The sequence below is a fragment of the Salmo salar genome, chromosome 02 (assembly GCF_965601325.2).
Source record: "Salmo salar chromosome 02, fSalSal1, whole genome shotgun sequence".
NCBI lineage: Eukaryota > Metazoa > Chordata > Actinopteri > Salmoniformes > Salmonidae > Salmo > Salmo salar.
Window position 1 is genome coordinate 60,139,302 of NC_138292.1, and position 288,358 is coordinate 60,427,659.

Consider the following 288,358-nt stretch of genomic DNA (forward strand, 5'->3'; position numbering starts at 1 on the left):
TTTATCTAGACACTTGATAGGTTGTGTGAAAATATTACTGATGTTTACTGATGTTTCACGTTAAAAATGGACCAAAAGATTAATGCTAAATAACGTTTGACATGTTTGAACGAACGTAAATAGATTATTTACTAGGTTTTTTTAGCTTTTCGGTGTGATTTTACACCCCCCCCACCACGTTTTGTGGGAGCCTACTGAACGCTAACTATTTGGTGTTATTTGGACATAAATGATGAACTTTGTCAAAAGAAACCACATTTGTTCTGGACCTGGGATTCCTGGCATTGCCTTCTGATGGAGATAATCAAAGGTAAGGGGATATTCACAATGTTATTATCGATATTAGATGATGCTAACTGTATAGCATAGACTATTGTTCTTAGCATAGTACCCCGTTTATTGCAAAATGTGATTTCCCAGTAAAGTTATTTTGAGATCTGGCCATTCGGTAGCAATTACGAGATGATAATATATTATTCTTTGAATGACAATATTATAATTTACCAATGTTTTCGAATAGTAATTCCGTGATTTGTAACGCTGGATTCACTGGGAGCATTCGAGCCGAAAAAAATTCTTCATTTCACCGCGACTGTAAATGCTGTTTTTGGATATAAATATGAACTTGATGGAACAAAAAATGCATGTATTGTATAACATAATGTCCTAGGAGTGTCATCTGATGGAGATTGCCAAAGGTTAGTGCATAATCTTAGCTGGTTTCTGCTTTTGGTGACGCCTGACCTTGAATTGAAAATGGATGTTTGTACTTTTGTGGCTATGTACTGTCCTAACATAATCTAACTTTATGCTTTTGCCGTAAAGCCTCTTTGAAAATCGAACAATGTGGTTGGAATAAGGAGATGTTTATCTTTTAAATGGTGTAAAATAGTTGCTTGTTTGAGAAATTGAAATTATTAGATTTTTGATGTTTTGAATTTCCAGCCTTGTTAGCAATCCCGTCTCGGGGTTCATTGCTAACCTGTAGCCCCAACAGGTTTAACCTGTCTGAATGTGTGCATTTGTATTTAATCATACATCATTTCCCTATCCATTCAACTCTATTTGGATTTCCTGAATACCGGTATACAATAGGACAACAGAGCTATACATTTTGTTCAACAAGTGACTTAGTTTGACAACATTTGCCCTTGTAAATACATCTATAATGTATTCACATTGCACAGAAAATGTCATTGCACAACCACTCCCTCTAAGTGCTAACCAACTGCTTATTTGTAATTCTAATACAAGGCGGAAAAAAGCGGTGTTGTTTTCTTGTGCGAGGTCTAGCTGGAGCAACTGTGATTTAGTTTGCTCTGATACCCACCTCATTATAATGACAGCAGCTCTTGCAAAACAACAGGGAATAACCGTCACCTAACTATTAACTCCAATTAGTAATTTCATGCAGACTTCTCAAGCCTCTAACAGCCATGTTCATATCAAAGCGTCTAGATCCATCAACATACGATACAGTATGTTACACATGTAAGACATGATAATACAATGTTCTTCCCTTGCTGATCGGTCCCCACTTGTCACAGAAACTATTATCTCTCACACTAACAGCATAAATAGTACGGTTCCCCGTTTCATTTGCTCAATGATGGAGGACAGTAATGAGCCTTATTACATTTTCCAGCATGTTGTACAGTACATTAAGGCTGCGGGTAGAGCTTCAGCCTCTTTATCAATGTTCTTGGACGTTATGAAGGTCCACATGTGTAGTGTTAATGTCTTTATGATAAACGCTACCACCTTGTAAACCTTAAACCTTGTAAACTGGAGCAAAAATAAATCCAACATGTATCTGCATTCATCAATGTGATCTAATTCTGATGAACAATTTTTGATTACTGGATTACTATGTAACACCATATTACTGGAGTAGTCACACAGTTATTGCACAGGTATACGATCAACTTAAAACCTGTTGGGGCTAGGGGGCAGTATTTTCACGGCTGGATAAAAAAACGTACCCGATTTAATCTGGTTACTAATCCTACCCAGTAACTAGAATATGCATATACTTATTATATATGGATAGAAAACACCCTAAAGTTTCTAAAACTGTTTGAATGGTGTCTGTGAGTATAACAGAACTCATTTGGCAGGCAAAACCCTGAGACATTTTCTGACAGGAAGTGGATACCTGATGTGTTGAATTACCTTTAAGCCTATGCCATTGAAACACACAGGTGTTGATTAATGTTTTGGCACTTCCTATTGCTTCCACTAGATGTCACCAGCCTTTACAAAGTGTTTTGAGTCTTTTACTGTGAGATCTGACCGAACAAGAGCCATGGAACGGTGATGGCCGATTAGACTCTGGCGCGCGAGTTCATGTTGGGTACCCTCGTTCCAATACGTTATAAAAGAGAATGCATTCGTCCACCTTGAATATTATTTATGTTCTGGTTAAAAAAGGCCCTAATGATTTATGCTATACAACGTTTGACATGTTTGAACGAACGTAAATATATTTTTTCCCCTCGTTCATGAAGTGAAGTCCGGTGGGCTTAGATCATGTGCTAACAAGACGGAGATTTGTGGACATAAATGATGAGCTTTTTTGAACAAAACTACATTCGTTATGGACCTGTGATACCTGGAAGTGACATCTGATGAAGAGAATCAAAGGTAATGGATTATTTACATAGTATTTTCGATTTTAGATCTCCCCAACATGGCGGCTAGTCTGTATCGCAACGCGTATTTTTCTGGGCGCAGTGCTCAGATTATTGCAAAGTGTGATTTCCCAGTAAGGTTATTTTTAAATCTGGCAAGTTGATTGCGTTCAAGAGATGTAAATCTATAATTCTTTAAATGACAATATAATATTTTACCAATGTTTTCTAATTTTAATTATTTAATTTGTGGTGCTGACTTGACTGCCGGTTATTGGAGGGAAACGATTTCGTCTGCATCAATGCCATAGTAAAACGCTGTTTTTGGATATAAATATGAACTTGATAGAACTAAAAATGCATGCATTGTCTAACATAATGTCCTAGGAGTGTCATCTGATGGAGATTGTAAAAGGTTAGTGCATCATTTTAGCTGGTTTTATGGTTTTGGTGACCCTGTCTTTGAATTGACAAAACATTACACACAGCTATTGTCAATGTACTCTCCTAACATAATCTAACTTTATGCTTTCGCCGTAAAACCTTTTTGAAATCGGACAACGTGGTTAGATTAAGGAGATGTTTATCTTTCAAAGGGTGTAAGATAGTTGTATGTTTGAAAAATTTGAATTTTGACATTTATTTGGTTTCAAATTTGCCGCTCTTGAAATGCACCTGCTGTTGATGGAGTGCACCACGGGGGGGACGCTAGCGTCCCACCTAGCCCATAGAGGTTAATGTAAAATAGAAAATAAACTTAATGTAAAGGTAGAAGAAAAACATACAGTAAAGGTATAAGAGAAACTTAATGTAAAGGTATAAGAAAAACATACAGTAAAGGTATAAGAGAAACGTAATGTAAAGTATAAGAGAAACTTAATGTAAAGTTATAAGAGCAACTTAATGTAAATTCATGCCCACTTGACCCTATCCCCTCCTCTCTTCTCCAGACCATTTCCGGAGACCTTCTCCCCTTCCTCACCTCGCTCATCAACTCATCCTTGACCGCTGGCTATGTCCCTTCCGTCTTCAAGAGAGCGAGAGTTGCACCCCTTCTGAAAAAACCTACACTCGATCCCTCCGATGTCAACAACTACAGACCAGTATCCCTTCTTTCTTTTCTCTCCAAAACTCTTGAACGTGCCGTCCTTGGCCAGCTCTCCTGCTATCTCTCTCAGAATGACCTTCTTGATCCTAATCAGTCAGGTTTCAAGACTGGGCATTCAACTGAGACTGCTCTTCTCTGTGTCACGGAGGCTCTCCGCACTGCTAAAGCTAACTCTCTCTCCTCTGCTCTCATCCTTCTAGACCTATCTGCTGCCTTTGATACTGTGAACCATCAGATCCTCCTCTCCACCCTCTCCGAGTTGGGCATCTCCGGCGCGGCCCACGCTTGGATTGCGTCCTACCTGACAGGTCGCTCCTACCAGGTGGCGTGGCGAGAATCTGTCTCCGCACCATGCGCTCTCACCACTGGTGTCCCCCAGGGCTCTGTTCTAGGCCCTCTCCTATTCTCGCTATACACCAAGTCACTTGGCTCTGTCATATCCTCACATGGTCTCTCCTATCATTGTTATGCAGACGACACACAATTAATCTTCTCCTTTTCCCCTTCTGATAACCAGGCGGCGAATCGCATCTCTGCATGTCTGTCAGACATATCAGTGTGGATGACGGATCACCAGCTCAAGCTGAACCTCGGCAAGACGGAGCTGCTCTTCCTCCCGGGGAAGGACTTCCCGTTCCATGATCTCGCCATCACGGTTGACAACTCCCTTGTGTCCTCCTCCCAGAGTGCTAAGAACCTTGGCGTGATCCTGGACAACACCCTGTCGTTCTCCACTAACATCAAGGCGGTGACCCGATCCTGTAGGTTCATGCTCTACAACATTCGCAGAGTACGACCCTGCCTCACACAGGAAGCGGCGCAGGTCCTAATCCAGGCACTTGTCATCTCCCGTCTGGATTACTGCAACTCGCTGTTGGCTGGGCTCCCTGCCTGTGCCATTAAACCCCTACAACTCATCCAGAACGCCGCAGCCCGTCTGGTGTTCAACCTTCCCAAGTTCTCTCACGTCACCCCGCTCCTCCGCTCTCTCCACTGGCTTCCAGTTGAAGCTCGCATCCGCTACAAGACCATGGTGATTGCCTACGGAGCTGTGAAGAGAACGGCACCTCCATACCTTCAGGTTCTGATCAGGCCCTACACCCAAACAAGGGCACTGCGTTCATCCACCTCTGGCCTGCTGGCCCCCCTACCTCTGAGGAAGCACAGTTCCCGCTCAGCCCAGTCAAAACTGTTCGCTGCTCAGGCACCCCAATGGTGGAACAAGCTCCCTCACGACGCCAGGACAGCGGAGTCAATCACCACCTTCCGGAGACACCTGAAACCCCACCTCTTTAAGGAATACCTAGGATAGGATAAAGTAACCCTTCTAACCCCCCCCTTAAAAGATTTAGATGCACTATTGTAAAGTGGTTGTTCCACTGGATATCATAAGGTGAATGCACCAATTTGTAAGTCGCTCTGGATAAGAGTGTCTGCTAAATGACTTAAATGTAATGTAAATGTAATGTAAAGGTATAAGAGAAACTTAATGTAAAGTGTTACCCAATAGCATCATAGTTTTGAGATGTTTTCATATGCTAATTAGGAACCATGGCCTTCTCCACTTGCAATCTTACTGGCAAGAAGCCTACATACGTAGCTCTCAAGGCTTTTCACACTGATGAATAAATGACAACAATTCTGCCGTTCCCTTCAAAATCCCCTGCAATACCTTAATTCACCTCCTTCTCCTGGGAGTTGTGTGTGCAGCAAAGGGCCCATGATTGACTTCCTTCTTGTCTTATTAAAGGGGAACGAGCCAGGTTGGCTCCCCTCAGCCTTTCCTCTGGCCTTTATTAGAATCTTGAGCAAACACAAGCCAAACAGAGACTGATAAACGGTTGTATACGTAGCCCTTTCCTGCAATCAAATAACCTAGTGGCCTCATGGGTGGAAGGTTATTCATATTTTTCATAACTTCATAATTAATAAACATAAAAAATATAAAATAAACACCAAACATCAGGTGTTTCTATGTCAAACTGTTTAGTTATAGTTCAGTCTTCTGTAAAGTATATACAAAGTGTAATATTGGGAGGCAAACCCAAAACGGAATACATTTCAACTCTATATCTGACAAGTGAGGTGTATTCTTTTGTTTCAAAGTAGATTTGTTTAAGACTACCAAGAAACACTCTGTGTGAACCTGATTTAGCCCACCGCAGTAAAATGTGTTTTTATTTTCTCTGTTGTTCATTAAGGGTTGTAACGGCTGTCAAATGGAGTAGACCAAGGCGCAGCGTAGTTAGTGCTCATCATGTATTTATTTGATCTGAACACTGAAACAAAGAAACAGAAACCGACAGCCAAACAGTTCTGTCAGGTAAGTAATACAAAAACAGAAATTAACCACCCACAAAACACAATGAGAAAACCCCTACATAAATATGGTCTCTGATCAGAGGCAATGAGATTCAGCTGCCTCCAATTAGAGACCAACCCCAAACAATTCCAACATAGAAACAGAAAAACTAGATATTTAAACATAGAAATAGAATAACATAGATCAACCCAAAAAACCCAAACCACACAAAACAAACATCCCCTGCCACGCCCTGACCAAACTATCATAACAAAATGACCCCTTACTGGTCAGGACGTGACAGTACCCCCCCCCCCCCCCCCCCCCCCAAAGGTGCAGACACCGAAATGCACCTCAAACAAACAAAAAAACACAAAAACAACCCCAAACCTAAAGGGAGGGAAGGGAGGATGGCCACCGTCAACGATGGTTCTTGTGCTACACCCCCCCTTCCCAATCCTCCCCCCTACGGAGTTGGCTCAGGAGCGGGACGCAGACCCCGCTCCACCACTGGCTCACCCCACTTTGGTGGCGCCTCTAGAGCGGGGTCCCTCGCCGCCGACCCCGGACTGGGGACCCTCACCGGGAGCTCCGGACTGGCGGGCGACTCTGGCGGCGTGGGACTGGGGGCGGGCGACTCTGGCGGGGCCGGACTGGGGGCGGGCGACTCTGGCGGCGTCGGACTGGGGGCGGGCGACTCTGGCGGCTCCGGACTGGGAGCAGGCACAGGACTCACCAGGCTGGGGAGACATGCAGGAGGCCTGGCTCTGGGAGCAGGCACAGGACTCACCAGGCTGGGGAGACATGCAGGAGGCCTGGCTCTGGGAGCAGGCACAGGATAGACCGGGTCTTGAAGACGCACTGGAGGTCTGGAGCGCACGGCCTGCACAACCCGTCCTGGCTGAGTTGTTACTGTAGCCCGGCACGGGCAGAGTGCTGGCACAGGGCGAACTGGGCTGTGCTGAGGAATGATGGCTGCCGTGTGTAGAGCAGGCACAGGGTAGCCTGGGCCTATGAGACGCACTGGTGGCCAAATGTGCTGCGCCGGCGCACTTCTCCCTGGCTGGATGCCCACTCTAGCACGGCACTTGCGGGGGGCTGGTATCGACCGCACCGGACTGTGCGTGCGGATGGGCGAGACCGTGCGCACTTCCGCATAGCACGGTGCTCTCCACGCCAAACACTCCCCATAATAAGCACGAGGAGTTGGCTCAGGTGTATTGCCTGACTTACCCCAACTCCCCGTGTGCCCCCCCCCCAAAAAAAAATACTGGGGCTGCCTCTCAGGTTCTCGTAGCTCCCTTAACTTGTCCTCCCAGAATCTACGTTCCGACTCCCATGTCCATCCTTCTCCCCGATGCTCCAATCCACGCTGCTTGGTCTTCTTGTGGTGGGTGGTTCTGTAACGGCTGTCAAATGGAGTAGACCAAGGCACAGCGTGGTTAGTGCTCATAATGTATTTATTTGATCTGAACACTGAAACAAAGAAACAGAAACCGACAGCCAAACAGTTCTGTCAGGTAAGTAATACAAAAACAGAAATGAACCACCCACAAAACACAATGAGAAAACCCCTACATAAATATGGTCTCTGATCAGAGGCAATGAGATTCAGCTGCCTCCAATTAGAGACCAACCCCAAACAATTCCAACATAGAAACAGAAAAACTAGATATTTAAACATAGAAATAGAATAACATAGATCAACCCAAAAACCACAAAACAAACACCCCCTGCCACGCCCTGACCAAACTATCATAACAAAATGACCCCTTACTGGTCAGGACGTGACAAGGGTAAATACTACTTACATGCATTATACGACAAGGCTTAGAAGATGTTAGTAGGACTCGTTATGTGAAAGTTTAATGAATTATCTCAGTAAATTGACTGAAATAACAGCAAACATACTAAAACTGCTTTCCTTTGAGTTACTATATTATGCACATTGTTATTGATTCAATCATCAACTTCATTTTTGGGATGATAAATGCAATCACAATTTGTGGCTGTTTCAGCTATATGATCTGTCAATGTTAAATCAAACGCCATATCGTGTCTTGGGCTTGTTGCTCCGTCTATCCTTCACATTAACCTCTTGGCCCAGAAATGAAGTCTAACTGTCATCCAAAATACTCAGCTCACATTTCATATCAAGATTCGGAACTGGGGGCTTATTGTTCCTATCCAAAAACATCGATTTCTTTTTAGCATTTTCTTTCTACTTTCTCTGTCTGTTCTCTTGATCTGTCTTGAGGCTTCTTAATGCAGCAGTGAGTGGTAAGGTCCACAGACAGGGTTGACTACAACATCCTTCTGGTTCAGTAAAGCGTGTGGGTTTAACAAGTTCATGACAGCCAATGTTCAAGAATTGAATCCCTCCGGGGAGGCAACAGAAATATCAAAACTTTTCCCTGTTGCTTCTGTGTGTGTGTGTATCTTACCTCACATGCACGTACGCATGCACACACACACACACACACACACACACACACACACACACACACACACACACACACACACACACACACACACACACACACACACACACACACACACACAGAGATGAGCGCATGTACGGACGCACACACACACTACAGCACTTCTCTGCTAACAGTACAGAGGCAGTACAGTAAGCAATCTTAACTGAATCCCCCCTCCCACCTCTATTAACGCTCTTGGCTGCGCTGGCAGATTTCTTCTTCATGGGCCCTATTTAAAATAACGCTGACGTGCTAACAAATCTGACAATTAGCTCTTTTTCTGTTTTAATAACTCCGCTGCAGTAACAATGAGTTCATATTTCCTTCTACTCCACCACATGTCAAGGAGGAGGGTGGGGACCTGAAGGAGAAGACGCCCCCGGAGAAGAGTTAATATAGACGTCTTATGCGCAGTTACCGCGGCTTTGCTTTGCGACAGGCGTTTTTTAAACGGTGGATATTAAACACTACCTGTGAGAAAATCACTGTACATAGCAAAGTACTCTACATGTTTCCTACCACGCTATTAGCAGTGCAAAGCAAGACCTTTCTACAGTGTCAGTGTGTATCATCAGTGGCCATTGTTAACAATGTTTATTTGACATTTTTGTCATTTAGAAAACTATCTTATCCAGAGCGACTTACAGTAGTGAGTACATACTTTTTCATACTAGTCCCCCATGGGAATCAAACCCTCAACCCTTGCATAGCAAGCGCCATGCTCTACCAACTGAGCCACATGGGACCATATCTGATTTTGATGAGAGAGCAAGGGATGTTGTGTTAACATGCCCGCAGCCTGGCCTACTGTGGAGGTATATTATCTTGATGTACTAGCTACTGGAGCCTACTCATCCTTCCTTACATTCATTTGACTCCCTGTGCTATAGCAAATTTGTGTTTGCATTATCGTCGGGGATCTGGACTTCCGCGAGGGATTGCAGACAAAGGCATTCAATTATCTTGACGAGTGAATATTTAGTGTACATTGCAGGCACAGTTGAATGGACCGGGTCCTTTTGAAGAGAAATCCTTCACAAGCGGTGCTACTGTCTCTATGCCTCCGGGTCTCCTTGTGTGTCTGAATGCACCGTCTCCCTGCTTGGTATTTCTACTCACCAAAATGATGTTTTTGACACTCCGAATATAAGCAATAATTGAAAACCGTCTTTGAAGAGGTTTCTTGCAACGTTGTGCAAAAAAATGACAATGATGTATAGGCCTACAGTGTCACTCTTTAACAAAAGAGCAATATGCTAATGTATCTAAGCTACAATAGGCACATTATAATATTTATGATTTGATCTAATTAGTTGGGCAGAGGCATGCCATTGGCTCTTGGCAACGGTTGCTGTGCTTCTGTCTTACTGGCACATGCTAATTTCTGTAATTGTGTGAGCGGAACAAGACCATTAATGGGCATTCATTTTTAAAAACAAATTAAAATAGTTTTTATGTGGTACCTTCCCAATAAGATACATTCATTTGTTAACGGTCAAATGTTCATTTCAGTTTATGTGACTGGGAGAACCCTTAGCCTAGCATATTACACTTTATATTAAGTTGCCCTACGCCTGTGTAGTTACACTGTAATTAGTCTAGTAATAACATGTTAATAACTGATTTTGATGTGAGGTTCTGCTCACATTATGTGCATAACGTGGTAAACTCTTGGTGAATATTTGATTTTCCACACCACCTCCACATTTACAAAGGTAACTCTCCCATATATAGTCAGTATGGTCACCATTCACAAGATACCAAGACCAAAGAGTATTAAATTAATACAATATAAGAGCTCTGATGATACAACCGGCAGAGTAATTTTTCAACAATGACATGAAACCTATTTCATTTAGAACACGATCAACGTGGTTTTTAAAGATAGTGTATATTAAAGGTATAAACTAATCCAATCAGAACAGGCACACAAAGAGCTTGATATTTCAATAAACGTCAAAGCCTCAAAGAGCCTGCGTTCGGTTTTGATGCTGAAAAGAAACGTTATTCAAGATACTGACAATGTCATTTCGGAATAATATGCCAGTGCAACCTTGATGTGTTGGCCAAGTAGATTGTTTCAAAGAGGGTTTTTGAGCTAAAGCTCAGTTTTTTCTTCCTGAAGGCAATATCGTTGTTAAGAATCTCCTCATCGACAAGATGACAATAGTCAAATAGTCAGGGTAGTTGTCGGGCTTGAGATAAAAGGAAGAGGACATGTCACTGGTGATGACCAGAATCACTTGGTCTCTGATAACCGTACTAGGTCATGTAAGGGTCTTAAAGGGAAGTTCAGTGTTTTATAACATAATGTTGGATGGTTCCTCACATTGAAAGCAATCTATTGGCCTGGAGAAACCATCAACCATGGTTTGGTCTTCTTCAAACAGACACTGCCATGTCAACTACCAGGTCATGAAAGGTGCTTAATTCAGTTGTATACCAGCATTGCCTGCAAATGTGTTACCCAAAAGTTATACAAAGAGAGTGTGACCAAAATTACTTTTCATCAATGAATGCTCAACTTATGTCACTTAAAACCATTTTAACTGCCTTCAATCTTAATCAGAAAAGTGGTCCGTCAAGGAGCAGGAAATACGTGCCAAATCGTATCTTTCACACACGAGCAGTAAAGCATGTCGACTAGTCTAGTGGCTGTCTTAATATTGGCAGACGAAGGTGAAAGCGCTTTCGAGACAAAATAAAAAAAAAACGTCTCTCAAGAGTGTTATTGTCCGTGACAACTAATCTCCATGCATCTCTATGCATTATTAAGAGACTAAACCAGAGAGTGATCGAGAGGAAGGAAGAAGAGAGAAAGAGAGATAGAGAGAGAGAGAGAGAGAGAGAGAAAAGAGAGAGCGAGCGAGGAAGGAAGAAGATATGCAAGCCAATGCAAGCCGTGGCCCCACATTTTGATCTAGAGGACTTGTGTCAAAAGCGGTGACATAAATGATGTATCTCGCAGGGCCCATCAATAACTCCCAAAGAGCTCCTAATGGAGGTATAAAACTGGACAGATAAGAAGTTTGGCCAGGAGCATCCATAAATCACCGCCTCAGAATGACCTATATAAAAGTGAATGGCTGTGACAGGCGCACATAAATTACAAATGGATACTGTATTATAAGAAGTATTACTATTATTATAATTATCAAGGAGCCATGGACACCTTAAGTACATATAATATATTAAATATTCGGGAAAAGTGCTGCGGGTTACAGCACACTGGGGCAATGTGATTTACAGTACATATCCAATATTGTCAGCAATTAAGGCTTATGCTATAGTGATTGATTGATTTTTCCTATTAATATCAACACTAAAGTTGTCATTTTTGGTGTTAGATATCTGTTTTTGCATGACCATTATCTCTGGGCAATTTCCTAGAACAACTATATGTCAGGTTTACCAAATACCAAATATCCTTTGTACAAGGCTTTTTAACTAACTAAACTAAACTAACTAACTAACTAACTAATCCCTGTTGTTTACATGTGGCTGTACTTGTTTGATTAATCAGCCAATACAGTTTGATGAGTGAGGATCAGGAACATTTCTATCATGACCTTGAAAAGATAATGACTTTGCGGTTTAGAGTTGAATCCCTCGGGGATACTCCATTTTGAGGCTCCAACCTATTTGACATATGAGGTATATTATCACCTACCTCTTCAATCTAACAAGAAAATGACCTTTCAACATAACATAAAGTTGGAGATGAGAATGAACTCATCAGAGATGAATTGCAAAACCATGTACACTGCCTTCGTACATCAAACTTCACATCTTGCCTCAAGCCACCATTTCAAACCCCAGACAAAATGATGTCTGAATCTTCACTGTAGAGCCAAATATGGAATGAATGCCATTTGTGATGAAATTCTACATGATCGGTTTGATCTCACAGTGCATTACTTCCCTGATCTTTTAGTCTTTCATCAGCATCAACCCCTTGAAAAGCTCCAACTGTACTGTCCCAATCATTATTACTGTAATGAAGAATGCTCCAGGCTGCACATTTATGACTAGAGCCTACATCAGCAGTATGGAACTGAGTCAGACAGTAGTTGCAGTGAAGCCTAGGCTTTAATGCTTCATACTCCAGAATAAATGTCAGTTTTTTTTGTCAGAAAGGCTCATTTCCCAGGTTAAAACTTTTTGGATGTGCCAAAATTTCTATCAAATCCCCTCTCCCCCATTCAACCCATGATAACCCATGATAAGATGTCTGGGATTTGCAGGAAATTCAGCTGAACTGCAAACTTGCATCATTTTCCCCGTCCTCTAGCATAGGCCCGGTAATCAAGTGAAACTGGTTGAGACAGCTCTTCCACCTTGCATTGCTAACAGAGCTGAATGAAAGAGTTCTGGCCGCTGACTGGTGGGTGAAGTAGTTTGTCCCGTTCTGTAACAAGTTCTGTCCAATGCTTGAGCAATGGGAAAGGCAGCTGCCTTTGCCTCACTCACCACAGAGAATGAGAAAGAGAGTGGGAGATGGAGAGACCGAATGAATGAGAGATCGAGAATGAGAAGAGAGAGAAGGAATGACAGACAGAGAGAGAACAAGACAGAACACCAGAGAGAGAGAGAGTTAAGGAGAGAACAAGAAAAATGGAAAGAGAGAGAGAGAGAGAGCGCTGAAAATCATTTAAAGCTAAATGCCAACTAAGAATAGACTTTGAATCAATCAAGCACAGCTGTCTGGTGGCAGAATTAATATGTCCCTTAGAAAGCAACGCCTTCCCCCAAAGTCTGCAGCCTGAGCCAGACATATGTTTTCACAGCACATCGCTGAAATATTAGCACGGTCAAAAGACCAACATTTTTCTACTTCTAGAGCTTCACTTTTGTGATCCATGTAAAATGCGATAAGAAATTAGGTAAATCTGAAGAAGGTAATTACTTTAGAAACGATGAAATGGTCGATAAACAGAGCATCTCTAAAACATTAGCAGTCAAAGCACTTCTTTTTTTTTTTACTTCTTCTGCTTCACTTCTGTGCCTAGTACCAACCATGTAAAACACAATATCCTACACAAATTGGGATTAAGTATCAATAAAGAAGAGTATGACTTGGTCGATAAAAGACGAGAACATTGTCTTTTGTTGATTCCTGTTGCCTTTTAGCATGCCTTCAAGCATATTTTCACCAGATACAACTACCTTGATGAAAATAACTTTGTAACACATTCTATTTTTGACCACTTATAAAGAACATGAAATCTATCATACAGCAGCTATATTCAAAATGTCCCTCAAAACAGCTTCCCTGCCTTTGTACCAGAATATAATTTACTGGTCTTGTGTTCTTGCTTTGATTTAACAACCCAGAGTTGCTAGCTGCCTATCTCCTGAGAGTTAGAGTGACCTGTCTTGAAGGACCACTGTGATTCCAAGCCTGTGTGATGGACTCTCTGTATCCCTTCTCTCCAACAAAAAGGTCCCTTTAAACCTTACAAGCTAGACAAAGCCCTGCAGCTTTGCACATTTCTCAGATGTATTTTGTGGAATACAGTTCTAGTTTCTCAGCACTTCCAGCTATTGAGAAAGAAGCCACAAGAAGTCCTGGAGTCTGGACACAGTGATCTGGTGTGACATCTCTGTTACGTGTCAAATAATGAGCAATTCACATGTGCAGAGGTTAACGGCATTAGTTCATTGCATGCATGAAGCCATGAACATTAAAGACAGCAAAGTCTGGTCCTTAACTTGCAGAAAGACACTTTTTGCATGTTTCTCTCAGAGAGCTATGTAGAGTTTTACAAAGAATACTTAAGCCTCCTTCCGCTTGTGCTTGTGAAAAGCTCATCGCTGCCAACGATGATATAATGGATGTCAAGTGAAACTCAGTCTTGCAAAAATCCCCACGTCCCCATTTATCACTCTAAATCATTTCCTGCAGATTTCTCAAGACCACATTTATTGAATGCATCTATCTTTCTCTTGCTGGAGCTGCAGACACAAATGGATGGTCAAGGAGCCTGGATATGTAAGGACTACCCTAGCCCCACAGAGCAAGGTTGACAGTTCCTAATTCTTCTAAATGCTAACCACTGTTCATATCAGGCACACATTTTGCCAGCACACTCCCACACAGACACACATGGCTTGAGAGATAAAAGTTAAATGGCTGTATATTCAACTCTGTTAACTGGTGTGCTTGAGATCAACAATGCTCGTTTTTAGTGTTGTGAAATGTGAAGTGCTTAATACAAATCAAAGACATGTCCTGTAGCCTACTGTAGTAAGACAGCTGCAAATTGCAGCTCATCAAACATTGATTACATTTAGCTAACTTTAGGTAACCATGAATAGCTGTGACAGGTTGATACCAGTACAGAAACAACATGTGTGATGCTATGCTTTGTAATTTAATGTGTGCTTTAAGATAGTGCTTAACACAGCACTGTGCCTGAAGTCTCAAGCTCAACCACTAAATGGGTTAAAGAGATTTCCATTTTCACAATTGAAGATATTGACCGCAAGCGTTAACTATGCCCCCTCAGTGTTCTGTAGCTTAAAATGACTTGAAATGCATTCCACCATTTGCATGAGTGCACCCCCCCTTGCACCCTCTCGACCCCCCCCTCCGTAGAAATTGTTTCCTGCTTTTGCATGTGACCAGCCAAGAGGTCGAGACCCTCATTAAAAGATGGAGTCGGAGAAGCGGAGAGGGACCTTTTTTAGATTGCTGAATAGACTGCAGCCGAATTAGAAAAACGCTTTGAAAAAGGTTTGTATGTTGAGCTGGCTGCTGCTGGCTGCTGAGAAAATGTTTCCTGTTTCGCCCGCAGTACAATTTCTATACGTAATCACCTAGCTCATGAAAATTGCAAAGGTAGCAGTGAATTATTCAAAATGCCTAGCGTTGAAAATGATGTGATGCACACTGTCATAACTATCTATGGTGGTCCAGAGTAGACTTGGGAGTCAAAGAAGCGAGGGAAGTAGATAAAAAGAAATCTTCGTAACTGATTTTTCTTTCTCATTTATTTATAGTGCTTACATTTGGTATTCCTCTGTTCTCAATATTTCTTTATTGGTACTCTAGGGGCTTTCTTCAACCGAGCCAGGGTACTGTAGGACTCGAGAAGAGATGGAAGGGAATAAAAACATATATGCGTATTTTACATTGCTAGAAAGGGGTACTATATACTTATCTGTTTCCTAAAGGTTATTTATGTCCAAGATTGTTTACCATAGATACACTACAAATGTTGTTTTTATCTCATTATAACATATTCATTAACAATTTAAGAATTTCTTGTTTTCTTTCTGCTGACCAAAGAGGAAGCACAGTCATTAGGAGAGAAAACATTGAAAATAGTTTGGTGTTTAACAACAGGGGAGTTCTGGGCTGATATGAGGTGATTAACTGCAGTCTTAATGTAATCCTTCAGGTTTCTGACCTCTTCCTTGCAATACAACCTTTTGCAGTAAGAATACTGTATAAATAAGTAGGAGTTGAGCTAGGAGTAAATTAAAACTATGTTTCATATTGTGTTAGTGCAGATATATAGGTTATTAACTACGAGAGTAATGATGCAATGTTTTATGATATAAGGTAATGGCTATATTGTGTAATCGCAACAGCTATCAAACCAAGCCAGGCATGCATTAACTATGGGTTGATTCAAACAATATTCATTTGTAATGAGCTCATAAAGCATTATTGGTCATAAAACTGTGCATATCTGGCCCAGTGGTTCTTGTGCTTGTTGAGTCATGCTTAGGTCCTCATAATTCTGGTGGCTTATGAGGTCGGTCCTTATAATGCTGGTAGTTGATGAGGTTCTTATAAATACATATTAATCACTGAAATATGAATCACTTTCTGTCTGTGACGACAGGGAAGAGGATGGAATGGGAATCTGGCATTTTAATGAAGGTACAGTACAGGCTGAAATTCATGACCACTGCAGCAGAGGGGAAGTACTGTAGGTCTTGGATTTGGTTCCCCTAGCAACCTTTTCCTGCCTTTTCAATGCAACTAACGACTCACAACCAAATAAGTCAATTAAGACCTAGCTCAATCCCAATGATGTCTTTAAATACAGTTATGTGGTTTGGCCAGGAGAGTAAGTGTGATGACATTATATTTCAACACAGATATGTAATTAGGCAATGACCTTTTAATGATGTCTGGTGATTTTAACTGTTGTTTTCTTCCGCCGAAAATATATTCTAGTCAACTCACTGCAGCTACGGTGATTTGCTTTTCCCTCAGATCTAGTTACTCAGCCCAGGGTAGCAACTGGCCTCACATAATCACTGCCTCATGGGCATAGCTTTCACAGCATTTATATGCAGATTGCTTGTAAAAATTTGAAGACCGAACACTACCAGTGCCTTGGCAATTTCTCAACCCCCCAATGTCAAGTGCAGTGTGCGTTTTAAACTGAGCCCCAATTCCAGAGTATCTATATTTTCTTACAGAAATCTTTAATTAACTTTCCATAACTACCTAATAAAATTGACAAACTTTGTCAACTCCTGCCACCTTTTCCCCTGCTTCATTAGTGAGTTTTTCACCGCCCAAGTGTCACTGGCACATTTACATGCTTTATTTAATTTGGCTTTTTATTTTAATAAGACACCTGAAATATTATCGGTGACATAATCCATTTAAACAATGACCCTATGGTGATGTATATCTCATTCCAAATTCTTTATGATGAGCCATTTTCCCTGCAATATACGATCCAAGGGTGTGTGTTTGTGTGTTATGAATAACCATCCATCTCATTCCCATTTAAAAAGCCAGTTCCCCAGCTGTATTCTCAAATATATATTAATACTGCAAAGGATAAGAGGTATAAATTGTGCATAATGGCTCATATTTCATGGCAACCCTGAAAAATATTAATGGCTGTATACCGAGGTGTTGCCATGCCGTGCACATCAATAGTGGAATCAACAAGCAAGCAATCATATCTTTTGAAGATGTATAAACACAGTAGTTTCTGTGACAGGCCTACTGGAATGCCTGTTTTGCATTGTTTTCCCTAAGGTTTAATTTTGGCTGCTACATGATGGTTAAGTTTTGCAGAATGATGATTGTTCAAAACACATTTTTTTCCCCATTTGCCCTTTAAATGTAGGTCGTGCCTCCCGAGTGGAGCAGCGGTCTAAGGCACTGCATCGTATTGCTAGAAGTATCACTACAGGCCTGGGTCCGATCACAACCGGCCGTGATCGGGAGTCCCATAGTGCGGCATACAATTGGCCCAGCGCCGTCTGGGTTAGGAGAGGGCAAGGGAGGCTTTACTTGGCTCATCACCCTCTAGCGACTCCTTGTGGCGGGCCGGGCGCCTGCAGGCTGACGTCATTGTCAGTTGAATGGTGTTTCCTCCAACACATTGGTGCAGCTGGCATTCGGGTTAAAGTGAGCGGTTTGGTGGGGCAAGTTTCGGACCCACCAATATATAAAAATGAAATAGAAATTACAAAATTGAAATGTAGGTCATAACCATTATCCTCTGAATGTCTAAACGTAGGACTTTTTAGGTACTCAATGGTATACAGTGAATGACTTGGAAACACTATTAAGTCATAACTTGTAATAAAGTATAACTGACTTTTCTGTGATGCAGAACCTTCAGGTCTTAAACACAGTTGATCAACTCAAACCTCTACTAGTTGTTGCAACATGTAGGCTGCATTTTCTACCTCCTCATTACCCATCATCCTTTGCTCCCTTAGCTCCTTCTCAACCCACACATTACAAAACAAAACAACAACCTCGATCAGACTGAAAGGTTCTGTATTTATTTTCTTAGTCAACCTTGTGTTCTGTTTCGCTGTGTTCTTGAACGTAGCCCGTAGTTCTTGTCTTTGTTTTGTTCGTTTTGACTCTACTAAGCCTTTTCCTAGCTTGTTTGTGAGAACCAGTTATAGCCTTCAGTCCTAGTTTTTATTCACCTGCCTGTTTGCCTACCTGCGTATGACCATTGCCTGCCTGTGACCATGATTCATGCCTTCTGCGAAGGCGAAATAAACACCTGCCGCTCTCTGCGCATGAATCTACACCTTTTTCATTACAGAATACCCCACCTATAAATGGAATGGATTCAGCGGAGCTACAGCAGCGCCTAACCCAGCAAGATGAGCGTATGGAGGAAATCTGCCATCTTCTCCGACAGCCTATCCCTGCTCCTCCGATGCCAGGTATCGTAACCCATAGCCCTCCTTCATTCATATCCATGCCTGGAAAATATGAAGGTTCACCTGGGAAATGTCATGGATTTCTGATGCAACGCAGCAAATACATTGAGCACAACCCCACTAACTTTGCCACCGACAAGAGCAGGGTGGATTTTGTTGTGTCTCTACTCACAGGCAAAGCCCTGGATTGGGCCACTGCCATATGGACTGCCAACAGCACAGAACTTGGATCCGTGACCCATTTCCACACCCTCTTCAAAGAGGTATTCGATCACTCGCCTTCTGGTCATCCTATAGGAGACCTCCTCATAGAACTTCAACAAGGACGCAATTCAGCTGCCGAGTATGCCCTCGAGTTCCGCACCATGGCTGCAGGGAGTGGATGGAGTGAGGCTGCTTTACTTACCGTCTACCGAAGAGGGCTCAACAGGGAACTTCAGGCGGAGCTGGCCTGTAGAGGTGACCTTCAGGATTTAAATCAATACATTCGTATGTCCATCTCCATCGATCACCTCAACGCCGCCGAAGAACTCTGCCACCCAGGAACACGTAACCTTCTCTTTCCATGAGTTCGTCGTCCCGTCCGAGTCTTCCAGAGCCCATGCAGTTGGGCCATGCTCCTCTCCCGTTTATTGAACGTCAAAGGTGGATCCAAGAAGGGCTCTGCCTATACTGTGGAGGGAAAGATCATCTACTCAGCCATTGCCCTGTCCGCCCCCCACGGAGAGATGAGAAGGGCCCCTCCGCTGCCATGCAGGTAGGCGTGTCCTTATTTCTAAATATCTCCCAGAAGCAATTCTCCATCCCAGTTTTGATATCCATGAAGAGGGTTACTAAGTACGTAGAGGGCTTGATAGATTCGGTAGCAGCAGGTAATTTTATCGATCACCAGCTAGTACAAGAGCTTGACATTGATCTAACACCTGTCACCCCTCCCTTAAGGATTAACACTCTGGACGGGCAGCCATTGTGCACAGGCTTCATTACGCACCTGACACAGAGCGTCACCCTCCAGATTGGAGTCTTCCACACCGAAACCATTCAACTCATGGAACTCTCATCCCCCAAACAGCCACTCATCCTCAGACATCCTGGCTTTGTCGTCACGACCCTGCCATCTCGTGCCGACAAGGTGAACTACTGTCCAGGTCTTCTACCTGCTTCACCAGTTGTCTCAGCCTAACCTGCAGAGCCACCACCATTGAGGACTCTGCCTCTGCAGTGCCACCCACCATACCATCTGAATAAGCTCAGTTCAGCAATGTCTTCAGCAAAATCAAGGCCTCCACTCTGCCACCACATCACCCAGGGGACTCTGCTATTGACTTACTCCCTGGAGTGTCCCCACCGAAGGGCCATGTTTATCCCCTATCTCTCCTGAGAAATGAGGCAATGGAGAACAATATTGATGAAACACTCAAATGGTTTCCTTCGTCCTTCTCTTCTTCTTCCCTGGCTGCGTCCATTTTCTTCTTCATTGGAAAAAAGGACGGTGGTTTGTCCCTGAATGACGTCACGGTCAAGAACCGTTTCCCTCTTCCTCTGATCCCAGCGACCCTTGAACAAGTGACCCGCGCAACATCTATACAATACTCAACCTGCGAAGTGCATATAACCTTGGTCATATACGTGAAGGCGATGAATGGAAGACGGTCTTTATCACCGCACGAGGGCACTACGAATACCTGGTCATGCCCTATGGCCTTACTAACGCCCCCGCGTCTTCCAGTCCTTTATGAACAAGGTTTTCCAGGATATGATCAACCGCTTTCTCATTGTCTACATTGATGACATGCTGATTTACTCCTACTCCCTGAAGGAACACATACAGCATGTGCAAAAGGTTCTTCAATGGCTCCTTGACCATAACCTTTATGTGAAGACTGAAAAGAGCAGGTTCCATGTAACCTTGGTAAACTTCCTCGGTTTCGCAATGACACCTGGAGGTCAGCATGGATGAGAACAAAGTCACCGCCTTCAGTAACTTGCCCAAACCCACCACCGTTAAGGAACTCCAATGTTTCATTGGGTTCTCCAACTACTATCGCCGGTTCATTCGGAACTTCAATTCTACTGCCGCCCCCCTCACTGCCCTTACCAGCCAAAAGACCCGGACCCTTCAATGGACTGATACCGCCCTGACTGCGTTCAACAACATGAAACACCTCTTCACCTCAGCTCCTGTCCTTCGCCAACCTGATCCGACACTTCCTTTCACCCTGGAGGTGGATGCCTCTGAAGTAGGAGTAGGAGCCATACTCTCTGAGCGGGTGGGAACACCTCCAAAATCACATCCCTGTGCCTTCTTATCCAGGAAGTTATCCTCCGCTGAGAGGAATTACGATGTGGGGAACAGAGAACTCCTCGCCATCAAGCTGGCTCTCGAGGAGTGTCGCCACTGATTGGAGGGCGCACAACATCCCTTTCTCGTCCTAACAGATCATCGTAATCTGGAATATATCAAAAGGGTCAAGAGGTTAAACTCCAGACAAGACCACTGGGCTCTCTTCTTCACACGCTTCCATTTTCATGTTATTTACATCCCTAGAAAGACAAACGTAAAAGCTGATTCTCTCTCCTGACAGTTTGACCTTCCTACCAGTAACTCAGACCCTACACCCATTCTTCCTTCCTCTTGCATTATGGGACCGGTACAGCGGGAGGTTCACTCTGCCATACAAGAAGCCCTAACCTCAGACCTGGCTCCTCTTGAGACACAAACTGGGAGGAGTTACATACCAGCAGATGTTAGACCCCAACTGATGCAATGGTGTCACACATCCTTGGGGTCAGGACATCCGGGCATTACACGAACAACCGAACTTCTAGACCGTAAGTTCTGGTGCTCCTCACTGGTATCCGACGTAAGGGATTACGTACTCTCCTGTCCAGTCTGTGTCCAAACCAAAAGCCCTCGTCATCTCCCTAACGGTAAGCTTCAATCTTTGTCAATCCCTCACAGACCCTGGTCCCACATAGCTGTTGACTTCATCACAGACCTTCCTGAATCCACTGGTAACACCACCATCCTTGTCATAGTAGACCGTTTTTCAAAATGTGTCATCTGGTTCCTCTTCCTCATTTACCTAACGCCATGGAGTGTATGTTCTAGTAGGTGTTCCGTCTGTAGGGGATTCCGGAAGACATTGTCTCTGCCCACGGGCCCCAGTTTGTCTCCCGGGTGTGGCGAACCTTCTGTGCCCGACTGGGGGTCGCCCTCAGCCTCTCCTCTGGGTACCAACCCCAGACCAATGGGCAGACGGAACGCCTGAACCAAGAAATAGGGAAGTACCTCCGTCAACAATGTTCTGCCTCTCCACATGACTGGAGTTGGTATTTGGCCTGGTACTGTCCCAGCTGTCAACGACTGGTTTCGGCGGAGTGAGCGGGTCTGGGAGACCACTCACCGGCATCTTCAGGAAGCCTCTAATACCAGGAAAATGCATTGCCGACAGATGCCACTGACCTTTGACATCCGGCTCCACCTCCCCTGCAAAAAGTTCTGTCCTCGCTTCATTGGTCCCTTCAAGATAACCCATCACATCACCCTGTCACGTACCGCCTCCAGTTACCCCGTCAGTATAAAATCTCCTCGTCCTTCCATGTGTCTCTGTTAAAACCGGTCACCTATAGTCCTCTTCATCCTCCAGTCTCAACCCGCAGTGCGCCTCTACCATTGGACGTTGTAGGGGAACCTGCCTCCGCAATTCAGGCCATCCTTGATTCCAATCGCCTGAGAGGTCACATCCACTATCTAGTGGACTGGGAAGGTTATGGGCCTGAAGACCGGTCCTGGGTCCCTGACGAGGACATCCTCGACCCAGAGATGATTCAGGCATTCCTGAATCGGTCGACCCTGAACAGACCCACTGGACATCAGCCTCGATGCAGAACGTCGGATCAGTCCACGACCTTGTCAAACCAGCCTGCTGGACCTCGCCCCCGAGGTAGGTGGCCGACCTCTGCTCCCCCGCCCGCACGGTCCACCCTCCGGTGCTGTTGGGTCATCAGGAGCCTCCCCTGGGGGGGGTTCTGTATTTATTTTCTTAGTCACCTTGTGTTCTGTTTCTTTGTGTTCTTGAACGAGGCCTGTCTTTCATTTTTGTTCATTTTGACTCTACTAAGCCTTTTCCTACCTCGTTTGTGAGGACCAGTTATAGCCTTCAGTACTAGTTTTGATTCACCTGCCTGTTTGCCAACCTGTGTATGACCATTGCCTGCCTGTGACCACGATTCCTGCCTTCTGCGAAGCTGAAATTAACACCTGCCGCGCTCTGCACGTGAATATACACCTTTTTCTCCCTGAGTGTAAATTACACCGACACAACCCTATTTAGGCTGCCACAGTGAAATACTCACTGACAGATTTGGCACCTTGCCCTTCCAACCAATTTGATTAAAAATAATCTCATTGTCCAGGCCGGGCTAATGAATGCTAGCGCGATATGAGTCACCTTTGTCCAATAAACACTACAGCCGGCTAGAGGAACATGATCTCTTGAAAATGCATCCAATCTGATGATATATCAGTCAAACAGAATGATTGATTGACTGTTTGCTCACCAAAGCCTTCTATAAAGCCATAGATTGCCAAGCCGCCGTCTTAGCAGCCTTACCCAAAACAACGATTCCCGCCGATAAATCGTCCATGCCGACCGTCAGGGCGACTATTTAGTCATAAATATGCATAGTGGACTCAATCACCCAGCATGTCATATATACACCACGGTCCTGGCCAACAATCTAAGCCTCTGCGTAAACAAATGTGTTATTTATTTAGGTTCATCTGTGGGAGTGAAGTGTGAAATGCTACGGTCAGCTGTTTTCGGGTGATTTGTTTTTCTACTGTGTGTGGTTTGGGCCATGTTAATATGGCAAGTGTGTACGAGCTATTTCCATGATTGCAAATGTTTTTGTTATAGCCCTACTGGAAATAGAACACTTAGTTGTTTTCCTTTAAGGAACACGGTTTCTTCCATCATGTACACACTGCAGAATGTGCATTTAACGTGCTGGGTTTTCAAAATGCATTTAATATGTACAGAGCTCTGTCTGCTTAAGGGAATAAACATATTATCAACACATTGAAAATTCCAAACCACAAACTATCTGACTGAATTCATTAGGAGGAGCATGGCCAGGAAGATTCCCAGGAGACCCAGTACTACTGCCCCTTGATGAAACCCAAGGAAACCCCAAGTGAGTGGATCCATGTGTATTGGTAACAGCTTGACTCTGGGCTAGATAGTTTACAGTCACTGAGCTGTGGAGCCGGTTGCTTCAATGCAAAACAAATCATGAGATCTCTCTACAGGCAACTATCTTTTTTCACCTCTTAATTACAAGACACTATGCATTAAACCCGAACGTTACATGTTGTCAATCTTGCATAGTAAACAGGTGGCGAAGTCAGCATCATTAACACTCTGAAAATTCCTCCCTTTGACATTAATATTGATACATCCACTTGTTCTATTAATGGAATTAATGTGAAATTACACAGTCAAAACATTGAGGGATAATTTTGATTGTTTCTCACATTGGTGGTCAAAGAGGGACTAAAGGTGAGAATGCTGTGACGGCAAAAATAATATTAAACTAGCTTCTCTGTGCAATTATTCACCAACGCATCACAACAGGGATCCCTGCTAATAGTTTGTGAGAAGCAAAATCTCTTATTAAACGTTGTTCTCAGACTAGCATAACAAGAACACCGACCGTGTTGCAATTAAATTCTGGCCCATGCCTCATATTAGTGCTTAATTAAACTTTTCACAATTATATCATTTTCAAACTCTTCCCTGGGTCAAAGTTGTCAGGGTGGCGAGGGGGTAGAAACTTAAAGACATCATTATCTCGGTTCCACTAATAATTATACTCTCAGGCTGGTGACTCTGTTCAGATGTGAGGTCAATTACAAATATACTGCACAGAGGTGCATGCAGTAGAGGATGCATATTCAACCTGATGAATGACGACATTGCTACCCTGCTGCATAAATTCCTCCATTGAACACGTTTGGTACATGGTAATAGGAGGTGGTGTGTGTATGGACCAACTTAGCATATTAGCTCAGTTTTGTTTTTAGTCAATACATTTTTGTTTAAAGGCTTTTTAAAAACTAGTTTTCGATCGCCTCACTGTAAATATGGACTCCTGCATAATCTTCACTTGTAAATAAACTTCAAGGCCCTGGCATTTCAAGGATCTGTTGTGTGCAGGGTCTTCCTATCAGACTACCTAAGCCCTCAGCATTGGATATCCTCACTCCATTCATTTGCAGGTTGAAGCTCTTGGATCGTGATCCATTGATCTGCTGGTTTAAGAACTGCCAGTGGTCGTGAAAAATGAAGATGTCACTCTTTCAACTCTAACAGGGCACTGAAACACTGTCACAGTGTGTAGAATAGCAGACCCAGAGTAGCCAATGGAGGTGATAGGTGGGAATGAGGAGGACCCGTAGATGCAGAACATTTGTTATGTGATATATTTCACATTTTGGATTTTCAGGAAATATGGCTTGGCTTCAGTGGCGGTTCTAGCTTGTATGGAATGTGGGTTGATTTGGCACTCGAGCATCAATACATTACCCATACCCTAACACTGTCAACCAAGAGTCAAGACTAAACCAATTCACCTTGGTGGTGTGCAGACTGGTTTTATATTATTCTTAACGATTTCGAACAAACCAGAAAGAAATGCAACAATATGCATATGAAACTATATATTCACAGTATTATGAAAGAATTGTGGTGTATTTGGTAGCATTTCGTAATGTGACTGATTTTACTTATTGCATTAGCACTGTACAAAGTTAGAAGTGCGCTATTTGATAGATTCGCCCGCTCCCCCTACCTCGGGCTTCCAGTGGGGAGACCTGAGGTCAACCTACACCCGCCCCCCTCCCCATCTCATACTTCTGAGTGGGAGACCTCCCAGTCAGTAGCCTACCTAGCTCACAAACTAGAATCAGGGTTCCCACTCCGACAAGGTTAATTGACCCACAGTCAATTTGACCCCCATTTGCACGTCATTGACGTGACGTGCAAATGAGCGATAGAAAACCGATCGCGCAAATGCCACCATTCCGATTTTTTTTTGTGCGGGCGCCCCATGCCACCTTGAGCGGCTGCGCATATCGCCTATACCTGAATCCGCTACTGCTTGGCTTAATAAACAGTTGTCCATAGCAGCAACTTTCAGGATACAAGAAACTCACAAAAATGGCAGATGATGGTGAGTCTAAAGCTCAGCCCCTCAATTAGCTATTAAAAATATTGCCTAGTCAGACCATCATTAATATGTTCAAATCAAATCAAATTGTATTTGCCACATGCGCCGAACACAACAGGTGTAGACCTTACCATGAAATTTACATTTACATTTACACATGAAATGCTTACTTACAAGCCCTTAACCAACAATGCAGTTAAAGAAATAGAGATAAGAAAATATTTACTAAATAAATTAATGTAAAAAAATAACACAATAAAATAACGAGGCTATATACAGTGAGTACCGGTACCGAGTCAGTGTGCGGGAGTACAGGTTAGTTGAGGTAATTTGTGCATGCAGGTAGGGGTAACGTGACTATCCCTATATAATAAACAGGTGTCCTGGGTGATAGGCCTTATAAGGGACATACTGTTAAGTTTGGCATAAATCATTTTCGACCAACCTTTAATTGGCGATACTTCCTCAATTCCCAACTTGGAAGAAAACACGTCTTCTAAACTTCCATGGCTAGTTTCAAGGGGTTTGTTTGAATTTACAAAATAATCAGTTATTTATTTTGCTCCATGAAGTACAGTGCATTCGGAAAGTATTCAGACCCCTTGACTTTTTCCACATTTTGTTACATTACAGCCTTATTCTAAAATGAATTAAATAGATCAATCTACACACATTACCCCATAATGACAAAGGAAAAACTGCTTTTTAGAAATGTTTGCAAATGTATGAAAAATAAAAAACTGAAATATCTAATTTACATAAGTATTCAGACCCTTCACTCAGTACTTTGTTGAAGCACCTTTGGCAGTGATTACAGCCTCCAGTGTTCTTGGGTATGACGCTTCAAGCTTGGCACACATGTATTTGGGGAGTTTCTCCCATTCTTCTCTGCAGATCCTCTCAAGTGCTGTCACGTTGGATGGGGAACATTGCTGCACAGCTACAGTATTTTCAGGTCTCTCCAGAGATGTTTAATCGGATTTTAATCCTGGCTCTGGCTGGGCCACTCAAGGACATTCAGAGACTTGTCCCGAAGCCACTCCAACGTTGTTTTGGCTGTGTACTTAGGGTCGTAGTTGGAAGGTGAACCTTCGCCCCAGTCTGAGGACCTGAGTGCTCTGGAGCAGGTTTTCATCAAGGATCTCTCTGTGCTTTGCTACAATCATCTTTCCCTCAGTCCTTATTAGCCTCCCAGTCCGTGCCTCTGAAAAACATCCCAACAGCATGATGCTGCCACCACCATGCTCTACCATAGGGATGGTTCCAGGTTTCCAGCAATGTGACGCTTGGCATTAAGGCCAAAGAGTTAAATCTTGGTTTCATCAGACCAGAGAATCTTCTTTCTCATGGTCTGAGAGTCTTTAGGTGACTTTTGGCAAACTCCAAGCGGGCTGTCATGTGCCTTTTACCGAGGAGTGGCTTCCGTCTGGCCCTCTACCATAAAGGCCTGATGGGGGAGGGCTGCAGAGATTATTTGTCCTTCTGGAAGGTTCTCCCATCTCCATAGAGGAACACTGGAGCTGTGTCAGAGTGACCATGGGGTTCTTGATCACCTCCCTGACCAAGGCCCTTCTTCCCTGATTGCTCAGTTTGGCCAGGCTGCCAGCCCCAAGAGAGAGTCTTGGTGGTTCAAATCTTCTTCCATTTAAGAATGATGGGGGCCACTGTGTTCTTGGGGACCTTCAATGCTGCAGAAATTTTTTGGTACCCTTCCCCAGATCTGTGCCTCGACACAATCCTCTGACATGCACTGTCAACTGTGGGGACCATATATAGACAGGTTTGTGCCTTTGCAAATCATGTCCAATCAAGTCCACCACAGGTGGACTCCAATCAAGTTGTAGAAACATCTCAAGGATGATCAATGGAAACAGGATGCACCTGAGCTCAATTTCAAGTCTCATAGCAAAGGGTCTGAATACTTATATAAATAAGGTTTTTCTGTTGTTTTTTTTTTTAATACATTTGCAAACATTTCTAAAAACCTGTTTTCTCTTTGTCATTATGGGGTACTGTGTTTAGATTGAAGATTTAAAAAAAAAAATTGAATCTATTTTAGAATAAGGCTGTAACGTAACAAAATGTGGAAAAAGTCAAGGGGTCTGAATACTTTCTGAATGCACTGTAATCCAACAATGTGTACGCCGCCATCTTATCTATTTCAAATCATCTCGTATTGATCAACACAGGCTAGTGTCATGACATGCAGCCCTTTCGGGGATACACACACCCATCGCAATCAATGAGAGAAGATTGGACATAGACAAGATGGTGGCGTACACATTGTGGATTATATCATGGAACAAAACATTTTTTTAAATTTAATAAACGGGGCAATTTCTCAATTCTACGTCCCTGCAACTTCACAACATCACCTACCTAATAATGCCTTCCAGCCAGCTGGAACAGTAATAATGGTCTGACTAGGCAATATTTTTAATAGCTACCACTCAATAGGGTTCCACCTGCAGCGAAGACTAGGCCTAAATGCTAAACAGCATAACTAGGAATTACCCCTTTTCCAGCTCTAAACAGAGCCTACTGTAACACTGACCTTTACTAGGACTAAGAAGTCAACCAGGACAGCTAAGGTCAACATGGAGCCAGTTGTAAAACTGAGTTCAATCCTGAGCTGAGAGAAAAGGACAGCATTTCTACCTTTGCTCCTAAAGCCCACCAACAATGATTAACCAATGAGAATGAACATTTAATTAGGTGAACTTTACTTTGTTGATTAGACCAGGCAATACTATAGAAAACATGATTTAAGTTAATTGCATTCGTTACTTTAAATTACCATAGTTAGTCAAGTACACTTTAGTTTAAAAGACTCAGAGCTGCATAAAATAGAACATGATTAGAGCTACTACTTAGAGACACTGAAAGCAAGGTTGAGCAGCACACTAATTATCTAATTCACCACACCTGTGCAATCAACATTGGTAGCAAACAATAATGTATATAAACCCTGCATTACAGATTATATGTATTGGCCAATGAGAGGCTTAGAAGCCACCAGTTGACCATATTGGCACTCCCCAGAAAAAAGCAGTCCTCCATAGGAATGTTTCAAGGACAACATTTCATGTGTTTAAGTTGTTTTTTTGTTGTAGTGGGGACAGTAATATTAGAACTTTCCAAAAATTATAATTTAAGAAAAAAGTGTTTTTATATTTATGTTTAGCTCACATTATTATGTGAGCTGAATTTAAAAGTATGCATTAACGTGTCTGTAATAAAACAAACGTGGCAAAAACAAATGTAGACATTAATATATGCATTTATTAAGCCTCCAAAATATGTTTTACTATGGTGAGCAAGTGCCAAGGTGGAGGCACAGAGCCTTCAAAACAGCGCCCCAAGTCAACCATCTAGTGTATATATAAATCATTGGTAGCAAACAATCAGGGGCGAAAATCTGATATCAACTTTGGGGGGGACAATTACATGAAATTTTCTCAAGAGCAATTCCTGAGGGGGACACCAAAAGTAGTGCTGTATCACATAGCCTACTTTGTAATATGGTAAATGTATATTGAGGAACCAAAGAAATAAGGTGTTTGCCGTACTCCTAACTACCGGTACCCAAAACTACACAACTACTCACAACAGCAATACCATTGCCTTTAACAAATCTTAGTTCAGTCACCAGTTTAAGTTGAGATTGGGGGTATCCATGGCATTTTCCAATTATGTTCCTATTTTACAAGTTAAAAAAATGGAGAACCTTTCATAATGTTGCCAAACAAAGACTCAACAAACTTACCTGAGACTCCCTGTCTCTGCCAGTCTGTCCCTGCATATCTGTCCCCAACTCTGCTGTCTGTGTGCCATCTGTTGCCTGCTCTGCCTAATGACATAATTGTGAAACATTTCCATTAGAATTTCATTTCTTTCTTATGAACATTTTATCAACTAGTCTTTGAGATATTAGGCTACTAGGGTTCTTACTTTGCGTTTTGGTGTACTGAAAAATACTCTGATGTCCGTCTTTTATTTTTCTGCCATTTTTCTACCTGGCTGGCTGGCTACACACACACACAGTGTGTAGGTTATTTACAGTAGGAGATGGGCTTCTATCATCTTATCTTTTATCATTCTATTTGGGCTTCGATCTAAAAGGTAGCTAGCAAATGTGAAACGGATTAAAATGACAAGAGTTGACAGCTGTATGAGTTCACCATTTACACAACATATGCTGCAACCTTTTGTAATTTTAATAGTTTGTTTCATATTGGCTGGCTTCCAACAATAGCTGAATTTGCAAAGCTAGCGAGCACCAATTCAGTTTCAGTGGAGTTTGCTATAATCTTTGCTACCCGGGTTAAATAAAATAAATAAATAAAAGTTCCCTTGCGACAATTTAGCTTTTGCAACGAGACCATTAAATATATTTAAGACAATGGTAGAAGAGAGTGTAGTTCTGTTTAGTTTGGACTTCAGTTTATCGCTAACCTTATCACAGGGACTTTGAAGCACTAACTTACATCATCTGCATGCTGATCTCGGAATAAATTGACGATAGCAAAGATTCCATCTTTGACGAGGCCACATAAATGGAATAGGTACTAGCTAGCTTAATAGTTCATATTTGCGCGCTAGCTCTGCATATTCAGCTAGTGTGTGTGCGCGATTGACTGGATTAACCTCACGTCAGTTATGTTCATTGAGTGCCTTTCAGACAGTGGCTACGACCCCTCTGTTACCTTGCCAGTGGATCAAACCATTGTGAGGAAAAGGGTGGGGGGGTCGCAATCTTTTGAAACTTAAAAACGCGCTATTAAGTGTCTATAATCAGCACAATTGCTTTCATTGCGTATTATTAATATTATTTAAATGACATAGTTATGTTTCAGTGATATATTGGGGGGGACAAATCATATTTTTCCCAGGATGGGGGGGTCGTGTCCCCCCCGTCCCCCCCGCGATTTCCGCCCCTGCAAACAATACAAAAAAAGGTCTATAGTCAGAGATCTGTATATAATGACGAGGTGCTCAAGTCTCCACCCTAACAATGGTAGTCATTGTCCCAAAGGTATGAAGGTAGAACGTCACTAGTTACCACAGCCACAATGTAATAAACCCTGCGCATTTCTACAATCTTTGAAAGGATGTCCCAGCATCAGTGAAAGAGAGCGAGAGACTGACACGCCTATTGAAATAAAAGCCAGGCATCTGTCCTATTATTTTTAAAGACACTCGATTCATGAATAAGTCATCATAGAGGAGCAGGGTTGAGGTAAACAATTCCAAAAAAAAGTCACAACTGCAAGATCTAAAACTTTGATCCCATAACAGATTGTTCTGTTCTAGTCTGGTGAGTCCAAATTTGAGGCCATGCTTTCCGCTTTCAGTACAGTGGGCTTCTGAAGTAAGAGTCATTAATAATTATCATTGCTTCACTCTGAAGGCTCCCAGTAATGTTCAGTCTGCAGCAAAATATTAATATTTCAGCCCCGGTAGTGAAAGCTTTTAAAGTAGTCGCTCATCTAATCCCTCAAATGGATTAAGAGTGATCTTTTTCCCTCTCTTACCTGGGCTCCTCCAAAAAACTTTTCAGCAGCAGATGATGTTGATGAGAGTGCTAACTTTAGTCTAGAGCTGTGTTGACAGACTGCTTTTTTTCCTGATGGTGGATCGCCCATCTTCCATCCCTTTGTTCTTTCCTGTTAGCAGGGCACTGTAACAAGTTGAACTAAATAAAACTGAACTGTAATAAGTTGAACTAAATGAACAATAGGGCTTAAGTGTGTTCACTAAACTACCGTAAACAACGGTAGTTTAGTGACATCAAACAGACATCAAATCATTCACAAACTGCCTTGATGGAAATGACATAAAACATTTCAAAAAACGGAATATTCAGTACTCTATAAGAAATTGGAGTTTCTAGAAAGCCGGAACAAATCTATAGAATTCGAGTTTTGTGTGTGATTTGACTTACTTGATTTATTCCTGTTAGCCCCTAGTGGCGCAAGGGCCCTCATGCATCTAGCTTTCTTTGTGAATTATACTTATTCCCTAAACCTTCTCAAAGGAACCACTGTGTATAAATGGGAAACAACTCTAAATATTCCAGAAGATAATTATTTCTTCTCATTGTTGTTGATAACTGCAACCATTTACAATGGCAGCTCTATAGTCCAATTAAGTACCCTGCAAGAAAACATACATTTGGAGGCTTAAGTGAATTAAGGAGAGTACAATAAGGGCTTGATCAAGTACAGGTGGGTTGCTCCCAAATTGCACAGTGTGGCAAAACAAACCTCTGTTCAAGATCACCCAATGTGAAAAATGTAAAACAATTTTTTTTTTATTCACTCTCCACATGGTAATCAAAAAAACAACTAAAAAATATCTGGCATGCTAACACCCTTCAGTGTGTTGAACAAGAAAGTCTCTCTGACGGTATATTCTATTGGCTGGCTTCAGTGGGTCCTTGTTATAAAAGCTACTGTACATGTATAATGCTTTTATGACCAAGGCTTTTGGTTTTAGCTGGATGACATCATTGCTAATGTCACGGCTGTCTGAAGGATGGGACCAAAGCGCAGCGTGTGTATCGTTCCACATTATATTTAAACTGTGAAACTATGCAAGACATACAAATAAATTCATAAACAAAACAACAAACCGTGACGAAGAGGTGCAACATACACTTACTCAAAATACAATCTCCCACAAACCCAGGTGGGAAAAACAACTACTTAAGTATGATCTCCAATTAGAGACAACGATGACCAGCTGCTTCTAATTGGAGATCATCCCAAAAAACAACAACATAGAAATACAGAAACAAGAACATGACAACATAGAAAATCTAAACTAGACACAATCCCGTCACGCCCTGACCTACTCTACCATAGAAAATAAAAACTTCTATGGTCAGGACGTGACAGCTAAGCTATGGCTTTGTTCATTAGGGGAGATCTCTCATTGCCATAAAACCTGGGTCTCTCAGTTCTGTTTAAATGGATAATCCAATTATCCATGTCCCAATGCCTCACTATATCCACCAGACCTTGGGGTCGATTCAATTCAAACTGAGCCAATTTAGAGGAAAGGAATTGAAATTTGAATCATGAATTGGAAACGGGGGTGTTAACTCAGCCACCCACGGTCAAGCCTACTTTTCTGACTTTTCATTCATAGCAATTGGGATTCTGATTCTCCCAAAGTCTGACTTTGAGTTTGAAACCTCATATTGTTATGGATGGACGGTCGGGCAATTAATCTTTCCTAGAAACAAACATCCCAAAATAGTGGAAATTGAAAGTGTTGAACTCTGCTGTTGAACTCTTCTCAATGAGTCACTGTCAACTGATTGCTCCTGACCTGATGATTGAACCCGGCAGAACCACACAGAGGGTGAATACCAAATAAAGGCTGTAATACGGGAAACATCTCCATTCAATAGAAGTCTCTGTTTGAGTCTCCACAAAGTGGAAAGAAAAGAACCATTCACTTGATCTCTTGTCTTTTCTAGCTTTTCCTGGAGCCGGAGACTTTTGATTTTTTCAAGACTTCAGTTCCTCCTTTTCCCTTTATTCTAGTCACCACTTGTTCTCCTCTTACCCCTTTAGAAAAAGATCCCTTTGGCTGTGTTTAGACAGGCAACCCAATTCGGGTCTCTTTTTTCACAAGTTGGTCTTTTAACCAAAATATCTGATGTGAAAGGATGTCATGTGATTGGTCAAAAGACCAATAAGTGGAAAAAATATCAGAACTGGGCTGCCTGTAAATGCAGCCTGGACAACTTCCTTGTTCGAGAGCTACTTTTACGAAGGGAATGTTTTGGCAGATAACTATAAAAAGCCATGGCTTTCCTAGTTTGTGTCTGGCGATTTCAATTACTTGTTTGTGTTGGTGTTGCAGGCCTGTTTAACAGAGCCAAGGGTTTTTTATGATAGGCTTTCTGTGGCTGTGGTGTTGAAATGTGGCCCTGGGAGCTTCACTAGGGAAATGCAGGGATGCAGTAAAACAAATTGAATCCCAAATGTATGAGTAAAAGTTGTATCTATGTAGCATGGAGGCCCAGTTGATCAGCTGTCACAGAAACTTCTAACCAGAAATAACAATTATAGCCTAAAAAAGGGGGTTCTGTGACTAAGTTACCTTTCATGTAACTATTTGGGTTACAAACGAGACATACATTTGCTTGTTTTTGAAAGTCCTCCAGTGAAGTTTCTTATATGTCCTTCAGAAATCTTACTCAACATATTCCAACGATAGTCTGAATCACCCACACTTTTACAGTCCTTTACAGTCACCTTCAGTCAGATGGCATCTTAAACTGAACCACTCTCCTTATACATCATGATACTGTACCTCCTCTCTCCCAGTCCCTCTTTCTGTGTGACTCATTGACCTTGTCGTGCATTCATAGTCCACATGCATACTAGTACACTACAACTGGGTACAAATCAGAGAAAGTAGGGTCTGAATATCATATTCCGCAACATCCTCCAAATCCATTTCTACTATTGACAGGGCACTGATTCTGTGTGAATGGATGACGTGTCCAGACTTGGATGTGAGATGATGGGGTGTGAGACTGTACCACCCACTCAAACACATGCAGGTGCACACACACACACACACACACACACACACACACACACACACACACACACACACACACACACACACACACATATGAAACACATGCCCACGTACACACACACACACTCAGCCAGGCAGCCATCTCTTCAATCACCATCACTCCCATCATCATGTCCATCGCTGTCTGTGTGTGTGTGTGTTTGTGTGTGTGTGTGTGTGTGTGTGTGTGTGTGTGTGTGTGTGTGTGCACGTGCCTGTGTGCACACTGGGGGAAGAGCTGCTTGATAAGTGTCTTCCAGCCACATGGGGCCTGTCCATCACAGGACCATTAATCCAATCCAAAATGTCTGCTTTAATGCAGTGTGCCACGGAGAGAGGCAATACTTAATTTATTTTAGGTCTATGGTAGGACGTCAGGGGATTTAACACTTTAGGCCACCAAGAGAGGTGAAACATGGGAATGATATTGGAATTCTATACCAATGATGGAGAATGAAACGTTAAAAATACACATTGGGAATTGGATAGCCTACCACTGATCACAGTCGTTAAAAAAATACCCTTAGATCGGTTTTTAATCTGAGGTCGATCTTTTAGGCTACTTGGATGAAAGCCAAGAAAATATTTGTATATCTCTATTTATTGTATCAACAACTCTTTATGTATGAATAGAAGAAAAAAAAATGAACAACTGTCAAGGTGGTTTGTGTTCATTTGTATTTCCCTCTATGCATTTAAAAGCTTATCAGCACAACAATTATCGCATACATAATACATAGCGTATCACCTCCAAACAAACAGCTACATTTCTGGCGTGTTTGTGTTTCCCCCGATGTTACTGACATTGACCGTTTGCACAGTCTATAGGGACCTATGCCTTTTAAATGGTAATACTCTTATTTCTGATGTGTGAAGAGAACATAACAGTATGTCATTATGATAACCGTACCTAGGCTATATCTTTACTCTAGTGTTCTTCACTGGTGGCATCTCAAGTTATGAAACATTTTCATATAAAAAAAAATATATATTGACAGCGTCAGTTTGGCACGGAGGCACGTTCTAGCAAGTCCCAGGTGAACTTGAGTCTCTTTTAGATCTCGGATGTATCACGTAGGCTAGTGAACGACCTCACATTGCTTATGATGCTCTCACATCACATGTAGAGAGATCATTTAAAGCAGTGGTTTCAAACTCATTCCACGGAGGGCCGCCTGTCTGCGGGTTTTTGGTTGTTCCTTTCGACTACGACCTAGACAAACAGGAGAGGGGAGTTCATTACTAATTTGTGACCTTAATTCATCAATCAAGTACAAAGGTGGAGCGAAAACCCGCAGATACTCGGCCCTCTGGAATGAGTTTGATACATGTGATCTAAAGCATATATTCTATGCCCATATAGAGGGTATTTAAATCTTAATAAACAATACCTCCATGTGATCCGTGACATTATGCATAATTGGGGTTTAAGTAAAATGTTCTAATTTCGGAACACCCCCCCCCCCATAAGAGCAATAGCACGCCTATAACTTTAAAGCAATTAGATATATTCATAATTAATATAACCATTCTCTTTCATCTTCTGAGAAATGTGATTGAGTAGTTGACTCTTATGCACAGTAAACCTAGGCCTACTGGTAGATACAATCTACAGCTGTTCGGGATATTGTTAACAAGACCATAGTAATAGCCAACAACATTGACAAAGGAATCATATACGCAATAGTATTTAAAGATAGATCGAATAAAATGACTAGTATGCACGATAAATGCTAACAAATTATTTATTACGAAATTATTAATGCATTGTTCTGGGCGAGGGGAAAAACAGACGCCAGAAGAAATGTGGCCTATCTTTTCCCTGGATACTGCCAGCTCCTCCCCCGCGCGCGCAGGGCTTCATTCGATCCAAATCCTTCATCTGGGACCACTTCGCCGAGTCGCACTTTTTAACGCTGCAGAGCAATTGGACGAGCCGCAACTTGCGAGGAGTTCTGTTGCTTAACATCAATTACAGTCACAAAGGGAAGAGAACAAGAGAGTAAAAAAATACTTGTATCCAGACTGAGCATCTTTCTCTGCCACCAGCTATGGAGAGGGGGGTCAGATTATGCCCTATTTGGCACACCAGCGTTTTTTGGTTTCTGCTTTTGATAATTCTATCTTTCTTTCTAGCCGCTAAATCAGAGATAACATGCAGATCATGTCAGCCGGGAGATAAGGGGCGTATTAAGGAATTACTGCTTAAAACGGACACACGAGAATTCGCAACAGGGTACGGAGGGGAAGTTATTGGAAATGGAGACGGGACAACTGCTTCACGGAGTTTAAATTCTGCAAGCGCCGAAACTCAACAGCTTGATTGTGAAGCTGGGTCCGATGAATGCATCCAGGGGAAATACATCTACTCAAGGCGAAAACGGAATACTGACATGCTGCTCCGTTCCAAGAACGCACTACTCGATGGAGGAATGCACTACGGTGGTGGTAAACAGAGAAAATTCACCCGGCGCGGTGAGTACAAAGTTTCCAACCTGAAAATGAACCGTCATTCAGGCAATACAGATGTCGGGAAGGCTCGCGCATATTTAATTCCCGGCATCTCACACAAGCACCGAGTTCGTAGGGACAGCCCGAGAGCTAATATTGGGGATGATAAAGTGAAGTCCTCCGGCTCACCCCAGAGAAGGGAGACACTGCCTCTGAGTTACTCGCGAGAGGGCATCACCTCACCGGCTGGGCGCAGCAGAGTGACACGGTCCGAATTGCGATGGAGCAACGAGGACAGAAGAGCGGCCAGTTCAAGGCAGGACGAACTCAAACTCACCAGTTCAACCTTCGCATTGACCGGAGATTCCTCTCACAACCAAGCCATGGTGCACTGGTCTGGGCAAAATAGCAGTGTAAGTGAATACTTGTACAGTTGTTTTAAAATAATATTTGGTCTATGTAGCCATCAGTTTGACTTTGGTGAAATTGCCAATAACTTAGGCCTATGAAAGGTGTGTGGGTGCGTGCGTGTGATGGAGCGCGCATAGAGTGTGAGATTCCCAGGATTCATTCCGAGGCAACTGTGCATGCAGTCATCCCCAGTATAATTGCCAAACCCTATTCGACATGCATCTCTTTTGTTGTTAAGTGATATCATCAAGTGGTTGAACAATCATCGAACAAATCATGGCAGAGACACTCAAGACAGTTAACACAATCACCTCAGCATTTACTTATCAGTTTCCCCATGCTTTCCAGAGAGAATCTGTCTGACCCTCCTCCCAATTCCTCATTACCCACACTTAGTCCTGTCTGTAACGAAACTGATTTCATTTCAACACATCACCAGCCCCCAGTCAGTCATGGCAGAAGTGACATCCCCCATGCCTCTAGGTGTTTCCGAGTGGGCTTGAAAAACCAACTTCCAAAGTTTGACCTTATGCACTTGAGGTGGGGGGGATATCAAATACATGACCTATTTCTTCTGTCGAGGCAGTAGTTAAATGGTCATCCTAGTCTCTTGTCAAGGGTTTCCCAATACAAAGTGGTGCACATTTTTGTTCCTACCCAGCGCTAACACACTCTACTGAACTGTACTCTATACTGTATTGAACTCTACTGTACTATACTGAACTGTACTGTACTGTACTCTACTGTGCTGAACTTTGATGTCCAAACTTGTGAAACATAGACATCTATGATTGGTTCAGATTTTGTCCGGTTTGAACTCTACTCTATACTGTAGTGTAATGAACTTTTACTGTTCTGCGCTGTACTTTACTGAGCTCTACTCTATACTGTAATGAACTCTACTGTTCTGCGCTGTGCTGTACTCTACTGAGCTCTACTCTATACTGTAATGAACTCTACTGTGCTGTGCTGTACTCTACTGAGCTCTACTCTATACTGTAATGAACTCTACTGTTCTGTGCTGTACTCTACTGAGCTCTACTTTATACTCTAATGAACTCTACTGTTCTGTGCTGTGCTGTACTCTACTGAGCTCTACTCTATACTGTAATGAACTCTTACTGTTCTGCGCTGTACTCTACTGGGCTCTACTCTATACTGTAATGAACTACTGTTCTGCGCTGTGCTGTACTCTACTGAGCTCTACTCTATACTGTAATGAACTCTACTGTTCTGCGCTGTGCTGTACTTTACTGAGCTCTACTCTATACTGTAATGAACTCTACTGTTCTGCGCTGTGCTGTACTCTACTGAGCTCTACTCTATACTCTAATGAACTCTACTGTTCTGCGCTGTGCTGTACTCTACTGAGCTCTACTCTATACTGTAATGAACTCTACTGTTCTGTGCTATGCTGTACTCTACTGAGCTCTAATCTATACTGTAACGAACTCTACTGTTCTGTGCTGTGCTGTACTCTACTGAGCTCTACTCTATACTGTAATGAACTCTACTGTTCTGCGCTGTGCTGTACTCTACTGAGCTCTACTCTATACTGTAATGAACTCTACTGTTCTGTGCTGTGCTGTACTCTACTTTGATGTCCAAACTTGTGAGACATAGACATCTATGATTGGTTCAGATTTTGTCCGGTTTGGACCAACCAAATTTGGTCTTATTTGGGGGCAGAGCTCATAAAAATAATAGCCAGTGTGTAGAGTGATACCCAGGGACCCATGATGAAATTCCATTTCTGTAATTCTGTTACCGGGTGTAAATTCAAGTCAATAGCTGTGTTCGAATACTCATACTAACCATACTATTTGTGATGTAAATTGAGAATGTAGTATGCTTATTGGTCATATTATGAATAGAGAGTTAGTATGCCAAAAGTTCCTGGATGTCGTACTACATTCGCCAAAATATGAAGTATACACGCAGTGGACACTATTTCTGTACTTTTAGGGCCGATAATGCAATTCTTCAGGAAATGGGCATGGCTTCACAACATTTTCAGATTTGAAGAAAATGGCGGAAAATATGCAGCTGAAGTCCATCGATAAAAATGAATTGTTTTAACTAATTATGACAAATGTTGAGCAATGTAATAAAGTAATGCTTCACGTTATGTTGGCTGACAATGTGTTGGCTACGCTATCCTTACGAACCACATATTATATCATTACAACATAGGTACTACCGGTATGTTAGCTAGCTACCTCGTTAGTTGGTTACTAATACATTGAACTTGCCAGTATATTAACTATATGCTATCTAACTAACTACCCAACGTTTATTGACTTGATTATTCACGTCATTCTTAGCTAAGTGGTATAGTCGTTGTGATTTCTCAATGGACATAAATTCGCTCTGGCTATCTACTCCAATTTCAGAGCACTCTCGTCTGAGTGAGCCAGAGCGCAGAATAACTGATGAATTTACGAACGCTCAACACCCGTTTAATATGGCTGGTGTCAGTAAACATCGGCAAAAAAGCCTAATTAAATTGTTGCCAGCAGCACAGCTGCAGTCACCAACGCTCTGGATAACATACAAACAGCCTAACCAGCTCTGCTGTGGCGAGAAGAGGTTGCATAGCAACAGAATCAACTTCCGGTAGACAGGCGTAGCGCTAGTATGCTCAACTGAAAGGATACCGTTTGTTTACAGTATACTAAAATTAACTAATAGTATGTAGTATATACTCATTAAGTATGTGGTATACAGTATGTTAGTATAGGTATTCGAACACAGCCAATGTGTCATGTCATAGCTGACACCCCGTTCTTTCTGCAGACATCGTTGAAACTTAATTCGAAGCAGATATTTACGATTTTGGGGGAAAACGTGGACACATAAAAAACGAAGGGAGATGTTACCAAACTTAGCATCTGCACAGTTCTTCAAGTAAATGTGTTGGTTTGTTAAACTTTGAAATCAATGTTTTTTGTTTGACATACATTTGAATAGAAAAATTTGAGTCTCAGCATAATTCTGTAACCGTGGAAATGCTCAGCAGCATCACCACCATATAGGCACATGGAACCTGTGCTGTTTTGTGATATGAATAGATTAGGTTCTAATTGTGCAACTGTGAAACAATTCCCCCCTCTCTTCTCACTTGTGACGCAAGCAACTTTGTAATGAGCAAGAATAGATCCCTTGCATTAAATATGTAGAGTTGTTGCTGTATGCAGAACTAAATAGAGACTCTTAGATTTTTCCCATCTGAGCACTAGTGCAAATAAACAGAAGAGTTGACGATGCTTCATGGAGCAGAAATGGAAGTGTCTGTCTGTCTGTCATTATATGGGATGTATGCTGCTGTATATCTAACCTATTGGGCATTTACATAGTTAAGGGTATTAATGATCCCATATGCTTTGTGTGTGTTTGAGCCAGATTGGAATATGAAGGAATGTGCCTTCTCATGATAGCCTAAGAGACAGTGGTGGATTAAGTGATGGAGGGATGGAGTCATGCAGTAGAGGCGATGAAGAGATGGGAGGTGTGTGTGTTTGTGTGTCTCTATCCCTCTCTCTCTGTGTGTGTGTGTGTTAAATACTGTATGATTTTACATGTAGATAATGGATGATTCATCTGATCATATCCAATAAGATGAAACAAACAAAAAAAGTTCAATTATGGAATAGTTCAATTATGGAAATGTCTGACTCAAAAAGGAGCTGAGATAATTTGTACATTCTGATCATTGTTAGGAGAGACGTTGGGACAAGTTTGGGATTTTAAATCTCATGGAAAGGTTACAGCAAAAACGCCAGAGTCCCAACGGGGATATGTGGCAATGGCATATTCCTTGCATGCACATAAAAGTGTGTCAGGAGACTGCATATTTACATTATTGAAATGTCAGGGCATTAAGTACTTTGCTTGTCACTCAAGATAACAAGATGCAGCCTGACACATAGTCAATCCATGTAACAAGTTTACTCCGCAGCTTTGGACTGCCTCGGAAGATGTAGAATGTGCTCACATGCATCATGGGTATTAATATGGATTGAGTGGTATGGAAGTCAATGGCCCAATGCCGAATGGACCCCTAAGCCTTTCGCCTTATGCACTTGTGGAGATCTGATAGGTTAGGTAGAAGTTTTAACTATATTTCTTACACCAATGAAATTCTCTCAGATCTCCACAAGTGCATAGGCTGTAGGGCTTAGGGGTCCATTTGAGATTGGGCCAACATAGTGTTGAAGCTTCATCCTTGAATTCATGTTGCCACAGTACTCCTCAGTATCGGGTATTGCTCAGAAACGTCTTCACTTTAGTCATTGCAGATCTGGGTTTAAATAGTGTTTGTTTTCTGTCAAATACTTCAGCTGTGCTTGACTGAGCTTGCCTGGTGCAATGGAACCAATGGAATAGTCCCAGAAGTGCCAACCCCACCCATCTGGGACTTCATGAACCCAGGTCTGAGTCATAGAACCAGAATCAATGAACCAGAACCAAAGCCAGACTTGAACCAAGCCAGGAGCCATACTCTGATTCCATTTTCCCAGTTGAAGCAGTTCTTTCTCAAGACAAAGACAAAACCCATACTGAAAATGAAACGAGTTCTTTGCCATACAATGATCAAACAAAAGCATTTGTCAGAGAAGTTTCTTTTTGAGCCGAACAGAAGAAGAAAATCAAATGTTTTAGTAGCCAATTAGTGAGTGAGTTGATTACATAAAGTTGGTGGAGAAGTGTGTTGTGAGAAACCAGCTCTCACCAGCTGTCTCGGTTTGACGACGGTCTCACTCTGGCTGTTCCTATGTGTTGAAAGAATCTATTTATGGTTCTGTACAGCAGTCGTCTCGTACATCAGTGGTGGCACATTTACAGCAAAAAAAGAGAGAAACAGTCCTCTTTCAAACTAACATCTCTGATGTTTTTCTACCTCATCAAATGTTCTGTCATTTGCTCGTTTTCCAACAATTTGATGGTGTCAATGGGTCCCGCTTGCAATAGTGGCCACTGCGTAGCTAGTCGTGTTAAACCAAGTACAACCTGTTATCCAAGATGGCTGAAAATCAAACAGGCAATTTAAATGAGCCGTATGCTAAACTGACAGACCCACGCAATCAGGGTCACAGCAGTTGAATAAGAGAATACAACCATTGAAATGTACTATTACATATTCATTGGCCCCGTCAGAGTGAAGTTTGCTGTTGCTATTTCTTTCCATTCATTTGGCACTTTATTATTATCCTGCACCACCAACTGTGCTGTTCCTGTATTCCCACTCCTCACACCCCAACTCCCATGTACAAAACAGTGAGTCACAGAGTGATATCACTTGAGTACGAACAACAATAACAGCAGCCTAACAAAGGCTTAGTGCAATCCACTCTTTCAATTATCCCCCATCTCCAAAAGGAAGTAGGTATAGAAACACATTTACTTGCATTGCAATGGGATTCCCTCCAAACTACAGTGGCTAAGGGGCTAAGGATAGGACTGAGCAACTGGTAAATATCTGGTCATATTCTATAACAGATACAAATATTTGTCATAATGTGCTATATTCAACAGTTAAATGTGGTGGTTGGTTGGTTGTTGTGGTACTGTACACTAATATTTATTTGTGTAGGCAGACATACCATCTTCTGATAACTACTGTTTCAATGCCATATGATTGACTTATTATTTTACTAGAGAACACTTCACCAAGCTCTGTCCCCCCCCTCCACCACCTCCCACTGGTAGGAGAGTTACCTCTGGTGTCTGTGTCTGTCTGGGATATTTGAGCCGCAGGGTATGTGCTGGGTCAGGCACTGATCAGGCGTCGGGCCCAGGGAGGCCGTCACGGTCCGCTAGCCAGCGTTTATTTACCGGTCTGGCTAACACAGCCCTCCCTCGTTTCCCTATAAACAAAACCCACCAGGCCCAGGTTTGCTCTTTGTTTCGCACTTTTCTTTCTCAGACAACTCCCAGAGGAATTATTCACAAATAATAAAGACGGCCTGAGTTGGAAAACCTTAACAAAATCTAGTAGCGATATTGAAAGCATCAGCTTTCCTTGTTGTTATAGAGCCCCAGACTCTGCATGCATGGACAAATAATAAAACAGAGTTTATATGTAATGTACCTGGGTAGCACTCTAATCCCACCCTAGGAGGCTTCAGGAGTGCACACTTCATTTCAGTAAGTGCCCTTCCCCATGCCTCCCACCCTCCACTCACACTCACTGTTGGATCCTATCTCAATCATATTTTGATATGATTTCATCATCTTTCATGTTTGCTTGCCCAGGACAATATTCCAGGTCCCTATAGTGTTAAGTGAAGTAGATTAGTTATTTACCAATAGAGATTGAATCAAGTAAAAGCCAACTGGTAGATGATGCTTGCTGAGAGCTTGGGGGTAAATAGAGTGCGGGGCTGTAAACACTGGTGGTTCAATTTCAAGGGTTATCAGTGTAATGCTTTGCTATTTCCAGGGGATTGTAGGTGAAATAATTGTGTTTTACATGCATGGTTTGGTGTCAAGAAGTTGGACAGCAGTGATGGGAAGCCATTGTAGCACATTACTGCTGTAAAAGAAAATATACTTATCTATCTTATCTGTTGTTAACTATACAATTTATTATTTAATTCAAACCGATTCATTTTGAATATGTTTACAGGTTTTAAAGTTTGCACTAGCCAATTCAGCTGAAATGAACAACAAAACATTTGTCTTATTCCTTTTTGAAAGTACTCCTAGTTTACCTTTTGACAAATGTTGATTTATTCGGATAACTAACTCGCACTCAAATAACAGTCAGTGGTGCAGTCATACAAGTGCTAGTTCTCCCTCTCAGCACATCACACATCTGGATTCCCTCTTCATAATATCTAGTGCCACGTCATATACCCAGGCACGTAGTGGTGGTGGTGGTAATGGCATATTATCCTCCCACCACTCTGGTTCTCCTCCTGCTGAGTGGTGGCATTATTTAAATCCATCTCACGTGCACACGCATGCACACATACACACACTGAGGCAGACGGCGATGGACATGATGATGGGAGTGATGGTGATTGAAGAGCTGGCTGCCTGGCTGTGTGTGTGTGTGTGTGTGTGTGTGTGTGTGTGTGTGTGTGTGTGTGTGTGTGTGTGTGTGTGTGTGTGTTTGTGTGTGCTGTGTGGGAGAGATGAGAGGTGTGCTTAGCAGGGCCATGCCATTAGAGATGCATTGAAGCGCGGTGCAAAGGCCTGGCTTCAAGGTGGAACACGAACAGGCTCTGTAAGAATTCATCACTGTTCGGATATCAGCCTATGATTTATGTATGTACTGAAGAGTAGGCAGACATCTGAGGATGACTAAAATATGGAAGGGGTTAATAAGAATGACTGAATTATGAATCAGGTTTTCCTTTTGCAGGTGTTTCAGGAAAATGCTAAATGACTTGTCAGTGAGTAGGAAATAGTAATATGTATATTTGTTGTGATGGGTGTTATGGTTGATGTCATGCATCAGATTAGACTACTTTAAAACAAAAACCCTGTTGACTTCTGGTAGAAAAGTCATGTGTTCACTATAATGTGGACACTGTTGATGTCCACACCTGCTTCCAAACTGCAAAAAGGCACGGAAAATGTGAATCATTGGCGGCATCATATTCTTACAATTACTTGAGCAGGGAAACAGAAAATGCATTATCTCAAGTGTTGGATTTCCTTGATTGCCATGTTATTGAGTTGATTATATTCTGTGTGCTCTGCTCTCCATATGGAATAGAATGGGCCCAGTGCAAAGTTTTCATATTAGATCCGTTTGGTAATGTTGAGTTTCACATTCAAGGCCTAGCCACTTTGGCAGTGAGTTGAGCCACTCATGTTCATAGCTCCTGTAAGTGGAGTTTGTCCTTTAACCAGAACTGGACAGAAATAGTCGAGGATCCAACCTCCCAGTAGGAGGATGGTTGAGTATCTGGACCGTTCATATACTCACACATCCTGCTAATCCCATTGACATTTTGGACATTTGATACAGCATGAGGAACATTTGATACATCAAGCCACATTTCCACGTCTGTCTTGCTAATCACATCGAGAAATTGAACGTTTTATACGTCCATCCAGCAACATTTTCCCCGGTTGCGAGATGAGGCGTTTGAACGACAGCTTTGTAAAGCAATCCACAGCAACAGCCGCATGATTCCAGATCTGATGATTATGTCCCTTCAGTAAATAGCTACAGAGAGATCGAGACGGATGAAGAAAAAAACAATATTAACTTTTATTGAATAGGTTGTTTTGCAACACACAGAGATGCAACACAGTCCTCCAGAAACATACAGTAGGCCTTACATCAAGATGCCAGAATGGGTTCAGCTTTCAGCTCATCTTCTTCTCTCTCCTTTTAATCTCAGGCAAATGGGAATGAATTGGGATGAATCGCTGTGCACAGAGTGTGTACACATTAGTAGTTTCCTCGGAGCTCGAAGCAGCTCGTGTCCCCTTTCGCCATTCAGATTGACAAGGATGATTGTTGGCAGCTATTGAAAGACAGTCGGAGGTCCTCTTTAGGCAGCCAGACAGTCCCATCTAGGCCCATCTCCGCACTGATCAGGTGCAGAATTGTATGTGGCACAAATTGAATGCCAGGCAATCTGTAACCCCGAGGAGTATGGCTGAAAGCGAAGATAAAAAATAAAAAAAAATGTTCAATGAAGAAACGCTGGGGAGGCAGACGGGGTGAAAGAGATGAGGTGGGATGAGATGACTGGCTCCAGTTAATTGACCAAGTCCAGATAAAGCAAGGAGACAGAGACCGGGGAGGAGGGGGGAATGGTAACCCAACCCCCAAAAATATAGAATGGCATTTGCTCTCCTTAAGAACCATCAGACCGACATGTATTTCTCCTTTCAATAAGCGGCTGGTTATGTCTGGCGCCGTCTATGGGCACAGCGACAAAATCAACCTTGTTGTTGCCCCACTTACGCTCTGGAAAACCGACATCTCACAATACACGGGACTTTCAGATTCAAAACAAAAAGCGAAGTTCTCTCTTCTCCTTTTACTACCACACCCACTGGAGGTAGTTTTAATAGATTACGACGGACGTGCTTTACAACGACTCTCTTTCTATGAGGACAGATAGGATGAATGTCTATACGTTCCCCTCTGTACGTGACTTGGCTCTGTATCAGCTTCTCTATGCTATTATAGAGAACATATATACAGTTTTTATTTGTCACCCATTTAAAAAAAAATATTGCACGGGTTAATTAAGTCCCCACAATATTTCTCCAGCTGCACTGAAGGCCATTCTGTTGCATCAGTGTTTGTGTGTGTGTGTGAGTGAGAGTGAGAGTCAAAGAGAAACATCGGTAGATAGAGGGCGAGACAGACAGACAGAAAGCGAGAGAAGGAAGGAGAGAGAGGAAGGAGGCCAGAAAGACTAATCAATCTTACATGTGTAATTGACATTCCCCCTAGATGTTATTAAACATGCAGCTCGCTTTTGCCCAGAACAAACGGAGAATTCTAGCTGCCCGCTTCCGTCGTTACCCGCCGACAACCACCTGACAACATTAAACAACTGGAAAAAGGTTTACCACAATGGTGTGGTTGCACACATAATGGATTGAGTACCAGCTATTGGTTACAGTATTTACTACAGTACAATACTGGATTGTGTTCCTGCTATTGGTTACAGTATTTACTACAGTACAATACTGGATTGTTTTCCTGCTATTGATTACAGTATTTACTACAGTACAATACTGGATTGTGTTCCTGCTATTGGTTACATTATTTACTACAGTACAATAAATACTGGATTGTGTTCCGGCTATTGGTTACAGTATTTACTACAGTACAATAATGGATTGTGTTCCTGCTATTGGTTACAGTATTTACTACAGTACAATACTGGATTGTGTTCCTGCTATTGGTTACAGTATTTATTACAGTACAATACTGGATTGTGTTCCTGCTATTGGTTACAGTATTTACTACAGTACAATACAGGATTGTATCAGCGAATAAAGCCATATAGAAAAAAGGAACAGGAAATCAACTAAGAATGAACTTGTTCATTTAGATAAGATCTCAACTCTTAAAGTGAAGAGGAGAAATTATGAATATGCATAAGTAGAATCAACAAATGAACATGATGGTTTATTTCTAGAATTAATCTTTTAGTGAATAAATTCCACTCTGTCTTTTATGGTATGTAAATTACATCCTATCAGATGTTAGATGAAAAAGCACATCAGCTGTACCTGGCACGCGTCGGTGACTGTTCACACTCTACTGATCATTTCAGTCTATATTCCCTTGGCAACATCCATATTGGACTAACTCTACTTACAATTTCAGTACACACTATTCCCTTGAGAATACTGCAGATTGGACTGTGAAGAAGTAACACTTTCAGCTGTCCTTTCGTGAACCTGTAAGGGCTCAATTCTTCCCTCGGTAGTTTTAGATATTCAAGTCAGGTGAGTGGTGGCCCTATTAGTAGATTGAATAGAGGTATTAATATTAAATGAGGATTTATGGAAGAAAAAAACCTTCCCTAGAATGCAACATCAGACAGCTGTGAGTGTGGAGAGGAAGGGCCCCCTGTCTTGAAAAGGCGAGAGACGTATCAAAGGCAGGTATGAATTAATATATTAAATAAATCATGCCCAGAAAATGTTCATTCCTTTTGAATCTCTAAGCTGGTGCGTGCATATGAAAATATACATAACTTTGAGGCGCAAAAACAAACCGATGTCTAATCTCATTGTTTACACAGTAAAATAATGTTTGTTCAGTGAATTAGTTCAGCATATTTTTGTGGTGTAAGAAATATGAGACTGACTGGGATTGTAAAGTTGTTTTTAGCGTTCTGATATGTGCCTCTGACCGGTTCCCACCGGATTTGATAGATCTTGAAACCGGGCCGCCATTTTGGTTCTGTCTTTGAAGTAAGGAATGGTTTGGATGCAACTGGCAGAGATAAGCCTGGTGCTTTGGCAGCTCCCATCTGTGTGAAACCTCATTGAAAGACACGTCGGAGACTGATGAAGACATCTGGAGATACTACCTGCCACATCTGCCTGCCACAACTACCCGCATCCAAATGCATTTACCTCAACAGGCCTCATCACTGCCGAATTACCATGTAGCCTTCAGATGAAGCTTTGATCGGGACGCTCTCAATGCCGCAGCTCCAGGAGCCAACCATCAGTCTCCATTAGCTGCCACCAAAGTGACGGTTTTGACACCACACATCGGCTAGGCTACATTAGAGGCATCCTGGCTGGACTTCGTCTTTAATCTCTATTCTCATAGACTAGAGACTGGCTGTGGATGTCCGTTTGTCTCCATGTCTGTAATTGAGCCGTAGGTGTTCAGTGGCTTTGAATCCCATCACCGTGGGCTAATCACCATCATTCACCTCACTGTCATCCCCATCTAGCAGATCTGATTTCCTGCATCTAAACGTTGTTACATATTAAATGTGCCTAGAATATAGTTGCATTAAAAGGGATGCTTTTTGGTGTGTCATTTCAATGTAAAGTTGTAGAGGGGGGCAGTGGGAGTGCAGGTGGCGGTTGATTGATAGTGTCTGACTACAGCGGGGCTTAGCTCATTAGCATTTCTGGGCTTTTGATTGGTGCACCAGGAAACAGGGGCTTAATTAGTTCATCCACTCAGCAGCGATATGCTCCTGGGGTTCACCGGGCCTTAATAAAGGCTTCTACCATTCAGACAGAGAGGAATTCTCAGCCCTCTTCGTTGACATGGAGTTCAAAGGAAATCACCCAAGACTAGATAAAACGTCTGGCGGTCTTGGTCAATTTAGTTCTGTCTCTGTGTATTACCCGTTTCATACTTCTTTGTAATGCCAAGATGCTCCAGATAGATGGGAGAGACGGGATAGGGATATCTACCTTCACTCTTTCCCATAGACCTTCATGGAGGAAGCTTGAGTGAGTCCTCTTGCGAGATTAGGTGATACTGTATTAGATTGTTTTAGCATGAGTTGCGATTTGAGAAGGCACATATTTCAACCTGCCAGATAGTGGCTCATGGGAGCCCTGGTGGTGCAACACTGTATTACTTCCCAACTGCCTCCAACGCAGAGGTGGAGGTTAGAAAGGAGTTTGTTTGTACATTCCATTATTCATTAATCAGTAATTTATTCATTATACATAGGTGGGGTTTTTCTAAAGCAGGTGGGCCTTTTGATATTTAAATGATGATTTTTAATGGAATCCGGCCTTCATTTTGATTGAGGAAAAACAACATAACGTTCTTGACCAAACATCTGGAGTGTTTCTTTGTTTGGTACTCGGGGTGAGTGCTTCAATGACTCTGTCTTTTCTAGGGATGTTTAAGAGGCAAAACATACCAATATTTTCAGTCATTTTAACAATATACATCACCAAGTCTGTTTCATGCCCTTTCTTACTTATCTCAAGATTGGATCAATTTACACAGCCACTGTATTATAAAACCTTATTGCTATTCACCTTTATAATATAATTATGGTAATTTCAAGTCATTTTGTAATTTTATCAGTTAAAGAAGATTACATCCATTTTAATTTAATTTTATAAAAGCAGACTTACTGAACCATAATCACACTCATCTGTCATTTTGTAATTTTCAATTTGACAACTGGTTAAGATGTTTTTTCACACACCGCTAATTAACATTTACTTTTTAATCAAGTAATTATCTAATTAGGGGAACTTTTGAATCTAAGTTAAAGCCTGTGCTAGTAGACATTAAACCATACCGATTACTTCTAACACACACTATGATTATAACTTAGGTCTTTGTAAACAAAATCACTCCTACACATACAATGGTCCATTCATAGTCTGTCCATTCAACACCATTCAATGTTTCCAATTCCAACGTGTATGTGGTATTCCCATTTAACAGAGAAATACAGAGGCATATGTACACCGGCAACCAGTAGGAAGTCATCTTTGACCTTTCCTCTCCACTTGGTACCCTTCCAGTCAGAGATGGTGCCATGCTGGGATGTACCATCCAAATCAAAGTGGACTCTTTCCTCCTCTGGCAGTCTGCCAGATCCTACTATGCCAGGTTTGCCAGGTGCTCATGGGCCCGACACAAGGACCCAAGTCAGGTAGCCCTCCCCAGTCCCCAAGCCAGATGGCCCAACCCTAGGGCTACGTCACCGAGACCTCCCCCTGGGGCTGTCTGCCACTGTCCGCTGGTCATCATCACCAAGGGTGCCAAGAAAACCCATAACCATCCTGTTTAAATTTAAATCAGAGAGATCAAAGAATCAAGAAACTGAGCTTTTAGTGAACTTAGCTAACACATGGTGCCTCAGATCAGTCACTTTCCTAGCGCTGCTCTTCCCATGTCTGAAACTGCCCATTGTGATTTAGCTCACAGAAGGGGCAATCAAGGCGGGTTTCATCTCAAAATGACTTTTCCATTAACATTAAAGCTTATCAATGTAGGATAGCAAGGCAGATGACTCTAGGCTTTAAACATACTATACCAGCAGTGCTTGATTGCAAGTAAATCAAGCCACGGACAATCAAATAGAAAAAATACAATAGCATGCAGAAGATGGCGAGAGGTGCTCAAAGCAAAACCGTCCAGTCTTGTCACATAACGCACACACCCCTCCAGGCTTGTCCAAGGTCAAGGTCTGCCGAATTCTCTAAAACGACGTTGGAGGCGGCTTATGGTAGAGAAATTAACATTAAATTATCTGGCAACACCTCTGGTGGACATCCCTGCAGTCAGCCTGCCAATTGCACACTCCCTCAACTTGAGACATCTGTGGCATTGTGTTGTGTGACAAAATTGAACATTTTAGAGTGACCTTTTATTGTCCCCAGTACAAGGTGCACCTGTGTAATGATCATGCTGTTTAGTCAGCTTTTTGATATGCCACACCTGTCAGGTGGATGGATTATCTTGGCAAAGGAGAAATGCTTACTAACAGGGATGTAATCAAATTTGTGCACAAAATTTGAGAGAAATAAGCGCGTATGGAATGTTTCATGAAACATAGGACCAACACTTTACATGTTTCTTTTTATATTTTTGTTAAGTGTAGTTTTTAGGCTATTGTTTGTACTTTCTATTTTGTCATAATTTCCTTTTTTAATTTTGCAGGGTAAGCTATGTACACAGCAGTGGAGGCTCCTCAGAGGAGGAAGGGGAGGACCATCCTCCTCAGATAATTTCATAAAAATGGTAAAACGTTAAAAAGTTATAATTTTTAAATAAAACTATGCTAAATATAATCACGTCACCAAATAATTGATTAAAACACACTATTTTGATTACCAACAACGACGAGACGGCCTACAGGGAGGAGGTGAGGGCCCTTGGAGTGTGGTGTCAGGAAAATAACCTCGCACTCAACGTCAACAACACAAAGCAGATTATCGTGGACTTCAGGAAAGAGCAGAGGGAGAACCCCCCTATCCACATTGACGGGACAGTAGTGGAGAAGGTGGAAAGTTTTAAGTTCCTCGGCGTACACATCACAGACAAACTGAAATTGTCCACCCACACAGACAGCGTGGTGAAGAAGGCGCAACAGCGCCTCTTCAACCTCAGGAGGCTGAAGAAATTTGGCTTGTCACCGAAAACACTCAAACCTTTACAGATGCACGATCGAGAGCATCCTGTCGGGCTGTATCACCGCCTGGTACGGCAACTGCTCCGCCCACAACCGTAAGGCTCTCCAGAGGGTAGGGCAGTCTGCACAATGCATCACCGGGGGCAAACTACATGCCCTCCAGGACACACAAGCAAAACCTAAAGCAGGAAGTACCAGTGACTCGCCCAATACGGAAGTGGTCAGATGACGCGGATGCTACAGTACAGGACTGTTTTGCTAGCACAGACTGGAATATGTTCTGGGATTCATCCAATGGCATTGAGGAATACACCACCTCAGTCATCAATAAGTGCATCGATGACGTCGTCCCCACAGTGACTGTACGTACATATCCCAACCAGAAGCCATGTAATACAGGAAAAATCTGCATCGAGCTAAAGGCTAGAGCTGCCGCTTTCAAGGAGCGGGAGACTAATCCGGACGCTTATAAGAAATCCCACTATGCCCTCAGATGAACCAACAAAAAAGCAAAGCGTCAATACAGGATTAAGATTGAATCTTACCACACCGGCTCTGACGCTCGTCGGATGCGGCTGGGCTTGAAAACTATTACGGACTACAAAGGGGAACCCAGATGCGAGCTTCCCAGTGACGCAAGCCTACCAGACGAGCTCAATGCCTATCATGCTCGCTTCGAGGCAAGCAACACTGAAGCATGCATGAGAGCACCAGCTGTTCTGGATGACTGTGTGATAACCAGGACGTGTACTCAAAGCATGCGCGGACCAACTGTCAAGTGTCTTCACTGACATTTTTAACCTCTCCCTGACCCAGTCTGTAATGCTTACATGTTTTAAGCAGACCACCATAATCTCTGTGCCCAAGGAAGCGATGGCAACCTGCCTAAATGATTACCGCCTCATGGCACTCACGTCGGTAGCCATGAAGTGCTTTGAAAGGCTGGTCACGGCTCATATCAACAGCATCCTCCCGGACACCCTAGACCCACTCCAAATCACATACCACCCCAGCAGATCCACAGATGACGCAATCTCAATCACACTCCACACTGCCCTTTCTCACCTGGACAAAAGGAACACCTCTGTGAGAATGCTGTTCATTGACTACAGTTCAGCGTTCAACACCATAGTGCCCACGAAGCTCATCACTAAGCTAAGGACTCTGGGACTAAACACCTCCCTCTGCAACTGGATCCTGGACTTCCTGATGGGCCGCCCTCAGGTGGTAAGAGTAGGCAACAACATGTCTGCCATGCTGATCCTTAACACTGGGGCCCCTCAGGGGTGAGTACTTAGTCCCCTCCTGTATTCCTTGTTCACCCACGACTGCATTGCCAAACACGTCTCCAACACCATCATTAAGTTTGCTGACGACACAACAGTGGTAGGCCTGATCACCGACAGCGATGAGAGAGCCTATAGGGAGTAGGTCAGAGAACTGGCAGTGTCGTGCCAGGACAACAACCTCTCCCACAATGCGAGCAAGACAAAGGAGCTGATCATGGACTACAGCAAAAGGCGGGCCGAACAGGCCCCCATTAACATCGACGGGGCTGTAGTGGAGCGGGTCGAGAGTTTCAAGTTCCTTGGTGTCCACATCACCAACAAACTATCACGGTCCAAACATACCAAGACGGTTGAGAAGAGGACACGAAAAAACCTTTTCCCCTTCAGCAGACTAAAAAGATTTGGCATGGGTTCCCAGATCCTCAAAAGGTTCTACAGCTGCACCATCGATAGCATTCTGACCGGCATCTGACAGTAAGGCGCTACAGAGGGTAGTGCGAATGGCTCAATACATCACTGGGGCCAAGCTTCCTGCCATCCAGGACCTATATAATAGGCGGTGTCAGAGGAAAGCCCATAAAATTGTCAGAGACTCCAGTCACCCAAGCTATAAACTTTTCTCTGCTACCGCACGGCAAGCGGTACTGGAGGGGTCAGTACAGGTGCATCAAAGCTGGGACCGAGAGACTGAAAAACAGCTTCTATCTCAATGCCATCAGACTGTTAAAGAGCCATCACTAACATTGAGTGGCTGCTGCCAACAAACTGACTCAATCTAGCCACTTTAATAATTAATAATTGGATGTAATAAATGTATCACTAGTCACTTTAAACAATGCCACTTTATAAAAGGATTACATACCCTACATTACTCATCTCATACAGTTGAAATCGGAAATGTACATACACCTTAGCCAAATACATTTAAACTCAGTTTTTCACAATTCCTGACATTTAATCCGAGTAAAAATTCCCCGTTTTAGGTCAGTTAGGATGTCCACTTTATTTTATGAATGTGAAATGTCAGAATAATAGTAGAGAGAATGATTTATTTCAGCTTTTATTTCTTTCATCACATTCCCAGTGGGTCGGAAGTTTACATACACTCAATTAGTATTTGGTAGCATTGCCTTGAAATTGTTTAACTTGGGTCAAACGTTTTGGGTAGCCTTCCACAAGCTTCCCACAATAAGTTGGGTGAATTTTGGCCCATTCCTGACAGAGCTGGTGTAACTGAGTCGGGTTTGTAGGCCTCCTTGCTCGCACACACTTTTTCAGTTCTGCCCACAAATTTTCTGTAGGATTGAGGTCAGGTCTTTGTGATTGCCACTCCAATACCTTGACTTTGTTGTCCTTAAGCCATATTGCCACAACTTTGGAAGTATACTTGGGGTCATTGTCCATTTAGAAGGCCCATTTGTGACCAAGCTTTAACTTCCTGACTGATGTCTTGAGATGTTGCTTCAATATATCTAGTGCACCAGTCTCTCCTGCAGCAAAGCACCCCCACAACATGATGCTGCCACCCCTGTGCTTCACGGTTGGGATGGTGTTCTTTGGCTTGCAAGCCTCCCCCTTTTTCCTCCAAACATATCGATGGTCATTATGGCCAAACAGTTCTATATTTGTTTCATCAGACCAGAGGACATTCCTCCAAAAAGTACGATCTTTGTCCCCATGTGCAGTTGCAAACCATAGTCTGGCTTTTTTTATGGCGGTTTTGGAGCAGTGGCTTCTTCCTTTCTGAGCGGCTTTTCAGGTTATGTCGATATAGGACTCATTTTACTGTGGATATAGATACCTTTGTACCTGTTTCCTCCAGCATCTTCATAAGGTCCTTTGCTGTTATTCTGGGATTGATTTGCACTTTTCGCACCAAAGTACATTCATCTTTAGGAGACAGAACGCGTCTCCTTCCTGTGCGGTATGACGGCTGCGTGGTCCCATGGTGTTTATACTTGCGTACTATTGTTTTTACAGATGAACGTGGTACCTTCAGGCGTTTGGAAATTGCTCCCAAGGATGAACCAGACTTGTGGAGGTCTACAATTTTTTTCTGAGGTCTTGGCTGATTTCTTTTGATTTTCCCATCATGTCAAGCAAAGAGGCACTGAGTTTGAAGGTAGACCTTGAAATACGTCCACAGGTACACCTCCAATTGACTCACATGATGTCAATTAGCCTATCAGAAGCTTCTAAAGCCAAGCTTCTAAAGCCAGTTTAATGACTCCAACCTAAGTGTATGTAAACTTCCGACTTTAACTGTATATACTGTACTCTATACCATCTACTGCATCTTGCCTATGCCGCACGGCCATCACTCATCCATATATTTATATGTACACATTCTTATTCATCCCTTTACACTTGTGTGTGTGTATAAGGTAGTTGTTGTGAAATTGTTAGATTACTTGTTAGATATTACTGTCGGAACTAGAAGCACAGGCATTTCGCTACACTCGAGTTAACATCTGCTAACCATGTGTATGTGACCAATAAAATTTGATTTGATTCATTCCGTCGATTCTGTTGAAAAACGTTTCTTAAACGAAAGATAAACATACTTCAATTTATCCAATCGAAACTTGCGTTTGCAACTGCTGGATGAATGATTACATCCTATATCAGCTAGATGCACGCAAGAGTGTGCAAGTCGATATTGAATGTCACTGTCACCTCTTATTTGTCTTTCTACCTGTGTGCAACTACATTGTAAACTTTCATTCATAGGCTAGGTTTTAGCAACCTCATGATGGGTATAGGGAAAATTTGAGTATCATGTTGTAGCCTAAACCTATCGCTGTTACATTGAACTGGGTGAATGGAATATGAATGACAGTCATCCAATATGCTGTAATAGAAATAAGGCCATGCTCATAAAATAATTGTCCTCCCTCATCTTAAACGGCACTGACCGCCACTGGTACACAGGTCAATGTTATCTCAGCAGGGAATAGTACCATCAACTCAACAGCATTGTCTATAGGGAATAAAAGTAATATTAGAGACCGGTAAAGGTACTAATACAATACACTCATAGAAAAAAGGTTTCCAAAAGGGTTCTTCGGCTGTCCCCATAAGAGAATCCTTCTTGGTTCCAGATATTAAAAAATGTGGTTCCATGTAGAACCCTCTGGGGAAAGGGTTCTACATGGAACCCAATAGGGTTCTACCTGGAACCAAAAAGGATTCCTCAAAGGGTTCTCCTATGGGGCCAGCCGAAGAACCCTTTTAGGTTCTAGATAGCACCTTTTTTATGCTAAGATTGTATGGTAGCTCTTGTATTCCTCTGTTGATCGGATAAAGAACAATATTTGCTTTGTGTGTTGGCACCTCAGTGCCAGAACTCTCTCTCCCTCCTATCTCTCTCCTGTCAGAATTTGACTGAATTGGGTTAGACATGTGAGGCACAAAAACAGAAGCATCACTGATGGAAATGACAATGCATCTGTCGTGTTGTTATATTGAGATGTAAAAAAAAAACTACCTTTCAAGCAACAGCAACTTATGTAACCCCTGCAAACCACAAACTTCTGGGACAGTTATGTTGCTTACATACAAAAATACTGTATAGACATTGTGAAAAAAGTTGAGATTGCTTATACTACATGTGGTATGCCTATGATGAAAACTATCTAGAAAATGAAATGCATAACAGTTTGGTACTGTATCAACAGTTGACTAATGAACAAAAACAGAATTCAAGATATTTTGTTACTAAAGCCTATGGATATCAATGCCTGAAAGTGTGCTGCAGAATAACATATTCAAAGTCTATTCTGTTTGGAGTGGTAGTGTGGCTTCTGTGTTCAAATGCCATGGATCGTGGTGTCGTGCACAGGGACCTGTCTTGTCTGTCTCCTTGTGTGTGCTGGTGAGTAGACAGGGCCTGATTCCTCCTCCATGTTGTCTCTTGTTTCCCTGCCTGCTCCTTTTCCATGTTGTCTCTTGTTTCCCTGCCTACTCCTTCTCCTCCTTCCTGGTTTATCTTTGCCACATGCCTTCCCACCTCCCAGAATAAATGTGACAGCTAGAAACGACATTGTGCCAGTGTGTAAGATGCGTAAGATAAACTGCTGAACATGTACAACTGTTAAACACTGATATTGTTGTTAACGTCTGAAAAACACTGATACTCTCTGAATCCTCTCACAGAAAGGTAGATGTGAGGAAATACAAATAAATGGTGCATTTGTTTAAATTTTTAGCTAATGTTCTTCAGACGTCTGGCTCCATCTTGAATTTGTGTTTTTATGACTCATGCCAGAGAGCTGATTAGATTGTTTTACGATGCAGGCTGCTGTACAGCGTAGTTTACTGACTTAGCAAATTTCACCATCCAGATATTTGTTTGTAAACAGGCGAGACATTTGGCCAGCATTTTCATGTGAGATTAAGTTATTGCATCGGATTTACTTCTCACTACTGGAGATTAATTTACGTATTGCGTTAATGATATCAACAAGGGAGTGTCTGTGTGTGTGGGTGTGTTATTTTGTGTTGGTGGGATATCTTCCCTTTGCAATCCTTGAGCATGCACAAGGTCTGGACTTGTTTGAAGTGATCTATTTTTATCTGAGGGAAATGTTTGTTTATGTGTGCCTCGTATGCAAGAGCTTCCTCCACCTGGGACTCTTAAATATTGCTGGTTTTGAGCATTTTTACTTTTTAACAAGCAAATTTGCAGTTGCTGCAGCTTTTTTTATGCCTCTGTTTCCACTGTTGCTGAGGTCTTACGAAGCGCTCGTTCGCTTGCGCTGTTTCTCTTAGGTTTTCTCCCTCCTCTTGCTACACCTCTTCATCTGAATAACTCCTTAAAACCTGAGTACCTCAGCTTCCCCCAACTCCTATAGCAGGGCCATGTAGATAGAGAACAGGTATGCTACCTAATGAGATTTCCTCTCTCTTTTTCCCCTTGCCCGGGGGTCTACGAAACGAAAGTCTGCTTAGTTCAAACGGGTAGCTACCTTATTACCGTATTCCTCAGTCGAAGGACTCCTTCAGATTCACACCTCAAGCAAATTCCCATCGTGTTTGATCCGTCAGCCCCGGCTGACTTGATCTGAGGTAAATCAAAGGTGCTGTACTCAGACAGGATGAAAGGGAGAAGACACGCTGCGCACCACAAGTCTTCTACTTCGGCTTTCCAAGCTTTTTTTAATTAATTAGAAATAAAAAAATATATACTCTACCGTTCAAAAGTTTGGGGTCACTTAGAAATGTCCTTGTTTTGAAAGAAAAGCAAAAATGTTTTGTCCATTTAAAATAACATCATATTGATCAGAAATACAGTGTAGACATTTGTTAATGTTGTAAATGACTATTGTAGCTGGAAATGGCAGATTTTTTTTTAATGCAATATCTACATACTGTAGGTGTGCAGAGGCCCATTATCAGCAACCATCACTCTTGTGTTCCAATGGCACGTTGTGTTAGCTAATCCAAGTTTATAATTTTAAAAGGCTAAATTGATCATTAGAAAACCCTTTTGCAATTATGTTAGCACAGCTGCGAACTGTTGTTCTGATTAAAGAAGCAATAAAACTGGCCTTTAGATTAGTTGAGTATCTGGAGCATCAGCATTTGTGGGTTCGATTACAGACTCAAAATTGCCAGAAACAAAGACTTTCTTCTGAAACTCGTCAGTCTATTCTTGCGGCGCTCCTAGTGGCTGGAGACTTTAATGCAGGCAAACTTAAATCAGTTTTACCCAATTTTTACCAGCATGTCACATGTGCAACCAGGGAACCAGGGTAAAAAAAATCCTAGACCACCTTTACTCCACACACAGAGATGCATACAAAGTTCTCCCCCACCCTCCATTTGGCAAATCTGACCATAATTCTATCCTGCTGATTCCTGCTTACAAGCAAAAACTAAAGCAGGAAGTACCAGTGACTCGCTCAATACAGAAGTGGTCAGATGACGCGGATGCTACACTACAGGACTGTTTTGCTAGCACAGACTGGAATATGTTCTGGGATTAATCAATGGCATCATCCACCTCAGTCACCTCAGTCAATAAGTGCATCGACGACGTCGTCCCCACAGTGACTGTACGTACATATCCCAACCAGAAGCCATGTATTACAGGCAAAATCCGCATCGAGCTAAAGGCTAGAGCTGCCGCTTTCAAGGAGCGGGAGACTAATCCGGACGCTTATAAGAAATCCCACTATGCCCTCAGATGAACCCTAAAACAAGCAAAGCGTCAATACAGGATTAAGATTGAATCCTACCACACCGGCTCTGACGCTCGTCGGATGTGGCAGGGCTTGAAAACTATTACGGACTACAAAGGGGAACCCAGATGCGAGCTTCCCAGTGATGCAAGCCTACCAGACGAGCTCAATGCCTATCATGCTCGCTTCGAGGTAAGCAACAATGAAGCATGCATGAGTGCACCAGCTGTTCTGGATGACTGTGTGATAACGCTCTCGGTAGCCGGTGTGAACAAAACCTTTAAATAAGTCAACATTCACAAAGCCGCTGGGCCAGACAGATTACCAGGACGTGTACTCAAAGCATGCGCGGACCAACTGTCAAGTGTCTTCACTGACATTTTTAAACTCTCCCTGACCGAGTCTGTAATGTCTACATGTTTCAAGCAGACCACCATAGTCCCTGTGCCCAAGCAAGCGAAGGCAACCTGCCTAAAGGATTACCGCCTCGTGGCACTCACGTCGGTAGCCATGAAGTGCTTTGAAAGGCTGGGCATGGCTCATATCAACAGCATCCTCCCGGACACCCTAGACCCACTCCAAATCGCATACCGCCCCAGCAGATCCACAGATGACGCAATCTCAATCACACTCCACACTGCCCTTTCTCACCTGGACAAAAGGAACACCTCTGTGAGAATGCTGTTTATTGACTACAGTTCAGCGTTCAACACCATAGTGCCCACGAAGCTCATCACTAAGCTAAGGACTCTGGGACTAAACACCTCCCTCTGCAACTGGATCCTGGACTTCCTGATGGGCCGCCCTCAGGTGGTAAGAGTAGGCAACAACATGTCTGCCACGCTGATCCTTAACACTGGGGCCCCTCAGGGGTGTGTACTTAGTCCCCTCCTGTATTCCCTGTTCACCCACGACTGCATGGCCAAACACGACTCCAACACCATCATTAAGTTTGCTGACGACACAACAGTGGTAGGCCTGATCACCGACAGCGATGAGAGAGCCTATAGGGAGTAGGTCAGAGAACTGGCAGTGTCGTGCCAGGACAAGAACCTCTCCCACAATGTAAGCAAGACAAAGGAGCTGATCGTGGACTACAGCAAAAGGCGGGCCGAACAGCCCCCCATTAACATCGACGGGGTTGCAGTGAAGCGGGTCGAGAGTTTCAAGTTCCTTGGTGTCCACATCACCAACGAACTATCACAGTCCAAACATACGAAGACGGTTGTGAAGAGGGCACGAAAAACCTTTTCCCCCTCAGGAGACTAAAAAGATTTGGCATGGGTCCCCAGATCCTCAAAAGGTTCTACAGCTGCACCATTGAGGGCATTCTGACCGGCATCTGACCGTAAGGCGCTACACAGGGTAGTACCAACGGCCCAATACATCACTGGGGCCAAGCTTCCTGCCATCCAGGACCTATATAATAGGCGGTGTCAGAGGAAAGCCCATAAAATTGTCAGAGACTCCAGTCACCCAAGTTATAAACTTTTCTCTGCTACCGCACGGCAAGCGGTATCGGAGCGCCAAGTCTAGGACCAAAATGCTCCTCAACAGCTTTTACCCCCAAGCCATAAGCCTGCTGAACAATTCATAAAATCTGCATCGGACAATTTACATTGACCCCCCCCCCCCCCCCCCCCCCCCTTTTGTACACTCGCTGTCTGTTTGTTACCTATGCATAGTCACTTCGCTGCCATCTACATGTACAGATTACCTCAACTAGCCTGTACCCCCGCACACTGACTTGGTGCCGGTGCCCCCTGTATATAACCTTGTTATTCTTATTGTGTTACTTTTATTATTACTTTTTATTTTAGTCTTCTTGGTAAATATTTTTCTTCTTCTTGAACTGCACTGTTGGTTAAGAGCTTGTAAGTAAGAATTTCACAGTAAAGTCTACACTTGTTGTATTTGGCGCATGTGACAAATAAAATTAGATTTGAAGGTGTCAGTTTATGGTGGATTGAGTTAGGTCATTTTCCATTCATTTATATGATGGAATTCTTCAATTGAGCACTTATAATAGGTCGCCTAACAAATGGAGAGGTCTTCGCCAATGGATAGCACCTGTCTGATCTTTGTACTGTACAATACTTTGACATAGACTTCAACACTTCAACCCCAACACTCAAAGGATGGATTTTCTGCTCAAGGGATGGATTATTTTTCCCATCCAGATGAAATTGTGGAAGTCGTGATTGCCAAACAGATGACTTAACATATTGGGGAATTCTCTGATAATTCTTTGGCATTCCTTAGTTATTCATGAGGTTGTTATGGCAATAGTATCAGAGACAACGTTAGAATTCGTAGGAGAGAGAGAGAGAGAGAGAGAGAGAGAGAGAAAGTGAAGTCTCTGCTAATGGAATCTGCTAATGAATAGAGTGAGGGCAGTATTTTCATGACCATCAATCATTTAATTGTTAATTTCAATGATTAATGTTGGCTTCAGTTTCATTCACCAGAGTTGCCTGTCTTTTGCTGCACGTATTTTGTTCGTAGGATGATTTGAAAGCCTGTATAACTTGGAAGGGATCCACAGATCGCACTCCAATGCAGTGCTATGTGTTTGGTGGTACATGGACCTATACAGTGACGGAATTAAAATGAACGAATGACCAATGTCGACTAAAGAGGGAATACATTTTTCCATGTACTTCAAGTTTAAGTTGAACTGGATTTATTAAACATGAGATTGAAAACTCATGAATTTATTTATGCAGCTACAAGACAAGAACCAGCTTAGTAATACACTATATATACACAAGTGTGTGTGTATATATATATATTTATATATATATATATATATATATATATATATATATATATATATATATATATATATATATATATTAGTGGATTGCTGACAAGTGTATAAAATCGAACACACAACCATGCAATCTCCATAGACAAACCCCCGGCAGTAGAATGGCCTTACTGAAGAGCTCAGTGACTTTCAATGTGACACCGTCATTGGATGCCACCTTTCCAACAAGTCAGTTCATAAAATCTCTGCCCTGCTAAAGCTGCCCCGGTCAACTGTAAGTACCGTTATAGTGAAGTGGAAACGTCTAGGAGCCACACAAACTCACAGAACGGGACCGCCGAGTGCTGAAGCGACACTCCCTATCGAGTTCAAAACTGCCTCTGAAAGCAATGTCAGCACAATAACTGTTTGTATGCTCCCGTGCAGAAAGTGAGGTGCATACAGAAATGGTTTGTCGAGATCAGTGTGGAAGAACTTGACTGGCCTGCCCAAAGCCCTGACCTCAACCCCATCGAACACTTTTGGGATGAATTGGAATGCCGACTGCGAGCCAGGCCTAATTGCCAGTGCCCAACCTCACTAATGCTCATATGGCTGAATGGGAGCAAGTCCCCGCAGCAATTTTCCAACATCTAGTGGAACGCCTTCCCAGAAGAGGGGAGGCTGTTATAGCAGCAAAGGGGGGACCGGCTCCATATTAATGCCCATGATTTTGGAATGAGATGTTCGACGATCAGATGTCCACAGACTTTTAACCTGTTGGGTCTAGGGGGCAGCATTTGCACGTCTGGATAAAAAAAATGTACCCGATTTAATCTGGTTACTAATCCTACCCAGTAACTAGAATATGCATATACTTATTATATATGGATAGAAAACACTCTAAAGTTTCCAAAACTGTTTGAATGGTGTCTGTGAGTATAACAGAACTCATTTGGCAGGCAAAACCCTGAGACATTTTCTGACAGGAAGTGGATACCTGATGTGTTGTATTGACTTTAAACCTCTCCCATTGAAAAACACAGGGGTTTAGGAATATTTTGGCACTTCCTATTGCTTCCACTAGATGTCACCAGCCTTTACAAAGTGTTTTGAGTCTTCTGGAGGGAGATCTGACCGAACAAGAGCCATGGAACGGTGATGTCCCATTAGACACCTGGCGCGCTACTTCATGTTGGGTACCCTCGTTCCAATACGTTATAAAAGGCTATGCATTCGTCCACCTTGAATATTATTCATGTTCTGGTTAAAAAAGGCCCTAATGATTTATGCTATACAACGTTTGACATGTTTGAACGAACGGAAATATATTTTTTCCCCTCGTTCATGACGAGAAGTCCGGCTGGCTTACATCATGTGCTAACGAGACGGAGATTTTTGGACATAAATGATGAGCTTTTTTGAACAAAACTACATTCGTTATGGACCTGTGATACCTGGAAGTGACATCTGATGAAGAGAATCAAAGGTAATGGATTATTTACATAGTATTTTCGATTTTAGATCTCCCCAACATGACGTCTAGTCTGTATCGCAACGCGTATTTTTCTGGGCACAGTGCTCAGATTATTGCAAAGTGTGATTTCCCAGTAAGGTTATTTTTAAATCTGGCAAGTTGATTGCGTTGAAAAGATGTAAATCTATAATTCTTTAAATGACAATATAATATTTTACCAATGTTTTCTAATTTTAATTATTTAATTTGTGACGCTGACTTGACTGCCGGTTATTGGAGGGAAACGATTTCCTCAACATCAATGCCATAGTAAAACGCTGTTTTTGTATATAAATATGAACTTGATAGAACTAAAAATGCATGCATTGTCTAACATAATGTCCTAGGAGTGTCATCTGATGGAGATTGTAAAAGGTTAGTGTATCATTTTAGCTGGTTTTATGGTTTTGGTGACCCTGTCTTTGACTTGACAAAACATTACACACAACTCTTGTAAATGTACTGTCCTAACATACTCTAAATTTATGCTTTCGCCGTAAAACCTTTTTGAAATCGTAAAACGTGGTTAGATTAAGGAGATGTTTATCTTTCAAATGGTGTAACATAGTTGTATTTTTGAAAAATTTGAATTTTGACATTTATTTGGATTCAAATTTGCCGCTCTTGAAATGCACCTGCTGTTGATGGAGTGCACCACAGGTGGCACGCTAGCGTCCCACCTAGCCCCAAGAGGTTAAGTATTGTATATGATATCGCTAGATTATTTGGGGTCATTTGGACTATAAATAGTCCACACGCTCATGTCTAACAAGTGTCTTGAAAGATTTTATAGCTTTTTTCACTGTCACTTGCAAAGCTCATCAGGTGTGCAAATTCACCTACTCTAATTTGACCTACGGTAAACCGTGTCAACTGTCAAATATGTGAAAGGAGTGGAAAGGCCAACTCGTATGGGTTGGTTTGCTTATTATACTTAGGAACACTCTACCCGAACCTCCAGTCAAGCAGCCCACGTTATTAATGTACCGTTAATTGTGTCACAACAAGGTACCTAGAGTAGTTAGGACAACTGTCTGTTTATTACATATTGTCTAATGTCATTTCCAACTATGTTTACATTGTTGGTGGCAAAACGTCACCATTTCATTAAATGAAAACATTGAACTCGCATAAATGAGTTGTCAAATCACATTTTATTGGTCACATACACATGGTTAGCAGATGTTAATGCGAGTGTAGCGAAATGCTTGTGCTTCTAGTTCCGACCATGCAGTAATATCTAACAAGTAATCTAACAATTTCACAACAACTACCTTACACACAAGTGTAAAGGAATGAATAAGAATATGTACATATAAATATATGGATGAGCAATGGCCGAACAGCATAGGCAGGATGCAGTAGATGGTATAGAGTACAGTATATACATATGAGATGAGTAATGTAGGGTATGTAAAGTGGCATTGTTTAAAGTGGCTAGTGATACATTTATTACATCCAATTTGTAATTATTAAAGTGGCTAGAGATTTGAGTCAGTATGTTGGCAGCAGCCACTCAATGTTAGTGATGGCTGTTTAACAGTCTGATGGCCTTGAGATAGAAGCGGTTTTTCAGTCTCTCGGTCCCAGCTTTGATGCACCTGTACTGACCTTGCCTTCTGGATGATAGCGGGGTGAACAGGCAGTGGCTCGGGTGGTTGTTGTCCTTGATGAACTTTTTGGCCTTCCTGTGACATCGGGTGGTGTAGGTGTCCTGGAGGGCAGGTAGTTTGCCCCCGGTGATGCGTTGTGCAGACCTCACTACCCTCTGGAGAGCCTTACGGTTGTGGGCGGAGTAGTTGCCGTACCAGGCGGTAATACAGCCCGACAGGATGCTCTTGATTGTGCATCTGTAAAAGTTTGAGTGTTTTTGGTGACAAGCCAAATTTCTTCAGCCTCCTGAGGTTGAAGAGGTGCTGTTGCACCTTCTTCACCACGCTGTCTGTGTGGGTGGACCATTTCAGTTTGTCTGTAATGTGTATGCCGAGGAACTTAAAACTTTCCATCTTTTCCACTCCTGTCCTGTCAATGTGGATGGGGGGTGCTCCCTCTGCTGTTTCCTGAAGTCCATGATCATCTCCTTTGTTTTGTTGACGTTGAGTGTGAGGTTGTTTTCCTGACACCACACCCCGAGGGCCCTCACCTCCTCCCTGTAGGCCATCTCGTCGTTGTTGGTAATCAAGCCTACCACTGTAGTGTGGTCTGCAAACTTGATGAGTTGGAGTGCATGGCCACGCAGTCGTGGGTGAACAGGGAGTACAGTAGAGGGCTGAGAATGCACCCTTGTAGGGCCCCAGTGTTGAGGATCAGCGGGGTGGAGATGTTGTTTCCTACCCTCACCAGCTGGGGGGCGGCCCGTCAGAAAGTCCAGGACCCAGTTGCACAGGGCGGGGTCGAGACCCAGGGTCTCAAGCTAATGATGAGTTTGGAGGGTACTATGGCGTTAAATGCTGAGCTGTATCGATGAACAGTATTCTTACATAGGTATTCCTCTTGTCCAGATGGGTTAGGGCAGTGTGCAGTGTGATTGCGATTGCGTCGTCTGTGGACCTATTGGGGCGGTAAGCAAATTGGAGTGGGTCTAGGGTGTCAGGTAGGGTGGAGGTGATATGATCCTTGACTAGTCTCTCAAAGCACTTCATGATGACGAAAGTGAGTGCTACGGGGCGATAGTCGTTTAGCTCAGTTACCTTAGCTTTCTTGGGAACAAGAACAATGGTGGCTCTCTTAAAGCATGTGGGAACATCAGACTGGGATAGGGTAATTATTGTACATAAAGCAAGTGGTAGCAAGAACCCATTTGTTTACCTTTACTGGGTTTACTTTTATCTTTAATGGGCTTATCTTTACTAGGTTTTGTTAGGCATGGGGGGGGGTGAATGAATCGCAATCAAAGCCAATTAGCCACAAATTGGGTGGACATCTGCTCCCCTCGTCTGATTTGTTGAAACATTTCTGTTGATTTACCAATTTCTCTAAGTAAATGTGATCATCAAGCTCAATATTGTCATTTGGCGAGTGTTGTTGGACTTGATTTTCCTAGTGTCGTCTTGTTGAGTGTTTTCTATGGTCTTTCCCCCATAGGGTCATAACTCTCTTTTTTAATGTAGGTGTCATCTTTTATTTTGACTCCGACCTGTCAGCAGCGAAGGAAGGCAAGTGGCTGTTTATCACCATAAGTCACTGTGTGTAGGGTGTTATTACACCTACCTCCAGCATCAAGCAGGATGGGGGTTCCTATCTCTTTGATATACGCTATGTGCTGTGCACATTTACATAGCAAAGCATTGCTTTTATTGAAGTTTCCGGTTACACTTAATATTACTGTTCTTATTTTGGTGTCGTTATTCATAGGTTCTTACAATCAGAGGACTAGTACTATATTAGCTTAGGATAAGATTATATATTTTTTTTACTTACTCATATACGGTAAAAAAACGTTTTCGGAGCTTTTTATTAAGTGATCAGATTCCACTCTTTTTCTGCTAAGTGTACACAGTGTGATACGAAGTGACAAAATGACTCCTGCATATATTTTCTGCAGTGTGTGTCAACGGTTTGCTGGATAAGCCTACGCATAAAGTGCATTAGTAGTTCCTTTACTTTGAGAACATGCTTTTACATCACAAACAAGTGCATCAGCAATTTCTTAAATTAAAGTGCTGAAAGTTATACAGGAAAGCCAATTTTATTTAATCTATCGGTTTAGGCAAATGGACCCAGTTGTAGTGAAAATGTAAGTTAAATGACTTAATCTATCCTTAGCTGGTGAAGATGCCACAACCCTGCTGAGTTCTTTTGACAAAAATATAAAACGAAAAAGTTACAGCAAAGAAAAAGTAGTTACTCTTCACTTCACTTGGATTCAAATGAATATACACTGCTCAAAAAAATAAAGGGAACACTAAAATAACACATCCTAGATCTGAATGAATGAAATAATCTTATTAAATACTTTTTTCTTTACATAGTTGAATGTGCTGACAACAAAATCACACAAAAATAATCAATGCAAATCCAATTTATCAACCCATGGAGGTCTGGATTTGGAGTCACACTCAAAATTAAAGTGGAAAACCACACTACAGGCTGATCCAACTTTGATGTAATGTCCTTAAAACAAGTCAAAATGAGGCTCAGTAGTGTGTGTGGCCTCCACGTGCCTGTATGACCTCCCTACAACGCCTGGGCATGCTCCTGATGAGGTAGCGGATGGTCTCTTGAGGGATCTCCTCCCAGACCTGGACTAAAGCATCCGCCAACTCCTGGACAGTCTGTGGTGCAACGTGGCGTTGGTGGATGGAGCGAGACATGATGTCCCAGATGTGCTCAATTGGATTCAGGTCTGGGGAACGGGCGGGCCAGTCCATAGCATCAATGCCTTCCTCTTGCAGGAACTGCTGACACACTCCAGCCACATGAGGTCTAGCATTGTCTTGCATTAGGAGGAACCCAGGGCCAACCGCACCAGCATATGGTCTCACAAGGGGTCTGAGGATCTCATCTCGGTACCTAATGGCAGTCAGGCGACCTCTGGCGAGCACATGGAAGGCTGTGCGGCCCCCCAAAGAAATGCCACCCCACACCATGACTGACCCACCGCCAAACCGGTCATGCTGGAGGATGTTGCAGGCAGCAGAACGTTCTCCACGGCGTCTCCAGACTCTGTCACGTCTGTCACATGTGCTCAGTGTGAACCTGCTTTCATCTGTGAAGAGCACAGGGCGCCAGTGGTGAATTTGCCAATCTTGGTGTTCTCTGGCAAATGCCAAACCTCCTGCACGGTGTTGGGCTGTAAGCACAAGCCCCACCTGTGGATGTCGGGCCCTCATACCACCCTCATGGAGTCTGTTTCTGACTGTTTGAGCAGACACATGCACATTTGTGGCCTGCTGGAGGTCATTTTGCAGGGCTCTGGCAGTGCTCCTCCTGCTCCTCCTTGCACAAAGGCGGAGGTAGCGGTCCTGCTGCTGGGTTGTTGCCCTCCTACGACCTCCTCCACATCTTCTGATGTACTGGCCTGTCTCCTGGTAGCGCCTCCATGCTCTGGACACTACGCTGACAGACACAGCAAACCTTCTTGCCACAGCTCGCATTGATGTGCCATCCTGGATGAGCTGCACTACCTGAGCCACTTGTGTGGGTTGTAGACTCCGTCTCATGCTACCACTAGAGTGAAAGCACCGCCAGCATTCAAAAGTGACCAAAACATCAGCCAGGAAGCATAGGAACTGAGAAGTGGTCTGTGGTTACCACCTGCAGAACCACTCCTTTATTGGGGGTGTCTTGCTAATTGCCTATAATTTCCACCTGTTGTCTATTCCATTTGCACAACAGCATGTGAAATTTATTGTCAATCAGTGTTGCTTCCAAAGTGGACAGTTTGATTTCACAGAAGTTTGATTGACTTGGAGATTTTAATTTTACATCTGAAGACTGTGTTTAGATTGTACGATAATTAAGTTATGCTAGGTCCTGCTGAAGGTGGTATATTATCTCAAAACATCTAAATATAAGTAAAAAATATTGTTTTCACGAGTTGTGATTATTATTTTACTTTTTATGCATTATGGATTAATTATGAAACATTCATTGTAAGTGCTTATTTGGCTGTAAGTAAAGGTGTTACCAGATAGTTAAATCATTATTTGTGTTGTATAACCTGCCCTGGACACATAGGAAACCAGTTTGATTCAATAGTGCTGGAATTGATCGTTTTCTTTAAACACACAGCAGGCGCCAAGGCAACTGGCTCGCTGTTGAATTTGATCGCTTTGTGTTTGGAGTTGTTTCCTATCAAAAGGCAGTTGGATGATTAGGGCTTTACGCAGGAAACTACAGCCCTGAATAATTTGGCCAAATTATGCACTGTCATATGGCACTCACTGCTAAAATCCTCACTGGGCAAACGTTTGTGTTTCTCTCAATTGTTATTGTCAAAGTAATTTTGCCAGGGTTTTAGGGATAACAAATCAAGAAGTTAGGTGTATTGTACCTTTTTAATATAGGTAAGAAGCAATGTAATGTTTACACTGTTGTCACGTCCTGACCAGTTTAGGTATTATTTGTATTGTAGTTTGGTCAGGACGTGGCAGAGGGTATTTGTTTTGGTTGGTTCGGGGTGGTTGGTTGTGTTTAGGGTGTGTGATTTGTTAGTTCTGGGTGTTGGGTATGTTCTAGGTTGTATTTTTCTACGTTCTGTCTAGTTTAGTTTTTCTATGTTTAGGTTTGGGTGTGGACTCTCAATTGGAGGCAGGTGTTTCTATTTTCCTCTGATTGAGAGTCCTATATATATAGGTAGGTGTTTGGGGTTGTTAATTGTGGGTAGTTGTATTTCACACTGCTGTTATTTTTGTAGCCTGTGAAACTGTCGGTCTGTCGTTCTCTGTTTTCTCTCGTGTTCACAAATAAATATAATGATGAACATGCAACCCGCAGCGCCTTGGTCCTCTCTCTCCTATGACAGCCGTGACAACTGTAATGTATGCAGAAAGTTTTGTTTTGTTTTGTTATTCACAGAATTTAAGTGCCAAGTTACCTGACTTTTCTGAAGGAAGATAATATTTACTGATGAACAGATGTTTTCTGCTAGTAGATATCAAAATTGGGTAGCTGTAAGGAGGGCTGGCACAATTACCGTATAACCATGTAAATGAAGTCGGTTACGACATTTACTTTGTGCATGACACAAGTCATTTTTCCAACTATTGTTTACAGACAGATTATTTCACTTATAATTCACTGTATCACAATTCCAGTGGATCAGAAGTTTACATACGCTAAGTTGACTGTGCCTTTAAACAGCTTGGAAAATTCCAGAAAATGATGACATGGTTTAGAAGCTTCTGATAGGCTAATTGACATCATTTGAATCAATTGGAGGTGTACCTGTGGATGTATTTCAAGGCCTACCTTCAAACTCAGTGCGTCTTTGATGGGAATGATGGGAAAATCAAATGAAATCAGCCAAGACCTCATAAACAAAATTCTAGACCTCCACAAGTCTGGTTCATCCTTGGGAACAATTTCCAAACGCCTGAAGGTACCACGTTCATCTGTACAAACAATAGTACGCAAGTATAAACACCATGGGACCATGCAGGCGTCATACCGCCCAGGAAGGAGACGCGTTCTTTGGTGCGAAAAGTGCAAATCAATCCCAGAACAACAGCAAAGGACCCTGTGAAGATGCTGGAGGAAAGGGGTACAAAAGTATCTATATCCACAGTAAATCGAGTGCTATATCGACATAACCTGAAAGGCCGCTCAGCATGGAAGAAGCCACTGATCCAAAACCGCCATAAAAAAATCCAGACTACGGTTTGCAACTGCAGATGGGGACAAAGATCGTACTTTTTGGAGAAATGTCCTCTGGTCTGATGAAACAACAATAGAACTCTTTGGCCATAATGACCATCGTTATGTTTGGAGGAAAAAGGGGGATACTTGCAAGCCGAAGAACACCATCCCAACCGTGAAGTATGGGGGTGGCAGCATCATGTTGTGGGGGTGCTTTGCTGCAGGAGGGACTGGTGCACTTCACAAAATAGATGGCATCATGAGGCAGGAAAATTATGTGGATATATTGAAGCAACATCTCAAGACATCAGTCAGGAAGTTAAAGCTTGGTCGGAAATGGGTCTTCCAAATGGACAATGACAAGCATACTTCCAAAGTTGTAGCAAAATGGCTTAACGACAACAAAGTCAAGGTATTGGAGTGGCAATCACAAAGACCTGACCTCAATCCCATAGAAAATCTGTGGTCAGAACTGAAAAAGCGTGTGCGAGCAAGGAGGCCTTCAAACCTGACTCAGTTACACCAGCTCTGTCAGGAGGAATGGGCCAAAATTCACCCAACTTATTGTGGGAAGCTTGTGGAAGGCTACCCGAAATGTTTTACTCAAGTTAAGGAATTTAAAGGCAATGCTACCAAATACTAATTGAGTATATGTAAACTTCTGACCCACTGGGAATGTGATGAAAGAAATACAAGCTGAAGTAAATCATTCTCTCTACTATTATTCTGACATTTCACATTCTTAAAATAAAGTGGTGATCCTAACTAACCTAAGACAGGGAATTTTTACTAGGATTAAATGTCAGGACTTGTGAAAAACTGAGTTTAAATGTATTTGGCTAAGGTGTATGTAAACTTCCAACTTCAACTGTTTGTGTAACCTACTTGGACACCGTGTGCCCACATTTCCCTCTCTCCCACACCAAATAGCCTGAAGCCACAGGGTTCTTCTTGCAGTCTATTTCCCTACAGTCGTGGCCAAAAGTTTTGAGAATGACACAAATATTAATTTTCACAAAGTCTGCAGCCTCAGTTTGTATGATGGCAATTTGCATATACTCCAGAATGTTATGAAAAGTGATCAGATGAATTGCAATTATTTGCAAAGTCCTTCTTTGCCATGCAATTGAACTGAATCCCCCAAAAACATTTCCACTGCATTTCAGCCCTGCCACAGAAGGACCAGTTGACATCATGTCAGTGATTCTCTCATTAACACAGGTGTGAGTATTGACGAGGACAAGGCTGGAGATCACTCTGTCATGCTGATTGAGTTCGAATAACAGACTGGAAGCTTCAAAAGGAGGGTGATGCTTGGAGTCTTTGTTCTTCATCTGTCAATCATGGTTACCTGCAAGGAAACACGTGCCGTTATCATTGCTTTGCACAAAAAGGGCTTCACAGGCAAGGATATTGCTGCCAGTAAGATTGCACCTAAATCAACTATTTATCGGATCATCAAGAACTTCAAGGAGAGCGGTTCAAATGTTGTGAAGAAGGCTTCAGGGCACCCAAAATAAGTCCAGCAAGCGCCAGGACTTCTCCTAACGTTGATTCAGCTGCAGGATCGGGGCACCACTAGTACACAGCTTGATCAGGAATGGAAGCAGGCAGGTGTGAGTGCATCTGCACGCACAGTGAGGCGAAGACTTTTGGAGGATGGCCTGGTGTCAAGAAGGGCAGCAAGGGAGTGGGCTCACTCACAATTTTGCCTAAGAACACAGCCATCAATAAAGAATGGTACCAACACACCCTCCGAGAGCAACTTCTCCCAACCATCCAGGAACAGTTTGGTGACGAACAATGCCTTTTCCAGCATGATGGAGCACCTTGCCATAAGGCAAAAGTGATAACTAAGTGGCTCGGGGAACAAAACATCAATATTTTGGGTCCATGGCCAGGAAACACCCCAGACCATAATCCCATTGAGAACTTGTGGTCAATCCTCAAGAGGTGGGTGGACAAACAAAAACCCACAAATTCTGACAAACTCCAAGCATTGATTATGCAAGAATGGGTTGCCATCAGTCAGGATGTGGCCCAGAAGTTAATTGACAGCATGCCAGGGCGGATTGCAGAAGTCTTGAAAAAGAAGGGTGAACACTGCAAATATTGACTCTTTGCATCAACTTTATGTATTTGTCAATACATGTAATTTGACACTTATGAAATGCTTGTAATTATACTTCAGTATTCCATAGTAACATCTGACAAAAATATCTAAAGACACTGAAGCAGCAAACTTTGTGGAAATTAATATTTGGGTCATTCTCAAAACTTTTGGCCACGACTGTACATAAGAGCATTGCGAACCGTACAGTAGGTTGGGATTTTTGACCTGGTTACATGAACATTGAACAACACAGCAGCTTTCTGGCATGTTTTGTTATATCTGTATATCAGAAAATCGATGACCAAGTCAGTGGCGTGTATTCATGGATGCCAAGGGAAGCCAGGCTTCCCCCCCAGAAATGACCAAGAAACAAAAAAACATACTAAATAATTTATATTTTGTTTGTCTATGTTTCATAAATGTCCATCATTTAGCAAGAGCCTGAATGTATCTCACCGGACGAACGAACAAGCGAACGAAACAGCGCCCCTCTGTCTCAGTATGTGTAGCCCATCAATCGGATGCTGCCTGGTCAAAAATAGTGACATTGTCGTAGCATTGAATGCAAGGGAAGCCAGCGAGCATTTGGCCTCCCTAGATAATTTTTTGTATAAAATAATAGCCAATCATTGAGCTAAACTGAGTGAGCTCAGCTGTGGTTGGTCTTGGCGCACCAAAAAAAAAGTGTCAAGGGAAGCCAGTTTGGATTTTGCTTCACACCAATCACATCAGAAGCCAAACTTCATTGACAGAAAAAACTTGAATTGTTGCATCTCATTGTGTCGTTGTCATCCGGTGGCTAGTTAGCTAAAATCGTCATTTTTAGCCATGGATGGAGACAATGATTTGGACTTGTGGTTTTACTTAATTCTCCGTACTGGCCAATGATTATAATGGCGGTTCTGATCCAACCATAAATTCATACATTGTGCTCCTGGCCTGAGAGGATGGAAGTTCAAGAGGGCGCCGACGGAGATGGCAGCATCGCGACTAGCTCTTAGGAAGCTTTGCAGTATTTAATTTTTTTATGTACAATTTTTTTTTACATTATTAGCGCAGGCAATGTTTTGTGTCATTACATACAGCTGGGAAGAACTATTGGATATTAGACCAGGAATACGACTTCCCTGGAGCAGATCCTTTGTTCACTCTCCCCAGAGCAATTGAACTTATTCCAGAGGCCGACCCAAAACATCGATGGCGGAGGAGAGGCACTCAAGGCAGCTTGCTGGTTCGACTTACTAGGCGCGCACACCACCCACCACTTCCAAGTATATTACTCGCTAATGTTCAGTCTTTGGATAACAAAGTTGATGAGCTAAGAGCAAGGATTTCTTTCCAGGGAGACATCAGAGCCTGTTACATACTTTGTTTCACGGAAACATGGCTCTCTCGGGATACTCTGTCGGAGTCGGTAAAGCCAGCAGTACATCGCGCAGACAGGAATAAATATCTCTCCAGGAAGCAGAAGGGTGGAGGGGTGTGACCTAGAATACCTCACCATAAAATGCTGACCGTATTATCTCCCAAGAGAATTGTCCTCTGTCATCGCCACGGCCGTTTACATCCCACCTCAAGCCAAAACCTTGACGGCCCTCAAACTTCAATGGAATTTATGCAAACTGGAAACCACTTATCCTGAGGCTGTATTTATTGTAGCTGGGGATTTTATCAAAGCAAATCTGAGGACTAGGCTGCCGAAGTTCTATCAACATATCGACTGTACTACTCACGGTACTAAGACTCTCGACCATTGCTATTCAAACTTCCAGAATGCTTACAAGACCCTCCCCCGCCCTCCTTTCGACAAATCTAACCACGACTCCATCTTGCTCCTCCCATACTAATGGCAGAAACTCAAACAGGAAGCGCCCGTGCTTCGTACTACTCAATGCTGGTCTGACCAATCGGAGTCCACGCTTCAGGATTGTTTTGATCACGTGGACTGGGATATGTTCCGGATAGCTTGCAAAAATAATCTGGGCGCATACACAGATACGGTGACTGAGTTTATAAGGAAGTGTATAGGAGATGTATTACCCATTGTGACTATTAAAACCTACCCTAACCAGAAACTGTGGATAGATGGTAGCATTTGCGCGAAACTGAAAGTGCGAACCACCGCATTTAACCATGGCAAGGCGACTGGTAATATGTCAGAATATAAACAGTGTAGTTATTCACTACACAAGGCAATCAAACATGCTAAACGTCAGTATAGAGATAAAGGGGAGTCGCAATTCAGCGGCTCAGTCACGAGGCGTATGTGGCAGGAACTACAGACAATCACGGACTACAAAAGGAAAACCAGCCACGTCGCCGAGACCGACGTCTTGCTTCCGGACAGACTAAACACATTCTTTGCACACTTTGAGGACTGTGGGGGCTCCTTCTCCATAGCTGACGTGAGTAAAACATTTAAACGTGTTAATCCTCGCAAGGATGCCGGCCCAGACAGCATCCCTAGCCGCGTCTTCAGAGCATGCGCAGACCAGTTGGCTGGTGTGTTTACGGGCATATTCAATCTCTCCCTATCATTGTTCCTGTACCCAAGAAGGCAAAGGTAACTGAACTTACCGACTATCCCCCCGTAGCACTCACCTCTGTCATGTACAGATGCACAATTGAAAGCATCCTGTCGGGCTGTATCACCGCCTGGTACGGCAACTGCACCACCCACAACCGCAAGGCTCTCCAGAGGGTGGTGCGGTCTGCCCAACGCATTACCAGGGGCAACTACCCGCCCTCCAGGACACCTACAGCACCCGATGTCACAGGAAGGCCAAAAAGATCATCAAGGACATCAACCACCCGAGGCACTGCCTGTTCACCCCGCTATCATCCAGAAGGCGAGGTAAGTGCAGGTGCATCAAAGCTGGGGCCGAGAGACTGAAAAACAGCTTCTATCTCAAGGCCATCAGACTGTTAAACAGTCATCACTAGCACATTAGAGGCTGCCGCCTATAGGCATAGACTAGAAATCCCTGGCCACTTTAAGGAATGGAACAGTAGTCACTTCAATCATGTTTACATATCTGGCATATCTCATCTCATATGTATATACTGTATTCTATACTATTCTACCGTATCTTAGTCCGTTCGGTTCTGACATCGCTCGTTCATATGTATATAGACTTATGTATATAATTCATTCCTACCTAGATTTGTGTGTGTTGGGTATTGTGTGTAGGAAGTTTGGCTAGCAAGCAAGCATTTTAACCAGGTTACCTTTTTTAAAAAAAAACATTTTTATTTCACCTTTATTTAACCAGGGAGGCTAGTTGAGAAAAAGTTCTCATTTGCAACTGCAACCTGGCCAAGATAAAGCAAAGCAGTTTGACACATAAAACAACACAGAGTTACACATGGAATAAACAAACATACAATTAATAATACAGTAGAAAAAGTCTATATAAAGTATGTGCAAATGAGGTAGGATAAGTGAGGTAAGGCAATAAATAGGCCATGGTGGCGAAGTAGTTACAATATGGCAATTAAACACTGGAATGGTAGATGTGTATATATACTGGGGTGCAAAGGAGCAAGATAAATAAATAAATACAGTATGGGGATGAGGTAGTTGGTGGGCTATGTACAGGTGCAGTGATCTGTCAGCTGCTCTGACAGCTGGTGCTTAAAGCTAGTGAGGGAGATATGAGTCTCCAGCTTCAGTGATTTTTGCAGTTCGTTCCAGTCATTGGCAGCAGAGAACTGGAAGGAAAGGCGGCCAAAGGAAGAATTGGCTTTGGGGGTGACCAGTGAAATATTCCTGCTGGAGCGCGTGCTACGGGTGGGTGCTGCTATGGTGACCAGTGAGCTGAGATAAGGTGGGGCTTTACCTAGCAGAGACTTGCAGATGACCTGGAGCCAGTGGGTTTGGCGACGAGTATGAAGCGAGGGCCAGCCAACGAGAGCTTACAGGTCGCAGTTGTGGGTAGTATATGGGGCTTTGGTGACAAAACGGATGACACTGTGATAGACTGCATCCAATTTGTTGAGTAGAGTGTTGGAGGCTATTTTGTAAATGACATCGCTGAAGTCCAGGATCGGTAGGATGGTCAGTTTTACGAGGGTAAGTTTGGCAGCATGAGTGAAGGATGCTTTTTTTGCGAAATAGGAAGCCAATTCTAGATTTAATTTTGGATTGGAGATGCTTAATGTGAGTCTGGAAGGAGAGTTTACAGTCTAACCAGACACCTAGGTATTTGTAGTTGTCCACATATTCTAAGTCAGAACCATCCAGAGTAGTGATGCTGGCGGGCAGGTGCCTGCAACGATCGGTTGAAGAGCATGCATTTAGTTTTACTTGCATTTAAGAGTAGTTGGAGGCCACGGAAGGAGAGGTGTATGTCATTGAAGCTCGTCTGGAGTTTAGTTAACACAGTGTCCAAAAAGCTAGGACATGCCTAGGACATGTTCTTTTTTCTACTTACACACACACACACAGACAAATCAGTACCATGGACAGCCACATCATATATTGCTTATGTTGATTAGACTAAATCATTTTTGGTATCTTTGAGTTGTTACTGTATTAGACTAAGCAGAGGTGATTTGATGATGTTGAAATGGTGCTGGAATAGTGGAGTCAGCTCCTGTTTTCTTTTCGTCTTGCGATAACTCTCCGTGGTTCTAAGTCAATAGTTGATTAGTGTTCCGAAAATGTTGGAAACATTACTTTTCTTGACCATGCTGTAGGTTCTGCAACTGTTTGTTACATGCGCAATGTTTTGAGGACTTCACCGGACAGATGTTACTCTCCGGTTTTGTGATAAAACAAACATTTATTTTGCCTCTGTGTCTTCTTATTGTCTCGGCCTTAGGCCTATACATCACGATGTCAAGGCATATGAACTAACAACGAAATTATCACAACACAGGTTGAAATCTGACATTTTTTCCCTGGCTTGACTTTCCCCAGTGATTTTACCTACGCACGGCTAATGGACGAAGTTGGCTCTTTTCCACTGGGTGTCAATGGGAAAGAATGTTTGTTTTCCACAATTTGTGGGCGTGGTAGAGGGGATTTCCTTATTATTACGTGAATATCGACTCGGACTATGGCTGCCTGGTATTGTGATGCAATAATTTCCATGGTAATGTAGAATGTTCATTTAAATGATGTGGCTCATGTAATGGATTGTATTTTTTGTGAGTTGTATCAACAAATCACAGCACATATTGATGGGTACATTTCCTGCTTTTACTTCCTGCTTTGCTTTTATGAGTAAACTTGCAATGGCCGCCAGTCCACCCATTATGCCATCATTGACTTGAATGACGCCCGTTCTAGTCATTCTATTACTATGGCAGCACATGCCATAGTAACAGAATGCTATTTGAACGGTTATTTGGCTGGCCAATTACCATCATCCAAAATGTATTAACTGTCACAGCCCTAGCCCTAAGTCAATGTTTGTTTTCTTGAGTTGCAACTGTAGGCTTCATTGCATTATAGAAAGAACATTCACTCAGTGGTATAAAATAACCTCCTAAGGCATCTAACAACCTCTATGCATTTATTGATTTATTCCCTTTTTACTTCCTCCCTGTTCTTTGGCACAGATAGTGGAATTCAAAATGAAAGACCTATGTAAAGAATGCCTTTTTCTGGGAACACATTTGTTATTAAATTATGACTGTAGGTGTATGACACCACAGTGATTTCTGCCAACACATACACTACATGGTGTGGGCTGCCATCTTATTTAAAGTACAAGCTTCTGTAGCCTTTTCTTTCTCGTACTGAATTGGGGATGTTGTGAAACGTCTGAAAACAACGGTCATAATTTTGCGTTGGATTAAAAAATATATATTAAATACAAATTTTCCGCTTAATGCAAAATAAATATGGATTTATATCTGGGACAATATTGTCTTTAATATTCTGAGGAAATAGAAGCACATTATTGGCAAGGTAAGATGAATGTGAATCACTTCAATTGGAGTATGATACATTCCAGATCCCCAGAAATTGGTTACCTTAGCTACATTATTCCCACCAAGTCCCGAGCCAAGTAAATTAAACCCTAAATTACAGCAGCTTTAGCTACCGGTTTAAATCTGTCACTCGGTGCCTCGAGAGATCCAGAGCTATAGGCCGGAGCTAAATTTGCTGTCTGTAGTAAGTTGGCTTCGAGAATAGACACTCTACACAATTCAATGGCTTCTGGCCATTCCAGAACATACTGCACATGATTTATGTGGATTTTCACCAAAATCCCTATTCAGTGAAGAAAATCCAAGAACAGTGTCTGAGGGGCGGAACAACCTGTCATGGAATGAAACCTAACTCTCTCCTCCTAGCAACCACTCTCTGCAGTGCTATGATATTGTCATGGTCGGCTCTGGATAATCGTTGAGTCTTAGCATATTTGAAATCAGTACACGTTGCTTATTATTTGGCTAAATGTTGTCTTGAAACAAGACCTGGGTTCAAACAGTATTTAGAATCTTTCAAATAGTTAAGCTGTGCTAAACTGAGTTTGTCTGACACAATGGAATTTACCCAAAATTGCTAACTCCACCCATCTGGCATTCTAGTCAGGTTCAATCAAACAATCAAACTATTCAAAAATAGTATTTAAACCCAGGTCTGCATGAAACACACCATCAATTAGGCATAGTAATGACCCATTGTAGTCCGTGATTGTCTGTGATTGTCTGTAGTTCCTGCCACATACGCCTCGTGTCTGAGCCGCTGAATTGCGACTCCCCTTTATCTATATACTGACGTTTAGCATGTTTGATTGCCTTGTGGAGTGAATAACTACACTGTTTATATTCTGCCATATTACCAGTCGCCTTGCCATGGTTTAATGCAGTGGTTTGTGCTTTCAGTTTCGCGCGAATGCAACCATCTTTCCACGGTTTCTGTTTAGGGTTGGTTTTAATAGTCACAGTGGGTACTACATCTTATATACACTTCCTTATAAACTCAGTCACCGTATTCGTTATCCATCTAGACTATTTTCACAAGCTACCCGGAACATATCCCTGTTCACGTGATCAAAACAATCCTGAAGCATGGATTCCGATTGGTCAGACCAGCGTTGAATAGTACGAAGCACGGGTACTTCCTGTTTGAGTTTCTGCCTATGGAACGGGAGGAGCAAGATGGAGTCGTGGTCAGATTTGCCAAAAGGAGGGCGAGGGAGGGCCTTGTAAGCATACTGTAAGTTTGAATGGCAATGGTCGAGAGTCTTAGCAGCGCGAGTTGTACAGTCGATATGTTGATAGATCTTTGGCAGCCTAGTCCTCAGATTTGCTTTGTTAAAATCCCCAGCTACAATAAATACAGCCTCAGGATAAGTGGTTTCCAGTTTGCATAATGTCCAGTGAAGTTCTTTGAGGGCCGTCAAGGTTTCGGCTTGAGGTGGGATGTAAACGGCCGTGGTGATGACGGAGGACAATTCTCTTGGGAGACAATATGGTTGGCATTTAATTGTGAGTTATTCTAGATCGGGTGAACGAAAGTACTTGAGTTCCTGTATGTTCCTAGAATTACACCATGAGTTGTTAATCGTGAAACACACCCCTCAGCCCTTCTGCTTCCTGGAGAGATATTTATTGTCTGCGCGATGTACTGCGAATCCTTCTGGCTTTACCGACTCCGACAGAGTATCCCGAGAGAGCCATGTTTCTGTGAAACAAAGTATGTTACAGGCCCCTTAGTTTGCTGATCGTATGCCCATCTATAGAGCATCTACAGGTGGGCAATCAGGACTATCCAAATAAAATGTGACCCACAATCCTTCTCAATGCTTGCGAAACCTGTATTTTCTCAGTGAGATGAGTTAGCAGCGTTCCCTAGACCTTGCATTTGTCAGTGGCTAACGACCAGCGTCCCTCCCCTCTGCTCGGGTGTTGTTTTACCTATAATAGTGGATTGATTTGTGACTCCCAGGAAAACTGTCTGGGAGTGAGCGAGTCGAAAGTTGGCATTGAACTCATTAAAGTTTGTATTATCCAGTGTTTAGCACACTGATTATGGAAAGAGGAGCCATCTGCTTGAGGGACCAGGTCTCCCCTAACAGCCCTGTGTAATTCAACCAAACAAAGTTTGCCTCTCCATCCAAGATGGCTGCCCTGAGGGGAATAGCCAATTCTTCTGTTGCTCTGCACACTACAGGAGCAGGTGTGTCTTGTGATTGAATCAACAGTAGTATGTGGCTGTTCCTTTGATGTCTTCCCTTCCCACCGCTTTCGTCGCTATCCTATTGGCCAAACATTTTATTAATGGATTCTCTCATTAATCAGTTCCACACAATTGGATTGGCTGATTTTAAGTTGAGTCACGGTGCCTCGTCAGGGGGTAATATCTCAGGGTGTCTCCCCCCACCCTGGACACAATGACACCATTTATCTTTGGTTCCTATTCACAGGCTTTGACTGTTGTTTGGCAGCTGTGGATGACACATTGCTGTCGAGATGGGCTGATATTTAGGATAATGATCGTTTTCGCCTGAATGTATGTGTTATGCTTGATTTTGCCTGAATTGATAGCAGGGGAGTTGACACACGGTTGATTATAGATGATGGTAACCTTTAATGGGGTAAATAAGATAAGCAAAACAATGAATCACTAGCATGACAAATAGTGCCAACAGTAGGTAATGAAAGCTGGAGGTCTACTTTTACCGTCTCTTAAAACGTTTATGAAAAGTTTTATGAAAACTAGGACAGCAGACAACCATTAAGTATCTTTGTACTTTTGACAGAAGGGGTGGGAGTGAATTGATTTGAGGTGACGGATTTCTCTGCTATTTCCTGGATTACTGCTAAAACATTCAACGGAGATGATCGAGAACACACACTGGCTGATTGCTGTTATTAAATCAACAGAGATGAATGATTAGTTAGAAAACCATTCTTAAAGTGACACGCCCTGTTCTTATCCCATAGATGGGCTTTCATCACTCATGTATTTGAGAAGAGTTTTAGGAAGTTTGACAGGAAGTTTCAACAAATCATGGTTGGTTGAGCGTCTGCTCAGACCACAGCTGCTCATTTGTTCAATGCAAAGACTGACCAGTAAGGTCCTCTGATATGTTTACAGGTATCTAATATATTTAGTAGTCAATTTTAGTGTCTTATTGAAGTGCCCACTCCATTTCTCACAGCTAATAAAGCTGGGAATCTTGTCAGGGGATAAGAAATGTTCATTACCTTTCGAAGTTCAATGGGTTTTTATCTTTTCTGTTAAGAGGGTTTTAAGCGCCTTGTTAAGTTGCCCATTAAGTCAGTCCATATTGATCTCTCATCGTCCGCTGGAGTGCTGGCCAGCTATCATATTTCCACAAAACTACCTCTTGGTTAAATGCTTACATACTAATTATTTTTGAAAAGTTGAATCCGCGCAACCTCTTACTCAAACCATTAGTGATCAGTTGTTTGATATTTCACCGTCAGTGGTAGTTATTTGTACCAGTGTTGCAATTACAGTGCCTTGCAAAAGTATTCACCCCCTTGGCATTTTTCCTATTTTGTTGCATTACAACCTGTAATTTAAATAGATTTTTATTTGGACTTCATTTTTTTTTTTTTTTACTCTAAAACATAAAAAACTGAAAAGTGGTGCGTGCATATGTATTCACCCCCTTTGCAATGAAGCCCCTAAATAAGATCTGGTACAACCAGTTACCTTCAGAAGTCACATAATTAATTAAATAAAGTCCACCTGTGTGCAATCTAAGTGTCACATGATCTGTCATATGATTTCAGTATATATACACCTGTTCTGAAAGGCCGCAGAGTCTGCCACACCACTAAGCAAGAGGCACCACCAAGTAAGTGGCACCATGAAGACCAAGGAGCTCGACAAACAGGTCAGGGACAAAGTTGTGGAGAAGTACAGATCAGGATTGGGTTATAGAAAAATATTCAAAACTTTGAACATCCCACAGAGCACCATTAAATCCATTATTAAAACATGGAAAGAATATGGTACCATAACAAACTTGCCAAGAGAGGGCCGCCCACCAAAACTCACGGACCAGGCAAGGAGGGCATTAATCAGAGAGGCAACAAAGAGACCAAAGATAATCCTGATGGAGCTGCAAAGCTCCACAGCAGAGATTGGAGTATCTCTCCATAGGACCACTTTAAGCCGTACACTTCACAGAGCTGGGCTTTACAGAAGCGGCCAGAAAAAAGCCATTGCTTAAAGAAAAAAATAAGCAAACACGTTTGGTGTTTGCCAAAAGGCATGTGGGAGACTCCCCAAACATATGAAAGAAGGTACTCTGGTCAGATGAGACTAAAATTGAGCTTTTTGGCCATCAAGGAAAACGCTATGTCTGGCACAAACCCAACACCTCTCATCAACCCGAGAACACCATCCCCACAGTGAAGCATGGTGGTGGCAGCATCATTTTGTGGGATGTTTTTCATCGGCAGGGACTGGGAAACTGGTCAGAATTGAAGTAATGATGGATGGTGCTAAATACAGGGAAATTCTTTGAGGGAAACCTGTTTCAGTCTTCCAGAGATTTGAGACTGGGATGGAGGTTCACCTTCCAGCAGGACAATGACCCTAAACATACTGCTAAAGCAACACTCGAGTTGTTTAAGGGGAAACATTTATATGTCTTGGAATGGCTAGATGTGCCAAGCTTATAGAGACATATCCCAAGAGACTTGTAGCTGTAATTGCTGCAAACAGTTGCGCTACAAAGTATGGACTTTGGGGGGGGGTTGAATAGTTATGCACGCTCACGTTATCAGTTTGTCTTATTTCTTGTTTGTTTCACAAGAATAAATATTTTGCATCTTCAAAGTGGTAGGCATGTTGTTAGATTTTTGGGGGGGTTTGTATCATTTCACTATTTTAATTCCAGGTTGTAAAGCAACAAAATAGGAATAATGCCAAGGGGAGTGAATACTTTCACAAGGCACTGCTCTTTACTCAGGTATTGATGTACATGTTTAACTTATGGCACAGAAGCGAGATTTTGACCAGGAAGTCAGGATTAATCATTATGACTTTTTATCTTCAATTTTTCCTCTCACTCTCATGGGTCATCCTTCATATTTCTTCAATAGACTGCCATATTGATCATATGTCATGCAAACGTCTTCCATGTTTCCCTTTACTCTATCCAGTCACTTTTCCATATTACCAACAGCACAAACAAATAGTACAGTAGCACTCCTGTCATTCCCGAACCAATCAACAAAACTTTTCTCACCCGTCCCCAAAACTCCCAAGTTCACATCAGAAAGCAAAGTCAGGCACCGTTGTCATAAACATTCCTTCCTAACGTTTCCCTCTGATTCCCTCCAAATCCATCCTTCTCTATCCTCCCCTCCCTCCCCCTGCTGGGAGATGTAGTCAATTATAGCTGTAGGCATCCGTCCATCTAGACCCCTCCCGGCCCTGCCAGGCTCTAGGTGATTGATCCTGGTTCCCCAGCGAGGCTCGGCCCCAGCCATGACTCCGGCCCAAGGCACCACCACATGGCCACCTCTCAGCCTCCCTTCAGGGGGAGACCTTTTGTTCTCATCACCGCTGAGAACGATCTGAGAACGATGATCTGTCTGAAGTGATTGAGCTCTCCAGCATGTGAAACGGTGGCGGAGGAATACATTTCATACCTAGGAAGGAGGGGGAGGGATGGAGGACTGTACGCCAGGGGGATGACAAAGACGAAGGTCACGGGCAAGGCAGGGACGCAGACAGGCATCACTCAGAATATATGACTGCTGGTTTGACACTTGTCTGATCGGCGTGTTCGAAGGTTGTAGTGATGATGGAAGTAATGCGTAAACTTAGTGACTCAATGGTGCCTGTTCTAGTGCGTTTGTAAGATAGTAACCTTTTGATCGGTAATTTATTTTAATCTAGAAATCCTAAATGATCCCAAAATAGTCCCAACAGAAGTTGAATGTTGACTACTTGAAGTACTTCACTTTGTCACATTGGGTTATACGGTCAACTTCTGGATATGCTTGTCTTTTGTATCCTTCATAGTTATTAAGAGACCTGTAGCAGCCTGTAACGTGTGCGCTGGGAGTCTGGAAGCAAGTTCAGGGAGTGCACAATTGAATAAACAAATGAACAAAAACACGAACAACGCACAGACAGGAAACAGAAACAATGACGCCTGGGGAAGGAACCAAAGGGAGTGACATAGATAGGGCAGGAAATAAAGGAGGTGATGGAGTCCAGGTGAGTTTGATGATGCGCCGATGTGCGTAACGATGGTGACAGGAGTGCGCCATAACGAGCAGCCTGGTGACCTAGAGGCCAGAGAGGGAGCACACGTGACACAGCTCAACATGATGGCTTTGTTCCAATATAAACTCTAGCATGCCACTTAGTATGAAGCAATGTATCGAGATAGTGGTATGCTACTTTAGTATAGACTAGAGGTCAACTGATTTATGATTTTTCAACACCGATACCGATTATTGGAGGACCAAAAAAAATCAGATTTTTATATATATTTGTAATAATGACAATTAAAACAATACTAAATGAACAATGAACCTTTTTATTTTAACTTCATATAATGCATAAATAAAATCTATTTAGTCTCAAATAAATAATGAAACATGTTCAATTTGGTTTAAATAATGCAAAAACAGTGTTGGAGAAGAAAGTAAAAGTGCAATATGTGCCATGTAAAAAAGCTAACATTTAAGTTCCTTGCTCAGAACATGAGAACATATGAAAGCTGGTGGTTCAATATTCCCAGTTCTTCAATATTCCCAGTTAAGAAGTTTTAGGTTGTAGTTATTATAGGAATTATGACGCGTCAGCTATTTCTCTCTATACCATTTGTATTTCATATACATTTTGACAATTGGATGTTCTTATAGGCACTTTAGTTTTGCCAGCCTGTTCTCGGGAGTTGATAGGCTTGAAGTCATAAACAGCGCTGTGCTTCAAGCATTGCTAAGAGCTGCTCGCAAATGCAGTAAAGTGCTGTTTGAATGAATGCTTATGAGCCTGCTGCTGCCTACCACCGCTCAGTTAGACTGCTCTATCAAATATCTAATCATAGACTTAATTATAATAAACACACAGAAATACGAGCCTTTGGTCATTAATATGGTCAAATCCGGAAACTATCATTTCGAAAACAAAACGTTTATTCTTTCAGTGAAATACGGAACCATTTTGTAGTTTAAATATTGCTGTTACATTGCACAACCTTCAATGTTATGTCATAATTATGTAAAATTCTGGCAAATTAATTACGGTTTTTGTTAGGAAGAAACACAGTTCGCAACGACCCAGGCAGCCCAAACTGTGGCATATACCCTGACTCTGCTTGCACTTAACGCAAGAGAAGTGACACAATTTCCCTTGTTAATATTGCCTGCTAGCATTTATTTTAACTAAATATGCAGGTTTAAAAAAATATACTTCTGTGTATTGATTTTAAGAAAGACATTGATGTTTATGGTTAGGTACATTTGTGCAACGAATGTGCTTTTTTCGTGAATGCGCTTTTGTTAAATCATCACCCGTTTGGCAAAGTTGAAGTAGGCTGTGATTCGATGAAAATCAAAAGAGGCTGATTACCGATTGTTAAAAACTTGAAATCAGCCCTAATTTATTGCCCATGCCGATTAATCGGTCGACCTCTAGTATAGACATTGGAACGTGGCCGATGTTTTGGTTTACAGCTCTGGATAGATACCACTTCATAAGATGCGGTTCAAAGTCAGAGGAAGTACACTTGAGACACACACATTATCTGTTAGAACCAAAAACAGGAAAAACACAATTATTTATGTCTATTCTGTATTCCCAGTTATGCAGACTACCTTGAGTTGGCACGTCCTTAGCATACTTTGTGTTGATCCTTTGCTGTGCTTTGTATTGTTTACTGTTAACATATACTGTACATTTGAGAGAAGTTGGCTGTGAGTTTATAGCTAAGAAAGACTGATGTATGTAAATGTTTGAAAGGCTGTTGTAAGTGTATACAGCATACATCAATCCAGTTGCATTATTGAGGGGAAAATGATCATATAGCTCACATTTGATCTTTCTACACTCTCTACTCGTTGTTTACACTGAGTGTACAAAACATTAAGAAAACCTGCTCTTTCCATGACATAGTCTGACCAAGTGAATCCAGGTGAAACCTATGATCCCTTATTGATGCCACTTGTTAAATCCACTTCAATCAGTGTAGATGAAGGGGAGGAGACAGATTAAAGAACGACTTTTAAGCCGTGAGACAATTGAGACGTATTGTGCATGTGTGCCATTCAGAGGGTGAATGGGAAAGTCAAAATATTTAAGTGCCTTTGAACGGTGTATGGTCATAGGTGCCAGGCATGGTCATAGGTGCCAACTTGGGATTGTGTAAAGAACTGCAACGCTGCTGGGTTTTTCACGCTCAAAAGTTTCCTGTGTGTATCAAGAATGGTCCACCACCCAAAGGACATCCAGCCAACTTGACTCAACTGTGGGAAGCATTGGAGTCAACATGGGCCAGCATCCCTGTGGAACGCTTTCGAAACCTTGTAGTCCATGCCCCGACCAATTGAGGCTGTTCTGAGGGCAAAATGGGGGCGCAACTCAATTTTAGGATGGTGTCTTTAATGTTTTGTACACTCAGTGTATATTTCCATTATAAAATGACTAAGTGGTATGCAGGGACACATTGTGCATCAATGCGTTTGTAAAAGTTCAATCACACACCCATAATGACAAGCAATTTATATAGAAAACAATTTCCAAAAATGCTCATATTCAACAACTTTAGAAACAAAAGCTCCAAAAATCGACCTTTAATTCATACGGGTTCTAAATATGATGCAGCTGCTCCCGGCTTCTCCAAACCTGGTTTAGAGGGGGAAAATATGGCATTGATGCATGATCATTTGCTGGTGGAAATGATTGATACCAGCCATTGGATGGACTAAATTGCCACAATTTGTTTAGATCCCTCTGCAGAGAATATCTGAGCATTAATAAATCATTATCAGTCATTAGTATGGAACTGAGAGGGATCGTGTGAGCCTCGGCACAAATTTGTCTCTCTGTTTCTATGGGAGACGTGCTACCCGGCAGACCTAAACATATACGTCTTGTCACTTACGATCCGCCCATGCCTGAAATTTTAAACAAGCCCCCCAAAAATGTGTTACGTAGGAGGATTGTCGTGCTTATCGTATCTAAGTGAGGATTAATGGGAATGTGACTTACTGTCCCTCCTGTCTTCTATCACCATTCATTTCTGTATTGTCACTCAATGCTCATAGGATTTGCCTTAATTTATCTCTGAAGAATATTATTAGATGAATATTGACTCATGTCTGTGAAACTGCTATGCTGTATATCTGGAGGTATGTTGAATTACGTGAACCTATCATTTTACAGTCAATTGACTAATGTCCCAAGTATATGGTAGGGCAATGCTAATGATACAGAACAAACAACCTGCCAGCATGATTTCATGACACTTCAACCTATTATCGATTCATTATAAATATAAATAACCTGTGTCACGCCCTGACCTGAGAGAGCCATTTTTCTCTGTTTGGTTAGGTCAGGGTGTGATGTGGGGTAGGCATTCTATGTCATGTATTTCTTTGTGTTTGGCTGAGTAAGGTTCCTAATCAGAGGCAGCTGTCTATCGTTGTCTCTGATTAGGAATCATACTTAGGCAGCCCTTTTTCCACCTTTAGTTGTGGGATCTTGTTTTTGTGTAGCTGCCGTTGAGCAGCCCCAGAACGTCACGTTTTCTTTTTTCTCCTGGTTGTTGTTTTGGCGAGTTTAATTTTCATTAAAAAGATGTGGAATTCCATGCACGCTGCGCCTTGGTTTATTTATGATCGGGAGTTCGACGATGGCGATCGTCACAGAAGACCCCACCACAAGAGGACCAAGCAGCGTGATCAGGAGTGGACCTGGGAGGACATCCTGAATGGCAAGGGATCCTAGATGTGGGAGGAGATCCAGGCTGGATGGGATCGCCTCCCATTGGAACAGGTGGAGGCAGTGAGAGCAGAGCGGCAACTAGAAGAGATACTAGCATGGCAACAACGGAAGCACGAGAGGCAGCCCCCAATTTTTTTTTTGGGGGGGGGGCACACGGGGAGATTGGCAGAGTCGGTGCGTCTCTTTGGCTCAGGTTATCCTGCGCCAGCTCTACGCACAGTACCCCCAGTTCGCCAGCACAAACCAGTGCGACCTGTTCCAACGCCCCGCGCTTGCCGGGCTATGGGGGGTATCCAGCCAGGACGGGTTGTGCCAGCCATAAGCTCTAGACCTCCAGTGCGCCTCCATGGCCCAGTATACCCTGTGCCTGCTCTGCGCACCCGGCATCCAGCGACGTTCCCCAGTCCGGAGCCTCCAGCGATGTTCCCTAGTCCGGTGAGACCTGTTCCGGCTCCACGTAAGAAGCATCCAGTGATGATCCATGGTCCGAAGCCTCCAGTGATGATCCATGGCACGAAGCCTCCAGTGATAATCCATGGCACGAAGCCTCCGGTGATAATGCATGGCCCGGAGCCTCCAGTGATAATCCATGGCAAAAAGCCTGTAGGGATGATCCATGGTACAAAGCCTTCTGTGGTGATCCATGGCGCGGAGTCTGCAGTGGTGATCCATGGCGCGGAGCCTGCAGCGACGGTCCCCAGTCCGGAACCTCCTGAGACGGTCCCCAGTCCGGAACCTCCTGAGACGGTCCCCAGTCCGGAACCTCCTGAGACGGTCCCCAGTCCGAAACCTCCTGAGACGGCCCACAGTCCGGAACCTCCTGAGACGGCCCGGAGTCTCTGGCGACGGTCCGCGGCCCGGAGTCTCCGGCGATGATCCATGGTCTGGTTCCTCCGGCGACACAAAAGCGGAGGGATCAGCGGGCGGAGTGGGGGCTACGCCCCGAACCGGAGCCGCCACCATGAGTAGATGCCCACCCAGACTCTTCCCTATAGGTTCAGGTTTGCGGCCGGGAGACCGCACCTTTTGGGGGGGGTACTGTCACGCCCTGCCCTGAGAGAGACGGTTTTCTCTGTTTGGTTAGGTCAGGGTGTGACATGGGGTGGGCATTCTATGTGTTGTAGGTCTATGTTGTTTTTCTTTGAATGGCCGAGTATGGTTTCCAATCAGAGGCAGCTGTCATTCATTGTCTCTGATTGGGAATCATACTTAGGCAGACCTTTTTCCCACAGTCAGTTGTGGGATCTTGTTTTTGTATTGCTGTTAGTAGCCTGCAAGACTTTTTTCGTTCGTTGTGTCGTTTATTGTTTTGTTTTTTGCTGTTTCACCGTCAAATAAAATATGATGAACCCAACACACGCTGCGCATTGGTCTACCTTTAACGACGAACGCCACAACCTGAGGTGTAAGCAGCTAATCAAGTTCCTGTGAGAAAGAAATTTGTGGAAAAAGATCGAAGAACAAAAAAAACATCTCTGCAGAATAATTTTTCTACCTCATCTTATGTTAAATATAGAAGACAGCGTCAAGGAACGGAGAAGGCTTCAGAAAATAATTAGTCTCCATAGAGGGAGAGAAGAGACAGACAGACTCATTTCTTTCCATCCCTGGGCCTTTTTTTGTACAGGACTTTCTTTTCCATCAATCCCTGAGAACAGAGTTACCGTTCTGTTCTTTTTACCTGTGATGTTTGCATCTATTTGCTCAGACGTGAGCATCTGAGGTAATTTAACAATAATAAACACAGACAGGCAGGAAACCTGGGGAGGAAATAATTTTTGCCTTCCCTCTTTCTAGAGCTCGTCGCACAGATGATACCGCTGTCGATTGTGTTGCTGTTCCTCTAATGACACTTGCAAAACAGAGCTGTGCAGATTAACACTGACTGGCCTCAGCATGGGCCGCCATTTATCGACCAATGATTATTAGATACATAATGCTTTGTGGAGGAGCTTGTAAGTGAAAATTCTAGCTTCATCAATGCAGGTGGAACCTCTGCAAAGTTATCTCATTTTGCTATGAACAACATCCCCAAACTGAAAAGGTCTAAAATGATCAAATAGAGCCATCACTATTATCATCACAACCAAGAACAAAAAAAAGTTAAACTGTCGAATAGCAATTCCCTGTAGTTTCTTTCATGTGTCTGGTATAATAGAAAGATCTAGGCGATACTCTCCTCTCCTGATTTAGCGACCGATATCGACACTGCTGGTGTCTATGCAATTTGGCAGTCGCCAGGGCCCCGACAATGGTGCAAATGCAAATTGAGGAGACAGCATGACATTTAAGTAAGCACCATGCCTTCTCCTTTGACTTCAGCTCTCCCTCCAGCCTCTAACCCCTGTCTCATCTTGAAAGCTGATGCAAGCGGTGCGACGGATGCGGTATTGGATTCCCTGAAGGAGGGATGGAGAGAGACTCAGTGTCAGTCTTTTATTCGCAAGGCACTGTGCTAAAGGAACAGGCAATCCGGAACAGTATGAGAGATGCATTGTCCATTGCATGGCTTTTATAGTGGGAATGGCAAAGATGGGTTTTCAGAAAATCATGTTAGACTCCATGTAGAGTTCATTGTAGAAGACTTACTCTGGGTGGACTGTGGTTAAGGCCAATCTATGGTTACCACTGGTGGCTCAGTGAACCATGTTCACAAAGGTGAAAAACCCCAGATATTACAGGAGCTATTCATGAACCTCAATGGACAACAATAGGGGGTCAGCCTCACATGGGTAGCCTAAACGCAGTAGATATCAAAGATGTTGTATACATGAACTGTTTACCATTGACATTTTAATTCTGGTCTACTTAACTGGGCGTGTCTCCTATAGACACCAGCGCAACAGCAGCTGGATCTGGTCTACTTCATTGACTTTCATCGAAACATAAATACAACTGTGAGTGGGGTGTCTCGCTTCCTCTTCCATCTCTGGTAGATATCTCTCCAACACTTTCTAGGTTGGTTTTCAGTACTTACACCTTAGCATGAAGAGTTTCTACAGATCTTCTACAAATCTGATGAATCTCCACCAGACTGGTTGCCTGAATAGCCTCTTAGCTTTCTCCTCATGTACCTGGAATACACTTTTTAAAACTCCAGTGCCAGCCCTTTAAAGAGTGTGAGGTGTAGTGTAGGATGCAGGTGTGTGGTTCACTGGCCTCGATGCAACAGGGCAGAGGAGAGGTAGAGAGCTAACTGAACTAGCCACTACCCGTCAACCCCGCTGAGGCTTTTTCATTGGACCCCAGCTGACAGCTCCTATACTGCTCCCCAAGAGCCTCCACTTCCAGGTATTTAAGATAAGGTCCAGGAGGAGAGGAAAGACCAGCAGAGGGAGGAAAGAAAGAAAGAGAGAGAGGTAGTCAAAGTGTGAGTGAGAGAGAGCTGGAGAGTAGAAAGAAGTTGAGTTGGCACGTCCGTAGCATACACTAGTTGGCTGTGAGTTTATAGCTAAGATACTATTGGTCAGCTCTAGAAAGACTGATGTTTGAAAGGCTGATGTAAGTGTATACAACATACATCAATCCAGTTACATTATTGAGGGCGAAATGATCATCTAGCTCCCGTTTGATCGTTCTACACTCGCTACTCGTTGTTTACACTGAGTGTACAACACATTAAGAATACCTGCTCTTTCCATGACATAGTCTGAACGGGCGAGGTGAAACCTATGATCCAGAAACCTATGATCCCTTATTGATGCCACTTGTTAAATCCACTTCAATCAGTGTAGATGAAGGAGAGGAGACAGGTTAATGATAAGGTCCAGGAGGAGAGGAAAGACCGGCAGAGGGAGGATAGAAAGAGAGAGATGTAGTCAAAGTGAGAGCGAGAGAGAGGGAGAGTAGGGAGAGAGGGAGACAGGCAGAAAGAAAGCGAGAGAGAGGTAGACAGGTATTCAGAGAGAGAGAGGAGTAGTCACAGAAAAGTAGGGAGGGAGAGCGAGAAAAAGAGAGAGCTAGACAGGGAGGGAGTGTGAGAATTTTATTTTATCAACCGTGCTGGCGGCGGCATGGGATTTCCCATGGGACTGAGTGCAAACAGACTGTATGGGGAGTTGAGTGCTCTCCTAATTTCTCCACCTGCTTCTCCGCAAACCATTGGGGCTCAACGTTCGGGAATTTTTCATGTTTGAGTGAAATTTTGTTAACACATTTTGGGTGCCTTCTTTACTGACGTCTCCCTAGATTTGAATTGGCACTGTACATTTTAACCCCCCCCCCCTCCCCAAATGATAACCTCCCTTTGAAATCAAAGAATCTGGACAAAGTTGTCCTAGAATATGAGTAGTAACACAATGCAGCACATATGTCTTGGCCCTATGTAGCCACAGAAGCCAGCATTAGGGTTGAGATTTAGTTGATGGCATAGTGCCTTTAAAGTCCTTGGCATATTGGGGCTGAAGTCACAGTCCTCAGTTAACACACCGTCAGCACTAAATGATTATTTCTATCTATTTGATCTCATTTGAATGCTCAATGACATGCAATCATGCTTAAAGGCCCAGTGCAGTCAAACACGTGATTTCCTGTTTTTTGGATGATATTTCCACACTGTGGTGGTAATGCACTTTTTGTGTAATAGCTGTATGGAAAAAATGCCTGGAATTTCAGCCTTTTCTGGTGGGAGTATTTGGCCGACGCATAACGTCACAATGCGATCCGATTATTACAGACCAATGAATGTTTATATAGTTTCATTTGCTTATATCCTCCTAGTTCTGGTGCTGGCCCCACCCAAAAGCAAGAGAGACTGAAGTATTGCTGTCTTCCATCCGAACAATCACTTTGTCTGATTTGGCTTCGATTTATTTTTCATAATCAAATGTAAAAAAATTAAGTCTGAACCACCGCACATGCACAGCACACTTCGCTTTGGACTGCAGAGCAAATCAGGCTAGATACACACATGGATTTCCCAGCAGCTGCATCAATGTTGCCGCATGGATCTTGAAACCGGCGGCAGCAGCAACCATTCATGAAGTAAGTGTTTAGAAGGTTAGTTAGTTAGTTAGTTAGTTAGTTTTCTTTTATAAGTAAAGGAAATGCTATTCATGAGTTGCATGCTCCGTCACAATATTGTCTTGAACATTCTCTTGAGGACTGATGCCCGGACGAACGTTCTACTACTCAATCAATGCATTCTCTGAGCTACACTACCCTTTCAACCCCCTTGGCGTTTTTTCCTATTTTGTTGCATTACAACCTGTAATTTAAAATGATTTTTATTTGGATTTCATGTAATGGACATACACAAAATAGTCCAAATTGGTGAATTGAAATTAAAAAAAGAACTTGTTTCAGAAAATTCAAAAAAAATAAGAAACGGAAAAGTGGTGCGTGCATATGTATTCACCCCCTTTGCTATGAAGCCCCTAAATAAGATCTGGTGCAACCAATTACCTTCAAAAGTCACATAATGAATTAAATAAAGTCCACCTGTGTGCAATCTAAGTGTCACATGATCTTTCACATGATCTCAGTATATATACACCTGTTCTGAAAGGCCCCAGAGTCTGCAACACCACTAAGCAAGAGGCACCACCAAGCAAGCGGCACCATGAAGACCAAGGAGCTCTCCGAACAGGTCAGGGACAAAGTTGTGGAGAAGTACAGATCAGGGTTGGGTTATAAAAAACTTTGAACATCCCACGGAGCACCATTAAATCCATTATTAAAAAATGTAAAGAATATGGCACCACAGCAAACCTGCCAAGAGAGGGCTGCCCACCAAAACTCATGGACCAGGTAAGGAGGGAATTAATCAGAGAGGCATCAGAGAGGCAACAAAGAGACCAAAGATAACCCTGAAGGAGCTGCAAAGCTCCACAGAAGAGATTGGAGTATCTGTCCATAGGACCATTTTAAGCCATACACTCCACAGAGCTGGGCTTTACGGAAGAGTGGCCAGAAAAAAGCCATTGCTTAAAGAAATGCTGTGGGATGTTTTTCATCGGCAGGGACCGGGAAACTGGTCAGAATTGAAGGAATGATGGAGGGCACTAAATACAGGGAAATTCTTGAGGGAAACCTGTTTCAGTCTTCCAGAGATTTGAGACTGGGATGGAGGTTCACCTTCCAGCAGGACAATGACCCTAAGCATACTGCTAAAGCAACACTTTAGTGATTTAAGGGGAAACATTTAAATGTCTTGGAATGGTCTAGTCAAAGCCCAGACCTCAATCTAATTGAGAATCTGTGGTATGACTTAAAGATTGCTGTACGCCAGCAGGAACCCATCCAACTTGAAGGAGCTGGAGCAGTTTTGCCTTGAAGAATGGGCAAAAATCCGGATGGCTAGATGTGCCAAGCTTATAGAGACATATCCCAAGAGACTTGCAGCTGTAATTGCTGCAAAAGTTGGCTCTACAAAGTATTGACTTTGGGAGGGGTGAATAGTTATACACGCTCAAGTTTTCAGTTTTTTTGTCTTATTTCTTGTTTGTTTCACAAGAAAAAATATTTTGCATCTTCAAAGTGGTAGTCATGTTGTGTAAGTCAAATGATACAAACCCCCCAAACCCACAAACCCCCCCCAATCGATTTTAATTCCAGGTTGTAAGGCAACAAAATTTGAAAAATGCCAAGGGGGTGAATGCTTTCGCAAGGCACTGAATTCCCCAAATGTTATTCTTTCAATAAATGTATTGTTTTATTAATATTATATTACTTGTGTATGTCTTTCCTTATCATATGTAAGACTGCTCTCTGTAATTTGTTTTGGTGCAGATATGCATTTAATTTACTCAAAAAATTCCATAGAATCAGACACAAAAACAGGATCAGTCACTAAAACAGGTCTTACTTATTTTGTAAGGATCAGAATAGAAATACCTTTTACTGTGAGTTATACCTTTCAGGGCTTGAGTTGTAAAACAATAACTAGAAAAGAGACTTACATGCCAATGTTTTTACTTTCATTATAACCTTGTTTACGATCTGTTTATTCTGTTATATAAAAAACTGACGAGAATTTATGAAGACGACAACCTTTCATTTCAGTCTGGTTTATTTATTTACCTTCAACAACAGAAAACATTCCCAAATGTGTAATTCAAGAGTGTTTACTCATTAGAAATATTTAAATAAGTTATAATCTCAAGTATCATCACAAAGTCTATTTTGCAAAAAATATGAAATAGACTTTGCGATGATACTGAAGATTAAACAGCAAGTATTACTTAGTGTGTTAAGCCTCTGAGGCAGTGACCTATAGTCTGCCCTGTAGATAATCATGGCATTCTGCAATTAATAGATGGCAGACAGGGTTATAGGTCAGGATGGTCCACCATGTAAACAGGCTGTTCTGGTCCTGCATCTTCTGGTGAGCTCGTGCTTGGTTTCCCAAACTCGGTCCTTATAGACAAAGTGATGATTTAAAAAGAGTGCATGGGGCTCTCAACATCAATTGTTTTTGGAGGAGAAAAACACTGAAGTTAGCCTCCCTCCCCAAAACCATTTGTTGAGCTTACTCTGGAAGGGAGGGTCTTTTTAGTCCTGTTTGTGTTCTCGAGGGGAAGAATAAACATATTATATTTTAGTATTTTGGGTTGTCAGCCCTCAAAGGAAAAGCGGTGAGCAGACGTAGAAAAGGAATGATTGATGTGTTACCCTTGAGATGTCTTGATGAAAAAAAAATACTTGATTCGATAGTCTATCTATTTACTTTCAGAGAAATTCTTTATATGAAAACAGTTACTTCTCTGAGATTGCAGATTTCACTTGGCGCCAGAGAAAAGTGACATTGGCATCTAAAGCAAAGTCCCCAACCCCCTAGTGGGACGAGGACAAAATTTACATAAGTAACATCTTGATTCGCTGTAACACGAAATTAGTGCCTCTGTTATGTTCAATTAACTCTGCGGTTCTCGTTGTAATTAAAAACTCCCGGTCCCCTACTGTTCAAAAGAAGCCCTAGCCAGGAACTAGGCAAAGGAAGAAAAAACTTAATAGTTGAAAGATGAACTGCTGGTTCATCAGGTTTTCATCAGATACGACCTTGGCAATCATAAAGGAGCCGGGTTCAAGATATCTTTGGAGGAGAGCCACACTATCCATAAGTTGAAAGTTAATGGGGGAAGCATCAGCTGTGGCCAGTCCCCTGACTCCCTGTTATGGAAGCCCTTGCCAGCTGTTACGTGGAGGAAGTGGCGGTTGGCTTAGTTGCACCCCCTTACTAGACATTTCTCTTTAAATTGGTTACATTGGGGAGGGATTATGTTCCGCCGTATTATGCTAAGTAGTTTAGCTTTTTTGAGGTTAACAATTTTCCAAATTCCCACTCGAGCATCTGGAGCTTCTTTGCTCATTGGTAATAGCCGTAATGCTGTGTTTAAGAGCAAGTGGGATGGAACCTCCGCCGCGTTCCGTTTCGCATTACATCTTTATAACTTACTATCCCACTGGACGTGTTAGGAGGGAGAACCAATGAACTTCTGCTGACTAATTGCCTCTTTGATTAGTGTTTTGATTGTCCAGAGTCTAAATGAGGGGGTGTTTCAGGGTCCCCAGCAATACTCCATAGTGGAGTTTAGGTCTCTCACTTTTGTAACGGTGCCACATTGTGAATGATTAACTGCAAAGTAGGGAACCCATTCTGTCATTGAAATATGTGGCTATTCTACAACACACTATTTAGCTCCCATGCTTTTATTTTATGCAAACCATGAATCTTTATTTTACACTGAAGCTGAAGATTTGCAAAAATTAAAATGCCCAAGTCTCTCTCTCTCGCTCTCTCTCTCTCTGTGCCTGTAACAGTATGCATCTAAAGTGGTTGTTTTATGGGATCAGTTGCAGAACTATAAGCCATAATCCCAAATGTTTTAAAATTGCTTTCAAATACTTGTTATGTTTAATTCATGAAGTGGTAATATGCAGGTAATAAATCTGGGAGCGAGAAAAGCCAACCCAAACCATATTCATTAGGCATCTGCACCAGTTACACTGCGTTGTCTTACAGTATAAGTGGTACCACTCTTTGCTTCACTTACTTTTATGTAAAAGGCTTTGCTGTATCTACAGTTTCTTGGTGGAGGCCGGTGCCGCAGCGGTTGAATATAGGCCACCTGTTGAATGCCTAGCTAGCTGGTTGAATATAGGCCTGTCTGTTGAATGCCCTAGCTAGCTGTCAATCCTCCCTATGTTTATCAACATTTGGTGCCAGGAGTGCTTCCTGGTCAGCTCACATGGTCAAAGAGAACTCCTGACCATATAGCTCACATTAGTGCATTCACCTTAAGCTTGGTGAGACAACCACATATTACAGTCGTAGTATGGCCTGACCCGGAAAACTGAATTCATTGTGAAGCTAACATAAATAAGTGAATATTTTGGTTTCAGTGTGACTATAGCAGTTAACATAAAAAAAAAAAATTGTCCCAAATTGCCAGATTACTGACCTTACCGTGTCCTACGCCCCAGACATATTAGAGTTCCACGGCACCCCAGTTACCTTGATACCATGTTTTATTCATCACAGCAGTAAACGTGGCTTGAATTTTACCATGTATTTATATTTCTAAAAAAGCCATGCTCATTAGGCTTGAGGTACGGTTGTTTAAGTCAGCGTCCAATTTTGGGACCTTGAACATTAGAATAATCTAAGTGCTCATTAACATGTTGGTAAAGACCAGCTAGGCCATATTCATTTGTGCACGTTTTCATCCAAGTTGGCAGAGCAGCTTACACCTGCAATTTCCAATACAAAGCCCAACAGGCCCAGCTTACTATAAAATGATCTGCATATATTACTTCTATATTAAATGCTGCATCCTTGCTGCTGTACTCAGGAAATGCATTCTCTCCGTGGGGATACCAATGCACTCTATTTATACACAGTGGATTCATAATAGGCTACTCTGAGACTATACTGCTAGTCCACTTTCAGAGATAATGAACATTTCCTGTCATAAATCCAGATTTGGCCAATTAGCTATATTGACATATTAACGGCATGTGACATGACTGCGGTTTCCCCTGTGTACTTATACAACCAAGTAGTTATAGATTATTAGTTAGTGTATTGTCTTAAAAGGATCTCAAATCAAAGTTGAATGGTCAGGCACACAGATTTGCAGGTGTGGTAGCTGGTGCAGTGAAATGCTTATGTTACTAGCTCCAACAGTACAGTAGAATCTCTCAAATACACAAATAATCAAAAATCAAATCAAGAAATGACAGAACGAGTCCAATTAACAATCCAGGGGTAGATATATTAGAGTGAGTATGTGTCAGAATCCATAACAGAACATCACATTTACACATAACCTTTAATGAATACCACAGCTATGTATTATAGAACAATTAGGATGACATCATTCTAAAAACTAAAAATAAGCCTCGCAGGTCAGGTCAGGAAAAATCACCTGTCTATTTTTGGCCCAAGGTTTACTGTAAGTGCATCTTCAGAACCAAGCATCATGCTGTGGAACGCTGTTCGTGGATATTATAGATTGCTGACAACAACCTGGCAGGGACCGGGAGGCGAAATGCAGGTTACAGTCTAATGGCGGAGGCTACCCGTGGCAGGAAGACAGGCATGCGTGCATTGCAGTGCCTCTGTGAAAGAGTAATTTATCACCAAAAAAGTTAAGTCCCAATCAATGAAAATGTAAAGCAAGGCCACCTTTATTCTATTTGTGCTGATACCAGCTCAAAGCACCGCTATTGAAGGGGCTCAGAATCCATTTGCAAGCCCCTGGCACAACTCCTAGTCATGTTCCGAGCCGAGTAGCCGACACAGATACTGTTAAAAAGGCTCCCTTTATATTGTGAAGCTGGGAGATGGAGACAACATTGGCAGGCAAGGCGGGAGGAAAGCAGTAGAAGAAGTGGAATCAATGGCAACAGGGGCGCACCAATTATGGCCATGATTTAAAATGTAATCTCATAACATGCATTAAAATAGTTTTCCTGTTGAATAAATTTTACATTGCACAGGTGATTATTCCCAAGTCTGGAAGCCAAATAGTGTGACAAGGTCTTTTTGTAGCTGGAGTGTTAGCGGTACCCTCTTAGCATCGAATACATAATGAATGTAATTTCAAAAGCTGCTGTTTCGGTATAACAAATTCTTCCTTTCCCCCCTTTTTTGTCTCCTGATCGGGTTAAGTATGTTTCGCTGACGCCAGTGTTTTTTTCCACTTAGTCGTCAAAATGCACGGCGCGGCTTGTTAGGGGTAAGCTAGTGTGTCAGCCACTGATAAGGGAAACCTGAGACATAATTCACCCTTGAATCTTTATGGTTCGCGCTAAGCGCTAGCGTTTGAAAGTTCCAAAGGAAGTCTTGATCAAAGTGAATATGGCTGTGCAATAATGACAGACATTAATATTAATCTTTGCATTATGTATTCTACCGATAATATACAGATCTTTTCAATGAACAACAGTACATACCCTGAATACAACAATGCTGAACATCTCTAATACAATCCTTCAGCCAGTGTCCCTCAAACAATTGACAATTCCTCCTTGTTTATTTAGCAGTCTTTATGGTCATCAAGCTCCACTTGACAAAGACATAAATATCTCTTTGTTGGATACTGAGGAAAACACACGGGGTGTTTAATGGCCACTTATAGTAAACGAAGACATACAGAATGATGATGCCATGCAATATAAAAGTTGCTATATAATGTCCAACTGTTATGGTGTGGTGGATGGATTCACAGTCAATGGAACGCTGATGACATAAGGCGGAACTATCGACGACTCACTCTCATTAAAGCTAGAATTCTTAGTTGCTACATCCATTTCTGGACTTATACATTAATGATATGTACCTATTGGTTCTTTGAGAATATAACTTATAAATGCTTCATGAGCTTAGTTCTGTTGTACCCCATCAGAACCCAAAATATAAGCTTGTTTTACTCCAATGTTTGTAAACAATGTAAATGTTACCAAGCACTTTACAGCCTCAAAACATGGTTAAAACTATAATTGTGATATCATGACCTTGCACCCAAAGCTCTGTGTATGATTTTGAGAGTGGTTACATTTCTCCAGGCTCATCACTCAGTTTTTTACCAAAACGTTTTGATTAAGGATTTTAGCTTTAACAGTGATCACAAAAATTCTGAGTATAACACAACTTTCATAACAGAATTACTTTCCCATTGTTCCTCAAATGCAGTGTGATATACAATGTTGTAGCTCTGCGTGTCTCCTTTTATATAATATAAAAAACTCAATTTCAAATTTTGCTACATAAGACCGAGTCCAGGTTGTGAGTCACGTATATGAAACTCAGACTGCTGAAAACTTAGACTGATTTTGTCCTAATAACCAAAAACTTAGTTTATGTGATGATATGGCATCAGAGGATACTTGAGTGTCAGCTGCATCTTGACACTTCTACCCCATAAATCATCTATGCAATACCTTCCAGAGTGGTTCCTGGGTAAGCTAAGACTCCCTGTACAACTCTACCATGATAATCAGGTTTACCACCTGTTTGTATAGCTGTAGGTACGCTGTTTCACCTCCCAGAAATCTAATTATGCATCATTTGATGCCATTTTCACAGCGAAGTAATGCAATTATCCCAAAGGTCTCCAAGCTTAGCCGCTTCACATTTTTGCTTTATACCTCCATTGATGTTTTACCGAGGAACTGTTTTCTTTGAGGGTTGTTGTTTTTGTGAAGGTTGAGTTTTTTTGAAAACGTCTTCTCTTTAAACTCTCCAGATATGTTTGTCTGGTAAGGAGGGATTTGGAATAAATTTAAAGTGATCATGTTTTGTTTTTAAAAAAGCCTCTGCACAACAGTTGCAGTCCTCTCCAGAGATGTCCGCATAAACCAAGCCATCTGTTCAGAATAATTAATACACAAATTTCCCTAGCACTTCACTATGTGACGTAAGACATTCCATTTCATTGTACCCCCATTACATTCATATTCTCTTCAGGGTTTATTGCTATAACTAATGTTATGTCGTTAAAAGGCAACTGACAAATAATCACATGATACATTTCCTCTTCAGATATTGTGCTAGAGTTATATTCCATATATATTATTACAAAGATCATTTAGATGTCAATGTAAAGATGGTATGCTAACACATAGCCCTACTTATAGTCCAAATAGATTATACCACAAATGTAATTTGTATGTGAAAAGTACAGTGCCTTGCAAAAGTATTCACCCCTCTTTGCGTTTTTCCTATTTTGTTGCATTACAACCTGTAATTTAAATGGATTTTTATTTGGATTTCATGTAATGGACATACACAAAATAGTCCAAATTAGTGAAGTGAAATGAAAAAAAATTACTGTTTCAAAAAATAAAAATACAAAAAATACGGAAAAGTGGTGCGTGCATATCTATTCACCCCCTTTGCTATGAAGCCTTTAAATAAGATCTGGTGCAACCAATTACCTTCAGAAGTCACATAATTTGTTAGATTCCACACAGGTGGACTTTATTTAAGTGTCACATGATCTCAGTATATATTCAGCTGTTCTGAAAGGCCCCAGAGTCTGCAACACCACTAAGCAAGGGGCACCACCAAGCAAGCGGCACCATGAAGACCAAGGAGCTCTCCGAACAGGTCAGGGACAAAGTTGTGGAAGTACATTTCAGGGTTGGGTTATAACAAAAATATCAGACACTTTGAACATCCCACAGAGCACCATTAAATCCATTATAAAAAATTGAAAGAATTTGGCACCACAGCAAACCTGCCAAGAGAGGGCCGCCCACCAAAACTCATGGACCAGGCAAGGAGGGCATTAATCAGAGAGGCAACAAAGAGACCAAAGATAACCCTGAAGGAGCTGCAAAGCTCCACAGAAGAGATTGGAGTATCTGTCCATAGGACCACTTTAAGCCATACACTCCACAGAGCTGGGCTTTATGGAAGAGTGGCCAGAAAAAAGCCATTGCTTAAAGAAAAATTTTGCCAAAATGTTTGGTGTTCGCCAAAAGGCATGTGGGAGACTCCCCAAACACATGGAAGAAGGTACTCTGGTCAGATGAGACAAAAATGTAGCTTTTTGGTCATCAAGGAAAACGCTATGTCTGGCGCAAACCCAACACCTCATCACCCCGAGAACACCATCCGTTTTTTATCAGCAGGGACTGGGAAACTAGTCAAAATTGAACGAATGATGGATAGCACTAAATACAGGGAAATTCTTGAGGGAAACCTGTTTCAGTCTTCCAGAGATTTGAGACTGGGACGGACGTTCACCTTCCAGCAGGACAATGACCCTAAGCATGCTACTAAAGCAACACTCAAGTGGTTTAAGGGGAAACATTTAAATGTCTTGGAATGGCCTAGTCGAAGCCCAGACCTCAATCCAATTGAGAATCTGTTGTATGACTTTAAGATTGCTGTATACCAGCGGAACCCATCCAACTTGAAGGAGCTGGAGCAGTTTTGCCTTGAAGAATGTGAAAAAATCCGGATGGCTAGATGTGCCAAGCTTATGGAGACATATGAATGCTCAAGATTTCTTGTTTGTTTCACAATAAAAATATTTTGCATCTTCAAGGTGGTAGGCATGTTGTGTAAATCAAATGATGTACCCCACCCAAAAAAATCCATTGTAATTCCAGGTTGTAAGGCAACAAAATTAGAAAAATGCCAAAGGGGATGAATAGTTTCGCAAGCCACTGTAGGCTGTCATGCATTGACATGTCAACAAAGGAATAAGGGAAGGATGACATTTAGTGCTCAGGTGAATCACAGGAGGGATCAGGCTTTAGAGAAGGGAATCAGTCAGAACATGGACATTGGAAATAGCAGACAGATTAGATATCAATAGGCTTCATGTTGACAGTGGGAAGGTAATCAGAGAAGATGTGATTCCATCTCAGTGGAATCAATCATAAGCTCCTTGGCCAGCGGTGAGGATTCGCTGATCCCCGACCTTCTGTTTTGAAGGCTGAGGATTTTTAAGTAATGAGATACATGCTATGATACCGCTTCTACCCCCAAGCCATAAGACCTCTAAACAAGACTGCTAAATAGCTAATCAAATGGCTACCTGGACTACCTGCATTGACTTTGTTTTGCACTAACTCTTTTGCACTGACTCAATGCACACACACTGGACTCTAGCCACACATACTCACACTGACATCTCATTATATCACACACACACACACACACTTTCACACACACCACATAAACTGCTGCTACTGTCTATTATCTATCCTGTTGCCTAGTCCCTTTACCCCTACCTACAGTATATGTACATAGCTACGTCAATTACCTCGTACACTTGCACATCGACTTGGTACTGGTACCCCCTGTATTCAACCCTGATATTTTCTACTCCCTATATATAGCAATGTTATTTTTACTCTTCATTTTTATTTGTTATTCACTGTGTATGTATTCCTCGGTCACAAATAACTTTTATGTTGGAAAAGGACCCGTAAGTAAGCATTTCACTGTTTGTCTACGAAGCCTGTGACAAATACAATTGTATTTGTTTCTGATGAAACGGCTATATCGCAGACTTGTACAGACAGACGCTAGGCTCCACCATAAGGTGCGAGTTAAAGCACATCAGATGAATTTTCCCAAATTTAGAAATGCGCTGTGCCAGCGAAGATGCTAGGGTTCCAGGGCAGAAGAGGGGAAAATTCTAATTTTGTCGGCAGGAAATAGCCAATCCAACCAGGTATGATAGATTCAGAGATTTGGGGGGGGGGGGGGGGTTCAGGTGGATTTGCCATGATATTTAATGTGTAAAGCTTTCTCCTCTCCTTTGCAAATTACTCTGTTTTGGAAAAATCTGATGGTTTAAGAAATCCGGGAGATTAGATTCTGATACATTATGGACAGTGAGGGAACAATATAATCACAACACTTAGTTCTGCTGAAGAGACAACTGTGTTTGTGCTCTCCCCAGGAATGCTGAATGTGGTTTTAACCCTCTCAGCACAACAGGTCTATAAGTCATTATCAATACAACGTCACAATAAGGTGCAGAGCGTTCGATTTGCCTGCAGGGGGCCATTGGTCCCCAAGCTCCGTTAAAACCATTGACAACTGTGTGCCGTTTAAGGGATTGTTAAATAAATGTTAATTATTTGGTTGTAATATCATCACCTCTTGAAGAGCAAACACTCTTAGAAAAAAGGTTCCAAAAGGGTTCTTTGGCTGTCTCCATAGGAGAACCCTTTTTGGTTCTTGTGACGTTCGTCGTTAAGGGTAGACCAAGGCGCAGCGTGAGTTGGATTCATCATATTTATTTTCAATGTGATCCAGCAAAAACAATACAATGACCGAAAAGCTAGATCCCACACTGAAGGAGGGCAAAAGGGCTGCCTAAGTATGATTCCCAATCAGAGACAACGATAGACAGCTGCCTCTGATTGGAAACCATACTAGGCCAATCAAAGAAAAAGACAACATAGACATATTACACATAGAATGCCCACCCCATGTCACACCCTGACCTAACCAAACAGAGAAAAACGTCTCTCTCAGGTCAGGGCGTGACAGTTCTAGTTAGAACCCTCTGTGGAAGTCGTTCTACATGGAACTCAAAATGGTGCTACCTGGAACCAAAATGGTTCTTCAAAGGGTTTTCCTATGATGACAGAACCCTTTTAGGTTGTAGATAGCACCTTTCTTTCTAACGGTGTAGTCAGAACATCAGATTTCCAATTATTCCATGCAAATCAATTGCATACATTTACCTCTATCATCAGAGTTATGTTTAATCACAATTGCTGCTGACAGACATGATAACCTACATTGATTGATGGACCAGGTCAACTTGGCTAGCCAGCTAATAACAGATCATGTCAATATGGCTAGTTAACAGGCTAACTTTCAGGGGATAAACTACATGACTATATATCCAAATATTGTTTGATTTGATTGCCATCTATGGTGGTGATGACAGTAGGCCGACTGACCATTTTACCAGGACGAGGACTTTCCAAAAGTCTAATCTCTGATGAAGCAAGCTTAATGACACGTTTTTTTCTTAGCTAGCTAGATGCCAAACGGATAGGATACCCTCACGTATCTGAAATTACATGATCAATGGATGTTTTCTGATCATGAAAATCATGCAGTTACTTGCTGTATAACTCTGATAAAGCTAAATGGGGAATAATCGGAAATGTGTACTTCTGACTATTCTCTTCAAGAGGTGATGATATTCAAACCAAATAGTTATAACATTTATTTAACAATCCCTTGAAAACGGCACATAGTGATCAATGGTTTTAGCGGAGCTGGGAGTCTCCTGATCCCCCCCCCCCAAATGGACAAGGAACCTAAATGGACTCTTTCCAATGAACTGTTCATGTGTTAGAATCCTTGTTTTCTAACACATCATCTCTAGCATCTCAAGGTACAATAACAAGGTCAGAAAGTGAACGAGGCGTGCTTCAGAAGTCTCCTCTAATCCTACCAACCTTCCCATTAGACCATCTCTCCTCTTTCTCTTTCCAGGCAGTACCTAATTGGTCCCTGCATGTTATTTCAGCTTATAAATGATCTGATAGTTAAAAAGAGGCAGTCTTTTTCATATCAGCGTGGAAAGATGTGAAAAGCTTGACTCATTAATAAAATCCTGCTGTCTCCGTCATCCAAATGAAGGGGAATATTTTTTTTCTCGAAAACTCTTCAAGAAGGTCAAACAGCTCAATATGGGGAATTACACACACACACGCACACGCAAATGCACTGTCATGCCCTGACCATAGAGAGCCCTTGTTTCTCTATGGTGTAATAGGTCAGGGCGTGACGAGGGGGTGTTCTAGTTTAAAATGTCTATGTTGGTGTTTTGGTTTGGCTCCCAATTAGTGGCAGATGGTAATGGTTGCCTCTAATTGGGGATCATATTTAAGTAGCTATTTTTCCCACCTGTGTTTGTGGGATATTGTTTTGTGTTTGTGCATGTGCACCACGTAGTCACGTTTCGGTGTTCGTTTATTGATTTATTTGCTTTTGTTTAACTTTGTAATAAATATGTGGAACTCAACATCCCGTATCCATGAGGTAAAGGAGTTTTGAACATGGGAAGAAGTGATGGGTGGATGCGAAACCCTTCCTTGGCGGCAGACGGAAGGTAATAATGGAGGACAGCGACGGCGCCAGGGTTCGCGGCCACAGAAAGCCCAAGGACAACCCCAAGATTTGTTTTTGGGGGGGGCACAAGGGGTGGCCGGCTGAGCCGCGGGAAGAGCCAGATCACATGGAGCAGGCGATAGAGAAGTGGTCGGTTGACCCAAGGAGAGAGCCAGAGCCCGCCTGGGAGTCGATGGAGCAATGTGAAGAAGGATATCGGAGAATGATGTTTGCGAAGAGTAGGCTGCAGCGCAGGCTGGCTGAAGATCGGGTCATCAGTCCGGTGCCATCTGTGTCGGCTCCACGCACCAGATCTCAAGTGCACCTCCCCAGCCCGGTACGTCATGTGCCTGCTCCCTGCACTCACCCTGAAGAGCCAGAGACCGTCAGGGAGGCAATGGGGAAGTTGGGAGAGAGAGAGATGAGAGAGATGTTGTGCAAGTGTGTTCTGCTCAACATCCGACCAGAGGATCCGGTTAGCAGTCTGGTGCAACCTGGGCCGGTTCCACGCTTCTGGCCTCCAGTGTGCCTCCCCAGTCCGGTACGTCCTGTGTCTCCTCCTCGCACTCGCCCTGAAGTGCGTGTTCCCAGTCCGGTACGTCCTGTGCCTCCTCCTCGCACTCGCCCTGAAGTGCGTGTCCCCAGTCCGGTATGTCCTGTGCCTGCTCCTCGCACTCGCCTTGAAGAGAGTGTTACCAGTCTGGTGCAACCTGTGCCGGCCCCACGCATCAGACCTCCAGTGTGCCTCCCCAGTCCGGTACGTCCTGTGCCTGCTCCTCGCACTCACCCTTAAGTGCATGTCACCAGTCCGGTGCCACCTGTACCGGCTCCACGCATCAGGCCTCCAGTGCGCATTCACAGTCCAGAGCTTCCGGCGACGGTTCCCAGTCCAGAGCTTCCGGCGACGGTTCCCAGTCCAGAGCTTCCGGCGACGGTTGCCGGTCCAGAGCTTCCGGCGACGGTTCTCGGTCCAGAGCCTCCGGCGTCGGTTCCCGGTCCGGAGCCTCCTGCGTCGGTTCCCGGTCCGGAACCTCCTGCGACGGTCCACGGTCCGGAACCTCCTGCGACGGTCCACGGTCCGGAACCTCCTGCGACGGTCCACGGTCCGGAGCTTCCAGGCAAGGCGTCCAGTCCAGCTCCAAGGCCGGAGCCGCCTTCTGCGCCAGCTCCATGGCAGGAGCCTTCCTCTGTGCAGGTGTCCAGTCCAAGCACGGTGTCCCGTCCAGCTTCATGGCCGGAGCCTTCCTCAGCGCCGGTGCCCAGTCCAGTCACGGCGACCAACCCAGCTCCATGGCCGGAGCCTTCCTCTGCGCCGATGCCCAGTCCAGGCACTTCGTTCATCCCGGCGCCATGGTCGGATCCGGGGTCTGGGGGGGGGGGCAACGACCCGCACCGGAGCCGCCACCGACACTAGTAGGTTAGGGCGTGACGAGGGGGTGTTCTAGTTTAACATTTCTATGTTGGTGTTTTGGTTTGGTTCCCAATTAGAGGCAGCTGGTAATCGTTGCCTCTAATTGGGGATCATATTTAAGTAGGTATTTTTCCCACCTGTGTTTGTGGGATATTGTTTTGTGTTTGTGCATGTGCACCACATTGTCACGTTTTGTTGTTCGTTTATTGATTTATTTGCTTTTGCTTAAAGTTTCACTTTGTAATAAATATGTGGAACTCAACATCCGCTGCGCCTTGGTCCCGTTCTTACGACAACCGTGACATACACAGAGAGAGTCTTAAAAAACGCTGCCAGCGGTACCATTCATTCCATTCATCTAATTAGACTAAATAATCATGCATCCTGTTAATTGGTGTAATTTATTTCCATTTTTTTTTTTTCAACTGAACGTGGGAGTTTTAGCTGGTTGGAGGCATATTTTAGTGTCAGATTTGCTTGACATTGACAAACATTTTAATGTGATGTGGGTGGTGTGTGTGTGCATAATTTTTGTGTGTGTGAGAGAGAGTGTGTGTATCTGTTAAAAATTCATGCTGTCTTTCCTTTAATACTCATCTCCAGAACTGGTGTCAGATCCTATGATGTCGTATGTCGAAGCTACTCTGTCAAATAACTTCTTTCTCCATCACTAATGAAAGTCCGATTCTCTCTAAATTCCCCATCGCTTTGAACCTTCCTACAAAGTAGTACCCTCAGTTAATGCATGTACATGTATATTACCATATTGCGGGTCAATAAGTGTCAATTCCATTTAGAGGGTTAGAGGGTTACTAAAATCATAATTTATTTTCTATTAAAGTTCAGTGAGATGTATTGACTGTATTACTGAGCAGTGTATAAGGCAGTAATAAGGTATAATTTTTATTATCTCAGGGGTATATTTGCAGTTAGACCAGATCATACCAGATGTCTAGGGAAGTAATTTGAAGCAATTTACTAATGTTTGTGTAAATATGCTGAACATCTATCTGTATGACAGACTGTCTGATGACAGAGAAAGATGTTTCATATTAGCTAACTGTAACACGCCCACTGTTTAAGTTCTCCGTCCAATCAGTTTGTGATGAGACAGGACATTCTTGTCTTACCACTGATTATGCACCTGTCTGCATAGATTCTGTTGGCTCAGTCGTTGTTTACCTATGCACCGATATGATCTTGTGTGTGCTTGTTTATTCTCAACACACATCTGTCAGGTTAGGCAAACATCGATTGGAAACTGAAACGGCAGCAGCAGAATGCCTAGCATGTTAAAACTCTTAAGGATCTGCCCCTTTTTTCAATTGTCACCTAAAATGACATACCCAAGTCTAGCTGCCTGTAGCTCAGGCCCTGAAGCAAGGATATGCATATTCTTGATACCATTTGAAAGGAAACACTTTGAAGTTTGTGGAAATGTGAAAGGAATACAGGAAAATATAACGCATTAGATCTGGTAAAAGATAATACAAAGATTATTTTTTTTTTGTACCATCATCTTTGAAATGCAAGAGAAAGGCCAAAATGTATTATTCCAGCCCATGTGCAATTTAGATTTTGGACACTAGATGGCAGCAGTGTATATGCAAAGTTTTAGACTGATGCAATGAATCATTGCATTTCTGTTTAAAATGTTGTATCGACTGCCCAAATGTGCCTAATTGGTTTATTAATTACTTTTCATGTTCAAAACTGTACACTCTCCTCAAACAATAGCATGGTATTCTTTCAGTGTAATAGCTACTGTAAATTGTGCAGTTAGATTAACAAGAATTCAAGCTTTCTGCCAATGTCAGATATGTCCTGGGAAATGTTCTTGTTACTTACAACCTCATGCTAATTGCATTAGCCTACGTTAGCTCAACCATCCCATGGGTGGGACACCAATACCGATCTGTAGAGATCCTTAAGAGGTTTTAAACACTTACGTTTTCTCTTTTGGCTCGAAAGAGCTCGGATTGGTCTGCATTTCTTAAGTATTACCTCTTTTTTTAACACATTACTACAACTAACACTGAAATAGTTATACACTGACTGACTTGACTTGACTTTGGAGCATAGAGCCTCAGTGTTTCTCCACTTAACCCTGTCTGCAGTAAAGATACACAGATCTTTTGTTGCTGTGAATTTTCCTGCGCCGCATGAAATGCAAATGAGCTTTGCAATTTACATACATTTACTGAAAACCCACACTAACACATGGTTGTATTAACAGTATTGCACTTTTCATGTAGCCTACTTTTTGGCCAGCTAATAGCCTAACCACTGATCAAGCATCAAAAATGGACTAAACATTCAAATCCTGTTGCTGCAGGATTATTTTGCTGTGACAATATAGGTCAAATTAAGATCCCACATCTGTATCAAAATATACTGTAAGGGGATAATTTGTGAGTGGAAAAATTACAGCATCAACAGCTATACAAAATCTACCCAAAGACACAAACATTGCTCACTGCAGAACTCAAATCCACCATCAACCCAGATTCACTCATTTGATGAACACCAGGTTTTTCATGCCGTTTTAGCCTCATCACATGTTAGCAGCCACCCCGTGATCTAGTGCCTAGCACTAAAATGGCGGATGGGATCCTTATAGCAATCATCCCATAGCATGCTGATGGGCCCCGACGTCTGCTTGCTCCAGTTAGCTCCCTGCCTCTAGCCTAGCCACGGAAATCTGTCTCGTCTGTCTGTTTCTGCACATCAATATGAAAAATAAGTTGTGCCTGCCATCACCATCGAATGCCGGTATAAAGAGATGGAAGTGATTGGATTGAAGAATGGGAGTGGGGGATGAGAGGAAGGCTGGAAAGCTTGTTTGAGTATGCACAGACTGGATGTATACTGTATTTATATATAAAAGTCAGTCGGAGAACAAACTAGCTGTGGTCTGATGAGTCCTCCGTTTTGTGTAAGTACTGTATCTGTACTCTTACAAAATAAGTGTTGAATAGTTTTGGTGTAACATTTATACGGAATCATTACAACTATTCCTGAGAAACCCAAATAATGATAGATAGCAAACAAAGGTGGACATTTGCCAAACACTTAAAAAAAAAAATAATTCATTCAGATAATATTCTCATTTTCCTTTCATCTCATTTGAAACCAAGAGAAGTGGGACGTTTGTAGTACAGTGGGTTCCGTATCATACATGGGTAACATTTACCTCCTGTGACCTCGCCAACTCAATACATCCACTTATTACTAATTGCATCTGGTAAATATGGTAGACTGTACGATTGGTAAGGTAAGCGAAGTACTGAATTGGTAGAATTGGGAATGCTTGAAATTCATTGTAATGAATGGATCAGTCTTGTTTTCTTCATTTCAGGTTTTCTCCCACATCCCTTTGCTAATAATAACCATATCCCCAGGATACACAAAATTAATTACATCTAACTGAACTTTGCGTAGCTGTATAGTACGATATTGTACAATAAAGCTGCTCTCTACATTCCTGTAATCATAAAACACATTTCAAATGCGAATTCCCTCCATGTGTTCTTCAGATTTATAATGAATTTCTTCGAGGGCCCACAAATCAAATTAGCTGGCGACCTTTTTACAGTTAGCATAGATTTGAGATTGAAGATTTAATCATCAGGTAACAACTGTCTAGGGAGGGGAGTTTAATTTCACAAAGCCAGTGTCAAAAAGGACAACTTCATGAAAGGTTTGTTTAAAGTTTATGGATTTAAATGCAGCAATTTAGAATGGTATTAGTACATACTGAACAACAGTATATTTTTTGAGTTTATTAATTAGTATGCTCAATCTCTTCCACTGACACTTTGTTCCACAGACTGGGCTGAACTTTTGTCCCTGAAAAGTAAGCAGAATGTCCCTATCCGCTAACCACGAGTCAACTAGTACACTGTGTTCTGCAGAGCAGCTTATTTTAGCCGTCCCTTTCAAACGGGGCTTTTCTCTGCTGCATTACAAGAACATGTGGAACGATCTGCAACAAAAAGGTGAGCTTCCCTTGGCTTTCTATGGACCCTGCCTCAGTCTTTGTCGATTAGTCAATAGATAAAAACTTTAAACCAGTTATGCGTCTCTCAATTGTTAATTCCCCTTTCCATAATCTCCCTGCTATCCCTAAGGACTCATTCGCTCTCCTACATTTTAGCTGACCAAGGAGAATCCCATTCCCTTTTTCCTTTCTCGAGCCTATAGAGGTGATTGGATCTGTGTGTGCTGCCGTTGTATATGTGAAGTCACAATAAACAATAAGTAGACAAGAGGATAAGGGGAGTGGAGGTTTATGTCCTACCAATAACCCCATGGGTTCATTGCTTTCAATTGTCTCCTCACGGAGGAGTTCCTTGTATACAGTAGCCTCCTCTCTCCATGAGAGATTGAACAACTCCCCTCCCTGTGGCCCGGCCTATTAATTTATGCATTAACTTGGACTCGATCCAGTCTCACATTTCCAAAATGCAGCCAGTCATCACCTCTCCAAGCCCAAATAATTATTCTAAGTAATTGGATATAGTGTCAAGAACGCCATTAAAAACAGTAAAAGGGGCCGGCGGACACGGATCAACCAATCAATCATTCCCGATCCTTAACCACTAACCAATAGAGGCCTCCCGCCTGTCCGTGACACAACAACTCATTGTTGTTGAGATTTTAAATAACCGTATGGTTCTGCCTGGACTTGCCCAGGCATGTCCCTCTGTAGTAAACAAATACACAACGGCTCACTAACCCCACTATATACATGATATACTGGGACATCTATGCAAAGGGCAACGCTAAAGGTGTCGCGGCAATTCTGAGTTTAGAGTACTACTGTTCGTGGTGTGGAATGCAACCCCATATGATGATAAACCATAAGTAATCAAGGAGGTGATAGAGGCCTATAAATTGTACTTGAATGGAGTTTACATTACAGTGAAGGTGAGGCTGTTTGTAAAGCGCTGTGTTGAAAGGAGAGGCCTTGAGGAGATGGACATTGATCGTGTTTACATCATGTCCCCTGTATTATCCCCTAGTTAATGACACTGTTCAGATCAATGAATCTGATTGCACCCCCTGTAAACGGATTCGGTGGATGGTAGCCAATGAGATCGTCTCCAGATGACACTTTAGCAATGGGTGCCATTGACTCGACAACTGGTTGTGTTTTCCCCTTGCTGGCTACAGTGTTGGTCTTGTCTGGTCCTATCAATCTTTTGTCCCTAGCATGGTGGCTTCCCTTCTGTCCTTGTTTGTGTGTGTGGCTGTGTGTGGCCTCCTCAGCCAAGGCTGGCGCTAACAGTCTGGCCTTGAATGATTTCCTGTGTGGGCTGGGTTGAAATCTTGGTCAGATCTGACATCATGGGGAGATTGATCAAACTCCATTGGACTGTGATTGAAACCAGAGTTCTGTCTTTCTTCTCCTTCCTCTTATCTTGTTTTTCTTTTTTTTTGTTGCTTTATACAGGACATATTGAATATTCTGAATACTGCTATATCTCAAACATTGGTGACATTGTTGACTATTCTGAATACTGCTATATCTCTGACATTGACAACATTGTTGACTATTCTGAATACTGCTATATCTCTAACAATGATGATATTGTTGACTATTCTGAATACTGCTATATCTCTAACATTGATGACATTGTTGACTATTCTGAATACTGCTATATATCTAACATTGATGACATTGTTGACTATTCTGAATACTGCTATATCTCTAACATTGATGACATTGTTGACTATTCTGAATACTGCTATATCTCTAACATTGATGACATTGTTGACTATTCTGAATACTTCTATATCTCTAACATTGATGACATTGTTGACTATTCTGAATACTGCTATATCTCTAACATTGATGACATTGTTGACTATTCTGAATACTGCTATATCTCTAACATTGATGACATTGTTGACTATTCTGAATAATGCTATATCTCTAACAATGATGACATTGCTGACTATTCTGAATGCCATATATTTTCTTACTGTAACTTATACAATGCTCTCTTGTGCTGAAATTGAGTGTGCCTATTGGTGTGCAGCGCGTGTCTCTTATTCTATTACCAGAGTATGAAGCTCAGCAACAATTGCTCCCGTATTGATACAGCTGTCTGTGTACACGCTAGAATACGGCTTGTTCCAACCCCCCAGGGAGCCGTTTTATCATCTCATTACAGTGACGTGCGAGACAAGGTTAAGACCCCCGTTGATTGTAATTCTCATTCCTCTGTGTTCTCGTGTTAACGGCTATCTCTTTAGCCACCGCGTCAAACTCAGCTATTTGAAAATCTTGTTTCTCATTTGTATCGTTTTTATCCCTCAACATAATACCTACTTTGGTTTGTCTTTTTTCCAACGTGTTTTCTTTGACGCAAATTAAGCACGTGAATGATGTTCAGGTGCCTCACACAATGGTTTGATATACAACAGAGCCGAACAACAACAAAAAGGGGGTCAGTGTCATGACGGTGGTGAGTGTTGGCGGTGATTGCAACACTAGCAGTAGGTGGGTGGGCCGCGATGATTCCAAGGGAGGGAAGTGTTGGTTTAGACTGTGGAGCTGTACTGCTAATCACCTTTAATCACATGCAAATGCTGGGAATCAGGAGTCTTTGATTCTGAATAACGGGAACAAAGAAAGAGATTGGCAGAGAAGAGCTTGTTAGCTACTACCACCATCTCTTCTTCCCCCCTGTCTCTCACTCTCTCTCTTGCTCTCTCCCTCTTCCTCCATCTCTCTGTCTCTCTCTTTCCCTCTCTCTCTGTCTCTCCCTCGGCCTTCTTCTCTCTCCCTCTTCCTACTTCTCTCTCTCTCTCTCTCCTCTCTCTCTCCCTCGCTCTCTTTTGCTCTCTCTCTCTGGCAGCAAAGCCTGGAGGGACAATTCATCTGCCTTCGGCCCCTACTACTCAAACTACCCAGCCCCAAACTGGAGGCCAATCAAGCGATATCAATGAGACAAAAAGTGGACCGATTATTTTGCCTCCGAGGGAGAGAGAAGAGGAGAGAGAGTGTCTTTGCCAGATAGATAGATGTAGCTTTGTAAATACTTTTTATTATCCCATTAGTGAGCTGATGCTACTTCTGAGGATGAACATCTGAATAATTAATCTGCGATGAGCGAGATTCTTTTTCGCTTTATTTGTCACGCTCCATCTGTCTAGTAGTGTAGCAACTGTAGTTAATAATCTCATGTAGGTTGTGTTGTTAACACATAGGGGAAAAACAGCCGCTAGACTAGCCTCTTGGGCCTCTAGTCTAGTACCGAAATCCAAGTCAGCCACAGCATTTTACTCATAGACTCGGTTTCGCATCCAGTCTCAACTTTGAGTATGTCTGTGTTGTGTAGTGCTTTCATATCTGGACCTTTCTGTTACCGCTAACATACAACTTGATTTTCAACTCGTTGAAAATCATATACCCACAGATTTCTCATTCCCATTCAATACCACTAGAAACTTTGAGTATGTCTGTGAGTTTCATAGTGCTTTCATATCCACACCTTTCTGTCACCGCTAACATAAAACTCGATTTTCCACGTTGACAGTTCAAGGTTTTATGTGTTATTGCAATATTCCCCGGGGATATGTGAGCGGGTTCATTGGATTAACATTCATATATTCAGTTTTATTTGTCAAATGATCAGGAGTGAGCAACCACATTCCTCTCTCACGGCACGGAAGTGATGTACTATATTTAACCAGTGGGTGGATTGTAACCTACTTTGGAAGTTAAAACTCAATTGTTGGAGCTCTGGCTTTTCATACTACGCAGGCAGGAACTCTTACCTACTTGGGATAATGTGAATAGTCCCGTTATCTTTTGTCTAGAGCGAGACTGTCCATGAATTCAATTTCAATAATTCTGTCAAGTGTTATCTTCCCCTTATTTCAAAGTACTAAACAGTGATTTATTACCCGAATCAACATTGTTTTCATATACATCATTCATTTGAAGACCCACGTGCACACAGACACGCACACGCTCATTCGCACTCACACATATGCACATTTACACTCACACACAAGCATGCACACGCACGCGCACACGCACGCACACACATTCTCAAACCCCAAAAACAATAGATTGTGAACAATCTCTAGTCTATGTGCATAATTCACAGCAGTATACAGTACCAGTCAAAAGTTTGGATACATGCTCATTCAAGGATTATTATTTTTTTTACTATTTTCTACATTGTAGTATAATAGTGAAGACATCAAAACTATGAAATAACACGTATGGAATCATGTAGTAACCAAAAAAGTGTTAAACAAATCAAAATATATTTTATATTTAAGATTCTTCAAAGTAGCCACCATTTGCCTTGATGACAGCTTTGCACACTCTTGGCATTCTCTCAACCAACTTCATGAGGTAGTCACCCTGGGATCCAACTCATTCCAAAACATCTCAATTGGGTTGCGGTCAGGTGATTTATGGAGGCCAGGTCATCTGATGCAGCACTCCATCACTCTTCTTCTTGGTCAAATAGCCCTTACACAGCCTGGAGGTGTGTTTTGGGTCATTGTCCTGTTGAAAAACCAATGATAGTCCCACTAAGCGCAAACCAGATTGGATGGTGTATCGCTGCAGAATGCTGTGGCAGCCATGCTGGTTGTGTGCCTTGAATTCTAAATAAATCACAGACAGTCTCACCAGCAATGCACCCCCACACCATAACACCTCCTCCTCCATGCTTCACGGTGGGAACCACACATACAGAGATCATCCGTCTCGCAAAGACACACCTAAAATTTGGACTCATCAGACCAAAGGACAGATTTCCACCGGTCTAATGTCCATTGTTCATGTTTCTTGGCCCAAGCAATTCTCTTCTTCTTATTGGTGTCCTTTAGTGGTGGTTTCTTTGCAGCAATTTGACCAGGAAGGCCTGATTCATGCAGTCTCCTCTGAACAGATGTGTCTATTACTTGAACTCTGTGAAGCATTTTTTTGGGCTGCAATCTGAGGTGCAGTTAGTTAATTGCCAATTTCTGAGGCTGGTACTTTTGACTAGTGTATATAAGTGAATTCAACAGTGTTCAGTTGAAATTAAGTCGAGGAGCCCAGTAGCTCGTTCATCTAGACACACACCACACACCCACACCCAGTAGCTCCATGTCTTCTCCTGTAACAGTGATCACGATGTGAATAAGGTGAATCCTGCCATCTAATCAGGTCATTAGCTTACATACACTTAGGTTGGAGTCATTAAAACTCGTTTTTCAACCACTCCACAAATTTCTTGTTAACCTGTTAGGGCTAGGGGGCAGTATTTGCACGGCTGGATAAAAAAAATGTACCCGATTTAATCTGGTTACTAATCCTACCCAGTAACTAGAATATGCATATACTTATTATATATGGATAGAAAACACTCTAAAGTTTCTAAAACTGTTTGAATGGTGTCTGTGAGTATAACAGAACTCATTTGGCAGGCAAAACCCTGAGACATTTTCTGACAGGAAGTGGATACCTGATGTGTTGTATTACCTTTAAACCTATGCCATTGAAAAACACAGGGGCTGAGGAATATTTTGGCACTTCCTATTGCTTCCACTAGATGTCACCAGCCTTTACAAAGTGTTTTGAGTCTTCTGGAGGGAGATCTGACCGAACAAGAGCCATGGAACGATGATGGCCCATTAGACACCTGGCGCGCGAGTTCATGTTGGGTACCCTCGTTCCAATACGTTATAAAAGAGTATGCATTCGTCCACCTTGAATATTATTCATGTTCTGGTTAAAAAAGGCCCTAATGATTTATGCTATACAACGTTTGACATGTTTGAACGAACGTAAATATATTTTTTCCCCTCGTTCATGAAGTGAAGTCCGGCGGGCTTAGATCATGTGCTAACAAGACGGAGATTTTTGGACATAAATGATGAGCTTTTTTGAACAAAACTACATTCGTTATGGACCTGTGATACCTGGAAGTGACATCTGATGAAGAGAATCAAAGTAATGGATTATTTACATAGTATTTTCGATTTTAGATCTCCCCAACATGACGACTAGTCTGTATCGCAACGCGTATTTTTCTGGGCGCAGTGCTCAGATTATTGCAAAGTGTGATTTCCCAGTAAGGTTATTTTTAAATCTGGCAAGTTGATTGCGTTCAAGAGATGTAAATCTATAATTCTTTAAATGACAATATAATATTTTACCAATGTTTTCTAATTTTAATTATTTAATTTGTGATGCTGACTTGACTGCCGGTTATTGGAGGGAAACGATTTCCTCAACATCAATGCCATAGTAAAACGCTGTTTTTGGATATAAATATGAACTTGATAGAACTAAAAATGCATGCATTGTCTAACATAATGTCCTAGGAGTGTCATCTGATGGAGATTGTAAAAGGTTAGTGCATCATTTTAGCTGGTTTTATGGTTTTGGTGACCCTGTCTTTGAATTGACAAAACATTACACACAACTCTTGTAAATGTACTGTCCTAACATACTCTAAATTTATGCTTTCGCCGTAAAACCTTTTTGAAATCGTAAAACGTGGTTAGATTAAGGAGATGTTTATCTTTCAAAGGGTGTAAAATAGTTGTATGTTTGAAAAATTTGAATTTTGACATTTATTTGGATTCAAATTTGCCGCTCTTGAAATGCACCTGCTGTTGATGGAGTGCACCACGGGGGGGACGCCTGCGTCCCACCTAGCCCATAGAGGTTAAAACCTGTTATGGCTAGGGGTTCTGCTAGCGGAACGTTTCAACAACATCCGGTGAAATTGCGGAGCGCGAAATTCAAATTAAATTATTAGAATTATTTAATTTACATGAAATCACAAGTGCAATACACCAAAATAAAGCTTAACATCTTGTTAATCCAGCCACAATGTCAGATTTCAACAAGGCTCTACGGCGAAAGCAATCCATGCGATTATCTGAGGACAGCACCCCACCATACAAACACATGAAAATCATATTTCAACCAAGCAGGTGCGACACGAAAGTCACAAATAACGATATAATTCATGCCTTACCTTTTGAAGATCTTCTTCTGTTGGCACTCCAATACTTCTTAATTTCTCAAAGGAAAATCATCAACCAATTTCTAAAGACTGTTGACATCTAGTGGAAGCCATAGGAACTGCAACCAGGTGCCTCATAAATCTAGTTCTCCATAGAAACCCAATAGAAAACAGTCAACTCAACAACAACAAAAAATTCTGGATGGTTTGTCCTCGGGGTTTCGCCTGCCAAATAAGTTATGTTATACAGACATTATTTCAACAGTTTTAGAAACTTTAGTGTTTTCTATCCAAATCTACCAATTATATGCATATCCTAGCTTCTGGGCCTGAGTAGCAGGCAGTTTCCTTTGGGCACGCTTTTCATCCGGACGTGAAAATACCACCCCCTATCCCAAAGAGGTTATTAACAAATGATAGTTTTGGCAAGTCAGTTAGGACATCTACTTTGTGCATGACACAAGTAATTTTTCCAATAATTGTTTACAGACAGATTATTTCACTTATAATTCACTGTATCACAATTCCAGTGGGTCAGAAGTTTACATACACAAAGTTGACCCTGCCTTTAAACAGCTTGGAAAATTCCAGAAAACGATGTCATGGCTTTAGAAGCTTCTGATAGGCTAATTGACTTCATTTGAGTCAATTGGAGGTGCAACTGTGGATGTATTTCAAAGCCTACCTTCAAACGCAGTGCCTCGTTGCTTGACATCATGGGAAAATCGAAAGAAATCAGCCAAGACCTCAGAAAAAAATTGTAGACCTCCACAAGTCTGGTTCATCCTTGGGAGCAATTTCCAAACGCCTGAAGGTACCACGTTCATCTGTACAAACAATAGTGCTCAAGTATAAACACCATGGGACCACGCAGCCATCATACCGCTCAGGAAGGAGACGCGTTCTTTGGTGCGAAAAGTGCATATCAATCCCAGAACAACAGCAAAGGACCTTGTGAAGATGCTGGAGGAAACAGGTACAAAAGTATCTATATCCACAGTTAAACAAGTCCTATATCGACATAACCTGAAAGGCCGCTAAGCAAGGAAGAAGCCACTGCTCCAAAACCGCCATAAAAAGGCCAGACTATGGTTTGCAACTGCACATGGGGACAAAGATCGTACTTTTTGGAGAAATGTCCTCTGGTCTGATGAAACAAAAATAGAACTCTTTGGCCATAATGACCATTGTTATGTTTGGAGGAAAAATGGGGAGGCTTGCAAGCTGAAGAACACCATCCCAACCGTGAAGCACGGGGGTGGCAGCATCATGTTGTGGGTGGGTGCTTTGCTGCAGGAGGGGCTGGTGCACTTCACAAAATAGATGGCATCATGAGGCAGGAAAATTATGTGGATATATTGAAGAAACATCTCAAGACATCAGTCAGGAAGTTGAAGCTTGGTCGCAAATGGGTCTCCAAATGGACAATGACCCCAAGCATACTTTCAAAGTTGTGGCAAAATGGCTTTAAGGTCAACAAAGTCAAGGTATTGAAGTGGCCATCACAAAGCCCTGACCTCAATCCTATAGAAAATTTGTGGGCAGAACTGAAAAGCATGTGCGAGCAAGGAGGCCTAAAAACCTGACTCAGTAACACCAGCTCTGTCAGAAGGAATGGGCCAAAATTCACCCAACTTATTGTGGGAAGCTTGTGGAAGGTTACCCAAAGAATTTGACCCAAGTTAAACAATTTCAAGGCAATGTTACCAAATAGTAATTGCGTGTATGTAAACTTCTGACCCGCTGGGAATGTGATGAAAGAAATAAAAGCTGAAATAAATCATTCTCTCTACAATTATTCTGACACTTCACATTCTTACTATTCTTTAGTAGGATTAAATGTCAGGAATTGTGAAAAACTGAGTTTAAATGTATTTGGCTAAGGTGTATGTAAACTTCCGACTTCAACTGTACATCAGTACATTATAACATCTTATTAACATAGTATCCAACCTGGAATATACATATCAACATACCATATCCATTCATGGATAGAGAGATTGTGCATACTGTGTGACAGATCTTGACTAAAACCCTGGGGGTATGTCAACAAGTTGGTTTACGACACTGAATATGTTGGTCTTAAAGGGTACAGAAAACTATAGCACTGTGGTTTCGGGGTAATATTGTCAAAAGAAAAAAAATAATATAGACCATTTTTTTTTAAGTAAACAGAATACCAGCTAATTAGGCCCCAGAAATAGGCATCCCAAAACCCAGAACATTACTATGCATGTTTGGTATTTATACTAAGGTTTCCTTGCCTGGGACATTGCTCTCAAATGACACGTTTTGATCCTCAATGGAGAAAGGTTTTTTTGGGGGGATATCCAAGAATTTGACAGATGTCTTGAAAATCCAGGTTCGCAGTAACATTTTACTTTCATATCTGGAATAGGCATGGATTGTGAAATATTTCCAAAATATGAAATGACAACAGCTAATCCTACAGAGAGAAGGCATGTTGTCACGATGATCCCTCCGGAGTTTGACAGATTCAGGTTTTTGAACATCTAGGAAGATGAATCATGTTTAGATATGATATTTCTATATTTGACTAACTTGTTTTTTCTCAGGAATATAATAGATATGTAGTGTGCAGAGGTGTAGTAGCGCGCAATGCATTCCTTATAGATTAAAAACACAGAGAAGCATTGGGTGCGAGCAGTGTTCACTACACGGTTACGGAATTGGATCTTGAACACTCAAGACTCTAGAGTGCATCCACCTACTACAGTATCTGAATATCTGAGATGATACCTGAAACATTAACGAGAGTGAGGAATACAGAATTGCACTTTAGCATGCAGTCAGAAAAAAACATGACAACTCTTTCTCTCTCTCTCTCGTTATTACAATTTAGTGAAAGAAATACCGAAGAAAACGAAGAGTTTTATATGAATGCCCTAAAGTGTGTGCTTAACATGTCTAATTTCTGGGAGTTTCACAGTCAGACAAAGCCGTGGCTAGGATCCCTGTGTTTTCTATTTGTTTACTGTTCTGGGCTCTCTGTTGCCGTAGGAGATCGTAATTATTATTTGTATATGCGTGTTTGGGGATTTTGATCGGTGTTCATCGTTTTTTTTTCTCCCCTTGTCAAGGACAATCTCCAGATAGCGGGAAACACAACAAGCCGTTTTCTGGCAGCAAAGACACTCAGTGTGTGCGTTTTTTCTGCGTGTGTGTATTTATGTCTGTGTTTCTGTCTCTCTATGTGTGTGTGTGTTTGCGTGTGAAAGAGAAACTCTAAGCACTTAAGTCTTTGCAGAAACACAGCTGTTATTGATCTGTACCCTGAGCTCAAACCTCTCTTTGCATTTCTAATACCCCCTAAAATTCTGCCAACCAGACTTAGCATAACATTTGCAAACTCCCTCAAACTGGCCTTCAATGCACTTTGAAAGTTTTACTTATTCGAAAGGGAGCACTTAATACAAACCTCACCAGGCCTACCACCGCGAACGTTTTTCTGAAGCCCAATGACTTACTTCAATGTGGGAAGTTCAGCATCATGCATCCATAAACAGAGCTGCCGCCTCAACCTGCCACAGCCACAGAAATCCAAACACCTCACAAGCTAAAAGTCAGTCTTCCATCTTCTCTCCCTCACACAACTCTCTCCCCTTTGTTAGTCCTTCTCAAATATCTTCATTTCTAAAAGTCTGTCTTTTCCTTCTATTGCTCAGCATGGTAATATTTACAGTAGGAGTCTACCCACGGGCCTAATTGGCAAGCTCGGTAATGTAGCATATGCACTTTCCAGCGGGGAGACCATCTGACATGGACGCACGCTGATGGCCACCCACATTAGGCTCCATATGTGGCAGACCGAAGGGTCCGCATGCACACTGTCCTTCAGCTAATGATGCCAGCTACACAGCCAGCCTGCTCTGCTTTTGCAACTCTGCTTACTTTGCTTTTAAAGGACTTTATCTGTCCAGGTTATTGGTTGTTTGAGCGAGGGCGAGGTGATAGAGAACCTGGCTCTAGTACACAGAAACAGGCAGAGGTGGAGGCATAGGCATGGAGTACAGAGATACATTGGTACAAGGGCACCTGCTCTGACCACAGACATAGAAAAACTGAATTTAGAGGTTTGGTAGAATTTAGGAGAGAGAGAGAGAGAGGAGGGACGGAGATAGAGGGAGAGAGAGAAGCCTTGTGGAGGTGGTTGTGTGTGGGTGTGTGCATGGCAGTGTGTGTGTGTGTGTGTGTGTGTGTGTACGCGCCTGTGTGCGAATTCCCCCTCCAGCTGGCCAGCGAAATGGACTGGGTCATTAGCATGCATTGGTCTCATCTGCACATGTAAGGTTATTCATCCCCTTGGGTAAATCTCTCCTCACCAGAGTATCTACCACTCAGACGCTTAGAGGAGACACCGGGCTGCGTTGTGAACAAGCTCTTAATTTAAAGGAGTTTTGTGTTGATGGTTTCTTCTCTCTAACCTAAACTCCTCCACAGGTCGACCCAAAGCAGCCGTGTGTGTGTGGTGTGTGTGTGTGTGAGAAAGTGTGTGTGCATTGGTTCGGTGCGTTCCGAGGCCGCAGATGTTGCCTCATACATAATACAGCGTGATCAAAGGGGCCTGCCTCACAATGTAATTCCCCGCTGCAGAGGTGCATCTGTTCTGGCGTTGTAACTCACTCGCGGGGCCCCCACGCTGGCGGAACTCACTTCACAAAGTCACACAAGTTCCACGGTGGTGACTCCTCCGCCACGCCTGCCTCCACAACATGCAGCGGGAGGTAGACTCAAAGGTATCCGAGGGACAGGGAAACAGTTGGATGTTGCCATGACGCAGCGTGCAGCCAAGGAACATTGTGTAGCCGGTCTTGGAGACGGCATGTACAAATTGTTATTAGGCTCCGGTTGTTTTGTTTTTGCTGTACACTATGGACTTGGGACGATATTCCACAGAGTTTTTTCCCCCTGAATATGCAGTTCCCCGAAGTTCCTCTTAGAGGTTTCAGACCGCCTATGGGTGTTTGTGTTTGGAGGGGGAAAAAATAAGCTATGTAGATGATGCTAAGGTCATCTGGATGACATGAGGCAGATAAAGATAGACATAGCACTGCTGCTGGATCTGTTCGACTTGTCCATGTTGTTACTGACCTCTGTGTTGTATGACATCCACACGCATTTGAACAATCCCGAAACTGTCAAACCCATGACATCATACTCCAGGCGATTCCACACAGTTAGCAACATGCTAACAGACAGCAAACATTGAGTGAAACGTCAGTGGTCTATAGTACCATGTCAAAGTAGACTGGTAAACTACAGGTGTGCTTGGTGAGTAGCTCCATCGCCACAAATTGCAATGAATTTCAAATATACCTCTAGTCATAAAGTAAATAGATTGCGAGTGCTTCTGTAGTTCCGTGCTTCTGTAGTTCCGTGCTTCTGTAGTTCTCGTTCTGCTTCGGGCGGAATGCAATTTATCTGCCTTTTCATTTTCCCTGAAGACTTGGATCGACCCAGATTTTCCTTCTAAATCCCATGCACTTTAAGGGTGTTACAGTTATAAAGAATATTTACAGTGCCACGTTTAGATTGAATAGGATATGATTAAGTAATGAGCTCTAAATAATTAGTCATCACACGCTGTTCGTCTGATGTATCTTTTAGTTCCTTTCGCTGACAGTTCAGCTGAGCTTGCTAGTCAGTAGTCAGATCCCCTGAACAAGCTAGATGGAGGACAGATTTGTTTAATGTATTCTCTATCAGGTAGACCGTGAATTTCCCAAAGACGGAACTATGCCTTTCATGTGTGGCTACAGAGGCTACATATCAAACATTTAATAGCTTCCTTTCTCTGTTCCTTCTGTTTTCTATTTTGAAAAGGATGTGATAGGTGATTTTAGAAAGTATGGAACAAGCATCTTGTATTACACAAGTGATCATGAAATAAAGGGACACCATTTGAACATGGGAAAGGAAAGGGGGATACCTAGTCAGTTGTACAACTGAATGCATTCAACGGAAATGTCTTCCGCATTTAACCCAACCCCTCAATCAGAGAGGTGCGGGGGGCTGCCTTAATCGACATCCACGTCATCGGCGCACGGGGAACAGTGGGTTAACTGCCTTGCTCAGGGGCAGAACGACAGATTTGTACCTTGTCAGCTTGGGGATTCGATTCAGCAACCTTTCAGGGATGTTACAGGCCAAATTGTTGATGCCCTATGGCTTATAACTCCAATAACAGATAATTTCCTTGGATTTCGCATACTGTAGAAGAAACACGGTCTCCTTGACTCCTGACAATGTAATTCAGGACGAATCATCAAATGTTTTGAAATGCTATGTGAAATGAGATTACGCCTATGTTTAAGATTAATTGTGTGTTGAAACGTGCATTTATTGTAGGCTCTGTATTAAAGTGTATTAATAAGGATTTTTCCTCATGTCTTGCAGGTGATTCTCATGCTGACCAAGCTGTTTGACTTCAACCTGAACAGTGTCACAGAGAGCTCATTGTGGAGGTAAGCACATCATGCAATGACAAAGTAAGTCTTCTGTGTGCATTTCTGTGTAAAGTCTTCAGTGACTGCCTTTATATCGGATTTTAGCAGCAATAAGGTTGTGTTTCATGTTCTGTCTCCTTTGTATACCACAAACATTGTAAATACATATAATAAGTATAAGTGCATCACCATATAAGTCCATCATTATAAGAGGTTGACAAATCGAAGGCTTACACAAAATCACCTTGAATATTTAAACGGTGCAACTTGCCCTCTCCTCATTGAGGAGACTTTTCGCCCGAAAAACGTGCACCTGTCGCCAGAACCTTCCAGCTGACCGACCAGATGTTTAATTCATCCCAAAGCAGACAGGCATTAGTGTGAATATGAGTCACAGCTACTCACGGACAGCCAATGTGTTGTCCAAGTGCACTTACTTTGACTGGCCTTGAGTGCAGCTCAAGCGAGTCTCGTTGCACTTTCAGCTCAAGGGGCTCCTCCGCATTACTGAAAACTGAATTCATACATAATCCACTCCCTCGGCTATAGTTGTAATATCTTGTATTTGTAGGTCTACAGGTCGTGTTCTTGCTACCTTGATATTTGGTGCCCGATAGGTTATTTATAGTGTGACATTCTGTGATTCTGTTCAGAGTCACGTACAAGTATGTTTGAGACTTTGCTGAAAATGTAAAGTGTTTGACTGTCCATTGGAAACCCCACAGTTAGAGGATTTTAGATGTTCTTCTATAGACTCCTTTCAGCGGAGCACGTTTTATGACATCTCGCTTTATTTTACCCCGGTCTTTCGTAAAAAAAGAGACAAATTGAATGCCAAGTGGAACAAATGTAAGAGCAATCATTAAAGTTGATTGAATGCGGTTTTGGCATTTAAGAGACTTCGGAACAGTAGGCCTGTCAAATCTGTACAAATCTCAGCGGTGCGGGTCTGCTGGAACATTGCGGCCCTCATTTGAGAAAGAGGAAAACAGACCTCAGGACTTTCCAGTGATTTCAGCGGCCTTGACCACAACAGATCTGTGGGTCACCCCAAGGCCTATCTCCCAACCATAGCAGTGGTAAATGTAGCGTTATATGACTCTCTACTTAAGTCCTAACCACTAACCGTTAGTGGCTTAAGTCGTGGATGGCTCAAACGTGAACGGGCGTTATACCTCATTACCCTGTTAATGGTGCTTCTAACATCGAGAGAGAGAGACTGTCCTGGTAGTTTAAGAATGGTAGACAGCCATCAAACATGGGTCAGAAATGGGAGGGGGGGGTACAAGCCCAACCTGCTGCTCTAAAAGCTGAGTGGCGAGAGAGAAATACTATCGGAGTGCACCGAGGCAATTCATACATTCATTTGGAATACTTAGCAAAGCTGCCATCCGTTGGACGTTTCAAGCTGTTTATTGTTTACGTTGCACCCCGCTAATGCAATTAGCGACCTCTCGCTAACCATCTCCAGATACCCCCCACTCATTGATTAATCAAACTCCAATAGGGAAAACAACAGGGCTTCGGGCTGCTGCTGTCACAGTACAGTAGATATATGGGGGGAAATCTAATTGGGCATGTACTGGGGGTACTCTAAGTCTCCTCCCAAAATAAAGTTGTTGTCTTTGAAAAGAACCCAACAAGGCAATATCACATTAGTCCGGTATGAATAAAAGAGCTTGAAATTAAACCCTCAACTAAAACAGAGGAGTAACTAGGTATGTGATGTGAGGAGTAGCTAGGTATATGTTGTGAGGAGTAGCTAGGTATATGTTGTGAGGAGTAGCTAGGTATATGATGTGAGGAGTAGCTAGGTATGTGATGTGAGGAGTAGCTAGGTATATGATGTGAGGAGTAGCTAGGTATGTGATGTGAGGAGTAGCTAGGTATGTGATGTGAGGAGTAGCTAGGTATATGTTGTGAGGAGTAGCTAAGTATATGATGTGAGGAGTAGCTAGGTATATGTTGTGAGGAGTAGCTAAGTATATGATGTGAGGAGTAGCTAGGTATATGATGTGAGGAGTAGCTAGGTATATGATGTGAGGAGTAGCTAAGTATATGATGTGAGGAGTAGCTAAGTATATGATGTGAGGAGTAGCTAGGTATATGATGTGAGGAATAGCTAGGTATATGTTGTGAGGAGTAGCTAGGTATGTGATGTGAGGAGTAGCTAGGTATGTGATGTGAGGAGTAGCTAGGTATATGTTGTGAGGAGTAGGTAGGTATATGATGTGAGGAGTAGCTAGGTATGTGATGTGAGGAGTAGCTAGGTATATGATGTGAGGAGTAGCTAGGTATATGATGTGAGGAGTAGCTAGGTATATGATGTGAGGAGTAGCTAAGTATATGATGTGAGGAGTAGCTAGGTATATGATGTGAGGAGTAGCTAGGTATATGATGTGAGGAGTAGCTCGGTATATGTTGTGAGGAGTAGCTAGGTATATGATGTGAGGAGTAGCTAGGTATATGATGTGAGGAGTAGCTAGGTATATGGAATAACTCAATCACCTGTAACACAATACACAATCCCCAGTGATCCAATTTCACAGTGAACCAGATCACCGTTATCAGACTCGCTTTACATTTGTATTCATTTAGCAGACCCTGGTACAGTATCCAGAGAAACTTACAGGAGCAATTAGGGTTAAGTGCCTTGCTCAAGGGCACATGGGCCGATTTTCCACCTAGTCGGCTCGGGGATTATTAACTGATTCTTAACCGCCAGGCTACCTCCCATCCTGTTATTCTTGTCTCTATATAATGTTTCATTAACTCGACCATGTTCCATCCAACACATGAACAATCCAGAGAATTGGCTGGCTGAAACCAGAGGTCATATGGAAAAGATAACAGCAGAAGGACAGGGGTAGAGCCACCATTTCACAACCTCATAACCAGCACTGCCTTTTCTGCAATCATTGTCCTTGAGCAACCAATTGGGGGGGGTGGCCGATTGTATTGGTTTCATTGGTTCATGTCGAGAGTTGCTGCATCACTAAAAGTAAGTCATTGGGCTTTAAATCACAGCAGGCGTATGATGGGGTTCTATGAGGAGCAGATCAATAGCCAGATGATGTCATTGTCCTGTGGTCCAAAGTGTCGATGGATCCACCCGTTGATAGATGCTACCGCTGGTATTCAGGAGTTAACCGAGAGAAGCCCATATTTAATCGACATGGAAACCATCCCATAATAAATCGGAAAAAGGGAAAATGAAAGTCACCAGGCTGGTGTCACAGGGCTGGGCTATTTGTGTGTTTCTGTGGGTTGTTTGTCAACTTCACTACAAAAACAAACTACTTAAAAATGGTAACGCTTCCATTTCAATAGAGTTTCCAAAATCAGGATTTAACATTTCTTTAAGCACAGGATGAATGAAAACCCTCTATCGAAGTCAGTGATTGCTTTGTTTGTAGTAGTAACAGGCATTGTAGGGTGATGCATGCATGGTGTATTTTTGAAGCTTTGCCTGCTTTGAATGTGTGTGTGTTAGTTGTGTGTGTGTGTGTGTGTGTGTGTGTGTGTTTATGTGTGTATTTTAGCTGAACATGAAATAGCTCCTTGATTGAGCCTTGCTTCTCTATAAATAAAATGAACCTGGCAGGGGAGATAAGTTGTTCAAACTTCGAGACGTTCTGGAATGTTACATCTCAGACGGAACACAAATTTCACATTAGTACTCTGACCATCGCTTAAATATTTCAGCACAATCCCCTTTCATCCACCGTTAGCTTTGACTCAGCTGTTGGGATCCATATTGGGTTGTAGTTTTATGCAGACAGATATGGTGAGACTTTGAAACCACTGAGTTGTGCTACCTAGACACGACCTCCAAAAAACTTCACACATTCTTTTGCCTTTTCAGTATTCTTTCCAAAATCCACTCAAACATTGCTGTTACTTCCTTCAAAAAAGGAAGCTTTGTGTGAATGACAATGCAGGAGGCCACATGAAAACTTTACATAAAGCTAGTCTATCTCTTGGTTCAATGGCTTCATCTTTGACCAGCTATAAAACAGTCCACTTGAGACTATGCAGCCAGTCTTTCAACTTTACGTGAAGTTTTGCTCTCCGTTGTGCCTTTTTCTCCTAAAAGAATGGACTGAAGGAGTAAATTACATGATTTGACTTCAAAAATCTTGTCCTGGACCATAACAGAGCAACTATTCCAGAAAAATTGCTATTGTTCCTGGTGATGCTGTTTTGAATTCTGTGCCGTTTTAAAAGAAGAGATGGGCATTGGTCAGATAGTTGGAGACATACTGTAGTTCAATGAATGTAAGTAGTTTGTTTAGACAGCCACATATAGCAGAATGTGAGGTACGGAATTTGCCAATTTAGAGGTTGGACATCTGTTTCAAACTGGTAGGAGACTATTTATATGTCAACAAGTGTCACAATTTCAAAAAAACAAGTATTCTACTGCGCTAACAAGTGGCTAACAAGCACATACTTTACTGTGGAACTATTTAACTGACATTAAAATGGACAGTCATACAGATGTAGGATATTAATTTCACCAGTTTCTCACAGCAGGAAAATCATCCTGCAGCAACAGAATATACACATTATACAAACTTTAGTAGCCTTTTAAAACCTTGATTACACTACCAGTTTGCATTTCCTGCAACAACATGGTGATCAAATGAAGATCCTACATCTGTATGATTAATATGAAAATCAAAGATGAAAATGGTTAACTATGCCAAATATGTGCTGTAATGATATGCAGAGCCCCCTATTCTAACTATACTTTACATGTACTGCTATATGGTGCTTAGGCTTATACAAAACATAAAGGTCAAACTTCCCACTTGAAGCACTACACCCTGGCTAGGTTATGGTTGATTATCCCTCCGCGTGTGTCGTCGTAGAACAGCGAACCACGAGGAGGTGGGACTTAATTGTGCATGCTTTTTTTTCTCCTACTAAACATTCTCTAGGGGATTTTTAATTACAACAAGTAATTCATCAAGTCTTCATCAAACACTCTGATTAAATTCCAGGTCAACCGACTACGGAACCACTTACCAGAAGCTCAACGAGAAAGTGGGGGCGAAAACAATCCTCAGCTACTTGTACGTCAGTCCCAACAACAAGAGAAAGGTAATGTGCATTTATGTGTTTTGAGGTGTTTTGAGTGTTGTTATTTTGTCATATCTCATAGTTAACATTCTAGTTCTCTGTCTGCTTTCCGTCTGCTTTCTAAATGTCTCTCTGTGTGGGGTGTTTCTTACACTGTAAATGCTGACAAATGTCCTAACTAATTTAAAACAGTCCACTTGACTCAAATTTGAACGATCTATCAGTATAACTTCTAGAAAAAGTTGATCTACACATTGCGGTTCAGTTAGATACACTTACGAAGGCATGGCAATGGACTTGCAATGCTGATGTCAACTGCCAATATATAACGAACTGAAACATTTTGACGTTTGTACTGCCATGTCTGTTTGGTGCCTCTGTCATCTTCAGCAATATCCGCCACATCCATTAAGCCATGCTAATCCCCACCCAGAGAGTTAGCAGTTATCTTCTCAAAAAATACTTCCAATCGTTAATATTTATACCGACCCTATAATTTCTCTCTCTTTCCGGAACTAATGAATTATAGACCACAGAAAGAAAAAAAGGAAGGAAGAATTCCAGTGTTTTAATCAAAGGATAGACAAGCTCTTCATATTTGCGACCATTGCCCACCCCCCCCCCCCCCAACCCCTGCACCCCTAACCCCATCCAACCTCTTCTCCCACAACCCTCAAGAGGAGCCATCCTGACAATTTGAATCATTAGTCCCATCTCCCTTCATCCTTCCTTTCTCACATTCCTCCTTTTTAAGAAGACTCTAATCAGAACAGGTCATTTTCTCCTAGTTAATTCTTGTCTAATAATGAAGATGAATGCGCCCCCCCCCTCTCCAACCTCCACTCCCCACTCCACCTCTCCTCACCCCCGTGTACAGTCCAATGAGAAAGCTTCTGTCATAGACAAGGAAAGAGGTGTCAAGCTAATGGTGAGAGGACGGGAAAAACAGCAGTAGGCTTTATCATTGCTGTGGACTGTCATGTGGAATGTTAGCCTGTTTTGTTTGGAACATGAACACTTTGTATTACAAGAGGTAGGAGGTAAGCATAGATAATCGTGCAAAATAAAAAAACATCAAAGACCAGGAAAATGTTGTATAAAAAAAAATGTTGTATAAATTGAGCAGTATAATAAGTCTTGTAGCAGCCGTTGTGATGTGTGTGTGTGTGTAGCATGAATGTATATGTGTGTTTGTCTGTGTTGGTGTGTGCATGTGTGCTAAGGTGCAGAGAATCAGAGCAGGTGGTCAGTCCAGTTGAAGAGTAACCACAAGCAAATAGCGGATAAACAGGTTTTAGTACAGAGAAATGTGTGAGAGAAATAACGTGTAATGATGGTAAATATTGACAAGCCCTCTGACATGCTTGCAGATAATTTTTTTGTACAAATGTTTGGTAGGGCGGCTAATGCTTCCGGAAAATGAAAGGAATTTGAGGGGAGGGTGATTGAGCGACGGACAGATTCAGATAAACAACCTCTCTGGTTCCCTCTCAGAAGCAGTGATTTTTTTTGGAAGTAATAGCTGTGCTTTCTGTGAAAATTGCAGAACAAGCTCAATTTTGGTGGCTTCTGGTACATTCTAATGCCTTGATTCCATCCAAAATGCAACCCCTAAATTATAGAATACTTAATGACTTTTCCTCGCATTTTGGTCAAATTTGTTGTGATATTAAGTAGAAAGACATTACTTTACAATAAAATGACTGAAAATGATTGAAATTCAGTGTGTTAGTAGTTTTGGATATTGTCTAGGCCTTGTCCTGATCACAACTATTTTCTAAGTAAGAAAACCTTTTTAACATTAAACCTGTTTTCTCTTGAGATTGAAGTCACATCAAGTCAAGTCTTACTTCAACAGGTATGATTGAAGAATGGAGCAGGTGTTAAACATGGGCTTTGCTTAACAGAAAGCAGCAGTTGTCTGTTAACTTTAATTAAATCAGTAGGCCTATATCTATGTCTTTAATACTAGCATATAAGTATCATTATCAATCTGTTTTATTTGATCATATTGTGGACCTGAAGAGGCGCTCTCTCCACTTTCTATTGTTCCTGCAGTGAGAATTCAACGTCTTCATTGAATATTTTCATCATTTATCTGCAGATAATCGCTAAAAAGCAGGAGTAGCCTACCAGTATGCAAATTAGGGAGCCAAAACACGCATCTCTCTTATGGAGGAGATTCGGTTCCATTAACCTAACAGATCCATTCAAAAAGAGCCGTTAGTTCGCGAACAACCCATCACTAGGCTACACTGACGAGCCACTTTAGCGGTCACTGGCAAGTCTTCTCATGGGCTTCGAATCCTAGGAAAAAACAAACAAGATCTTTGGTTTACATGTCCCGATGCTATACCATGGACATAACTACGTTGTATCATTTATGAATAGCAAAGGGATATAGGAGATTGACTTTATTCATTCTTTTCGACACCTTTTGTAAACTAGTCACCACTTGCCGTTTTTGGTAATCAATCAAAGCACAGTAAATATCCTATGCGCCCCGACTCCGTGGCTGTATAGGCCGATAAAACATCTGAAAGACTGACAGGTGTCTGTACTATCAATAGATCAATAGAAGATGCATATCATTCATTTTAGAGGCAGAAGGCTACATGGACTTTTCTGACTATCTAATTGAACATTTTAAGTGGAAAAAGTAGCCGGCTTACAATGAGTCTGTTATCGGCTATTTAGCCGACGGCCGGCCGGCGCTTATGGAAAACACTGATGAATGCTTTTTCTCATGAACATATTGACTAAAGCAGCAGTCAGCGGCACAAATGTTTCAGATGAGGGCCTTATTTGTGTGTGTGTTTGTGTGTGTGTGTGTGTGGTGCTCCAAAACAATGACAGCCTCTGTGCAGCTCAGACATCATCATCAGGCAGGTGGGTGGAATATGAATTTGCTTCAGAGTTCAAATACTTCCATTCATTGCCACTCTTTTTGGAACAGGCACATATTTATAAGTGCAAATTCATATTTAATGTCCTCAAACTGTCCTCAAAGTAGTAAAGACAAACTCTTTAGTAATGTTCCCATCACTTCCCAAAGAAATGCAAATGAGGGTACGTACAGATGTAGGATCTTCTTTTGATCACTCGTTTGTTGCTGAGAATTTTCCTGCATTGAAGGAAATGCAAACTTGTAGTGTATTCCATGTTTAAAAAGGCTTCTAAAGGTTGTAATTTCCACTTTAAAATGTTAGACTTGATTTGCCCTAACAAAAAATGTTTCAGGAAATATTGTAGTTTTAATTAATGTCCATTAATTATCAACCACATAATAATACACATTCCTGTTGCTGCAGTATTATTTTCATGCTGTAGCACACTGGTTCAAATCCTTAAGTGTCTATTGACCACCCTTGAGTCAATCTAAGTAACATAATAAAAAAATCCCCATTAAAATCTGTCAGTTTAAGATAGAGATGTTGGCTGCGTCTCAATCCACTGCATCCGCTTATGTCGGCCTTCCACATCTGCGGTGGAAGGTGACCGACCGAGCTACAGCGGTATTTGTCAGAACATGAGACATCCCAAAAATTGGTCTTCTCACGAAAACGTCTGTAGCATCCGAACGGTTTGGCCTACAACCTATGGAAAGGGGAGACTCTCACGAACACAGATGGTGTTCTTCGTTTTGCTCTACAACCCCCACAAGTGTCACAGGACTCATCTGAAGGTAACCCATATAAATGAATGGAATTATGGAGGTAGTTTTGTGCCAAAAAACACAAGGGGTTATTAAGTATGTGTCCAAAAAAACCAAAATATTTCCTGAGCTTTCTTAGATTACCTTGATATAGGACAGACACTTCGAAACCTTTTTCCTTATGATTTATCTTTTGACAGTTTTTTTGTCCATTTATGAATGTCTTATTCAATGTTTTTCTATGGGCTATAGTAGTAAACACCAAATTCAATATTTTATCCCCAAAAACGTCAATATTTTATCCCAATTTAAAAAAAATTTGGGGGGGGATACCTAAAGGGCTCCTAAAATGTTAAATCAAATAGCTAAATGGTCCATCATATGAGCATCTTTAAACAATTCCATATGTAAGTTTAGTACCCCCCCCCCCCCCCCCCCCCCATTATATTTGTAAGCATAGAAGTGATGCCTCTTTCTTAATCGTTTGATTGTTGTTGATGTTCTTGCAACAGGACGTCATTTGATAGTGGAGGTACTAACCTCATACATCAGTAAAATGATTAAAAACGTCTCCGCTCCCATCACTTAAGAAAGTCTTACGTTCAGCCTTGACTGTAAGATAACACTCCAAGGTTACGACATATGTGATCATGTAATATGCATACTAAACTCAGTATGCAAGGATATCATTAACTGCAAACATCTGTCTTGATAGATATAGTGGATGATTAGCTAGCTGCAACACATGGTGTGATAACGTCTGTATGCAGGATACATCCCTATACAGGGACACTCCAAAAGCAAAACAGGGACGTGGAACTACCATGGGAGCCAGCTAGCACTAGTATATTCGTTTAGCGTGCTAGCAACTGGAACTGCCATGGGACCCAACTGGCTCTAGCATGATAGTTTAGTGTGCTAGCATGGCGCAATTGACCTGTTCCTCACCATTCTTCAGCTGGTGGAGTTAAACGCTAGCACGGGAGTGGTTACTCATCTCACTGTTCTTCATGGGAGACAATACAGGTGTGATCTGAGACAAGGCGAGTTAGCCATGCTCTGGCTGAAGGAAGGGAGTAACTGTGCATGTGGTGGTAAATGTGATGGAAGCGAACAACCTAACGGTGGAAAAAAACATAGAACATCTGTCAGCCCTAAGGCACAATCTACAAATGAGAGCGAGGCAAGAACACTAAGGCCCATGAGCAGGCTGGGAGAGAGACGGGGAGAGAGAGAGGGAGGGAGAAGCCAATGGAGAGAGAGAGAACCCCTTGGAGTGCTTCCGCAATCTCACACAGATCACATCTCATGACGCCACATCCGATTAATCTTACATTCCATTATGATTTATTAATGTTCCACGTATCGTGATTGTTTGAGACAAAGCAAAATCAAGGTTGTGGCAAAACGGCATGCTTCCTTGCCCTTCAAGTAGACCTACCTTTGTTGCGTGCCTTTCCTTGTATGACCTCATTATTATGTGATGCGGTGTAGAGGGTCTGTACTCCAAAAATATCATTTACATATTTTTTCATTCTAGAGGCAACAAGTGCAACGCAAACAGTATTATCATTAATATGCTCAATATTATGCATTGATCCCCCACTAGCTCCGACTAGCTTGTTGTACACAACACTCCACCATGTCTTCCAATTTGTTTTTGTGTGTGTGTTGGGTGGTAGGGGCTAGGATGGGAGTCATAAATCCCCAATTACCGTCAGTGTGAAGATGCAATGTTAGTGTTGGTGAGGTCTGGGCCGGAGTGCAGTGGAAATGTCAAGGTGATAGTCAATTAGTCTAGACTTCAAATGCCTGGGCTCAAGAGACAGTACTTGTGTTTAATAAGGAGAGTTCAAAGTGTTGCAGCACCTGGTTGGCTGGTGGACTCCATCAGGGAAGGGAAAGAAAGAGAAGGGCTCATTATGTAGTCCAGAATAGAGAGCTGTAATACTGTATGCAAAAGACAAGACAAAGTTTTAAGGGAGTGATCAAATACGGGTGAAATGAAGAGGTGAACTAATGACGAGGTAATAATGATACAGTCAAATCCAAAAAGATGATCCATGCACCATTTGCCTCAGTGTGTTTTCATTTGGACAATGTCCCTCTTTCTCTTCCTCCCGCTTGGCCCCCCTTTCATTTTGGTGAGACCTTTGCCCGAGCATCCCAAGTCTCCCGGCTGACATTTTATTACCCTCTTATGAAGACTTCACTTCTTTTCCCATGCCAGACCTTGTCCCTGCTTGACTGCCCTTTTGCCCGTAGCCTTAATTAGGCATCTACTTGGTCTCCCATCCAAAGCAAGACCTGGATTGTGTTCGAAAACGGACTGAAACAGAGGAAGAGACTACCTGGATGTGTCCACTAAGAAATGCTCATTTTAGTTTTCCTTTGTAAAACATTTTAAAACCTACCCTAAATGAACATAACCCTGTAGTTAAACCCATTCAATCCCTTTCTATTGCTGACATGTTCTCCGTAAAAAGGATATGCCCTGGGTTCAAAGCAGCAACCGCTAAATAACCCCTTAGGTAGATCTTTAGTAAGCGCTAGGACAGTACATTGTATTAGCAGATGAAGAAAGTGAAGTCCATTAGGCAGAAATGATCTCTCCAAGGCACTGCAGGGCTTTTCATTAAAGATGTATTATCTTTGCTAGGTCTTAGTGAGTGTGTTACACTGAGAACTCTTACAAAGGAAAGAGGAGGCTATTTTTATTAATTCCAGACAGGCATACAGAGGAAATGAAGCAATTCTGTCAGTAATTAAAATGCACTGTGGACAATTATCTCAGTTGTAATAGCATTGTTAAGATACATTCGTAAGACATTATTAATGTAGAATGTCCATGTGAATATTGGAACATTTCACTCACAGTAGGCTAACTTTAGTATCTAATGGTCTGTCCACTGTTTAAGAACATAATTATGATAGATGTACATTCAGATTTACTGTAGTTCAAGAGCAGTATGTCTTATAAGAATTACGCAATATGATCTTGCTGCCTTTTCTCCTGCCAAGTTGGACGGTTTCGATTCATGATTTTCCTTAAGAAAAATCCATAAACTTCCTATCCATCAAACTCAAACTTATTTGCTGGGGAGGTTTCTTCTCTTTTTGGACACATTTTGGAATCGCCCTAACTCAAAATATAAATTGGACTATCTGACCAGCTGATGCAGAAAGAACTCTGTGGAATGGCCAAATTACTAAGTTTTAATGAGAGGAAGTTGTTATTTTAAAACTCTGGGGGGTCCATGGAGGTACCGCAAGGGGTCTGCGAAAATATTTTTTATTTAATAAAATGTTATGAATATCGCTTGCAACGACAGAATAAACACATTTAAAAGTACATACCTACAGTAGAAAATAGGATATTATCTTATTTCTAATGATGTCAACTTTATTTCTCAACTCCTAATATTGAGCCAATTAAACTCACTGGACTATCTGACATAGGCTTTGAAAATCACCTGCGTTATAGGCTACCAGTGCAGCAAGTGGCGCTGGCTGCTGGTAAGCTTTCTTAACTCGGACATACAGTTTCGCCAACACATGGCGAACCTTTGTTTAACCAGCTGAACAGCTGCTCTTAGCCACTGGTGCAGCGGAAACTCCCGCAGGGGGGCACAAGCTCTGTGGGCTGATGAGCTCGTCCAGCTCACACCTATGTCTAAATTTTATTCATGTTTTTAAGACATTATTTTGACAGTAACCCTCCTTTTTAATTTCCACATCTAGCAAGTGAGGTGTTTATTGTCCAATCTACATGGTAGTAGGTTAGCCAGACAGACTATATAGTTGTCATGCATCTAATTAGCCTATTACCGAGCAGTGCCGGCGGCAGCCCGCCTCGGCCTCTTCACCTATTTGGCTATCAAAAGCTCAAAAAAGTTAGGTGAATCAGGTCGGACTCGGATGGAGAGTGAGTGCATTGTTGAAGATGGATGAACAAAAGGCAAGACCAAGTGGTCCACAAAAACACAGCAAAAAAAGTTTTATCTGACCAACCTCATGCCAAATGACCACCTTGTCCTCGACTGACGAAACATCAGGTGGAAGCTAGTAGGCCTAGTTATGCAGCAGCTAGCACTAGCAGCCTGCCAGTCCAGACTGAGACCTCAGTGCCCAGGCCCTGCTATATGAGTGGACTTATAGCAGGGCCCTCCTCTTCTTCCTCCCCTTGTGAATAGTGACAGTTCCTCTAGTGAGAGTGTCGAGCATCCACCTCCTCCTCCTCTCCCAGAAAACCAAGCTGACGGTAAGCCTACGAGTGATGAGACGGATAGCCCACAGCGTGGAGTCCGGGTTCCAGTGTGTAATATATATAGGCTACCATGCTAAGTACTGTAAATAGCTATAGATAGGCTAGTAGGCTAGACTGCATTGTTTGTATAATGAAACAATCCCTAGTAAGCTATTGTTTTGATCATTGGCATTAATAGACTGGTTTTATGTTCTACCCAAGCTGCGCGAGAGCGTGAGGACGGCAAAGGTAGGCTTATAGGGCTACCGAACAGTTGTATCCTATTTAAAAACATAAATTGGTTACTGATTAGTATGTTATTGCATAGAACATTCATTTTACAATCTGCAACGTTTGAATGTCCTACTTTAATTACTGAGCAAGTAAATACATTATTGGAACCAGACAGCATTCTAAACAGCAGCATTGCAACACTGTAGGCCTATAGCTTAGTGAAAGATAAATGTTAGGCTTAACATGAGAAAATGACAATCCCCCCCCAAAAAACATGTATCCATTAAAGCAAAGCTGTAGCCTACTACAAGCACTAGCACCAATCTGATAGCCTATCAATAGGCAGCCACATTGTCATTGTCGTGTGTGTAGGTGGCAGGGAAGTCAGGCGCAGGAGAAACCAACTTGGTGTAACTGGAGTCGTTTAAATATTATAAAACAAACTCCAAAAAACCAACATACATATAAATAAACATGGGTAAACATACCCGTCGCACACCTATACAAAATTCACGACCACATAACCACAAACAATCTCGGACAAGGATATGAGGGGAAACAGAGGGTTAAATACACAGCATGTAATTAATGGGATTGGAACCAGGTGTGTATGAAGACAAAACAAAACCAATAGAAAATGAAAAATGGATCAATGATGGCTAGAAGACCGGTGACGTCGACCGCCGAGCACCACCCGAACAACGAGGGGCATCGACTTCGGCAGAAGTTGTGACACACATAGACGTTGCAATTTCAGACAGCGATCGGTAGACTATACTGAGGGGCTGACGCATTAGACTTTGCGGGGGTCCAGAGAAACTGCGCTACGCCAGTGCTCTTAGCCAAAATGTGTTTGGAGTTACACTTCCTCTTCCAATTATAATGTGGGGAAGTCAAAATGTAGAAAAACTTCCCAAAAACACTGCTCAAAAAATAAAGGGAACATTTAAACAACACAATGTAACTCCAAGTCAATCACACTTCTGTGAAATCAAACTGTCCACTTAGGAAGCAACACTGATTGACAATAAATTTCACATGCTGTTGTGCAAATGGCATAGACAACAGGTGGAAATTATAGGCAATTAGCAAGACACCCCCAATAAAGGAGTGGTTCTGCAGGTGGGGACCACAGACCACTTCTCAGTTCCTATGCTTCCTGGCTGATGTTTTGGTCACTTTTGAATGCTGGCGGTGCTTTCACTCTAGTGGTAGCATGAGACGGAGTCTACAACCCACACAAGTGGCTCAGGTAGTGCAGCTCATCCAGGATGGCACATCAATGCAAGCTGTGGCAAGAAGGTTTGCTGTGTGTGTCAGCGTAGTGTCCAGAGCATGGAGGCGCTACCAGGAGACAGGCCAGTACATCAGGAGACGTGGAGGAGGCCGTAGGAGGGCAACAACCCAGCAGCAGGACCGCTACCTCCGCCTTTGTGCAAGGAGGAGTAGGAGAAACACTGCCAGAGCCCTGCAAAATGACATCCAGCAGGCCACAAATGTGCATGTGTCTGCTGAAACGGTCAGAAACAGACTCCATGAGGGTGGTATGAGGGCCCGACGTCCACAGGTGGGGGTTGTGCTTACAGCCCAACATCGTGTGCTCTTCACAGATGAAAGCAGGTTCACACTGAGCACGTGACAGACGTGATAGAGTCTGGAGACGCCGTGGAGAACGTTCTGCTGCCTGCAACATCCTCCAGCATGACCGGTTTGGTGGTGGGTCAGTCATGGTGTGGGGTGTCATTTCTTTGGGGGGCCGCACAGCCCTCCATGTGCTCGCCAGAGGTAGCCTGACTGCCATTAGGTACCGAGATGAGATCCTCAGACGCCTTGTGAGACCATATGCTGGTGCGGTTGGCCCTGGGTTCCTCCTAATGCAAGACAATGCTAGACCTCATGTGGCTGGAGTGTGTCAGCAGTTCCTGCAAGAGGAAGGCATTGATGCTATGGACTGGCCCGCCCGTTCCCCAGACCTGAATCCAATTGAGCACATCTGGGACATCATGTCTCGCTCCATCCACCAACGCCACGTTGCACCACAGACTGTCCAGGAGTTGGCGGATGCTTTAGTCCAGGTCTGGGAGGAGATCCCTCAAGAGACCATCCGCCACCTCATCAGGAGCATGCCCAGGCATTGTAGGGAGGTCATACAGGCACGTGGAGGCCACACACACTACTGAGCCTCATTTTGACTTGTTTTAAGGACATTACATCAAAGTTGGATCAGCCTGTAGTGTGGTTTTCCACTTTAATTTTGAGTGTGACTCCAAATCCAGACCTCCATGGGTTGATAAATTGGATTTCCATTGATTATTTTTGTGTGATTTTGTTGTCAGCACATTCAACTATGTAAAGAAAAAAGTATTTGATAAGATTATTTCTTTCATTCAGATCTAGGATGTGTTGTTTAAGTGTTCGCTTTATTTTTTTGAGCAGTATATATTCATTATAAAATGTTAATTACTTCTCCTTGCCATTATCATTCACCTGATGATAAGACAAGACGTGAAAGAAACAAGTTTTTGCTAACATATGATGAGGGTTCCTGGGTCGCTGGTTTGCCTGGGAGGGGGTCCCTTGGCAAGAAAAGGTTGAAGACCCTTGGTCTAGTTATGTTGGGTATTGTGTAATTGTGATTTGGGCCACTAGATGGTGGCTGATTCATGGCTTCTACACTACTTTGCTGCTCTTCAGACGTCTCTACAAGGCGAAAGAGACAGTCAAGACTGACCTTTTTTGTCTGAGGCGTTCACTTACTGGTCACCGACTGTCCATGGGATGACATGAGCGAACAAGCAACTCCTATTGTTTTCCATTCAACAACAAATGCACCTGCTGCTAGTTTACAGGAAGTAACATCTGTCATGTTGCCCATTCAAACTCTCATAATCATGTCTGGGTTGTCAAACTAGTAGCAACATGTCAGCCTAAAAGTGGGGGTCTGTTGTTAGGAGCTACAATTTAGTGAGTACTACTTTCCCTCTACTCTTCTCCATGAATTTCCTTGAAATCATGCCATTTGAACTTCCTATAGTGCAGAGAGAGTATATTTGTCGCTTGGGCACCGACTGTGTTATGCTTGGATTTAGAGAGAGGCTTCACGATCCAATTACTGTGACTGGGGTGAAATGGAAAATATGGGCCTAATTTCATTAATATTCTATCACTGAGTATTTACTGCTGCACGGCTATTAACTCACTGTGTTATTCATCGCACACTTCTTAAACGTCTTGCAGTTGGTGGCTGCTTCATTATCCTTTGGTCATTTTGAACCTCTTTGGCCTCATAAACTAAATACGTGCACACGCACATACATATACACACACTGGAGCGTGCACACACACACACACACACACACACACACACACACACACACACACACACACACACACACACACACACACACAATGGTAGCAATTCCAGGCATGCCCTTTCTTTTCCCCGTGCCCCATCAGGGGAAAGTGTGAAGTGTAGAAATTAACAAAATGCCAGGGTTTATGTGTGGATTACAGAGCATTGAACTCTGATGGAGAAAGTTTCAGGGTCAGCGTGATTCCTTGAGACTCTATTTTTCAGTTTTTCTCATTTTATTTCCAAAACTCTGTTAAGAAAAAAGGGAAGGATTTAACAAGCATAACATTACGCAACATTTGGACATTCATTTTCAGAGTTGTTTTGACCAGAGTGTGATGGTTTCTTGAAATTGCCATTGGAAACGTTGATTGAGTCAACGTGTTCAGTCTGTCATTTCCTGTCTAAACATGACACCGTAATGTCATGTTGTGTGAAGAGGATGTTGACATTTCTATGCAGTTTTTTATAGAAATCTGTTCAATTACAAGGTAAAGCTCCAAGATAACGTATCTAAAGATACAGCTATGTCTAAGCAAACAGTCATGTAATTCTGCATGATGAGGATGCTGTTGACATTTTTATACAGTTTTATATAAATATGTAAAAAGACAAGGTAAAGCTCAGAGAAAACATAAGTCTAAAGGCTTATCCATGTTAAGTGAAGATGAGTATTTAGATAAAAGTATAACTGCTGAATACTTGGCAACTTCATTGCCCTGTTTACCGCTCATGGTTAATGTCATCTTATGAAGCGGGAATATAGTATTCAACACAACTCCTACAGGATTCATTCCCTCACTGCCACATCTGTCCAACTCTTCCCCTCATTTCTCTCTCATCTGAAGGTTATAAGTGGAACTAGTCAGATACACAACCACATCCCCGAGAAGCTCACCAGAGTCTTTATAATCCATGTCGCACTAGGATATATCGATTTCCATATTCCAAAAACAAATTATTGAAATAAGTCGTTGTGAGTGTTCCCCGAATTGATGAAACCGCTTATAATCCTCCCTTCACAATATCTGCATTAGCCTACATAGACTATGCTAGAATAGGGCTGTATCACAATAGCTGCATTAGCCTAAATAGGCTAGGCTAGAATAGGGCTGTATCACAATAGCTGCATTAGCCTAAATAGGCTAGGCTAGAATAGGGCTGTATCACAATAGCTGCATTGGCCTACATAGGCTAGGCTAGAATAGGGCTGTATCGCAGTAGGGTGTTGTTTCCATATTTATAGGAGCAGACAAAGTTTTAATAGTGCCCAGAGTTAAAACACTGTCTCTTACAAAGTGTTAATTGTGTGTGGAATGTAAAAAGAAACCGTGTTGGGTGCTGCATTTGATGTTTGATTGGATTGGTCAGCATGTGGATCACGTATGGCGCCACGCTAGCTAGCTCACTGTGATTGATGAACTTGTGTTTGGGGTCGGCCCACTATAGCTACCATTACCATGCATAGTTTGACAAATGACTTAGCAAGCTTGAGCAGGCGCGGCTGAGACTCTATGTTATATAGCCAATGGTTCCTGCTGGAAGTGTATTGGGCATTTTAGCTCATGCCCCATTCCCAAACCCACCGCTATTGATGGTAATCAGGGAAACTTAGGAGATTTGTCAAATGGGGAAAAGCCGAGAAAGGGTGATAACTGATTGGAAAGACATCTGTCATGTGACACAGCGGAACCTGTTCAAATCACCTTGGGTTGTTGGTTGAAGGTTGTGTCTCCCTACTCCGTTAGCCTTTTCTCTATCCTCTATAACCCAGTCAGCATGGTTCCATAGCAGTGTGATCCCTGCAGAACTGGTGTCATTAATTACAATTTGCTAGCATAATGTTATCAGTGGTCTGGCTGGGGAAGGGTGAACGATAGAAATATGGTGGTGTGAGGAGACTCATAGACTTCAACGGTTTGACGGTTCCATAATGTCTTGACACTCGTTGTCTGACACTGAAACTGTGGGGGTTTCAGAGTTGTTGTCTGACACTGAAACTGTGGGGGTTTCAGAGTTGTTGTCTGACACTGAAGCTGTGGGGGTTTCAGAGTTGTTGTCTGACACTGAAGCTGTGGGGGTTTCAGAGTTGTTGTCTGACACTGAAACTGTGGGGGTTTCAGAGGTGTTGTCTGACACTGAAGCTGTGGGGGTTTCAGAGTTGTTGTCTGACACTGAAACTGTGGGGGTTTCAGAGTTGTTGTCTGACACTGAAACTGTGGGGGTTTCAGAGTCGTTGTCTGACACTGAAACTGTGGAGGTTTCAGAGTCATTGTCTGACACTGAAATTGTGGGCACTACTGGGATGGATGAGTTAGGATAATATGTGCCAATCAGTTCATGGTTTTATTAACACACAGACACACACACACACACACACACACACACACACACTCTACTTCCTTCCCACTGTGCTATTGATAAGGGGTTATGTAAGTGTTCAGGATGACTGATTCAATTACATTTGCTGCTGATTATATCTTTTGATATATGTTTTTTTTTCTCATTTGGCACAATCACAGGGGAAAAAAATGGTGAACCTCCAAGAAAAGAACAAAGCTTGTGGGAAATTAAAGCTTTCAAAGCCTGACTGAACAGAGCGCAGGAGAAAGAGAGAGGGGGAGAGCAATCTGAATGCGTTACCCATACACACTCAGTACAAGATAGGCAAAAGGTGTTTTAAAAGACTGTCTGTACAGCAATAATTAGGATCTAGCAGAGCGGAACACAGGTTTATAATTGAGATATCTAACAAGCGGGAGATGACAGTGAGTCTACAGACGCCAATTTAGAACCACAAATTACTGACATTATATCTGTTATTAAATGTAGACTTTATAATCAAATCATATAATCGAATAATTATTTTATTTTTTCAATCATGCAACTTAAAACTCTCAAGCTTCCTATCACATGGATTCAGTGGCGGTCGGTGACGTTTAAGATGAGGGAGGATGGGCATGGCCTTATTTCTGTTACCAGCTCAATGTAAAATCGATAGGTTTAGGTTACTACATGAAACTCGAATTTTCCCTATTCCTATCATGAGGTTGCTACAATCTAACCTATGAATGAAAGTTTACAGCTAATATGCAAAGGTCGAGAGGACAATTGGAGTAATCAAGGTGACAGACAGTGACACATTCAATACTTTGCACACTCTTGGCTGTATCTAGTTGATCTAGGGTGTAATCATTAGTCCAACAGTTGCAAACAAGAGTTTCTGTTTGACAAATTCAGGTATGTTTATCCCTGTTTCGTTACATTTCCTTCCATTTAAGAAATGTTTTTCAACAAAATCGGCGGAATGAATGCACCCTAATCACACACAAACACAGTTCACTTTCATAGCAGCCACATACAAACAGCATGATCATTTTGCTCATTGTATAATTCCTTCTCGCATCTACACGCTCTCCTCCGCTCACATTTTCCCTTCGCTTGTGGACTTCAGTACACAACACATTAGCTGTCTGTGACCAGGTGAAAAAACCTTTCTAAGCCAAACCTTCATATCGTAACCGCTAACCGCGACACACGTGCTACATCATTGTCACCATATTAGCTAACGTCATAGTCAACTAGAACTAGAACTAACACATTAGTAAACCCGCTACAATCATGCAGTACAGTGTACAGTCAGCAAGCAGTTTAGCAGTTACACTGATGGGGCCTGGTAACAATACATTAATTAAACCAAAAGCTTACCTTGACTTGGAAGAGTTCCAGTGTTGGATAGCCATAGCCAGCAAGCTAACATAGCATCCCTCTCTGTTTGAGCTGGGTATTTGAGTAGGCTAAACTAGCTAGCTAAGTGAAAGTGAAAAAAAATACAAGAAAAAAAGCTCTCCCTCTCTTGCTTCTTCATTTTTAACGAAATGTATTTGTTAAACTGTTCAACTATTGGCTTTCTCTTTCATTGAGTCTACTACTCACCACATTTTGTGCACTGCCGTGCTAGCTAGCTGTAGCTTATGCTTTCAGTACTAGATTCATTCTCTGATCCTTTGATTGATTGGGTGGACAACATGTCGGTTCATGCTGCAAGAGCTCTGATAGGTTGGCGGACGTCCTCCGGAAGTTGTCACAATTACTGTGTAAGTCTATGGAAGGGGGTGATTTTGTATTGAAGTCTTTGTACCCAGAGGAGGATGGAAACTAGCTGTCCACCGAGTACACCATGGTGCTACCCTACAGAGTGCTGTTGAGGCTGCTGTAGATCTTCATTGCAAAACAGTGTGTTTTAATACATTATTTGGTGACGTGAATACATTTTGTATAATTTTATCTAAAAAGGATAACTGCTTTAATGTTTCACTATTTTTTATGATATTTACTGAGTAGGATGGTCCTCCCCTTTCTCCTCTGAGGAGCCTTCACTGCATGGATTACCAAAATATATACCATTTAAATTGGAGTTATCTTTATCCAACACTGATTCAAACCAAGCCTCACTCCCAAGCCAACTATAATATCTCCCAGTCTTCCAGGACCAGCTCCCTCCATGGCTAGCTCTGATTCTATTTCTGTCTTCTCTCATTCAGATCATGCTTCTGACTGACCTGGAGGTGGAAAGCAGCCTGTTGATCAGCTCCGATGAGGGAGCCACCTATCAGAAGTACCGCCTCAGCTTCTACATCCTCAGCCTGCTCTTCCACCCCGAGCAGGAGGACTGGATCCTTGCCTACAGCCATGACCAGAAGGTAAGAGGAGAGGGAGGAGAGAGAACTGACTGACACACGCGACCACACACACACACACACACACACACACACACACACACACACACACACACACACACACACACAGAGATCACTTAACTACTGTATCTGGTAGCTAGCTATAGTCTCTTTTTGTCATCAGAGGCTTTCTGTCTTTCGTCGGTTTTGCCCTCTGTCAGACATCAAAACAAGACGAGCTGTTATGAATGAATGATTCTTTTTTGTTGTTGTTTCGTGTCAAATCGCCAATTGGCAACCCATCCCTGATGGGATTAATTGACACAAACAAACATTACAATAATTCACTATGGTAATTAAATGATAATTCTTCTGAGTCAGGCGGTGGGGTGAGGGATGAGGTGGCATCAGTTGGGGACTAGTTACTCTGCAGTTGAGTGAGTCACGTTACCATGGCGAGAGAGAGAGAGACTTGATTAGCATATCTTGTGGATTGTCAGTGGATTTAAACGTATGATAGCCCTCAACTAAGAAAGTGAGTGGGTTTTTAAGCTATGAGGGTTGATGATTGTTGATTCTATTTAATATATTGGAGTTTAGACGAGTGGCAAAGTCAATTGTTCATTACTTACTCAACGATTTGCTTTATTTTAATACATTGAGTTTCTGTGGCTGAGACTAGAGCCATATACTCTATACCCCATATACTCCATATATAGTGTCATATACTCAATCTACTACATATTGCTGTATATGGAGCCATACTCCATATATAGTGCTATACTGTACACTCAATATTCTACATATATTCCATATATAGTGCCATACACTCAATATACTCCATAGAGTCCTACTCCATATGTGTCTCAGGTGGCCCTACATGAGGATTTTCTGGTGCAGTTTGGGGACTTTAGAGGACGAATCCCTAAGTCCCTTAAGCTCCTCATCCGTTAAATGTAGGCCCGGCAATCCTTCCAATAACTTCAGGAGAAAGCAAAACCAACAGAGGTGAATCCAGATAAACAGTCATATGCACCTTAACAAAGGTTAAATGTGTATTATATACCCTCAGACCGAGGGTTTGACTAATTCCTTTTCTCCATGACTCAGGGATTTGATATCCCCTACAGTATTTTCGGAAAATGCATCAAAGGTATAAAAAAATGTGGCGATGAATCATCAAGATTCTAGTCCAAGGGAATGAAGCGTTGCCGTTTTAAGAATATATGAGACGCTGTCTGATGATGGTAATTACTGATGAACTACTGAGGCAGGAGATGGTAATATGTAAAATATATATTCCAGACCTGCGATTTATAGCAATTTTGAGAATGACCATTACCATTAATAAATGCCTTGCTTGCAGCCAGAGCAATTTGGGCCTAATGTTTTACATCTGATAAATAATGAATGTTTCTCTTTTCTTTCCTGAGGAGGTACTTAGTGTAACTTGGGAGATGTTTGGCTGTAGTTATAAGATACACCTGGCCATGCATATACTGTACACTGAGTGTACAAAACATTAAGAACAGCTTCCTGATGTTGAGTTGAACCAACCCCCAGGGATGCTGGCCCATGTTGACTCCAATGTTTCCCACAGTTGTGTCAAGTTGGCTGGATGTCCTTTGAGCATGAAAAACCCAGCAGTGTTGCCTTTCTTGACACAAACTGGTGTGCCTGGCACCTACAACGATACCCCCTTCATAGGCACTTAAATCTTTTGTCTTGCCCATTCACCCTCTGAATGGCACACATACAAAATCCATGTCTAAATTGTCTCATAGCTTAAAAATCCTTTGTTTACTTGTCTCCTCCACTTCATCTACACTGATTGAAGTGGATTTAACAAGTGATATAAATAAGGGATCATAGCTGTCAACTGGATTCACCTGGTAAGTGTATGTCATGGAAAGAGCAGGTGTTCATAATGTTTCGTACACTTAGTGTATACAGCATACAGGTTTAATATATGTGCGTACCTCTCATTCTCTCTCTCAATCTTTCCCTCTCTCTCTTCCTCCTTTTCTCTCAATCTCAATTGCTCACTCTCCTTACCTACCCCCCTCTCTACTTACCTGACTACCCAGACTCATTGCTCCAGCTAAATGCTACGCCACGCCCACGAGCGTTATTTTATTCTCCGCAATGAGTCTGAATCTGAATACCTCCCTGACGATTTATTGAATGCAAACAAATTCTATCCATTTTGATTGGTCCCAGAAACCGATGGGTTGGGCCAGAGCCAGAACACACGTGGGTAAAGCAGTGGGTTTGAAAACTGGCTTTGATAACCTGATTGGTTAGAAATGATCCAATCACTGATGACTTTGTTTTGTATAACACCCCTCATTTTGACATCACGACAAATAGCTTCAGTGATGGCAGTCTCAGACGAGCAGCGGAAGGATTCAGTTTGAGTCGTCAGGCAACCCCTCTACCTCCCTCCCTCCCTTCCTTCCTTCCTCACTCCCTCTCCCTCTCTCCTGCTCCTGTCTTTCCCCTTTCCTTCATTTTTCTTGCAGTGGTCCCTTAGAGCTATTCCTCCTCATTATTTGCATGTCTTAGATTGAGGAACTTCTAGAAAACACACACACACACACACACACACACACACACACACACACACACACACACACACACACACACACACACACACACACACACACACACACACACACACACACACACACCACACACACACACACACACACACACACACACACACAGAGAGAGAGAGATTACTTATCTACTGTATCTGGTGGCTAGCTACGGTCTCTTTTGTCATCTGAGGCATTCTGTCTTCTGTCGGTTTTGCCCTCTGTCAGACATCAAAACAAGGTGAGCTGTTATGAGTCAGGTGGAGGGTGAGAGTGAGGGGTGAGGCAGCATCAGGGGACAATTTTTTCTGCCGGTGAGTGAGTGGCGTGACCATGGAGAGAGGCTATTGTCTGACTCATTACTCACATTCAGATATGACAAAGAGAGGAGGGAGGAGGGGGAGAGAGGGAGAAGGAGGGAGAGAGAGTGATTAGACGAGTTAGAAACTCGATTGGTGTCGGTGGATGTAACCTGAAAGTAGTCCTGAAGGTAGCCATGAACTTTCCTGAAAGCGAGTAGCATTCACACGAAGTGGGTTGATGATTGTTGACATAACGACACTAGACTGTGTAATATGTTTAAGTTCAACTGAGTGGCAAAGTCAAGTAGTCATAACTTACTCAAACTGATTTGCTCATACTTGAATAAATTCAGTTCTTGTGACTGAAACCAGAGCCATATACTCCATATACAGTGCATTCAGAATGTATTCAGACTCCTTGACTTCTTCAACATTTTGTTACGTTACAGCCTTATTCTAAAATGGATTAAATAGTTATTTTTCCTCATCAATCTACACACAATACTCCATAATGACAAAGCAAAAACAGGTTTTTGGAAATTTTTGCAAATGTATTAAAAACCAACAACTGAAATATCACATTTACATAAGTATTCAGACCCTTTACTCAGTACTTTGTTGAAACACCTTTGGCAGCGATTACAGCCTTGATTCTTCTTGGGCATGACGCTACACGCTTGGCACACCTGTATTTGGGGAGTTTTTCCCATTTTTCTCTGTAGAATCTCTCAAACTCTGTCAGGTTGGATTTGAAGTGTTGCTGCATATCTATTTTCAGGTCCAGAGATGTTTTATTGGGTTCAAGTCCGGGCTCTGGCTAGGCCACTCAAGGACATTCAGAGACTTTCCCGAAGCCACTCCTGCGTTGTCTTGGCTGTGTGCTTCGGGTCGTTGTCCTGTTGGAAGGTGAACCTTCGCCCCAGTCTGTGGTCCTGAGCGCTCTGGAGCAGGTTTTCATCAACGATCTCTCTGTACTTTGCTCCGTTCATCTTTCCCTCAAGCTTGACTAGTTTCCCAGTCCCTCTACGGTGAAGCATGTTGGTTGCAGCATCATGCTGTCAGGATGTTTTTCATCTTTGTCATTATGGGGTATTGTGTGTAGATTGATTGAGGGGAAAAAATAATTTTATCCATTTTAGAATAAGGCTGTAACGTAACAACATTTTGAAAAAGGGAAACGGTCTGAATACTTTCCAAATGCACTGTATAGTGCCATACACTCAACATACTTCATATATTTCATAGAGTCCTATAGATGGTCCTACATGAGGACTTTCTTTTGCAGTATGTGGACTTTTGAGGACCAATACCTAAGTCCCTTAAAAGGAAACTTCACAATTTTTCAACTACATGAACATCACTTCCAGCACAACCCCAACATCAACATATGTGACAATTGTTTATTTCTATGTTTGGTAGTAAAAATAGATAGAGGAAGATATGTGTTTCCAATGACATCATCATTGTGCATCGTGTGATTTTGACCAATTGTGCGTAGGCATTGCCAACTAATTGCCTACTAATTCTCTACTAATTGGTTGATGATGTCCTTGGAAAGACTCATCTTTCTCTGTTGTTTTTACTACAAAACATAGAAATGGGCCATTTTCACATATGTTAATGTTGGGGTGATGCTGGAGATGATGAATATGAAGTAGATTTCCCTTTAAGCTCCTCAATGTAGGCCCGACATTCCTTCCAATAACTTTAGGAGAAAGCAAAACCAACAGAGGTGAACCCCGATAAACAGTTATAATCAAATCAAATCAAATCAAATCAAATCAAATTTATTTTTATATAGCCCTTCGTACATCAGCTGATATTCTCAAAGTGCTGTACAGAAACCCAGCCTAAAACCCCAAACAGCAAGCAAAGCATGTGAAAGAAGCACGGTGGCTAGGAAAAACTCCCTAGGAAAAACTCCCTAGAAAGGCCAAAAACCTAGGAAGAAACCTAGAGAGGAACCAGGCTATGAGGGGTGGCCAGTCCTCTTCTGGCTGTGCAGGGTGGATATTAAAACAGAACATGGTCAAAATGTTAAAATGTTAAAATGTTCATAAATGACCAGCATGGTCAAATAATAATAATCATAGTAGTTGTCGAGGGTGCAACAAGCACGTCCGGTGAACAGGTCAGGGTTCCATAGCCGCAGGCAGAACAGTTGAAACTGGAGCAGCAGCACGGCCAGGTGGACTGGGGACAGCAAGGAGTCATCATACCAGGTAGTCCTGAGGCATGGTCCTAGGGCTCAGGTCCTCCGAGAGAAAGACAGAAAGAGAGAAAGAGAGAATTAGAGAGAGCATATTTAAATACACACAGGACACCGGATAAGACAAGAGAAATACTCCAGATGTAACAGACTGACCCTAGCCCCCCGACACATAAACTACTGCAGCATAAATACTGGAGGCTGAGACAGGAGGGATCAGAAGCACCTTAACAAAGGTTAAACATGTATTATATACCTTTAGACCGAGGGTTTGACTAATTCCTTTTCTCCATGACTCAGGGATTTTATATCCCCATTTAAGCTCAATGAATCAGACAAACATATAAACATTGTGCTTATAATTAATTGATATTGGAGTCTAAGGGAATGAAGTGCATATCTTTATCGAATAAATGGTTATGGAATGGTTAATGAATAAATAATCATCTAATACATGAGACACTGTCTTGTGATGGTAATTGTCTGTGAATTACTGAGGCAAGAGAGAAGGTAATTATGCCAAAGATATATTCCAGACCTGCGATATATAGCCATTTTGAGAATGACCATTACCATGAATAAAATGCCTTGCTTGCAGCCAGAGCCATTTGGGCCTAGTGTTTCACATCTGATAAATAATAATAATAATTTTTCAAGAGGAGATACTTATTGTACTTCAGGAGGTTTTCGGCTGTTGTTATAGGATGCACCTGGCCATGTGTATATATATGCTAGGCTCTCACTTCTTTCTTGACTTTTCTCTTTCTCTCTCTCTCTCTCTGCCTTTCTCTCTCTCTCTCTCTCTCTCTCTCTGTCTATTTTAATCTCACTATCTCTCCTTCTCTCTCTAAATCTCAATCTCTCACTCTCCCCTCGTCTCCCTCTATCTCCTGCTTCTGCTCCCGTCTTTCCCATTCTATTTATTTACTCCCTTGGAGCTATTCGTCCTTCCTCCTTGGCATTTCCTAGATTGGAGAACTGGCTCTCTAGCCAGTACTTATTTCAGTGTACAAATCCCTCTCACTCTCCCTCCTCTCCAACTTGCCTGACTAAGTGCTAACACTGTATGTGTCTCAAATGGCATCCTATTCCCTATATGATGCACTACTTTTGACCAGATCCGTAAGGGCCCTGGTTAAAATTAGTGCACTAACCTAGGGAATAGGGTGCAATTTGAGACACAACCTCAGTGTGGGGGTTAGCTAATTAGTCAGAGTGATTTCCTGCCTCTCTACCCCTTCTTCTTGCATCTGTTTAATTCAACTCTGTTCCTTATGAAAGTCATAGCTCAGCTCAAATAGCATTTTCACATTTTCCATTGCCATGTATTGACATAGAAATATATTGACCATGTTCTGTGGCCAGAATAGCATATGATCATAGGCAGATATTGTATAAGGCACAAATGGTATGGAAGGAACCGACTGTATAGTACATGCAGTACAGTACTGTACATACATAGTAGTAACGTGTTCAACCTGACCTGATCTAATGTTATGACATGGTTATGGAATGTTTAATGATGTTACAAATGGTATTAGTATGTGTTGTGGACTGAAGACCTTAATGGTTGGCCTTCACTGGTGTTCTTTGAAGACCATTGTGTAAAGACCTTGTTAAAGACCTTATGTAATGGACCATCATTTCACTACAGTTCAAATGCCTGCAATTCAGCTTAGTTTTAATGGTGGTTCGGATTAGTTTAATTAAACATGATTATCAATTGAATAACAACAACTGTCAAGGGGATTATTTGAATGAAAATGTGCTGATATTGAGGTCTGTTAACTGAGGCCTTGACTTCACCCTTCAGGAAAGAGTAAATAAATACAATTTAAAAAATAAACAAATATAAACAAACAGTATCACCATTCAGTTGGCCGTTAATAAATGACTGTTTACATGTTATGCTTGATTGCTCACGTTTAAAATGGAAAAAGTCCACAAACTAAAACAATTAAATAAAGTCTCATGCCTCGTTGACTTCTCTGCTGTAATCAGTAAACTAATACATAATTTGGCTTAGCTGTCGGAGGTGTTTTTGTAAAAAAAAGAAAGTAACACATCCAAACTTTCACAACTTTACCATTCTCACTTGTTTTGCACCTCATTGGCTGGACAGAAGTAAACAAATTAAGCTAAAAAAATACCAAACAAAATAAATCCCAATATTGACATTATTCATGAATAGTTCACAGTAACCAGTTAGTAAGAAAAAATACTGACTCCAAAATAAATAATGAAAAAAGAAGCAACCAAAAGGCATTTATTCCATGCTTATTCAGGATATTCAGTTGTACCATGCTTCCTTCCCCAAATAAGCTTTCCTGTTTCTTGAAAGAATCCCCCCTCGGCTCAAACCATCTACCGATTGAGATTGCGATATCTGTGTGTGTGTGTGTGTGTGCGTGTGTGTGTGTGTGTGTGTGTGCCCGTGTGTGCGAACCATCTCTGTGTAGCAGCTCTCAGTAGAGATTGGGATATCTCAGCAACCTACCGAAGTGCTGACTTGCGAAACAATGTTCACATTGAGACCACCGGTTGCGCCGCGGCTCCCCTGCTAGGCCCCCCGCCACACACACACACACACACATCAGCCCCCCCCCCCCCCCTCCCCCCCGCTGATCTCTAGCCTTGTTAGGAGTATGTAGCCATATCTCCAGTACAATGACACCCTCACCATACACAATCCCTTTTACAGCTTCATATTTAACCTGGGAATGTGTGTGGGGTTTTCACATGGAAAGAATGTGTGGAGAATTGACAGATTGTGTCCTCAGCTTCAGCCCTGTTCTGGTGATTCTTCTGAGGCACATTTTTGTTGCTCTCTTGTGCCATGTAGGTAACATAGCTTCTCAAGAATGTAAATGAACTTGAGAGCAATTTTTCCTACGGAAGTAGAAGTAATTGCATGATTGCATTACTTGTGAAGTGAACAGGACTAATTATATAACGAGTTATGCTCATATTGTATCACATTGACTGTAATGGGAAAATGCTAAACTATTTGAATTAAAGTAAATTATATCTGGACTGTCATTTAGGGTTTGTGTTGAATGATTATTTTACAGTATTCATTTACTCTGTCTTGTCTAACTGAATACAGTATGTAATGCCCATCGGCTTTCTCCCCACAGCTGTACAGCTCGGTGGAGTTTGGAAGGAGGTGGCAACTTGTCCATGAGAGGGTGGCCCCCAATCGATTCTACTGGTAAGCACAGCAACCTATAACCTTCTTCCTGTCTTCCCTAATGTCAAGACTAACTATACATTGAAATCATTTTTGGTCTTTCCACATTTTTAACGGAAGGAGATATGCCAGAGTGAATCCTCTTCTTTGCATTACATTATTGATGTGTGTGCACCTGTGCTTTCTCAACATGAGATAGCAAGGTACTGGCACTCCAAAGAGGTTCAGACTTCTAACGAATGCAGCGGCCCATTAGGGCATGTTAGTGAATTCACTGCACTGAATGGTTCAGCATTTGAAATGCAGCTAACGATGTAGTCTTCATTTGGTTGAGCGTGGCTAGTGGACACGGGAATGTGAACAGACCGAGTTGTCAACACATGAGTGGGATTTTGGATGAGTTTTGTGATTTCAGTCGGACCTGTTGGAGCTCTGGAGGGTCCTGTTCAATGTTATTCTAAAGCAAGGTTATATACAAGGTTTTGGAGTTACGTTTGGAATGTTAGTTTGAGGGAGTTAAATGGATTTGGATATGCATGAAATACCTTGTACAATTAATGCTACGAATATATATTTATTCTTCTTTTTTATGAACTTCTCCATCATGGGATACAGCAGTCCTTGATAATACTTGATAATAAGAGCATTGTAGTTTGATTTGATCTTCTGTTTGAACCATATAGCCTTAGGTCTTTGAAAGCATGACCTTACTTGACTGTCAGTCAAATCCACCCCATGAGAATGCTCTTGTCTTCTATCTATATTCTGCTGGGATTTGATCTTCCTTCTACTGTTTCATTTCTTGTTATCTTCCTCTGTTCTTCATCTGTTCTACTTCGTAGCTGGTCCCACATCTGCCAGACATGAACTGTCAAATCCAGTCATTTTTAAACACAACTGGCTTAAATCGGATGTATAAAAAAAAAGCTTTTGTTGAGTAAATTCGTGAGAAACTGTCAGTGGTAACAAGCTAGGCAGTTCTGGGAAGAGGATGCCTAGAGGGTTTGCTTCTGCACTCCTTGAGTGAGTGAGATTTATTTTTAGGACTGTGTGAACCCTGTTAATAAGGTTTTGGGAAACTTCCTTTCTGAATCGGACCATTGTAGTTGAAAAGAAAAGGCACAGTCGTGAGCAGGTTAACGTGTTTTGTCATGAATCTTGTTCTGGAGCCAGCTTTGCAGAGTGGTCGCTAGCACAGCCACAAATTCATAAAATCTGATTTTCAACCTAACCCTAATCTTAATCACGCTGCTAACCCTGATGCCAAACCCTAACATTAAATTAGACCAAAGAGCTAATACATTTTTACAATATAGCCAATTTTGACTTTGCAGCTGGCCCATCAAGCTAAAATCGCTTAGTTCTGACTTGAGGACAGGACTCGTCCCAAAAAACGTCAACCTGCCAGTCGTGAGCAGATTTTCATCTAGAATCTGTATCACATCTATAGATCACATCCTCTCTGGGTTTTTTATGTGAGGCAAGAGCTCCATCTCATGAAAATCCTTCTAATCATTTTTACCTATTTAAACCACTAGTCTCAAGGGAGACAACATCACAGCTAATCACATGTCAAATCATTATTACTGCCCCTTATATCTTCCCACATTGTAGATGTAGATTCAAACTCACCACTAGTACAGTCTATGAGAATTGAAATAGGTGAGCTTAAAGAATGGTTGTTCACCCTTAGTTTTTAAACTTAAGAGAGAATGAGGGAGAAAGGTAAATAGGTCAGTCTCCAGAGATTATGCGTTTTATCTAGGAAATCACCAATACTGCCAAAAAGTGCCATAATTAAGACCAGGGGGTGGGCTCTGTGCGTGATCTCATCTCCCTTTGTGTGCTGTCCTCTTTGCTCTATGAAGATATCCCTCTGATTTCCTTTTAGTAAATATTTCAGGCCTGTAATGATTTTGTGCAGCTGCACCGTGTCTGCGGGCGTTCTGAGCAAGCAAATCAATTACTTTCCCTCTTGCTAATTTCAGGATGTGTTCCCCATCAATCTGTCAGGAAAGTAAGGGCAGTTTGGTACGGTTTGGCCTTCAACACGGTAACATCACACGTAACACCTGAGGTAGTTTTCCTTTTTACCTCAATGAACAACCTTTTGAGGTGTTCCTCAGGGTTATAGCCTGGGGCCCTTGAATTTTCTGGCAATCGTCATTCTGGTTGTCATTTCCCTCAGTGTTCTGAATTTATCTGACAAGCAATCTCAGGGATAAGAAGGTAAGTATAAGCTCGGTAGCATCAGTGAAATCCTTCTTTCCTTCCTTGCTAAAGAATAGTGATGTACCTGAAAGAAATGTGTCTTCTCCCCCGCAGGTCAAAAACGGGTTTAGACAAAGAACCGGGCTTAATTCACCTGGAAACCATCATCTCTGAAGGACGTGAGTAATTAAATTTTCAGAGTTCCTGCTCTGTTCCTCAATTTTCCAGTGTCTCTACTGTACCATGAGCCTTGAACTAAAGTGGAAAGGGATTGAGAGGGTATGTAGGGCTACGGGCCACACGGTTGAAGGCGTGGGGGACGCACAATGACGATTGAGAAAAGTAATGCATATATTAGAATGCCTTTTAAACCAGAGTGATCCCGATACTCGACATTCTGAATGTCAATGGAATGGATGGAAACATAATGGCCACCTGTCCGTGTTTTGGCACGGACAGAATTCATTTGAATGGATCTACCTGATACAGTGACGCAATACGCATGATACAATACCAATTCACAATTTCTGTTTTACTACTCTGTCATGAACATATTATATTTACCATGTATCCTAACGTCAAAAGGTTGAGACAGATATGGAGGTAACACATGACATACACACCTCATAGTTAATCTACGCCATTGTACTGGGGATGCATCTCTCAAAACTTAAGGGGTATTCTTCCCGGCCCTCAACTAACTCAGTAGTCAAAAATAGAAGCTCCCCTCTAATCCCTGACAGAAAGCAAACAACCACCCTTTTGGCCGGGGTCATCCCCAGTTAGCAGCCGCCACAGATACAGACACCCTTGTGACAGCGCAAGCTTTGCCCCAGTATGGCCATCACCATTGATCACGCGGCTCGCCTAACACACAGGGACAGCCAGTCCCACACCTCTCTCCCCACCTCACACCGCGATTGAGGGGAAAGAAAGCAATTGGCCTCCTTGGTCCACCCTCCACTTTCCCCTCGCTTTTCACTCACCACTTTATTGACGCAATTAATGTGAGACACCTGATGGAAGGCTAGCTCGCTGTGAAGGCTGCCTGTCCCCCATTGGCTAATATGATCATTGGTTCAATGGCTGCGGTTTCTTCTCTCCGTGTGTGCAGAGGCGCTGTACGTCACCTGCAAGCTGCAGAACTGCACCGAGGCCAATAAGGGCAAGCCGTTTCCTGGCTACATTGACCCCAATTCCCTTGTGGTGCAAGACGAGTATGTTTTTGTCCAGGTAGGTAATTGCCCATATCTGACGTGAACCGGAAGTTAGAAGGACATGAACCAGAACAGAGCTGTGTATGTGTGTGTAAGAGAACATGTAATAGGATTATCAGAAATGTTGAGATCATATCAGTATGTATATTGCGTGAATATGATATTGGGATTGATGTGTTATACTGCTTGAATGTGAACGAACAATGGTATGTGTGTGAGAGAGAACATGCTATACGTTTATTGGAAATGTATTATAACAGATTATATTAATCAGGGCTTTAGTATGTAGTATGGTTGATGGGTCGTATATCTTGAATGCGTTTTCATTCAATGGTTTCATGACCTGCAGGTGTCAACTGGTGGGCGTCCAATCTACTACGTGTCAGCCAAGCGGGAAGTCTTCACACCCATGAAGCTACCCAAGTACACCTTGCCTAAGGTATAACCCACAGACCCACATGGTCATACAATGGTCGATCAACATTCCAGGATAGGAGCAGAAGCAGGGAGACAGAGTAGAGGGAACAGAAGCAGGAAGACTGAGTAGGGAGAACAGAAGCAGGAAGACAGAGTAGGGAGAACAGAAGCAGGAAGACAGAGTAGAGGGTGCAGAAGTGTCTAGGGCTCATGCCGGGAACAAACCGGGATCCCTGCTGCAGGAGGAAGTATATGGTTCCGGAAGCGAGAGTGTTATCCACTCGACCAGACTCCGGTCCAGTGGTTATATATCTATGTTTCAACCTACCTTAAATGCATCAAAAGAATAATCTCTATGGGAATTCAAACCTAAGCCATCATGAGACCAATACTGGAAACAACACAGGTAGCTTTCTATCCAGCATCTCTTTGTTATTTATGAGTGAACTGAGGCCAAAACCAACTGCCGTTATTTCTGCCATTGTTATTCAATGCAGCTATATGCTTGTGGTCTCTCTTGTGGCCTTCCCGCCTCTCCATTGACAATTAAACATGTTTCATTCAATCAAGCCATGGGCCATCCTAGTCTCTCTCTCTCTCTCTCTCTCTCTCTCTCTCTCGCTCTCTCGCTCTCTCTCGCTCGCTCTCGCTCGCTCTCGCTCTCTCGCTCTCTACACACTGAGGTGTGCAGGCGCAGTCAGAGGTAGATGAAATTCACTAGTGAGAACAGCTTGTGTCCCTCTGTGTTAGTGCGGGCCGACGAGCACACAATTCAAGTTAATAAGTGCAATATCCTCCTCGCAGGAGTTACGTTGGTGAGAATGAGGTCGGATACTGATTTATTCTTATGATTAAACCCAGCGGGGGTGGGATGGGTAAATTGCGTAGACGGAGGTTCTCGAAAGGCCACTGTAATACACCCGTTAACATATTACTATTAACAGGCGTTGATTTTGGGTACATGGAAATCAAAACTGATTCAAAGTGTCAATTTTTAAGGTTAATCAAGGGAGAGGTTAGATTCGATTGTAATTTATGTTATTTACTTGTGATTATGCGGCGGATTAATTAGAATGCATTCTAAATAAACTATCATCTCCATTGGGGAGCTACAGTAGTTAGAGAGAGTACCAAATCAACATTTTATTTAATCAGATCACTTACTTCTGAAGCAGTAGATTGTTTTCCTGTTACCTTACTGGTGAAAAGGAGGGGGAAGCTATACATTTCGAGAGTTACATACTGCACCACCTCTGTTCATTTGATAATTACATGGGGATTTTAAAATTGGAGGTGTGAGTTTGAGTCTGTGTTGCTTGATTCTCTCTTCATTAAGTTGTTAATTCCAGTGTAATTTCACTGTAATTACTATTGTGTAATTATTCTATTGTGTAAGTGAAATTACAGTTGGCCTGCATGTCATTAATTAAATCTGATTGTTTCACCAATGCAATCTATTTGAAATGGTTAGCTACCAACTAATTATTGAATTGTAATTAAACAAAATCGCTGTAAAAATGATTCATTTAAATGTTCATTTAAATGTTCAATTAACTTAGTGCACCAAACATTGAGTTGCCCTCAGAACAGCCTCAATTCGTCACTCTACAAGGTGTCAAAAGCGTTCCACAGGGATACCGGCCCATGTTGACTCCAATGATTCCCACAGTTGTGTCAAGTTGGCTGGATGTACTTTGGATGGTGGACCATTCTTGATACACACAGGAAACTGTCGAGCGTGAAAAACTCAGCAGCGTTGAAGTTCTTGACACAAACCGGTGCGGCTGGCACCTACTACTATACCCCATTCAAAGGCACAAATCCTTTGTCTTGCCCATTCACACTGAATGGCAAGAATACACATGTCACGGCTGTCTGAAGGATGGGACCAAAGCGCAGTGTGTGTATCGTTCCACATTTTATTTCAACTGTGAAACTATGCAAGACATACAAATACACTAATGAACAAAATAACAAACCGTGACGAAGAGGTGCAACATACACTTACTCAAAATACAATCTCCCACAACCCCAGGTGGGAAAAACAACTACTTAATATGATCTCCAATTAAAGACAACGATGACCTCTAATTGGAGATCATCCCAACAAAAAAGAAACATAGAAATACAGAAACTAGAACATAGAAAATCTATACTAGTCACGCCCTGACCTACTCTACCATAGAAAATAACAGCTTCTATGGTCAGGACGTGACAACACAATACTTGTCTCAATTTTCTCAATGCTTAAAAATAATTTTATCACCTGTCTCCTCCCCTTCCTCTACACTGATTGAAGTGGATTTAACAAGTGACATCAATAAGGGATCATAGTTTTCCCCTGGTCAGTCTATGTCATGGAAAGAGCAGGTATTCCTGATGTTTTGTACACTCAGTGTATATTAGTCTGTAATTAATTACAGCTTGAAAATGTATGTATTTGTTCCAATTACATGAAAAAGTATATATGCAACTTATTGTCAAATGTAACCCGCTGACATTCTTTCTCTGCTAGGATCTGCATGTGATCAGTACGGATGAGAACCGGGTGGTTGCGGCGGTGCAGGAGTGGAACCAGAACGACACCTACAACCTGTACGTGTCAGAGACTGGAGGGGTCTTCTACACCCTGGCCCTGGAGAACGTAGTCAGCAGCATGGGGCACGAGGGCAACGTCATGATAGACCTGTATGAGGTAAATATACAACATCATGGTAGACCTGTATGAGGTAAATATACAACTCCATGCTAGACCTGTATGAGGTAAATATACAACATCATGATAGACCTGTATGAGGTAAATACTGTATACAACATCATGATAGGCCTTTATGAGGTAAATATACAACGTCATGATAGGCCTTTATGAGGCAAATATACAACGTCATGATAGATCTCCTGTGCATGTACAAAGTAAATATACTGGAGAGAAGGTAGATGTACCTGTATGTGTGCCTGAGGCTGGTCTAGTAGTGGGTAACACTGCTGCCTGCAACACATATACTTCATCCTGGCTCCACGGCTTCTCTGAATCTTCCTCCCTCTCTGTCTCTCTGCTCATCTCTACCTATCTCTGTCTCAATAAAATAAAAATACTGTGAAAAATAATATATATACTCAGCAAAAAAAGAAACGTCCCTTTTTCAGGACCCTGTTTTTCAAAGATAATTCATAAAAATCCAAATAACTTCACAGATCTTCATTGTAAAGCGTTTAAACACTGTTTCCCATGCTTGTTCAATGAACCATAAACAATTAATGAACATGCACCTGTGGAATGGTCGTTAAGACACTAACAGCTTACAGACAGTAGGCAATTAAGGTCACAGTTATGAAAACTTAGGACACTAAAGAGGCCTTTCTACTGACTCTGAAAAACACCAAAAGAAAGATGCCCAGGGTCCCTGCTCATCTGCGTGAATGTTCCTTAGCCATGCTGCATGGAGACATTTCACGATCTGACCTTGGAGAGCTGTGTTTTCTCTGTTTAGTTAGGTCAGGGTGTGATAGGTGGGTGGGCATTCTATGTTTTGTTTTTCTATGTTTTGGCCGGGTATGGTTTCCAATCGGAGGCAGCTGTCTATCGTTGTCTCTGATTGGAAGCCATACTTAGGCAGCCTGTTTTTCCCTTTGTTTTCGTGGGTAGTTGTTTTCTGTTTTGTTAGTATAACCTGACAGAACTGTTGGCTGTCGTTTTGTTTTCTTTGTTTAAGTGTTTTCATTAAAAGTAAAGATGAGCACTCAACACGCTGCGCCTTGGTCCCCTTTATATGACGACCGTTACAAGACATGAGGACTGCAGATGTGGCCAGGGAAATGAATTGCAATGTCCGTACTGTGAGACGCCAAAGACAGCGCTACAGGGAGACAGGACGGACAGCTGATCGTCCTTGCAGTGGCAGACCACGTGTATCAACACCTGCACAGGATCGGTACATCCGAACATCACACCTGCGGGACAGGTACAGGATGGCAACAACAACTGCCCGAGTTACACCAGGAATGCACAATCCCTCCATCAGTGCTCAGACTGTCCGCAATAGACTGAAAGAGGCTGGACTGAGGGCTTGTAGGCCTGTTGTAAGGCAGGTCTTCAGCAGACATCACCAGCAACAATGTCGCCTATGGGCACAATCCCACCATCGCTGGACTAGACATGACTGGCAAAAAGTGTCATGGTTTTGTCTCACCAGGGGGGATGGTCGGATTTGCGTTTATCGTCAAAGGAATGAGCGTTACACCGAGGCCTGTACTCTGGAGCGGGATCGATTTGGAGGTGGAGGGTCCGTCATGGTCTGGGGCGGTGTGTCACAGCATCATAGGACTGAGCTTTTTGTCATTGCAGGCAATCTCAATGCTGTGCGTTACAGGGAAGACATCCTCCTCCCTCATGTGGTACCCTTCCTGCAGGCTCATCCTGACATGACCCTCCAGCATGACAATGCCACCAGCCATACTGCTTGTTCTGTGCGTGATTTCCTGCAAGACAAGAATGTCAGTGTTCTGCCATGGCCAGCGAAGAGCCCGGATCACAATCCCATTGAGCACATCTGGGACCTGTTGGATCGGAGGGTGAGGGCTTGGGCTATTCCCCCAGAAATGTCCGGAAACTTGCAGGTGCCTTGGTGGAAGAGTGGGGTAACATCTCACAGCAAGAACTGGCAAATCTGGTGCAGTCCATGAGGAGGAGATGCACTGCAGTACTTGTTCTGGTGCAGCTGGTGGCCACACCAGATACTGACTGTTACTTTTGATTTTGACTCCCCCTTTGTTCAGGGACACATTATTCCATTTCTGTTAGTCACATGTCTGTGGAACTTGTTCAGTTTATGTCTCAGTTGTTGAATCTTATGTTCATACAAATATTTACACATGTTAAGTTTGCTGAAAATGAACGCAGTTGACAGTGAGAGGACGTTTCTTTTTTTGATGAGTTTATATATGTATACAGTGAATATACTGTAAACAAAGCAGGAGTGTGGTGAAGGAGCATGCTTAATGTCATGATTGATCTGTAAATACACTGGAGAAATGGTTAATACACATACAGGTTCACAATGCAGAAGGGTGGCATGTAATGTTAGAAACGGAGGTGGTTTGTTCGAGAGTGTAACCTTGAGATACCAATTGCCTTCATCTTTCATGAGACCGGAAGTGAATTGTTGCCTCTGGAGCTAGGCTCTGGAATACCTATACCACATACTCTAGTGGTACAGTAAATAGGCCCAGGCCTATAGTAGGCTTTGAAGTGTGGCGTCCCTGTGGGGCCATGATATCGAATGCAACCAGAGTTGGCAGAAGTACAAACTATACCGTTTCAAGGTGTTCGACCCCCAAGCACTTTGATGTATTGAATGATTTCCAATCACACAGTTGACAGATGGAATGAATATATCACTGATAATAACCATCAAACACAGCCTCGTTTCAATGCAATCTTCCCAAATAGACCTATTCTTTCTCTATATTACCTACTCCAGCAATATTAGATTATTTTGACTAGCGATCAATGTGGGAGAGTTTGAGAACCAGGAGGTATAGAGAATAAAGTAATCTCCTGTCACATTTGGAAGTAAACCGAGTTGCTGTTCCATTTTCAAAGGCGCTTTGGAATGAACACAGAAGCAGTTTCAAACTGCTGACGCGCACATTCTTTTCTTTGATGAATAACTGCAGACATTAGCTTACATACCTGATACAAACGTGGGGCCCCGCTGTACACCAGATTGCCAGGGAAGAAAATATCAGCTCCATGGAAAATTAAATAATTAAGCTGTTGATGATATACCAGCCGTGTCTAAGCCCCTCATTTGGCCTTGAGATCGGCGATAGAATCAAATCCAGTCCCTTGATTGGGGTCGGGGACCTGAAACATAGCATATGCTAAAATCTGAGCTCCAGGCGAGATTGAAGTATCTGTCAATTATTGACGAGAAGGGAGTGCTTGGCAGATGCATGTGAGGACTTCAACTCAATTTCATATTCAGAGTTATTTCCCAAGCCCCCCAGTCAGATTAACTTAGGACACACGTATCTTACTACATACAGAGAGTCTAGAGTCTAGACGATAAATCGCTTCTTACTTATTTTGTAATAAATGGCTTTTAGCGAGATGTTATCACGCTTTTATGGTTATAGGATGTGTGTGTGTATCGCCAGAGGGGATCTTCTGTAATGTGCATCATAATATATTGTGCTCTGCTTAATGCAGGAGAAATGATTGTGATACAGATGTCGGATCTTAATTTGTTCTCTCTTTTGTTGCTGAGAATTTTCCTGCACTGCAGAAAATGCAGATGAGCTTTGTGATTTACATAAATTAACTGAAAACCTGCACTAACACGCGGTTATGTAGCCCACTTTTTGCCAGCTAATAGCCTAACCACCGATCAAGCAACATTGTGGACTAAACGTTAAAATCCTGTGGCTGCAGGATTATTTTGCCTTGACAATATATGTCTAATTAAGATCCTGCATCTGTATCACAATCATATCTACTGCATTAAGCAGAGCACAATATATTATGATGCATATTACAGTAGATCCCCTCTGGCGATACACACACACATCCTATAACCATAAAAACGTGAATACATCTCGCTAAACACCATATAATATATGTTTGTATTACAAGATAAGTAAGACGTGATTTATCATCTAGACTCTGAGAATGCGTAATTTTAGTCAGGTATTTTTGTCTCTCATCCATTATCTTGATGAGACAGCCTGGTTTCGTATTTTGTTCATAAAAAACTTACATTTTGCACTTTTTATGTTAATAAAAGACAAAAAATAACATAAGATCACTTTTAGTTCAGAACAATGTGTCTGACCATTTCCCTAGAAATAGGTCTAGAACCTTCCTTGAAGTAACCACTCATTATTAGACCAGCTACAATTTGGTGCTGATAGCAGGATATAATAGAAGTATTACATCTTTACTTCTTTTAGAAGTATTACATCATGTTTTCCCTAATCTCTATCTCCTAGGTGGCGGGTATAAAAGGGATGTTCCTCGCCAACAAGAAGATGGACAACGTGGTGAAGACTTATATCACCTACAACAGAGGGAGAGACTGGAGGCTACTGCAGGCTCCCACTGCTGACCTGAGGGGCAACAGTATCCGCTGTGAACTAGTGAGGACACGCACACACATGCCCACGCACACGCATGCCCACACACACACACACACACACACACACACACACACACACACACACACACACACACACACACACACACACACACACACACACACACACACACACACACACACGCACACACACGGATACACACACACACGGATACACACACACACGGATACACACACACCACACAAACAGATGCAAGCATGTACCAAACACACATGGGTACACACACACACACACGTCATAACACTGTTGGACTTGTCAACGGGGCCTTGTCAGAAGTTGACTGAGCCGGGCCGTTGCCGCGGTGCTGAGGTGGTGAGGGAAGGGGGATGGAGCTCTGAAAGAGCACTGCTCGTCAAAGCTGAGCGCTCCGGAGGTTGTGCAGCGGAGGATGCTAGCGGAGCTGAAAGGTCAGCCATTTTGATTTTGATCCAGTCCAATAAACTGATCTCACGTTTAGAGCTGGAGATGTGTCAGAGAGAGACAAACTATGCCTTTCTTTTCTTTGTTTCTCCACAAACTTAGGTGTTGATTGTTCATGCTAGCTAATAGCTACTTTCATGGCCAAAGTTGAGACCTTTGCTGTATTGTTTGTGGATATCAACTCTATTCGGGGTCTTTCTAATAGTTAAGTGTGCTGGCCGTCTATAAGGCTCAAAGTAACACAGATTTGCTTTAATGGTCAGCTTTATTACAGTGTGTATTATAGATACAGGTCCCAGTCAGCCAAGGGGTAGAGCATAGCCCCTTTTTAGCTACCTTAATACACCCCAAAATAATTACCCTTTGATAAAGTAATTAGTGATTCAATAGCGCACCTTGCCTTCCCCCAATATTATGCAGTCATTTGTCAGAAAATGTCAACCTTTTAATAAACCTCTAAACACAACACACACAACACACACACAACACACACGCTCGCAGTACTGGCATTTGCAGTGTCCTAATGAGAATTGTGTAGCTAAAGGTTATTCCAATCAAAACTAATGGTCGAAGGAGCCAATGGGGAGTAGTGTTTGTGTGAGGATTTATGATGGGGGGGTGTGTATGTGCAAATGCGTGCGTGTGTTCCTGTGTGTATGTGTGCGTGCATTCATTTGTGTGTCAATAAATCCCAACTCGATGGCCATTTGCTTGGGGGTCTTCTCTAATGAGTGTTTGTTTGACATACAGTTAAGTCTATTCTGTTGACAGATCTTCCCCCTCCTTTGTTAATGAGTCAGGCTAACTGTTCTGTTTGTCTTTCTTCCCTAGCCATACTGTTCCCTACACCTTCACCTACATGTGTCGGCCAACCCTTACACGTCGGGGAATATCGAGAGCAAGGACTCTGCCCCGGGGATCATTGTGGCTTCAGGTAGGTGAACATGGGATTTTATTTAAGGTGACAGTGTGGATTTGTAAAGTTATGTTTATTGTGTACATTTTGTGAAGCTCAGATACTTGAGGGGTTTCTTTGACTTTATGAGTTGAGTTTAGACAATTTGCATACTTTATCGTTCCGGGAAGAACATATAGGCCTGTATTAAAGTTTTCAAACACTGGCAGTTATACAACTTAGGGGCTTCATTCATGTTGCAAATATATCCGGATTTAAATTATGTACTCAGCCCAAAGCATTTCCTGAAAAGTTTCTGATCCAGCATACTTTAGGACGTCCATGCATAATATTTGTTGTTGGCCCATACTGATGTCCCCGCGCTGTCACCACTGTGCGTTGTATACAGATGGATTTACTAGCTAAGTGCTACACTTGGGAATTCTAGAGTGGGACAGCATCTTCAGAGTGCCTGCTGTTCCTCTTAAGTGCCTTTTCTTATTCTCCTCCAGTCACTGCCTGACTAGCGCCCTTCTATTGTCTTTTATATTGTGCTGTATGTAACTGTTGACTCTTCGTGACAGACTGCTTATCACTGGCTATACATGGCCCTTTCAGTCAGATATGACAGTCTCCCAATGCACATGAACAGAGATTAAATATATGGTTTCGTAATGGTAAAATACCACCTTTGCCACCCAACTGAACATGCTTCTATTTCAGGGAAGTTAGGAACCAATATACACAGGCAGTTTCAAACAGAAATTTGCATCCTGTAGCACAAACTCAAAAATGTTCTGGGGCACTGTAAAGTCCATGGAGAATAAGAACATCTCCTCCCAGCTGCCCACTGCACTGAGGCTAGGAAACATTGTCACCACTGATAAATCCACTATAATTGAGAATTTCAATAAGCATTTTTCTACGGCTGGCCATGCTTTCCACCTGGCTACCCCTACCCCGGTCAACTGCCCTGCAACCCCCACAGCAACTCGCCCAAGCCTCCCCCATTTCTCCTTCAACCAAATCCAGAAAGTTGATGTTCTAAAAAATCTGGACCCCTACAAATCAGCCTTTCTAAGGTCTTCGAAAGCCAAGCCAGATTACCGACCATTTTGAATCCCACCGTACCTTCTCCGCTATACAATCTGGTTTCAGAGCTGGTCATGGGTGCACCTCAGCCACGCTCAAGGTCCTAAACGATATCATAACCGCCATCGATAAGAGACATTACTGTGCAGTTGTATTCATCGTCCTGGCCAACGCGTTCGACTCTGTCAATCATCACATTCTTATCGGCAGACTCAAAAGCCTTGGTTTCTCAAATGACTGCCTCGCCTGGTTCATCAACTACTTCTCTGATAGAGTTTAGTCTGTCAAATCGGAGGGCCTGTTGTCCGGACCTGTGGCAGTCTCTATGGGGGTGACACAGGGCTCAATTCTCGGGCTGACTCTCTTCTCTGTATACATCAATGATGTCTCTCTTGCTGCTGGTGATTCTCTGATCCACCTCTACGCAGACAACACCATTCTGTATACTTCTGGCCCTTCTTTGGACAATGTGTTAACTAACCTCCAGATGAGCTTCAATGCCATACAACTCTCCTTCCGTGGCCTCCAACTGCTCTTAAATGTAAGTAAAACTAAATGCATGCTCTTCAACCGATCGCTACCCGCACCTGCCCGCCCATCCAGCATCACTACTCTGGACGGTTCTGACTTAGAATATGTGGACAACTACAAATGCCTAGGCGTCTGGCAAGACTGTAAACTCTCCTTCCAGACTCACATTAAGCATCTTCAATACAAAATTAAATCTAGAATCGGCTTCCTATTTTGCAACAAAGCATCCTTCACTCATGCTGCCAAACATACCCTCGTAAAACTGACCATCCTACCGATCCTCGACTTCGACGATGTCATCTACAAAATAGCCTCCAACACTCTACTCAACAAATTTGATGCAGTCTATCACAGTGCCATCCGTTCTGTCACCAAAGCCCCATATACTACCCACCACTGCAACCTGTACGCTCTCGTTGACTGGCCCTCGCTTCATACTCGTCGCCAAACCCACTGGCTCCAGGTCATCTACAAGTCTTTGCTAGGTAAAACCCCACCTTATCTCAGCTCACTGGTCACCATAGCAGCACCCACCTGTAGCACGCGCTCCAGCAGGTATATCTCACTGGTCACCCCCAAAGCCAATTCCCCCTTTGGCCGCCTTTCCTTCCAGTTCTCTGCTGCCAATGACTGGAACAAACTGCAAAAATCACTGAAGCTGGAGACTCATATCTCACTCATTAGCTTAAAGCACCAGCTGTCAGAGAAGCTCACAGATCACTGCACCTGTACATAGCCCATCTGTAAATAGCCCATCCAACTACCTCATCCCAATACTGTATTTATTTATTGATCTTGCTCCTTTAAACCCCAGTATCTCTACTTGCACATTCATCTTCTGCACATCTATTCACTCCAGTGTTTAATTAGTATATTGTAATTACTTCGCCACCATGGCCTATTTAAATAAAGGTGAAATAAAATAAATAAAAGTGATAATGCCCGAGAAGCCGCTGTTTGGAGGATATATTGGCACGGGTGTTGTTAGTCCCGAGATGAAGTCAATCACTTCAAACTGAAGCTGGAAAGACTGCAAACTAGCTACATTTTGTTTCATTTCACCTTTTTTCAATTGACATTTCTTTGTATACATCTATAAATATTATGCCAGCTAATTCATGATTTCGACTGGCTGAGAAACGTTGCCAGCCTGCCTGTCTGTCTCGTCCCGACTCCCGACACATTCATTACTATGGGACAGCTGGAGATTGAACTTGAGTATTGAATCAATGAGAGACAGACAGCAAGGTTTCTCTGCTGTTGAAAACTAAATGTTAGTCTAAAAGAAATGTGAGATAATGTCTAGATGCTTTTTATAGTGGAGATCAAGTTTATAAATTGCCTGGCTGGGCTGATGAGAAAGTGGATTGCACAGTCCGATGGAACAGAGTAAATAGGTATTTTAACGTCATAGATTTAGCCGGTGGTAACTTGTGGAATTGACATCAGCTGGAATGCGGTTCAGGATTAGACCCACCCTTTGTATAAAAATTGACATTTGTTATATTGTTTTTTTCCTTAAACTAAACAACCAGCCCTACCATTCACAGTGAGTTTTTCTCTTCCACGAAAACCTAGGTGGCAGCATGTCTGTGTCAACTCAAATTTGTGGCCAAACACAGGAAACCATATTCCAGAAACTCACAGTGGTGCCCAAAACTATACCCATCACAGTTTAGCCCTTTATGGCTGCCGACTGGGAGTCCGGGCACAGGAGTGCATGTCCGCTCGATGCACTCATCATCTCCCCACCGTTAGTGGAGTAAAACAAACACCACAGGAGGATCAGAGACTGTGTCGTGCCCCAAATATCACCCTGTTCCCAATATAGTGCACTACTTTTGATCAGAGCCTATGCACTAAATAGGGAATAGGGTGCCATTTTGGACTCAATACCAGCATCAGTCTCAGAATGGTTTCCCATTTTAGCTGTAGGGCTTTTAATTCCGGCTGGGCTAGACTAGTCTATGACATATCTCCACATGCCTTAGAAGTCAGGAGTGGGTCTAGTCTACTACTAGACAGTGCCATGTGGTCTCTGGAGAACTGAAGGGCTGGGACTTTATGGGGTAGTATAACTGGCATAGTATGACAGAAGGTCTATCGCTAGTACAAGTACAATTGTTATTACAGAACATCTCTGTATCCATTATATAGAATATTATATCCATAATGTAACTGACTGTGTTTAGCTGAGTCATGGCTCTGGGACAACAGCTATGGGACCAGTCATTTATTTACATACAAACACACAAATCGTTATTTCACATCTCTGTATCCATTCAAAGTAGGCTATTGTAACCGACAGTGTTTTCCTGGGTCATAGATCTCTAAAGCAACAGCTGTACGGAAAGCGAGCAGAGCACTGTTTCACCTCGACACTGGATAAAAGCCCTTAATCCTAGGGTACAAATCTAGTTAAATAAAATCACATTTAATTTGTCACATGCGCAGAATACAACAGGCGTAGACTTTACCGTGAAATGCTTACATACAAGCCCTTCCCAACAATGCAGAGTTTAAAAATAGTAACACAAGAGGAATATAATACACAAGAATTGAGCGGCATACAGGGAGTAGATCAATGTGCAGTAGTATGATGTATTTGAGGTAGATATGTACATGAAGGCAGGATAAAGTGACTAGGTGTCAGGATAGATAATAATACGTTAAACAAAGAACAGTAGAAGAGGCATACAGCATGCAGTGGGGAGAGAGATGATTTGGAGGGAGGGGGGCTCTGAGGGTTACACTCTGGAACAGTTCTCCTGTACCCTCCTGTTAGGAAGGAGGTCTGGAGAGGGAGGGAAGGAAGGAAGAATGGAAGGGGAGCGAGAGAGGGAGAAAAGAGAGAGGGAGAGAGAGAGCCAGTGCGACACACACGCACACAGAGCCAGTGCGACACACACACACACACACACACAGAGCCAGTGCGACACAAACACACACACACAGAGCCAGTGAGAGAGACGCACACACAAAGCCAGTGAGACACGCACACACAGAGCCAGTGAGACACGCACACACAGAGCCAGGGAGACACACACACACAGAGCCAGTGCGACACACACACACACAGAGCCAGTGAGAGAGACGCACACACAGAGCCAGTGAGACACACACACACACAGAGCCAGTGAGACACACACACACACAGAGCCAGTGAGAGAGATGCACACACACACACAGACAGAGAGACACACATACACAGAGCCAGTGAGACACACACACACACATAGAGCCAGTGAGACACACACACACACAGAGCCAGTGAGACACACACGCACACAGAGCCAGTGCAACACACACACACACAGAGCCAGTGCGACACACACAGAGCTAGTGCGACACAAACACACACACACAGAGCCAGTGCGAGAGACGCACACACAGATCCAGTGAGACACACACACACACAGAGCCAGTGAGACACACACACACACAGAGCCAGTGAGACACACACAGAGCCAGTGAGAGAGATGCGCAAACACACACAGACAGAGAGACACACATACACAGAGCCAGTGAGACACACACACACAGAGCCAGTGCGACACACACACACACACACACACACAGAGGCAGTGAGAGAGACGCACACACAGAGGCAGTGAGACACACACACAGAGGCAGTGAGACACACACACAGAGGCAGTGAGACACACACACAGAGGCAGTGAGACACACACACAGAGGCAGTGAGACACACACACAGAGGCAGTGAGACACACACACAGAGGCAGTGAGACACACACACAGAGGCAGTGAGACACACACACAGAGGCAGTGAGACACACACACACAGAGCCAGTGAGACACACACACAGAGGCAGTGAGACACACACACAGAGGCAGTGAGACACACACACAGAGGCAGTGAGACACACACACACAGAGGCAGTGAGACACACACACACAGAGCCAGTGAGACACACACACAGAGCCAGTGAGATACACACACACACACACAGAGCCAGTGAGACACACACACACACAGAGCCAGTGAGAGAGATGCACACACACACACAGACAGACACACATACACAGAGCCAGTGAGACACACACGCACACAGAGCCAGTGCGACACACACACACACACACACACACAGAGCCAGTGCGACACACACAGAGCCAGTGCGACACAAACACACACACACAGAGCCAGTGCGAGAGACACACACACAGAGCCAGTGAGACACAAACACACACACACAGAGCCAGTGCAAGAGACGCACACACAGAGCCAGTGAGACACACACACACACAGAGCCAGTGAGACACACACACACACAGAGCCAGTGAGACACACACAGAGCCAGTGAGAGAGATGCGCAAACACACACAGACAGAGAGACACACATACACAGAGCCAGTGAGACACACACACACACACACAGAGGCAGTGAGAGAGACGCACACACAGAGGCAGTGAGAGAGACGCACACACAGAGGCAGTGAGACACACACACAGAGGCAGTGAGACACACACACAGAGAGCCAGTGAGATACACACACACACACAGAGCCAGTGAGACACACACACACACACAGAGCCAGTGAGAGAGATGCACACACACACACACAGACAGAGAGACATACATACACAGAGCCAGTGAGACACACACACAGAGCCGGTGAGACACACACACACACACACACACACACACACACACACACACACACACACACACACACACACACACACACACACACACACACACACACACACACACAGACACACACACACACACACACACACACACACACACACACACACACACACACACAGAGCCAGTGAGACACACACACACAGAGCCAGTGAGACACACACGCACACAGAGCTAGTGCGACACACACACACACACACAGAGCCAGTGCGACACACACAGAGCCAGTGCGACACAAACACACACACACACAGAGCCAGTGAGAGAGACGCACACACAAAGCCAGGGAGACACGCACACACAGAGCCAGGCAGACACACACACACACACACAGAGCCAGTGCGAGAGACGCACACACAGAGCCAGTGAGACACACACAGAGCCAGTGAGACACACACACAGAGCCAGTGAGACACACACAGAGCCAGTGAGAGAGACACACACACACAGAGCCAGTGAGAGAGACACACACACACAGAGCCAGAGAGACACACACACACAGAGCCAGTGCGACACACACACACAGAGCCAGTGAGAGAGACGCACACACAGAGCCAGTGAGACACACACACAGAGCCAGTGAGACACACAGACAGAGCCAGTGAGACACACACACAGAGCCAGTGAGACACACACACAGAGCCATTGAGACACACACACAGAGCCAGTGAGACACACACACCCAGAGCCAGTGAGACACACACACACAGAGCCAGTGAGACACACACACACAGAGCCAGTGAGACACACACACAGAGCCAGTGAGACACACACACACAGAGCCAGTGAGACACACACACAGAGCCAGTGAGACACACACACAGAGCCAGTGAGACACACACACACAGAGCCAGTGAGACACACACACAGAGGCAGTGAGACACACACACAGAGCCAGTGAGACACACACACAGAGCCAGTGAGACGCACACACAGAGCCAGTGAGACGCACACACAGAGCCAGTGAGACACACACACACAGAGCCAGTGAGACACACACACACAGAGCCAGTGAGACACACACACAGAGCCAGTGAGACACACACACACAGAGCCAGTGAGACACGCACAGAGCCAGTGAGACACGCACAGAGCCAGTGAGACACGCACAGAGCCAGTGAGACACGCACAGAGCCAGTGAGACACACACAGAGCCAGTGAGACACACACAGAGCCAGTGAGACACACACAGAGCCAGTGAGACACACACAGAGCCAGTGAGACACAGGGTTAGCCAACTCTGCCACTGAGGGGTACACTCTGGAACACTTCTCCTCTAGCCTCCTTTTAAACCACCTGACTCTAATTAGCCACTAAATGGGAGTAATTATAGTAGAAGACTCAACAGCCTCAGTCTGAAAGCGGAGGTCTTTATGTGGTAGAGGAGACTGGATGGTTAATACTGCACAGTAAGTGGACTATATTTCTGTAATGTGTGTTAGGAAACCTTTTTAGTTTTCAATGTCAATGTATGAAAGGACAATACTGACTTTGACTTTAGTATACAGTCTGTGCGTCCTTCAGGAAGAAATTACATTAATCACTTCTGTAATTTAAGACACTTCCTGTATGACTTTGAACTTTTTATTAAGGTCATGTACAGTATATCAGACAGCTGTGGAATTTTGGATTTGATTTAAATCAGCCCCACACCCTCAAGGATATCAATAGTTTAGCAGGTGGCTAAAGTCATACGGGACTCTCTCATCCTGAACACTTCACCCAACCTCCCCCACCCCCACCCCTCTCATCAGGCTCCATCGGAGCGGAGTTGACCACCAGCAACGTGAGCATGTTCATCACCTCGGACGCCGGCAACACATGGAGACAGGTGAGGGGGAGGGAGGGAGATCCTCACCATTTCAATAACTACATCATCATCCCCAGGATGGTGTTTAATCCACCACCTTGCCACCCGCCGCTGTGATTTAGTGCAGATAATCAAATGAGATCTTGAGACTAATGTTATTCGGTAGCCCCCCTGCCTTTGCCCGTACAACGATGCCCGTGGGTGGATGTCTGTGCCACCTCTCCTCCACTTCCCTTATTTGACGGCCACGATTTCAATTTAATGGGCCTCGTGTCTAATTAAAGGACGCAGATGAAAAATAATGGGTAGAGAATTGACGCGGCAACGTCACACCACATCAAAGTGTGGTGTGTTTTGGTTTTGAGAGCGGGGGGGGGGGGGAGAGAGAGAGAGAGGAAGGGAGATCTGGTGTGTGTGTGTGGGGGGGGGGGTTTGGTTTTGAGAGTGGGGGGGAGAGGGAGAGAGAGAGAGGGAGGGAGGAAGGGAGATCTGATGTGTGTAAGGGGGGTGTGTATGTGTGTGCATGCCTATGTGTGTGTACCTTCGTTCATTAGGTTGCTCTTTCATCAACATTAAAGTCCACTACTAAAACAAAAATGTCTTGGTAATCAATAACGCTAGTCATATATTGAGTTTATACTTTATACCTTTTGCCTTTCAGATCTTTGATGAGGAGTACAGTGTTCTCTACCTGGACCAAGGAGGGGCCCTGGTGGCTATAAGACACACTCCACTCCCCATCCGACACCTATGGTGAATCCCTATTAGAGAAATAGAATTTGGCATGGTTTGCATCAACTCTCTCTCTCTCTGAGGAAGACTCAATCCTCACGTTCCCACAAGCCTGATAGTGTAATGAGTATGTCTAAGAACATAGGAAGTGATTAGTGTAATTCCAAACCAGTAGGCCGTGAGATATTCTCCTCCTTTGACGATTGCTATTTAATTTCACCTTTCCCTGTTCGTTACGTGATGTAAGCCTTGCCTTTCAATGCCTTTAGAAATGCAGTGCTCATATCCTATGTCATGGTGGAATAATTAAAATTCAGTTTTTATCAGTTTGATAAGGCACTGGAGAAGATGTTTGTTTTCTCCCATAGAGATGCATATAATACTGTAATATTATACACTATACTATGTTATAATTCTGTCCATCAGTTATGGTATGTGTTATTATTATATTTCTATGGCTTCTACCATAAAGATACAGCAGAAAATAATAAACTCAGCAAAAAAAAGAAACGTCCTCACTGTCAACTGCGTTCATTTTCAGCAAACTTAACATGTGTAAATATTTGTCTGAACATAACAAGATTCAACAACTGAGACATAAACTGAACAAGTTCCACAGACATGTGACTAACAGAAATGGTATAATGTGTCCCTGAACAAAGGGGGAGTCAAAATCAAAAGTAACTGTCAGTATCTGGTGTGGCCACCAGCTGCATTAAGTACTGCAGTGCATCTCCTCCTCATAGACTGCACCAGATTTGCCAGTTCTTGCTGTGAGATGTTACCCCACTCTTCCACCAAGGCACCTGCAAGTTCCCGGACATTTCTGGGGGAATGGCCCAAGCCCTCACCCTCCGATCCAACAGGTCCCAGATGTGCTCAATGGGATTGAGATCCGGGCTCTTCGCTGGCCATGGCAGAACACTGACATTCCTGTCTTGCAGGAAATCATGCACAGAACGAGCAGTATGGCTGGTGGCATTGTCAAGCTGGGGTGTCATGTCAGGATGAGCCTGCAGGAAGGGTACCACATGAGGGGGGAGGATGTCTTCCCTGTAATGCACAGCGTTGAGATTGCCTGCAATGACAACAAGCTCAGTCCGATGATGCTGTTACACACCGCAGACCAAGACGGACCCTCCACCTCCAAATCGATCCTGCTCCAGAGTACAGGCCTCAGTGTAACTCTCATTCCTTCGACGATAAACGCAAATCCGACCATCCCCCCTGGTGAGGCAAAACCATGACTCGTCAGTGAAGAGCACTTTTGGCCAGTCCTGTCTGGTCCAGCGATGGTGGGTTTGTGCCCATAGGCGACATTGTTGCTGGTGATGTCTGGTGAGGAACTGCCTTACAACATGCCTACAGGCCCTCAGTCCAGCCTCTCTCAGCCTATTGCGGACAGTCTGAGCACTGATGGAGGGATTGTGCGTTCCTGGTGTAACTCGGGCAGTTGTTGTTGCCATCCTGTACCTGTCCCGCAGGTGTGATGTTCGGATGTACCAATCCTGTGCAGGTGTTGTTACACGTGGTCTGCCACTGCGAGGACGATCAGCTGTCCGTCCTGTCTCCCTGTAGCGCTGTCTTTGGCGTCTCACAGTACGGACATTGCAATTTATTGCCCTGGCCACATCTGCAGTCCTCATGCCTCCTTGCAGCATGCCTTAGACACGTTTACGCAGATGAGCAGGGACCCTGGGCATCTTTCTTTTGGTGTTTTTCATAGTCAGTAGAAAGGCCTCTTTAGTGTCCTAAGTTTTCATAACTGTGACCATAATTGCCTACCGTCTGTAAGCTTTTAGTGTCTTAATTACCGTTCCACAGGTGCATGCTCATTAATTGTTTATGGTTCATTGAACAAGCATAGGAAACAGTGTTTTAACCCTTTACAATGAAGATCTGTGAAGTTATTTGGATTTTAACGAATTATCTTTGAAAGACAGGGTCCTGAAAAGGGGACGTTTCTTTTATTGCTGAGTTTATAATACTGTTAATTACACTAATGGAGTTCTCATTCTATTGCTATGGTCTCTCCCATAGAGATACAGAAGAAAATACTATAATACTGTTAAATACAGTAGTTCTCATCCTTTTTCTATGGTTCCTCCCACAGGATGAGTTTCGACGAGGGGAGACAGTGGAATAAATACAGTTTCACCATGTCGCCCCTGTTTGTGGACGGGTTACTAGGGGAGCCGGGGGAGGAGACTCTCATTATGACGTAAATCAACTTTATTTACCCAATTTTGAATGAGAGAGAGACCGATAAGGGAAAGTCCGAACCAAAAGGGGTGGATGCAGGATTCAAACGTTGGCCCAGAAGTGTTACTGAATGTTGTCCGTATAGACTACAGCGCTACCACTACACCACACAGTAAAATCAAATCCCATCTGATTGCAGATATACAGTATGTTTTATGTGTTAACATAATGAATTGAGATTGAATGAACCGTAACCGTGTTAGATGTGTTAACGTTGTATGCGAGGGTGGGAGTTTTGCTCGTATCCAAACCACTCGTAGTAACGACATGCTGGCTGCCCATTTTCCCTAACATGAATGGAATAGATCCCTCTCAAGGTTTAGCGTCACATCAAAACCATCTGTCTCGGGATTATGATCACAGAGACATCAGTGGTGTTGGGAGACCGGCGACAGCAGAGCACTCCGTTTTGAAGAACATGAGGAACATCATCAAAAATAAAATAGACTATGGCTAAAGGACCGAATAGGAAAGTAGGGCTCTAAAAGTTCTTTCTGCATTATGTAGCAACATTGACTCAATAGTTTTAAGAAACATGGCATATGAAGTTTTCCGTCTTTTCTACAACTTATTTCCTTCTAGAATGACCCACTTAGCTATACTACATGCTCTTATTGTACTTTTTTGGTGTAAAACTTTGACGGCTGCTGCATAAGGTTTCCCGTAGCCCTTACATCAGTGTTTTCTAACACCTGTCATCACCGAAAACTGAGTGACGGACAGTTGACTTTGTAGTCAGCACGGCAATAGAAGGATAGGCCACAGCTGCCGAGACTGGGAGAGGGAAGGACAGAAGTGGGGAGAGAGAGAGTTGAGAGAGATGAGGGGAGAGACTGAGACAGAGAGCGAGGAAGATGGAAGGAAAAGATAGGATAAATGACTTTCTCCCTGTAGGCCCAGAGTGCTATACACTTCTCTGAACCAGCTGAGACAGACAGGACTGTGGGATATGATACTGTTAGGAGATTGTTGACAGCCTACTACAGCTTTTCAAAATGAAATGTGTACTCTTTTTCTCTGCATCTCTGTGTATGGACACCTCATTATTTATCATTAGTTCATTTCAGACCATTTTCTTATCAGTTAATAATGATTTTACAGTTAGTGACAGTTGTAGACCAGCGTCTCAGTCCGTTAATTGATGGATTGTTTGTGATAAATTTGTTGTTTGATTAGCAGAGAGAGGAGGTAAATTCCAGTAAAACTCCCACCCAATTTTGTCTGAGAAGGAATGTTTTCTGAGATGTGTGAATGTTAATTTGAGGTGGTGTTATAACCTTGAATTTCGGTTGAAGTTTTTGTTGAATCTATGGGGAATACACACCCTGTAAGACATATCTCTTTTTGTTAAGTGATTCATTTAGATTCCATTAGTTGCCAAATGCAATTTCTCTAAAGCTTTTAGTAATAACTGTCATGTTCGTCCAAGTCAAAGAAAGAAAATATGTTGACTCCACACTTTTACATTCCTCTATCCAACTAAGTATATTTTATTCAGCTCAGAAGTGACTTGTCTTGACTGATGCCTCGGTCTGACAACTGAGGAACTTCCTAATATGGGTGCCGTACCAGACACTCCTTAGTTTGACCTGTGTTTTTCCCTCTGCCACCCTAATCATTATAACCAAACTGCTGTGTTTCAGTGTAGTGTACCTACTATCAGTGTTCACAGCTGCTGTGGCTTTGCTGTCTGACAACCAGATACCAGTGTACCTTTTCTGCTGCAGCTGTAAGGTTCCTTGCTGTTTGCAGGATCTTTGGACACGTCAGTCACCGGTCCGAGTGGCAGCTGGTCAAGATTGACTTCAGGTCCATCTTCAACCGGAGATGTACAGAGGGGGATTACCAGACATGGCACCTACACAACCGGGTAATGGCACCTACATACAGTTGAAGTCGGAAGTTTACATACACCTTAGCCAAATACATTTAAACTCTGTTTTTCACAATTCCTGACATTTAATTATAGTAAAAATCCCTGTCTTAGGTCAGTTAGGATCACCACTTTACTTTAAGATTGTGAAAAGTCATAAAAATAGTAGAGAGAATTATTTATTTCAGCTTTTATTTCTTTCATCACATTCCCAGTGGGTCAGAAGTTTACATACAATCAATTAGTATTTGGTAGCATTGCCTTGAAATTGTTTAACTTGGGTCAAACGTTTCGGGTAGCCTTCCACAAGCTTCCCACAATAAGTTGGGTGAATTTTGGCCCATTCCTCTTGACAGAGCTGGTGTAACTGAGTCAGGTTTGTAGGCCTCCTTGCTCACACACGCTTTTTCAGTTCTATAGGATTGAGGTCAGGGCTTTGTGATGGCCGCTCCAATACCTTGACATTTTGCCACAACTTTGGATGTATGCATGGGATCATTGTCCATTTGGAAGACCCATTTGCAACCAAGCTTTAACTTACTGACTGATGTCTTGAGATGTTGCTTCAATGTATCCACATAATTTTCCTTGCTTATGATGCCATCTATTTTGTGAAGTGCACCAGCCCCTCCTGCAGCAAAGCACCCCCACAACATGATGCTGCCACCCCCGTGCTTCACGGTTGGGATCGTGTTTTTCGGCTTGAAGGCCTCCCCCTTTTTCCTCCAAACATAACGACGGTCATTATAGCCAAACAGTTTCTATTTTTGTTTCATCAGACCAAAGGACATTTCTCCAAAAAGTACGATCTTTGTCCCATGTGCAGTTGCGAACTGCTTTGCACTTTTCGCACCAAAGTACGTTCATCTCTAGGAGACAGAACACATCTCCTTCCTGAGTGGTATGACGGCTGTGTGGTCCCATGGTGTTTATACTTGCGTACTATTGTTTGTACAGATGAACGTGGTACCTTCAGGTGTTTGGAAATTGCTCCCAAGGATGAACCAGACTTGTGGAGGTCTACAATTTTTTTCTGAGGTCTTGGCTTATTTCTTTGGATTTTCCCATGATGTCAAGCAAGCAAAGAGGCACTGAGTTTGAAGGTAGGCCTTGAAATACATCCACAGGTACACCTCCAATTGACTCAAATGATGTCAATTAGCCTATCAGAAGCTTCTAAAGCCATGACATAATTTTCTGGAATTTTCCAAGCTGTTTAAAGGCACAGTCAACTTAGTGTATGTAAACTTCTGACCCACTAGAATTGTGATACAGTGAATTATAAGTGAAATAATCTGTCTGTAAACAATTGTTGGAAAAATTACTTGTGTCATGCACAAAGTAGATGTCCTAACCGACTTGCCAAAACTATAGTTTGTTAACAAGCAATTTGTGGAATGGTTGAAAAACGAGTTTCATTGACTCCAACCTAAGTGTATGTAAACTTCAACTGTATGTTCTATATGCGCTATTTCTATGCCTCCTGTTCATAAGTTTTGTTTTCTGTCTTACTTACAATTTTGTACACCAGCTTCAAACACTATTTTTGCTTACGGGAAAATATATTTCACAGCGGTTTAGATGTTACAATGATTCTCTACACTATACTTGACACATTACCTGAAATTAGGCTAATTCTAATGAACTATTTCAATTTTAGCAACCAGGAAACGGCGGAGCGATTTTTGCACGATGTCTCTTTAACCTGCGACATAAAATGTTTTGTCATTTAGCCTATTCTCTTATCCAGGTAAAGTGTCTTGCTTAAGGGTATCATCGGTAGATTTTTCACCTAGTCATCTTGGGGTTTCGAAACCAGCGACCTCTCGGTTACTGGCTCAATGCTCTTAACCGCTGAGCTACATGCCGCCCCTACTGCTACTATGTGTGCTCTGTAGCCATTCCCACAAACCTCCATCTCTTATAATTTACTTGACAGAGAGGTCTAGATAGACCGAGACCCTTAATCGAATGAAAGACAGTTTTGACATGCACTGTACTGCTTGATCACTCCCCTATCTCCAACCTCTGCTTTGTGTTGAGCTGTTGAGTATGCGCTATTCAGGTGCCGGGCGTTCCTCTCCCTCAGGCCCAAAAGCACTTAGACATACTCCCTCTAATTCTTGCTGATGTATGTATGTCTCTACAACTCTCTTTATAAAACACTGCATACGTTTGAGCCAGAGCGAATGCTCTACCTCAAGCCTAGACAGACCCAGAGCCAAACATAAGGATGAGATGGAGAGTGCTTCTTTATTCTGACCGAGCTACCATAATCAACTCAGACATCTATATGATTGGGCTGGCCCTAACGATCAAAACATATAGCCGTGGAAGTGTACAACAGTCCAATTCAATTATAGAGGTAAACATTGAAGAACAAATTGGGAACTGGCCCAAAGGAAAGGCTGTGGTGTGTTTTTTTTAAAGCATCAGTCTGTGGCAGGGTAAGGTGTTGAAATGGCAGATTGTGGCTTTAAGACCATTTGGACCCAATCAGGCCATTTGTGTTATCACGTTGAGAGAGAGAGAGAACCAACTCAGCCTCTGAGGGGTACACTCCTCTAGCCTCCTGTTAAACCACCTGACTCCACATTCAGTGTATTTGCTGTCATAGTAAACATTCATATGCATGTAATCTACGTAGCTATCCCTATTGAGTGAGTGAGTGAGTGAGTGTGTGAGAGAGAGAGAGAGAGAGAGAGAACCAACTCTGCCTCTGAGGGGTACACTCCTCTTGCCTCCTGTTAAACCATCTGACTCTAGGAGAGAGAATGGCAGAACCACTATTTCACCCCTAAAAAAACCATTTAGATTCATCCAGCAAGGCCCTATGTATCAAAACGAAAAATCTTAATGTTTTTTCGAAACTAAGTCAAGCGAGCTGCAACAGCTTGGGTGTAGGATACATGAGAGAGAGAAGTGTTTTAAGTTTAGCATCGCTTACCACTAGCACACCACACAACATGAGCCTCAGTGGGCAGGAATTCAAAAAAAGCCCATGTAAAGGAAAAAGCAACGGCATGCCTTTTCACACACATGATGATACAGGCATGGTTCACCGCACTGCAGTAAATTATTTATGGCGATGGGAAATGTAACAAAAACAACCCTTTTTCTCAGTTTTTTTTTTCAACTCGTAAAATATATCCACAGGGCGAACCGTGCATCATGGGAGTGAAAAGAATCTACAGGAAGTTGAAGCCCATAGCCAGGTGCGTTATGGGTAAGACGTACTCGGTCACGATGACCTCGGAGCCCTGCGACTGCACAGAGGCCGACTTTGAGTGGTGAGTAGACAGATGGGTCCCGCTTCACATTAATTATCCCTGAATTATGCAGAAGTAGGTACAGTGTAAATACAATGTAAGTAAACTGGCACACAATACACGTAGTAAACATTACACAAGTTAACGGATTACTTGAGTGGAATAGTACTGGAATAGATCAAATAAACGGAACTGGCTGATGGTACTTGAGGAGAGACTCCAGCACACTACTCGAACACAAACACATCTAGCGTTACAACTTCTGCCTAAGCCGCCCTATCAATATACCACTGGCATATGGAGTGGAGGATGAAAAAAAGAAGCCTGGAAGCGAAGGATAAAAAGATAAGGGATCACCGTCATGGTGAAGCTCACTCCAGATTAGAATTGCAGAGGAGACTTAGCTTCTGGATTCTCTTGGAGGCTGCCCCGGCTAAATGGAATGCAGTCAACTGCACCACTCCAAGCTGTGTGTGTGTTGAAGAATGAAGGAAAAAGCACAGAGAGAGAGGAGGGTTGACAGGATCCAAGTTTGCATGGGGATAGGGGTGTGTGTGTGTGTGTGTGTGTCTTTCTCCTTGAATGTCTGCCATTGCTCTTCCCTACAATGTCACCATACGTTTAAGAAACAAACTAACTCTGTCACTGCTTTTGTGGCTTTCAGCTTTTGCCAGTGACTCTCTGTTCATCGACGACGCATTTCCAAAGCATATTTGCTACAAACTTCACAATCCACTTCTTTGAATTATCTATCAGTATTATTAATGTTGCTTTTGTTAATTCCCAAATCCGTGGGCCCCTTGAGTGAGGCGGTAAACTTGGAATGAGTTTTAGTAAGAGACGATTAATCATCGGGCTTAATAGCGTTCATTAACTATCACAACACTTCTGCATCTGTGTGCATGTCGGCCTAATTGGGCCAATTTGTTCCTATCGTTTTGAGGACGCGCGTGCTGGCAATGTTGCCTTTTAATGATAGGACAAACAAACCAGAGCTGTGTTTAAAAAAGTTTTTTTGTGAAATCAGTTTGTTTGAGATGTGTTTTCAGGCCCCAGTGCAGAGTCCCACCCCAAACCCTCAAAGACAATTCCTCTATGTCACATAAATCAAATGTATCAAAACAAACTTCATAGAATTTCACTCGACTGTGTTAATGCTATTATTGTAGCATAAACAACTTTTTCTGGTTTTGAAAAACTAAAAAGACAATCATATTATTACAGCATTTCTGTAAAATCAATAAGTGCCATTGAAATTCTTCAATTATTTTGACTCCAGGGTCACCAGTATGAGTCAGGAATTTAATCACTTATAGAAGTTTACTGTGTAGCATTTCACTCGACTGTTGTTTATTTTGGTATGATCCAAACATTACAGTGACTATGGCTACGATAGGCGGAGTGACGGCAAGTGCACCCCCGCCTTTTGGTTCCTCCCATCGTCCATGTCTAGAAGCTGCACCACAGGGACTACTTTCATCAACAGCACTGGGTAAGCAGATTATTCCCAGGACTCTCATTAGCCTCTTACAGATGTTGGATCTTAATTTGTTCACCCTGTTGATGGAGAACTTTCCTGAAATGCAGGAAATGTAACATGTGTAGTGTATTTGAGGTTTAAAAAGGCTTCTGAAGTTACAAAAATGTTCAGTCGCCCTTTCCTACCGTCAATGACCAAAAGAGCCATTTTTGGTGTAATGCTATTCATATTTTTCATAAAAACAACTAAAATCCAGTGTTCCTATGTCAAAAAGTTTTGGTATATTTCAGTCTTCTGTAATGTGTATATAAATAGTAATTTTGGGATGAAAACTCAAAATGTAATACATTTGAACTGTATATCGGACATGGTACAGGTGTCTTCTTTTTTTAAGCCCATAACCTTGTGTGTGAGATGTATACTCTTGTTTCAAAGTAGATTTGTTTAAGACTACCAATAATCACACTGTGTGACCCTGATTTAGCCCACTGCAGTAAAAGGTTATTTTCTGTCTCAAATTAAGTTCCTACATCTGTATGTACACTCATTCACTATTTAATTAAAGCTGACTGCAAAGGTACGCTTGGAATAAGGATATTTATTAAGAGAATGTGTTCTCAATAGCCAACCTGCTAACCTGCTAAGGTCGTTCTTCTCGATGCTCATCTATCCATCAGCAAAGCTTCTAACCGCGGTTGTGACCTATGTACATTCAGCTACAGGAAGGTTGTGTCCAATAACTGCACAGCGGGTGTGATAGCAGAGTACACGGCCAGGAGGCAGCACTGTCCTACCCAGGCCCCTAAAGGCCTGCACCTCGTCACCAGTGAAGGAAAGCTGACCGCTACGCTGGGCACCAATGTCACCTTCCTGGTGTTTCTTGAAGAGGTGAGTGGTTTTTCCTAAGGAGCAATGCAGTAACTGGCTCCCTGTTCATTCAGACCGGGCGCTGACTTTAACTCAGTATTGGAAAATGTATGTCAACTCTCCACTTCTGTAATAGCAACAAAATACTCTCTATTCTCTTACTATGCCATTACATCTTCATATAAAGTGTTTCCAAATAACATGGAAATACCTACAGTAGCTAGTGTAAGAGTACCGTTTTCTTTCTTCAATCGTTGTTGACTGTAACCTCCTGTATAGGGCGACGGAGCCAGGACGAGCATCATGGTGGATTTTGGGGACGGTCACGCTCTGACCTACTCCAACGTGAGCTCCATAGAGAATGGGGTCAAGCACGTCTACAAGGCTGTCGGGATCTACCGTGTGACAGCTACAGGAGAGAACAGCCTGGGGTCGGAGAGCGTGGTGCTGTACCTCCACGTCACATGTGAGTCTGTCTTGCACTGTGGGTTCACAAGTCACGGTCTTCAACCTTTAACATGTGAGTGTAGTTACATACCTTAGCTTAGTTTAGCTTACCTTACCTTACTGTACCTTACCTTACGTCAGTGTAGCCCGTAATCTACAGACATATGAGTGAGGTAGTTATACAATTCTGACACACAAAATTGTTCCTTTGCAGACTTTTACTTGCATAGAACAGTGTTTCCCAACCCTGGTCCTCGAGTACCCCAACAGTACACATATGTATTGTAGTCCTGGACAAACACACCTCATTCAACTCATTGAGGGCTTGATGATTAGTTGACAAGTTGAATCAGGTGTGCTTGTCCAAGGTTACAATAAAAATGTGTACTGTTGGGGGTACTGAAGGACCAGGGTTGGGAAACACAGGCATAGAACATTATATTTGTTATCTGTTTGTGTAATATGCATGTCATGATCTGACATCAGTGGAGATTAAGGTAGCCTAAATCCATTACAATTCCAGTCAAACCGAAGCCATTTTCTCTATACAATACCCCTTCAGGGTACCCCCACTCTAACTCTAACATGCAAGTAATTCCCGTCTTCTCTGTGATGATGGGGCTGACCACCCCTGGTGGTTTCGTGGGTGACAGATGTAACGTAGTTGACTTATTGATCAGGGAGCTGTGGGACCTTGCAATCTGTCCATCTTGATGTGCCAGCCGTTACAAATGGGGACCAGCCAGGACTCAGGAGTGCCAGGGATGAAAAATAACACACAGATGGCGACCACAACGTCCCAGAATCCTCTGAATGCAGCTCACATTTTTTTTTGTTATGTGCCTTCAATTCATAAGGGGCCCATAGACGGATACTCTGAAGTTTTCTGCTTACCTTTATTTAATTAGAGGCCCCAAAACTTTAAGGAGTCAATGGGTTCACTGTAATATGTACTTTTTGTGCCTTCATTTCATATTATAAGGGGCTACAAACTTACTTTGTGGATTCAGTCAGTTCACTGTGATGCATTTTTAGGGCAGATCATTTTGAATGCAACTTCCTACATTTCGTAAGAGGCCCCAAAACGTTGTGGAGTCAGTCTCAGTGGGTTCACTGTCATGTATTTTTGTTACTTTGAGTAGGTCAGCTGGAGTATATCCATCTCTCCGCTCCCTTTGTGGCGGTGAAGAGTAAGGAAGTCAACCTCACTGCTGTGCTGTGGCCTAGCCAAGTGGGAACAGTCACCTACATCTGGTGGTTCGGAAATAACACTGAGGTAAGATAAGATACTTCAGTACTGCTGGGACTTGTAGTTTTATTGTGTGCTCATCCTTCACACTGTAAGATAAAGTGACGTGAAGAAAGATTTGTGCCAGATTTACAAATTAGAGCAGTATTTGTCTGACTTAATTCAGAATTTGTTTTGGTTGGTTGGGCAACGAGTTTAGCTACTAATGCAGCTGCCTGCTATTCTAGTACATGAGGAAATGATCCAGAATTAACATGTCTGAGCCATTTCAAAAACAAATGGAGATCCAAGTAACGACAGAGAGAACTGCTGGTGTCTCATGGAACTCTCCCCGGACAGTTCTATGCAGCACAGCTGCGATCATGGTTCCTTGGGGGGCGATGTGAGTTGTGTTTATGTGTGTGGCTGCCTGCCTGCCTCCCGGCTGACACCTCTGTAGTGTAAATAGTGCCTGTGTGAGATGTTAACAAGGTTGATAAGGGCCTCCCTTGGGAACCCCCGTGCTCTCTCGCTCTTCCCCTCTCTCGCTCTTCCCCTCTCTCGGTCGCTCTCTCTCTCTCCCGCTCGTTCCCTCTCTCTCTCCCTTCCCCCTCCCTTCCCCTCTCTCTCTCCCTCCCCCTCCCTTTCCCACTCTCTCTCGCTCTCCCGGTCTCCTCTCTTTCTCTTTGTAGCCGATAATCACCCTGGAAGGGAGCGTGGCGTGCACGTTCTCCCGGGAAGGCGTCAACACTGTCACCGTGCAGGTGTCCGCTGGGAACGCCATCCTGCAGGACCGGAAAACCATCGCTGTCCACGGTGAGCAGTGAGCTGTTTTTTTGTTTGTTTTTGTATTGTAAACAGCCAGACAGCCATGTATACTGCTGGAGGTTTGTTTCAAGTTGACTTTGTAGATTTTAATGCACTTGAGGTTGGCTAGTAAGTATGATTTAATGTAGCTGTCTAGAAGTAGTTAAAAGTAATTGTTCACTACTCATTAATTTAACACATTCATTATTTCAGACAATAGGGCACAAATAAAAAGCATCGTCATCAGCTGATCATCATATAGTTGTTTCTCTGTGTAGAATATTTCAGGTCACATCTACTAGCCTTCTCATCTAACCTGGATGACCACAACCCCGACGTGGCCGATTGGAGACTGGACGTCAGCAGAGTCATCAAGAACTCCATGGTCAAAGTGAGTGGTCCTTGTATCTAACTGTATATTACATGCACACACACACACACACACACACACACACACACACACACACACACACACACAAACACACACACACACACACACACACACACACACACACACACACACACACACACACACACACACACACACACACACACACACAGTATATACTGAGCAGAAATATAAATGCAACATGCAACAATTTTACTGAGTTACAGATCATATACGGAAATCAGTCAATTCAAATAAATTCATTAGGCCCTAATCTATGGATTTCACATGACTGGGTAGCGGCACAGCCATGGGTGGGGCTGGGAGGGCATAGGCCCACCCACTTGGAAGCCAGGTCCAGCCAACCACAAATATTTTTTCCCCACAAAAGGGGCTTTATTACAGACAGAAATACTTCTCAACACCCCCCCGCCCCCACCTCAAATGATCCCGCAGGTAAAGAAGCCGGATGTGGAGGTCCTGGGCTGGCGTGGTTACAAGTGGTCTACAATTGTGAGGCCAGTTGGAAGTACTGCCAAATTCTCTAAAACGATGTTGGAGGCAGCTTCTGGTAGAGATATGAAAATTACATTCTCTGTCAACAGCTCTGGTGGACTTTCCTGCAGTCAGCATGCCAATTGCACACTCCCTCAAAACTTGAGACATCTGTGGCATTGTGTTGTGTGACAAAACTACACTTTTAAAGCTATATTTTATTGTCCCCAGCACAAGGTACACCTGTGGAATGATCATGCTGTTTAATTAGCTTCTTGATATGCCACACCTAACAGGGATGTATACAAATTTGTGCACAACATTTGAGAGAAATAAGCTTTTTGTGGAAAATGTCTGGGATTTTTTATTTCAGCTCATGAAACATGTGATCAACACTTTGGCGTTTATATTTTGCTTCAGTGTATTTAGTCTGTTGCCCACTTTACAATACATTCCCTGTGACCTCAGGTCATGACTGAGATGTTAACTGGCAAGGGAAAATTACTTCAAGTACATTCTAAATTGCTGTTGCACTGCCTTCCCTGTCACATTGAACTATGGAATTGCTGGTCGCCTGTGAGTTCAGGGTTGTATTTGTTGAGGCTATACATGCACAAATAAATCTCACTGAATGTCTGATTGTCATGGTTTGGTGAATTTAGGCCCAGCTGAACTGTAGCTCTGAATGTTATCACCAGTCAGTGTGAGGGACATACACTACATGAACAAAAGTATGTGCACACCTTCTTGTCAAACGTCACATTTCAAAATCTTTGACATTAATATGGAGTTGGTCAGTTCTGAACATGGGAAAATCAAAAGAAATCAGCCAAGACCTCAGAAAAAAATTGTAGACCTCCACAAGTCTGGTTCATCCTTGGGAGCAATTTCCAAACGCCTGAAGGCACCACGTTCATCTGTACAAACAAAAGTACGCAAGTATAAACACCATGGGACCACACAGCCGTCATACCACTCAGGAAGGAGATGTGTTCTGTCTCCTAGAGATGAACGTACTTTGGTGCGAAAAGTGCAAATCAATCCCAGAACAACAGCAAATGACCTTGTGAAGATGCTGGAAGAAACAGGTACAAAAGTATCTATATCCACAGTAAAACGGGTTCTATATCGACATAACCTGAAAGGCCGCTCAGCAAGGAAGAAGCCACTGCTCCAAAACCACCATAAAAAGGCCAGACTACGGTTTGCAACTGCACATGGGGACAAAGATTGTACTTTTTGGAGAAATGTCCTCTGGTCTGATGAAACAAAAATAGAGCTGTTTGGCCATAATGACCATTGTTATGTTTGGAGGAAAAAGGGGGAGGCTTGCAAGCCGAAGAACACCATCCCAACCGTGAAGCCTGGGGGTGGCAGCATCATGTTGTGGGGGTGCTTTGCTGCAGGAGGGACTGGTGCACTTCACAAAATAGATGGCATCATGAGGAATGAAAATTATGTGGACATATTGAAGCAACATCTTAAGACATCAGTCATCAAAGACATCAAGCCATTTCTATGAGACATCAGTCAGGAAGTTAACCTGTTAGGGCTAGGGGGCAGTATTGACACGGCTGGATAAAAAACATACCCGATTTAATCTGGTTACCACTCCTACCCAGTAACTAGAATATGCATATACTTATTACATATGGATAGAAAACACCCTAAATTTTCTAAAACTGTTTGAATGGTGTCTGTGAGTATAACAGAACTCAAATGGCAGGTCAAAACCTGAGAGATTCCTTTACAGGAAGTGGCCTGTCTGACCATTTCTTGAACTTGTTTTCCATCTCTATCATTTACTAAGGATCTCTGCTCTAACGTGACACTTCCCACGTCGTCCATAGGCGCTCAGAGCCCGGGAAAAAACAGAATGTCGTCATTCCAGCCCCAGGCTGAAACACATTATCGCCTTTCTCAAGTGGCCGATCAAGGGACACTGGCTTATGCGCATGACCCCGACCGCCCCCGCCTTTGGGATTTTTTCCTCTGTTTGCCGAAAAGGAGATTCCCTGTCGGAATATTATCGCTTTTCTACGAGAAAAATGTCGTAAAAATTGATTTTAAACAGCGGTTGACATGCTTCGAAGTACGGTAATGGAATACTTAGAATTTTATTGTCACGAATTGCGCCATGCGCGCGACACTTCTTTACTATTTCGGATAGTGTCTGGAAGGCACGAACAAAACGCCGCTATTCGGATATAACGATGGATTATTTTGGACCAAATCAACATTTGTTATTGAAGTAGCAGTCCTGGGTGTGTATTCTGACGAAGACAACAAAAGGTAATCAAACTTTTATAATAGTAAATATGATTATGGTGAGTGCTAAACTTGCCGGGTGTCTAAATAGCGAGCCCGTGATGCCTGGGCTATGTACTTAGAATATTGCAAAATGTGCTTTCACCAAAAAGCTATTTTAAAATCGGACATATCGAGGTCTGTATCTATAATTCTTAAAATAATTGTTATGCTTTTTGTGAACGTTTATCGTGAGTAATTTAGTAAAATGTTAGCGAATTCCCCGGAAGTATGCTAGTTCTGAACGTCACATGCTAATGTAAAAAGCTGGTTTTTGATATAAATATGAACTTGATTGAACAAAACATGCATGTATTGTATAACATAATGTCCTAGGATTGTCATCTGATGAAGATCATCAAAGGTGAGTGCTGCATTTAGCTGTCTTCTGGGTTTTGGTGACATTATATGCTGGCTTGAAAAATGGGTGTCTGATTATTTCTGGCTTGGTACTCTGCTGACATAATCTAATGTTTTGCTTTCGTTGTAAAGCCTTTTTGAAATCGGACAGTGTGGTTAGGTTAACGAGAGTCTTGTCTTTAAATGGCTGTAAAATAGTCATATGTTTGAGAAATTGAAGTAATAGGATTTTTAAGGTTTTGAAAATCGCGCCACAGGATAGCAGTGGCTGTTACGTAGGTGGGACGAATTCGTCCCGCCTAGCCTAGAGAGGTTAAAGCTTGGTCACAAATGGGTCTTCCAAATGGACAATGACCCCAAGCATACTTCCAAAGTTGTGGCAAAATGGCTTAAGGACAACAAAGTCAAGGTATTGGAGTGGCCATCACAAAGCCCTGACCTCAATCCCATAGAAAATGTGTGGGCAGAACTGAAAAAGCGTGTGTCAGGAGGAATGGGCCAAAATTCACCCAACTTATCGTGGGAAGCTTGTGGAAGGCTACCCGAAACGTTTGACCCAAGTTAAATAATTTCAAGGCAATGCTACCAAATACTAATTGATTGTATGTAAACTTCTGACCCACTGGGAATGTGATGAAAGAAATAAAAGCTGAAATAAATCATTCTCTCTACTATTTTTATGACTTTTCACAATCTTAAAGTAAAGTGGTGATCCTAATTGACCTATGACAGGGAATATTTACTAGGATTAAATGTCAGGAATTGTGAAAAACTGAGTTTAAATGTATTTGGCCGAGGTGTATGTAAACTTCCGACTTCAACTGTATATATCAAACCTAAAAATGCTTAGTCATGGCTGGTTCCACCACTCCCATGCAGATTGGGGCATCATAAGCCACCTTGGGTCCATCTTGTGGTTTTGTGCACCGGGTGTTGTTTACCCCTCCCTAGCGTAGTTTCTCAGAAGAAAAGATGATTAGGACAAATAGGGGTTTGTTCTACCCCATCCAGGCTATCTCTATCTCCGGTCACACACAGCACTACTAGTTATGAAAATCTCTTACGATTTGTTCGGCATATCATTGTTAACTATTCATTTTCAAACAAAGCAGGTAAATAGGTATTTTTTCTCACAGGTCGGGCACTGATGTTAGGCGATTAGGCCTGGCTCGCAGTCGGCATTCCAATTCATCCCAAAGTGTTCTATGAGGTTGAGGTCAGGGCTCTGTGCAGGCCAGCCAAGTTCTTCCACACTGATCTCAACAAACCATTTCTATATGGACCTCATTTTGTGCACGGGGCATTGTCATGATGAAACAGGAAAGGGCCTTCCCCAAACTGTTGCCACAAAGTTGGAAGCACGGAATCGTCTAGAATGTCATTGTATGCTCTAGCATTAAGATTTCCCTTCTCTGGAACTAAGGGGCCTAGCCCAAACCATGAAACAGCCCAGACAATTATTCCTCTTTCACCAAACTTTACAGTTGGCACTATGCATTTGCGCAGGTAACGTTCTCTTGGCATCCGCCAAACCCAGAGTCGTCCGTCGGATTGCCAGATGGTGAAGTGTGATTCATCACTCCGAGGAACGCTTTTCCACTGCATTGGGGCAGTAACCGAGTCCAATGGCAGGGAGCTTTACACCACTCCAGCTGACGCTTGGCATTGCGCATGGTGATCTTAGGCTTGTGTGCGGCTGCTCGACCGTGGATACCCATTTCATGAAGCTCCTGACGAATAGTTCTTGTGTTGACGTTGCTTCCAGAGGCAGTTTTGAACTCGGTAGTGGGCTACGCACTTCAGCACTCGTCAGTCCCGTTCTGTGAGCTTGTGTGGCCTACCACTTGTTGCTCCTAGATGTTTCCACTTCACAATAACAGCACTTACAGTTGACCGGGGCAGCTCTAGCAGGGCAGAAATTTGACGAATGAAAGGTGGGATCCTATGACGGTGCCATGTTTAAAGTCACTGAGCTCTTCAGAAAGGCCATTCTACTGCCAATGTTTGTTTATGGAGATTGCATGGCTGTATGCTCAATTTTATACACCTGTCAGCAACAAGTGTGCTGAAATAGCCTAATTCACTAATTTGAAGGGGTGTCCACATACTCTTGTATATATAGTGAATTTCAAATCCACACATGACATATGACCTGTTTGGTAGACATTGTAGTATTCACAAAATGTATTGAATTGCTCATACTATTCAGTATTTTTGAGAACGGAAATCGTACCATATTTGATGCGAACAGCTCAGGACATGAGTAGTATGATCATTTCAGATCTAAGTCTCATTGATGTTAGTAATAATGTATCACAGTGTGTATCGCAGCAATGTATCACAGTCACACTAATTACGACCATCCAGACAATTCCTATTTTTCGATGCCGCTGCTTTCCTCTTTGATGATGTGCTTAGTGACATGAAAAGCGATCCAGTCTGGTCCAAATGGTTGATGGGGAATTCTTCCTCTTACTCCTCCTCTTTCTGTTCTTCTTCCCTTTCCTCTTCATCTTCCTCTTCTCCATCTCCCTCCTCCTCTTCATCTTCCGCCTCTCCCTCTCCCTCCTCTTCATCTTCCTCATCTCCATCTCCCTCGTCTCCCTCTCCATCTCCCTCTTCTTCTTTTCCTCTTCCTCTCCCAACTCCTCATCTTACCCTTCTCCCTTCTCATCTCTCTCTTCTTTCTCTCCCTCCACCTCATCTTTCTCTAGGCCACAGGGGTGACCCCGGAGCGGCTCCTTGTCACTGTCCTACCAGGGTTGCCCACGGCAGCAGAGTTTTTCCTCCTGCCAGACAAAGAGTTAACGGAGGGCAAGCCGGAGAAGAACTCAGCTCATTTAGACCAGGTATGATTGATTAAATAACAGGCATTTTGTGTGAGTTGAAACATAGACATAATATATTATAGGCCTTAGCCTTATTCAAAAGACATAATATAACGGCTTATTCATGTTTGTAACAGGTTAAAAAAGCATTATATCTGTCAGTGTTACCTGTTAGTTAAATATTACCAAAATGGGTATCTGACAACTACATTTCCATAAAAGTAAACCATAAAATTAAATTCATTAAGTTCCTATATTGATTCATGCCAGATGTTTGAGTGGGAGTAGGAGCATACTTTTTATGAGTTAATTTGACATATACTTACTCTGAATTATCACTGAATGACATTTGGAGCTATATTTCAGAGGGATATTACTCTGCTTGTTGGATGTTTTGGGTTTGACAGCTAAGCAGTTGTTTTCTTGCACCAACATGTTCGCCATCTGTTGATTTCCTTGTTATTCCATTTGGCATAATTTAGAAGTCTCCACTGAACTAAAACATGAGTAGGCTTAGAAATATTCATTTTTCTAACATTCCTCACTAATACATTGCTGTGTTGGTCTATACTGAGAACAGAATTGCAACATACTTATATGTTCAAGGCTGAGTTCATATTTTCTCCAGTAGATGTCAATATTATCCGCATGGGCTTACACACACACACACACTGAAGAATATCAACTAGCCTCATCAATAAGTGTGACAAGCTTTAAAAGTCATCACTGCTGACAACTTTACTGTAGAATACCCCGAGTCATCTCTATGTGAGAGGGCGGGGGTTGCAGTCTTTCACAGGAATAAACCCAGACAAAGATAGTGTCTCTGCTGATACTGGCCACTGAATCACCAGCAGGTATCAAGATGTACTGAATTAGCTCCTAGGCCCATATAATAGATAATGGATGATCATTAAAAAGATGTGAGTAGAATAGAACCAGGAAGAAATGAATTGTATTTCCCCCCCTCAAATCTGCCTGATAGCCTGGCTCTGGCAAGGCCCTTCTCACTCAGGCCCCAGCAATACATCTTTATTCAAGGTTTGCATCTTGAAAGTGTAATGTGCGGTTGTGCTTATTAGATTGTATAATAGATTTAGTGACCCCGATATATACAGTGAGAAAAAGTCATTATTCATAGCTATAGTCTAATTTTAAACTTGGTAAGAAATATAAAAGTGGGAAGGAATGTGAAGGACTGGAAGAAACTCCTCATATCACAATTAATTTGGTAAATGAGGCAGATAAAATTAATGAAGCCTAGCAAAGAAATAACACTGGGAATTTGTTTAGCCAGGGTCTTTCTATGCATGACCTGCATACATATTCTCTGTTTTAGTCTTTGGCTTGAATGCAAAGTAAAAAGGATACAACTTTGTTAAATGACATATCTGACATAATGTGTTTACAGTTTAGATTTATAATGGTACAAATCATAATTTGTGTGATTGACATCATATGGACGGTATAGTTCAGGGGACTATGTCCGGACTAAATTGGAAGCATCATGAAATGGAACACTGTATTCCAGTTGTAGCCTCCAGGTCAGGGTGATACGTCTGATTTATGTCCAAACTGCACGTTCTCTGTGCAGAAGGTTACTTGTCGCTCTAAAAACCCGGAGTAAAAGCCAGGTTTTTCATCAAATAGGCCCTACATTATGTATTAAAGTGGTGAGAACCGGCACGGATTCATCCATAGATATTTCACTTTAAATGGGTTTCTGGGTGGAGGGAGGGTGCAGTGAGCCGTGGGGTGTGTAGTATCAGTGAGTCGTGGTGGGTATCAGTAAGTATGTGGTGGAAAGATCTGCCTCAACACGGTATGCATGAGAAGAAACTCATTCTGAAACGAACCAATAATATGACTAGAGTAGTTCTACTGGTTATACTATTTAATGATACTGCTAGATGTCTTCTATTCTGTCTCTTATACTGTATGTTGAAGTGTATTTAGATGATTTATGCAGTTTAGATACAGTTGGATTTGATTTAGTGTTGACCTATAGACTAGATGTCAAGAGCGTTGGGACAGTAACCGAAAGGTTGCTGGTTTGAATCTCCGCTCCGACTAGGTGAAACATCTGTTAATCAGTCACATGAGCCGAATACAACAGGTGTAGACCTTACCATGAAATGCTTACTTACAAGCAGTTAACCAACAATGAATGCAGTTCAAGAAAGAGTTAAGAAAATAGTTACCAAATCAACTAAAGTAAAATATAATACAAAGTAACACAAAAAAATAACAATAATGAGGCTAATAACGATACAGTGGGTACCGGTACCGAGTCAATGTGCGGGAGTACAGGTTAGTCTAAGGTCATTTATACATGTACAGTAGGTAGATTGACTATGCGTACATAATAAACAGTGAGTAGCAGCAGTGTAAAAACAAATGGAAGGGGATGGGTGTCAATGTAAATAGTACGGGTGGCCATTTGATTAATTGTTCAGCAGTCTTATGGCTTGGGGTAGAAGCTGTTAAGGAGCCTTTTGGTCCTAGACATGGCGCTCCGGTACCGCTAGCCATACAGTAGCAGAGAAAACAGTCTATGACTGGGTGACTGGAGTCTTTGACAATTTTTTGGGCTTTCCTCTGACACCGCCTAGTATATAGGTCCTGGATGGCAGGAAGCTTGGCCCCATTGATGTACTGGGCCGTACGCACTACCCTCTGTAGCGCATTATGGTCAGATGCCTAGCAGTTGTCATACCAGGAGGTGGTGCAACTGGTCAGGATGGTCTCGATGGTGCAGCTGTAGAACTTTTTGAGGATCTGGGGACCCATGCCAAATCTTTTCAGTCTCCTGAGGGGGAGAAGTTTTTGTCATACCCTCATCACGACTGTCTAGGTGTGTTTGGACCATGATAGTTCGTTGGTGATGTGGACACCAAGGAACTTGAAACTCTCGACCCGCTCCACTACAGCCCGTCGATGTTAATGGGGGCCTGTTCGGCCTGCCTTTTCCTGTTGTCCACGATCAGCTCCTTTGTCTTGTTCACATTGAGGGAGAGGTTGTTGTCTTGGCACCACACTGCCAGGTTTCTGACCTCCCTATAGGCTGTCTCATCGTTGTCGATGCCAGGACAACAGCGTGTGCCCTTGAGCAACGGCACTTAACCCTAATTGCTCCTCTAAGTCGCTCTGGATAAGACGCTGAATGTAAATGTACTCTTACAGATCTCTAATATAAAAAGTTCTAATACGTTGATTTAGAAATCTTAATACTCTAATTATTATGGAAATCGATGCGCATATACTTTTTTAAATTCATGTTTTTTGTCGTGTTTGTCTCTCCCTCTCTAGCTCTCTGAAATCTTACTTAGCGCCCTCAACCAAAACCTGGTCCAGTTCACCCTTCGGCCTGGGGTCCAGGTCACAGTATATGCTGCACATTTGTCTGCAGGTAAGTGTCTGCATCTCTTCGAATACAAATACCTGCATTTTGTTTGTGTTTGCTAGGTGTATTGAGGATAACTGGGTCTTTTTAATGAGTATATAGATGGATAGAGATAGTTCTAGATAGAAATAGAGAGCTAGGGCCCGTATTCACAAAGTGTCTCAGAATAGGACTGCAGATCTAGGATCAGTTTTGCTTTTTAGATCATAACAAATAAGATTATATGGAAAGGAAGGACCTGATCCTAGATCAGCACTCCTACACTAAGACTCTTTGTGAATATAGGCCCAGGAGGTCTATTTCCTGCCCAGCGACTAACTAACACCCCCCAACCCTGTTGTCTGATTGGCTCCCATCATGTAGCTACACAGAGACATTCAGAGAGTGAGCATCGTTACAAGTATGTGTGCCTCTTCCTTTTGGGGATGCTGCTACTGTCCTAGGGGCTTATAAGATAAAGAGTAAGAGAAGTCAATAAATACTTACCGTATCAAAAACGTAATCACAATACAATTTCATATTTTTTTTAATTATTTTGTTATATTTTGTATTTTATTAATTAGTAGGTGTCTCTTTTCATGTTGACTTCTTAAACGCATGATTTACTTGTTCTCTATGGAAACTGTTTGGAATTTAATGTATACTGTACTGTGTGACTCTTGTCTCCCACCTCTACAGCGCCCCTAGTGGACACGAGTGAGAACCACAGCGGCTCGGCCATGCTGATGCTGCTGTCGGTTGTGGTTCTGGGTTTGGCGATATTTGTCGTCTACAAATTCAAAAGGTACAGTGCTCATGATATACTGTAGAGATGATCTCGATACCCCATATCTGGTTGTAAGTTGTTAGGACGTTGGGAGAATGTTACTAACCAAGTGGGAAAGTTCCTCAGTGTTGACGAAACATTTTGAGTTAGCTAGGACACTGAGGAGTGAGCTATGATCTCACTGTTCGACTAGGGTCTAATCCCACTTCTGACACCAATTGTGAGCTATGAGCTACAGTATAATTATGGTTATATATCAGAAAGAACATTGGGTAAAATTACTAACCAAATGGGAGTGTCTAGACATTTGGCATTTAACAAAAATACTGTCCGTCAAACGTCTATGAAAACGTTCAGTTTCAAGGGAGAAATGGCTTATCTCTCAACTTTCTTAGAATCCTTTTGTCGAGGCATTTTCTCTGTCCGCAAATGAAATGCCAGTCAGCCTTCAGGCATTATCGATATTTAGCCCTTTGAGCATTGCTAGTTGACCTTTCTGAAATGTTAAATTATTTCCGTCCACCATGGTACAGTTCTGTGTGAAAAGGGCAGTAGGGGTCAATGAGACAAGATCTATAGAGAGAAACAGAAGAAGGAGAGAAAGAGAGTGCAACAACGTATAGATTTTAGAACATACATGTGTCTATACAGTAGAATGTCTAATTGCCTTCCTTTTTTTTATAATATTGTATTTTTGTGTTCCCTTTCTTTTTTGCATCAAATACAAACAAACACATACGAACAGCAACTTACAGATACACACAAACAACGACTACAGTTGAAGTCGGAAGCTTACATACACCTTGGCCAAATACATTTAAACTCAGTTTTTCACAATTCCTGACATTTAATCCTAGTAAAAATTCCCTGTCTTAGGTCAGTTAGGATCACCACTTTATTTTAAGAATGTGAAATGTCAGAATAATAGTAGAGAGAAGGATTTACTTCAGCTTGTATTTCTTTCATCACATTCCCAGTGGGTCAGAAGTTTACGTACACTCAATTAGTATTTGGTAGCATTGCCTTGAAATTGTTTAACTTGGGTCAAACGTTTCGGGTCGCCTTCCACAAGCTTCCCACAATTAGTTGGTTGAATTTTGGCCCATTCCTCCTGACAGAGCTGGTGTAACTGAGTCAGGTTTGTAGGCCTCCCTGCTCGCACATGCTTTTTCAGTTGATTTTTCAGCCATGACATAATTTTCTGGAATTTTCCAAGCTGTTTAACGGCACAGTCAACTTAGTGTATGTAAACTTCTGACCCACTGGAATTGTGAATTATAAGTGAAATAATCTGTTTGTAAACAATTGTTTGAAAAATGACTTGTGTCATGCACAAAGTAGATGTCCTAACCGACTTGCCGAAACTATAGTTTGTTGACAAGAAATGTGTGGAGTGGTTGACAAATTAGTTTTATTGACTCCAACCTAAGTGTATGTAAACTTCCTTCTCCTCTGCTCAGACCCTCTGCCTTCCAAAGACATACAGTATAATCCTATTTTACATACAAATATATACAAAATTATACATAAGGCCGGAAGGCGTCGAAACAAAGCATTTAAGTCAACTCGGTATATCTCCTGGGTGCGTCTACACATTATTGGGTTGTAAAGAGGAGCATCAGAATTATTTGGTCCCCAAGGCAGGCAATGCAGGCAATCCCTCCCATTTTATTAGTCTGGCAAATGTCTTTATCCCCCGTCTCATTGTAAATATTTCCTCAAGGAAGATCCCAGGCCTCAACGTCTATGCGCAGATGCAGAACGAAAAAGAACAAGAAATGATCCAGAGTCCAGTAAGTCCGACGGAAAGCACCCTGGTGTCCCCGAACACTCCGAGGGAGCTGGTGACTTCTCCGGAGCTTATGGACACAGAGTTGAACACACGGCCCATCGGTGAGTGACTACGCCACTTTTTTTTATTTTTTTTTATGTAAAAATATTTTTCTTTTAATTTTGTAATTTTTTATGAGTTACTAAGTCCAGTACTACAACTGTAATTTAACCTTTACTGCCATTTCTTGTCATATAATTACATTTTGTTCCATCGCTTTCACATACTACATATCGGTTGCCATGAAGATAATCATTTGTCATTCACGTAAAAGAGACTTTCACTGAGGTTTTGATTAATAAATTGATAGCCCCATTCCACTGAAGGTTTCAGCTAGAGCCTCATTCATTGTGGAGAAATGTGACTTAACTCATACTGACAGGAATGTCTTCTGACATCTTTCCTCATGTCTCTGTTGCCCATCATTTTATCCTTTAAAGGATGCATCAAATCTCACGCACATGTCAAGTTCTCAACGGAACTCCCCACGTACATCAACATTTAAAAACTCTGGACAACTCCGAAAACAGCAACTCCATTCTGTGTCATGGACTTTTTGAATCATTTGAGCGGACACAATGGTTTTGAGCTTTATACCTGTGCATGTTGGACTTACCTGACTTTGCTGACACTTACTGTGCTCTGTGAAAATCAGAAGAAACTGTATACAGGTTTTTTTTATACATAATATATGTCTATCCAATACAAAATCATTTTTGATGAAATGTATTTATACAAAGTCAAGTACATAGCTACAAATGGAAAGCCAGCATGATCTAAAGAAAAAAAGACACAAAAAAACAACACTCTTTTGGTTAGCTTACTGTAAGTGTCTTACATCCTTTTTCGCTACTGTGTGTCGCTACCAGAGGTGGTACACTATTTATTCAGTATATAATTCCATTTAAAATCACATTTATTTTGTAAATCATGAATGTCTGTGTGATATTTGTGTATTTTAATAACAAATTACAAACTGAAAAACTATATCAATTATTAATACAACAATTTTGTTTCCGTTCACTGTCTCATGGAAAGCTGATTATGGCACAATACACTTTTGTACTGAAATGTTTTGTTTTTGCTTACAATGTAATAATTCAAAGACAGATACAGGGTTTGGTTGTCTCTTGATTTGGTGATTTTATTGAACTTTGCTGTTAATCTCTACACTGCGAGCTATATTTAACAAGAAACACTAGTTGTATGACACTTTGTTTTTTCCCAATGTAATAGCTTGCCTGAGAACCGTGGTGCTAGCCTGCTACCATGATAGGGACTTCAAGAGAAGCCAATGTAGATGCATTAAGTTTTCAGTTCCCTCTGACACCATGCATTAGTTACACCTGATTTCATAGAAGAGAAATGGGCAGAAGACAGTTATTTTGGGGGGCATAAAAATCTGTCAATATCCTCTCAAACTAACCTTTTCTTCTGAAGTTATCTGACGTTCCAATTTGGAGGTTGCAAAAGTTAAAATGAAATACAGCTGCTTTAAGATGGAATATCAAGTGGAGCATTCAGAGCGTAAAAAGAGTGGACTGCCTTTTAGGACATGACACACCAGGGCATTGTAATAGGGAGAACAGAACAGAACTGGAAGTCTAGTCGGGAATTGAGTTAATGCAGCCAGTCAAGCTCAATGCTGGTTAAGGTTGGTGACACATTTAGGCTAAAGTCCCCCAGTCTCGGCCCCGTATACTCCATCTCCGTAGTGTATTATACCCCTTTTCAAGAACCAAAGGAAGTAGAGCGCAGACAGTAGAGGATGGTAGGGTACATGGATGGTTAACTTGTTTTGAGAAAAGCAGGGTTAGACTCAGTCGAACCCCGAAGTGTTTCACATGTGGAATCTGACAGACGTGATTGTTTGATTGATGGTTATGGAATTTCGGAAGGCCCTTCTTATTGTCCTGACAATTATGGAGGGAAAATTATGATATTTCTGGACTCTTCATATAACTATTATTCTACTGTAGCTGGACAGTGATGCTAAAATATTCAGAGTGACTTGAACTATGTAGCATACATATTGTATACACACACACGAACACCCACCCACCAACACACAACCTAGAATGTACAGTACCAGTCAAAAGTTTGGACACACCTACTCATTCAAGGGTTTTTCTTTATTTTTACTATGTTCTACATTGTATAATAATAGTGAAGACATCAAAATTATGAAATAACACATATGGAATCATTTAGTAACCAAAAAAGTGTTAAACAAACAAAAATATATTTGAGATTTGAGATTCTTGAAAGTAGCCACCATTTGCCTTGATGACAGTTTTGCACTCCCTTGGCATTCTCAAAACCAGCTTCACATGGAATGCTTTTCAAAAAGTTTTGAAGGAGTTCCCATATATGCTGAGCACTTTATGGCTGCTTTTCCTTCACTCTGCGGTCCAACTCATTCCAAAACATCTCAATTGGGTTGAGGTTGAGTGATTATGGAGGCCAGGTCATCTGATGATGCACTCCATCACTCTCTTTCTTGGACAAATAGCCCTTACATAGCCTGGAGGAGTGTTTTGGGTCATTGTCCTTTTGAAAAACAAATGATAGTCCCATTAAGCGTAAACCAAATTGGATGGCGTATCTCTGCAGAATACTGTGGTAGCCATGTTGGTTAAGAGTGCCTTGAATTCTAAATAAATCACAGACAGTGTCACCAGCAAAGCACCATCACACCTCCTCCTCCATACTTCACTGTGGGAACCACACATGCGGAGATCATCCATTCACCTACTCTGCATCTGAGACATGGCGGTTGGAACCAAAAATCTCAAATTTGGACTCATTAGACATTAGACCAAAGGACAGATTTCCACCGGTCTAATGCCCATTGCTCGTGTCTCTTGGACCAAGCAAGTCTCTTCTTCTTATTGGTGTCCTTTAGTAGTGGTTTCTTTGCAGCAATTCAACCATGAAGGCCTAATTCACACAGTCTCCTCTGAACTGTTGATGTTGAGATGTGTCTGCTACTTCAATTCTGTGAAGCATTTATTTGTGCTGCAATATCTGAGGCTGTTAACTCTAACAAACGTATCCTCTGCAGCAGAAATAACTTTGGGTCTTCCTTCCTGTGGTGGTCCTCTTGAGAGCCAGTTTCATAAGAGCACTTGATGGGTTTTGTGACTGCACTTGAAGAAACTTTAAAAGTTCTTGAAATGTTCCGCATTGACTGACCTTCATGTCTTAAAGTAATGATGGACTGTCGTTTCTCTTTGCTTATTTGAGTTGTTCTTGCCATAATATGGACTTGGTCTTTTACCAAATAGGCTATCTTCTGTGTACCACCCCTACCCTGTCACAACACAACTGATTGGCTCAAACTCAGGAAAGAAATTCCACAAATTACAATTTAACAAGGCACACCTGTTAATTTAAATGCATTCCAGGTGACTACCTCATGAAGCTGGTTGAGAGAATGCCAAGAATGTGCAAAGCTGTCATCGAGGCAAAGGGTGGCTACTTTGAAGAATCTCAAATATAAAATATATTTTGATTTGTTTAACACTTTTTTGGTTACTACATAATTCCACATGTGTTATTTCATAGTTTTGATGTCTTCACTATTATTCTACAATGTAGAAAACAGTAAAAATAAAGAAAAACCCTTGAATGAGTAGGTGTGTCCAAACTTTTGACTGGTACTGTAATCGAGAAAGAAACAGGACAATGTTCATGTCTTTGACCTTAGAAATAAGAGGCCTTTTCAGATAGATATGCACTGGATACACCAATGTATTGTATGAATTCAGATGTAATTTACTAACTCATTGTTACATTGCTATCTTCCAATAGTGTTTCATAACAAAGCTTCTTAGATATTTCATTATGAAAAAACTGCCCGTCCTCCGGTTTAAACATGTATATTTGAGGCTGCATGCTAGTACTTTTTTAAATAACAAACCTAATTTCATCTTCTGTTTATTTTGTTTAATTTTTTTCTTACAAATTGACAAGACATAGGCTATTTCCTCTCAGAAAGACTACTATAAAGTTGCTATTTTATGTATATCAAAAATTAGGACATTGTAACAGCTTTTGGCTAATGTTTTAACAAATGACTGGTTGAACTACAGAATATATAACTCCATCAGAGCAGCAGGAAACTCTTGCAATATGACCCTATATTTACTCCTGATTATCATCACATTAAAGGATTTGAGAGACTTTTCTGAGTTAATGGTCTCTTTAACATAAGTCTTCGAATTACAAGCTTTGCTTGCTCCATATAAGTATTTTGACCCATAGAACAATGGCAGAGCTCTCAGAACAACCCCTTAGGCAATATTCAGCTGAGAACAATTCCACTGGCCCACACTGGCTCAAGTTAAGCACCTTCTGCCTTTGAATCCTTCAGGTTCACAAATCGAGGCGGACAGGTGGAACTTCCTTGAAGCTTTGCTGGCAAGTGATAGGAAAACTCTGGACCGGGATGTTCAGACATATTGTGATGTCACAGGACAGGATGTTATAACATACTGTGATGTCACAAGACAGGTACCCAAGATGTGGGCTGGGCTGTATACGAACGACAGACTAGCTAGAGCAAGAGACAGGCATGTCCAATTCTCAACAGCCTGAATGTCTTGTTTTTAAAGCAGTTCTAATATGGACACCGTAAAACCTTGTTTAACATCTGAAACAAGGTCTGATTCTATCAGTGAAACCATCAGTATGGTGTCCATTTTAGGACCGTATCCAGGTGTGTGAAGGCATTAAAAGGAAACCAGCAGACACTCACGCTTCATGAGGACTTGATTTTGTTCATCCCTAAGCTATAACTTCGCTCTCTTCCCCCCATAGATTTAGTGAGATTATTTTTGTAGACAGAGTTTTATTACTGTAAAGCTTTTATATAAAAATACAAAGGTTTAGGTGTACAATGTTTTTTGTTTTGACCTTAAATGTGCTGTGTGTAATTGTTTTATGCATTTACAATCATATTTATTAAATGGAAAGAAAGTTGATGTTAACAGTGTTTTCATTTTCTTACAATATTTGTAAAAAAAAATACTATGTATTTGCGGAAGTTATATTCAACCTATAAAGAAAATCGAATCAAACAGGTGTTGGTATTTTCTTATCCAGGCATACATGACAAATACATTGACAAATGTTGCATTTAACTATACATGAATACTTGGTAAATACAATGACAAATGTATTTTCTCATATACATAATTTGAGCGATAAATACATTGACATACAGTATGTGTAGTAGATGTGACTTAGCATCTCATAAGTGGTTCCAGGAATGGTATACTTGATAATATGTCAACTTTAAGTAATAGCACAAACCTTACCATGCATAAAGCACTCAATTTAGCCTATTCTTTTATCACAACAATGACTTCACTATAAAATCCTCATCACGATTCCTGTCCTGTGAGGGTATCTGAGGCAACATAACACAAGAGTGGTGATGATGGTGATAATTCTGACGGTAATACAGAACCCTGTGTCCCTAACAAAGGGTTAATGAGAGAGAGAGAGGGAGATGGAGAAAGAGAGGGAGCGATGGAGAGTGACAGAAAGAGAGGGAGAGAAACAAGAAAAGGGAGAGAGAAAGAGGCAGAAAGGAGATGATCGAGCAATAGAAGAGATAGATGGAGAAGAGACGGTGATAGGGAGAGAGATGGTGGGGGGGAGAGAGAGCGATGTAGGTGAGAGAGAGAGAGAGAAAGACAGAGGGGGAGAGAGAGAGCGGAATGGAGAAAGACGGAGAAAGACAGAACAATAGAAAGAAAAACGGAGACTAGAAAAGTAACGTCCAGGGCCATTAGTGATGCATGGTGATGCCTCATCAGATTGACTTGAGGGACTCTTTAATCGTTCAAAGTCAGACCAGGGCCGGTGCCCTGGGAGACAGAGGGGTGATTAACCAAAGATCAATGCCAACAGGGGGCCAGCACAGCGCTCCCTACTGCTGCTGCTGACATCTCAAGGAAACGGACTGCAGTGCCCCCAGACACCCAGCAGCCAGAGCACACAACACATCACAGTGTAGCCCTGCTGCCTATATAGGGCTGGTATTATTAGACTGAAGGAGAGACACACAGACAGACACACAGAGAGAAAGGCATTTAACACTGTTGAAGTAAAACATGTGATGATGACATTCAACTTGCAATGCCAATATTAGCCAAATTAGCCAGAGAGAGAGAGAGAGAGAAGGAAACACACTGGAACACTTCTCATGCCTCCTGTTAAACCACCTGACACTAAGAGAGAGAAGAGAGAGAATAGCATCAAACACTTTTAAGCTAATCATGTGATTGCATTTCTAGTGTGCTTTGACTTCAATGGTTCTTCACCCAAGGAACATGATATCTACAGGAACATGATACCTACACATAGCGTTTGATCATTGATGATCAGTAATACATCAGTTTTAGCAATGACTGTAATCCTGTTCCCATATCATCCAATGACTGTAACCCTGGTCCCCTATCATGCAATGACTGTAACCCTGGTCCCAAATCATCCGTATTTTTTTTTCCTTCTCCTTTGCACCCCAGTATGTCACATTCATCTTCTGCACATCTATCACTCCAGTTTGCTAAATTGTAATTATTTCGCCACTATGGCCTATTTATTGCCTTACCTCCCTAATCTTACTACATTTGCACACACTGTATATAGATTATTCTATTGTGTTATTGACTGTACGTTTGTTTATCCCATGTGTAACTGTGTTGTTTGCGTCGCACTGCTTTGCTCCATCTTGGCCAGGTCGCAGTTGTAAATGAGAACTTGTTCTCAACTGGCCTACCTGGTTAAATAAAGGTGAAATATATATATTTTTAAATTATAGAGTTAGCGCCACCCCTGGTAATGTCAACTTCAATAGTCCATGATGTCATGTTGAGTTAAAGCCCAGACTTAAAGTCAGGGAGTCTAGCGCTGAAGAAAAGAAGATGTAATTGCTTGAAGAGAGAGGAGGTTTAGAGGGGAGGACAGGAGGAGGACAGGAGAGTGTGTGTGTGTGTGTGTGTGTGTGTGTGTGTGTGTGTGTGTGTGTGTATGTGTGTGTGTGTGTGTGTTTCTGGAGGGACAGCGCCCTGGGTAGTTAAAGCCCCTTCTTAGCCTTTACATCAATCAAAGACAAGGAACTGCATAGTTATAACACAGTCCAGGAGCACGCCCCCATTCTCATCGATGGGGCTGCAGTGGAGCAGGTTGAGAGCTTCAAGTTCCTTGGTGTCCACATCACCAACAAACTAACATGGTCCAAGCACACCAAGACAGTTGTGAAGAGGGCACGACAAAACCTATTCCTCCTCAGGAGACTGAAAAGATTTGGCATGGGTCCTCAGATCCTCAAAAGGTTTTACAGCTGCACCATCGAGAGCATCCTGACTGGTTACATCACTGCCTGGTATGGAAACTGCTCGGCCTCCGACCGCTAAGCACTACAGAGGGTAGTGCGAATGGCCCAGTACATCACTGGGGCCAAGCTTCCTGCCATCCAGGACCTCTATACCAGGCGGTGTCAGAGGAAGGCCCTAAAATTTGTCAAAGACTCCAGCCACCCTAGTCATAGACTGTTCTCTCTGCTACCACACGGCAAGCGGTCCTAGAGGCTTCTAAACAGCTTCTACCCCCAAGCCATAAGACTCCTGAACACCTAATCAAATGGCTACCCAGACTATTTGCATTGCCCCCCCCCCCCCCCCCCCCCCGCTCCCCCTCTTTTACACCGCTGCTACTCTCTGTTGTTATCATCTATGCATACTCACTTTAATAACTCTACCTATATACACATATTACCTCAACTAACCGGTGCCCCTGCACATTGACTCTGTACCGGTACCCTTCTGTATATAGTCTCGCTATTGTTATTTTACTGCTGCTCTTTAATTACTTGTTACTTTTATTTCTTATTCTTATCCTTATTTTTTTCAATGCATTGTTGGTTAGGGGCTCGTAAGTAAGCAATTCACTGTAAGGTCTACACCTGTTGTATTTGCCGCATTTGACTAACACAATTTGATTTGATTTGATATTCCTCTGAAGGCAACTCGAGAAGTAGCCCTTTCCTGCAGTCAAATTACCTAGTGGTCCCATGGATGGAATGTTATTCATGTTTTTCAGAATTTCATAAAATCCGCCAAAAATCTGGTGTTTCTATGTCAAACAGTTTCGTTATACATATTTTAGTCTTCAGTGATTTATATAAAGTGTAATACTGGGATGCAAACTATTTTTATTTTATTTTACCAGGTAAGTAGAACATACTCTAACAGCAACGACCTGGGGAAAGTTACAGGGGATGAATGAGCCAATTGGAAGCTGGGAATGATTAGCTGGCCATGGTCAGATTGGGAATTTAGCCAGGACAAAGTGCTATGTGATCTTTAGTGACCACAAAGAGTCAGGGCATCCGTTTAAAGTCCCATCCAAAAGACAGCACTGTCATGACTTTGTCCTGTTGGGTGAGGGTCATAACCCCCCCCCCCCCTTCTCTCTCTCCACACCCACCGGTTTATGACCCCCGCCCCTCCCCCCACATAAATACCGAAACTCTCTCCACTCTACAGAATGGACTTTTGGAAAGCCCTTTGTTAACACAGAGAAAGACTCTACAGGATGGTAACATCAGCAAGTTGAACAATGAGACAATATTTCTGTAATGGAAGGGTCCGTTGGTACTTAAAGAATATGATGTCAGATCAGTCGTTGTTTTGGTAGATTGTTACTGATGATAGGACGACGTAATTGTATCTTTGAAAGTCTACTTTCAAAGATACAATTCTAGTTATCAGATTTACATCAAAACTTATGTGATTAAACATGAAACTATTTGTGAGAAGATAAAATGTGATTTTAGCTTCTAAATGAGAGAATTGTTTCATAAGTAAACTTATGCTCAATCAGTAACCCCACCCACGGGAGCACAGACATTGGTTAGAAGGATGAAGCACGCCCCTTCTCCTCACCAGTACAAAAGCCCCCGTAACGATCATTAACATTTAGTTCCAGAAATGTAAGGACTGCTGTCCGAATGTTAAAAAGGGCGAATTTCAACGTGCAAGTGATGATCACCACGCTGGGATGGTGAATTTTGACTAGACCAGCCAGAATACAGCACGAGCTGATTATGGCAACTTGGTATGAACGTTGAACTATTATTCACTAAAGAAGAAGTGATACATCCTAGACTTTGAGTTATCAGCTGCAGCTGTAAACGTAAGTGGCCTAGAAAAGGACAGACAATCTCCTGAGAAAGACAGGGTACTTCAACGTATAAGCTCTACAACGCTACGACCAGAGAGATTTTTCAAAGGACAATGGCGATCTCTGCTGGGCAAACCAGTCTTCCATCTTCGACCCATCTATTGAAGCGCAGCTCAGAGTAAATATATATCTTGCATTTTCCTTTTGAAAATGGGCTGTTATTAGAATGCATAAGATTTGTATTTACAGAAGCATAGCTTCTCAAGGTCTGATAGATACCCAATTCCTTTGTCCCTCAGTCTTCCCGCTCTTTCCTTCAAACCCAACCTCCTTCCTTTGTGTAACCAGCCGTCTTATATCAGGTTAGTCCACTAGGGACTTCATGACATGATTAGTAATCGATGTATGATCTATCCTGTGTATATACATGTTATTCTGTGTGATTAGTAAATAAATAATTAAGACAATTTGTGTATTGCTGATTCAACTTGTTAGCCAGGGTTCGTGCAGATAACCAGGTACTTTACGACAATCAGAATGAGACTGAATAAAGTGACGATTAATAATTGACTACTATTGATATAAAAGATCTTCAAGAGAGTATATTTGGAAGACAGCAACTCTATAAACACTCTTCCATGGTGCCCCAGGTTATTAATGAGTACATTTTTCAATGTTTTAATTCATTCACGTAATGAATTTGATAAAATACCCTGTCATCTCATTTAATCAGTCCCCAGTCACTGCCCTGGGATATTTTATTTAACCAGAGGAAAGAGTGCCTCCTACTGGCCCTCCAACACAACTTCCAGCAGCATCTGGTCTCCAACCCTGCTTAACTTCAAAGGCAAGCCAGCAGGAGGATGCAGAGTGGCATGCTTCTGACGTGGTACAGGTGTCTTCTTTGTTTTAAGCCCATGTGAGGCGTATACCTTAACCTGTTGGGGGTAGGGGGCAGTATTGACACGGCCGGATAAAAAACGTACCCGATTTAATCTGGTTACTGCCCAGTAACTAGAATATGCATATAATTATTGGCTTTAGATAGAAAACACCCTAAAGTTTGTAAAACTGTTTGAATGGTGTCTGTGAGTATAACAGAACTCATATGGCAGGCAAAAACCTGAGAGGATTCTGAACAGGAAGTGGCCTGTCTGACAAGTTGTTGTTCATCTTGGCTCTTTTTATTGAAGACTGAGGATCTTTGCTGTAACGTGACACTTCCTACGGCTCCCATAGGCTCTCAGAGCCCGGGAAAAAGCTGAATGATATCGAGGGAGCCCCAGGCTGAAACACATTATTGCTTTTGGCAAGTGGCCGATCAGAGGACAATGGGCTTAGGCGCGTGCCCGAGTCGACCCCATGCAGTATTTTCTTTCGTCTGTTTACCTAAATGCAGATTCCCGGTCGGAATATTATCGCTTTTTTACGAGAAAAATAGCATAAAAATTGATTTTAAACAGCGGTTGACATGCTTCAAAGTACGGTAATGGAATATTTAGAATTTTTTTGTCACGAAATGCGCCATGCTTGTCACCCTTCTTTAACCTTTCGGATAGTGTCTTGAACGCACAAACAAAACGCCGCTATTTGGATATAACAATGGATTATTTGGGACCAAACCAACATTTGTTATTGAAGTAGAAGTCCTGGGAGTGCATTCTGACGAAGAACACCAAAGGTAATAAAATTTTTCTTATAGTAAATCTGACTTTGGTGAGTGCTAAACTTGCTGGGTGTCTAAATAGCTAGCCCTGTGATGCCGGGCTATCTACTTAGAATATTGCAAAATGTGCTTTCACCGAAAAGCTATTTTAAAATCGGACATATCGAGTGCATAGAGGAGTTCTGTATCTATAATTCTTAAAATAATTGTTATGCTTTTTGTGAACGTTTATCGTGAGTAATTTAGTACATTTTTAGTAAATTCAGCGGAAGTTTGCTAGTATGCTAGTTCTGAACGTCACATGCTAATGTAAAAAGCTGGTTTTTGATATAAATATGAACTTGATTGAACAAAACATGCATGTATTGTATAACATAATGTCCTAGGTGTGTCATCTGATGAAGATCATCGAAGGTTAGTGCTGCATTTAGCTGTCTTCTGGGTTTTTGTGACATTATATGCTAGCTTGAAAAATGGGTGTCTGATTATTTCTGGCTGGGTACTCTGCTGACATAATCTAATGTTTTGCTTTCGTTGTAAAGCCTTTTTGAAATCGAACAGTGTGGTTAGATTAACGAGAGTCTTGTCTTTAAAATGGTGTAAAATAGTCATATGTTTGAGAAATTGAAGTAATAGCATTTCTAAGGTATTTGAATAACGCACCACGGGATTCCACTGGCTGTTACGTAGGTGGGACGAAATCATCCCACTGGCCCTAGAGAAGTTAAGCCCAGGTGAGGCGTATACTTTTGTTTCAAAGTAGATTTGTTTAAGACTACCAATAAACACTCTGTGTGACCCTGATTTAGCCTACTGCAGTAAAATAATTACTTTACAGACAACAACCTGTATTCCTGGTAGTGGTCGTTCAACATCAGTAGACTTCTCAGAAGGCCTATTCATCCTGGAACAACATTTACACCCAAAGATGCGTCTGATAAAAAGCAATAGTAGGACATGTCTTCTCTTCACTTTGAGCCAAAACCTCAAAATCTAGCAAACGCACACCACCCAGGAACTGTAGAAGTACATCACACAGCGAACCATGGAGGTTAGAAACGGGACCTCTAATACAGGGACGCCAGCATGCAGTGTAGCAGTAACAAACCAGCTGTCCTCTCTCTATTAAATCTCTTATTAACACATGATGGAACCTGTGTCATGTCATGTACTTTAGAGAGGGAGCTGGCTGTCCCTCGAGGAAGGAAGGAAGGAAGTAGGGAGGAGGAGGGAGGGCGAGTGAGGACACTGGTGATGGAAGTCATATTGGTCCTCTCCTTGGCAATTTGCACGCTGTAATATTAATTGCCATTGGAAATGCTTTATTTCAGTAAAGGGGGTTCCCTGAGGGGACAGGTCTGCAGAGAGGCTTCAGAGCAGAGAGTTAGAGGGAGAAATGCCTTTGCTGGTAACCTTCTAAAGCAGCAGAGTGGAGAGGGTGTAATCGGCCTGTGTGTAGCTGGTGTAGAGAGTCAGGCGCAGGACAGCAGATATGAGTAATCAATGTATTTACTCAAGTATTCACAAATACAACATAATATACCGAGCCCACGATAACGGACCGTATACAAGACCAACAATTACTCACAAACAAACATGGGGGAACAAAGGATTAAATAATGAACAAGTAATTGGGGGATTGAAACCAGGTGTGTAAGACAAAGACAAAAGAAATGGAAAATGAAAAGTGGATCGGCGATGGCTAGAAGGCCGGTGACGTCGACCACCGAACGCCGCCCAAATAAGGAGAGGGACCGACTTCGGCGGAAGTTGTGACAGTACCCCCACCTTGACGTGCGACATCGACCTCGGGGACGACCCGGAGGACGAGGCGCAGGGCGATCCGGGTGGAGACGGTGGAACTCCTGCAGCAACGAAGGGTCCAAGATGTCCTCCACCGGCACCCAGCATCTCTCCTCCAGACCGTACCCCTCCCACTCCACAAGGTACTCAAGGCCCCTTGCCCAACGCCTCGAGTCCAGGATGGCTCGAACAGCATACGCCGGGGCCCCCTCGATGTCCAGAGGGGGCGGAGGAACCTCCCGCACCTCAGACTCCTGGAGTGTACCAGCCACCACCAGCCTGAGGAGAGACACATGGAATGAGGGATTAATACGGTAATCTGGGGGAAGGTGTAACCTGTAGCATACCTCGTTCAGTCTCCTCAGGACTTTGAATGGCCCCACAAACCGCGGACCCAGCTTCCGGCAGGGCAGGCGGAGGGGCAGGTTTCGGGTTGAGAGCCAGACCCTCACTGTGGTGGCGGTTGGCGCTCGGCTTCTGCCGCCTCACGGCCCGTTGCAGGTGCACATGGGCGGCGTCCCAGGTCTCCTCCGAGCGCTTAAACCATTCGTCAACCGCAGGAGCTTCGATCTGGCTCTGATGCCAAGGTGCCAGTACCGGCTGATACCCCAGTACGCACTGGAAGGGAGAGAGGTTAGTGGAGGAGTGGCGGAGTGAGTTTTGGGCCATCTCTGCCCAGGGGATAAACGCCGCCCACTCCCCCGGCCGGTCCTGGCAATATGAAACCTATCCAGATCCTGGTTCACTCTCTCCACCTGCCCGTTACTCTCGGGGTGAAAACTTGAGGTGAGGCTGACCGAGACCCCCAGACGTTACATGAACGCTCTCCAGACCCTGGACGTGAACTGGGGACCCCGATCAGACACTATATCCTCAGGCACCCCGTAGTGCTGGAAGACGTGAGTGAACAGTGCCTCGCAGTCTGTAGGGCCGTAGGGAGACCGGGCAAAGGGAGGAGACGGCAGGACTTAGAAAACCGATCCACAACAACCAGGATTGTGGTGTTGCCCTGTGAGGGAGGAAGATCCGTCAAGAATTCCACCGACAGGTGCGACAATGGCCGTTGTGGAACGGGTAGGGGTTGTAACTTCCCTCTTGGCAGGTGCCTGGGAGCCTTGCACTGAGCGCACACTGAGCAGGAGGAAACATAAACCCTCATGTCCTTGGCCAAGGTGGATCACCAGTACTTCCCACTAAGGCAACGCACCGTCCGACCGATGCCAGGATGACCAGAGGAGGGTGACGTGTGGACCCAATAGATCAGATGGACACGAACAGCAGATGGAACATACAGGCGCCCAGCTGGACACTGAGGGGGAGTGGGCTCTGTGCGTAACGCCTGCTCGATGTCCGTGTCCAGCTCCCACACCACCGGTGCCACCAGGCAAGAGGCCAGAAGTATGGGAGTGTGATCCATGGACCGCTTCTCTGTGTCATACATCCAGGACAGTGCGTCTGCCTTAGCGTTCTGGGAACCTGGTCTGTAGGACAGAGTGAAATCAAAAAGGGTAAAGAACATGGCCCACCTTGCCTGGTAAGGGTTCAGTCTCCTCGCCACCCGGATGTACTCCAGGTTGCGGTGGTCAGTCCAGATGAGGAAAGGGTGTTTAGCCCCCTCAAGCCAATGTCTCCACACCTTCAGAGCCTTGACAACAGCCAACAGCTCCCGGTCCCCCACATCATAGTTTCGCTCCGCGGGGCTGAGCTTCTTCGAAAAGAAAGCACAAGGCGGAGCTTTGGTGGCATGCCTGAGCGCTGAGAGAACACGGCTCCTATCCCAGCCTCGGACGCGTCCACCTCCACTATGAACGCCAAAGAGGGATCCGGATGTTCCAGCACGGGAGCCGAGGTAAACAGAGGCTTCAGGTGACCAAAAGACCTGTCCGCCTCAGACGACCACTGCAGTCGCACCGGTCCCGCCTTCAGCAGTGAGGTAATGGGAGCCGCTACCTGACCAAAACCCCGGATAAACCTCCGGTAGTAGTTGGCAAACCCTAGAAACCGCTGAACTTCCTTTACAGTGGTGGGAGTCGGCCAATTACACACAGCTGAAATGCGGGCACTCTCCATCTCCACCCCTGAAGTGGAAATGCGGTACCCTAGGAAGGAGACGGACTGTTGGAAGAACAGACATTTCTCAGCCTTGACATACAGGTCATGCTCCAACAGTCGACCAAGCACCCTGCGCACCAGGGACACATGCTCGGTGCGTGTAGAGGAGTATATCAGAATGTTGTCGATATACACCCCTACACCCTGCCCATGCAGGTCCCGGAAAATCTAGTCAACAAAGGCATGGAAGACTGATGGAGCATTCATCAACCCGTCACGGCATGACGAGGTACTCATAGTGCCCTGAGGTGGTACTAAATGCCGTCTTCCACTCGTCCCCCTCCCGGATACGCACCAGGTTGTAAGCGCTCCTGAGATCCAATTTTGTGAAGAAGCGCGCCCCGTGCATTGACTTGATCGCACTGATCAAGTCAAGCGATGAGAGGCAGCGGGTAGCTGTACCTCACTGTGATCTAATTGATACTCCGATAGTCAATACACGGGCGCAGACCTCCGTCCTTCTTCTTCACAAAAAAGAAACTTGAGCAGGCAGGTGAAGTGGAGGGCCGAATGTACCCCTGCCCCAGGGATTCGGAGACATATGTTTCCATAGCCGCCGTCTCCTCCGGTGACAGAGGAAGCGTTGCGTCTACCAGGAGATTTATCGCACAATCCCCACGTCGATGGGGTGGTAATTGAGTCGCCTTCTTCTTACAGAAGGCGAGAGCCAAATCGGCATTTTCTGAGGGGATGCGCATGGTGGAGACCTGGTCTGGACTTTCCACCGTAGTCGCAGCGATGGAAACTCCTACACAGCTCCCCGAGCACTCTCGTGACCACCCCTTGAGAGCCCTCTGTTGCCACAAAATAGTGGGGTCATGACAGGCCAACCAGGGTAGGCCCAGCACCACGGGAAACACAGGAGAATCAATAAGGAAGAGACTAATTCTCTCCTTGTGACCCTCCTGCATAACCATGTCTAGTGGAGCGGTGGCCTCCCTAATCAGCCCTGACCCTAATGGTCGACTATCTAGGGCGTGCACAGGGAAGGGCATATCCTCAGGAACAAGGGGGATCCCTAAACTATGGGCAAATTAACGGTCAATAAAATTCCCAGCTGCGGCTGAATCTATGAGCACCTTATGCTGGGAATGCGGGGAAAACTCAGGAAATGGAATAAACACATACATGTGAGCAACAGGGGGCTCTGGGTGAGCCTGGTGCCGACTCACCTGGGGTGACACGATAGTGCCCTGCCTGTTGCCTCGACTCCCTGAGGTACCCCCCCAGCACCGACCAGCAGTGTGCCCTCTGCGGCCACAGATGGTGCAGGGAATGGCCCCTCCTCCGGTCGCCCTAAGCGCAGCACCTCCCAGCTCTATGGGCGTCGGAGTGGAGGTGCTGGGGAATGGAACTGACAGGCCCCGATCCGGACGTCCGCGGGTAGCCAGCAGGTTGTTCAGCCGGATGGACAGGTCCACCAGCTGGTCCAACATGAGGGTGGTGTCTCAGCAGGCCAACTCCCGACGGACGTCCTCGCGCAGACTGCACCGGTAGTGATCGATCAGGGCTCTGCCGTTCCATCCCGCGCTGGCGGCCAGGGTCCGGAAATCCAATGCGAAATCCTGCGCACTTCTCGCACCCTGCATCAGCTCGACCCTCAGGCGGGTGGTCGAACACTGCCCGAAAGCGGCGGGTGAACTCTGCGTTATGGTCCAACACCGCGTCTCCTTCACTCCATACGGCGTTGGCCCACTCCAGGGCTTTGCCTGAGAGGCAGGAGACAAGGACAACACACACACAAACAGACCAACACACACAAATAATTCATTTTATAGTTCTACTGATTACTCCTTTCATTTATTCTTGGGGCGTTCTGTGTATGCAATATTTTGAATGAAGACCAGGCTGCTACAATAGGCCTTTAGTTTTGAATACAAAGGGTGTGTTTATCCATTGAGCTTACAATTAATGTGATTTGACAATGATGTTCCTACAGGAGGCTGGACAAGGATTTGACAATACAACAGACACACACACACACACACACACACACACACACACACACACACACACACACACACACAGACACACAGTAGCCCAGCTGTATGTAAACAGGCACAAGCGCATGCATATTTGTACACCCTCCCATACACATGGTCATGCACGTACACTCTCATACACACTCAAACACACAGACACATGCGTACACATGCTCACACACACACACACCACACACACACACACACACACACACACACACACACACACACACACACACACACACACACACACACACACACACACACACACACACACACACACACACACACACACACACACACAGTAGGCCAGCTGTATGTAAACAGGCACACACACACGCATGCTTACATGCACACACCCTCCCACACACATAGTCGTGCACACTCAAACACCCACCCACACACACACACACACACACTCCTCACCGCCTTCCCAAGATCATTAACATACAGTACCCGGGAGTTTAATGGTCTTACAAGTTAATGTTCTCTCCTTGGAAGGGGAGCTTACAGCCAGGTAGTTAAAACTGAGTTCAATGAGGTTGGACTCTTTAGTTATTGGGCCATGGTGCTGAATACTGAATACACTCACTCACTCACTCACTCACTCACTCACTCACTCACTCACTCACTCACTCACTCACTCACTCACTCACTCACTCACTCACTCACTCACTCACTCACTCACTCACTCACTCACTCACTCACTCACTCACTCACTCACTCACTCACTCACTCACTCACTCACTCACTCACACTCTTGCATAATGATTGGTGAACTCATAATACCTTCAGACACTTTTACAATAAGTACAACGGTAAAAAGAAAAGACAGACAACATTCAGAGAAATAAAGGTAGTAGTCATTATGAAGCAGTTCATGCACTGTTTGCTTTTGGTATTGAAACGTTACTAGCAACTCAAACAAATATGAAGCCTAGATGCAGTGAGACTGACAGGTTTTCATTAGAAGCCACTTGGGTGCCTCATATTCCTCGCGTATCTCTGTTTCTATGATAGCTCTGTTTAAAACTCAGTTGCGTTTTGTTGTGAATGCTGTAGAGTAGAAGTCAAATCTAGTTAAATCTAGTTTTGTTTCGTAAAATGTCTTAGTAATTGGTAATGAATAGATAGATAATAAAGCATGTATTCTGAATAGAAAAAGATGATCCAGCTGATAATCAACACAATTCTTCCCAAAAAGCTTATTTTTTACTTCCTGTTCATCTTTTCTGTGATTCAATTGAAAGGAAATCTAAGAGATTAAAATGGATTCATAATTAATTGAGGCAAAATGAAATTCTCATAAAACCTGAATCAAACTAGCTGTCATATTATCTGATACTATCAATGAGAGCCATATCTCTTCATGATTGCCAATTAAATGCATGACATTTTTCCTTTCCTTTGGCGCTTGTGAGTGCAGAAACCAGGAGCTATCGTAAGCTTTTAGTCAAACTAAATGTTTTCATCATTCATGGAACTAAAATGCAATTTCTGTGAACTACACCAGCCTAGGGAATTCTTCCATTAGACAGCCGGAAATTAAACAGAGCGTAAATTATCAGAAGTGCTCAACATGGCACAACATGTTGGCAAAACATTTGTCTAATGTAGGGTTTCTTAAACTATGGGCCGGGACCCAAACTGTGCCCTGGGCATGTGAGAGGTGGGCAGCGAGCTATGAGAATACATCTATAATCACCCACTATTTCTTCTTAATTTGGGTCGATGGATGACAATGTGGATCCCGGGAGAACAGTCAATTTCTCTTTTGGGTCACAAGCTAAAAATGTTTAAGAACCCCTGGTAATGGGTACAGTATTTTGCTTGGAACTAAATACACTTTAGTAGAACATCATAGAGAGTTTATTGTGTGTATTTGTTGAGCAACAGTCATTGGAGTACCATTATTTATCCAATACTCCGACGATATGAAAATGGTTGTGTTTCAGTTTGATGGAATAGGGCCTGGAGTTTTTCCTGTTCACATCCCTGACACATGATCAGGAAAATCTCCTGACCTCTAGTTATGAGGGGTTTTAAAGTTAACAGTAGCAGTGGGTATGCTTGTCATGGTGTGGAAACTGTCTGCAGCACTTCGCTTTTCCCTCAACAGGGGGAGGTGTGGCTCTGTCAGATTAAAGTACCTTACACTGTGAGTAGATCTGCAACATACTGAGAGAACAGACCACCCTAAAGGCTCTCAGCTCCTGAAATGACAGACAATGAACAAGAGCAGTAAGGTAGACAGGATATATGGCCTATTGCGTATCTGTAGCCTACCGGATTTAATAGGACTTGACATACTATAGGTTTCCACTAACAGAACCAGACTGTGGAAGTTCACTTCCATACAACGGCTATACTGGACATGTATGTATCCAAGTATGCATGATTCCCATGTTACAGGCATAGTAGAATGACACGCCACTATAGTAAAGAGTTTGGTATGGTTTAACAAAACAGTGGCAGTTGACCTCCATAGAAAGGTTAGGTCTATACGTTGAGCATGTATTTATATTTCTTATGGTACAAGTTCTTTATAGATCACTGTACTGTATGTTCCATGCAGGCACACGTCTGTGGTACAATATCAGTAGCTTATTGTTCTATGAAGTTTGATACAGAACAACAAAACAACATCAAAACAGAACCAGAGAGAAAAATCTATTTTTCCACTAAAATAGGAATAGCAAAGCTTTATTGCGCAGGAAACGGGTCGACACCCACTGCTGGGCAGCGTGTACCGCATCGAAGCACCGAGAGCGACGCCACTGATGGGCACAGCAACTAGGGCTCACACTGAGATCCCATGCCTGGGTTCAGAGACATCTTACATCTGCAGCAATTACAGATTCTCCTGCTTTCTGCATATGCTTCTTCTAACGGGGCTACATATACCCATGCAAGGATTGAGGGATGAGTAGAGAAGAAGAGAAGAGAGCAGGATAGAGGGGGTATAAGTAAGGGGAGTAGGGAGGGAGAGGGAGATGTGGGAAGAGAGGAGAAGAGATGAGGATAGAGGGAATGAGTGAATGAAGGAGGGAGATTTGTGAGAAGAGGAGGTTTTAGGTCATGTTGTAATTATCGTATTATTACCCCTCAGAAAATAATCTAGCAGGAGGCTGTCTGACAGAAATATCACTGACTGGGAGGTGAATGATCATCTTCTTTTCAAAACCTCATGTCTCTGTCATAAAGGCTTTGGAAGATTGGGAGTTAAATTTAGACTTATACACAGAATAGGACCAGCACACACCTGTTGTTATATCTAGGCGCGGTATGTGTCATACGGTTTTGGCACATAGCTGAGTAAAAGACTGCCTCTATCATACAGGCTATTTAACTAAGGCGCCATGGAAGTTGGAGAGAAATTAAATAGACACATCTGTTGTTATATCCAGGTGTGCTGTATGTGATAAGATATTGGCACATAGATATAGGACAAGACGAATGTCTATATCTGTATTATAATACACTTAGGATTTTAAGCTGAGGGAGGATCTCCTACAATGTTGGGACGCTTTTCTTCCTTTTTTGCTCAAAAGAAGTGTGTCGTCCTCCCACATGGTATTGTCCACTTTACACTGAGTATACCAAACATTAGGAAAATGTTCCTAATGTTGTGTTTTGGGTCCCACGAAGTACAACTTATAAAGGTTTTATATAACATAAGAAAAAATGCTTCATAAGCACTACATTAAAGCTTCACAAATCATCTATAATCATATGTCATACTCTATAAATGGTGTGTAAAGAATGAGATAACGATTCCCACCAAATGGTGAAATGCCAAATGTGACATAACGCACTACGTATGTTTATACACAATTTATAGAGTATGACATATGCTTGTAGATGATTTGTGAAGTATTTATGTAGTGCTTATGTAGCCTTTATGTATACTCTATATTAAGCCTTTATTTGCTGTACTTTGTTTAAAGTAGGACCTTTTGTCTATTGCCTCAGTTGTTGTGTGGAATCAGATGGTTACTATTGCATCATGTCAATGACATTATGACGTAATTTTGCTACCAAGGCAAAGCCTATAAAAGCACAGGTACAGCTACTCAGTGGATATAACATTAATCATGCCCAGATGTAGACGATCAACTACTCGCCCAGTCCGCAGGAGGCATAGAGCCTCTCAGATCGTGAGGCATAGGAGGAGAGTTGGCAGGAGGAGACGTTAGGTCCCTTACTGACCATCAGCTCCCTCTTAGGTAGGCCTAAGTGTCCTTTGGGCTGCAAAGCTCACTGTGAAAAATTATTCTATACAACTTGGCTATATTTAGCCTTCAAATATAGATTTGATATACAGTAGGCTACATGTAGGCCTGGATTATTTTATATTTCAATAATCTAACTTCTAGGTTCCTCTGCACTCCACACTCACTCATTGCTATGTATACATTTCAATGACTTAACAAGTCAATAGGCTAACATTGTTTTATGTTCACAGCTCAGATTTAAATGCTGTGCTTCATTGTCCTCAAAGACAAACTGCATTAAACAGAATTAAATACTTTTCTTACCGTACTTTTCTTACCGTCAGTAAGGTATCCCATCAACTGCACTGCTGCACTTATAACCTATAATACTCCCGCTTCTGTGTCGCCGGAGGAACCAGACCGTGGATCATCGCCGGAGTCTCTGAACTGCCGACCACCGCTGAAGGCTCTGGGTTGCAGACCTCCGCTGAAGGCTCTGGGCTGCAGACCACCGGCGGTCTGCAGCCCCAAGTCTTCAGCGGCGGTCTGCAGCCCAGAGTCTTCAGCAGCGGCGGCCTGCAGCCCAGAGTCTTCAGCGGCGGTCGGCAGTTCAGAGACTCCGGCGATGATCCACGGTCTGGTTCCTCCGGCGACACAGAAGCGGGGGGATCAGCGGGCGGTGTGGGGCATACGCCCCGAACCAGAGCCGCCGCCAAGTATAGATGCCCACCCGGACCCTCCCCTATAGGTTCAGGTTTGCGGCCGGGAGTCCGCACCTTTGGGGGTGGTACTGTCACGCCCTGACCTGAGAGAGGGTTTGTTTCTCTATGTCGTTAGGTCAGGGTGTGGTGCCGAGTATGGTTCCTAATCAGAGGCAGCTGTCTATCGTTGTCTCTGATTAGGAATCATACTTAGGCAGCCTTTCCCCACCTGTTAGTTGTGGGATCCTATTTTTGTACTGCTTGTTAAGCCTGCAAGACGTTACGGTCGTTGTCATTGTTTATTCTTTTGTTTGTAGTGTTCTGATTTATAATTAAATACTAAGATGAACACTCACCACGCTGTGCTTTGGTCCACTCCTTTTGACGATCTGTTTTGTGTCAGCAGTCAAGCTTTCAAGATATTGGACTTTCAAGAAGCAAAATATCATGATTTTTACATTATTACGTTGATGCAGCCGGTGACACTTTGCTTCTTGAAAGTCCAATATCTTGAAAATGTACAGTGACTTCAGAAAGTAGTTAATACCCCTTGACTTATTCTACATTATGTTGTGTTACAGCCTGAATTCAAAATGTATTAAATATTTTTTTTAAATGTCCCCCATCTACAGACAATACCCCATATTGACAAAGAGAAAACATGTTTTTAGAAATATCTCATTTACGTAAGTGTTCACACCCCCGAGTCAATACTTTGTAGAAGCACCTTAGGCAGCAATTACAGCTGTGCGTCTTTCTGGGTCTTTAAAACCTGTTGGGGCAAGGTGACAGTATTTGCACGGCCGGATAAAAAACGTACCCGATTTAAACTGGTTACTACTCTTGCCCAGAAACGAGAATATGCATATAATTAGTAGATTTGGATAGAAAACACTCTAAAGTTTCTAAAACTGTTTGAATGGTGTCTGTGAGTATAACAGAACTCATATGGCAGGCCAAAACCTGAGAAGATTCCATACAGGAAGTGCCCTGTCTGACAATTTGTTGTCCTTCTAGGGCATCTCTATCAAAAATACAGCATCTCTGCTGTAACGTGACATTTTCTAAGGCTTCCATTGGCTCTCTAAAGCCGCCAGAAAGGGGAATGGGGTGTCTGCTGTCTCTGGGCAAAGAACAGCAGCAGAGTTTGTGAGTGATCAGCCTGGGGACAGTGAGACTGAGATGCGCGTTCACGAGACTACTCAATTTTTTTCTTTCAGCCTTTGAATGAATACAACGTTGCCCGGTTGGAATATTATCGCAATTTTCCGCGAAAAATCGCATTAAAATTTATTTGAAACAGCGTTTGACATGCTTCTAAGTACGGTAATGGAATATTTTGAATTTTTTGTCACGAAATGCGCTCGCGCGTCACCCTTCGGATAGTGACCTGAACGCACGAACAAAACGGAGCTATTTGAATATAACTATGGATTATTTGGAACCAAAACAACATTTGTTGTAGAAGTCCTGGGAGTGCATTCTGACGAAGAACAGCAAAGGTAATAACATTTTTCTTATAGTAAATCTGACTTTGGTGAGTGCTAAACTTGCTGGGTGTCTAAATAGCTAGCCCTGTGATGCCGGGCTATCTACTTAGAATATTGCAAAATGTGCTTTCACCGAAAAGCTATTTTAAAATCGGACATATCGAGTGCATAGAGGAGTTCTGTATCTATAATTCTTAAAATAATTGTTATGCTTTTTGTGAACATTTATCGTGAGTAATTTAGTACATTTTTAGTAAATTCAGCGGAAGTTTGCTAGTATGCTAGTTCTGAACGTCACATGCTAATGTAAAAAGCTGGTTTTTGATATAAATATGAACTTGATTGAACAAAACATGCATGTATTGTATAACATAATGTCCTAGGTGTGTCATCTGATGAAGATCATCGAAGGTTAGTGCTGCATTTAGCTGTCTTCTGGGTTTTTGTGACATTATATGCTAGCTTGAAAAATGGGTGTCTGATTATTTCTGGCTGGGTACTCTGCTGACATAATCTAATGTTTTGCTTTCGTTGTAAAGCCTTTTTGAAATCGAACAGTGTGGTTAGATTAACGAGAGTCTTGTCTTTAAAATGGTGTAAAATAGTCATATGTTTTAGAAATTGAAGTAATAGCTTTTCTAAGGTATTTGAATAACGCACCACGGGATTCCACTGGCTGTTACGTAGGTGGGACGAAATCATCCCACTGGCCCTAGAGAAGTTAAGCCCAGGTGAGGCGTATACTTTTGTTTCAAAGTAGATTTGTTTAAGACTACCAATAAACACTCTGTGTGACCCTGATTTAGCCTACTGCAGTAAAATAATTACTTTACAGACAACAACCTGTATTCCTGGTAGTGGTCGTTCAACATCAGTAGACTTCTCAGAAGGCCTATTCATCCTGGAACAACATTTACACCCAAAGATGCGTCTGATAAAAAGCAATAGTAGGACATGTCTTCTCTTCACTTTGAGCCAAAACCTCAAAATCTAGCAAACGCACACCACCCAGGAACTGTAGAAGTACATCACACAGCGAACCATGGAGGTTAGAAACGGGACCTCTAATACAGGGACGCCAGCATGCAGTGTAGCAGTAACAAACCAGCTGTCCTCTCTCTATTAAATCTCTTATTAACACATGATGGAACCTGTGTCATGTCATGTACTTTAGAGAGGGAGCTGGCTGTCCCTCGAGGAAGGAAGGAAGGAAGTAGGGAGGAGGAGGGAGGGCGAGTGAGGACACTGGTGATGGAAGTCATATTGGTCCTCTCCTTGGCAATTTGCACGCTGTAATATTAATTGCCATTGGAAATGCTTTATTTCAGTAAAGGGGGTTCCCTGAGGGGACAGGTCTGCAGAGAGGCTTCAGAGCAGAGAGTTAGAGGGAGAAATGCCTTTGCTGGTAACCTTCTAAAGCAGCAGAGTGGAGAGGGTGTAATCGGCCTGTGTGTAGCTGGTGTAGAGAGTCAGGCGCAGGACAGCAGATATGAGTAATCAATGTATTTACTCAAGTATTCACAAATACAACATAATATACCGAGCCCACGATAACGGACCGTATACAAGACCAACAATTACTCACAAACAAACATGGGGGAACAAAGGATTAAATAATGAACAAGTAATTGGGGGATTGAAACCAGGTGTGTAAGACAAAGACAAAAGAAATGGAAAATGAAAAGTGGATCGGCGATGGCTAGAAGGCCGGTGACGTCGACCACCGAACGCCGCCCAAATAAGGAGAGGGACCGACTTCGGCGGAAGTTGTGACAGTACCCCCACCTTGACGTGCGACATCGACCTCGGGGACGACCCGGAGGACGAGGCGCAGGGCGATCCGGGTGGAGACGGTGGAACTCCTGCAGCAACGAAGGGTCCAAGATGTCCTCCACCGGCACCCAGCATCTCTCCTCCAGACCGTACCCCTCCCACTCCACGAGGTACTCAAGGCCCCTTGCCCAACGCCTCGAGTCCAGGATGGCTCGAACAGCATACGCCGGGGCCCCCTCGATGTCCAGAGGGGGCGGAGGAACCTCCCGCACCTCAGACTCCTGGAGTGTACCAGCCACCACCAGCCTGAGGAGAGACACATGGAATGAGGGATTAATACGGTAATCTGGGGGAAGCTGTAACCTGTAGCATACCTCGTTCAGTCTCCTCAGGACTTTGAATGGCCCCACAAACCGCGGACCCAGCTTCCGGCAGGGCAGGCGGAGGGGCAGGTTTCGGGTTGAGAGCCAGACCCTCACTGTGGTGGCGGTTGGCGCTCGGCTTCTGCCGCCTCACGGCCCGTTGCAGGTGCACATGGGCGGCGTCCCAGGTCTCCTCCGAGCGCTTAAACCATTCGTCAACCGCAGGAGCTTCGATCTGGCTCTGATGCCAAGGTGCCAGTACCGGCTGATACCCCAGTACGCACTGGAAGGGAGAGAGGTTAGTGGAGGAGTGGCGGAGTGAGTTTTGGGCCATCTCTGCCCAGGGGATAAACGCCGCCCACTCCCCCGGCCGGTCCTGGCAATATGAAACCTATCCACATCCTGGTTCACTCTCTCCACCTGCCCGTTACTCTCGGGGTGAAAACTTGAGGTGAGGCTGACCGAGACCCCCAGACGTTACATGAACGCTCTCCAGACCCTGGACGTGAACTGGGGACCCCGATCAGACACTATATCCTCAGGCACCCCGTAGTGCTGGAAGACGTGAGTGAACAGTGCCTCGCAGTCTGTAGGGCCGTAGGGAGACCGGGCAAAGGGAGGAGACGGCAGGACTTAGAAAACCGATCCACAACAACCAGGATTGTGGTGTTGCCCTGTGAGGGAGGAAGATCCGTCAAGAATTCCACCGACAGGTGCGACAATGGCCGTTGTGGAACGGGTAGGGGTTGTAACTTCCCTCTTGGCAGGTGCCTGGGAGCCTTGCACTGAGCGCACACTGAGCAGGAGGAAACATAAACCCTCATGTCCTTGGCCAAGGTGGATCACCAGTACTTCCCACTAAGGCAACGCACCGTCCGACCGATGCCAGGATGACCAGAGGAGGGTGACGTGTGGACCCAATAGATCAGATGGACACGAACAGCAGACGGAACATACAGGCGCCCAGCTGGACACTGAGGGGGAGTGGGCTCTGTGCGTAACGCCTGCTCGATGTCCGTGTCCAGCTCCCACACCACCGGTGCCACCAGGCAAGAGGCCAGAAGTATGGGAGTGTGATCCATGGACCGCTTCTCTGTGTCATACATCCAGGACAGTGCGTCTGCCTTAGCGTTCTGGGAACCTGGTCTGTAGGACAGAGTGAAATCAAAAAGGGTAAAGAACATGGCCCACCTTGCCTGGTAAGGGTTCAGTCTCCTCGCCACCCGGATGTACTCCAGGTTGCGGTGGTCAGTCCAGATGAGGAAAGGGTGTTTAGCCCCCTCAAGCCAATGTCTCCACACCTTCAGAGCCTTGACAACAGCCAACAGCTCCCGGTCCCCCACATCATAGTTTCGCTCCGCCGGGCTGAGCTTCTTCGAAAAGAAAGCACAAGGCGGAGCTTTGGTGGCATGCCTGAGCGCTGAGAGAACACGGCTCCTATCCCAGCCTCGGACGCGTCCACCTCCACTATGAACGCCAAAGAGGGATCCGGATGTTCCAGCACGGGAGCCGAGGTAAACAGAGGCTTCAGGTGACCAAAAGACCTGTCCGCCTCAGACGACCACTGCAGTCGCACCGGTCCCGCCTTCAGCAGTGAGGTAATGGGAGCCGCTACCTGACCAAAACCCCGGATAAACCTCCGGTAGTAGTTGGCAAACCCTAGAAACCGCTGAACTTCCTTTACAGTGGTGGGAGTCGGCCAATTACACACAGCTGAAATGCGGGCACTCTCCATCTCCACCCCTGAAGTGGAAATGCGGTACCCTAGGAAGGAGACGGACTGTTGGAAGAACAGACATTTCTCAGCCTTGACATACAGGTCTTGCTCCAACAGTCGACCAAGCACCCTGCGCACCAGGGACACATGCTCGGTGCGTGTAGAGGAGTATATCAGAATGTTGTCGATATACACCCCTACACCCTGCCCATGCAGGTCCCGGAAAATCTAGTCAACAAAGGCATGGAAGACTGATGGAGCATTCATCAACCCGTCACGGCATGACGAGGTACTCATAGTGCCCTGAGGTGGTACTAAATGCCGTCTTCCACTCGTCCCCCTCCCGGATACGCACCAGGTTGTAAGCGTTCCTGAGATCCAATTTTGTGAAGAAGCGCGCCCCGTGCATTGACTTGATCGCACTGATCAAGTCAAGCGATGAGAGGCAGCGGGTAGCTGTACCTCACTGTGATCTAATTGATACTCCGATAGTCAATACACGGGCGCAGACCTCCGTCCTTCTTCTTCACAAAAAAGAAACTTGAGCAGGCAGGTGAAGTGGAGGGCCGAATGTACCCCTGCCCCAGGGATTCGGAGACATATGTTTCCATAGCCGCCGTCTCCTCCGGTGACAGAGGAAGCGTTGCGTCTACCAGGAGATTTATCGCACAATCCCCACGTCGATGGGGTGGTAATTGAGTCGCCTTCTTCTTACAGAAGGCGAGAGCCAAATCGGCATTTTCTGAGGGGATGCGCATGGTGGAGACCTGGTCTGGACTTTCCACCGTAGTCGCAGCGATGGAAACTCCTACACAGCTCCCCGAGCACTCTCGTGACCACCCCTTGAGAGCCCTCTGTTGCCACAAAATAGTGGGGTCATGACAGGCCAACCAGGGTAGGCCCAGCACCACGGGAAACACAGGAGAATCAATAAGGAAGAGACTAATTCTCTCCTTGTGACCCTCCTGCATAACCATGTCTAGTGGAGCGGTGGCCTCCCTAATCAGCCCTGACCCTAATGGTCGACTATCTAGGGCGTGCACAGGGAAGGGCATATCCTCAGGAACAAGGGGGATCCCTAAACTATGGGCAAATTAACGGTCAATAAAATTCCCAGCTGCGGCTGAATCTATGAGCACCTTATGCTGGGAATGCGGGGAAAACTCAGGAAATGGAATAAACACATACATGTGAGCAACAGGGGGCTCTGGGTGAGCCTGGTGCCGACTCACCTGGGGTGACACGATAGTGCCCTGCCTGTTGCCTCGACTCCCTGAGGTACCCCCCCAGCAGTGTGCCCTCTGCGGCCACAGATGGTGCAGGGAATGGCCCCTCCTCCGGTCGCCCTAAGCGCAGCACCTCCCAGCTCTATGGGCGTCGGAGTGGAGGTGCTGGGGAATGGAACTGACAGGCCCCGATCCGGACGTCCGCGGGTAGCCAGCAGGTTGTTCAGCCGGATGGACAGGTCCACCAGCTGGTCCAACATGAGGGTGGTGTCTCAGCAGGCCAACTCCCGACGGACGTCCTCGCGCAGACTGCACCGGTAGTGATCGATCAGGGCTCTGCCGTTCCATCCCGCGCTGGCGGCCAGGGTCCGGAAATCCAATGCGAAATCCTGCGCACTTCTCGCACCCTGCATCAGCTCGACCCTCAGGCGGGTGGTCGAACACTGCCCGAAAGCGGCGGGTGAACTCTGCGTTATGGTCCAACACCGCGTCTCCTTCACTCCATACGGCGTTGGCCCACTCCAGGGCTTTGCCTGAGAGGCAGGAGACAAGGACAACACACACACAAACACACCAACACACACAAATAATTCATTTTATAGTTCTACTGATTACTCCTTTCATTTATTCTTGGGGCGTTCTGTGTATGCAATATTTTGAATGAAGACCAGGCTGCTACAATAGGCCTTTAGTTTTGAATACAAAGGGTGTGTTTATCCATTGAGCTTACAATTAATGTGATTTGACAATGATGTTCCTACAGGAGGCTGGACAAGGATTTGACAATACAACAGACACACACACACACACACACACACACACACACACACACACACACACACACACACACACACACACACACACACACACACACACACACACACACACACACACACACACACACACACACACACAGACACACAGACACACAGTAGCCCAGCTGTATGTAAACAGGCACAAGCGCATGCATATTTGTACACCCTCCCATACACATGGTCATGCACGTACACTCTCATACACACTCAAACACACAGACACATGCGTACACATGCTCACACACACACACACACACACACACACACACACACACACACACACACACACACACACACACACACACACACACACACACACACACACACACACACACACACACACACACACACACACAGTAGGCCAGCTGTATGTAAACAGGCACACACACACGCATGCTTACATGCACACACCCTCCCACACACATAGTCGTGCACACTCAAACATCCACCCACACACACACACACACACACACACACACTCCTCACCGCCTTCCCAAGATCATTAACATACAGTACCCGGGAGTTTAATGGTCTTACAAGTTAATGTTCTCTCCTTGGAAGGGGAGCTTACAGCCAGGTAGTTAAAACTGAGTTCAATGAGGTTGGACTCTTTAGTTATTGGGCCATGGTGCTGAATACTGAATACACTCACTCACTCACTCACTCACTCACTCACTCACTCACTCACTCACTCACTCACTCACTCACTCACTCACTCACTCACTCACTCACTCACTCACTCACTCACTCACTCACTCACTCACTCACTCACTCACTCACTCACTCACTCACTCACTCACTCACACTCTTGCATAATGATTGGTGAACTCATAATACCTTCAGACACTTTTACAATAAGTACAACGGTAAAAAGAAAAGACAGACAACATTCAGAGAAATAAAGGTAGTAGTCATTATGAAGCAGTTCATGCACTGTTTGCTTTTGGTATTGAAACGTTACTAGCAACTCAAACAAATATGAAGCCTAGATGCAGTGAGACTGACAGGTTTTCATTAGAAGCCACTTGGGTGCCTCATATTCCTCGCGTATCTCTGTTTCTATGATAGCTCTGTTTAAAACTCAGTTGCGTTTTGTTGTGAATGCTGTAGAGTAGAAGTCAAATCTAGTTAAATCTAGTTTTGTTTCGTAAAATGTCTTAGTAATTGGTAATGAATAGATAGATAATAAAGCATGTATTCTGAATAGAAAAAGATGATCCAGCTGATAATCAACACAATTCTTCCCAAAAAGCTTATTTTTTACTTCCTGTTCATCTTTTCTGTGATTCAATTGAAAGGAAATCTAAGAGATTAAAATGGATTCATAATTAATTGAGGCAAAATGAAATTCTCATAAAACCTGAATCAAACTAGCTGTCATATTATCTGATACTATCAATGAGAGCCATATCTCTTCATGATTGCCAATTAAATGCATGACATTTTTCCTTTCCTTTGGCGCTTGTGAGTGCAGAAACCAGGAGCTATCGTAAGCTTTTAGTCAAACTAAATGTTTTCATCATTCATGGAACTAAAATGCAATTTCTGTGAACTACACCAGCCTAGGGAATTCTTCCATTAGACAGCCGGAAATTAAACAGAGCGTAAATTATCAGAAGTGCTCAACATGGCACAACATGTTGGCAAAACATTTGTCTAATGTAGGGTTTCTTAAACTATGGGCCGGGACCCAAACTGTGCCCTGGGCATGTGAGAGGTGGGCAGCGAGCTATGAGAATACATCTATAATCACCCACTATTTCTTCTTAATTTGGGTCGATGGATGACAATGTGGATCCCGGGAGAACAGTCAATTTCTCTTTTGGGTCACAAGCTAAAAATGTTTAAGAACCCCTGGTAATGGGTACAGTATTTTGCTTGGAACTAAATACACTTTAGTAGAACATCATAGAGAGTTTATTGTGTGTATTTGTTGAGCAACAGTCATTGGAGTACCATTATTTATCCAATACTCCGACGATATGAAAATGGTTGTGTTTCAGTTTGATGGAATAGGGCCTGGAGTTTTTCCTGTTCACATCCCTGACACATGATCAGGAAAATCTCCTGACCTCTAGTTATGAGGGGTTTTAAAGTTAACAGTAGCAGTGGGTATGCTTGTCATGGTGTGGAAACTGTCTGCAGCACTTCGCTTTTCCCTCAACAGGGGGAGGTGTGGCTCTGTCAGATTAAAGTACCTTACACTGTGAGTAGATCTGCAACATACTGAGAGAACAGACCACCCTAAAGGCTCTCAGCTCCTGAAATGACAGACAATGAACAAGAGCAGTAAGGTAGACAGGATATATGGCCTATTGCGTATCTGTAGCCTACCGGATTTAATAGGACTTGACATACTATAGGTTTCCACTAACAGAACCAGACTGTGGAAGTTCACTTCCATACAACGGCTATACTGGACATGTATGTATCCAAGTATGCATGATTCCCATGTTACAGGCATAGTAGAATGACACGCCACTATAGTAAAGAGTTTGGTATGGTTTAACAAAACAGTGGCAGTTGACCTCCATAGAAAGGTTAGGTCTATACGTTGAGCATGTATTTATATTTCTTATGGTACAAGTTCTTTATAGATCACTGTACTGTATGTTCCATGCAGGCACACGTCTGTGGTACAATATCAGTAGCTTATTGTTCTATGAAGTTTGATACAGAACAACAAAACAACATCAAAACAGAACCAGAGAGAAAAATCTATTTTTCCACTAAAATAGGAATAGCAAAGCTTTATTGCGCAGGAAACGGGTCGACACCCACTGCTGGGCAGCGTGTACCGCATCGAAGCACCGAGAGCGACGCCACTGATGGGCACAGCAACTAGGGCTCACACTGAGATCCCATGCCTGGGTTCAGAGACATCTTACATCTGCAGCAATTACAGATTCTCCTGCTTTCTGCATATGCTTCTTCTAACGGGGCTACATATACCCATGCAAGGATTGAGGGATGAGTAGAGAAGAAGAGAAGAGAGCAGGATAGAGGGGGTATAAGTAAGGGGAGTAGGGAGGGAGAGGGAGATGTGGGAAGAGAGGAGAAGAGATGAGGATAGAGGGAATGAGTGAATGAAGGAGGGAGATTTGTGAGAAGAGGAGGTTTTAGGTCATGTTGTAATTATCGTATTATTACCCCTCAGAAAATAATCTAGCAGGAGGCTGTCTGACAGAAATATCACTGACTGGGAGGTGAATGATCATCTTCTTTTCAAAACCTCATGTCTCTGTCATAAAGGCTTTGGAAGATTGGGAGTTAAATTTAGACTTATACACAGAATAGGACCAGCACACACCTGTTGTTATATCTAGGCGCGGTATGTGTCATACGGTTTTGGCACATAGCTGAGTAAAAGACTGCCTCTATCATACAGGCTATTTAACTAAGGCGCCATGGAAGTTGGAGAGAAATTAAATAGACACATCTGTTGTTATATCCAGGTGTGCTGTATGTGATAAGATATTGGCACATAGATATAGGACAAGACGAATGTCTATATCTGTATTATAATAACACTAAGGATTTTAAGCTGAGGGAGGATCTCCTACAATGTTGGGACGCTTTTCTTCCTTTTTTGCTCAAAAGAAGTGTGTCGTCCTCCCACATGGTATTGTCCACTTTACACTGAGTATACCAAACATTAGGAAAATGTTCCTAATGTTGTGTTTTGGGTCCCACGAAGTACAACTTATAAAGGTTTTATATAACATAAGAAAAAATGCTTCATAAGCACTACATTAAAGCTTCACAAATCATCTATAATCATATGTCATACTCTATAAATGGTGTGTAAAGAATGAGATAACGATTCCCACCAAATGGTGAAATGCCAAATGTGACATAACGCACTACGTATGTTTATACACAATTTATAGAGTATGACATATGCTTGTAGATGATTTGTGAAGTATTTATGTAGTGCTTATGTAGCCTTTATGTATACTCTATATTAAGCCTTTATTTGCTGTACTTTGTTTAAAGTAGGACCTTTTGTCTATTGCCTCAGTTGTTGTGTGGAATCAGATGGTTACTATTGCATCATGTCAATGACATTATGACGTAATTTTGCTACCAAGGCAAAGCCTATAAAAGCACAGGTACAGCTACTCAGTGGATATAACATTAATCATGCCCAGATGTAGACGATCAACTACTCGCCCAGTCCGCAGGAGGCATAGAGCCTCTCAGATCGTGAGGCATAGGAGGAGAGTTGGCAGGAGGAGACGTTAGGTCCCTTACTGACCATCAGCTCCCTCTTAGGTAGGCCTAAGTGTCCTTTGGGCTGCAAAGCTCACTGTGAAAAATTATTCTATACAACTTGGCTATATTTAGCCTTCAAATATAGATTTGATATACAGTAGGCTACATGTAGGCCTGGATTATTTTATATTTCAATAAACTAACTTCTAGGTTCCTCTGCACTCCACACTCACTCATTGCTATGTATACATTTCAATGACTTAACAAGTCAATAGGCTAACATTGTTTTATGTTCACAGCTCAGATTTAAATGCTGTGCTTCATTGTCCTCAAAGACAAACTGCATTAAACAGAATTAAATACTTTTCTTACCGTACTTTTCTTACCGTCAGTAAGGTATCCCATCAACTGCACTGCTGCACTTATAACCTATAATACTCCCGCTTCTGTGTCGCCGGAGGAACCAGACCGTGGATCATCGCCGGAGTCTCTGAACTGCCGACCACCGCTGAAGGCTCTGGGTTGCAGACCTCCGCTGAAGGCTCTGGGCTGCAGACCACCGGCGGTCTGCAGCCCCAAGTCTTCAGCGGCGGTCTGCAGCCCAGAGTCTTCAGCAGCGGCGGCCTGCAGCCCAGAGTCTTCAGCGGCGGTCGGCAGTTCAGAGACTCCGGCGATGATCCACGGTCTGGTTCCTCCGGCGACACAGAAGCGGGGGGATCAGCGGGCGGTGTGGGGCATACGCCCCGAACCAGAGCCGCCGCCAAGTATAGATGCCCACCCGGACCCTCCCCTATAGGTTCAGGTTTGCGGCCGGGAGTCCGCACCTTTGGGGGTGGTACTGTCACGCCCTGACCTGAGAGAGGGTTTGTTTCTCTATGTCGTTAGGTCAGGGTGTGGTGCCGAGTATGGTTCCTAATCAGAGGCAGCTGTCTATCGTTGTCTCTGATTAGGAATCATACTTAGGCAGCCTTTCCCCACCTGTTAGTTGTGGGATCCTATTTTTGTACTGCTTGTTAAGCCTGCAAGACGTTACGGTCGTTGTCATTGTTTATTCTTTTGTTTGTAGTGTTCTGATTTATAATTAAATACTAAGATGAACACTCACCACGCTGTGCTTTGGTCCACTCCTTTTGACGATCTGTTTTGTGTCAGCAGTCAAGCTTTCAAGATATTGGACTTTCAAGAAGCAAAATATCATGATTTTTATATTATTACGTTGATGCAGCCGGTGACACTTTGCTTCTTGAAAGTCCAATATCTTGAAAATGTACAGTGACTTCAGAAAGTAGTTAATACCCCTTGACTTATTCTACATTATGTTGTGTTACAGCCTGAATTCAAAATGTATTAAATATTTTTTTTAAATGTCCCCCATCTACAGACAATACCCCATATTGACAAAGAGAAAACATGTTTTTAGAAATATCTCATTTACGTAAGTGTTCACACCCCCGAGTCAATACTTTGTAGAAGCACCTTAGGCAGCAATTACAGCTGTGCGTCTTTCTGGGTCTTTAAAACCTGTTGGGGCAAGGTGACAGTATTTGCACGGCCGGATAAAAAACGTACCCGATTTAAACTGGTTACTACTCTTGCCCAGAAACGAGAATATGCATATAATTAGTAGATTTGGATAGAAAACACTCTAAAGTTTCTAAAACTGTTTGAATGGTGTCTGTGAGTATAACAGAACTCATATGGCAGGCCAAAACCTGAGAAGATTCCATACAGGAAGTGCCCTGTCTGACAATTTGTTGTCCTTCTAGGGCATCTCTATCAAAAATACAGCATCTCTGCTGTAACGTGACATTTTCTAAGGCTTCCATTGGCTCTCTAAAGCCGCCAGAAAGGGGAATGGGGTGTCTGCTGTCTCTGGGCAAAGAACAGCAGCAGAGTTTGTGAGTGATCAGCCTGGGGACAGTGAGACTGAGATGCGCGTTCACGAGACTACTCAATTTTTTTCTTTCAGCCTTTGAATGAATACAACGTTGCCCGGTTGGAATATTATCGCTATTTTCCGCGAAAAATCGCATTAAAATTTATTTGAAACAGCGTTTGACATGCTTCTAAGTACGGTAATGGAATATTTTGAATTTTTTGTCACGAAATGCGCTCGCGCGTCACCCTTCGGATAGTGACCTGAACGCACGAACAAAACGGAGCTATTTGAATATAACTATGGATTATTTGGAACCAAAACAACATTTGTTGTAGAAGTCCTGGGAGTGCATTCTGACGAAGAACAGCAAAGGTAATCCAATTTTTCGAATAGTAATTCTGAGTTTAGTGAGCCCCAAACTTGGTGGGTGTCAAAATAGCGAGCCGTGATGGCTGAGCTATGTACTCAGAATATTGCAAAATGTGCTTTCGCCGAAAAGCTATTTTAAAATCTGACACCGCGATTGCATAAAGGAGTTCTGTATCTATAATTCTTAAAATATTTGTTATGTATTTTGTGAACGTTTATCATGAGTAATTTAGTAAATTCACCGGAAGTGTTCGGTGGGTATGCTAGTTCTGAACATCACATGCTAATGTAAAAAGCTGGTTTTTGATATAAATATGAACTTGATTGAACAAAACATGCATGTATTGTATAATATAATGTCCTAGGAGTGTCATCTGATGAAGATCATCAAAGGTTAGCACTGCATTTAGCTGAGGTTTTGGTTTTTGTGACAGATATGCTTGCTTTGAAAATGGCTGTGTGATTATTTTTGGTAGGGTACTCTCCTGACATAATCTAATGTTTTGCTTTTGCTGTAAAGCCTTTTTGAAATCGGACAATGTGGTTAGATTAACCTGTTAGGGCTAGGGGGCAGCATTGACACGGCTGGATAAAAAACATACCCGATTTAATCTGGTTACCACTCCTACTCAGTAACTAGAATATGCATATACTTATTACATATGGATAGAAAACACCCTAAATTTTCTAAAACTGTTTGAATGGTGTCTGTGAGTATAACAGAACTCAAATGGCAGGTCAAAACCTGAGAGATTCCTTTACAGGAAGTGGCCTGTCTGACCATTTGTTGAACTTCTTTTCCATCTCTATCATTTACTAAGGATCTCTGCTCTAACGTGACACTTCCCACGTCGTCCATAGGCGCTCAGAGCCCGGGAAAAAACAGAATGTCGTCATTCCAGCCCCAGGCTGAAACACATTATCGCCTTTCTCAAGTGGCCCATCAAGAGACACTAGCTTATGCGCGTGACCCCGACCGCCCCCGCCTTTGGGATTTTTTTCCTCTGTTTGCCGAAAAGGAGATTCCCTGTCGGAATATTATCGCTTTTCTACGAGAAAAATGTCGTAAAAATTGATTTTAAACAGCGGTTGACATGCTTCCAAGTACGGTCATGGAATACTTAGAATTTTATTGTCACGAATTGCGCCATGCGCGCGACACTTCTTTACTATTTCGGATAGTGTCTGGAACGCACGAACAAAACGCCGCTATTCGGATATAACGATGGATTATTTTGGACCAAACCAACATTTGTTATTGAAGTAGCTGTCCTGGGTGTGTATTCTGACGAAGACAACAAAAGGTAATGAAATTTTTATAATAGTAAATATGATTATGGTGAGTGCTAAACTTGCCGGGTGTCTAAATAGCGAGCCCGTGATGCCTGGGCTATGTACTTAGAATATTGCAAAATGTGCTTTCACCAAAAAGCTATTTTAAAATCGGACATATCGAGTGCATAGAGGAGGTCTGTATCTATAATTCTTAAAATAATTGTTATGCTTTTTGTGAACGTTTATCGTGAGTAATTTAGTAAAATGTTAGCGAATTCCACGGAAGTTTGCGGGGGGGTATGCTAGTTCTGAACGTCACATGCTAATGTAAAAAGCTGGTTTTTGATATAAATATGAACTTGATTGAACAAAACATGCATGTATTGTATAACATAATGTCCTAGGGTTGTCATCTGATGAAGATCATCAAAGGTGAGTGCTGCATTTAGCTGTCTTCTGGGTTTTTGTGACATTATATGCTAGCTTGAAAAATGGGTGTCTGATTATTTCTGGCTGGGTACTCTGCATTTTTGAGGTATTTGTATTTCGCGCCACGCGATTCCACTGGCTGTTGACTGCTTGCGTCCCACCTAGCCCATAGAAGTTAAGAGCTTTCCACACCTGGATTGTGCAACATTTGCCCATCAAAACTGTAACTTGGCCACTCAGGAACATTCAGTTTTCTTGGTAAGCATCTTCGATGTAGATTTGGCATTTGTCACGTTTGTCGTAGGAAGGAGCGGACCAAAGTGCAGCGTGTGTGTCATTCCACATTTTATTTTCACTGTGAAACTATGCAATGCATATAAATAAACTGAATAACAAAACAACAAACCGTGACGCAGAGGTGAAACATACACTAACTCAAAGACAATCTCCCACAAACCCAGGTGGAAAAAACACCTACTTAAGTATGATCTCCAATTAGAGAGAACGAGGACCAGCTGCCTCTAATTGGAGGTCATCCCAAACAAAACCCAACATAGGAATACAAAACTAGAACATAACATAGAAAAACTAAACTAGAAAACTCCGTCACGCCCTGACCTACTCTACCATAGAAAATAACAGCTTACAATGGTCAGGACGTGACAGTACCCCCCCCACCCCCCCCCCCCCCCCCCAAAGGTGCGGACTCTGAACGCACCAACACAAAAACAGAAAAACAAACAACAAAGGGAGGTTTAGGGAGGGTGACAAATGTCTATGGCGGCTCTGGTGCAGTACGCAGAACCTTCTCATCCCGCGGATCCTCCAGAAGAGGAGGCGGCTCCGGTTCCGGGCGTAACCCCCGCTCCGCCCGTTGAGCCCTCCGCTTTTGTGTCACCGGACCGTGGATCATCACTGGAGGTTCTGCACTGCCGACCGCCGCTGGAGACTCTGGACTGCGGACTGCCGCTGGAGACTCTGGACTGTGGACCACCGCTGGAGGTTCCGGACTGGGGAACGTCTCAGGAGGTTCCAGACTACGGGCCGTCTCAGGAGGTTCCGGACTGCGGGCCGTCTCAGGAGGTTCCGGACTGCGGGCCATCTCAGGAGGTTCCGGACTGCGGGCCGTCTCAGGAGGTTCCGGACTGCGGGCCGTCTCAGGACTGCGGGCCGTCTCAGGAGGTTCCGGACTGCGGGCTGTCTCAGAAGATTCCAGACTGCGGGCCGTATCAGGAGGTTCCGGACTGCGGGCCTTCTCAGGAGGTTCCGGACTGGGAACTGTCGCCGGAAGCTCTCGACTGGGAACTGTCGCCGGAAGCTCTGGACAGGGAACTGTCGCCAGAAGCTCTGGACTGGGAACTGTCGCCGGAAGCTCTGGACTGCGAACTGTCGCCGGAAGCTTTGGACTGGGAACTGTCGCCGGAAGCTCTGGACTGGGAATGCGCACTGGAGGCCTGATGCGTGGGGCTGGCACAGGTGGCGCCAGACTAGTAACACGCACCTCAGGGCGAGTGCGGGAAGCAGGAACAGGACACCCCGGACTGGGCAGGCGCACTGGAGGCCTGATGCGTGGGGCTGGCACAGGTGGCGCCAGACTAGTAACACGCACCTCAGGGCAAGTGCGAGGAGCGGGCACAGGGCGTACCAGGCTGGATAGACTCACTGGAGGCCTGGGTACGTGGGGCAGGCACAGGATATACTGGGCCGCGGTGGCACACTGGAGGTCTCGAGTGTAGAGCTGGCACAACCCGTCCTGGCTGGATGCTCAACCTTGCTCGACAAATGCGGGGAGCGGGCACAGATCGCACCGGGCTGTGAATGCGCACTGGTGACACAGTATGCATCATCGCAGAACACGGTGCTTGCTTCATCACTCGCTCCCCACGTAAGCACGGGGAGTTGGCTCAGGTCTCCAACCTGACTCTGCCAATCTCCCCGTGTCCCTCCCCCCCCAAAAAATTGGGGGCTGCCTCTCGAACTTGCCTTGTGGTTGGTATAGTGCCTCGTAATATCGCCGCTGCGCTTTCGCTGCCTCAATCTCCTCTTTAGGATGGCGATACTCCCCAGCCTGCCTCCAGGGTCCTTTCCCGTCCAATATCTCTTCCCACGTCCACTGGTCCATTCCACGCTGCTTGGTCCTTTGGTGATGGGAGATTCTGTCACATTTGTCGTAGGAAGGAGCGGACCAAAGTGCAGCGTGTGTGTCGTTCCACATTTTATTTTCACTGTGAAACTATGCAATGTATATAAATAAACTGAATAACAAAACAAACCATGACGCAGAGGTGAAACATACACTAACTCAAAGACAATCTCCCACAAACCCAGGTGGAAAAAACACCTACTTAAGTATGATCTCCAATTAGAGAGAAGAAAACCCCCCTGTCACGCCCTGACCTACTCTACCATATAAAATAACAGCTTACTATGGTCATGATGTGACAACATTGTGTTTTAGGTTATTGTACTGCTGAAATGTACATTTATCTCCCAGTTTCTGGTGGAAAGCAGACTAAACCAGGTTTTCCTCTAGGATTTTGACTATGCTTAGTGCCATTTTGTTGATTTTCTATCCTGAAAAACTCCCCAGTCCTTAACAATTACACGCATACCCATAACATGATGCATCCACCATTATGCTTGAAAATATGGAGAGTGGTACTAAGTAATATGTTGAATTGGATTTGCCACAAACATAACACTTTATATTCAGTACAACAAATGAATTGCTTTGCCACATTTTTTGCAGTATTATTTTAGTGCCTTATTACAAACAAGATTAATATTTTTGAATATTTGCATTCTTCAAAGGCTTCCTTCTTTTCACTCTGTGAACTATAATGTTGTTGATCCTTCCTCAGTTTTCTCCTATCACAGCCATTAAATTCTGTAACTGTTTAAATGTCACCATTGGCCTCATGGTGGAATCCCTGAGTGGTTTCCTTTCTCTCCGGCAACTGAGTTGGGAAGGACCCCTGTATCTTTGTAGTGTCTGGGTGCATTGATAGACCATCCAGTGTAATTAATAACTTCACCATGCTCAAAGGGGTACTCAATGTCTGATTTATTTTTATCCAACTACCAATAGGTGCCCTTCTTTGCAAGGCATTTTAAAACCTTCCTGGTCTTTGTGGTTGAATCTGTGTTTGACATGCACTGCTTGACTGAGGGACCTTACAGATAATTGTACTTGTGGGGTACAGAGATGAGGTAGTCATTCAAAAATCATGTTTACACTTTTATTGCAACTTTTAAGTCCATGCATCTTAAGTGACTTATTAAGAACATTTTCACTCCTGAACCTATTTAGGCTTGCCATTACAAGTGCTGTAATACTTACTGACACAAGACATTTCAGCTTTTCATAAAAATAAAGAAAGAATATTCAATTAAACATAATTCCACTTTGACATTATGGGGTAGTGTGTGTAGACCAGTGACACCAAATCTCAATTAAATCAATGTTAAATGCAGGCTGTAACAAAACAGCCTGCATGTTTCTGAGGGGATTTTCCTTTCAAACTAACCCTAAATTCTACACCTGCATTGCTTGCTGTTTGGGGTTTTAGGCTGGGTTTCTGTACAGCACTTTGAGATATCAGCTGATGTAAGAAGGGCTATATAAATACATTTGATTTGATTTGTCAAATAAAGCCAGATACCTGAGTCAAATAAGCACTAGGTCTAAAACATAGGTAACAAATGTGAGAAAGGTGGAAATTACACTCCCGCTCCAAGCTTGGATATACAGCATGCACAATAGACATGCAGGACCAAATCGAGCCTACAATACCATGACCATTTTGTCTCATTACTCCCATTTCACTGTTGTGACAGTTGGAAAGAGAAGGGTCTCAGCTTTCTGTAGGTATGACATGTATTTCCCAATTCTCAATATTGACCGTTTTAGCACCGATTTCACTTTGAACCGAATTAAACTGCTATTGTTGTTATAATACCTCATCAGGGAAATAAATTACCTTGAACACTGCAGTCTCTGAGAAGCCAGCGTGTATGCTAAGCCTTATGTCTGTTCTTTCCTTCATCCTCGGAGTATGTCCGAAATACTGAACACATTTGTACAGTACCTCTACTTGAGGTATTTTTACCACGTGGTAAATGTGCAATTTTTTAAGAAATTAGCAATCATACTCACCAGCAAGACTGGCATATTCTCACACCCACGTATAGTACATGTAGTTACATCTCCAATATTTTCCATCTATGCATTTTGCTTGATTTCCATTAGGTGGCACTGTGCACACAGTATTGGGCAGACTGCTGAATAGTCTGATAACTTTCTCCATCTTCAAAGTTGAACTAAAAGCCATTATTGACTCATCAGTGTGTCTGTATTCCCAATTCACATCAATAAAATCACCTTATTAACATTAACATTAATATTCTATGGCCGCTGCAGTTATAATAATTTCATAATTACAGAAAGGAACCCCCATTTTACCGAAGTAGCCTAGTCGACACTCTTTCACAATACAGACTTGAGTCAGCAAAAAGGAATGGCCTATACCATGTTTGGTGAGTATTTTGCCTCTTTTGGTTTGAAGCCAAGTACTACATCAGCTCATGCCAGACTGTCCAACAGTTGGAGCAGTACTTGTATGAGAAAAGTGCTTAGCTGGATGTGCACTGTCAATGAACACAACTGTTGGCACTAACTAGATGGCTGCTTTGTCTATCGTCCGATTGGATGCAACCGGTAGGTAGGTGTTCATCCAATAGGAATTGGGGCTCATTTTGGGCTTAGATTTTCTTCTCATGCATTTCTATTGTGTAGAGTTGATGGTGCCGTCTTGTCTCGAATGAGCTAAGGCATCTTATTGCCCCACATGTACGTCTTGGAATACTCAAAAATGCCAACTCTCACTTATTCAATATTATAGTGTTGGTACCTTAATTAGGGAGGACGGGCTCGTGGTAATGACTGGAGCGGAATCAGGGGATTGGTATCAAATACATCAAACACAGTCCGTTCTGGTTATTATTATGAGCTGTCCCCCCATCAGCAGCCTCCTGTGAAAGTAATATATATATTTCAATGATTGATTTGTCTATCGCCAGAGGCAGTACCAATCATAACTAAACATGTGTGTTTGTTGGAAACTATGCAAGTCTTTCTTGACATTCTGTAGCCATTCCAGGATATAAAAAAATATATATTCAAAGGAGAACTTTACTGTAATGCAGGAAATGTAAAATTGTAGTGTATTTGAGGTTTGACATTGCAGACTTGATTTTTCCTTAAGATCAGAGAACATATCAAATTCTTTCCACACAGACACAAAACTAAATGTTTAGTCAGCATTAACTACAACTTAGGGGTTTCCCTGCCCTAATTAGGTAGTATTTTTAATGTGTACACCCACACATGAGTACACACACAACGTAGCCTGGAAACATATAGGGTTGTTTTTGGAACTGCAGATACAGGCACCCACATGCAGGCAGCACTTGTAATGACTGTTCATTATAAAAAATATAGGCTCATTAAGGGATGAAAAAACTTCTCCCCTTAACCCTATCAGTCCCGAGACCCTGGCAAAAATCGGCTTTTCATTTATCTGACTTTCATTTATGATTTACCATTTTCTATTCGGGACAACCAGGGCTACAAGTACAACACAAAACAATTTGACATGAACAGTTGCATTCATGACTATTACTGACAAATATCAATAAAAAATCAAGATAAGCCAAAGCAAAAACCCGATAAAAATGAATTTATATGATTGCTGTAAGTACAGAAATTGTTTGCTCAGTGGGAAATGAATATCCAACTAAACAGTGACAACTGTGTTGAGGTTGTGACAGCAGCTCTGAGCTTATTACAGTATTATAGACACTACATCGTGGGATTTCCTATGATCTTCTATGTAGAAGACACCCTTATCTTCCAACAACTCGTGTGTAGCTTGTGAGCGTCAGAGCAAAACATGTTACATGTGCATGATCGTGAGAGTCAGTTTTTAATAGATAGCTTTTAATGTAATAGTTTGTAGCTTAAACCATTCAGACTCAACAGATGTTTTTGTAAAAAGACCCGGCCCCGTGCCCCTTCATATCTGCCGTTGTCTCACACACATCGTTCTAGCTCAGACCTTTTTAAATCAAGAGATTAATCCAATTAATCCAAAAACTATAGTTTTGGCAAGTCGGTTAGGTCATCTACTTCGTGCATGACACAAGTCATTCTTCCAACAATTGTTTACAGACAGATTATTTCACTTATAATTCACTGTATCACAATTCCAGTGGGTCAGAAGTTTACATACACTAAGTTGACTGTGCCTTTAAACAGCTTGGAATATTCCAGAAAATTATGTCATGGCTTTAGAAGCTTCTGATAGGCTAATTGACATCATTTGAGTCAATTGCAGGTGTACCTGTGGCTGCATTTCAAGGCCAACCTTCAAACTCAGTGCCTCTTTGCTTGATATCATGGGAAAATAAAAAAAAATAAGCCAAGACCTCAGAAAGATAAAGTCTGGTTCATCCTTGGGAGCAATTTTCAAATGCCTGAAGGTACCACGTTCATTTGTACAAACAATAGTGCGCAAGTATAAACACCATGGGACCACGCAGCCGTCATACCGCTCAGGAAGGAGACGCGTTCTGTCTCCTAGAGATGAACGTACTTTGGTGCGAAAAGTGCAAATCAATCCCAGAACAACAGCAAATGACCTTGTGAAGATGCTGGAAGAAACAGGTACAAAAGTATCTATATCCACAGTAAAACGGGTTCTATATCGACATAACCTGAAAGGCCGCTCAGCAAGTAAGAAGCCACCGGTCCAAAACCACCATAAAAAATCCAGACTATGGTTCGCAACTGCACATGGGGACAAAGATCGTACTTTTTGGAGAAATGTCCTCTGGTCTGATGAAACAAATATAGAACTGTTTGGCCATTAATGACCATCATTATGTTTGGAGGAAAAAGGGAGAGGCTTGCAAGCCGAAGAACACCATCCCAACCATGAAGCACGGGGGTGGCAGCATCATGTTGTGGGGGTGCTTTGCTGCAGGAAGGACTGGTGCTCTTCAGAAAATAGATGGCATCATGAGGCAGGAAAATTATGTGGATATATTGAAGCAACATCTCAAGACATCAGTCAGGAAGTTAAAGCTTTTTTGCAAATGGGTCTTCCAAATGGACAGTGGCCCCAAGCATACTTCCAAAGTTGTAGCAAAATGGCTTAAGGACAACAAAGTCAAGCTATTGGAGTGGCCATCACAAAGCCCTGACCTCAATCCTATAGAACATTTATGGGCAGAACTGAAAAAGCAGGTGCGAGCAGAGACCTACAAACCAAAATTCACCCAACTTATTGTAGGAAGCTTGTGGAAGGCTACCCGAAACGTTTGACCCAAGTTAAACAATTTAAATGCAATGCTACCAAATACTAATTTAGTGTATGTAAGCTTCTGACCCATGTGATGAAAGAAATAAAAGCTGAAAAAAACTATTCTCTCTCCTATTATTCTGACTTTTCACATTCTTTAAAATAAAGTGGTGATCCAAACTGACTTTATGACAGGGAATTTTTACTAGGATTGTGAAAGACTGAGTTTAAATGTATTTGGCTAAGCTGTATGTAAACTTCCAACTTCAACTGTATATATCAAAAGTGTTTAAAGTATCTCTCTCTCTCTCTCTCTCTCTCTCTCTCTCTGCCCCCCTCCTTTCCAACGCTCTCTCTCTGTAAGGACGGAGATGAGAAGCAGGTATGGGGAGTCAACATTTAATAAGGAACAGACATGAAACAAGACAGGCACAGCGTTAGCACACGGGAAAACAACGACATTCGGCAATCAATGCTGAAGTGGGGAACAGAGCGGGGGAACAGACAGATATAGTGGAGGTAATGACAGAGGTGATTGAGTCCAGGTGAGTCCAATAATCGCTGTTGGCGTGAAGGTGGAAGGCAGGTGTGCGTAGTGATGGTGGTAGGAGTGCGTAATGCTGGGGATCTTGGCGCCCTCGAGCACCAGGGGGGAAGAGCGGGAGCAGGCATGAGAGTACCCCTCCCTCTAGGGGTGCCACCCGGCGTCCCACCTGGGCGAGCCTGACGGGCCGGCCAAGGCACGGACGCTGGACAAGCCGGCTGGGTGTGAAATCCCGACAAACCGGCAGAGGCGTGAGAGCCTGGCGAGCTGGCTGAGGCGTAGCAGCCTGACGAGCCGTCTGGGTGAAAAAACCTAGCGATCCGGCTAAGGCCTGAGGTGGGATGGGCGCCTTCTGAGCCAACTGGGGCAAGAAACCTCTCGAGCCAGCTAGGGCGTGACAGCCCGACGAGCTGGCTTAGACAACCACTGTTCCATCGGTGGCAGCCCCCGGTCCCGACATCACCAACAACCGGAAAGCCAGTACTCCCTGATGCTTCGTTTGGTGGCTTCAGCATTCTGTAAGGAACGACACCCGAGATGAGAAGCAGGTACTGGGAGTCAACATTTAATAAGGAACAGACATGAAACAAGACAAGCACAGCTTCTTCACATGGGCAAAACAACGACATTCGGCAATCAATGCTGAAGCGGGGAACAGAGCGGGGGAACAGACAGATATAGGGGAGGTAATGACAGATGTGATTGAGTCCAGGTGAGTCCAATAATAGCTGATGCGCATGATGGGGAAGGCAGGTGTGCGTTTTGATGGTGGTAGGAGTGCGTAAAGCTTTGGAATCTGGCGCCCTCGAGCGCCGGGGGGAGAAGAGCGGGAGCAGGCGTGACACTCTCTCTCTCTCTCTCTCTCTCTCTCTCCCTCTCTGTCTGTCTCTCTCTCTGTCATATTATGGCTATATATAGTGTTGTAACGATGTGTAAATAGTTAAAGTACAAAAGGGAAAATAAATTAACATAAATTAACATAAATATGTGTTCTATTTACAATGGTGTTTGTTCTTCACTTGCTGCCCTTTTTTTGTGGCAACAGGTCACAAATCTTGCTGCTGTGATGGCACACCATGGTATTTCACCCAATAGAAATGAGAGTTTATCAAAATTGGATTTGTTTTCAAATTATTTGTGTCTGTGTAATCTGAGGGAAATATGTGCCTCTAATATGGTCATACATTTGGCAGGAGGTTAGCAAGTGCAGCTCAGTTTCCACCTCATTTTGTGGGCAGTGTGCATCCAGCCTGTCTTCTCTTGAGAGCCAGGTCTGCCTAAGGCGGCCTCTCTCAGTAGCAAGGCTATGCTCACTGAATCCGTACATAGTCACAGCTTTCCTTAATTTTGGGTCAGTCACAGTGGTCAGGTATTCTGCCACTGTGTACTCTGTCTCTCTCTCTCTCTCTCTCTCTCGCTCTCTCCTTCTGTCCACCTCTCTTCTCTCTCTCTCTTTCTCTTTCTGTCCCTCGCGCTTGCTCACTCTCTTTCTCTCGCTCTCTCTCTATCGCTCTCCGTCTCTCTGTCCCCCTCTCTTCTCTCTCTCCCTCTCTCTGTCCCCCTCTCTTCTCTCTCTCTCCCTCTCACTCTCTTTCTGTCTCTCCCTCTCCCTCGCTCTCTCGCTCTCTCTCTCTTTCTGCCCCCCCTCTGTCCCTTCTCTCTCCCTGCCCCCCCTCTCTCTCTGTCCCTTCTCTCCCCATCCCTTCCTTTGCCCTCTATATTCATCACACACTTTCTGTCTCTTCCCCTCTCTCTCTTACTTCTAAAGGTATTCTTCCGGTGTCTTCAGTGATTGGACATTAGCTATTCGCTCTAACGCCGAGAAACGGTGATAACTTCAATTGTTTCCTGGCTTATTGGCATTAGCGAGGCTACGATGACAGTGAACAAAAGCGAGATCACGGGAGAGGCGTCTAACAGGCTATTTGCACATGTCCTTGCACTGTGCAGTCTAGAGTAATTATCTATCTCTCCGGGAGTCAAACGCTGAGCACTATAATGGCAACATTGTGCTACAAATGTGACCATTTTTAGATATGTATCATTATTCTTCCCTTTCCCTCATCTGTCTTTTAGGGTATTGATGGTTGGTGGTACAGGGTCCATCACAGACATCAGAGACTGAGCTAGATAAAGGCTGTGTATGTCTTTACCACCCGGCACCAATGCATGTCATTATGACTTCAGCAAGTAATCATTGGTTTCAATGTCTTTTGTGTCACAGGCAGCAGTACTGAAGAATATCATTATTTACATTAAAACCATTGATAGACACTAACTTTTTAAAATGTTGTATTGTTCTTTATTTATTCAGGGAAAAACCATTGAGACCATGATCTCATTCCCGAGGGTGCCCTGATCACAGCATTACAACAACCAATACAATGTAAAACAAAACAGCAAATCACACAAATCACACAATTTATGAAAAACAGTTACAGTCCTCAGCTACTAGGTCCTCAATTAACACTAACATTCAGAATGCAGAATCATGTCTATCATTAACCTGAACATATAGTCCCAGTAGCTGGCACTAGATCATTATAACATACTGTACACCCCAAATATCTGCTGACAGAAACTACTGTACATGATTGACACATAATCTGATGAAAGATGTGAAATCGAGGAGGTGTCATCTCTTTTACCAGCATGGAGAGAAATAATGGACCAGTCGTTTTCTCCCATTGCCATGTTCCAATTAAGGCCCCAGTAAGGCAGATAAAGGGAGATGGAGATATGTTAATTTACACAGAAGACAAAAGGTCAGAGAGGAGAACGAGGGAGCCTAATTGGCTGAGGTTCCCGTGTAGCCTATCACATTGCACATCAAACTCGATTTGGTGGGGAGTCTTTAGTTCTGTGTAAAACCCCACATAATTCCATGTACATGTCAAATGAAAGCGTGGGCTAAGCTAGGTTGTATCATCCACCGCTGTACCACCATTAAAGACTCACTGCCTCATGATCTTTTAGCTGAATGGACTTTCCCTTTGAACATGGAAATCGACCACGAGTGGGATACTGTGTTTCCTCCTTTTGAATGCTACAAATTTTACAAGATTAAAGGAAGGAATTGTCGCTAATACCACCTACTCAGTGTTTCATCTAGAAATGTTGAATGGTACACATTTTTGAAGACTTTATTAGGGAATTGTTATAGATAGCGTTAGCGAACTTCAACTCATGCGTTTGTCAGTGTCTCATTTAGAATGGTACACATGTTCTGAGTGTAAGAAGGGAATTGTTGTAGCTAGCTAGACAAGACCCTTAGAAAGGTACACATTTTCTTACACTCTATAAAGGAATTGTTTTAGCTAGCGTAAGGCACCACACTTATTAATTTGGCAGTGGGATGTACAAAAAGGGTTGGCCAGCTAATCTGCAGTCTTTTTGCTTCCTAATTCATTAAAAGGAAACCCTCATTTGCATAGCAGTAGACCAAATTGTCCGAAACAGATTTCTACACTGCTTTCAAATAGGTAATGACTATCAATGAATATGTCTCATCCAGTAGCTACTCCTCAGGGGAGGAGGGGGAGGGCAATCCTCCTCAGTGAATTTCACAAACATTTAAACTGTGAAAAAAACTATACTAAATATATTCACGTCACCAAATAATTGATTAAAACACACTGCTTTGCAATGGTCTACTGTAGCCTCAGCAGCATGGTAGCACCATTGTGTAGTAGAAAGACAGCTAGCTTCTGTCCTCCTCTGGGTAATTGATTTAATACAAAATTGATACAAAACCTAGGAGGCTGATGGTTCTCACTACCTTCCATAGACTTTCCCAGTAATTATGACAACTTCCAGAGGACATCCTCCAACCTATCAGAGCTCTTGCAGCATGAGCTGACATGTTGCCCACCCAATCAAAGGATCAGAGATTGAATCTAGTACTGAAAGCATGAGTTACACCTAGCTAGCACGGCAGGGAATAAAATGTGGTGAGTAGTTGACTCAGAGAGAGAAAGACAATAGTTGAACAGTTTTGAACAAATCAAGGAGAAGCAAGAGAGAACTAGAGAGAGAGAGAGAGAGAGAGAGAGAGAGAGAGAGAGAGAGAGAGAGAGAGAGAGAGAGAGAGAGAGAGAGAGAGAGAGAGAGAGATATTTGGTCGTATTTTTTTACTTTCACTAGCAAACGCAGCTAGCTAGTTTAACCTACACAAACATCCGGCTCAAACAGGGATGCTATGTTAGCCATCTGGCTATGGCTGTCCAACACTGGAACTCTTCCAAGTCAAATCAAATCAAATCAAATTTGGTTAGCAGATGTTAATGCGAGTGTAGCGAAATGCTTGTGCTTCTAGTTCCGACAATGCAGTAATATCCAACGAGTAATCTAACCTAACAATTTCACAACAATTACCCCCTCTCTCTCTCTCTCTCTCTCTCTCTTTCTGCCCCCCCTCTGTCCCTTCTCTCTCCCTCTTTCTCTCTTTCTGCCCCCCTCTCTCTGTCCCATCTCTCTCCCTGAATAAGAATATGTACATAAAAAAATATATGAATGAGTGAGGGTATAGAACGGCATAGGCAAGATGCAGTGGATGGTATAGAGTACAGTATATACATACTGTATGAGATGAGTAATGTAGGATATGTAAACATATAAAAGTGCCATTGTTTAAAGTGGCTAGTGATACATTACATCAAGATGGCAAGATGTTTTTCAGTTACCTCCATTGCTACTGTGGTGGCCGCCTCTCCACGTCTACAAGGCATCAGACAGATGCATAATAAGTGTCTCTGGGGCTAACTCAATCTATATCACTTTGGCAGCACTAACAGATTATCATTATCAGTGTCACGACTTCTGCCGAAGTTGGTCCCTCTCCTTGTTCGGGCAGCGTTCAGCGGTCGAAGTCACCGACCTTCTAGCCATCACCGATCCATTTTTCATTTTCCATTGGTTTTGTCTTGTCTTCCATCACACCTGGTTCCAATTCCATCAATTACATGTTGTGTATTTAACCCTCTGTTCCCCCCCATGTCTTTGTCCGTAATTGTTGGAGTGCTTGTGCACGGTATGCTGGTAGTTACTGGGTTTTGTTTGACCCATGTATTGTATTATTCTGTTGACGGTGGTTTTATGGTTATTAAACACAACCATTGTAAATCAGTTTCCGCTCTCCTGTGCCTGACTTCTCTGCTGCCAGTAGCATCGCATTACAATCAGTGTCATCCAATCTCCGTAAAAGGCCTAGTTCATGTTGCTATAAAGATCACACTAGTTGTCATTGAACTAGAGCAGCTACGCCCCAATACTCTTAAATAGCTGCAAGTGGACAGATCTGAGTGACTGGAATCAGGGGGTAAAGAACGTTTTAAATCCACCTTGAAACCCATTAGACAGTCACTTAAATAGCTGCATCTCTCTCTTTTTAGCTATTCCTAAATCGCCAGATCTGAAAGGAGTGGAATCATGAAGCAAACATTGAATGTTTTAAATCCTCAGTGTCTTCAATTGGACAGTCATGATGAGTTTTCAACAACTTTGATTCACCAGTCTAACATTCAAAGTCAGTATAGAAAACAGAAGAGAGGAGCAAAGGAGAACATGCATTAGTAATTAACATTGGGCCGAAGACTTACATATGCAGTATTTTGGCTACAAAGAAGTCCAGATTGCCTGTTGAAATACTAAACAGACTGGATTAGGTTGTTTTTTGGGGAATTAATAATTGTAACACTGTTTTTTGTTCTCAAAATAAATATGATCCAAACCTTTATCTCATGCGGAGCCTTGGAGTTTATGCCAAACGTGAACGACAGCATGTCAGTCAAGCATTTGAGTGAGTGACACTGAGCTGGTGGTCTTTTTGAACAGAATCCATCACTATCTCTATTCTCAGAGATTGGTGTTTGAAATTAAAAATGTATAAATTGACCAATTCAGCTTGACTTAATAGAAAATATTGTCCAGTATTGCAGTGCTTCACTGGATCAGTCTGAAATGTTGTGCCTAAACTGCAATATTATATTATGGCCTTTCTCTTGTATTTCAAAGATGATGAAAACTATTTTATTTTTGGAAATGCATGTTTTTTTTATATGTATTATCTTTTACCAGATCTAATGTGTTATATTCTCATACATTAACTTCACATTTCCACAAACTTCAAAGTGTTTGCTTTCAAATGGTATCAAGAATATGCATATCCTGAGCTACAGGCAGTTAGATTTGGGTATGTCATTTTAGGTCGAAATTGACAGTTTCTCACAAAGATTTGTGTAGCCATGAAACTATTAATAAACGTGGACTACAATATAAATATTTCCATATGTTGCAGCGAACAACAGAAATCTTCTGCTCCGTTCTAACCATCCACCCCCAGACAGCACACGTCACACATACTGTTAGGATGAGTACAGGGTCAAGCTGCCATGCCCCTGGATGGAGAGCATATTGTGGAGTTAAGAGCCTTGTTCAAGACGAACAGTAGGGAAATGTCTTGAAGATGTGAACCCAGCAGCCCTCCAGTTGCCAGATCAAATCCAACCTTACCCCAGTGCCCGGCCACCTTTCAGCTACAGGTGGCTGGGCTACCTACCGCCCTATTGGATCTGTATATACAGCCTGGTCTCATGGACTAGACGTAGCATAGTATATCTGGGACACTCAAATTAGTATGATATGTTACATTCAGTACGGTTACATAAGACAGAAGGTTACCTTTTCACGTGAGTTCCAAATATCTAACGGTCACCCCAGCGTGAGTTGTTTTATGCACGTGATGTCAAGGCCCCATAGTCTGCAACACCACTAAGCAAGGGGCACCACCAAGCAAGCGACACCATGAAGACCAAGGAGCTCTCCAAACAAGTCAGGGACAAACTTGTGGAGAAGTACAGATCAGGGTTGGGTTATAAAAAAATATCAGAAACTTTGAACATCCTATGGATCACCATTAAATCCATAATAAAAAAATGCAAAGAATATGGCACCACCACAAACCTGCCAAGAGAGGGTCGCCCACCAAAACTCACAGACCAGGCAAGGACATTATGCCCTGTATCTGTGGAGGTTAACCCAGGCCGTGCGTGTCCCCAGGCGCTCTCATTTGTTGACTTCTGTAACCGTAAAAGCCTTGGTTTCATGCATGTTAAAATCAGAAGCCTCCTCCCTAAGTTTGTTTTACTCACTGCTTTAGCTTTTAGTTTTTGTTCTTTATTTTGGTTAGGCCAGGGTGTTACATTGGGTGGGCGTTCTATGTTCCTTTTTCTATGTTTTTGTATTTCTTTGTTTTGGGCCATGTGTGGCTCCCAATCAGGCACAGCTGAAGCTCGTTGTTGCTGATTGGGAGTCACACATAAGGAGCATATTTTTCCTTTGGGTTTTGTGGGTAATTGTTTCTGTTTTGAGTATTTTCATAACATGACTTTGCTGTCGTTTTTGGTCATTTTTGTAGTGTTCTCTTGTTTTTTTAAATTAAAATTCTAATGATGAACACATCCTCTGCTGCACCTTGGTCTAATTCTGACGACGGCCGTTACACCGTGTCTGAATCCTGGCTTAGGAAGGACACCAAAAATTCTGAGATTTCTATCCCCAACTACAACATTTTCCCTCAAGATAGAACTGCCAAAGGGGAGGAGTTGCAATCTACTGCAGAGATAGCCTGCAAAGTTCTGTCATTCTTTCCAGGTCTATGCCCAAACAATTTGAGCTTCTAATTTTAAAAATGAATCTCTCCAGAAATAAGTCTCTCTCTGTTGCCGCCTGTTATAGACCCCCCTCAGCTCCCAGCTGTGCCCTGGACACCATATGTGAATTGATTGCCACCATCTATCTTCAGAGTTCGTTCTGTTTGGTGACCTAAACTGGGATATGCATAACACCTCGGCAGTCCTACAATCTAAGCTAGATGCCCTCAATATCACACAAATTATTAAGGAACCCACCAGGTACAACCCTAAATCCATAAACATGGGCACTCTCATAGATACTATCCTGACCAACTTGCCCTCCAAATACACCTCTGCTGTTTTCAATCAAGATCTCAGCGATCACTGCCTCATTGCCTGCATCCACTATGGGTCTGCGGTCAAACGACCATCCCTCATCACTGTCAAACGCTCCCTAAAACACTTCTGCAAGCAGGCCTTTTTAATCGACCTGGCCCGGGTATCCTGGAAGAATATTGACCTTATCCCGTCGGTAGAGGATGCCTGGTCGTTCTTTAAAAGTAATTTCCTCACCATCTTAAATAAGCATTCCCCTTTCAAGAAGTGTAGAACTAAGAACAGATACTGCCCTCGACCAGCTCAAAAACATCCTGTGGCGGACTGCACAAGCATCGAATAGTCCCCGCGATATGTAACTTTTCAGGGAAGTCAGGAAAGCAAAGGCTAGCTCAAACAGAAATGTACATCCGGTAGCTTGAACTCCAAAAAGTTTTGGGACACTCTAAAGTCCATGGAGAATAAGAGCACTTCCTCCCAGCTGCCCACTGCACTGAGGCTAGGAAACACTGTCACCACAGATAAATCCACGATAATCGAGAATTTCAAAAAACATTTCTCTACGGTTGGCCATGATTTTCCTCCTGGCTACCCCAACCCCGACCAACAGCTCCTAACCCCCCACAGCTGGTTTCTAAAAATGACTGCCTTGCCTGGTTCACCAACTACTTCTCAGATAGAGTTCAGTGTGTCAAATTGGAGGGCCTGTTGTCAGGACCTCTGGCAGTCTCTATGAGGGTACCACAGGGTTGAGTTCAATTCTCAGGCTGACTCTTTTCTCTGTATATATCAACGATGTCGCTCTTTCTGCGGGTGATTCCCTGATCCACCTCTACACAGACGACACCATTCTGTGTACATCTGGCCCTTCTTTGGACACTGTGTTAACAAACCTCCAAATGAGCTTCAATGCCATACAACACTCCTTCCGTGGCCTCCAACTGCTCTTAAACGCTAGTAAAACTAAATGCATGCTCTTCAACCGATCACTGCCCGCACCTGCCTGCCCGTCCAGCATCACTACTCTGAACGGTTCTGACAGAATATGTGGACAACTACAAATACCTAGGTGTCTGGCTAGACTGTAAACTCTCCTTCCAGACTCATATTAAACATCTCCAATCCAAAATTACATCTAGAATTGGCTTCCTATATCGCAACAAATCCTCCTTCACTCAGGCCGCCAAACATACCCTCGTAAAACTGACTATCCTACCAATCCTCAACTTCGACGATGTCATTTACAAAATAGCCTCCAACACTCTACTCAGCAAACTGGATGCAGTCTATCACAATGCCAACCGTTTTGTCACCAAAGCCCCATACACCACCCACCACTGCGACCTGTATGCTCTCGTCGGCTGGCCCTCGCTACATATTCGTCGCCAGACCCACTGGCTCCAGGTCATCTATAAGTCTTTACTAGGTAAAGCTCCGCCTTATCTCAGCTCACTGTTCATGATAACAACACCCACCCGTAGCATGCGCTCCAGCAGGTATATCTCACTGGTCACCCCCAAAACCAATTCTTCCTTTGGCCACCTCTCCTTCCAGTTCTCTGCTGCCAATGACTGGAACAAACTGCAAAAATCTCTGAAGCTGGAGACTCCTACCTCCCTCACTAGCTTTAAGCACCAGCTGTCAGAGCAGCTCACAGATCACTGCACCTGTACATAGCTCATCTGTAAATAGCCCATCCAATCTATCTACCTTATCCCCATATTGTTTTTATTTACTTTTTGCTCTTTTGCACACCAGTATTTCAACTTGCACATCATCATCTGCACATCTATCACTACAGTGTTAATTTGCTAAATTTTAATTACTTTGCTACTATGGCCTATTTATTGCCTTACCTCCACACGCCATTTGCACACACTGTATATAGACTTTTGTTTCTATTGTGTTATTGACTGTATGTTTGTTTATTCCTCTGTGTTGTTTGTTTCGCACTGCTTTGCTTTATCTTGGCCAGGTCGCAGTTGTAAATGAGAACTTGTTCTCAACTGGCCTACCTGGTTAAATAAAGGTGAAATAAAAAACATTTTTTTAAAGGAGGGCATTAATCAGAGAGGCAACAAAAAGACCAAAGATAACCCACAGCGGAGATTGGTGTATCTGTTCATAGGACCACTTTAAGCTGTACACTCCACAGAGCTGGGGTTTACGGAAGAGTGGCCATTGCTTAAAGAAAGAAATAAGCAAAAACACATTTGGTGTTTGCCAAAAGGGAGACTGCCCAAACATATGGAAGAAGGTACTCTGGTCAGATGAGACTAAAATTGAGCTTTTTGGCCATCAAGAAAAACGCTATGTCTGGCACAAACTCAACACCTCTCATCAGCCCGAGAACACTATCCCCACAGTGAAGCATGGTGGTTGCAGCATCATGTTGTGGGGATGTTTTTCATCAGCAGGGACCGGGAAACTGGTCAGAATTGAAGGAATGATGGATGGCACTAAATTCAGGAAAATTCTTGAGGGAAACCTGTTTCAGACTTCCAGAGATTTGAGACTGGGACGGAGGTTTACCTCCCAGCAGGACAATGACCCTAAGCATACTGCTAAAGCAACACTCGAGTGGTTTAAGGGGATACATTTAAATGTCTTGGAATGGCCTAATCGAAGCCCAGACCTAAATCCAATTGAGAATCTGTGGTATGACTTAAAGATTGCTGTACACCAGCAGGAACCCATCCAACTTGAATGAGCTTTAACAGTTTTGCCTTGAAGAATGGGCAACAATCTCAGTGCCAAGCTTATAGAGACATATCCCAAAAGACTTGCAGCTGTAATTGCTGCAAAAGGTGGCTCTACAAAGTATTGACTTTGGGGGGGTGAATAGTTATGCAAGCTCAAGTTTTCATTTTTTTTTTGTCTTACTTGTTGTTTGTTTCACAATAAAAAATATTTTGCATCTTCAAAGTGGTAGGCATGTTGTGTAAATCAAATGATACAAACCCCCCCAAAAATCGATTTTATTTTGAGGTTGTAAGGCAACAAGATAGGAAAAATGCCAAGGGGGTGAATACTTTCGCAAGGCAGTGTATGTATGTATGTATGGAGCATAATGTATTTACAGTTTTATTCATGTTTTTAATTACTGGTGACAAATATTGCATTCAAATTATTGCATATGTGTGTAAAATAGTTTTTTAAAGATTGTACTGATTATAATGAGCTAAGCTATTTGCCAGCTATGTGTTTGTTGACATTATACAATGCATTCTGGGTGTCACGTAATCTGCCAGACCAAAGATGTTATAATGAGGTGAAGGAATGGTTCTCTCATCTTTCAGGTAAACGTCCGGAAGTGAATGAAGGGAAGTTGGTGATCGTAAACGACACTCCCCCTTCAACATTCATACTATAAACAGACCAAACTCATCTTGTCTCCTCTTATTATCTTTGCTTGATGCGGGGAAAAAAGCATGACAGCGCGCACAAACTACCCATCATCGGATTAGTTTCGATTTGTTTTACTTAATTATTTCGATCAATGGTGAGCTCACCCGTGATGTGCTTAATTGTAAATAGTAATTGCTATTAGCTAATTCATATTGTAGTTTCTATCAGCTGAGAGTTATAAAAATATGACCGCTTGTGTTATGTCAATCTTTCCTCAGTTAGCGCTAGGCTTGTAGCCTAAATTTTTCCGGTTTGGATGACTGTGTTACGCTGTAGCTACTTCTGTGAATGTCTGAACATTGCATCCAAAAATAAACTGCTCACATTCTGGAAATAACTTTGTAAGGACTGTGTTTGTGCAAAATGTTTCTGAAAAAACAGCGTGGCCAGCTCAAATGCTGATTGTTGCGTCTTTCGAAACTAGACATTCTAAATACGTGTTCTAATCACACCAGTTTGATCATACGCTTCAGGGACCACAGTAGAATGATCACACCAGTGTGTTGGTATGTGTGAAAAAGTTAAGGCAAAAACAGAGGGTTATTAGTCAGGGTGGATGGGTAGACGTATGACAGAAATGTCTACCAACCCAAAGTTTGCGTGTTCAAATCTCATCATCGACATCTTGAGCATTTTAGCTAATTAGCAACTTTACAAGTACTTACAACTTTTTAGCTGCTTTGCAACTATTTAGAATGTTAGGTAACCCTTCCCCTAACTCTTACCTTAACCATTTAACCAAACTCCTAACCCTGACTTTAACCTTAACCTAAACCCCAAACCCCTAGCCTAGCTTAACATTAGCATTAGCCACCTAGCTAACGTTTGCAACAACAAATTGGAATTCTTAATACATCATGCTTATAGTAAATTCGTAACATATTGTACAAATTGCAATTCGCAATATATCATACGAATTCTAAATCGTAACATATAATAAAAATGGGTGATGGACATCCACAATTAATACATACCATGCGAAACGTAACATATCATACAAAATACATGAACACAGATTTAAATATTCTATGTTACGTCTATCCCTGAGTCCAGGTTGGTTTACACTGAACTGCCAATCCACACAATTTAGTAACTTCAGTAATATTACGACTTTGTATGATTTTATTCTGTAGCTATTATTAATCATCAGTAAACACTTGTATTATACCTATTACAATGTATGTATAATTGATAAATGTATCCCTGCAATCCTCTGTCAGCCCAAACTAGAGTACAACAGCAGATACATTAATTCTACATAATTCATACCAGAAACAATATGACAGCACATGATTCATCGGCGGCGATATATACATTGCCAATGTAGGACCACAACAGTATGTTTACCAACAAGCCCAACTTGATTTGATTTTTGTGACTACCTCAAAAGGCAGTGCCACATAAAAGAAAGAAAAATTAAATATTTTTAGTCCCATCCTACACTGCTGGTGATGAATGGGAGCAAGGCAACTAAAGCTGAGGTCATCAATCATAGACTAGACTATTAATTAATGTTGTAGGAGGTAAGCCATCAAAGACCTGTTCCACATCAGCAGAAAAAAAGGAAAGCTATTCCAAACCAAACCTTATTTTAGTTATCACAGCAACAACACAGAGGATTAAATTCAGTGCTTAGAAACAAATGCAGGTCTAATGGATACGCACACAAGCACACACACACAGACACAAATAGATGCGTGGACTCACATAAGCACACACACACACACAGACACTCACTTGGGATTGAGTTAATAGCCCTATCCATAAACCTCATCATTATCAGGCTTGGGATGTGACTCACAGTATTCTTTACACTACGATGTGATTCATGCCACTGACAGTTCACAGCCATCGATTGACAGTTATAAAGAGACACTCAACCAATATGCAAGAAGGATCACCAAAAACACAACAGCAGAGGTGAGCGACACTATAAAAGAGAAGAGGCGTAATCAACTGCTCCCTATCACTTATAAGTTCCAATAAACACTGATTATGCACACACACACACACACACACACACACACACACACACACACACACACACACACACACACACACACACACACACACACACTCTCTCTCTCTAGGTTGAGATAATGTGAGAGAAAGTAAGAGTAAGTTACAGTGTATCCCGTGGAAAAATAAATTACAAATAAATAAAAAGTGTGTTAGTCTGTTTTTTTAAATGAAGCACATGGAACTGCTCCATGTATCCTATACACGTGATTTTGCAGACATTTACACTACCGGTCAAAGGTTTTAGAACACCTACTCATTCAAGGGTTTTCTATATTTTTTACTATTTTCTACATTGTAGAATGATAGTGAAGACATTAAAATGATGAAATAACACATATGGAATCATGTAGTAACCAAAAAAGTGTTAAACAAATCAAAAAATACTTTATATTTGAGATTCTTCAAATAGCCACCCTTAGCCTTGATGGCAGCTTTGCACACACACTTTGGGATTCTCCCAACCAGCTTTACCTGGAATGGTTTTCAACAGTCTTGAAGGAGTTCCCACATATGCTGAGCACTTGTTGGCTGCTTTTCCTTCACTCTGCGGTCCAACTCATGCCAAACCTTCTCAATTTGGTTGAGGTTGGGGGATTGTGGAGGCCAGGTCATCTGATGCAGCACTCCATCACTCTCCTTCTTGGTCAAATAGCCCGTACACAGCCTGGAGGTGTGTTGGGTCATTGTCCTGTTGAAAAACAAATGATACTCCCACTAAGCCCAAACCAGATGGGATGGCGTATCGCTGCAGAATGCTGTGGTAGCCATGCTGGTTAAGTGTGCCTTGAATTCTAAATAAATCACAGACAGTGTCACCAGCAAAGCAACCCCACACAATAACACCTCCTCCTCCATGCTTTACAGTGTGAAATACACATGCGGAGATCATACGTTCACCTACTCTGCGTCTTACAAAGACACGGCGGTAGGAACAAAAAATCTCCAATTTGGACTCTAGACCAAAGGACAAATTTCTACCGGTCTAATGTCCATTGCTCTTTTTTCTTGGCCCTTCTTATTATTGATAATTCATCCTGGTTCACACAGTCTCTTCTGAACGGTTGATATTGAAATGTGTCTGTTACTTGAACTCTGTGAAGCGTTTATTTGGGCTGCAATTTCTGAGAATGGTAACTCTAATTAACTTATCCTCTGCAGCAGAGGTAACTTTGGGTCTTCCATTCCTGTGGTGGTCCTCATGAGAGCCAGTTTCATCATAGCGCTTCATGTTTTTGCGACTGCACTTGAAGAAACTTTCAAAGTTCTTGAAATGTTCCATATTGACTGACCTTCATGTCTTAAAGTAATGATGGACTGTCGTTTCTCTTTGCTTATTTGAGCTGTTCTTGCCATAATATGGACTTGGTCTTTTACCAAATAGGTTGTCTTCTGTATAACCCCCCCCCCCCACACACACACACACACCTTGTCACAACACAACTGATTGAGTCAAATGCATTAAGAAGGAAAGAAATTCCACAAATTAACTTTTAACAAGGCACACCTGTTAATTGAAATGCATTCCAGGGGACTACCTGATGAAGCAGGTTGAGAGAATGCCAAGAGTGTGCAAAGCTGTCATGATTCCATGATTCCATATGTGTTATTTCATAGTTTTGATGTCTTCACTGTTATTCTGCAATGTAGAAAACAGTAAAAATAAAGAAAACCCTTGAATGAGTAGTTGTTCAAAAACGTTTGACTGGTAGTATATTGAACTGTTAAGGATGCAGCATGTTCTGGCAGTAAATTCTAAACAACAACAACAACAACAATTGTGAGTGGTTGACACTTGCTCCAGATGTGCAGTGGAGAGAGCAGCCTGTACATGTTTCATGAAAGATAATCACAGAATTGACATTAAGTTGCATGTTCCTGCGTAAAAACATTGTTCGTAAAATACTTTTCTTTATAACGACATAGTAATATTTAAACTTTTAATTTACCCTGTGAAATATTTAATAATGTTGAAAGTAAATAGTAATTACACTTTTAAGGTGAATTAACAACGTTTTTTCTAGATTTGATATGGATTCCCATTTATCACAACTACAAGTACTATATTGGGTGTCTGACATCATTGTCATATAGTAACTACATAGTACATTCACAATTTGTTTCACTTTACATTAAGTTGCTTGTTCCTGTGTAGAGACATTGTAGTTACAATACTTTTCTTTTTAACAACACTGTAATAATACTGACATTTTAATATATCCTGTGAAACATGTAATTGCATTGGAATTACATTGTAATAACACTTTTTGACGCTGTAACAACAGTCTTTCTACATTAAAGTGTATTTTCCAAATGATTGCAATAAAAACGTTTACCCTACAGTTTTTCACTTAACTTGAAGCTGCTTGCTCATGAGTACCTACATTGACATTATATTATTTAGAACAAAACATGTCCTTTTTCCACTTGTGTAATAACCTATACCGCTAAACCCTTATTGCAGTGTAATTACATAGTATTTACATAGTAATTCTGTTTAACTAATATGTTATAAATACATTTATTGCTATTCAGTTACATAATTAAATAATGTACACTTAAGATAGTGTTACCAAATGATGTTATGCAGGTAATTCCTTTCTTCATGACAGTTGTCCAAGTGTTAGTGTTTAGTGTTAAAAAAATATATAGAAAAAACGGTGTAAAAATACAGTTTTGAGAAAACCAGCAATAAAAAAACAGTGTCAACAGTGTTGGGGAAAAGGTCTTTAAAAAGCCTACCTTTACTCAAAGACTAACAACTCCAGTTTCTCCTAGTTCATCAGCACTGAAGTCATTAAGGAGCCAGTAAACTGGGTCACTGTACACTGTCTGACAAACCTTGATACATTACACCTGCTTCAGCCAGTTACAGAAGCTACAGCCAGGAACTGAAGTGTACACAATGCTCTCCCAAGCACCAACACTGCAGATCAGAATCAGCCATCACTTACTTAAACTGCAGCAGGCATTTAAACAATGAACTGCTGTATTCCTGTCTGTCACAATGTTACTGTGTGGAAAATGCATTGTCTAAAGCTATTAGGGTGATATGTACAGCGCCTTGAAAAAGTATTCACCCCCTTGGCATTTTTCCTATTTTGTTGCATTACAACATGTAATTTCAATTGATTTTTATTTGGATTTCATCTAATGGACACTCACAAAATAGTCCAAATTGGTGAAGTGAAATTTAAAAAATTACTTGTTTCAAAAGATTTTAACAAATTAAAAACTGAAAAGTGTTGAGTACATACATTTTCACCCCATTTACTATGAAGCCCCTAAATAAGATCTGGTGCAACCAATTACCTTCAGAAGTCACATAATTATTTAAATAAAGTCCACCTGTGTAAAATCGAATTGTCACATGATCTGTAACATGATCTCAGTATATATACGCCTGTTCTGAAAGGCCCCAGAGTCTGCAACACCCCTAAGCAAGGGGCACCACCAAGCAAGAGGCACCATGAAGACCAAGGAGCTCTCCAAAAAGGTCAGGGACAAAGTACAGATCAGGGTTGGGTTATAAAAAATATCTTAAACTTTGAACATCTCACGGAGCACCATTAAATCCATTATTAAAAAATGGAAAGAATAAGGCACCACAACAAACCTGCCAAGAGATGGCTGCCCACCAAAACTCACGGACCAGGCAAGGAGGGCATTAATCAGAGAGGCAACAAAGAGATCAAAGATAACCTTGAAGGAGCTGCAAAGCTCCACAGCGGAGATTGGAGTATCTGTCCATAGGACCACTTTAAGCCATACACTCCACAGAGCTGGGCTTAAAGGAAGACTGGCCAGAAAAAAAGCCATTGCTTAAAGAAAAAATATTTGCAAACATGTTTGGTGTTCGCCAAAAGGCATGTGGGAGTCTCTCCAAACATATCGAAGAAGATACTATGGTCAGATGAGACTAAAATTGAGTTTTTTGGCCATCAAGGAAAACACTATGCCTGGTGCAAACTCATCACCTCTCATCACCCCGAGAATACCATCCCCACAGTGAAGCACGGTGGTGGCAGCATCATACTGTGGGGATGTTACTGCAGGGAATGGGAAACTGGTCAGAATTGAAGGAATGATGGATGCCGCTAAATATAGGGAAATTCTTGAGGGAAACCTGTTTCAGTCTTCCAGAGATTTGAGACTGGGACGGAGGTTCACCTTCCAGCAGGACAATGCCCCTAAGCATACTGCTAAAGCAACACTCGAGTGGTTTAAGGGGATACATTCTAATGTCTTGGAATGGCCTAGTCAAAGCCCAGACCTCAATCCAATTGAGAATATGTGGTATGACTTAAAGATTGCTGTACTCCAGTGGAACCCATCCAACTTGAATGTGCTGGAGAAAGATTGCTGTACTCCAGTGGAACCCATCCAACTTGAATGTGCTGGAGCAGTTTTGCCTTGAAGAATGGGCACAAATCTAGAAGTGCCAAGCTTATAGAGACATACCCCAAGAGACTTGTCGCTGTCATTTGCTGCAAAAAGTGGCTCGTCAAAGGATTGACTTTGGGGGGGTGAATAGTTATGCACGCTCAAGTTTTCCGTTTTTTTGTCTTATTTCTTGTTTCTTTCACAATAAAAAATATTTTGCATCTTCAAAGTGGTAGGCATGTTGTGTAAATCAAATGATACAAACCCCCCAAAAAATCTATTTTAATTTGAGGTTGTAAGGCAAGAAACTAGGAAAAATGCCAAGGAGGGTGAATACTTCCAAAAGCCACTGTATGTGTTTCTCTAGTGATGGGCATGTGATTAGCAAATAGCATCTACAACAGTGGATGTAAAATACTTATGGTAAATGCAAAGTGCAAGACAAAGGTCGGGCATGAATATTGTCAATGTGATTAACCTCTTATGGCTAGGGGGCAGTATTTTCACGGCTGGATAAAAAACGTACCCAATTTAATCTGGTTACTAATCCTACCCAGTAACTAGAATATGCATATACTTATTATATATGGATAGAAAACACCCTAAAGTTTCTAAAACTGTTTGAATGGTGTCTGTGAGTATAACAGAACTCAAATGGCAGGTCAAAACCTGAGAGATTCCTGTACAGGAAGTGGCCTGTCTGACCATTTCTGGAACTTCTTTGCCATCTCTATCTTTTACAAAGGATCTCTGCTCTAACGTGACACTTCCTACGTCGTCCATAGGCTCTCAGAGCCCGGGAAAAACCTGAATGTCGTCATCCCAGCCCCAGGCTGAAACACATTATCGCCTTTCTCAAGTGGCCGATCAAGGCACTGTGGGCTTAGGCGCGTGACCTGGCCGCCCCCGTCTTTGTGATTTTTTCCACTGTTTGCCGAAAAGGAGATTCCCGGTCGGAATATTATCGCTTTTCTACGAGAAAAATGGCATAAAAATTGATTTTAAACAGCGGTTGACATGCTTCGAAGTACGGTAATGGAATATTTAGAATTTTTTTGTCACGAATTGCGCCATGCGCGCGACCCTTCTTTACCATTCGGATAGTGTCTGGGACGCACGAACAAAACTGCTATTCGGATATAACGATGGATTATTTTGGACCAACCCAACATTTGTTATTGAAGTGGCAGTCCTGGGAGTGCATTCTGACGAAGACAACAAAAGGTAATCAAACTTTTATAATAGTAAATCTGATATTGGTGAGTGCTAAACTTACCGGGTGTCTAAATAGCTAGCCCGTGATGCCTGGGCTATGTACTTAGAATATTGCAAAATGTGCTTTCACCAAAAAGCTATTTTAAAATCGGACATATCGAGTGCATAGAGGAGTTCTGTATCTATAATTCTTAAAATAATTGTTATGCTTTTTGTGAACGTTTATCGTGAGTAATTTAGTAAATTGTTAGCAAATTCCTCCGGAAGTTTGCGGGGGGTATGCTAGTTCTGAACGTCACATGCTAATGTAAAAAGCTGTTTTTTGATATAAATATGAACTTGATTGAACAAAACATGCATGTATTGTATAACATAATGTCCTAGGATTGTCATCTGATGAAGATCATCAAAGGTTAGTGCTGCATTTAGCTGTCTTCTGGGTTTTTGTGACATTATATGCTAGCTTGAAAAATGGGTGTCTGATTATTTCTGGCTTGGTACTCTGCTGACATAATCTAATGTTTTGCTTTCGCTGTAAAGCCTTTTTGAAATCGGACAGTGTGGTTAGATAAAGGAGAGTCTTGTCTTTAAAATGCTCTGAAATAGTCATATGTTTGAAAAATTGAAGTTTTTGTATTTTTGAGGAATTTGTAATTCGCGCCACGCCTATCATTGGATATTGGAGCAGGTGTTCCGCTAGCGGAACGTCTAGATGTAAGAGGATTTATTAACGTGATAGTTTGTGAATTGCTGTTGCCTATACTTCTTCACAGTTTTGTGTATTACAAGTTAATCTTCCAACAATGCGGTCATGCTATACAGTAAGTTCCTGTTAAAGCTACTGTATCTTGTTATTGTATACACTATACTGTATCCTGTTATTGTAGATACTATACTGTATCTTGATATTTTAGAGAAGTGATTTTTTTCTTTTGAATATTTTCTCCACTTCCTGTATGGTAGCAAAGTCGCTGAGTGTCTCCTTCCTGAACCCAAACAGGTAAGAGGTATTCCCTTGAGGCACTGGTTTAATTATCACCTCGGCGACAGGATGACTTCACGGTATCATGGGATGCCACCTCCCCTTCTGATCTGTTCCCTTGTTATTCTTTGGACACTGACAGGTAAATCGTCTCTAATTTGACGTCTGCACCATGTGACATTCGCTACCACTCGAACATCAACATGTGACCAGCATGTGACCATCTGACCAGCGTTGTCTAAGTGGCCACGTTTTTTTCTTCATTATCCTCGAGCCGCCTGTAGATGGTAAGAGCTGAAGAAGCGGTGAAGAATTGATTGGAGGCAGAATATTTGCACTTGATAAAATACCCTTTGTCAAGAAAGATGGCAGCCTTGTCATCTGCAAAGCCACAATCCCCTCAAGGGATTGGGCCTTCACCAGACTATAAAAGTACTCCGTCACTTATATACGAATAAAGGCTCTCCTTCGATTGCAGTTTATTTCACGTTCACAGTTTCAAGGCGTAGTTGGCAGATGGTCTGACTTGGACATGAAATGGATACTGCTGGACGGCAAAGCCTGGCATAAACATGGGCCATTTGTCTTGACTCCTTCGTAGCAGCCTCATTATACCTAGGGTTAAATTAATCTTGGGGCCTGTCTTTCCCTTTTACCTTGGGACCCCATCCCAATGTATTACAGGTCTCTTAGGCTGCATTTACACAGGCAGACCAATTATGATCTTGTTTCCACTAATTGGTATTTTGACCAATCAGATCCGTTCTAAAAAAGATCTGATGTGAAAAGATCTGATGTGATTGGTCAAAAGACCAATTAGTCAACAAAAGATCAGAATTGGGCTGCCTGTGTAAACACAGCCTTAGAACCCCAAGCACATACTCTAAACCTTGGCAAGGGTTGCTGATAGACCTGTGGGATGGGTAATAGAAGCTTGGAGCTAGGCTGGAATGTATTTTCACATCGTTTAAATATGAGCTGGGCTACCACACACACAGTATGCGGAGATCCCACACATAGGATAAAACTGATATTTGGTTAGGATGATGGTGCGGTGAAGAGGTTGTTTGATAAGGATGTATATTTTGTCAAGACCCTACAGGGCTCAAGTATGTGTTTTTTGGTGTTTAAGATAGTTGATTGTGAGTAATCATAATGAAAATGCTAATTTCACCAGCGTTTTCTCTCATAAATTATTTTATGATAGTTCCATGTCTCTCACATATGGTTTATCACAAAAGTTGAACAAAAAAATGACTGGAGTTTCAGTGTAATCACTGAAATATTGACTTTTGGGCGGCAGGTACCCTAGTGGTTAGAGCGTTGGGCCAGTAACCGAATGGTTGCCGGATCAAATCCCTGAGCTGACAAGGTAAAAATGTGTCGTTCTGCACCTGAGTAGGCAGTTAACCCACTGTTCCCCGGGCGCTGTGGATGTTCATTAAGGCAGTGCCCATCACCTCTGTGATTCAGAGGTGTTGAGTTAAATGCGGAAGACACATTTCAGTTGAAGGCATTCAGTTGTACAACTGACTAGCTATCACCCTTTCCCTTTATCAAAATACTAATTACTATATGTCCACTGTGGTATTGCATAAACAGTGAGGACATGTGACGTCAAATGTTGTGGTCTTGCTTGAAACCTGCACGTCATCATCTTGTCTCTCCCATTAAGTATAACATAGAGATGACAAAAATCGATTTTTGAGGAAAACAACTTTCATAAGCATCTGTAATTGCCTCTGACTTGGAGTTATTTTCCTCTACTAACAGCAGGCAGGCTAGAGGACAGCTTTCCATTGTCTTACATCCCACAGGGACCGGAAGAGGACAGGAAGCCATGCATATTGTAATAATAATATTAATTTATTAAATCTACCACTAAATCACATTCATAAAGAAGCCTTTTACATCAGAGGCACTTCTGGGGGCTTGTAAGACTAGACTAGAAGGGCTAGATGAAAAGCCCTTCTAGTCACTCAAAGGTTCAGCAAAGACTTATCCTGAAGAGAGAGGATGGACATCAACCTCTGTCAACTATCATAAGAGAATCGGTTTGATATCAAATCCCCCTAAATGAGCTCTGCAACTTTTTGACTTTGCAAGTGGGAGTAATCTTATACATTTAACATAAAAAGTGAAGTGAGTGCCAGGCTATAACAACAATATATTTAGTCTTCCTTCTAGGGTCCTACTACAGACTGAAGTATCTGAGGAGATGTGCTGCTGTCCACAATATTTACAATATCTCTCCCAGTTTAGCATAAATCAATTCTCAAAATCGCATCAAATCAGTTATGAAACAAGAATATTGTCTCGCTTTTAAAAGCAAGGGAATATTTATTTATGATTTCACACGCTCAGCAGATTATATTGTAAATATGCATTATCTACCTCTCGTCAAAATGGAGCTTTCAGATATCCAGTCATTTTTTATTAGTTAGCACAACAACACCGGAGGCTATTTGTCGTAATTCAAAGGCTGAATATGTATCCTTGTACCCATATTTAGGTAAACCTTAGGACAGAAATCGGTCATCATCCGTTCTGGTGAGGATTTTTGTCACCCAAGGGGATACGTTTGGGAAACCACTGTACATGCAGTCACTTCTTGACATCTTTCCTGTGTCGTGTGTTTATTTATATAACTTAGATACAAAATACAGTCAATCAAATTAAAACTCCCATTTTATCTTAATCACAATAACTCTACTCATCATTCAGGCATGTTTCTTCATGGTCTTATCTAAAGCATGACTTCTCCTGTGTTGTAACAGCAATCCATTGGCCAGAACAAAAAAATCCTTCAGTACTTGGAATGAATCATGGTATGATGTATGAAAAATGATCTGCACTAACACGTTTGGGCATGGGCTCAAACTAAAGAAAAAGGAAATACATTATCTTCTAATTTAACTTCAATTTATGAAGGTAATATAATTGGCTAAGCCTGATATCAACTCTACAGGGTCATAGAGGAGCATGGGTGAGCAGAAGGTCCAGCTTCACTGCAGAGATTTAGAAAATAGATAAATAAGGGAGATATGGAGGGTCCGTTAGGGAGGGTCCGTTGTCAATATGATTATATTGATAGTAATGTAGAAATTTAGATTAGCAATATCCATTAAAAGATAAGCGTATGTATGTAAGTATATTGAGGCATATGCAACATTTGATCATTTAAGAATATAAGAAAATGGAGGTAAACTTGTTAAATTTGTAATATTCTGTAATTTATGTCTTTGAAAGAGAGAGAGGGAGGGAGACCCTACCAACTCGCTCAGAGGGCCCTCTGATGTCACGTGTTGCTGACGAAACTCAGAGGGGGACTTCCAGAGATTGGGGATGGGATCAATACACCCATCAACTTCAGGGCACACTCCTGACTTGAATGATGCAATTCATGATCAACTTTTAAATAATAAAACAAGCATGAAATTCAAATTGATAAATCCCGCTATCGTGTTACAAAATATGATCTCAGTAACCTCAGTTAAACATTTCATTTGGAAGGTATTTCATCTGTTACATGTCAAGTCTCGAAATCAGACATAAACAAATGCACGTGATATATAATTAGGCACACCTCTCCATTATTTTGTATGACATTGTGCAAACTCCAAACATATCGCAGGGTGTTGGGATAGCACTTCGCTCTGAAGCCTGCATCCTTGCTGGCTCGTTCGAAGTGGCAATCTGAGGGTCTAATTAGCCCCTACACCCTCTACACCCTCACTCAGCTTTGGGACACTTGTGCAAATGGCAGAGGCAAATGGAGGTCCAAGTGGCAAGGTATAGGGGGTGATTTGGGATTCAGTCAGAGAGAACATGATGCTACAGTATATGGAATAGCTGCTTTTCATTATTGGTGCCAACTAGAAAGTTGGTTCATCGCTAGTTCAAGGACAAATCACTGTACATTTGTGTGAAAAAACCAGCACACATTACAATGTCTAACATTGGACTGTGGAGACAAGATGATATAACCTGTTTTCAATTGCTTTCCCTCAATGATATGATTTGACTCATCTTAGAGAGAAAACATAACTGATACCTTATGTAAGTGGGGTTGTCAGCCCTCGCCTGCACTGAGCAACACACACTCAATGGTATTGATATTTCATGACACTGTTAAAAACTCTTTGATGAAGTGTGATCCGCAAACAATTTCACAGCCACCAAAGGACCATACGGAATGAGTCTAAAGCTATTATGTCTGAAGCTATTGTGTATTCAGATCAGCTCCTTACACAATGCTACAAAGTTTCACCTCTGAGTTTTAGCATGCCGTCAAGGCAAAGGGTGCCTACTGTACTTGGAAGAATCTCAAATCTAAAATATATTTTGATTTGTTTAACACTTTTTTTGTGACTACATGATTCCATATGTGTTGTTTCAAAGTTTTGATGCCTACAATGTACAATATAATAAAAAATAAAGAAAAACCCTTGAATGAGTAGGTGTGTCCAAACTTTTGACTGGTACTCTATATCAAAGGGTATAAAAAGTGTTGCACACACAGAAGTTGTTTTGTAATTTCAAACCGAAAATGGAGATGTGCAATAAAAATTCAATATGCATCTGCCTGCCATTGTACTCATTCAACACAAAATGAAAGCCAATTCTTCACATTTCACATCTCAGCTGTGAATTGTATCCAACTCCAGATGATTGGGCCAACGTTACATCAACGTTATATCTTTCACCTCATGATTTCAGCAATTGTTGAAAGATTCTGAAATATTCTAGTAGTTTTTCAATGCCTGTTTATGTGATTTTGATGAAAATCGATTTCCATAAAAACAAACATTGCAACCTGAGGAGTGCAGATGCAGAGCGCTACTGAATAACATGAAAATATAATGATGAAAGACATCAAGTCCTCATGAAGCATCTGGAATCATCAAATAAGAAGACAACCTGGTGTATTCCCTCCCTCCCTCCCTCCCTCCCTCCCTCCCTCCCCCTCCCTCCCTCCCTCCCTCCCTCCCTCCCTCCCTCCCTCCCTCCCTCCCTCACTGGTGGAATGGATGCTTGTCCTTGATGCTTGGCGCCTTGTAAAAAAAACAAAAACAAAAAAACAAGGTGGATGCCGTGGGAGGGTTACCAATAGGGGGTAAGGGGGTTGGAAAACTCATCATTTTCTATGAGTTTCTCTGAAACATTTCTTACATTTTTGAAGTAGGGGACACGAGTACAATTGAAGCTCACCGGGCTAGGTTGAACTAGACCCTGCACATTGGAAACTGAGCGTTTAAGATGTACTTTGCATTTAAAAAAACGAGATGTGGTGGCATTTGTTTAATCACAGCAATGACAGACACCAGCACACAGGGGGATCTTTAATTCAGGTATAGCTGTGTGTAACGATCAGGGGCTCAACTTTGGTGTTAGAAGTGGGGGGGGCATACAGTACATTAAACACAGCAAAAAAATAAACGCCCTCTCACTGTCAAATGCGTTTATATTCAGCAAACTTAACATGTGTAAATATTTGTATGAACGGGGGAATGGCCCTAGCCCTCACCCTCCGATCCAACAGGTCCCAGATGTGCTCAATGGGATTGAGATCCGGGCTCATCGTTGGCCGTGGCGGTACACTGACATTCCTGTCTTGCAGGAAATCATGCACAGAACGAGCATTATCACTGGTGGCATTGTCATGCTGGAGGGTCATGTCAGGATGAGCCTGCAGGAAGGGTACCACATGAGGGAGGAGGATGTTTTCCCTGTAACTCAGAGCGTTGAGATTGCCTGCAATGACAACAAGCTCAGTCCGATGACACACCGCCCCAGACCATGACGGACCCTCCACATCCAAATCAATCCTGCTCCAGAGTACAGGCCTCGGTGTAACGATCATTCCTTCGACGATAAACGCGAATCCGACCATCACCCCTGGTGAGACAAAACCGCGACTCGTCAGTGAAGAGCACTTTTTGCCAGTCCTGTCTGGTCCAGCGATGGTGGGTTGGTGCCCATAGGCGACATTGTTGCCGGTGATATCTGGTGAGGACCTGCCTTACAACAGGCTTACAAGCCCCCAGTCCAGCCTCTCTCAGCCTATTGGGGACAGTCTGAGCACTGTGGGATTGTGCGTTCCTGGTGTAACTCGGGCAGTTGTTGTTGCCATCCTGTACCTGTCCCACAGGTGTGATGTTCGGATGTACCGATCCTATGCAGGTGTTGTTACACCTGGTCTGCCATGGCGAGGACAATCAGCTGTCCGTCCTGTCTCCCTGGTGCCCATAGGCGACATTGTTGCAGGTGATATCTGGTGAGGACCTGCCTTACAACAGGCTTACAAGCCCCCAGTCCAGCCTCTCTCAGCCTATTGGGGACAGTCTGAGCACTGTGGGATTGTGCGTTCCTGGTGTAACTCGGGCAGTTGTTGTTGCCATCCTGTACCTGTCCCGCAGGTGTGATGTTCAGATGTACCGATCCTGTGCAGGAGTTGTTATACCTGGTATGCCATGGCGAGGACGATCAGCTGTCCGTCCTGTCTCCCTGTAGCGCTGTCTTAGGTGTCTCACAGTACGGACATTGCAATTTATTGCCCTGGCCACATCTGCATTCCTCATGCCTCCTTGCAGCATGCCTAAGGCACGTTCACGTAGATGAGCAGGGACCCTGGGCATCTTTCTTTTGATGCTTTTCAGTGTCAGTAGACAGACCTCTTTAGTGTCCTACGTTTTCATAACTGTGACCTTAATTGCCTACCATCTGCAAGCTGTTAGTGTCTTAACGACCGTTCCACACGTGCATGTTCATTAATTGTTTATGGTTCATTGAACACGCATGGGAAACAGTGTTTAAACCCTTCACAATTTGTCCACCGTCTTCGAAAGCCAAGTTAACAAACAGATTACCGACCATTTCGAATCCCACCGTACCCTCTCCGCTATGCAATCTGATTTCCGAACTGGTGATGGGTGCACCTCAGCCACGCTCAAGGTTCTAAACGATATCATAACTGCCATCGATAAGAGACAATACTGTGCAGCTGTATTCATCGACCTGGCCAAGACTTTCGACTCTGTCAGTCACCACGTTCTTATCTGCAGACTCAAAAGCCTTGGTTTCTCAAATGACTGCCTTGCCTGGATCACAAACTACTTCTCAGACAGAGTTCAGTGTGTCAAATCGGAGAGCCTGTTGTCCGGACCAGTCTCTATGAGGGTGCCACAGGGTTCAACTCTCGGGCCGACTCTTTTCTCTGTATACATGAATGATGTCGCTCTTGCTGCTGGTGATTCTCTGATCCACCTCTACGCAGACGACACCATTCTGTATACTTCTGGCCCTTTTTGGACACTGTGTTAACTAACCTCCAGACGAGCTTCAATGCCATACAACTCTCCTTCCGTGGCCTCCAACTGCTCTTAAATGTAAGTAAAACTAAATGCATGCTCTTCAACCGATCGCTGCCCACACCTTCCCGCCAGTCCAGCATCACTACTCTGGACGGTTCTGACTTAGAATATGTGGACAACTACAAATACCTAGGTGTCTGGTTAGACTGTAAACCATCCTTCCAGACTCACATTAAGCATCTCCAATCCAAAATTACATCTAGAATCGGCTTCCTATTTCGCAACAAAGCATCCTTCACTCATGCTGCCGAATATGCCCTCATAAAACTGACTATCCTACTGATCCTTGACTTTGGCGATGTCATTTACAAAATAGCCTTCAACACTCTACTCAGCAAATTGGATGCAGTCTATCACAGTGCCATCCGTTTTGTCACCAAAGCCCCATATACTACCCACCACTGCGACCTGTATGCTCTCGCTGGCTGGCCCTCGCTTCAAATTCGTTGCCAAACCCACTGGCTCCAGGTCATCTACAAGTCTCTGCTAGGTAAAGCCCCGCCTTGTCTCAGCTCACTGGTCACCATAGCACGCGCTCCAGCAGGTATGTTTCACTGGTCACCCCCAAAGCAATTCCTCGTTTGGCGGCCTTTCCTTCCAGTTCTCTGCTGCCAATGACTGGAACGAACTGCAAAAATCACTGAAGCTGGAGACTTATATCTCCCTCACTAGCTTTAAGCACCAGCTGTCAGAGCAGCTCACAGATCACTGCACCTGTACATAGCCCATCTGTAAATAGCCCATCCATCTACCTCATCCCCATACTGTTATTTATTTTATTTATCTTGCTCCTTTGCACCCCAGTATCTCTACGTTCACACTCATCTTCTGCACATCTATCACTCCAGTGTTAATTGCTATATTGTAATTATTTTGCCACTATGGCCAATTTATTGTCTTACCTCCCTTATCCTACCTCATTTGCACACACTGTATATAGACTTTTTTCAAAAGTATTATTGACTGTATGTTTGTTTATTCCATGTGTAACTTTTTGTTGTTGTTTGTGTCGCACTGCTTTGCTTTTGTCACGTCCTGACCAGTATAAGGGTTATTTGTTATTGTAGTTTGGTCAGGACGTGGCAGAGGGTATTTGTTTTATGTGGTTCGGGGTGTTGGATTATTTAGTAGGGCGTTTGATTTATTATTTCCAGGTTTTTGGGTAATGTTCTATGTTTGTATTTCTGTGTGGTCTCTGGTCTTTTGTATTTCTATGTCTGGTTTATTGGGGTTGGACTCTCAATTGGAGGCAGGTGTTATCTCATTGCCTCTGATTGGGAGTCCTATATATGGGTATGTGTTTGGTTTAGTGTTTGTGGGAGATTGTTTCTTGTTTTGCAGTGTGCCTGACAAGACTGTTTTGTTGTTCGTGAGTTCTTCGTTTCTTTGGTGTTCACTTTATTTTCAAATAAATATCAAGATGAGCATCCACATTCCTGCTGCGTTTTGGTCCTCCATTCCAGACGACAACCGTTACAGCTTTATCTTGGCCAGGTCGCAGCTGTAAATGAGAACTTGTTCTCAACTAGCCTACCTGGTTACAGTAAATAAAGCTGAAATAAAAAAAGAGACAATGAAGGTCTGTGAAGTTATTTGGATTTTTAGCGATAACTGGAATGAAAGTAAATGCAGAGGTTTCCATGAGTAATGTAAATGGTTCATTTCTTGAATGGCTGAAGTGGCTGAGTTGAAGCCAATCCTCCAATGAGAAGTATTTAATAGTTGAGCATTTGCCTTTGTCTGTGTACTAAAATGTAACGGGTGTCGTAATGATTGGACCAAGGTGCAGCGGGAACGTGTATACTCATTTTCTTTAATAGGTAAAAAGAAGGAAAAACAAAACACGTATACAAACACAACGAACGACACTAACAGTCCAGTCATGTCCTGTCCTGTCCTGTCCTGTCCTGTCCTGTCATGTCATGTCATGTCATGTCATGTCATGTGCTCAGATACTAAACAAGGAGACAACTACCCACAATTCCAATTACAAACACACCCCTATACATAGGACCTTCAATCAGAGGCAACGAGGAACAGCTGCCTCCAATTGAAGGCCAATCCCAATAAACTAAACATAGAACTAAACAACCTAGATCTAACATAGAAATACACTAACCTAGAACATAACCCAAAACCCCCGAACCACATAAAACAAACACCCCCTGCCACGTCCTGACCAAACTACAATAACAAATAACCCCTTTACTGGTCAGAACGTGACATAATACTACCTCTTGTATCCTCCAAGTCCAGAGTTCTCCATGCAACAGCAGGGACAGCTGCCCTCATTCACAGCTCATTTGCTTCTGCTTGTCATCTGCGTATGAATAATAACTCTGCTGAGACCTACTGTTTTTTTCCTTCTACTTTTATGTGCCATCGTTATCCCCTGTCAGGTATTTATGTCAATAGTTTTGTGAAAAGAACACAGTAACTTGCGTACAGTTGGGCACATTTGTGGACATTTGAGAGTTTATTGACTACTATCAATTTAGTGAAGTCACTATTGATTTTATTGAACCACTATCATATAAATGTTTGCCCTATTGAGTTATTTACGTTATATTTTGTTGAATTACTAGACCAATGTATTCAGATACAGTGCATTCGGAAAGTCTTCACACCCCTTGACTTTTTCAACATTTTGTTACGTTACAGCCTGAATTTAAAATAATTAAATGTTTTTGTCCAAGGCCAACACAAAATCCCCCATAATGTGAAAATTGTCACGCCTGCTCCCACTCCCCCTCTCTGGCGCTCAAGGGCGCCAGGCTGCCCTTCATTACACACACCTGTCACCATCAATACGCACCGCTGTGCAATATAGGACTCATCTGGACTCCATTACTTTGTCGATTACCCCCTCTTTTTCTGTCTGCTCCTCGTGTTATTCCCTGCATTTATGTCATTATTTTGCCCCTGTCCAGATTCTGTTCCTGTCCTGATTCATGTCCATTGTTCTTTAAATGTTCTCCCTGTACCTGCTTCCTCTCTCCAGCGTCGATCCTTACAAAATTGGAATTATGTTTGTCCAATTTTTTACTAATAAGTTTTCCGCCTCTTTGCTATGGAAAGCCTAAATCAGTTAGGGTGTACAAATTAGCTTAACAAGTCACATAAAAAGTTGCATGGAATAGTAATGTTTAACATGATTTTTGAATGACTACCTTCTCTGTACCCCACATATACACTTGAGCAGTACATTTCAAATACAGATTCAACTACAAAGACTGGGAAGGTTTTTAAATGCCTCGCAAAGAAGGGCACCTATTGGTAGAAAAAAGCAGACATTGAATATCCCTTTGAGCATGGTGAAGTTATTAATTACACTTTGGATAGTCTATCAATACACCCAGTCACTACAAAGATACAGGCGTCCTTCCTAACACATTTGCCGGAGAGGAAGAAAACGGCGCAGGGATTTCACCATGAGGCCAATAGTGACTTTATAACAGTTACAGAGTATAATGGCTGTGATAGGAGAAAACTGAGGATGGATGAACAACATTGTAGTTACTCTACAATACTAACCTAATTGACAGAGTGATAAAAAAAGGAAGCCTGTTCAGAATAAAAATATTCCAAAACATTAATCCTGTTTGCAACAAGGCACTAAAGCAATAGTACAAAAAATGTGGCAAAGCAATTAACTTTCTGTCCTGGATACAAAGTGTTATGTCTGTGGCAAATCCAATACAGTACTCTCCATATTTTCAAACATGGTGGTGGCTGCCTCATGTTATGGGTATGGTTGTAATTGCTAAGGACACTTCAGCGAGCAGGCCTTTCTAATCGACCTGCCCGGGTGTACTGGAAGGATATTGACCTCATCCCGTCAGTAGAGGATGCCTGGTTATTCTTTAAAAGTGCTTTCCTCACCATCTTAAATACGCATGCCCCATTCAAAAAATGTAGAACAAAGAACAGATATAGCCCTTGGTTCACTCCAGACTTGACTGCCCTTGACCAGCACAAAAACATCCTGTGGCGTACTGCATTAGCATCGAATAGCCCCTGCAATATGCAACTATTCAGGGAAATTAGGAACCAATATACACATTCAGTTAGGAAAGCAAAGGCCAGCTTTTTCAAACAGAAATTTGCAGCCTATAGCACAAACTACAAAACGTTTTTGGACACTGTAAAGTCCATGAACAATAAGAGCACCTCCTCCCAGCTGCCCACCGCACTTAGGCTAGGAAACTCTGTCACCACCGATAAATCTGCTATAATCGAACATTTCAACAAGCATTTTTCTACAGCTGGCCATGCTTTCCACTTGGCTTCTCCTACCCCAGCCAACAGCTCTGCACTCCCCACAGCAACTTGTCGTCCCCCCCATTTCTCCTTCACCCAAATCCAGATAGCTGATGTTCTGAAAGAGCTGCAAAATCTGTACACCTACAAATCAGCTAGGCTAGACAATCTGGACCATCTCTTTCTAAAACTATCTGCCGCAATTGTTGCAACCCCTATTACTAGTCTGTCCAAACCTCTCTTTTGTATCGTCTGAGATCCCTAAAGATCGGAAAGCTGACAACTCGCAGTTGTAAATGAGAACTTGTTCTCAACTGGCCTACCTGGTTAAATAAAGGTGAAATAAATAAAAGGACTGTGGAGGTTTTCAGGATAAAAATAAACATAAATGAGCTAAGCAAAAACCCTAAAGTAAAACCTGGTTCAGTCTGCTTTCCAACAGACTCTGGGAGATTAATTCACATTTCAGCAGGACAACAACCGAAAGCATGAGGCCAAATCTACACTGGAGTTGCTTACCAAGAAGACAGTGAATGTTCCTGAATGGCCTAATTACAGTTTTGATTTACATCTGCTTGAAAATCTATGCCAAGACCTGAAAATGGTTGTCTAGCAATGCTCAACAACCAATTTGCCAGAGCTTGAATAATTTTGAAAAGAATAGTGGGCAAATGTTGCACAATCAAGGTGTGGAAAGTTCTTAGAGACTTAACCAAAAAGACTCACAGCTGTAATCGCTGCCAAAGGTGATACTAACATGTATTGACTCAAGGGTTGAATGCTTATCTAATCAAGATATATTAGTGGTGTTTTTTTCATTTTTATTTTTTACAAATGTTAAAAATGTCTTTCCACTTTGACACTACAGAGTACTTTGTGTAGATCGTTGACAAAAAAGGACACTTAAATCCATTTTAATCACACTTTGTAACACAACAAAATTTGGAATAAGCCAAGAGGAGTGGATACTTTTTCAAGGCACTGTATCTATATATAAAATATCCCATTACTGCGTGATGTCTTGATAAATATATTAATCTTATAAATATATTCATCTTTTGAATGTGTTTCATCATTTAGATGCGTGGTGTTATAAATCAGTCCATTAAAAGTTGTAAAGCATTTCACCATCTACTTCACAGCCCATTGTTGTGAACTTTCAGTTATTTTCCACCCACAACCACATCTCCAATACTCTTCACTGGTGAGAAAGAAGTACAAAAAAAACTGTTGTCTAGATTTCCATGTGATTAAGAGTCAAAATAAAAAGTTGTTTAATAAAAATGAATTAGTTATTTGAGTTATCGTCGAGGAAAGACTGATAAGGGGGACATGGGGGCTCAAATTGATACTGAGTGATGCTTGCTGGGTCAGCATTCCCATTTCGTCAATAGTGTGCTTCCCAAATTTTACAAGGTGATTCATTCATTAAGTTGGAGAAAGAGCGACCGGGCCTTCCAAAGGTAAGCACCTACTTCAAAAGAAGACAGAAGACTTGTATTAAGATGCAAGGAAGATTAACATAAACGTATTCTTTTGATGTTTTATTTGTGTGAGAGGGAAAATGAGAGGCAACATGTTTGCAGTGAGTGGTAGGGTCTTCTCACTGGTGCTCTGAGAGGTTTGTCAGATAGTACTACTTAACATGTGTTTGGTATGTATGTATACAACCCGTAACATTTGTGGGAACAGGGAATAGCATTCAATGGTATCCTACTTACAATAACACAGGGGTGGTCTAACCTCCTCCTGGATAACTGGGGATTTACTGTAGGAATTTGTGCCATGCCCTTGCCATTCCTTGTTACAAGTACTTATTTGTCAGACAAATTGTCAGCGACTTTGTCTACATTGTCCAAAATCAAAAGCACATTATTTCCATATGTTTGCAACATTCACGAATCTCGATACTCTTGTCTTTCCCTCTGCTCTCCTCTGCTGACTGACTAATGGGTTATTGAGTAATTAATCAACTTCTAACGAGTCGGCCACAGAATTCAAAATGGGGCCAAAATTAGCCTGAACCGCACACTTAAACATGCACTGGTTCAGTCGAAGTGGCTATCTGAGGGTCTAATTAGTCCATACACCCTCTATAATTTTTACTCCCTCAGCTTTGGGACACTTGTGCAAATGGCGGAGGCGAGCGTGAATGTGCAAATGGAGGTCCAAGTGACGAGGGGAAGGGGTGATTTGGGATTCAGCCAGAGAGAACATGGTGCTTTAACAGTATATGGAATAGTTGCTTTTCATTATTGGACCAACTAGATAGTTCAATATTCAAGGACAAATCCCTGTACATTTGTATGAACCAGTACACACTAACGCTGCACATTACACTGTCTAACATTGGTCTGTGGAGACAAGATAATTTAACCTGTTTTCAATTGCTTTCCCTCAATATAATTGGACTCACCTTAGAGAGAAAACATAACTGATACCTTATGTAAGTGGGGTTGTCAGCCCTCGCCTGCACTGAGCAACACACACTCAATGGTATTGATATTTCATGACACTGTTAAAAACTCTTTGATGAAGTGTGATCCCCAAACATATAAAGACAGCATCTGTGCTTTTGTTTTCAATTTCTCCATCTCCAAAGGACCATACTGAATGTGTCTAAAGCTATTATGTCTGAAGCTATTTTGTGTTCAGATCATCCAACTCCTTACACAATGCTGCAAGGTTTCACCTCTGCATTTTAGCATGGCACCGTCTCAGTGAGCCAGACACAACCCAATTCAGTGAGGCTCATAAATACCAATGAATATCAATTGAGCTTTTGGTTTTGCTTTGTGTCTGTGAGTCTCAGAAGTGGAGGCAATTTTAGTGGAGGAAAATACAGGCAACTGACAAAATAAAGGAAACACTAACATAAAGTTTTTTAATAGGGCATTGGGTCACCACAAGCCAGAACAGCTTCAATGCACCTTGGCATAGATCCTTCAAGTACCTGGAACTCTATTGGAGGGATGCGACACCATTCTTCCATGAGAAATTCCATCATTTAGTGTTTTGTTGGTGGTAGAAAACGCTCTCTCAGGAGCCGCTCCAGAATCTACCATAGGTGTTCAATTGGGTTGAGATATGGTGACTGAGACGGCCATGGCATATGTTTAACATAGTTTTCGTGATCCTTAAACCATTCAGTGACCCCTCGTGTCCCATAGATGGGGGCAATGCCATCCTGTGGGGGCATAGCCAAGGTAGCCAAAGTAATGGCCAAATAATGGCCTGCCCAGCATTTTTATACATGACCGTAAGCATGATGGGCTGTAAATTGCTTAATTAAGTCAAGAACCACACATGTGTGGAAGCACCTGCTTTCATTATACTTTGTATCCCTCATTTACTCACATGTTTCCATTATTTTGGCAGTTACCTGTATGTGAAATACATTATAAACCCATCTACCTGTGCCGCTGAAGATATAGTCTCAAAGTGCTCTATTAGATCCGTAGTGCTGAAGATACTCTTTAAAGAACAATTGACAATTAAGGGCGATGTTCCCACGGTCGCGGAGACTGCATTCACGGTAGGCCTAAACACTGCATATGTCCTTCACATTTTAATGCAGATCTTCAGCGATACTTCAGCGATACGAATTGAGTGCAGCCCAAAGACTCACCTTAAAGTATATTTACCAACAAAGTTGTAGCTCACCTATGTACTTGGTGGGCTGAGTAGTCTGTCAACTGAACGCCACTTGGTCTAGACATAAAGTAATGCCAGACAAAAATACAAATTAATATCACTTGAGCTTTTGTTTCTACCAAATGAAAAGCTATACCTCCTGTTCTTCTGGAAATTATGATGAAGATTTGAGATTCAGGTTTGAGATGTAAAATGACATTGCAGAGGCGACTCTAGGATTATCCACTGTCTATAACAGTGGATGGGTCTTTAACAGTGGATGGGTCTACAGCAGTGGATGGGTCTATAACAGGTCTGTAACCTGTCTTTATGATGTATCTCTCAGTCTCAGTAGTGGAGGCAATTTTAGTGGAGGAATATATGTGAAATACATTATAAACCCATTCACCTGTGCTGTTGAAGATAGACAACCAAAGACTCGTCTTAAAGTATATTTACCAACAAAGTTGAAGCTTAGCAGTGTCAACAACAGTAAAGTCAGAGAAAAAATGGAGACTAGTTTTTGTTTTTACCAACAGAATATCCCCTTCCCCAAAAGTAATACCTTGGAGATCCATAAAACTGAGTTGGTATTCTGATCCTCTCTGACGCACATTGATATGACACTGTTTTGATATAAGATTCTCTGGCAGGGTTGTGCTTTTCACATGGTTAGCTACACATTCAAGATGCTTTGTATTTCAGAATGTGTGGGAAGAGTTGTGCGATACACATTTAGTAAGAAAGGAGCCGTGTTGAATGGGAAGAGTCAGTTGGCATAGCAATGAGTGGGGCTTTTTTAGGTCTCACTTCCTGAGTCCCTGAACATTTTAAGTCATCTGTCAAGCACAGTTCACTTGTGTACTTGGGGGGCTGAGCAGAGTCTCTCAACTGAACGTCACTTGGTCTCAAGATGTCATCTTGATGTGGCTTTGATCTCTAAGAACAAACACGCTTTTATACGTATTACTTTTCCAGTGGTGGAAAAAGTACTCAATTGTCACACTTGAGTAAAAGTAAAGATAACTTAATAGAAAATGACTCAAGTAAAAGTGAAAGTCACCCAGTAAAATACTTCTTGAGTAAAAGTTTAAAAGTATTTGGTTTTAAATATACTTAAGTATGAATAGTCAATGGAATTGCTAAAATGTACCAAAAGTAAAAATATAAACCATTTCACATTCCTTATATTAAGCAAACCAGATGGCACCATTTTCTTTTTTCTTTTTATTGACGGATAGCCAGGCGCACACTCCAACAGTCAGACATAATTTACAAACAAAGCATGTGTATTTAGTGAGTCTACATTCATTTATTTTGGAATGTAGTGAAGTAAAGTAAAAGTTGGCAAAAATATATATAGTAAAGTAAAGTACAGATACGCCAAAAAACGACATAAGTAGTACTTTAAAGTATTTTTATTAAGTACTTTACACCACTGTACTTTTCAATCAACAATGGATGGGGAAATAGGAATATGATGTAATTTATGTAATAAAAAAAGACCAAAGATGCTGCAATTGTAATTCATTTCCCTGATGTTGCATGATGTTGGATGTTAATGACTTTTACATAACTTGAAATAAATAAGCACTTTTTTAATCTTGAAATAAACACATAATGAAAAATAGTCAATAGGCCAGCAGGCCATGTTTGAAACATGAATCATTAGCAATAGAACAAAATAAAACATTATTATTATGTTCAGATTTATATCAAAGGGTATGAAACGTTTTCCACCCACAGAAGTTGCTTTGTCATTTCAAATCTAAAATGGAGATGTGCAATAAAAATGCAATATGCATCTGCCTGCCGTTGTATTCAGTCAGCCCAATGACTCAGTCAACGGAAAATGAAAGCCAATTCTTCACATTTCACATCTCAGCTGTGACATGTATCCAACTCCAGATGATTGGGCCAACGTTACCTCAACGTTATATCTTTCACTTCACGAGTTCTGCAGTAGCTGGAAGATTCTGAAATGTTTTTGTAGTTTTTCAAAGCCTGTTTATGTGATTTTGATGAAAATCGATTTCCATAAAAAACAAACATTGCAACCTGAGGAGTGCAGATGCAGAGCGCTACTGAATAACATGAAAATATAATGATGAAAGACATCAAGTCCTAATGAAGCATCTGGAATCATCAAATAAGAAGACAACCTGGTGTATTCCTTCCCTCCCCCCTCCCTGGTGGAATGGATGCTTGTCCTTGATGCTTGGCGCCTTGTAAAAAAAAAACACAAAAAAACTAGGTGGATGCCATGGGAGGGTTACCAATAGGGGGTAAGGGGGCTGGAAAACTCATTTTCCATGAGTTTGTTTCTTAAATGTTTGAAGAAGGGGATACGATTACAGTTGAAGCTCACCGGGCTAGGTTGAGCTAGACCCCGCACGTTTAAGACGTACTTTGCATTTCACAGAGTTGTGTGTTGAGTGGGGAGATGTGGTAGCATTTCTTTCATTACAGCAATGGCAGACACCAGCACAGAGTGGGATCTTTAATGCAGGTATAACTGTGTGTAACGATGTGTGAGCACGTACATGAATGTGTGTGTTGAGAGGATGGACAGTGTTTTCAACGTTCTCCCCAATTATTTATGCCTGTAAGTAAATTGACACAAAACAACAGGACGAGGCTAGGACAGCTTAGAAGCCCCCCCCCCCCCCAAGGTTCAAATATCAGTTTAAAGGTCAATTGACTTAGATTTCCTCTCTGACTCAGCACAAAACGGAGCTTACTGAGGCAGTTGAATGCATTACAAAAAAGTGTTCACTGATGGAACTGTTTCTGGGATTGATTGATCAGAAACAGTCTATAAACCTTTGTCCACTTAGGGGCACTTTGGAGTTCATTGGATAAAATACTACTGTATTCTGCAAAAAAAAAGAAAAGAATTTGGACAGACAAATGGTGTGAGTCAGTGATGATTATTGTCTTTCAGATGTCTGAAGGTTGATTTTGTTTGTTTATATTTCACCTCGGAATGGCGATAACTGGAATGAAAGTAAATGCGGAGGTATTCATGAGTAAAGTAAATGGTCAATTTCTTGAATGGCTGAAGAGGCAGAGTTGTAGCCTAATTGAACTAAGTGTTCACTCTGACACTGGGGTTTGGGATATTTACTTATTTAACAGTCCTATAGAGTATGGCAGTGTTTCCCAACCCTGATCCTCGAGTACCCCCAACAGAACACAGTTTTCTTGTAGCCCTTGACAGGACGGCATCCCTCTCATCGCCACTTTACCCTCCCCGACACACAATCCTCCAATGATAAGTATTTAATAGTTTAGCATTTGCCTTAGTCTAAAGTGTACTAATACTACCTCTTGTAAGTCCAGAGTTCTCCATGCAACAGCAGGGACAGCTGCCCTCGTTCACAGCTCATTTGCTTCTGCTTGTCATCTGTGTATGAATAATAACTGCTGAGACCTACTGTTTTTTTCCTTCTACTTTTATGTGCCATCGTTATCCCCTGTCAGATATTTATATCAATAGTCTCGTGAAAGGAACAGAGTAACTTGCGGAGTCATACAGTTGGTCATATTTGTGGACATTTGAGAGTTTATTGAACACTATCAATTTAGTGAAGTCAATATTGATTTTATTGAACCACTATCAAACAAATGTTTGCCCTATTGAGTTATTAACATAATATTTTGTTGAATTATTAAACCAATGTATTCAGATATATACAGTGCCATCAGAAAGTATTCACACCCCTTGACTTTTTCCAGATGTTGTTGTGTTACAGCCTGAATTTAAATAGGATTTAATTTATAATTTTTTTTGTCACTGGCCTACACAAAATACCCCGTAATGTCAAAATGGAATTATGGTTTGCCAATTTTTTTAAACAAATTAATTACAAATGAAAGCTAAAATGTCTTGAGTCAATAAGTATTCAACCCCTTTGTTATGGCAAGTTCAGGAGTACAAATTTGCTTAACAAGTCACATAAAAGTTGCATGGAATAATAGTGTTTAACATGATTTTTAATGACAGATATACAATTATACAGTGCATTCGGAAAGTATTCAGACCCCTTGACCTTTTCCATATTTTGTCATGTTACAGCCTTATTCTAAAAGGGATTAAAAAAACACTTTTGATCATCAATATACACACAATACCCCATAATTGCAAAGCAAAAACAGGTTTTTAGACATTTCAGCAAATGTATAAAAACTAAAAAAGAGAAATATTACATTTACATAAGTATTCAGACCGTTTACTCAGTTATTTGTTGAAGCACCTTTGGCAGCGATTACAGCCTTGAGTCTTCTTGAGTATGAAGCTACAAGCTTGGCACCCCTGTATTTCAAAAGCCTCTCAAAGAAGGGCACCTATTGGTAGATGGGTAAAAATAAAAAAGAGGACATTGACTATCCCTTTGGATGGTGTATCAATACACCCAGTCACTACAAAGATGCAGGGGTCCTTCCTAACTTAGTTGCCGGAGAGGAAGGAAACGGCTCAGGGATTTCACCATGAGATCAATGGTGACTTTAAAACAGTTACAGGGTGTAATGGCTGTGATATGAGAAAACTGAGGATGGATCAACAACATTGTAGTTACTCCACAATACTAAGCTAATTGACAGAATGAAAAGAAGGAAGCTTGTAAGGAATACAAATATTGCAAAACATGAATCCGGTTTGCAACAAGGCACTAAAGTAATACTGCAAGAAATGTGTCAAAGCAATTAACTTTTTGTCCTGAATACAGTGTTATGTTTCGTGCAAATCCAATATAACACATTACTGAGTACCACTCTCCATATTTTCAAGCATAGTGGTGGCTGCATCATGTTATGTGTATTCTTTAAATAGTTAAAGACTGGTGAGTTTTTCAGGATGAAAAAGAAATGTAATGGAGCTAAGCACAGGCAAAATCCTAGAGGAAAACCTGCTTCAGTCTGCTTTCTACCAGACTCTGGGAGATGAACCTAAAGCACAAGGCCAAATCTACATTGGAGTTGCTTACCAAGAACACTATGAATGTTCCTGAATAGCCGAGTTACAGTTTTGACTTAAATCAGCTTGAAAATCAATGGCAAGACCTGAAAATGGTTGTCAAACAATGATCAAAAACCAATTTGACAGAGCTTGAAGAATTTTTAAAGGAATAATGGGCAAATGTTGCACAATCCAGATATGGAAAGCTCATTGATTCTTACCCAGAAATGCTCACAGCCGTAATCACTGCCAAAGGTGATTCTAACATGTCTTTACTCAGGGGGTTGAATGCTTATCTAATCAAGACATCAAGACACATACGTTTTCTTTTTCATTTTCTTTTTACAAATGTTGGCATTTTTCTTCCACTTTGTCATTGCAGAGTAATTTGTGTAGATTGTTGACAAATAAATGACAGTTATTTACATTTTTATCACAATTTGTAACACAACAAAATGCGGACAAAGCCAAGGGGTGTGAATTTTCTTTCTCAAGACACTGTATGTATACTTTTCATCTATAATATAAAATATCCCCCTGCTGCATGATGTCTTGATAAATATATTCATTCTATAAATATTTTCATATTTTGAAGGTATTTCATAATTTACATGCATGGTGTTGCAATTCAGTCCATTAAAATTGTAAAGCACTTCACCATCACCATCTTCACCAACATTGTTGTGAAGATTCAGTTATTTTCCATCTACAACCACATCTCCAATACTCTTCACTGGTGAGAAAGAAGTACACAAAAAAACTGTAATTATTCCATGTAATTAAGAGTCAAAATCAAACATCCTTTAATGAAAATGAATTAGTCATTTGAGTTATCGTTGAGGAAAGACTGATAATCAAATTGATAATGAGTGATGCTTGCTGGGTCAGCATTTCCATTTCCATTTCGTCAATAGTGTGCCTCCCAAATTTTACATGGTAATCCCTTCATTAAGTTGGAGAATGAGCGACTGGGCCTTCTAAAGATAAGTACGTACTTCAAAAGGGGACATGAGACTTGTAATTAATATGTAGGGAAGCTAAACATAAAACTTATTCTTTTGATGTTTCATTTGTGTGAGAGGGAAAATGAGAGGCAACTTGTTTGCAGTGACTGGTAGGGTCTTCTCACTGGTGCTCTGAGCGGTTTGTCAGATAGTACTATATAACTTGTTTGGTATGTATGTATGCAACCGGTAACATTTGTGGGAACGGGCAATAGCACTCAATGGTATCCTACTTACAATAACACAGGCGTGGTCTAACCTCCTCCTGGATAACTGGTGATGTAGGATTTTGCGCCATGCCCTTGCCATTCCTTGTCACAAGTATTTGTTAGACATATTGTAAGCAATTTTGTCTACATTGTGCAACATCAAAACCACACTATTTCCATATGTTTTCAACATTCACGAATCTCGATACTCTCGTCTTGCCTTCTGCTCTCCTCTGCTGACTGACTAATGGGTTATTGAGTAATTAATCAACTTCTAACGAGTCGACAGTAGATTTCCAAATGGGGTCTGAAATTATTCTATACAGCACACTTAAACATGCACTGTGACTCGATGTTCGGGACACTACAATAAAAAATGCAATATCTAGTCTTCTTCTGCATTGATTATCTTTGTGGAGGTGGAGGACTCTGGCTTGTGTCCTTGCGAAGAAGAAAAACACTATACATTATCTGTCAAAAGTGAGCATTTGCACACCTTAGTTTTAAGATTCAAGTTTTAATGTCATGTGCTCAAGTACAGTGAAATGCGTTTCTTGCAAGCTCCAAATCCAACAATGCAGTAATAAATA

The 288,358-nt window shown here is 42.6% G+C and overlaps 1 protein-coding gene across 2 annotated transcripts; it reads left to right on the forward strand.

The window, feature by feature from the left end:
* The first annotated feature begins 36,403 nt into the window (after window positions 1-36,403).
* On the forward strand, window positions 36,404-206,308 carry LOC106586852 (VPS10 domain-containing receptor SorCS1). Of its 2 annotated transcripts, none has more exons than XR_001324265.3 (27): window positions 36,404-37,388; window positions 125,871-125,938; window positions 130,927-131,026; window positions 147,037-147,195; window positions 155,417-155,490; window positions 157,795-157,859; window positions 158,795-158,913; window positions 159,247-159,336; window positions 161,830-162,009; window positions 166,305-166,451; window positions 167,721-167,823; window positions 175,829-175,905; window positions 176,546-176,637; window positions 178,730-178,837; window positions 180,631-180,748; window positions 183,908-184,041; window positions 185,399-185,512; window positions 186,217-186,388; window positions 186,647-186,833; window positions 187,957-188,090; window positions 188,735-188,858; window positions 189,128-189,240; window positions 195,114-195,248; window positions 198,537-198,636; window positions 199,309-199,414; window positions 201,124-201,289; window positions 201,668-206,308. XR_001324265.3 is itself a non-coding variant. In XM_014174576.3 (27 exons), the coding sequence occupies exons 1-27, from the start codon at window positions 36,576-36,578 to the stop codon at window positions 201,730-201,732; spliced, it is 3,867 nt and encodes a 1,288-aa protein (XP_014030051.1). In that variant the 5' UTR covers window positions 36,404-36,575; the 3' UTR covers window positions 201,733-206,308. The 2 variants fall into 2 exon arrangements, 1 of the variants encoding a protein (XP_014030051.1); XM_014174576.3 differs by having other exon boundaries at window positions 201,120-201,289.
* The last annotated feature ends 82,050 nt before the right edge of the window (window positions 206,309-288,358 follow it).

Bases quoted from the DNA above. Each gene is read 5' to 3' on its own strand.
- LOC106586852 (XM_014174576.3), top strand. From the start codon at position 36,576: ATGGAGAGGGGGGTCAGATTATGCCCTATTTGGCACACCAGCGTTTTT. The intron at 186,389-186,646 runs GTGAGTGGTTTT...CCTCCTGTATAG, and splicing joins TCCTGGTGTTTCTTGAAGAG to GGCGACGGAGCCAGGACGAG. The intron at 188,859-189,127 runs GTGAGCAGTGAG...TTCTCTGTGTAG, and splicing joins GAAAACCATCGCTGTCCACG to AATATTTCAGGTCACATCTA.